We start from the raw sequence: 288358 nt of genomic DNA on the forward strand, positions 1-288358 counted from the left end.
GGTCCATCAGGCTGAATTCCTCAGAAACAGTCTCTACTGACTCCTGTCTGAGCCAAACGTCTTCTGATTGCAAGTCTCAAAAATTCATTAAACCAAAGAAGACATACAGATAGCTAACAAACACATGAAAAGATGCTCAACATCATTCATCATTAGAGAAATGCAAGTCAGTGCCACAATGAGGCATCACCTCATACCGGTCAGAATGGCCATCATCAAACAATCTAGAAACAATAAATGTTGGAGAGGGTGTGGAGAAAAGGGAACTCTCCTGCAGTGTTGGTGGGAATGTAAGTTGGTACGGCCACTATGGAAAACAGTTCGGAGATTCCTTAAAAAACTAAAAATGGAACTGCCATATGATCCAGTAATCCCACTACTGGGCATATACCCAGAGAAAACCATAATCCAGAAAGAAACATGTACCAAAATGTTCATTGCAGCACTAAATGTCCATCAACAGATGAATGGATAAAGAAGATGTGGCACATATATACAATGGCATATTACTCAGCCATAAAAAGGAATGAAATGGAGCTATATGTAATGAGGTGGATAGACCTAGTCTGTCATACAGAGTGAAGTAAACCAGAAAGAGAAAAACAAATACGATATGCTAACTCATATATACGGAATCTAAAAAAAAAAAATGGTACTGACGAACTCAGTGACAGGGCAAGAATAAGGATGCAGATGCAGAGAATGGACTGGAGGACACAGGGTTTGGGGGGAGGGGGTCGAAGGGGAAGCTGGGACGAAGTGAGAGAGTAGCATAGACATATTTCCACTACCAAGTGTAAAATAGATAGCTAGTGGGAAGTTGCCGTATAACTAAGGGAGATCAACTCAATAATGGGTGATGCCTTAGAGGGCCAGGACAGGGAGGGTGGGAGGAGTCGTGGGAGGGAGGGGATATGGGGATATATGTATAAATATAGCTGATTCACTTTGGTGTACCTCAAAAGCTGGTACAAGGGTGTAAAGCAATTATATTCCAATAAAGAGCTTTTAAAAAAAAATTCTTTAAAACCAGCCATTGCAGAAAGGGGGATTTTCTAGAATCTGAGTGGAGCTGGCCACAGGGCCTACTTTTGGGACCAAGGTGGTTGTCCTTTCTGTTATTCTCTTGTCTGTGCAGCTATTTAAGTCTTTCTGTGGATCAGCTTTATCTGTTTCTTGTTGCACATGGTAGGAAATGGTTGTCTAGCCCCAAATTCCAGGAGAGAGAATATCATTGGCCCCTTTTGGATTAGGTGTCTCCCAGTGGGCCAGTCCATTGTTTGGTGCCAGCCTGTGGGGGGATGCAGCGAAGGAGCTCAGGGTGGCGTCTTCTTGGGTCTTAAGGCTCCGAGCCTTTCGCTGTGTTCTCAGGTAGGATTATTCCTTCTAAACATGGTACTTTGAACCCTTGCCAGATTGTTTGCTCAGAGAGGGACCGTCCTCCTTGTCAGTGCTCTCTGGATGAGATGCTGTCAACAGAGGGACAGTCACTCTCCTTACCTCTTCCAGGCCATGTGGTTAGTCTTCACAACAATGGTTTGAGCTCACATAGCCCTGGGGGTAGGAAGACTCTATGGGGTATCCATGCAAGGATAGTTTTAAGGGAATCAATTTTTAGGTCCTCAACTTCTGTTATACTTCTAAAGTTGAGCTGTCTGAGAACATGCCTAGCATAAGGGGTCCCTTATAACATTTTCCATTCTGCAAAAGGAAAGCAAACCCTCACCCATTCTAGTGAGGACCATGGTGTGTTGCCCTGCTCTCTGGGGTGCCATGGGGATAATTCTAAATATAAATGTTGAGAATATGTGTATAGTAACGGGAACAAACCCTTTTACAAGTTACAAGTTTTCTGAGTCTACTTTTAACAAAATTGAAGGAGGAACCAATTGAGTTGTCAGTTGATCATTAAAAATAATTTTGATAATAGATCACTGTGTGACTTTGGTGTATAACTCAAGAGTTCAAGGAATTCAGAGATGTTTCTATTACAAAGCTTCCATTGCCATCTATTTATGAGAACATGGTTTCTCAGGGCTTAATATCTATAAAAAGGAAAAACAGGAATGAAATTGGTGCTGAAACTGTCTTAACAGTAAGCAAGATTCATTCATGGAAACATGAACCTTCTCTCTTCCTCTATCGGGATGCATTTCTAGTGAAATTTTGCTCATATTTAATAACGATAAGTATTTATATTCTGTTGTTTTGAAATATGTGTGAACAGCAGTCATCATCATGCAACCCAGAATAAAATATTTTTTAACACTTACAGCTTATGGTCACAGGAAAGCCTAAAAATATGTTACGTTAGGGTGAAATTTGGGGTGTAAAATTGTAGACGGAAGAGAGTAATGGAGCTATCAACTCGAGAAGAAATTTTTAACTGAAATAGACGTTTGTATTTTTAACGAGATGAAGGTCGGTGTCATTGTGATGGTACTTACACTCCACTGGGTACATTTATAAGAGTGACTTTATAGTTTAAACCATTATTTACAGCACACCAGAAACTATCTTCTTTGCAACTATTTAAACTTATAATGAAAAACTTTAGATGTCAAGCTTACATAATATGAAGGGGAATACGTAGGTTTTCAAAATTCTTTTTGGGTGAACAAGAGCAAGAAAGGTTGAAATGGTGGTTTTCTACTTTTCCTTTCAAAAAAGTGCTCGTTTATCCTTTCTATGTTTTCTCTCTTAGCCAGAGTCCCTTTCTGGGTCCAATGAGCTTTCCCTCTCCTTCCTGGCCCCTCATCTGCTGTGACTCCAGTGTGAAGCTGTCAGTGGCCTGTTGAGGGTGGGGTTGGCTATTGTAACACTGGCTGGCTTTCTTTGATTTATATTCTTTTCCTCTCCTTTATGTGTAGGGCTCTGGACTGGCTTCTCAGGCTGGTCTGATGTTGAGGTTCCTAATTTCGGACTTTTCTTACGGCTGGAAGCTGTGCAAACCTTTCACTTTCTGTCCTGTAGCTAGAGGTTATACCAGGGACAGTAATGATTGACTGCTTAGAGATTATGATACTGTCTAGTTCCAGTGATGTAATACATTTATTTGACATCTTGACTGCACATATCCTGGATTGGAGCACTTTTTAATCTAGCATCAGACTGCCCATGTCAGGGTTGAGGAATGGGGCCCTGTCCTTAGTGCTCCTCTTGTCAGATTCAGTGGCAGTCATCCTTGGTCATCCAGGGCTGCCTCTGACCCATGGTCAGTCATTAAGGAGTTCCACTAATCTTCTTCTTCCAGATACTTAATTAGTGTGCAAAAGCCTGGAACCCCAAGATGAATCACATACCTTTGCCTTTGTAAGCAAGCACTGTGATTATGTTTAAGGAAACTGCTTTAAGAATTATTTTTAGGTCCTTTTTAGGTTGTTTCTCAGTCTCCTAGGGTTGGTAAACCATATGGTCAAGAAACTCTGTTATGAAGGAATTCTTGTTATCCTTCACCTGTCCTGATCTGGGAGCTCCGTAAGACTGGTGGGGTTTTGTTGCTTGAGGACAGGTTGCCCCCGGCTGCGTGCAGGGGGGGGAAGCCTGGCTGTGGCTTCTGTCCTGGGACACATGTTGCACCTTGGCATAGTGGTTCGGCCCCGTAGCTGTGAGAGAGCATCAGCTGACACTGGCTGTCATATGAACAGAGCGACTGGGGTGGCCCAGCCACCTCCTGGCGAAGGCTTGCAGGGGATGGGTCACTTGCACTCACATAAGTTGGAATCAAGAGTCCTGACCTTTGTGTGGCTCCGGGGGACGCGGGGTGCCATGCTGCTGCAGGATGCTTTGGGGTGGCCAGATTGAGATCAGATGCTGTTTGCTCAGGGTCGAGTCTGTTAGAGCTGATTTCTAAGGAAGCTGCTGTAAAATACTGTTGGAAACAGGGCAAGCAGGGTAGCTGAAATATCTAAATTCTTTAGATACTTTTTTTTTCTTGAGTTCTGTCACAGCCCTCCTAGGAAATCCTCCTACCCTGACCTTGTCCATGACACTGAGTTTGTCATGGTCACATGGCTGTACCTCAGGGCCCAAGCACAGGTCCTTCACACCGTCCAGCATGTGCTAATCAGATTGGAATCCTTGTCTGCTCCAGATATCATTACGATGGAGGTTGGCTGAACTGCCCTAGGCTGTAAGAAATGGTGGGGTTGCCTCCCAGTTAGCAGGGGAAGAGTTTTAGAAAGAAGCAGAAGCTCACTGCAAAAGGCGCTTGATATGGCTACAAACTGCAGTTGACAAAATTAGGGACCTGGGTTTTGAAAGGCAGAAAAGGAGAGGCTGGTTACTTGGGGCCTTGGTGGAGTGCCAGAAGGGAAGTCAGCTCAGAAGTAGGGGTTTTTCCTGAGGGCATCTCGTCAGGCGGGAAGGCCACTCCGCAGCTCTTCACACATTTCCGCACTCTAAAGGAGAGGGAGCGACGGGGGCAGGGGACAGATAGGCAAGGGTAGAGTGGAGGTTCTTGGGCAGGGGGCTGCTAGCCCCAGGGTCCACTCCAGGGTGTGGCTGTACAGGCTTATGCTAACGTTGAGAGAGTGGAGCCTGAGCCCAGGACTGTGGGAGACGCCAAGGAAGGAGGCAGCTTGGTTGCTCAGCTCAGCCTGGGCCCCTCTCCTTAGGGAGGTCCTGGCAGGAGTTATGGAAGTGCCTTGCCACTGGAGAGGGTGGGGGAAAGATGTAAGATGCTCCAGAACTGGTTAATACCTGTCAGGCTCTAAGCCCATCTTCCACTCCCCCACGACTCCCCTGCTAAGGCCACAAAACCTTATGTTAGACAGCAGATTAATTTGAAAATTGAGTTGCAGCTGGATGAGTTGATGTCAATGTCAAAGTTCAGTTGTGTTTAATTAAAGCCATCCAGAGACTAAACCTGCTCAGGAAATTATTCTGACCAAATAATTAAAGAAAGTAAAGGTTAGGTTTGTGTTTTTGGCTTAAGTCTGTGTTGCATTCGGCATCTCCAAAACATGAATTCCATTAACCTTTCATGAACCAACATGAAATTGCTTTCAATTAGTTGTCATTCTAATTAAAGTAGAGTCACACAGAAGAGCTTTTGTTTATACTTGGTGTCTGTTCCCTTTTCTTCTCTGGAATTATGTTCTTGAAGAAACGGTCATTGGGAAAATCAGTTCATAACTTTATGCGCCTGCCCATCCCTCCCTTAGTCGGGCCCTGTTCCCTGAGCATCAGGGGCAATTGCACCAGGGGAAGCAGGCCCAAGCTGCGGCAGGAGGGCCAGGGTAAGTAATCACCGCTGGTGCTTGGGCTGAGGTGTGTAACTTGCAAAAACATGTCCTGTGGCCACAGGAGATAAAATGAAGGACTAGTTAAGGTCGCCTGCCCAGCTCAGGCCAACTTGGGCAGGGGCAGACCTCGGGGAAGGTCTCGGGGAGCTGAGGTGAGGTCTTCCCAAGAGGGCCTTGTGGGTTGGGAGAGGGTGTACTGCCGTTTGCCATACTGTGACCTAACTCTCCCTGAGCCTTTATGCTTTCGGTGTGGGTTGCCCTGCTCAGTGACGGGTCAGAGTCCTCATCCGGGCCTGTCCTGAAGGAGTTAGCACACCCCGCCTACGGTCTAGTGACTGCAGCAGCAGGGAGGGGGAAGGGTGAGTGCGGTGAAAGCTCTGTGTCTTTGCGCCAGGACTTACCCATACCTTGTCATCCAGCATATTTTTTCTATTTTCCTGCATGATTATGAATGCGAGGGGTTATGACCAAGAATCTCTAAGCCAACCCAGGATTCCTCAAGGTGGATCACTCCAGGCCCCCAGAACTCAGGAGGCAGGGAGGGGAGATCTGCTTTCTTCAGCTTCAGGTCTGGACAGAGGTCAGAAGTGCTGACTATACCTTATTTGGGTATCTTGGGAATGGGATGTTGGAGGGGATGCTTGCTGATCTTTGCTGAGCTCATGCTGTGCCCTGGGCCTAGAAGAAGCTCATAGTGGTCTGGGATCTGGACCAGATGCCCTTAAAAACAGAAGGGGCAGCCTGATTCCACTTGTGAAGATGGTTGTGCCTCAGGCTTTAGACCCAGGAGTGGCTTGGGCCTGGGATTTCCTGGTGGCGCCAGGCGACCTGGCCACTTGTGAGCTGGAGCTTGAGATCTCGTTGGCTTTTCTTTTTCCGGGTGCCCCAGGTCCCTGGGCTGTTGCTGGCTCCCCACGAGTTTTCTGGCCTCCCCTTATGTGCCATCAGGTGCCCGTTGCTTTTTTCCACAGTGCTTTTCTGTGAGCAGATCTGGGGTTACCTGAGAAGTGGCACCCCACCTCCCTAGCAGACTGGGACTTGCCACATTTTCACTATCAGGAAGCCTTACAGCACACACCACTCGTTCTGTAATTGCTGCTTGTCAGATTCTGTGTTGGGCAGTAGAGACCAGAGAGGGGTGACGCCATCCCTGGTCCCTGAGCTCAGAGAATGGTAGGCACAACCAAAGTGCCGCAGAACTGTCCAGAGGCAGGGCCGGGGTCCAGGAAGGTGGAGGAGTTGGCAGGGACGCCCTCAGAGGAGGCGCTATGTAAATTGCGTAGTGGGGGTTTCCTGCTGAATACAGTGCGGAAGGGCATTTGTCCTGAGGGAAGAGTACCTGGTGATCTTTGAGAGGAGGTGGAAGAGAGGGAGGCTTAGGCAAGGGGCTGGGCCAGAGAGGGCTTGGAGTCTAGTTCGTAAGCAAGAAGGGTGTGTGTCGGGGGATGGCCACAGAATCCAGTGTTCTTTTGGTTCTTTTGAATCTGTGGTGCCAATATGGAGGACAGATTGGAGGGGGAGAAGACTTGCAGCATTGGGCTAGTTAAGAGGTATACTGAGAGTTCATTTAAGAGATGAATAGGGCCTGGGGACCAGTGGCAGTGGGCATGGAGAGAGAGGTGTGAATCCCAGGGATGTAAGAAGGCAGAGTGAACACAATCTGATGATTAGGACATCAGAGGTCAGGGTGAGGCAGGCTCCTGGGTGCTCCTGGGATGACTCAGCGTGGCTCCTGAATGAGTGGAGGCGCAGGATTGGGGGTCAGCAGGGCAGGGCATGTGTCTTTGGGGAAAATGGATCGCCTGTGAGCCCTCTAGGCAAAGAATTCCAGTCGGCAGTTGTGTCTGGAAATAAGCCCAGGGGTCTGGACTGGAGGTACGAATTTGAGGGGTGGCAGGATGCAGGGGTGGTGGAAGCCTGGAGTCTGCTACATTGTTAGGCAGTGTGTGAAGGTGAGGAAATAGAATGGGGGAAATACCAGTATTTCAGGAACGGGTGGAGAGGACAAGAGCTTGGGGTGGCTCCTAGGGTCTAAAAACATAAGGAACACAGATATCATGTTGCCTGAAAGAAGCTGGACGCAAAAGAGAGCGTACCCTGTGATTGCATTTAGATAGAACTCAAAGCCGGGCAGAGCCAATCCGTGGTGAAGAGGTCAGAACAGAGCTTGCCCGGTCAGGGAGTACTGACGGGAGGAGCGCCACAGGGCGGGCTTCTGTGCCGGAGACGTGCCAGCTCTTCATCTGGGTGGGTATGTGTACGTGTAGGCAGATACGCAGATACCCTGAGATTTCTGCACTTTAGTGTAAGTTATACCTAAAAAAAAAAATCTTTAAAAACCTAAGAAAGGAAGGAAATGGAAGTATAGGGGAGGAAAAATAATTTTCCTTCCACCCTTCTGAATTCTTGGCTAAGACTATTGTAGTAAAAGATAAACGAGAAAAACAAACAGAAGTTTATGAACACATATGTATAAGTCATGTGGACATGGGAGATACCCAGGGAAAAATGAGCAGCTTTCCAAGGGGACTTAAATACCTCTTAGTAGGGAAAAGGGAAGGGGAGGCAGGCCTGCTAGGGGAGAGTACATAATTTTCAGGAAAGATGAAGGGCCCTTAGAAGAGTGGATGGGCGGTGTGACGGTTTGTGAGAAGTGTGTCTGGGTATGGTGTGGACTCCAGTCTCCTCTCCTGGGATGAGAGTCAATTTCCTTTGGTTGGTGAAGCTCCCAGGAGGGAATCTTTGACAATTGAGTTCCTTTTGGAGCATCTGTCTTTAGGCAGATGGGGAGTTCAGAGAAAGCCTCTCATTGGATTGGCTGTTTTTCAGGTGCCTACAGCTCAAAATAATCAACATACCAAAGTGGCATATTTGGGGCTGGCATATTCTCTTGCCCTTCAGAAGGAAGATGGAAGGAAGGAAAGAAAGGGAAATAAGCAAGGAGGAGGGATGGACAGAGGGAAGAAGAAAGAAACCTGGAGCCGGTGGCGCCTGGCAGAGGATAGGGTTTTCAAGAAAGAAGATGATGACCAGTGTCACTCACACACCCAGAGGTCAAGTCCTGGGCTGGCTCCATAGAGTGACCTGGAGGCTGCCCTCCCAGTCCTCCCATGGTCACTAGAGTGTGTCCCCAGCACTGTCGAATGAGTGGCATAGAACAGACTGTAACCCTGAATCAGAAAAGGGAGGAGCGAAGGTCCTCGGGTCGAGGGCATTCCTGAGAAATCTGGTCTTGGGGTCATAGCTCCCAGCAGTGCAGATGGCCACGCTCTGGTTTCCTGGGTGCCCTCGCAGGCAAATCTCAGTGCTGAAATTTGATAATGTTTCATAAAAAGTGTTATCTACTATGATTTAATTTAAAAGAACTTCCTTCTATTTCAGTGTGAGGGTTTCCCATAGGAACCACGTCAGCCTTGGTGGCTGTGAATGGCAGCTTTATTAATGGCGCCATCTGCAGGCTTTCCTAGCTTTCCTAACAATCTGTTGCTTCCAGTACAAACGTTGTTTATTGTGATGGAGGCCCCAGCCCGTCGCCCGTCACCCATCACCCGGAGGGGACAGCCTTCCCTGCACCCTGAGACAAGAACATCTCAACTCCTTCTCTTAAGCCCCTTGGACGCTGGGCCTTCACAGAGCAGGTAGGGGCAGAGCCCATGAGCTCACCAGGAGGTCTCTCCCCTGAGGATCAGATGCTCCTGATGGGCAAACCCTTACTCTCTCTTTCAGAGGGAGACCAGGGAGATGGGGCCTAAACTCACCTAAACCCATGATGAAAAACACTCTTTTCACTGCAGCCTTAAGTTTTTATTTATGTCAGATTCCTCAGTTGCCCCCATAGAAGGGCTGACCCATGGTCAAGTGGGACTGGTGTGATATCTCACTCATGCACCAGGGGCCTGTGAGGGCTTGAAGCGAACACATTTTTCCAGGAAAGAAGACTCTTGGGCTCAGCTCAGAATTAGTTCATCTTCTAGATGGAAATGTCAAAGCCTGGCAAACACTCCTGCTAATGATACTGGTGCTGAGATATTCATGGGCAGCAAACAGCAGGCCACATGAACATGGATTTTGCCAGAGAAACCGGGGGCTGTCACTCTCAAAAGAGAAAGCCTGATCACCTAATCTCAATCTTGCAGCCGTTTCACCAGGGCCTGCTATTTAGTGGAATTCTTCTTTTTCTTGTCATTTTATGAATTCTGAGTAAGGGAAGGTGATTCAGCCCAAGCACCTGAGGGAAGGCAGCCGTGGGTTGGCTTCAGGCGAGCATTTCCAAGAAAGGGAGTGAGCATCGTGAGACTCGTATCAGTCAGAAGGGGAAGCCAGTGAGGACCCAGGAGGAGGGAGAGGGGTGCAGAATGCCCAGTGAAGGGGAGGACTCTTCTGGCGGCAGGGGTAGTGCACTGGCTGCTTCTCAGGGGGTGGCAAGCAGGTAAAGCCTCTGTGCTCCCCGGACACCTCTGATCAGCGCCCCTCCCTTGCCTGGGGCTCCTCCAGGCCCACACTCAGCTAGGACTTCTCAGACCTTGGGGCAGATGCAGTGATGGGGAAAGCTGCAGAGAGCACCGTTTCATATCAGCAATTTTATGTGATCCTGGATGGAATGCCTCAAGTGCACAAGGACAGAAATTTTATTTAAAAAGTTTTGCTGTATTATGGCCCATTTTTGTTTTCATACTCCCTTCAAAAGCATAAAGAGAAGGGAGTATTTTTTCAAATCAGTTGTATTTTATTTTAATTAATTAATTTATTGGCGGCATTGGGTCTTCGTTGCTGTGTGCAGGCTTTCTCTAGCTGCGGTGAGCAGTGGCTACTCTTTGTGGTGGTGCACAGGCTTCTCATTGCAGTGGCTTCTCTTGTTGCAGAGCACGGGTTCTAGGTGTGCGTGCTTCAGTTGTTGTGGTACATGGGCTCAGTAGTTGTGGCTTGCAGGCTCTAGAGGGCAGGCTGGGTAGTTATGGCACATGGGCTTAGTTGCTCCGCAGCATGTGGGATCTTCCTGGACCAGGGATCGAACCCGTGTCCCATGCATTGGCAGGCAGATTCTTAACCACTGCGCCACCAGGGAAGTCCCTGTATATAGTATCAAGTCCAGGAAGTGTTCATTGGTACAGCGGTCATGCAGACTACAGACCTTAGTTTCCACCAGTTTTGCCCGCATTCCTGTGTGCGCTTGTGCAGTTCTGTGCGATTTAGTCCCACGTATGGATCCATGTAATCAGCACCACAACCAAGATGCAGCCTGTTCATCATCACAGAGGAAGCCCTGTGCTGCCCCTCGGTAGTGACATCCCCTTCCCGCCATCCCTGTCCCCTGGCAACCACCGGTCTGTTCTCTGTAGTGCTGTCATTTCAAGACCGTTGTACATGGAAGTGTACAGCTGGTGAACTGTTCCAGTTTGGCTTTCCAGGATCCCTGCTCTGCGAGGGCCGGGCCTGTGTCTTTCTCATCGCCGGATTCCATGCTGAGCCCGGTACAGTTCCTCGTACGAGGAGGGTTTATACCTGTACCGGTGAGACGATGACTCCTGTGGCTCCTAGCCCCACACACACCTGCCGGGTTCAGACTGGCTACCACTTTGAAGGTGTCGGCAGCGCAATGGACACCTGACTTACGCAGTTGCGTTAACCCAGAGAGGTCTATGGCTGACGCCGTAAGAGAATGCCAGCTTCTGGTTTCCAACCAGGTCTCCAAGTCAGCCCGACCCAGTGTTGGCTGAATGGGTGTTGCTGTGCAGAGGTGGGCTCCAGGGTACCCTTTGACGTTTCCCAGGATGCACTCTGGCTTGGTGGCTACGGGAACATCAAGAGTGAAACGGGATGACCAGGTATGAGGGCTTTGCTTTTTATTAAAAAGTTGTTTTTCCTCCCTGAGGTCCTTTTAGCACTCACTTTGTCGCCATCTCCTTTAGTGAGACCCAGCAAAGATGCACTCTTCCAGGAGATGAAATCTGCGTAATCCCACTGAGATGTTGAGCCGTCAACACCGGCAATTATGCATAATCGTGGCTGTCCCTGGGTGGCTCGCTCGGAAAATCTATTTTCAGGACTGCGTGTTTACATTGCTGAGGGAGAGGAGAGGCAGGATCAAAGCCCTCTGGCTGAGCCTAGGCTGGAGGATTAAGAGAAAGAAGCACTTGACCAGTGAAGAAAGAAGCTGCTACACTTCTCTTTTGGTGAAACAGAAATTGCCCAAAGGTTGGAAAATAAGGGAGCAGCTTCACCACAGAAATAAGTTTAAATGGAACATGAGGGATTGAGGACACAGGAGCCAAGAAAGGGCAGGGATTTGCTGGCAGCAGGGTGCTGCAGTGTGGCCTGGAAGCTCTGCCCCACGCTCCTGTTGTAGGGGTGGTAGGAGGGGACCTGTGCAAGGGCAGGGTCTTTGTGACACTGTTCAGATCCCAAAGCCTAATCGCTTTTTGTGGTTTTTCCTTATACCGGTCTGAAATCCTTCCTAACAGAAGCTTAACCCATTTCATTCTCGCTTGTTAATAATAATCACTAAGTTAATGTTCTGCGGTAAGCATCCCTGGCGGTGCCCCACAGCAGAGCGCAGGGCTAGCCCCAAGGACTCTGGAGGCAGGAGGAACTGCCTTCAGATCTTGCCTCAGCCACTTGCTACTAGGGTAACCTGGCTCCTCATCTGTAAGTTTACTCATCTGTAAAATGGAGATAATTGAATTTAGGATTGTTGAAAGAATCGAATGAGTTAGTACATAGAAAGTGCCTAAGTGTTACATTGTGTTAGCTACTATGGCTGAATAGCATTTAGTTCTGTGGATGTAGTAGTCATTGAGCAGTTTTTTGTTTTCCACATTTCTTGATGTTTTTGTCCTTTGAGATATAGAAGTGGCACCGTTAAGTTTTTCTGCTAGACTTCTGAGTTGGTAAAATTAAAATAAAAAACACAAATGTGTTCAGTTTGGTAAGCTATGATCGCCTGAGGATGTCACCCACGGATATAGAAATGAAACATGCCGACATTTCTAGAGGAGACAGTGAAACTTTTTTTCCTCCATTTGGGATTATTTCTCTTTTAGTTCCTTCGTTTTCTTTTTATCAGAGGTTATTGTAGGGATCTGTTAATGAGGGTGGAGTAGAAATTCAGGTTTTCTTTGGAAAAGTGAACTAATCAGCACAAAAGATCTAATATTACCTGAGTCCCTGAGGAAAGCAGGAGTTGCCCCTTTACAAAGGGTTGCATCAGGCAGAAGAAATACAGATGCAGAGAACAAACATATGGACACCAAGTGGGGGAAGGTGGGGAGGGTTGGGGGGGGCGAACGAATTGGGAGATTGGGATACCAAATTGTACACTCTAAATATATGCAGTTTATTGTAAAAAATAAAAAGTTAAAAAAAAAAAAGGGTTGCATCTACTTTTTTGGGAAAAACGCCTGGAGACGTTCTGTGGTCCTTGAAGATGCCAGTCCTAGGCATCCTGGACAAAGATGGCTTCTTCAGCAGGGCCTGAGTCTGTGATGGTGACAGACCTGCAGTGTCGCTGTGGGCAGCAGCCTCCCCCTGCCCTGAACCGAGGCATGAGATGACAGGCCCTCTGCTGCTTTCCTGTCTCCTTTCCAAAATCTCTGAGTCTTCACCCACATTCTTTCCTTCTTCCCTGCTTCTAAAGAATGTCTTTCTTCTAGGGTAAGTGGAAGAGGCTCCAGCTTTGAAGTCACAGCACACAAAGTCTGGGTGTCGCAGGTATCGGGGTAAGTGAACGCGGGCCTGTTCCTGAGCCTCCCCAGTCCGCCCCGTGCCCACGGGGTGACACGCCCCGCACCACCACGAGCTGGAGTGTTTGGGGTGCACTGCCCACACCAGCGGCAGCTCTGCTCCACCCAGGCCCTGCACACCTGCTCTTAACCTGTCTCCTTTGTCCTAAAAACATGTCCATGTCCTAAACTCTGTTCCACCTTTAAGCTGGAAACCTAGTTCCTTCTACAAGTTACACGAACACCTCAGTATGTCCAAGATCTAATTAATTATGTCCCCATAAAGAAGTTCCTTTTTTAGATCTCCTTTTTTATTAAGACGAAAAATCACATTGTTTAGTGGGTTTGTTCTGGTGCCTGTCAGCCATTTTGTCTCAGAATTGGTGAAAGAGGAATGCCTGCCCCAAGAGAGGCTCTCCCAGGTTAGTAAGTGTAAGTGGCTGCGAACATACAGTCAGTCCCCAAGGATGGGTGAGGTGATGATGAAAACCCCATCATCTCCTTGGCTGTAAAACTGGGGAAAGTTTGGAATACTCTTCGTCTGATTCTTCACGAAGAAAAATCTGCAGCAGCGAATTTATGGTTGTGGTGTGCAGACGATGTGTCAGTAAGCAACGTGGGAGAGATGGAGGAAGCGGGATGCTGAGTTCAAGGACTTCCTGCAGGCTAACACGGGGGAAGACGGGCAGTGGTGGTGGGTCAGGCAGGTAACCAGGATCACCCAGCGTTAAACATTAGAGAGTGTAGACATGAAATAAATGAAGCTACTCCCTATTAAATGGGAGCATAAATCAGAAGTATTTCCTCTAACATTGTGAGATGGAGTCTGTCACTACCAGAATGGCTGTGTCCGTAGCAGCAGCAGTGGTCAACCGATAAATGTGTCCTTCTGAACTGTCATGGCTTCTGAGAATTGGATAGTCGTGGAAACGAGCAGCATAAATGAAAAAAGACTCAAGACATTTTGAGAGACAAATGAAACATTTTGATTATTTTATTTTTTAATCTTCAAAATTTTCTGCCATAAGACAGGAATGCATGATAGAAATGGCTCAACATCTTCACATGAAACACTTGGATTTATTTTCATTCACAAGTTTTTCTAAAAACGTCTACAATTTCATAATCCCACCCACTTCCAACCGTTATCACAGATTTGACTGTTAAACAGTAGTTGCCAGCAATAGAGAGCTGGAACGCTTTCTGCGTATTAGTAGTGTCCTTTGAAACTACCACCCAAGATATCACGAATATAAATTTCATTGTACACAGCAACCCCAAAGGTGACTCATGTCCTCAAATAAACTCCCTGCTTTTCATGGAGAGCGGTATCCCCCAGGTACTTAACAGAATGCCTTTTCTTCTCCTGGAACTACTTGCTCATCTCATAGTATTTTTCTTGCAGGGTATATAGCACATACTGACCTGATGATTCAGTCACCACAGCTAATAGGCAAATATACGTGCCTGATGCTACTGCTGCTCTCTGACAATTATGTACAAACATACTGAAAAATGATGGGTTGCTTGGAGTCTATCTCCCTTCTCTTGAAGAGAACTACTTTGAGGTTTTTTTTTTTTTGAACAGTTGTAAACAAAAGGAAAGAGATATACACGTACATATATCTATACACAGAGATACACACTGAGTATTTTCAATGTGGTGCATATCTTCTTCTATAGAGATACACACACAGAGTGAGTGTCTACACTCACCCCTTCACACATACCCACACCCTTACATACAGCATGTGAATACAAATGTTGTGAGTGTCCTTGGGAGTTCACTGGAGTTTGTATATTACCAAATGATGATGAAATACCTGACTTGTATTACTCCTGAGAAGACAGTAGAAGGGAATGACAGTTCTGATGCACTTTGGAATGGCACAATCACGTAAACACTTGCATACTTAAGACTTCTGAACTCATCCAAAGTTTCTAAACATGATCCAACCAAAGAAAAAAAAATATCAAAACAATGCAGCAAGTTAAAAAATAAGTCTTTTTTATAATCAAAGTATAAACAAATATATAGGAAATGCATATGTCAGTATTTTGAAAATAGGAAACATACTGAAGAAAAACATAATTGTATGACAGAACTTAAAAAAAAAAACTATCCAATGCATAATAGTACATGCACTGCCTAAAATAGCAGAGGATAGCCACATCAGAATTGCAAGGCTTAAAGCAACTCAACCAGAGAAAAATCACCATATGTAGCAAGTCTGTTAAGTATGCAATTTATAAAAAATTACTGTGACTATTATTCACACTTTTATAAAAAAGAATTTGTAGTTTGTTGAGTATCTTATCCCTCAATAATCTGTATAAAAATTACAGCTAAACCAATGAATTTCAAGCACCAATTCATTTAAACTTATTGTATTAATATTTCTGTTATCGAGGGAGCAAATTATGATGAAGGCTAAGCTAAAATTAGCCAAGTTTAATTTTATAGGCATGCGGTTTTTTCTCCTCCATTCACTTGAATGCCAAACATTTGAAAACGTTTAGGCAAGTAAAGGAATCCTTGGAGGAATCCATTATTTCTGCGTATCAATGGTTTAATATACATTAAAAGCTCTTTAACAAACCACTGCTTTCTTAGTTCTAAGATACAATAGATTTGCACACAGGAAATTAAGGGACTGTTCCTGACTCTGACTTAGAAAAGGCAGCACCTACATGGTAGACTAACAAGCACATCTGGACATCCACTGGCAGCGTGAGAAAACGGTGTTATTCAAGAAGACAACACCACTGCTCATGGCAATACTGAAGTTTTTCTTAACTAAAAAATTTACACTAGACATTTGGGGTGGGAGGGATTCTCAGTAAGGGAGGGTTGTTTTGTTTTTTGTTGTGTTTTTCTGATTTTCAGCATCAGGGAAAAAAAAAAGTAGCACAGCTAGCCAGTAGATGAGTAACAGTGTTTGTGATGCCTCTGGTTGTTCCTGAAGAAAACCTGTTCTGATAACGAGGGGGTTATTTTAAATCTATACAACTACTGTTTTTGTTTCCAGTATTTACATCATACCACTCACATACACAGTAATTTCTGAGACATAATTAATGTTTCAGTCTTTTCCCACTATTAAGTTTGGCTAATTTTCAACACACATCAAACCAAACCTTTAGGTCGACTGCATTTAAGAGACGGAAGATAAGACTATTGAAAACAGATTATGTGGAAACCAAATATCCATCAATAGTGATTCTCCATCACTTCCCGGCCTGTTATCCGAACTCTATCACAAGACCACATGCAGCTGAAGGAAAAAAGTGAGTCGCACTGAAGTCCTGGTGTTAGGACAGGGGTGAAGGATCTTGCTGGTCCCCAAGGAGAGAGCCTTCACTCGGCTTCTCACTTATCTCATTGGCTGGCTCTTCATAAACAGGCTCACCAAGGTCTTCACTGCCCCCCTCACTCTGCTCCTCACTGCGGTCTTCACTGGGCTCCACAGTCTGTTCCAGGCTGTTCTCCAGAAGTGTGGGAGAACTGCTTATCCTACTTTCTCCTTCAGCTGTCTCGTTTAAGGGCTGGGAAGGAGGTGGTGTGGGAGTATCAGACTGCAGGACACTCTCAATGGCAGAGATGGGGGCTTTGGTGAGTGTAGCATCTGCTACAATCTCATTTTGAGGCAAAGATAACTTTTCCATAAGTTTCCACTGAATGATGCTCATGTCTTTTCCACCAGTTGAAATCAGGTGACTGTCATTATGAGTAAAACTGACATTGGTGACATGGCTGCTGTGGGCACTGTACTTGTGACTGGGAGCCTACATGAAATAAATCAGACAGGAAAATCAAACTCATTCTTTACATGCCTACTTACAGCAATGGAGGTGACTAGGTTAGGGAGGTCATTCAGCTTGTGAAACAGGTAATTCAGATCAAAACCACAAGTCACTGACTGAGGAATAAAGCTAACAGTAATTTCCTTTTAATACCTATTTATAAGGGAGAAACAAAGTAAATGGACAGCTGTACTTTCAGACTATGTTTAAAAAATGTCTCTTCTGGATGTCAGGTTGGTATACTTTAGTTAGAGTTTAGTGACTATTCTACTGAGATGGCTGGGGAGAGTTTACGAGGTTGGCGGATGATTTAGGAGTCTTATAATGTTGATCATGTATCAAAAGTATTTTAATATGTTTAGAAGAAATTTAAAACTGCCAAGACACCAAAATGAAAAAAATTGGGTAATAAACAAAAATGAATAAAACATTATCAAGTGCCTTTTTTGTCTTCTCCTTTACCTTAATGAGGAAGGAAAAGACAAGCACTGCCTCCTTGGGTGCTTACAGATGGCCCTGTTCTCCCCCTTGCCCTCTGCACTGTAGTATCACGGACAGTAATTAGTAACCCTACAAATATTTTCCTGCCACTGACACAAAATCATCTCAAAAGGCCCTACAACACTAGTTTTTACTAAGTTGATTTTACCTTTGCTTTGGAGCAGGGATACTGAAACAGATGGACTTTGCAAAAGTCATCAGCAACAGCTATCACCTTTCTGTTGTGGGATCGCACCAGTGCATTGATATCTGTCCCATCGGATCCTTCTGGCCAGACACCTTTGACACGAAAAAAAGGGGGGGGCGGGGAGGGGAGAGAAATTAGCCTGAAAAATACAACTGCCATGCTACGTATGTTTTTTTTAGAATCTTACTGATTTTCATCTGTGTGCAAACTCCTAACTGCTAAATTTCTCTTACAGATTTCTTAGTTGCTCAATACTTCATTCAAATGATGAAATTTTATCCAAAATCTAACTAATAATAAACTGAAATAACCTCAAGATGGAAAATTTAAGACTTTAAACTTATTCAAAATTTAAGACTCAAAATTACTCACTAGTAACCAGCAGGTGGTGCTAATAAATAATTTGTTTTAGCTTGTCTCACCTTGATAACAAGCTCCTCCTGTTTAGTTTCTAGCTGGAGGAGAAATTCTCAGTTGCTTCTGTAGCAAAGTGCAGAAACAATGCCATAGCACTAATTCTTCAAAGTGGACTCTGGGTAACTCTGTGTGAAATTTACACTCTTTCACTGCTCCCTTTCAAGGCAGGCACTTAAAAAAAAAAAAAACCTCAGAGATTCTTTCTTAATGGAAGTGCATAGGCCATCCACTAGTCTATCATGCTATCATAGAATTTTCCTGGAACTATTATTTATGTCCAAAGGTTGACATGGCAAATTTAATTACTCTGAATCATTATGAGGCACTGGTGATTGTGTTCAACATAATTAGCACAAACCTCTACTACACTAAAAATATACTACATGTAAGGACTGAGATGCTGGCCTCCTGTAGTTCAATACTGCTCTAGAGAACAAATTTTGGGGGAGTAAATTTGCTAAAAACAAGATGAAAGGCTTCTTAATAGACATCTCTTGATAAGTAACTTAAATGTTTCATTAAAATAACTAAGTTACTAGCTACTGGCCACTGCTTCAGCTTCACCCAGAATAATGAATTTGCTTATGGTCTAGTCAGGGTAATTTTGTTTTAATTTCTTCTAAGCCTAGTAGGCTGCTTCATCTCTGTAGCAGTTGCGTTTAGAACAAGTACCTATCATGGATTATTTTTTTAATGCACACAGCATAAAGAAATGTTCAGATCTACCATCAGGGTGGAGGAGACAGTCCAACTTTGAGAAAGCAGAGATACACTGTTAAAGGAAAAAACCCTAATGTTTTGGGTATTGCTTTAGGTACTGGTGCCACATCCATATCCAATATTCTAATTACTGAGCATAGTATCTCTTTTTAATCCTAACCTTCTCGAAGGATTCCTACCGATTGGCAAAGACTTAGAAAACTGACAGATTTCTAGAAATGTCTAAAACATCAGATTAGTAATGATCTCCATATTTTATCTTTAAATAATGTCTACTAAAAATGCCTTTATATGTCAACAAATGGTACTGGGATAAATGGACACCCACATCAAAAGAATAACTATTGACAATGATGTGGAGAAACAGAACCCTCATACACTGCTGGTAGGAATGTAAATGGTGCAGCCACTTCGGAAAACAAGTCTGGCAGTTCCTCCAAAGGTTAAACACAGAGTTACCATTTGACCCTGCAATTCCACTCCTACCCAAGAGAATGAAAATACATCTGCATGAATACCTGCACATTGCTGTTCACAGCAGCAGCATTTATAATAGGTGAAAAGTGGAAACCACTGAAGTGTCCATCAGTTGATGATAAACCGAATGTGGTATAGCCATACAAAGGGATATTACTCAGCCATACAATGAAGCACTTATACATGCTACAACATGATGAACCTTGAACACCTTGTGCTAAAGGAAAGAAGTCAGTTTCAATGGATCACATTGTATGAGTCCATTTATATGAACTGTCCTGAATATGCAAACCATTAGAAAAAGAAAGTAGATCAGTGGTTGCTGGGAGGTTGTGGAAGGGGAGGCAGGGAGTGACTGCCAATGGGCAGAGAGTTTCTTTGGGGGGGTAATGAAAATGTTCTAAAATTACACAGTGATGGCTCCATGATCCTGCGAATATGCTAAAACCACCAAGTTGTGCACTTTAAATAGGTGAATTATGTGAATGGTATCTCAATAAAGCTGTTATTTTGAAAATGCCTTTACAAATTGGAAAGCTTCAGTTTTCACTTGGAGGAAAAAAATGTGAAAAGCAATCTCTACTATTATGTAAATGCTTTTCCTTTTTAATTGTCTTTCATATTTATTGGGGACCAAAAGTCTGCTGGATTCTGCAGAAAATAAACCTTGTATTGGTTCAGTCCCTATACATTTGACTTCTCTGGGCATTAATAGTGATAACACTAAAGACACATCTAGTACTAAGTGAAGTCAGAAAAACAAAGATAAATATATCACTTACATGTGGAATTAAAATGTGACACAAATGAACTTATCTATGAAACAAACAGAATAGGGATGCAGAGAACAGACTGGTGGTTGCCAAGGGGGAGGGCATGGGAGAGGGATGGATGGGGAGTTCAGGATTAGCAGATGCAAACTGGTATATATAGAATGGATAAACAACAAGGTCCTGCTGTATAGCACAGGGAACCATATTCAATATCCTGTGATAAACCTTAATGCCAAAGAATGTATATATATGTATAACTGAGTCACTCTGCTATACAGCAGTAATTAACACAACATTGTAATTCAACTATACTTCAATAAAAAATAAATTTAAAAAAAGAACACATGTAGACTATTTTTCATTTAGAAATTTAAGTATTATACATATAAACATCACAAACCGCCTTTTCCCATCAAGTGCAATGTCCTTACCAAAGACTTGAAAGCCTAGCACACAGGTATATGTCGTCCAATCGATGTCCTTACAATCTGATCGATTCCTGATTAGTTTGCAGCCATTTGGAATGTCCCCTTTAAATTTAGAAACAGGAAGTATAATCATAGTGCTTGTGTACAGATGTATTTGAAAATGCATCTTGATTCAAACTAGCCACGTTTACTTGTATTTATAATCTATACACTGAAAAATATTAAGACACTTGAAAGGAAAAGAAAGTGTTTAACATGGTTTATAGAACTATAAACTGTTTCCCACTGAAGTTCTTTTTTCTTTAAAAAGCATAAATGCCCATCCATTTAGACTCCTTCCTGCCTCCAGGAAAAGTTGTTAAATACAGAACTGTTCAGAGCAGGATCAGTCTCCCTGAGTAATTTCTTAGGACATTTAAATGAACGCATTACTTTCTTTGAGATTCTCATTCCTTAGCCAGCTCCGAGTAGCACATGCTTCGTTAGTCAGAGGGGCCAGTGTGCAGTAGCTGCCCAGCGCTGATGCCACGCAGTCTGCTCTTTACCGCCCCTGACAGACGTGTCTCAGCTGTGTGTGATCACTCATACTTACAGTACAGTATCTCATAGTCTCCCGAGTTAGACATTATATACTTGTTGTCTGGGGACCAGTCGAGGTGTGTGATGTAGCTGGAATGTCCCTAGGAAGTAAAACATCAACTATTAGAAAGCGTTTACAGTTCTGAATGATAAACAGTCTCATAGTAGTCAATACTGTCTTCTGAGTAGCCATTCACTGGGAATTCCTGAAGTAGAGAGAGCAGTATCACAGCCTCTAGAACTGAACAGAGCTCAGAGCAGAACTGTGGTTCTTTTTCACACTATCTTGTTGGAAGCCAGAACTGTGGAACTAAAGAGATCTGACCACAGCAGAAACGGTAAACACTTGCAACCTGGGAGTATCCTGCTGGTGTCTCCACTTAGATACCAGCACTAAGTACTACCTGTGCAAGACACTGAAACAGATACCATCACCTCAGGCCTTATTTCAAGTCACTAGTGTCCCTAATTAGAGTGACTTCCTTTTTGAGAATGAAGTATTGGTTTCAGGTTGTGTACAAAAAGAGTACAGTTTTCCTGGGCTGTTTCTTGAGTACCCATGGCACGTGGAGATCTAAAAAAACTCCCATCTCCAAATAATATTCTTTGGGAGAAATCAGACTCCCTCTGAACAGCTGGATCCAATAATCATCTGACTCCTTAAACAGGAAGACAGTGATCTTTTTCTGCTTAGGTTTTACTAACACCAGGAACCCCAACAAAAAATTACTAAATGCTGTGTTTTGTTGGCTTCACATGTAAGCAATTGATTATTTCCAGTAAACTACTGCAGATAAATCACACAGGTCTTAGAGTTTACACCAAAGCTCTTGGAGACTCTAAATCACTTTTATCTCCTACACTCTGTATTAAAACATTTAATTTTGATGGTACTTTTTGAATTAACTAGCTTTCTGCTCACATGGTTTTTAAAGTTAATAAATTTAAGATACCTTAGGTGTAGTTTTCAATGATTTTCACAAAGTATTTTAATTATTCCAGTAGCTTTCTGAAGTCCAATGACATGTCCTAAAACCTCTCTGGAGCTATAATGTCCACCACAGTGCTGCATGGCAAATACCCACATTTATATATTTAAATGAATTTATGTGAATTTGAAGTTTCCTGAAGTCACTGGAGATTAGGTAATACGGCAGCAAACAGGTTGGGAGTCACCTGCTAGGCATGTGGGAGACCTCCCAACTTAAGAAATCAATCTCAATGCCAGAAAGACGCATGTGTTTCTTGGATATTTTCTGAATATGGCAGGAGGGCAGGGTTCACAGAGATCTTTTTCATAGTGTTCGTGAATGTGATGTCTGGCTCTGGCATCCAGAGAAGCCAGGCTTCTAGGATAAGAAAACTGGTGCTACATGAATGAAGGATTTTACCAGATTAATCATGGCAAGGTACTGTCCTCCAAGAAGCATTCATCCTAATGTAGGAGCACTTAAAAAATACCGTTTGAATCTTTGTGAAAAGACTTTAATAGCAGTACTTAGAAAAGCATCGAAAGCACTGTATGGATACATAACATGCATGTAACTCATGTCTGTGTTGGACACAGACGTATTTAGATGGTAAATCAATATAAAGTATTCTCAAAATGAACTCAAGTAGGAAAAGCCCCCAAAATTTAGAAAAGACCTTGGGGAAGTTATCAATTCATATCGGAAAACAAAGTAACTATTTTTTCACTGATATGGAGTCCAATAAATAAGCAAAGAAAAGATTAGATGCAACTGTCTGTTGGGAGTCTATGATGCTGCCTTCCCAGAACTACCTGAGAGTGTCCCTGTCTCACCCAACTCTTAGGCCATGAACGGTACACGCATAATTTGGGGGAAAACACCCTCAAATGTCATCCCATACGTATAGACATGGTTGGGAGCAAAAAGTATACCTCCTTGAACAGAAACAGGAGAGTACTCTTAAGCTGGCACTTTCATTACTGCCTTTAAGCAGCTGAATGGTGTAACCATGGTAACAATCACAAGTGATGGTGCCTGAGAATACACACTGGAAAAATAAGAAATACTTCAGCTGAATCTTTATTAACCACATGGAAAGTCATCATCTACATCAGTGGTTTGCAACCCTGGCTGTATATTAATATTACCTGAGGAGTTTTCAAAAAAGTACCAAGGGGACTTCCTAGGTGGCGCAGTGGTTAAGAATCTGCCTGCCAATGCAGGGGACACGGGTTTGAGCCCTGGTCCAGGAAGATCCCACATGCTGTGGAGCAACTAAGCCCATGCACCACAACTATTGTGCCTTCACTCTAGAGCCCATGAGCCACAAACTATTGAGCCTGTATGCTGCAACTACTGAAGCCTGTGAGCCTAGAGCCCATGCTCTGCAACAAGAGAAGCCACTGCAATGAGAAACCTGTGCACCACACCGAAGAGTAGCCCCCGCTCACCACAACTAGAGGAAGCCCATGTGCAGCAACAAAGACCCAGTGCAGCCAATAAATAAATAAATAAATAAATAAATAAATAAATAAATAAATAAATTTATATATACATGAAAAAAAAATACCAAGAACTTGAGTTGGGGCACTAACTTTTTTCCTAACTATCACCATCTAGGGCATCATCCAACGGACCTTTCTGCAATGATGAAAATGTTGTGTGTCTGCGCAGTCCTATTCGGAAGAAAGTAACCACCTGCGGCTTCTGAGTACTCAAATGCGGCTAGCGCTCCCAGGGAACTGAATTGTATTTAATTTCATAAACAAAGTTGTGGTTAGTATCTGTGATGCTGGACAACGCAGGCTGAGAAGAGTGCATTGTTTCTCTACTGGTTTGAAATACCTCTTTTGTTATCTAGTAAATTTCCACATAAACAGATCTGTTTTTGGACTCTCTTTTCTATTCCATTAGTCTATCTGCCTATTCCCAGCCAACTGTGATAGTTTTGTGGTATGTGGAAAATTTCAGATGACCTTTAGAACCATTTTGTCAAGCTTATAAATATCATGTTGAAAATTTAAGTAAGAGTACATCAAATTTAGAAAATAATTTGTAGAGAACAGATATTTTTTATCAAATCTTTTCTTTTAGAAATACGTTATGTCTATTTTTTCAGTTCTTAGTTTGCGTTTCAGCCATGTTTCACATAGCTGCCTGTGCTTTTCTTGCTAGGTCTGTTCTCAAAGCGTCTACAGTTTTCGTTGCTATCGCAATTAGGAATTTTTTCCCATCACATTTTTGATGTGCTTTGCTGGTTTGAGAGAAAGCTGATCTTCAGAGTGTAGACTGTAGAGTGTAGCCTATCCAAACTAATCTTTAGACTGTAGATCTGTAGAGCACAGTTTATCCATTCCACAGTCTCTCTTTTTAAGTGCTCAGCTAAAACACTGTATTTCCCAACCTCTTCTGCAGCTATGGGTGGCAGAAGTCACTGAGTGGGGCTGCCGGGAAAACTTTAAAACTGACTTAGGAAGAAGAGTGTCTTTTTATCCCTTGCTCTGATCCTTTCCTCCTAGAACTAGGATGTGATTACTGGAATTCCAGCAGCACCTTACTGAGTATGATGGAGTGGAAAGAAAGAAGGATCCTGACCCCATAATGACCTCTTTTAAATGAGAAAATATCCCTCATTTGTTTAAACCACCAAGTATTGCAATATAATCCCTAACTGTTATGGTAATATTGAAATATGTACTGCATTGGTTTCATGGGTAGTTTTCTTGGAGAATTCTAGGTAGACAGTTTAAAAGTCTTTTACTCTTTTTTTTTTTTAACATATATTTTCATTTACCAAAATTCTGACCAAAAACCACGCTTATTTTACCAGCACTTCTTGCCTATTCTAACAGACTTTGTGATGCTTTTTTAGTGTATCACTGCAACTTCAATACATTCTATCTCCTGGGCTAAGATCTTTGAGTAGCAGTGTTGAAACATTATAGGATATTTCTGAAGCTATAAGGTCACTTAAATGGTAACTAGTAACAGGAAATACTGGAAGCAAAATAGAAAACAACTTGTATTTGGAACTCTGAGAGCAGGTCCAGTTGCCACATTTTAATCTTTATAACAATCCTATAAAGTAGGAACTATTGTAATCTCCAATTTTAAGATAATAAAATTAAGACTCAGAGAAGTTAATTAACTTGCCTAAAGTTGCAAACTAGTAAGCAGCAGAGCCAGCATTAGCCCAGTTTTGTCTGTCCTATATCATAGCAGACAACAGATAAAAGCACTTAATATGAGACTATAAGACCAGCTTGGTGGAAGCAGACAGCGAGGAGAAGTGAGAGCTGGAAGCAAAGCACAGAACAGAAGATAATTAGAAAAGCAGAGTAGTTAAGCCTTTAATTATAGCCTCAAAGAGTACTATAAACTTTAATAGTTCCTAAAGATATCTCAAAATAATACTTTCATATTCTGTAAAGATAAAAGTAGCCTAACTGGAGAAGGCAAAGTGTCATGCAATTGATAAACCTGCCACTTCTCAACACTTCCAAGGTCGTCTCATCATCCAGTGTCACACACTGCTCTTTCCTTTCTGCATCACTTGCTGCACTCTAAGAGCACAGTACACTAATCTACACATTGAAAAATCTGAGGCGTTTTTGTACCTTGGGAAGTCTGCTCTACTAAGAGTTAGGAGAACAGGGTTCAGACCCCAGATCTGCCACTATGTCAAGATGTGACCAAAGACAAGCCATTTATCCTCTCTGAAACTCAGTCTTTTCATCCATAAAATGAAGGCTGAGCTAAGTAAATGCTACAGTGTGAGCTGTAAAATTTTATGATTCCACAAGATTAAATTATAGTTGATAATACTCTTTATTAAAACACAGAATTTTTTAAATGGCTAGGGTAAAAAATTAAAAAATTTGGTGCCTGGTAGGGTAAACAAGTAATCTGAAAATTCCTTCCAGTGGAACATTTCACTTGATCATGCTGTACAATGAGGCATTATTATAATACTATTCCATATCCTAAATATCAAGATAATAAATCGATTAAAAGATGTATTTAAATAAATTAATGGATACTGATTCATAATTTTTTTCAAAGTAAACAAAAATATTTCAGATAAATTATAAAACTATAAGGTAGCTTGTAGATCAGTTTAAAGGCTGCTTTTAGCACATGGTACAAAACATACAAAAAAAAAAAAGAAAGCAAATAAAAAAAAGCAGTAAGTCTCTTCTCTGAATTGTAAATGGCCTGGGTTTTACTTATGTATGTGCTTCTAAAAACTCATTCTTATTACTCAGCCATAAAAAGGAACGAAATTGAGTTATTTGTAGTGAGGTGAGTGGACCTAGAGTCTGTCATACAGAGTGAAGTAAGAAAGAGAAAAACAAATACCATATGCTAACGCATATACATGGAATCTAGAAAAATGGTACTGATGAACCTAATGGCAGGGCATTAGGGAATAGAGATGCAGATGTAGAGAACAGACCTGAGGACAACGGTGGGGGGTGGGAGAGTGGGACGAAGTGAGAGAGTAGCATCGACATACATACACTACCAAAGGTAAAATAGATGGCTAGTGGGAAGCTGCTGCAGAGCACAGGGAGATCAGCTCGATGCTTTATGAAGACCTAACGGCGTAGGACAGGGAGGGTGGGAGGGAGGCTCAAGAGGGAGGGGATATGGGAACATATGTATATATGCAGCTGATTCACTTTGTTATACAGCAGAAACTGCACAACAGTGTAAAGGAATTATACTCTAATTAAGATGTATTTTTAAAAAAAGCTAAAAAAATTAAAATGAACAAATAAAAACTCATTCTTTTATTCATCCCCCTAAAATTCTTTTGTGATAAAGCCTGTTAAAAGATCTGTGCCACTAATTCATCAAGTAATTTGCTAATCCTAAACTGACTGCTAACACAGATACCAAACTATCTCATTTTCTATAAAAATCATAGTTAACACATATTGAGTACTTCTTATTTGCCAGGTACTGTTATAAGTATTTTATATGCCTTAACTTGTTTTAATCCAGTGAAGTAGAAAGTACTACTGTCTTTATTTTATAGATGAGAAAACGGAAGTAGAAGATTTAAATAACTTGCCCAAAGTCACACTTGTGGGTGGTGAAACGAGTTAAAATCCAGGTAGTCTGATCCCAAGTTTATGCCCTTAACCACTACGCTATACCTCCTGCCTTTCTTGTTGGGCCCTCAGCTTGAATGTGTACTTTTTGAGGAAAACGAACAAATCTCATGTGTATTCCCAGTACCTAGAACATTTCCCTAGTTAGCAGATTGCCTGCTGTAAGGTAAGTACTCAGTATATCTAGAACTGAATCTAATCTTCATCTTACAATGATAAGCTAATCAATCAGAAATGCAGTAAATTAAAGGAAATATGCTTCTATTAATTCACTTAATGCAGACAAATCTCCATATAAATCATGTGATGTTTAGTGCTAGAGAGGTCACCTAAGAAACTGCAGAGTGTTGAGCATAGGCAGGCTCATAGGACATTGAGATTAAAATGTGAGAGATACCCTTCCATTTCTGACTCACTCCATTTTAAAAAAGATTATTTTCTAAGGATTTCCTAAGGAAATAGCTTTCATTTAAGAAATTGCATTAAAACTAGTACTCAGAGAGAGACAAGTAGTAAACTCTCATCAAAGGAGAAACCTTTTTAGAGCATAGAGGGAACTGTAAGATTCTGCTGTCAGGTAATCTCAGTTTTTCAAAGACAGAGATTAAAGTTTAAATCTGCTAAGTTTTAACAGTGATACATCAATGTAAACATTTAACTCTGTTTACAGAAGTAAAATTTTCCAACAATTTTACAGATTAATTTACTTCACTTCCCTACTTACAGTGCACTTTCCATGTCTGCTATATTTTCTTCCATTTTCTGAGACTACATAGAGGTAAATAAAGTTGTCATGAGATCCTACAGCCAGCAAGGTGCCATCTAGAATGAAACAGGAAAAGATGTTAATAGAGAAATACATTAATAGATTTATTTACTGTCACCTTACTGGACCTATACCAAATGATATTTTATAAATGTTGTTAAATCTCATCAACTTAACTATTATTTGGTGTTTAATGAATGACTCCTTCCATCATTAAATATACTTGAAAACCAAATGGTTATCTGGTCAAGTACACAATCCCTTCTGGGAAATGCTCATGGGCCTTGGACTCTTCCCTTAGCCTCATCTCCTTCTAGTTAGCTACAGACCAGCCCCAGGGAGGTTAACCTGCTTTTATAGGTCTAAGTATAAAGCATTCAATATGGCAAGCTGAGTGTACAACTGCTCACTTCAGTTGAGGCCATATGATTTCTTCAACTAAAGGATAGGTTCTCTTGGGAAGGGACCATGTTCTCTTTCACCATCTCCTCCACTGTACTTACCATGTGACAGATGGTCAATAAAGTCCATTTGATCTTTGGGTTTTAAATGCTACATCTGCAGTAGCTATTTTCTACTGCACTGAAAAAAGCCAAACCAAAACAGAAAAACCTTTTCTGCTTCAAGATAACTCTTGCCAAGCTTATAGCTTGAAGCAAATACTTTTCCTTCCTTGTTCAACACAGAGAATAGCATTCTGGATTTCCTCTGAAATGACTCAGAAGCAATCAAAAAGATCATTTGGACTCCACACTGATCCAACAACTACTGAAATATATTTTTGAATATAAGAAAATGTCTCCTGAACTAACTCCAGGGAAGAATTATGTGGATCAAAACCATATTAATAGCAAGAAAAGGGAACTGGACTATCACAGAAAGTTAACATTTTGAATAAAGTACAAAAAGAACTATTCAAAGTAGCTAAATGAATTGATCAAATTCTTATAATGAGTTGCTGAGTATTTTATGTAATTAACAAGCCAATCATTACTATGTAACCAGTAAAAATCAAACCAGATTTTAAAGAACTTGAAGGGCCTACAAAATTTGTATATTTTGAATATTATTATAATTTATATTCTCTTACATATAAAGAAAAGGTTGCTAAATAGATTAACATTCAGCCTAATACCTATTCAAAACTCTAAGTATGTGTAGTTCCAAAAAAATGGGATTTGACTGCACTGTATTCTGCTTTCAATTGCAAATGCAGTTGTAACAGTTTGTTCTAAATTTATGTTTGCTTGACGATTTAGAATGTTGTTTAACTTTAGCAGATCTTTTGCAGTTTCCTGCAGCAGAATTTAATCTAATGTTGGGGGAAACATATTCGGTACTTAACTCTAGAGAGTAGAGAAAAAAGTAGTCAGCTTTAGTGGAAGTGAAAATATGTAATTACAGAGAAATGCTATGAATGCCAAGAGTGAGAGTAAATCTGCCTACCTACTGAGTAGCGCATCACAGAGAGCTGTTCATTCCCGTCTGTGTGGATAGAGACTAGATCTCTGGTTTCTGCATCCAGAACAAACCACCTGTTAAGAAGTAAAAAATCAAAATTTTCCTCAGATATTAGCACTCATAAAAGAAAAAAAGGTTGCTGACTTTTCCTCCCTTTTTAAAAATAAATTTTAATAATGCCCTCAAGCTCGACATGTTTCCCTTTTCTAATGAAGGATGATTGCAAAACGTTGCTAGATACAATATAAATATACTTATATGGGCTTAGGCATGTTCTCACTTCTATTTAATGCCAATGGTGTCTCTTTGTGAGGCACTGTCCAAATAAAAAATGACAGGATGATCAGTGTTCTTGAAGATTACACTAGAGCCAGGAAAAAGGAAGTGAGCCAATTAAAACAAGGAAAAATTAAGTGCCAATCTCACTGATGGTGACTACGTACAGTAGAGGAACTCACAGGAAATAGCAGACATACAAAAAACCTTTAGGGAGGATATAGAACATGGGTTGAGCAGAATGCTGAAGGAAAGAAGTACAGGCGTTTGAGGCAGAGAAGTGACAGCTGCAGTGCCACGGAGGTGGGGAGGAGCATGGGCAGTATGATGGTGGAAGGGAAAGGCAGAGGGCCATTCATTTGGTGAGATTTCAAAGGGATCAGCAGGGGGCACTCTTCCTCTCCAATACCCCCAACACCCGCACATGCAAGCTCTAAGTTCTTTGAAAACCAGTTCTCACTCACATCTATAGGAAAAGTCAAAATGTAAAAAGCCTCTTGATAGGTAAAAAAATGACTTAAATCCAACTATATAATAAGTGACTCTTATCAGACCCTTTTCTAAGAGCACCTAAAGGAAGAGAGATGGTGCTTCAGAAGAGCATGGTGTGATAAGGGGTACAAAGCAAAGACTGGGAACTAAGGACGGACAACTAAAGGACAGATAAGGGAGAGAAGGGCACGTTATAGACAGCGCACAGTTATTTAGAGAAGTTTAGAGTTGAGCACTGCCTGGCTCAGATCAGGCAGTAAATATATAATAGAATGTACAAATGAACAAATATAAAAATAAGTCTCAAACATGACAAATGCAAAGTTTTAGCAAGAATTATGTAAAAGTTTAGCAAGAAATGGTTGGGGTAGAAAGAATGGGCCAAGATTAGAAAAATAAAGTCACTATCCTAATCTCATGGAACTGGATGGGACAGAAGAGCAGCAAGTTTTGTCTTTATTCAGATGGGAAAAATTCTACCACTAAACTCAAAAATAGGAATCCTAATGACAGTTCCTTCTAATTTTGAAGTGCTGTAACTAATAATCTGGAAAGAGACCACTATTCCTTCAGATAAAGAGAAACATTATTTAGGAGAGAGGAAAGGGCTTAAAAGAAGTTTTTAGAAAAAGAATATTTAGTGATGTTGCTTAACATTCCTCAGTGTATTCAAGGTAGAAGACAAAAGACTCAAGGATCCCAACTCTTTCCCTATCACTGAAATCCCTTTCTAATTAAACCTGTTCATAAGTGAATTAGTAACTTGTGAGCTATGGGTTGAAACTTCTAGGTAGCTAACCTAATTCATAAATTCTGTTTTACTCAGGTAAGAGAAATAAGAGAAATAGTTATTACCTGGAATGCCTGAGTTTATTAAAAGCCAATAGGGAAGCAGCTGCATAACATAGGGAGATCAATTCAATGCTTGGTGATGACCCAGAGGGGTGGGATAGGGAGGAGAGGAGGTAGGCTCAAGAGGGAGGGAATATGGGGATATATGTGTAAATAACAACGGATTCACTATGTTGTACTGCAGAAACTGCACAACACTGTAAAACAATTACACTCCAATAAAGATCTGAGGGGGGAAAAAGAGCAATCAGCTGGAAACCAGCACTTTGAAGCCCTGGGCTGAATGTTTGATCATTTACACTTCAAAAGGTGTGTAAGAAACACATTTTAATTCAACTGGACAGTATCCACAGATTATAGGTTTCTTCCAAGAATGTAATTCATTAATCAGTTTTTATGGCTGCCACCATGAAACTCCTCTGAGCCAAGAAATGCCAAAACTGATGTCAACTGAACCACCTTTTCAGAGTAAGGGAACAAAATATTCCAACTTGGAGTGAACAGACACACCTAAAGAACAATGAGGGGAACTTCTCTGCTGGCACAGTGGTTAAGAATTCGCCTGCCAATACAGGGAACACGGGTTCAATCCCTGGTCCAGGAAGCTCCCACATGCTGCGGAGCAATTAAGCCTATACGCCACAACCACTGAGCCCACGCGCCACAACTACTTAAGCCCACGTGCTCTAGGGCTTGTGTGCCACAACTACTGAGCCCACATACTGCATCTACTGAAGCCTGCGCGCCTAGAGCCTGTACTATGTAACAAGAGGCCACTGCAATGAGGAGCCCGTACACTGCAACAAATAGCCCCTGCTTGCTACAACTAGAGAAAGCCTGCATGCAGCAGTGAAGACCCAATGCAGCCAAAAATAAATAATAAAAATAAATTAATTAAAAAAAAAAAGCCAGTGAGACACAGCACTCCTCTGTAGGTATCAGATTTCAAATTTTTAATGAGTTTATGGAAACTTTACTATACTTTCTTAGGCATTTAAAATTATCAGTTTTTATTTTGAAGAAGCCTCAACTGATACTGTTTCCAGCTCAGTTTAATCTTCCTAGAAAAACTGCAAACAACTTTCTTTGCAAACTCCCTTTAAAAGTAATAAAAAAGGCAATTCCCTGGTTGTCCAGTGGTTAGAGCTCTGTGCTTCCACTGCAGGGGGTGCAGGTTCTATCCCTGGTTGAGGAACTAAGATCCTGCGTGCTGTGCAAACGGCCAAAAAAAAAAAAAAAAAAAAAAAAAAAAAGGTAATAAAAAAAAACCCAAAATGTCGGTTGGTATAATATGTAGAAACCTAAAACTCTGAGTCATTTACTGGTTAGAGATGGCAGCTCTCAAAAAAGAAAACAACAAAATTCTCCCTACCTTTTCTATTTCTTTAAATTACATATCAGAGATTAATTCTTCCACTTTTGGCAAGTCATTTTTAGTAATAATTAAATAACTTTGCTGTTAAAAGTATACAACTTCCATATGGATCCCCAGCAATAATTTTAAAGCTCCCACCCTTTTCACCGCATGAATTACGTTCTACCTTCAGAAAAGACTTTCTGGCTCAGGACCTCTATCCTTAACAAAAGTATGGACAGGATAACAAATCCTTTAGGAAAGGGAATTTTCTAGAAATAAATATTTAGGTTTTCACTGTGTTGAACTGCATTCTCATTCTAGTCTAGAGTATAAACACTGGAACCAAGCTTCTGCTTTAAGGTAATTTGGAATCATTATGGGGCTCCATAGGGCCTAAAGGACCTAAAGAATCTTTCTAAATGTAATTGCTCAGCATCTTCGGCCAAATATTTAAACTAATTTGACTTGTGAGTCAAGTACCCACACACAGTACCACCATTAACTTGATGACTTTTTTAAAAAAACATTTACTGATTTCTTTAGTGGTGAAAAGAGAATCATAAGATTTCAGAGCTGGAAAGGATCATACTTTAAAGTCCCTAAATGAATATATATCTGTTCATAATATGAGTTAAAAAATATTTATAATATAAAGTGTATCCTCTGGGTGGCAGGTCTGTAACTTTTTCCCAACTGTTTTTATGAAACTCCTACCTATAAGAATAGGAAGGTAGCTTTTATAATCAGAAAAACAAAAGTCAAAATCAGGGGAAAGAAAAGCCCAATTCAACCCTCTTACTTTACAAAGAACACTGAAATCCTATGATGTCAAAACACTTGGCCAGTCATCAACCAACTAGTTAGTGGCAGAGCCAGGACAGAGCTTCTAGCCCTCGTACATCACACCAGGAAGGGTGTGATCCCATGGATAGTTCTCTCTCTGTCTCTGAGATACACTAACATTCAGGATCCAGAGAAGAAAGAAGTCAGCAAAGGAGGCAGAATTTTGGCATTTATAACCCAGCTGGGGGAGACGGAGTGAGTTCACAAAGTGGTAAATAGTTTGAAGTAAAATGAATTACATGAGTAAGGATTATGAAGTTTCAGAGCAGGGAGTAATCACTGAGGATATGGGTGGTCTAGGATTTCATCACATCAAATGTGGCAAGGATAGGTGGGACATAAACAGGTGGAAAGGAACAGGTAAGAAAGTACAAAAAGGGCTGAGGTGTATCTGAAAGACAACAACTTAACCATTCTGGCTGGAATGGTGAGGGGAAAGATTTTCAATGGGCTTTAAAGGCCAGGCCAGGCTAAACAAGTTTGGATTCCACTGTTTAGCTATCAAGAGGCTTTTAGGAACATTCTAGTCCAGCTGGCTCACAGTTTCTTGCGTTTGCTCCATCCATTCCTTCTGCTTGATATGAGCTCCTAACTCTTCACTGCCTCTTCAAGATCTCAGAATTCCTTCAAGTCAGGACCAATCCCACCTTCTCTGTGAAATGTCCTCTGACGACTGGCTCACAGTAATTTCTCTGCTGATCTTCAAGCATTACTGCTTGTTTATTCAAGTAATACTAAACTACTAATATGACATGCTGTATATCTTTTTATGTAGTATCTAATTAGGTTATAAGCTACTTGGGTAAGGATCATGTCTCATGTAATATTTCTTTGTGCTACTCTGCTCTACAACTTGTAGGAGCACACAGTGACTCAGAACTGAAATTATAACAAGGCAGAACTCAGGGAGATTCATGTTGATGGAGTTCAAAGACACTGTACACCCTGGGAAAATGAGCTCAGGTGTACTGATGGGCCAAGCTCAGCAACACCAAGTTACAGAGGGAAAAAAGCTATTCTTTTCTAATTAGAAGTTTTCTCTTTTAATTGTCTACGAATAAAGTCTCAGCTAGTGCTAATGTGTCTTTGGCATCTCCTTTTGAGCTAAAGGAACTTTCTTACGCTCAGAAACTTTCTAGTAAACAGTATCTGGTTAGAATTTGTTAACAGTACTTCAGCTACATTGCTGGTTTGCCAAGGTTACAGTCATCATCAAAATTAAAGTAACCTTTCAAAACCGCATTAAAAAATATTAAAAAAAAAAAGATGTGTTGAGCTGGGTCACTTAAGTCTCTCCAGGTCTAAGGTTCTGTGATTCCACATCAAAAACTAAATCAAATTCTTTACCTTCTCACTCACCAGGTGCACTTTCCCAGCTTGCTTCCTTGTCAAAGCTGTCACTGTCACTATAGATCAGAAATTTCAGGGTCTCTTTTGAAGTCACCACTCTTAGTCTGCCCACTCCCCTTTCCATTCCTATATGGTTATATATAGTATGTTTTATATGCTGACTCAAGTCCACAGATTTCTTTCTTTGAAACAATTTCCAACTTTAACCTTTGCTTTTTATTCTTCCTCCCATCCCATCACTTCAAGTCTATTGATTTCTCTAACTCTGGGTGTCTCATCTCCATTTACCAGCCTATAAAATGACTATGGCAAAAACTCCTTCCTTAAATACTGTATGTTGGTTTGGAAATAGAACTGGGTCCAACCAGGAACAGAGTAAAGTTCTGTGCAAACTACTTGGGGAATTTGTCCAAGCTGACAACTGACATCCTGATGGGATGGCAAATATATTTGTGGTTTCTCTGAGGCCTGCAAGTGACATAAAGATTAAGTGCCTTTTGAGAAACTAGTTTCAAAACAAAAAAAGGAAGGGAAAGGATGATTAATGGGGACCTTGGAAAACTCAAGCAGAATGTATTTTACCTTCAGGTTATAAACTTTCAAATTCGTAACGGTTCAGGTTCAGATGTATTGTGAGCTTCATGAAGAATTTAAAATTCTATCAAGAAACACGAATTTTTAAAAAATGGGAGAATGCCATATTTGAAAATGTGTGGTATGCCTAAGTGCAATTTATTACTTAAATGGTTTATATAGTCAGTGGTTCAGTAAATCTAAAATTCTGATAACTAATGATTAACGATTACTAGTATATACTAATTTTTATCCATTTGTATGCTTTATAGCTTCATTTTGGTTTAGGAGGTATCAGCCTTATTTAAAGCCTTATTGAAGTACCAGTATCACCCGGGCAAAACCAGACAAAGACATCATAAGAAAATTACAGACCAATATCCCTTAACAATATAGATGTAAAAAATCTTCAACAAAATACTAACAAACTGATTCCAGTAATATATATTAAAAGAATTATATGCCATGACCAAGTAGGATTTATGTTAGGAACACAAGGTTAATTTGACATTTGAAAATCAATTAATGTATACTCCATATTAATGAAGGACAAAAACCATGTTATTTCAATAGACCAGAAAAGGCATCTGAAAAATTCAACACTCTTTCATGATTAAAAATTCTCAACAACAGAAAGAATATTCTTCAATAGGATAAAGGGCATCTATGAAAAACCCACAACTAACATTATACTTAATGGTGAAAGGCTGAAGGCTTTCCCTCTAAAAGAGAGAACAAGATCAGGATGACAACTCTTGCCACTTCTATTCACTATTATACTGGAGGTTCCAGTCAGGACAATTAGGCAATAAAAAGGAAAACAACTCAGAATGGAAAGGAAGAAAACTATATTTGCAGATTACATGGTCTTGTATGTAGAAAATCCTAAGGAACCCACTAAAAAAAAAAACTATTAAAACTAAGAAATGAGTTGAGCAAAGGTGCAAGATAAAAGAGCAATACACAAAAAGCAGTTGTATTTATATATACCAGCAATGAATATTCTGAAAATGAATTGAGAAAACAATTTCATTTAAAATGACACCAAGAAAATTAAACAGGCATAATTTAACAAATGTGCAAATTTGTACCCTAAAAACTAAAAACATCTTTGAAAAAAAACTGAAGACCTAAATAAATGGAAAACATCTCCTGTTCATAAACTGGAAGGCTTAATATTGTTAAGATAGTGACATTCCCAAATTGATCTATAAAGAAAAAAAAAATCCTTATCAAAATGCCACCATGGCTTCTTTGTAGAAGTTGACAAGCTGATCTTAAAATTCATGTCAAATTCAAGGGATCCTGAATAGCTAAAACCACCCTGAAAAAGAACAAAGTTGGAGGACTCACATTTCCCAATTTCAAAATATACTGCAAAGCTATAATAATCACGACTGTGGTATTGGCATAGAATGGACATAGAGATCAATGCAATATAACTGAGAGTCCAAATAGAAACCCATACACGTTTATGGTCAACTGATTTTTTTTTTAAAGCTCTTTATTGGAATATAATTGCTTTACACTCTTGTACCAGCTTTTGAGGTACACCAAAGTGAATCAGCTGTATTTATACATATATCCCCATATCCCCTCCCTCCCGTGACTCCTTCCCACCCTCCCTGTCCTGGCCCTCTAAGGCATCATTGAGTTGGTCTCCTTTTGTTATACAGCAACTTTCCACTGGCTATCTATTTTACAGTTGGTAGTGGAAATATGTCTATGCTACTCTCTCACTTCGTCCCAGCTTCCCCTTCGCCCCCTGCCCCCCAACCCTGTGTCCTCCAGTCCATTCTCTGCATCTGCATCCTTATTCTTGCCCTGTCACTGGGTTCATCAGCACCTTTTTTTTTTTTTAGATTCCATATATATGAGTTAGCATACAGTATTTGTTTTTCTCTTTCTGGCTTACTTCCCTCTGTATGACAGACTCTAGGTCTATCCACCTCATTACATATAGCTCCATTTCATTCCTTTTTATGGCTGAGTAATATGCCATTGTATATATATGTGCCACATCTAGTTTGTCCATTCATCTGTTGATGGGCATTTAGGTTGCTTCTATGTCCTGGCTATTGTAAATAGTGCTGCAATGAACATTATGGTACATGTTTCCTTTAGGATTATGGTTTTCTCTGGGGGTCAACTGATTTTTGACAAGGGTGTCAATAGGATTCACTGTGGAAAGAAAAGTCTTTTCAACAAATGGTGCTGTAATAACTGGATATCCACATGCAAAAGAATGAAGTTGGATATCTATACAAAGATTAACTCAAAATGAAGCACAGACCTAAAGGTAGAGCTAGAACATAAAATTCTTAGAAGAAAACATAGGAGTAAATCCTTAAGACCAAGAGACAAGAAAAAGAATAGATAAATGAGACTATATAAAAATATAAAACTTTTGTGCCACAAATGTTACCATCAAGAAAGTGAAAAGACAACCCTTGGAATAGGAGGAAATATTTGCAAATCATATATCTGATGAGGTACTGTATCCACAACACAAAAAGAGCTCTTACAACTCAACAATAAAAAGACAAATCAATTCAAAGCTGGGCACCAGGTATGAATAGACACTTCTCTCAATAGGCTACACAAGTAGCCAACAAATACATGAAAAAGATACTCAACATCATTAGCCATCAGAGAAATGCAAATCAAAACCACCATGAAAGAGTGCTTCACAGCCACTAGGATGGCTATAATCAAAACACAGGCAATGGCAAGTGTTGGCGAGGATGTGGAGAAACAGGAACCCTCATATTTTACTGGCAGAATTGTAAAATGGTGAAGCTGTTGTGGAAAACAATTTGGAAGCTCCTCAGCATGTTAAACATAGTTAACTCTACTCCTTGGTATGTACCCAAGAGAACTGAAAACATATGTCCACACAAAAACTTATGACTGCTTACAGAAGCATTATCCACAGTAGTAAAAAGTGGGAATAACTCAAGTGGTTATTTGCGGTATATCCATACAATGGGCTATTTGGTGACAAAAGGGAACGAAATGCTGACACATGCTGTACAACATGGATGAATCTTCAAAACACTAAGTGAAATAAGCTAGTCACAAATGACCACATATTATATGATTCTATTTAAATGAAATGTCGAGAATAGGCAAACCTATAGAAACAGAAAGTAGATCAGTTACTCAGGGCTGGGGTAATGAGCAGTGACTGTTAACAGGTACAGGGATTCTTTTGGGGTTAATGAAAATGTTCTGAAATTAGCTTGTGATGAAGACTGCACAACCCTGTGAACTTCTTAAAAACTACTGAACTGTACACTTTAAATGGGTGAATTTTATGGTACATGAATGATATCTCAAAACTGTTAAATAGACTCATTACATGAGGATTAGCAATGTTAAGGAAGTGCTAGGTCCACTTAGGGCCAGGAATTTCAATTCCTTCCCTTAGAAATTATATTCGCAACATATTCTTTTATATTGATAACATTTTAAATCACTGTGATCATTTATTCACACTTGTACTTACTTCTTGATCACAAGAAACAGATTTCTAGATATGGACACGAAGACATCTTTAAACATTTTGCTAGCCACCTTTTCTGGATCATGAACAATTTGGACATGTGTTGCATTGAACTAAAAAAAAATTCCTTGCCCTAAGTGTGGCTTTTTTCAGGCTTAGGGTCAGTGATAATAATCTGAATGGCTACCCTGAGGAATTTTCTGTTTTAGACAGTATAGCCAGGTATTCACAGATCCGTGTAGAAAATAATAAAGGAGAAAGTTGTCTAAGAATCAACAGACCAACCAGATGTGAAACCAAAGACAGGAGTTAAGTATAAAATGAACACTGATAACTATATCTCCCCTAGATTTTAAATAATCCCCAACTCCACACTAGAAAGGATTAACTGACAGCACTGTTTATTTAGTTATATCACTGTCATTCATAAGGTGGTTTCAACTCACAACTCCAAGAGGAAACAACTGACTTAACTTTAGCTTAAGTCGCTTAATTTAACTGACGTTTCCTTTCAAGCTTGTTAATGATTACTTCACAGTTACACTAAATATTAGAAAGTAATTTCAGTGAGTTTAATCAGATCAGTTTTTTTGGTTAAAAATTGGGGCTCTGTATGTACGTGTATCCAATGAAGTGGTGAGTCTTAATGATCCAAGTCCTTCTAGGCCTTACTACTCCACTTGGTTTTTAACTCCTTCTTATACACAGTAAATGCTTTTAAAATACTATGTCAGCCAGTGATTTAACCTTCAAAGATAAACTTTCCTTATAATATTTCTAAGTAATGATGCAAACACCATAAGCACATCACAAAGAGTACTGGTGGAATAGTGGAAAGAGACAAGCTTTGGAACCATAGAGAACCTGAGTTAAATCCCAGCTCAATCACAAGTGACTGAAACTCTATTAGTCTTGGTTTCCTGTTAGTGCAAAGGAGATATTAATGAACATTTTGTTGCATTCTTGTGAAGATTTAAAGTACTATATGAAAAGAATTTAATATAAGGTCTGTCATCAGATACTGAATAAATGGTAGCTCTTATTCTTACTATTTCATTGATTTCAGCATTTGTGATATCTGTTCAGCTGCTCCCCAAATAGATCTGAAGTAAAGTCCTTTGTGGTTTTCTGAAAACCAGTTCACTACTATAGCTCAGGCTGATTCTTATATGCTTAAGACATATATTTTTGCAAAAGAGAAAATAATTTCCTTCGAATTCTACAAAGTGATCTGCTATATGCCTATTTAGTTCAAGTCTAAGTAATACTCTTAGTGACAAGTAGTTTGGGGAAAGCTGAGATAGTAAAGCCATCTATATTTGCAAGTTATCACCAATTACTATCTCAGGCAGCCTAATTCTAAAATTCCACTATTTCAGAACCACTCAAATAGCATCTCTAGTTACATGTCCACATTTCAAAGTTTATCTTTACCTTAAAAACCCGTTTTTCCATGATTCTGAGCACTACATGTGAGGGAGGATTTTGAATATGATTTGACTTTCCAGAGGTATTAATCTGTAGCCAACAGCCAAAGGGGAAAACTTGCTACCAAAAGACTCTACATGGCTAAATTTAGTTAGAATTAAACTGGCTGATTTGAAATATTTGTTACATAAATAAAAATATTTATATAAGTGTGTTCACAATACTTTCACCTTATTAGAAATCAGCATTTCACATTTTCTATGGGTTTAACTTTTGAAAATTATATTTTTCCTCTGCCTCTTTAAAAAAGAATTTATTTGTGATGAGGGCTACTTACTAGCAGAGGCAATAGAAAGGACAAAATTAAAAAATACAGATAATTGTGGACCTCCCTGGTGGTTCAGTGATTAAGAATCTGCCTTCCAATGCAAGGGATGCAGGTTTGATCGCTGGTCAGGGAACTAGGATCCCACATGCTGTAGGGCAATCAAGCCTGGGTGCTGCAACTACTGAATCCTCACACTCTGGAGCCCGTGTGCCACAACTAGAGAAACCTGCGTGCCACAACAAAGAGCCCATGTGCCGCAATGAAAGATCCTGCATGCCACAACAAAGATCTGATGCAGCCAAATAAATTAATAAATCTAAAAAATACAGATAATAAATATATATTATCTAATAACCTTGCAAAAGGTACTATACAAGGTCTGCAAAGATAAGTAATAACAATTTCAGGGAACATACCTTTATTATCTACCTGTGTAGCATTCAAAAAAGATATAGCACAAACAAAAGCTCAACTGGGTTATTTCAGGTTCAACTTCCCTCCCTAAAAGATCGCGAGGAGAGGAATTTTCCACACCACAGAAAATTTCACAAAGGAGGGTCAAGTCTGCTGAACTGTCACCTTCCTTAATGAAGACTATTCTGACCTATTTATCATTTTGTAACTGTACCCCTTCCAAATCCCTCTTCCTATGCTCAACCCTTCCCCACCATACATACCTCTTCATTTTTTAACTTCGTTACAATGCTTAGTTTTCATTCTGCCTCCACCCCCGACACACACTAAAATTTAGGCTCCACAAGGGCAGGGATTTTTGCTTTGCCCTCTGATGTAGCCTGAACACCCACAATAGTGTCTAACAAATGGTAGGTGCTCAACAAATAATTACTGAATGATAAATGAGTATACATAACAGAAAAGAGCAAAAAGCGTAAAATTGTGCCACTTAAAAGATTAATTTTCCAGACCAGAGAGAGAACATTCCTGAATAATGGTTAAACATCCCACCACTCAGATTACTTAGCTCACGTTTCTCTTAAAGACCCTACCTGCCTGAGTGCGTTCCTATGGCCACCACTGTGCCACTTGGATGAAAATCTGCACAGTGTCCTGGTTCCTAGAAGAGAGACAGACAACTGTTGGGGAGTACATGAGAAAGTCTCCCTAGATCTATGGGTACAGTGGCAAAACATATTTGAAAATAACTCGTTTCACATAAACATGGAATCTCAATCAGCTTTACTATAGCCAATGGTAATACCACTGGACATAAGTGGAAAAAGAATTTCAGAGCAGGAAGGGGACATACATGCTGGCAGAGTGGTGGGGGGAAAGGACCACCCGCTTGTGGCTAGGCAGTGGAACAAAATAAGGATGACAAACATTTGTACAGTTCTTTAGAGTCTGCAAAGAACGTGTATACACCTTTTCGGATAGAAAAGGTGGATATTTGGGTGGGGTAGGGAGAAAATACAGTAAGACACCAACTCAAAAGAAGAGAGTAGAATCTGCTAGTGCGCAGTACTTACTAAACCCACCGCACCACCACCAGAGGCCCAGACATATCCATAGCAATTAATGCTCCATAAAGACATGAAATATTTTTTATTTTTACTACTGAACCTGACTACTGAGCTTCTGTCCTGTTTATTTGCTTCTTTGGAGTGGGTTCATGTTGTACTTTGTGACTACACACTCTCCCTCTACCCCTCCCCCTTTACTGAACTATATAAATACACTTGGTTTTAACCAATGCTGAGTCCTTTTTACTTTGCTGCTGCCAACTGCCAGTTTAGGGAGACTCTGTGGGGAGATTATAATCACATTCTGCTTTACTCACATCTACGAGCCTGGTCCACTCCAGCCTGTGTTCCACTGAGTTCCACATGCACACCTGTCTGTCCTGAGCACAAGTCAAGAGCAAATCTTTGAAGGGATGTGTGGCAAGACCCCAGAGCTCATCTGTATGACCCTGAAAATGAAATACACCCACTGTTATAAGAAACAAAAGGTAGCATCAAAAATATTCAGTTAATGGTTAAAATCGCACAGCTTACCTGTACTTCTATTTGGAAGCCATCATTAAACGTTCCCCGTAAAATAAAGTTTCGTGATGTGCCTACCAAAAATTGATCTGCCTTTCCTTCTGCTACAGCTCTGATCGTTCCATACTGATCAGGAACCTAAAAAAACATTTGTAAAGTCACCATACACATACTAACGAATTAATTACTACCTGAAGACTGTAGTTGTAGCTGTAAGCAATTATGTGGTAATAAATGACAGAATTCCAAATTTGAAAGTAATAAGGTAATCTTATACTAATAAACTATTCAATTACATTTTATTACACAGACATTATAATGCATTATCAACATTCTTTGCTTCAGTTTTAAATTCATATTTTATATGATTTCAAGAGTTAAGGATTAGGAGCAAGGGATAAAGGAATAAGTTCTGATAGATGACATAAAGACTGTGTGGTCAGGTTTTGATACTTACTGGTTATATTATTTTAGGTAAGTCATTTAGCCTGAGACAAATTTCTTTATCTATAATATGTGCATATATCTTCTTGGAAATAAAACCTGAGAGCAGTACTATCAGAATCCTCTTTTTTAGAGAAGATTCTGTCTGCAAAGCATGTTATGAGTAGAAAAGACAGCGTAAATTCAAAATTTAAGCCACTAACGTACAGAAGCAATATTAAACTGAGAGATTTGCCTTTGCTCTGACAATTGTTGATCTCAAATACTGTTCTTAACCATTTCACTTCCTGAGATCTCAATTCAATTAACAAACGTTCACTGAGCACATAATACCTATCAGGTTTTACGGATACACCTGGTTCATGCCATGAAGCAGACCCATACACAGATAATTAGCGATTATCATTAAACCCATTGTTTAAAATATTATTTTCAAGCTTTAAAATTAAACTGGTTATTTTGTATAACTTGGAGTAGGATACAGTATTTGATGAATGTCTGTTAAATTTTAAGTTTATATGATTACATTTTTTGGTCACTAAAAAAACAGCCTCAGAAATAAATAAGCAAGTTAATTATTCTGTCCATTTTTCTTATTCTAATTATTTTGTTTAGTGAATAGCCCTTTTTGTTTCTTGTTTAGTTCAAGGGAATGATATGACATGAATGTGCACCAAATTTCCCAGAAAAGTGTAAGTTAGCTTAATGTGGGACAAAAGACATGAGTTTAGAGGGTTTAATATTTAAAAATTTTTATGTGCCGTTTTTGTCCTTACCTCTATTTCTCTTTCAGGATTCAGATCATGATCCCACAGAATTATTTTTCTGTCTTTTCCGCCTCCAGTTAATAACATCCCATTTCTCAACTGACAAAGTGTGAACACACTGCCATCGTGAGCTTTGATTTGCTTGTGGATCTGATAAACACCTGATATCATGAGGGGTAAAATAAAAACACTAGTGATAACATTTTCCATCAGATTTTAGTGTCTTTTGCAAGAAAACTTTAGCAGTGATTAGAGTGATTACTGAATGACTCAACAATTAAAAAACCTATTTTCAGCAAGTCTTCTGCAAGGCAGGTAGTAAAGCTTAATACAATCTTCTACATTTATGTCAATATTCAGTTACTCTGAAAATATTTCAAAATACATTCTTACAAAAAGGTAGGCTAAAGTAGTGATAATTCCACCGACAACAGAGGATATATTACCTTCAAAACTTTACTATCTTTTATAATCACCTTATACAGTAGTTAGGGTAGGTATTACTCTTGATTTTAGAACTAAGGGCATAGGTATAGAATTGGCTTAACCAACACCACAGAGTTAGCTAGTGACAAAGCTGTGACTAGGACTCAAGTCTCTTTACTCACTGCTCCTTTAAGTTTGCAAAAAAAGCCTTCATTTCCTCTTGAGGCAACAGTCATAATATTTACCATTTAACCACTGTTGACCTGGAGGCCTTCTGCTCTGCCAAGGATAACCCCTTTTATTTGCTGAGACACTGGGGAAGGTACGGGGCAGAACAGGCACTGGCGGCTTGGAGCAGTGGCTTTTGACCAACCAGAAAACTATTTTAAAAACTGATCCAGCTACCCCAATGTGATAGGTGAATGACAGCCCAGTTTTCTTGCATGCTCTCAGCACTTCCCAAGTACCCAGGAAGGGACAAGGCAGATAGGAAAATACAATGAGAGCCTCTTTCTTAAAGGTGAAGATAAGATTTTGGCACTCAACCCTTTTTCTTTGGTATTCATGATGCCTTACTCAGAGACGCTCTTCATTCAGCTAGTGAAGCTGCTAGAGTAAGAGTAAAGCTTTTTAGAAGATGATATCTTGCAGAATTTGTTACCAGGTTCAAAACGACAAGGTAGAGCCTGGTTTAAATATGACCAAAGTCAGTCAATAAATACACCTTAGATCCCTTGGAAATGAAAAAAAATTACAAGTTTAAAAAGTGTTCAGTGGGGAAATGGGTGAAGGTAGTTAAAGGTACAAATTTCCAGATATAAGTTTTGGGAATTTAATGCACAGCATAGTGACTAACAATACTGTATTGTATATTTGAGTAATGTTGCTAAGGTAGTGCATCCTAAAAGTTCTCAGCACAAGAGAAAAACCTCTAACTATGTGGGTGATGGATGTTAACTAAACTTAGTGGCAATAGTTTTGCAACATGTACATATATGAAATCATTTTTGCTGTAACAAACTTACACAATGTTATATGTCAATTATACCTAAAAAACCTGGAAAAATTATTCATTTTCTAATAAAATTATTCATCAACTGATAAATGGATAAACAAAATGTGGTATTATTCAGCCACAAAAAGGAATGAGGTACTAATAAAGCTATAACATGGATGAAACTTGAAAACATTAAGGTTCAACTGAAAGAAGCTGAGTCACAAAAGACCACATATTCTGTGATTCCATTTATATGAACTGTCCCACACAAGCAAATCCAGAGACCAAAAGTAGACAAATGGTTGCTAGGAACTGAGGAGAGAGAGGAATGGGAAGTGATTGGTAATGGGCACAGTGTTTCTTTTTGGGGTAATAAAAATATTCTGAAGTTAGACAGTGGTGATGATTGCACAAACTGTGAACATATTAAAAATCACTGAACTGTACATTTTAGAAGGGTGAGTTTTATGGTATGTGAAGCATATCTCAGTAAAGCTGTTATTGAGATTGTTCATTTTTACTCATCTATTTGAGCTGCCATTATACTGTTAAAATTAACTAAAATCTGTAGGGTTTTAGTATCCTAAAAAATTATACTACAGCTGACTCTCACAACTACTCACTGTGAGGCTGCTAGTGGTACAAATACTTAATAGATGGGTATCTTTGGCAGGGAGAAAGGAAAGGGCTTGCCTGCTTTGGAGTAGAGCTTGACTGATTCAGCAGAGCTGGGAGCAGAACTCCAACAAACTTTCTATTCAGGTCAACTGCCTCAGCTCACATCAACATTCATCACCTAAAAATACTTTAAACATTGAACAACACAACTGTGTCCAGTAGGATAGCCAGCCAATTATCTATCATGGCTCTGATGTAACCAAGAGAGAAAGAACATCTGAGAGATGTGAATTTTCTGAGAGTACTGCTGGCTTTATTAGGGCATTTAAAAGTGGGGGGAAAAGGAGGGCAAAGGGCTTATTTTTCTCATGCATGGTCAAATTAACAAGAGTAGTCTGAAAGTACCATGATAGCATGTAAGAAGTTACAAAACGCAGAGGTGTGGTGTTTCATAGCTCTCCATCAGAATGTAGGATAATGAAATATAGTTTTTCTATTTTTAATTCAGTCTTCCCTACTTCTAAACATGACAAATACCTTGTTAAACATTTAAGACCTTCGTAGAAAAATGGAGTCTTAGAAAATCTGAAGAATAAATGTTTCATCAAGAATAAAAATACCCTATATAAGTAATCAACACTGTGAGATACCCACTTTCTACCTCCTACCACCCTAGGACAGTTATTTCCTGAGGAGGACCTATATTAACTTAGCTAAAAATATGTCTGTGCTTTAAATTTAAACAAATTATCAAAACTTGCTTCAGACAGTATTTACCTACGAAATAATTTATAGTGCAAGATTTCCTTCTCATGGGTCTATATTTCTGACCCTTTAAGCCAAATAATGTTTGAAATACCTGCCAAGAAAAATAATTATCCTGGTACTAAAAACCTATTGTACCTCCAGGCACAATCATGGCCAAGTCTATCCAAGCTTAATTGCAAATCCCCCCTTTCTTCTCAACTCTAACAGAAACAAAATTTCCATAAAAAGCAAGTTCACCTTGACTGCCAAATAAAGATCCTTTGGAGGGCTTTCTGTGCCTGTTTAACTATAGAATCAAATGTCAGGGAGACTTTGAAATTTGTTATATTCTTAGCAACATGCAAATAGGCCCATGTTGATTATTTAGAGAGCAGGTAAAATGATGGTGTTTCTTAGTTCCTTAAAGGACCTTGGCAAAGATTTGAGAATAATGAACATTTTAATGGTGGTGTAGACATTCTCAACTTCCCCTCTCCCACTTAAAGAATTATGGATTATTTCATATAAGAAAAATTCTGAACTATTTCATATATGCAGGAAATAACAAATACCTTGTACCCACATAAGAAATAGAAAATAGAAACTAAGTGTCCATAGATGGATGAATGGATAAAGGAAATGCGGTGTATATATACAATGGAATAAAAAAGAAGGAAATCCAGCCATATGAAACATGAATGGACTGAGAAGATATTATGCTAAGTGCAAAAAGTCAGAAAAAGGCAAATACTATCCATATATGATCTCGATTATATGTAGAATCTAAAAAAAGAACTCACAGAAACAGAATAGACTGGTGGTTGTCAGAGGCGGGGGTAAGGAGGGTAGGAAAAATGGGTAAAGGTAGTCAAAAGGTACAAACTAAGAAATTCAATGCAAAGCATGGTGACTATAGTTAACAATACTGTAATGTATATTTGAAAGTTGCTAAGGGAGCAGATCTTAAAATTTCTCATCACAAGAAAAAAACTGTAATTGTGAGGTGATGGATGTTAACTAAACTGATTTTGGTAACCATTTTGCAATATAAACAAATATCAAGTCATTATGCTGTACAGCTTAAACCAGACAAGGTTATAGATTTAAAAATGTTATAAAGCTGGAAAAAAGGAGAACAGGAAATACTAATTACTCTGAAGATTCCTGTTAAATTACATTTAGGGTAAGGAAAAAATGGTTTGGAAGCAAGAGAGCTCCTTATGAAGCAGAGAACACAGTTTTGGTTTGTCTCTGATTTACTAGAATAAAAGGATTAGCTGTGGAATTATACTTCTGCAACCCCCAAAAGTCCCTTTATCAGATGCAATATCACAGTATACTCAAATTTCGACTGATAAAGACTGCCATGGGTATAGAAATATCATATTAGGGAATATGCAAACTGGATCAATCTACTGAAATTTGGGGCAAGAATTAAAAAAATGGAAATATGAACATCTGTTCTGATCTGGGCTTACATATTCATTTCACTAAACTCACCAAATCCTTTCCAGCCATACTTACATAACTGAAAACCCCAAATATAAAGAAAGACAAAATTCTCAGCAAGTTTGCCCATAATAGGGTCAGTCATGTAGCAAATTTCATGTGCCCAGCAGTTCACAAGATTAGATTTTCTGCTTTCTGTTTGTGCACACGCAGATCTTCTCTGCACAAAGGCGAAGCCACAGTTTTTCAGATGAAAACTAAAATAAAAAGAACTTCTGAACCTCTCCCTCCCTCTCACCTCGTACATTAAGGCTAATGAAGGGTGCATTTATACTCAAACTCTGCTCAGAGTGGTAGGATAATACATCAACAATTTAAGTCACTGTTTTAATGATATAATACTGTTCCTGGCATTTCTGATATTGAAAAAATGTGCCCAGGAAAAAGAAAAGAGAGGTAAGTGGGGAGGATAATTGCTAATATCGTTCTTTCATTTTTCTTAAGGATCATCAGCCTGGAGCTTCTGGGTTGATGAACACATGGAGATCTGGGGAGAGTGGTGCACTTGGAAAAGACATGGAGGCTCTGGGTGGGCCCTTTCCCCAGGCCTTGCTCTATGCATCTTTTTCATATGGCTGTTCCTGAGTTATTTCCTTTTATCATAAACTGTTGATCTACTTTACACACTGGCTATAGCGCTCAGGCCAGGTGTCAGGTACTGGAGGGAATTCTGAGTCCATGCGCCATGATGCCTCAAACTGCATGTATGGCCACTTGCTCACACTAAGGATGACAATGAAATACCTGGAAGATCATAAAACTTAAATCAGAGAACCCATTTCAACTGTTAGTTCTGAAGACTGGGCTAGTTAATAAATGTTTCCAATTCTCAGTTTTTATGTATGAAAAAAGGGTGTGAAGTGGAATAAACTGATGTCACAAATATAAAAAATCCCCAGGGAAATGTCTCGGGAACCTCAGGTTGGTTCCCTGTCACCTCCTTTTTGTTTCTCCCCCTCCCTTTTTTTTTGTAGAACTCAGAGACTGACTGGCCTAGCTAGTTTTCTTTCTACTGATACCACCTGTGGCTGTTAATAATCTCTCTCTGCTCCCAGCCTACTGACTTTAGAACAAGGTCTCTTAATTTTTCTCTCGTAACCTTCTACTATTTTTTTGGTATTGCCCTTAAACAGTAAGGAAAAATGGGGTTGAAAAAAGACTATTTTTTTTTTTAAGTTAATTTTTATTGTATATAAGAGTGTAGTTGATTTACAATGTTGTGTTAGTTTCAGGTGTACAGCAAAGTGATTCAGTTATACATATATCCATTCTTTTTCAGATTCTTTTCCCATATCACAGAATATTGAGTTGAGTTCCCTGTGTCATACAGTTGATTATTTTATATACAGTAGTGAGTATATGAAAAAAGATTTTTTTCAATGTTTTTCCTCTAATATTTTCATCTACATAGAAAAGGGCAAAGTGGACCTGTATATCTGGGTGCAAATGGGACTTGAGACTAAAACATATCTGTGTTTTTGAGGAAAACCAATTTGAGATAAAGCTGAATGAATTCCAAGGCCCAGTACTAGGGCTGGGAAGAGGAGCTGTAGTGAGAAAAAGACAAAAAAGAAGGGGACTAACTACGAGTTTATTCTTTTTTTCTCTCCTCTCCCATACATCTCCAGACCCAGCCCAGGGGACAGTGAAACCTATAGTCTGTTGCTATGTTTGGAAAAGGAGAAGAGAAAGGGAGGAAATGTACCACCAAGGTAGTAACCGGTACTAAATCTTTCTATATTACAAACAACTATGTTAACCAACAGCTGTTAAGAAAAGGTCTGTGGAACCATCCTTTAGTGAGTTGATAAGGATAATTTTAATTACTAATTATTTAGAAAATGATACCTCTAAATTTGTAGGTCTTTGGTTTCAGTATTCATTTATTATTTAATAAATCCAATTTCCACAGGCAAGTCAAAGATTTCAGCTAGATCTCAATTCCAACAAATAGAATTCTGAGGTAATGGAGCCTGATTATTTGATATTTTACTATATTACTACTCATATTATCCATTAAAAACAAAAACTTTTAAGTTTTTAACAGAGAGCTGCTTTTACTGAGAGCCATGTCATCTTGTATGACCCCCACCATTTAGCCACATAAGGTATCAGTCTTCCAAAGCTCCAGTCTCAGAATAAAATGTAGGCTATTGCTCTTTTTCAAGAATAACCTTTCTTCTTATGCCCAATCCAGCTATTCTCGTCTAAGATTTTTAGTCTTTCTTTCCACCACAATACCCATTTTACTCTTAGGTTTTAGGCAACCTTAAAAAGACTACTGACTGATTCTAGTAACTTTACTTTCCATTCCATTTTCAACAGGGATTCTCAAAATTCTCCGTTTTAAAACTGGCTATTCTCTACTTAGTTGTTCTATGGCCTTAATGTTCTATTGAAATTGCAAACTCCTAATGGTCTTTTCTTGGTTCTTATTCTTCTTGACCTTCCTATAGCACTGAAACTCGGGAGTTATCTGCTTCCTTGTTCAGGCACTAAATAAAAAGTTCTATCTTGCTAACCTTTTTTTTTTTAATCTCACTTCTGTAATCCTTGTAGGTTCTTTTCTGTCATCTAACTGTGGGACAAAGGATCCTTGGCCTCATATCTCTTCTCTTTTCCATGGTGAACTCAACTAATTTTAAGGATTCTTATGGATAACTTGGAAAATCTACATCTTTAATCCCTATTTGAATTTTCAATGGCTTCATATATATTAGCTTAAATTGATAAGAGGAACTGTAGTTCACTACTATTTTTTAACATTGTGTTTCCTTCATGCTGGCTATCTCTCGTTTCTGTTAACACATGACAAAATTTACTCACACTACCCTGTATGCCTCATTTCACAACCATCTTCCTCCCTTAACTTACACTGATCCCTAACTGGGATCAACGTTGCATATCTTTTGTAGTGTTGTACATTCATTATGGCTTAACAGAAATATAATTTCTTCTGTGAAGGCTTCACAAAATACTGAAGATTGGGATGACTTCTCTCTTAATCTTTACAGTGTTTAAATTAACATGTATCTGTATCATCTCTAATTATTTTGTATTAATCTCCTGGAAGGAAAGGTGCAGTGCAGTCAAGTGTAGGTTTATATATGCTTAATAAATGAATAATTTGATTTTTTAAAAAAAGACTGTCATGAAGAACCTTAAAAACAAAATGTATGTTGGTGACTCTGATATTGTCTCCCTGCAGCTCTCTGTCTCCTGGTCTGAGTAAGAGATGGGACTGCAATAGCAATGTGTGCAAACGAGAAAGAATGACTTTAATATGTGAATACTGTACCTTTAGGCCCTTTCCCAGGTGTGGGTTCTACAGTAGTTTTGCTCCATATAAGTATGACTCCACCTGAGTCTCCAGTAAGAACATCTCCACTCCCCAAGAACGCTAAACACTGCACAAATTTTGGTTTTTCGTATTTCTACAATGAAACAATGAGAATTTTCAGTTTTCCCTTTGGCATGATGACTTTATGCTTACTCAACAATTAAAAAATTAAACTTTTATAATGAAGTTATAACATTCTGATCCTTACCCCAAAAATTCCCTGTTTTTTTGTTAGTGAATTGCCACTCCAGGTCCAGAAAAAAATATGAGATTTACCACAGGTTATTATGATATTTGCATCTGTTGGATGGAATTCCACAGCCAAAACAACTTCATTTGTTGTCTGTGGAAAGAGAAATAAAACTTTAGATGAATGTATATCCTTATTTCCATTAAGTACCAATTACAGGTACCGATGATCAAAGACAGGGAACATTTTTAAGGAAATGCCTTTTCTTCCAAGATCTACATTCCTGAAAAATTTTAATAACAGATTTTTAGAATACTGATTTAAATTTGATGTCCTTATCCTATTATATCATCATTTATGTTATCTATATATAATAACTCTGTACTAGGAAGACATTTACACAAATTAGTTTTAGGTTGTTTTAATTTCTTGCACATTCAGGGAAAAGTACACTAAAACTAGCAAATGAAAGAGCAATGTACAAGCTGTCTTAAAGACACTGACATTTTGGTCTCAAAAAAAACAAAAAAACCCAGTCTTATCTTTCTTTGTACTATTACTAATGACCATTCATTCATTCAAGAAAATGTAACTGATTTAGAGAGTCAACCTCAGGCTGAAGGCTTAAAAAGCAGGTACAGAATGGTCACCACTGACTCCTACAGAATGAAAAAACAAAAAAACAAAGAACTTTTATGTTCTTTCCTCAAAAAAGCCTCAGAAAAGGGACCTCATTAAACTTAAAAGCTTTTGCATAGCAAAGGAAACCATAAATAAAAGGAAAAAACCCACAAAATGGGAGAAAATATTTGCAAATGATGCAACCAACAAGGGATTAATCTCTAAAATATACAAACAGCTCATACAGTTCAATATCAAAAAAACAACCAAATCAAAAAATGGGCAAAAGAGCTAAACAGACATTTCTCCAAAGAAGACATAAAGATGGGCAAAAGTCACATGAAAAGATGTTCAACATTGCTAATTATTAGAGAAATGCAAATCAAAACTACAATGAGGTATCACCTCACACCAGTCAGAATGGCTATCATCAAAAAGTCTACAAATAATAAATACTGGAGAGGATGTGGAGAAAAGGGAATCCTCCTACACTGTTGGTGGGAATGTAAATTGGTACAACCACTATGGAGAACAGTATGGAGGTTCCTTAAAAAACTAAAAACAGAACTACCATATGATCCTGCAATCCTACTCCTGGGCATATGTCCAGAGAAAACCATAATTCGAAAAGATACATGCACCCCAATATTCACTGCAACACTATTTACAATAGCCAAGACATGGAAGCAACCAAATGTCCATCAACAGATTAGGATAAAGAAGATGGAATACTGCTCAGCTGTAAAAAAGAATGAAATAATGCCATTTGCAGCAACGTGGATAGACCTAGAGTTTATTATACTAAGTGAAGTCAGACAGAGAAAGACAAATATCTTAGGACATCATACGATATGGAATCTAAAAAAATGATACAAATGAACTTATTTACAAAACACAAACAGACTCAGACTTAGAAAACAAACTTACGGTTATCAAAGGGGAAAGGCTGAGGAGGGATAAACTATGAATTTGGGAGTAACATATACACACTACTACAAATAAAATAAACAAGGACCGACTGCATAGCACAGGGAACTATACTCAAATTTTGTAATAACTATGGGACTAGAATCTGAAAAAGAATATATATTGTATGTGTGTATGTGTGTGTATGTGTGTGTGTGTGTGTGTATGTATAACTGAATCACTTTGCTGTACACCTGAAACTAACACATCATTGTAAATCAACTATACTGCAATAAAAAAATAAGTATATACTAGGGATGTCACGTACAACATAATAATATTATTAACACTGCTGAATGTTATACATGAAACTTGTAGAGAATAAATTCCAAGAATTCTTACCACAAAGAAAAAGATTTTTTTTCTATTTCTTTAATTTTTGTATCTATATGAGATGGTTGTTCACAAAACTTACTGTGATAATCATTTCAAGACAAATGTAAGCCAAATCATGCTGTACACCTTAAACTTATACAGGGCTGTATGTCAATTATATTTCAATAAAACTGAAAGGAAAAAAGAAGAAAGAAAAAGGAAAAGATAACATGTTTATAACAGTCACCTCTTCCAGAATTGGAATCTTTTAAAAACTGATTGAACAGTCCTTAGTTTTCACTTGGAAGAAATCAAAACTACTTGACAGTTTTATCTTATGCCAAACTGATTAACCAAGGATTACAAAGCTAATTATAAATATTCCCATGGTTCTAGTGGTAAGATACTCAAGGTATAAGCTGAAGTAATCTATGAAAAAAAATCACTTTGGGTATTTTAGGATAGGATATTTTATTGTAGCTTTTTATACATATATACTATATAATCAGACAAGTTCATAAATCCTAAGTACACAGCTTGATAAATTTTAACAAATTAAACACACCTCTGTACAACATAGAGAGCAAGAAACAGAACATTACTAACACGCCAGAAACACCCCCACCCTCTTCTAGTCACTATCCCCTCCCACTGCTGAAGTAACCATGATCCTGGTTTGCAGCAGCAAAGATTAGCTTTGTCTGTTTAAATGGAATAATACAGAAGGTATTGCTTTGTGTCTAGCTTATTTTATCAACACTACATTTGTGGGATGCACAAATGTTGGTACATATATTGTCATTTGTTCATTCTAATTGCTGTATACTATTCCGTTGTATGGAAAGACCACATTATTGATATATCCATTATTTTATTGATGGGCATATGAGTAATTTTCTTTTCTTTTTTGCTTCCATTATTTTTGACTACTTTGTCTTTTGGTCAACACATGTATATACTTCTTTTGGGTTTATAGTTAGGAGTGGAACAGGATAGGTCAGAGAGTATGCATATGCATGTGTTCAACTTTACCAGGTAATACCAAACAGTATTCCAAGATGGCTGTACCAATTTACATGAACAGCAGCAGTATATGAGAGTTCCAGTCACTTTATACCCTCACCAACCTTGGTGATTCTGTCTATTCTTACCCATTCATATCTCCACATATATTCAGCTTGTCAACTTCTATAAAAATCATGCTGGGATTTTGACTATGTTGAATGTATAGACCAATATATAGAGAAGTAACCTCTTTACAATACTGGCTTCTATCCATTACCACTGTATAATCCTTCGATTATTTAGGTCTTCTTTAATTTCTGTCAATAAGGTTTTGAAGTTGCCTTACTGAATTTTAAATTTACATCAACGAACAAATAATGCATCAAATCCCCAAACCTCGTGACATAGCTAGGACAGAGCTTATATACAGAAGAATAGAATAAGGTCAACACGCAGGGAGAAGCTAAGGGGAAAGGCAGAGAATCAGTGATCTAGTCCCTGAATCAAATCATTCCTGAGGCAAAATCCCCTTCTAACCTTTATTAGAGGTTTTCTTTAACTCCCTAAATATGAGCCAATAAACTCTTGTTAAGTTTGCTTTAGTTGTTCTGAAGTTGTCTGCAATGAAAGAGTTCTAATATAGACATCTGGGATACAGAGTTGAGAGAACTTGCTGACTGACTGGGTGTGAAAGTGAGGGATATGGAATCATGAATGATGCCCAAGTTTCCAGCCTGAGCAGCTAAGTGGAATGTGATGTTAGGTCACTGAGAGGCAAAACTGGCTGGGGGCCTAATCAATGTGATTAGTACACATTTGGACACATTGCTTGTGACTTTCGGGATAGGGCATTCAAATAAAGGTGTCCAACAGGCAACAAGACTAGTTAGCTGATGTGGGACGTGGCAGGTAGCAACCAAGGTCACGGAAGCAATGGGAACAGCATATGATGTCAACAGAAGGCATGGGATATAACTCCCAGGAACACCAACACCAAAGCGTCTGGAAAGGAGTTCAAGAAGTGGCCAGCAGGAGGAAAACCATAAGACTTCATCTGGTAGCCTTTACCACAAAGGACCAAAATTCACATAGTTCACTTCCATGTAACTTCCCTATGTTTCAATGTTAAATTACTCTGAATGATAGCTGAAAGACAATCTATCTTCATTTATGTTTTTTTCCATCTATGTTTTTTAAAGTTTGAGGTTTCCTGACACTTTATATTCCTTTCAAGTACAATCAAATCTACTTCTTTCAAAAGATTAACTTATACTATTTAAAAGAAATAATCTCTTTTCATCCAGTAACCTGAAAGCTTGAAGCTTATACAAAACAAAACTAAGAGAGAGAGCAACTGAAGAGGAATGTGATGTTATTTAAGAGTGCAGCAAATATGTCATAGGCTTTTTAAAGCCATCCTATCACTTTGAATCCCTTTGAAAGCCTGTTAGAGGGAGGCCATTTCTGAGTCGTGTGAATGCAGTTGCAGTGCTAACCTCATTCCTCTCTTACAAGTTAGAGCCTGCTCTACACAAAAGGATTAACACTATTCTATAGCAACTATAAATGCTGTAGCATTTTATGTAATAATCTCACAAACATAATTAAAACCAAAAAACATATCATTACATATACTTTTCACTTATGTCAGCCATATTCCAGAGGTTGAATTTTTCCTTTAGATTTTTTAATCTTTGAAGATTGAATAAAATAACATATTTTGTTAAAGAAGAAGCAGCCAAGTATATACAGTCTTAACTATGATATTATACATCCAACTACTTTGGCATTTCAGAAGTACAATGTGTTTGAAACACCACTGAAAGTGGTTGAAGGTGCTTGACTATTTTATCTTAAGAGTACCATAAGAATAATGACAGCGCCTTCCCTGGTGGCACAGTGGTTAAGAATCCGCCTGCCAGTGCAGGGGGCACGTGTTTGATCCCTGGTCTGGGAAGATCCCACATGCCACAGAGCAACCTAAGCCCATGTGCCACAACTACTGAGCTGGTGTTCTAGAGCCCACAAGCCACAAATACTGAGCCCACGCATCTAGAGCCCATGCTCTGCAATAAGAGAAGCCACCACAATGAGAAGCCAGTGCATCGCAACAAAGAGTAGCCCCCTGCTCACCACAACTAGAGAAAGCCTGTGTGCAGCAACAAAGACCCAACACAGTCTAAAAATACACAGATACATACACACTGGGTTATATGACAAATCAATTAAAAAAAAAAGAAGAATGACAAATTAATAAATTTGGCCAGCTGGTGATTTCTTGCAATCTAAGGATATGCAATATACTTCCAAGGATTTGCAAAACAATCTATTCTAAAAGATAATATCCAATTAAATTTGTTTTTACCTTTATTTCTGCTCCTTTTGATTTCTTTTGCCAATCCCACACAGTAAGCATATGCTCATTGGAGTCATCAATAACACATAAATGAACACCTGAATCCTAAAGAAAAGTCAATTTAAATAAGGCATTTAAAAATGTGCAGATAAGGCTGACTTTCTAAAAAGAAATATATGTTATTAAAAGTGCCAAGTTTAAGATAATCCAAAATCCTTTAAACTCATGGTTCCTTGCATATAATGAATATACTATTTACTAAGACTGTATTTTCTTCAGAAGTATAATAAAAGTCTTAAAAATTTTTTTTCTATTTCTAATTTTTCCCCCAGGTTGATCTGCACTTGCTAGCTAGCCACTTCTATTATTCAGAGATAGCAAATAATTAATTTTGAGGATACTCTAGTCCTTTCTGCATCTTAAAGTTATTTTCTGCTTTAAAGTATTCTAACTGCATTTAAAGTATTTTCCTTCGAGGAAGGTGTGAAATGTATGTAATTTTATAACTCTGCTCCTAAATTTTGGTAGTTTGATGGAAGAACCTAAAATTAATGGCTATTTTAAAGCTCGCCAATTTCAGTTTTCCATGATATATTTGATTTATATTAACACGAATAGACAAGATAAATAAAAACATAATTGAATTCCTTTCTATTTTCCTGAAACTATTTTCATTCACATAATTTAGGCCCCTCAGTTTAAGAAAAAGAACTGTGGATGATATCAAAAGATTATTTTTTTTTCTAGTAGCATTTGTAGTATATGCCTTATGGTATCTATGGAACAAAGAAATGCTGTGGTGATAAGTGAGAGGTACCGAGGAAGGGCAGAGCTTACTCTCCTCTTTATCTTTCTTTTATCCTGTTTTGGAATGATTACCTAAACTAGGAAACTTCAGAGTGTGAGGCAATCCAAGATAGTCTTAACATTGTAACAATGGAATCAACAAGATAACAACAGTTCCTGCTACAGAAATTTTTGGGGGTAAAAAAAGGTAGTAAGAGTATTTCCCTTCTGTTCTCTCATCTCCTTTTCTAAATGCCTTTTTCCCAATTCCTGACTCATTATACCCCTTGACATTCAGTGCCTTCAAGCTAGTAAAGTTCTTATGTCCACCCAAATTTATCTTTCTGTTCTAAAAATGTCCAGTCCTCTTCTACGTCCCACAAAACACCCATAATCCAGAATATAGCTGCTGATAGTTAGGAACTGAAGAGATAATATGAATACATAAGTATATTCTAAAGCATGAATGAAGCTCAATAAAATCTGCAGGGATACTTGTATTTCAAATTAAAAATTACGGATCCTAAAAGATAAAAGTTCTCCTGTATACTTTATAATAATTACATATAATTCAAGAATAAATAGCAACATCTTGTTTTATTTTCCCCAGAATAAAGCCTCAAGGCTTAGGTAAGATTGCTAGACACCGAATTTCAGGCTTAAATTTAAAATCATGCTGTCATCAATTCAGAACCAAAACAGTTCATGATTTTAGCAAACACAAAGGTCTGACTGTTTCCTTTGCTCCAACATGACGTTAAAAAAAGACAATACTTGTGGCTGAATTGGCCAAGTTTCATTTCTGAACATTTTCTAAATAAAAGAGATCCCCATGATTCAAGCTGAAGCAAAAGCACATCTTATTGCTTGTTTCAATTTTACTATGCTATGTATGCATTCCTTTAACCATTTCCTGTTATTACATTGGAATCCTATTTCAGGACAGAAAAAAATAAGTATAATTAAGTGTAATATCCCGGATCCTACCTAAACCAAGGTACTTTAGCACTTAGGTTAAAATGCTGGCCATTGACAAGCAACTGATAACCTCTAATTTTTCAATTCAGTTACCACTTTCTATAAACACAGACACACACAAAACTGAGCTTAACTTCTTTTCTGTGTCTTTGTGCAGCTGGTTTACTCCCTTAAATACTTACTGCTTTTGAAAAACCCAGGCATCCTACTCCACGCTCAAAAGTTCCAAGCCCAATAATTTGCAGTGTAGATAGAGTAACTGAATCCCACACTCTGACATGGGGTTGCAGGGGCTGCAAAAACAAGGGGAACAACACAAGATAGAAGGGGTTAACTAGTATTTAGGTACGATGAAAATAAATACTACTCCCACGAGAACTGTTTACACATGCCCCCAAAGAATCTTGAGCAGGTATTCTCTTCTCATATCATGAAAATAAGGAAATAACAAAGGTGATAACAGCAGCAGCAAATGATTTGAGTATTTACTATGTGCTATATACTATTCTAAGTACATCACATGTATTAATTCATTTAATTCTCACAGACCTATGGGTTAGTTGCTATTACAACCGCCATTTAACAGATGAGGAAACTGAGACAGAGATTTAAATAACTTGTCCATAGTTATCCAGTTATTAAAAGGTGGAGTCAGGATTCTAACACAAGCAAATCTGCTCTAGAAATCCTGCTTTTGGCATTACTTTCATTCCTGAGAAAGTAACACTTAAAAAAAAAAAAACAGTGTCCAATAAATTGCTAAGCAAACAGTCCTTAAATAGAATTTAGAACTAGAAGGGTCTTAAAAGTCATCCAATATAACCCCCTCTAACTCCTTTACTTTAAAGAAACTGAAGTCAGAAAATGTCATGAGTAAAAGCATATACATGCTAATCAGTCATCATTAACATTCACTGTTGACCCTTACAAATAAGGGATTTGTCATGTAAGCCAATTTAATAGTATTGAATAACTGAAAAATTCTAAGTGTTATCATTTCTAGTCATATATAAAATCAAGGGGATCCATCAATTTAGTGAAATTATATAAAATCAAGGGGTCCATCAATTTAGGGAAACATTGATAAATTATTCTATGTTAAAAAAAAAACTTTAACAAGCTTATCAATTCTCCCATTTTTACAAGTAAATAGTTTCCTTAGGTAGAATAGTTATTTTGTTTTTTGAAAAAAATATTTTAGTATGAGACTTTTTTGGGGGGGAATGTTATTACATTCTAATATTTTTTTCCCTGCTTATACTAGAAATCCCTTAATAGTTAAACTTTAAGGGAATAAAATAAATAAGTTATGGTTAAATTACAATCAATTCCATTCTAATATCAATATCACCAGATACAGAATGCATAAAACTGTGCCACTCACCCTTCCATCCTTATCCACTCCAGCTATCTGTCCAGTTGCAATCCTGATTTTGTCAGGATGTACAGCAAGGCTAAAAAGCAGTATTAACAACAATTTTAAATACAGGAAAGACATGAAACAGCTGAAATATGCCTCAGTATCAACATTTTTCCAAGTTTTTTATCATTAAAAAAATCTCAATGTGACCCATTTGTTTTATTTTCTTTAGCAAATCAAATAAACATCAATTACCTAAAGGATTTCTTTTCTAAGTTTTCAGCTATATTTATTTCTTTGTTAAACTGAACAAATAATTAGAACAATAAATTTGAAGAAAATATTTACTCATAAATTGTGGCATGATAAATTAAACTGTTTTCATTTGTTCAAGTTCCTTTCTAGTCCTGCACCTAGGAATAAATATTCACGTGGTTTTATTACAGTGAAGGTGCAATATTGCACTGTGTAATTTTACTTTATTAAAACATAAGCACTTTCCCATTTGCTACATAATCCTTATACATATTACTGATTTAATAACCCTTCCATCATTTCTATTTTACTACAAAGGAACACATTGTGAACATCTTCACACGTAGGGCTTCCAACTTTTTAATTAATTCTTAACAGTAAACTCTTCTAAGTTAAACTTTCGGCAAGAAGCTTTTAAGTACAAATTGAAAATCTGTGCCCACATTTCTCATGATAAACATGAGTGATGAGCAAAATTTTTAAAAAGATGTCTTCACATCCATATCTAGAATTCTATGTCTTGCAACCAAAGGGTAAGCTCAACTGAGAATATAAATTTTTTGTTCTTGGTACGTATTTCTCATTACTTTCCAGAAGAGTAGTATCAATTCAAATTGTCATAAAGAAATAAAAATGTTTTAAGTTTCACAACTTCCCCATATTAAAGAATTATACCTTTTAAAATGCCTTGATAATTTGATTGGTATAAATGGTATCACTAATTTCTTTTATTACTAAGGAGGCTAGAGTTTATCAATGTTTCTTTAATTCTATCTCCTCTTACTTAAAATAGTTCATGTCCTTTATTGAGGTCAATTATATTAAAAGTAATTAAAAATCTAACATTAACATTTCGTCATATTTAAATCCAAAGAAGAGGGGATATATGTATACATATAGCTGATTAACTTTGCCGTACAGCAGAAACTAACACAACATTGTAAAGCAACTATATTCCAATTTTAAAAAGTCCATTCAACTTCATTCTTTTTTTTTTAATAAATTCATTCATTTATTTATTTATTTAATTGGCTGTGTTGGGTCTTTTTTTGCTGTGCATGGGCTTTCTTTAGTTGCAGTGAGTGGGGGCTACTCTTCGTTGTGGTGCGCGGGATTCTCATTGCCGTGGCTTCTCTTGTTGTGGAGCACGGGCTCTAGGCATGTGGGCTTCAGTAGTTGCAGCACATGGGCTCAATAGTTGTGGCTCACGGGCTCTAAAGCGCAGGGTTAATAGTTGTGGTGCACGGGCTTAGTTGCTCCGCAGCATGTGGGATCTTCCTGGAGCAGGGGTTGAACCCATGTCCCCTGCATTGGCAGGCGGATTCTCAACCACTGCGCCACCTAGGAAGCCCAACCTCATTCTTTCTTTATAGCTGCATGGTAACCTATGGGTAACCACAATGTTACCAGTCTCTAACTAACAGATATTTGGGTTGTTTCCAACCTTTACTATCACAAATGATGTTGTAATAAGTAATTCTGTACATATATTATTCTTCTAGTGAAAAAGGCAATATTTTAATAATCTCTAAAAGTTTAAAAATAACTATATACTTTAATAGTCTAATATATATTAATTTTTTTCTAGATATAGTTGCCAGAATAGTATAGACACAGAAGAGAAAATTTTAAATGTTGGAAAGTAATGAATTTTAAAAATAGATAATTAAATTTAACTAAGAAATAGTAAAATTAACTGAGTACTTTAAAAACACGCCAAACATACAAAAGGAATTCTCACATTTTTACAGTTTGACACCCTACAGGATACTGATCCTTACTCAGCCATGACTTCCCTCTCCCCACAAAAGCTTCAAGTTCAAAATTTACCTACATAAAATAAATCCTCAATAAATATTTAGTAACCAATAATCACTCTCAGAGGTATGTAAAAGTCTAGTCTGCCCCACATGCATTTGATGTTATAGGCCAGAGGAAAAAGACCATAAAAGATTTGGGAAAGCAGAAGAGGTTCCAATTGAGATTTATAGACGATATGTGTTATTGCTGTGGATATCACATCAATTTTTTCCTTTTTGAAATATATCTATAGAATGCCCATAATATACTTAAGTTCTGAATTTTCCATAAGAAATCATTTTCAATAAAAATTGAGATTTAAAAAAATACAAAACTAAGACCACAAAATTAAAAAATGAACAAATGTTAAACAATACCAACCATTTCACACAGTCTGTATGACCCAGGTAGTGTCGTTGAGTTCTCTCCTCATAATTAAACAGTACTACTACTGATGCTATGAAATAAACAATTTCCCCAGTAGGAAGAAGGTAAACATTAGCTCGACAGTCCTTTCCTCGATAACCATATCTTAAAAGAGTCAAGGTTTTCAATAAACGTAATTTTCAGTGTTAAAGAAACAATTTTTTCATGGATACTTAAGGGAATCAGGAAGGTATAAGAAAAGAGGACTGGACTGGAACTAGAAAACTCATGTCCTGCCATTAGCACTTGCGCAACCCCAAGAACTTTTAAAATGCTTAAATCTTAGTTTCCTCACTCAACAAACGAATACATATTGAGCTCCTAATGTGTGTCAGGCATAGAGTTGAACACACACTTCTGAACAAAACAAATGCAGGCCTATGTCTCTGGAGTTTATGCTTTTGCAAATTAACGCCAAACATATCATTAGAAATTGTGTAAAGAAAAATAACTGGATGCTAGAAGGAAGCATAAAAGGAAGATCTAATTTAAATGGAGAGAGAAAAAGAGAGAGATCAAAAGAAGGGCTATCTGGAAAAGTGACACTTCTGCTTGACCTAATGATAAATATGAGATAGCCAGCCGCAGTGTGGTATAGGCAGAGTGTCTGCTAAAAAGTTGTAAAGAATCACAGAACTTGGTGATTTTTCTCAAGCTAATTTCAGCCACAAGGAAGGATTGATTCAAGGGGTGGGGGAAGAGGATGTAGGAGAATGGAGGCAGAAAACAGAGTTCAAACTATTAGCTCCTTCTGCTTCACAGAGTTTCTTACAGGGTCTAAGAGAAATGAGACTTTCTAAGTGAAATAAGGAGCATTTTGTTTTATATACTAATTTTTTAAAAAAAGTCTGGTGGTGAAGAAGTTAATTATCAAATTAGAATCCACTTTTGCTAATTTGAGCTCAATAAAATAATTCAGATTATGTCATAGATTACAAAATGCTTAACTGATGTTTTCTTACTTCTTACAATGGACCTGTGAGGTAGGGATTATTAACCTCTTTTTATAAGTGAAGGAAGTAAGGTTCATTAGGGGTAAGCAGCAGAACCAAGACTCAAACACAAGCCTTCTAATTCTAGTCTGATGCCTCTTCTACCACACCACAAACACCTGCCTCCATGTTCATAGAATACTGCTTAACCTATCTGAAAATATTAATTTTGCTGGTTTTAAAATGCTAATAGCAAAATACATATAATATGTGAAAGGATTAGAGATGACACCTCTTTACTTTCTCAAGTGGTTGCTATGTTTATTACATTTACTTTTTTGGCATAAAGAATTTTGACAGAGGTCAAGTAAATTAGTTTTCCTTAAACTAAAGACAAAGCAAACAAATTTGCTGTCACAACAGAAAAGGATACACCCACTCCAGTTTGAGCTTCTCAGGAGGCAGTTCTGTTCTGATGTCATCATAGTTGTCAACATCAGAAGGAATGAACATTGTAATTGGTCGACCTCGCATAAACATTTTAACATATTCTCCTTCTGTTGAAACACAAGAAAAAAATTAAGACAGACGTATTTGCTGAATATTCATAGAAAAGCATATTATTAATGTGATACAATAAAAAGATAAAAAATAGCTACTTCAGAGTTCTAGTCTCATTATACATAATTGCTTTTGTATAAAGACCTAGTCCAACACATTGTAGGAAAAAAACCATTGGTCATTTCCTTAAGTAAGAATAACTATTTTCATAAGTAAAATATAAGTTGATACATTTCAACAAGACGGCCAAGAGAGGTGAGGTAGAAAAATGCAAAATAAAATAATTTTGTGAGGGGAGTTTCTCTGACAGTTGAAAAGAAAAAGATCATCAGAGTAGACAACAACCATGTCTACCACACTACTTGATCAACCTACTAAATTCTACATTTCATAGAATACAAAACACATAGCCTAAGAATATACCACGAGGAGCAGAATCAGACATCCTCGTAAGTCAGGACAGAGAGAGAGACTAAGCACTCTGCTACATAAGGCAGTGACCAGAGCTGGAGGGAAAGAGGACCAATGTCCCCTACTTCACAACTGTGCCTACAATCAGCCTTGAGTCTAAGCAATTAAATTCAATTATAATAAACTAACATTTTAAAAGAGAGTGCTAGGAAACAGTTTTCTAGTTAGCAGCACAAACATCTTTAATTTACATAAACCAATAGCTGTTTGTAAGATCTGCAACAGTCTAAAACTAAAGATGTTAAAAAGACAACCCCAGAATCAAATCAATATTTATTGCACTTTTTACAAATGAAAACAATACTTAAGTGAACAGATGAGACTGTTTATGTCTTAAAAACAAAACAAAACAAAAACACCCATCCCTGGCCCCAGCAACCCATCCTACATACAGACAGGTTTAATAAATGTTGATGGTGGTTATGAAATGTTTACAAAAGAACTGAAAAGGGAAGGAGAAAATAAAGGACTGAGTACAAAAGCACAGGCAATGTCTAGAACTTGCTAACTTGTCTGTTATGCTATGAAAATCACGTTAGACTGAAAATGTGATCATCAACCAGAGGCTGATACAGCCTGAGGACCTCTAATAATGACCTAAGCTTCTAAGGAGAAGAGCAGATAATTCAATAGCTTATGTAATGCAAACTATGGAAGACGAAGGAAAGAAATTATTTGCTGAACATCTGTAAATATTTCCTCAGAGTCAGATTTTAAAATTGTGCTTGTTATGGGTGAGAAGTTCGAGTTATTTTTATTATTATTACTCACAGTGTGTTCGGTCTCAGGGTCTGATCTAAGAACAGGCTAAGACCTCCCACGCCATGGTTTTAACACCATGTGATGTATGTCTCTATTACTTCTGAATCTAAGAGTGGGCTCTGCTTCTTGATGAGTTTTAGCTTAGCTGGACTTTGAGGATAACTAAATGATTTAGTTATCCTTCACCAATCATCTTTATCTGTATCACCTTGTCATTTTTTGTATAGTTCACTTTCTTATAGGTGTCAGTTTATTACATAATTTTCCCTCTAGTTGTTGTTGTTTGTTTGTTTGTTTCTTTTTAAAAGAATATATTCTTAAAGGGAAAGATCCTGTCCTTTGGAATTTCTTCCAAGATCATTGATCAGAGGTGCATAGCATAAATGGTTTCTGAATCAAAAAAATAAAATATTTGATAGATGCTTCTACTGCCAGTTAAAAGAGATTATACGTCCAGCAAAGGGAATGGGTTAGGGACAGCATAAAAAAAAAAAAAGTGCTCTCCTTTGCTAATAGAGACAGCTCAGAATACTGCATTGATTCCTTCAGCAGCACAATCAACCAAGTACAAGCAAAGGAACTATGTATCTAGTGCCTGTGAACTTTTCTAATATAAAAATGGCAATGCATGTTAGGATAAAAATGTTTTTTCCTGCCTGTAAACTGGCAGTATACATGTTGGAGGCTGAGTATATAATCTAGACACTGGGAACAATTCCTGAGACTGAGAGGGAGGCAATACATTATAGCAGAAAGAGCATGAGCTTTGAAGAAAGACTGGGATCTGAATCCCAGCTTTACCCCTTCCTAACTATGCGACTTTGGCCTCATTTTCCTAATAAATAAAATTATAATACTATATGACATTTGGAATTATAACTGAGTAAATAAAATATCACACTGTAAAGTGTAAGGGTTTTGAAAAATATTTATTCCCTTCCCTTTATGAAGGATTTATGACCATTCTAAACACTGTCTACAAATTGCTTATAAAACATGACTTAACACACTGTAATCTCTCCTCATAAGCTTTACAGTGACTGTCCACAGAAGAGCGAGTGCAGGCAAATAAGCTAGAATTCTGAGGGTTCCATCAGGTACACAATAATACAGGGGTCACAAGTTCAAGTATCTACAGGCCCAGGCAGGAAATGCAAAAATGATAGCAGTGGGAGAATACAGGATAACCAGTTGGGGTGGGGACACTGGCATACACCAGGCCCCATCTCAGGGAGGCAGCAGTTAACCAACCTCAGGAAAGATGTGGGCCTAGTGCTGATAGATCTCATTTTTCAAGAGAAACAGAAAATCTATAATTTATTGTGAAATCTCCAAATTTTTAAACGTTTACTCCTTTGCCAAAAAAGGGAGAATACCATGTGAAAACACACCTTTGGCCTGTATACAGCTCACTAGTTTGCAATCTAAGAGTCTTTACCTTGGAAATTAGGTAAAATACATAGATGAAGAAGAACCTCTTTCCTCCTCAATTACTGTTGAGTCAAATTCTCACTGCAAACCTTTTCTTGAAGCTGTCAGGTTTCTTGATCTTATAGTTGAATGACTTTTAACAATTTGTTTTACCCAAATGCTACTTTCTGGCTGTCCTCACTGTACACCAGAATGAAAGTCAACGGGAAGAGATGGGCCATGGGACTGGTCAAAGAAGCGAATGAGATCAGTAACATTAATAAAGCCTGGCGGTCCGTAACAGGAATGTGAGGAAAAGAAATGATTAAATTATCTATCTCATGATAATTAGTAAACACAGTATAGGGCTACCTGTATTCAATAGTGAAGCTGTTGCTTCCTGAGATGTAAGTAATCTCAACATTTTATCTCCTATTTTGATATTGTGAAAATTCCTGAGACTGAGAGGAAGGCTATACAGTATAATGGAGAGAACAGAAGCTTTGTGATAAAGGCAGACCTTATTTGAATCTCACCTTTACCATTTACTAGCTTACATTCAAATAAAATAAATATTCTTAATTGAATCTGACCAATGATAGGTAGCTTAATTATAAAAGAAGAAATTCAGGGAATTCCCTGGTGGTCCAGTAGTTAGGACTTGGTGCTTTCACTGCTGGGGCACGGGTTCAATCCCTAGTTGGGAAACTAAGATTTCGCAAACCGAGCATTGTGGCAATCAAATCAATCAAAGAAGAAACTGGATATTGTTGATACCATAAATACCATAAATTTTATTAGCTCATTTCTCTAGACACATATAATGTTGGAACTAGGAGAAATCTTAGAGCTCACCTAGTCCAAACACCTTTTACAGAAGAGGAAACAGACTCAGAGAGGTCAAATGAGTTTCTATACAGTGTTCCAAAACATTGTCTATTATTTAAGACTTGGGAAATAACTTCACTCTAAACTATGTTCTAGATCTACACTATCCAAAACGATAGCCACTGGTATAACATTTAGAAGGCAGCTAGTGTGAACTGAGACATGCTGTAAGTGTAAAATACACACCAGATTTTGAAGATTTAGTATGAAAAAAAAAAAAGGTAAAACATCTCATTAATGGTTTTTTATACTGATCACACATTGAAATGATATTCTGGATATACTGGATTAAATATATTAAACAATCTTACCTGTGTCTTTATTTTTTAAAATATTGCTACTAGAACATTTAAAATTTTATGTGTGTTATACATTATATTTCTATTGGGCAGTATTGTTCAGACAGTGGTGAGGTCCCTAGGCTAGTCCATATAAGTCCAATTACCTGACAATACAGCTTACTTATAATCCAAACAGTATTAACTTGAGCTCTGGATCCCAACAGCAGGAAATCAGAGAGTACAACAGAAGAGGAAGATGTTTCTGCTCTATTATCTTATGGAAGAGTGAATGTTAGGCAAAAATCTGAAATACTATATTTCCAATGTCCTTCTCGCACACCTCTTAGCCCTTCCCCTTCAGTCTCCTCATGTGTTGTTAACTCTTCTTTAGCATCTCCCCTGGGCTGTTGTATCCTCCAAAGTGCTCCAAATTCCAAAATCATCTTTACATTCCCTAATCCAAACTTTTTGGGATATTCTCAGGTGTTCTGAGCAGTATTGCTGAAATGATTCATGCTGATATAAATAACTGGTTATTAACATAACATTATATGTTTAAAAGATGCTTATCAAAATTTACTAATCTTTCACAGATTATAACAAAGCAAAAGGAAAAATTCAGGGAGACGAAGAAAATTAGTACTGGGCATACTCTGCTCCAAGACTGGTTCCTCCTGTGCATCCTCGCCACCTCCCCCGCCCCCGCCGCCCCAATAGCTTGCTCTATTTCTGCACCTAGAGATTAAAAAAAAAAAAAAAAAAAAAAAGCCTTTCAAAGGCAACAGCAGAGCTTCAAGGGTTTGGACTACAACTTGTTGTACTTATTCACGTAATGGGTACTGTCTGTAGAATGCCTTCCGAACTTCTAGAATGCTTACAGTTTAAAGCATCTTTCTCCCAAAGTTTTCACTTTAGGAATTCATTTTTTTTTTTAATTTTATATATTTTATTGGCTGCATTGGGTCTTTTTTGCTGTACGCGGGCTTTTAGTTGCTGTGAGTGGGGGCTACTCTTCGTTGTTGTGCGCGGGCTCCTCTTTGCCGTGGCTTCTCTTGTTACGGAGCATGGGCTCTAGGCGTGTGGGCCTCAGTAGTTGCAGCTCATGGGCTCAATAGTTGTGGCTCACGAGCTCTAAAGCGCAGGCTCAATAGTTGTGGCGCACAGGCTTCGTTGCTCCGCGGCATGTGGGATCTTCCTGGAGCAGGGCTCAAACCCACGTCCCCTGCATTGGCAGGTGGATTCTTAACCACTGTGCCACCTAGGAAGCCCTAGGAATTCATTTTTATTCGTATTTTATAATCTTTAGAACTAAAGAGCACTCCCCCCAAATGAATTTGAATTTTATATTTAACTAAAATGTAGCAGTGTGATGCTACCTAATTCCAGCAAAAAAACAGAAAATTTAAGAATCTTTACTTAATTTGAGCTTTTTCTCTGATACTACCAGTTCTACTCCCCAAAACCAGAGCTACAGAACAGGCTGATAAATAAGCTGCTAGAAATATCGTCCACAATTTTATGGTAGAAAGTGACAAAAATAATTTAAGGAAGACTAAAATCTTTTCTTAAAACGCATTTATTTTTAAACAAAATATTTCAAGCCCCAGTTAATGATCCAGTTACACTGGAATAATAAGTTTTAAAAATTCCAATGAAACAACATAATCTGTAAGGATCTCTGGATTTTGAATAAGGAAGTTGATTTGTGCTATAATAAAGTCCCATTTTCATCCCTTTTCAAAAGTCTAGCTTAAAAACAAATTATAAAATGTAGACTCCAGAATAAAAAGGGGAGTCATGAGTTTAGAAGGATATAAAATCTAATCTTATTTTGTACATTAAAAAAATTCCTAATTGTGGTGCTTGCCAAATATTATGTAGTTAGTTTTATTGGCTAGGACAAGAACACTGCTCTGAAAAATCTGACCAAATACTAAAATACTACCTTAATTTTCATTGTTCTATAAGTAGAGTTCCACTAGATAGTAAATTTTACTGAGTTCTTAATTACATGGGGGTGGGGTGAGGGTACACAATGAAGATATAAAGATGTGAACCTAGCCTCTTAGGAGCTTATAAGAGAGACATAACCAAGTCTTACGTATCTACTGGTCAACACATCTAATTTTAGTAATACGCCAATTTGCAGTTAATTACTTTCTTGAATCTAAACCTCCTTTAATCAGATTTCTCTTTGCTGTTCTGTTTTCTGTTTTTTGTTTTACAACTGTGATTGTCATAAAATTACTTGATAATATCAGATATGGGAGTTTGCTTAAGAATTTTAGATTATTTTTACTGAGTGAAAAAGGCTTTCTTTGGTAAAAGATGGGAAATAAGTCTATTCCAACAATATAAGGCACATAAAACTTCTAAAAGATTTGCTATACTGCTGAAAACATTTCTGAACTAAGCAAAACATGGTTATATTTTAAAAAGTCCCTCAAATCACTCATTAATATCCCCAGGAAAAGTTATCTTAAACACTAAATAAATGAAAAAAAATCTTCTTTTTATCAGAATACATCAAGTTGGATTTAATTTTTTAATAAGAAATTAAAAAAGAAACTTCAGATATCAAAATATCTATCCCTCTAGTTCTTTCTCAATTAACTAAAGTAGAAAGAGACTCAAAAGGCCCAATAAAAACCTATATATGAAATTCTAGTGAAATGGGATTGAGAGATTTCAACTTTATCTTTAATGTTTTATTTCTCTCTCTCTCTCTTTTTTTTTAAAAAAGGACCTCCTGGCAGTCCAGTGGTTGAGACTCCAAGCTCCCAATGCAGGGAGCAAGGGTTCAATCCCTAGTCAGGGAACCAAGAGCCTACATGCTGCATAGTGCGGCCCCCCCCAAAAAAAATTAAAAAAAAAAAAAGCAAACACAAAAACTTGAGCCAAATAAAGCAAAATGTAAAGCTCTAATAAATCTGGGTAGTGAGTATATCAACAGAATATTTTTCGTGAAACTGTTCCTTGGAGAATCAACTATGAGTATAGCTCAGGAATGTGGCATGTGGATTCACTATGCCTCTTCTTACAGTCTTGTATATGTCACTGACCATTTGTACCTCTTTTCTGCTGCTAATCACAAGTTTCAGAACTCTTTTCAGAGTGCTTCAGGAGAACAGTAACAATTGATAGAGTGAGCAACACATCATGGAGTCTACCTGCTCTTTCTGGACAGAATGGATTTCTAACTATACCAGCTCAGGAACTGGCATGCTTAAGGAATGGAGATCTTCTAGTTAATTGCATTTTCTAGTTTAGATTTAAAAAAAAATTATGCCTACAGTTCTGAAAATTCAGTATGGGTGAAAAATCTTCAACCAGAATAAAATATGCACAAGACTAGGATATTCTCACGAAAAGTTATATTCTCCAATGCTCAAAGGGGGCACTCAGGGCTTTTTTCTCAGCTGAAAATAAGGAAAGAGGATATCAAGGATACATTTTCTTAGAAGTTGGGATAGTTTATATTAAAAAAAAAAATTGGACAGTCTTTAAATACATTTTAATCTCGAAGACGGTCACCAACAACAAGAAATCAGATCTCTGCTTTAAAAATATCTCCAACAGATGGGACTTCCCTGGTGGCACAAGTAGCTGAAAATCCACCTGCCAAGGCAGGGGACACGGGTTCCATCCCTGGGCCGGGAGGATCCCACATGCCACAAAGCAACTAAGCCCATGCGCCACAACTGCTGAGCCTGCATTCTAGAGCCTGCAAGCCACAACTATTGAGCCCATGTGCCACAACTACTGAAGCTCGCATGCTGAGAGCCTGTGCTGCACAACAAGAGAAGCCACCGCAATGAGAAGCCTGGGCACCGCACCAAAGAGTAGCCCCTGCTTGCCACAGTTAGAGAAAGCCTGTGCACAGCAACGAAGACCCAACACAGCCAATAAATAAATAAATAAATTCAAAAATAAATAAATGTAAACAAAATAACTGAGAAGAGGTCCCCCCTTTTTGGTCTCCTTTTAAATACAGAGAATACATGGACAAAGCCCAGAACTAGGGATCCTAGTGATTATATATCCTATTTAACAAATGCCAATAGTTACCTATTTTAGAAGTGAGCATATTTTTTGCAAGTGCAATATTTGGTTTCCTGCCCTTTCTGCTTTTTCACACTTAAAACAGACTTAAAGCTAGCACCCTTCTTTCTAAATTCTGGAATTGCAAAGTTTTAGATATCATCTCAGAAACAACAAGGAAAGATTCCATCTGCAGCTCAATTAAGGGCTTTTGACTTCTTTGGTTTGTTTCAAACTGCACACGCTCTCAGCAGGTGACAATATACTTCCTCTCAGTAAGTAATACAATATACAGACAGTGTCAGTAGGACACTCCTGTCCTATACTCTTACAGGTAAATTTTAGCTATTCTTTCAGATACAATGCTCAGTTTACACAGATGTGATCAGATTTTAGGACAAAACATGCCTGCAGCCAACAGGTCAGAAAACAACACCAGGCACTGAACAAAAGCACCTGAATTCAAATCTTTAAAGGTAGATTAAACATGAGTTAGTGAAGGTATGGGGGGCTTCCCTCCATTTCCTATTTGCTGCAAGCAAGAGCTTTCAAAAAGTTATTAAAGAGACTCTTAGACATGTCTAGTCTAAGCCTAAGTATATGTCAGGAAACTGAGGTCTAAGGTCTCAAGAGTCATAGGGAAAATTTATTATCAGATGAAGGATGTTTTATTTTTTTTCATAATTTCCTTTGGCAAGTGAAATTTTTACTTTCTCCCCAACCAACACTCCTAATTTTAGTCACTGTAGGATTCTGATGCTTTAAACTTCTGTGATTCATCCCTAACTAGGTCTCATGCTTATTATTCTTATGCTCTTTCCACTAAACGGCTTTGCTTCCCTTTGCTAAGTGAGGTGTCTAATGATGCTTCTGTTGCTTAGAATCAACCTATATTTTATAAATGTAATGTGCATACAAATACAAAATTGAATGCACACTATGATCAAGGACCTCCTTGCTGATCCTAACACAGCGAGAAAGCTCTTGCCTCAGGGCTTATGTACTTCCAGTTTTCTCTGCTCATGAAATTCTTTTCTCCAGATACAAACTGTTCACTCACTTCCTTCAGGTGGCTCAAATGTCACTTTATCAGAGAGGTCTCATTCTACATAGAACAGCAATTCTCTACTCTCCTTATTCTTTCCCAATATGTATTACCTCCTGACATAGTAAGTATTTAATATCTGTTTCTTACAGGTAGAATATAAGTTCCATAGAGTTCAGACAATGTAACTACTATATCCCCGTTTCTGGGACAGGTCCCAACAAAATACATTCAATAAATATTTGTTAAATTAATGAATCTTTAAAATTTAAAAAATGTGTATCTGATAAAGAAACAATAAAGAATCACTTCAGAACTGTAATAGCTGTTAAAATGACAAGATTATTTTTTCTTTCTCCAATTTTGTAAATGAGTTTATATTATATATTTTTAGATTATTTCAACAACTGGCTAAAACAAGTTACTGGAGGATTTTAGACAGTATGTATTTCAAAATGACTTTTAAAGTATTTTTCATCTGAAGCCATTTTAGACAGATAGCTAGGCAGCTAGTAAGAATTAGCCAACTCTCAATTTTCTAAGGTATTATAGTAATAGTTCTTCCATCTAAATATACCTGTAGTTAAGCTATTCCTGTACTGGTTTGGTAGTTAAGCAAGAATGAATTTAATCATACAGCAGTGAGGCAGCTCTATAAGAGGAAGTAAGAGTGTGATTTGGTGACTGAGGAGTTCCCTTTTTCTCAAGCAGATTTCTCTCCAGTAGGGATCTGAATCATTCAGGTTCTCAGTATGACCAGACAATTAAGAGTTTAAGATGTAACAAGAGAAAAGTGATTTAGGATTACTCAAGCCTTGGAAAGGACAGTTAACATGCAATAATTTGAGGACATTCAGGTTCTGCTCTAGAAATGAGGACATGTGACACTTATTTTCCATATTTGAAAAATGTAATACACTAGATAACTATTACAAGGATGAGCTTATGAGCTGTACTCATTTTATTACAAAATTTACCTAGTATCTATTTCCCCAAAAGATAATTTTATAAAAGGTGATTATAGTTCCCCAACTTAGCTCAAAAATCTTTATCAAATACTTATCAAATGAATAGTATTATACAAGAATCTAAATGCTATATCTAACAATAAACAGTCTTACAGGAAAAATTATTCACTGCTTAACTCTGAGGTGCTAAGTCTATGTCTCTTGCGAGGGGAGAAGACCCAACAGAACTAGTTAGAAGAGTAATGAAAAGGGGCTTAAGTTTCAGGGATTTGAGTGTAGATAAGGACCTAATTCAGTAAGAGCCTCTTTTTATAGGGCATGGTATAACATGTCCTTCCCCCACATCAAGCCTCAGAGATTGCCCTGTGTACATCCCATTTCACCTCCTACTGCTTTCAATTATGGTTTCCTTCCTTCTGTCTCAGTGCTGATCAGAATATGCAGATTTATGCTCTTCTACTCTGCTGTGCCTGAAGGATGAAGTTCTTTCAGGTAAAGTTTTCTCTGCTACCACTCACTTACATATACCAAATGTAAATCAGCCTGTTTCCAAAACAAAGCAGATGACTGAGAGCAAGTCACAATTGTCATTGTCAAAAAAGATCTAAAGAATTAATAAATCACATTTTAAAAAGATTGTCCAAAAATGACAGATATTTTAGATCAATATCTAAAGTATAAGAAAATGGGCTGTAAAATATATTATGCAAAATGAATACCAAACTTAAATTTATCTACAACCTACAGCAAGTGAAGATCATCTATTTAATGGTTATCTTTTCATCTTAACTCCACATATTTGAGAACAAGGTTTTACTGTCACATTCATATATATTAATAACTAAAATTTATTTGGTACTATGTGCCAGGTACTATGTTTAAACACTCTATTATCTTTAATTTTTATAATAACCCTTTGAGGGTTTATTACTGTCTCCATTATAGATGAGAAAACAAAGACAAGAAGATGAATTAACCTACTTACGGTAACAGTCTAAGTAAATGGTGAAACCAGTCTCAACTCCAATTACACCTGTTTAAACATCTACATTATGTTGTTTTTTACAAATCACTATGAGTAAATTACAAGTAAATTAAGATTTACAGACCGCTCAAGTGTAACTGTCCAAAACCAAACTCTATTCTTTTCTATACATCTACTCCTCCTCAAATGTTCCTTATTTTAGTAGATGCCTCTTACCTACTTTCAAGCTGGCCTTCATAGATTGCCTCTGTTCCTTACGTCTCATACCCTACCTGTAATCTCCTAAACCATCTAGAATCCATCTACTTCTTTCCACAGGCTCTGCCTCAGTTTCAGTCAGGCCTGAATTATCTAACAGGCTGAGGTACAAGAGCTCTCCTTCAAGATACACTCTAATAATAAATACAACTGATTAAAGTGGCAAAGGAACAGACTTAAATTCCAAAAATAAGGCTTAATGCAAGCAACATTTGATATTATCAAATTCCAACACGAACAATCTTTTTCAGTCAACAATTACTGTAACAGAATTTAACTGATTTTTCTATATCCTTTTCCAGTTTTTCATCCCATCCTTCTTCCCCACCTTGGTGATGCTTCTCCAGCAAAACCCTTCCCTTTTAAATACATCTACTTACCTGCCTATTAGAATGGTTTCGAAAACTGCCACCAATACAAATCACTCACTTATTATACACTAATCATAAGTGAGTTCCCTCTTCCTTCCAAAGGACATACCACAGCATGACAAAGAGAAAGACAGCCCTTTCTCATTTACCCTATAAGGATTTTTATAAAATGTAAGCTCTTCAACAAAACATGTAATAATAGTAGCATCTTCTTATAGGTACGGTATTTTCTGTCTTTAAAGTACTTTCATACATATTATTTCATCCTTGTGAAGTAAGCTTTATAGTTACTATACTCAGATTAGAAAACTACCCAGAGATGTTGCCATTCTGCTTGGGTCACAGGTTGTTACACACTAGAGCCAAACACTACACAGAGACTCTCCATTCACTGCTCTCTCCACTATATATCACTATCTCTATTTTTAAAAAATGTTTTGACACATAATAAGAACTGTCTTTGTAAATAAATTTCATTTTTCCTTAAGGTATTTCAACTATTACATAATCTATACTTAATTATAAAAGAGGGAGAAAGTAAGATCTAACTGAAGGAGAACAGCAGCAAAAATCAACTTTATTTAGAATTTCTATGTAAAAACAATTGATCCAAAGAAGATTGCAAATACTTATCTTATTAGAATCAAAGAACATAAAATCTATAGAAATCAAGTTAAATCTCTAACAAAAATTTTAACCACATTGTATATGGTTAATATAATAAATAGCCCAGAAAATAAAGATAACTATGACACATAGAAATGATCTGTAAAAAGCATGCACAGAAAGGACATGCTTTTATTTAGAACAGCATGCTTCAATTAAATTTGCAGGCAATTGAAGGAGAATGTAAAACTGATGTATAAATCTTACCTTATAATTAAATTAAATACACATTTACAGAAAGTCTGTAAAAGTCTCCTTTTTTTTGGGTCAGAACAAGCCAACAACAGCAAGTAGCCAGAAATTACAATTAATATAAAAGAAAAATTTCAGAGGAAATGGATTTGCTAGACTCATTATATTTTAAGTCTTAGCTTCAAGAAATGAGTGATTATTTGCAATGAAGTTGGCAAGACAGGAAATTGAGTTAAAATTTATCAATCTTTTAAATGGCTTTTCTAAGTACAACTTTTATTTTTTTAGAAAAGGGGGAAGTTCCCCTTGGTATTTATACCTCTTTGTAATGATATATTTATTTCTACTGTTGACCCTGAATCTTCAGAGCTCAGAGAAATAGAAAAGTGGCTGGATTCACTAGTTCAAATTACCATATTTCCTTCAGTAAGAGGAAGGTCAGATGATACAAATAATGAAAAGCCAAATAAGAGATCCAGGAAGAAATTAACTAAGAAGGCGACCAACTGCGTAGCTTATTCTTACCTTGGCTGTTTTTTTCACGGGTTGACATTTTTGCTGGTTGAGACAAAAATGACACATCTTACAACAAAAACTGGATATTTTCTAAATGACTATAACTACACACTTTTTTTAAATTACTGTGAGCCAATAAATAAAGTACTGAATGAAAGTAAGTCAATATTCTTATCAATAGAAAAAATTCAACTGATGTAGAAAAGATATTTTTTAAAAATAACTTACCTTGGTTGATGATGACATCTTTATGCCTACAAAAGGAATTCAAAGACATTTATTTTATCATTTTATTTGGCTGACCATTACAGTTATCTAAAGAAACTGCAAAAGCTTCAATGTTGAGGCCACACCCCAGATAAATTCTCTAGACATGAAATTCAGGCAACAGTATTTTTTGAAGTTTCTCGCTGGTCTCAGCTACCAATAGATACCGTTTCATAAAACAAGGAATAGTCCATTAGGATCACTTAAACAGTAAAAGCATAGGAAGAATTTATGAAAAATACTCAAATTTTAGGAGATTATTAAGATTATGAGTTCAAAAGCATTAACAGGAAGATATAGCCTTTTTTAAAGAACACAAAAGGAAAAATGCACTTAGAAGAAAAAAGATATAAATATGGATTTTTAAAAATGATTCAAACCAGTCATATACTGTACATGCAAACCTGAGAGTCAAAGAACTAATAATTTTCAGATGTAACTTAGAAGTATAATACTTACTTGTCTGTATTTTTTATAACTTTTGATATTAATTTTGATGTTGAAACTGCCCTCAATAATTTGTTACGGCTATCGTCTGAATTTTCCCATGAATTATGTGACTTCTCAGCTGTTGGTCGTTTTATGCTGAAAGAAACATATTAATTTCTTAGAGAAAAAGTCTATGAGTAGCAATGACATGTAATTGACAGTTTGAATAGAACATAAAAGCAGCAATTAATATTTTCTTAAAGCTAATCCAGAAAAGAGAAGAAAGGATTAGTTGAAAGGTTCTGTGCCTGGATGAGTCAAGGAGTTAAACAAGGCTATTACCAAGTCTGTTTTTTAATCTTCACTATTATTCAGAAGATACACTAGAACAAATATTACTTGATTTAAAAAAAATTTGCTTAAATCTGAATAATTATCTCTCATAATTTGTGAAATTGTGAATTTCCGAACAAACCTATACTTATTCAAAATCATTACAAGGCTACTATTTTCATTTTTTAATGTCCTCATGTAATTAAATTATATATGGTACAAATGACAATTTCTAAATATTTGTGGGATTAAAAGTAAAACTCTTGTTTATATCTTTTAGAGTCAATTTTACTCATGATCAGAAATAAAAACAATTTAATATAAGAATGTTACATCATCAAAACTGATTCCATATATTTATAACTGAAATTTTTTGATTTATAAATGATTTTTGGGCTGCACTGCTAACTGTCCTACAACTCATCCAGTCTTCAATACTTCTTGTAATAGTATATCCAAAGAGCAATTCAGAATGGCAAGCACATTTCCAGGAGACCTTAAGAAGCTGAAAAAAAGATCTGGGACAAAGAAGATGCCAAGTCAAATCAGAACCTTAAAGAAATTGATTATAAAAAAAGCCACCTTTAACCGCACATAATCCAAAGCTGCAAAAGGTTAATAAGCTATATCCAAGAAAAACTCCACATAAGACCAGGCAGAAGAATTACAAACCATTTAGATAGCATAAGAATCTGCGTGAGACACACAAAGCATTTTAAAAATGTTAAACATGCATCAATCAAGTGAAGGGTGTTGTGTTTTCCCAAATTTCCATTAGAGAATTGAAGCAAAATATTAAGCTAATCAAATAAAAATATATTATAAATCTTTTAGGAATGGATATCATTTATTTTTATTAAAATCCTAGCCAGTTCTGGGAATGGTTTAGTATTTTCTTGAGATTTCCAAGAGGAAGTATGATGATAAAATATATCTATACCTAATCATCAAGCCTGAATCAACATCCCTAAAGCAGGCAAATTTCATTAAGTTGGTCTAAATATTTGATTACAAGGCAGCTGTAGTGTTGAACTCCCAGCATGCAGGTTTAGATCCCCAATTTAGGCTCACACACATTGTTAGAATGTTTCTCCCTTCTCCCCTTCTCATAACTTTAAAATATTAATGATTACAGACACAGAGAAGCCCTCAAGCAAGCCTTTAGCATAGAAAAGATTAGGTGAAATGAATTCAATTCGCTACTCAAGCAAGAACTTTTCCTCCCAAAACCCAAAACTGAAACTGAGATGCAGTCACAGTGAAGAGCCATTTGTTGAGAAGGGCCCTTCCAAGTTGAAGGTTGTAATGATGCCAAAATATGGTGAGGATAATAACATACAGCAATTTTCTATCCATGGCTATAAATTTATGCATAGTTATATATAAATTTAAAAATATTCTATAATTTTATTATAAAAATATTATTTTAGTTTTAGAGTAGGTTACTTTTGCCTTCCTTTCATCAAATTGTTTATAACTTAGTTTTTTCCCTCCAGTTTTAAATGATAAATTTTGACCTTAAATTTTCATTCCTCAATGTGTTAAAATGCAGATTATAGTGACAAAGAAGTTGGGGGGGGGGGGGGGGCGCGAGGAAGCCACCACCAGGCTTTTCTCTTGGAATCCATGGATAGCCAAGTTTTTTCTCAAGTCACAGAATTTAGGTATCGTTACAACCGTTGCCTAGCTCTGTACTTGGGGTCAGTTAAAACCTTTTGGTGGGAGTAGAATTCTTGCTTTCTTGAGTTTGTCTGTGTATCTGTAGAGGCTGTGAAGAGGGCTGGGGAGAAGGTGATGCTCGAATTTGTGGACTTTGATCATTAGAGTGAGATTCCTCTTTTTTTTCTCTCTGTCCTTGTGGTTTTTCTTTCTTTTTTTCTGTACCACTGTAAAATAAAGTATAACATGGAACAACACATATTTAAACAAATAAAAAAGATATATCAAACAATGGGAAAAGTTACCATTATATAATTCAAAATCCTAAATCATACCACTAATACAATTTATACTGCTTTCATTCAATAATGAAAGTATTTTTTTAAAAATTCTGGAGGCTATTAAAATCTTCAGTGAAAAATTTATTATAATTCTAAGGCAACATATCCTATGAAGATTTGCCCTTTTGGACCAAATTGGCTTCTAATGCATTTTGCCATCTTGGCAAATTTGGGAGACAGTAGAAGCTCTCTTAACCGACTTCAATTTACCCAAATCAGAGCATTAGTGACACTTTTCATTACCTCTGTAAAGCATACTAACGTCCAAGGAACACTAAATGTTCATGTTTCATAGGCTATTCTCTAATTCCTGTTTCTTCCATATATTTCTTTTTTTTTTTTAATAAATGTATTTATTTATTTATTGGCTGCATTAGGTCTTTGTTGCTGCACACGAGCCTTCTCTAGCTGTGGCAAGCAGGGGCTACCCTTCATTGTGGTGCGCCAGCTCCTCATTGCAGTGGCTTCTCTTGTGGAGCACAGGCTCTAGGCACTCGGGCTTCAGTAGTTGCAGCACACAGACTCAAAAGTTGTGGCTCATGGGCTCTAGAGCACAGGCTCAATAGTTGTGACACATGGACTTAGTTGCTCCATGGCATGTGGGATCTTCCTGGAGCAGGGATCGAATCCATGTCCCCTGCATTGGCAGGTGGATTCTTAACCACTGCACCACCTAGGAAGTCCCTCTTCCATATACTTCTGCTCCCACCAGTTGAATTTTACACTTACCGAGAGTCAACTGTGTTTTCTCCCCCGAATCTGTTTATGCCAGTTGTACTTGTTATTTTAACAATTAAGTTAATAAAATACAAAGAAAATTGATAAAATGTATAGAGGAAAGAGAATAATAATTCCTACATAAACTAAGTTGAATGCTTTGGAAAGCTTCCATAGAAATGAGTTACTTAAAAAACTGCTATTGGGAATTCCCCAGCAGTCCAGTGGTTAAGATTTCACCTTCCAATGCAGGGAGTGCAGGTTGGATCCCTGGTAGGGGAGCTAGGATCCCATACACCTTGCGGCCATGGAACCAAAACATAAAACAGAAGCAGTGTTGTAGCAAATTCAATAAAGACCTTAAAATGGTCCACATCAAAAAAGAAAAAAAAGAAAAAAAAAAGGAAAGAAGGAAAAAAGAAACAAAAAAACAAAACAAAACTGCTGTTACATTTTGTGAACATTATAAAAGATTATGAAAAAAATCATAGAAAAAGAGATGGGTTCTAATCCATATTGTTTTGCAAGAGTTTTAAATTTCTTATCCTGTCTTAAAAAAATGAAACTAAAAATTATAAAAAATGACTTATGGGTATATTTTATGCAAGACAGTCAGCAAGAAATCTAGTCAGAGATGCATACTTAGAAAGAAGGGGGAGACTCAGCCTTTCATTGAAAAATTGACAAATGAACATATGTGAACACATTTTAAGTTAAAATAAAATATTTAAGATATTTATGTATAAATTCTTATGATTCCACACTTTGACTCTTGACTAATGAAGCATCTGCTATTCCTGATTACAGTGGACAAGAGTCTATACTTATACTGCACACTTACGACAATATTACAAAGCAGATGGAATCAAGGATTCCAGGGTTGAAAAGGTATAAAACTATAAACTATTTACACTTCTTAATCAAAGGACATTTTTTAATTGGACTATAAGGTGCATAATCTACAAAGAAGTATGTGCTGGGAAAACTGGACAGCTACATGTAAAAGAATGAAATTAGAACACTCCCTAATACCATACACAAAAATAAACTCCAAATGGATTAAAGACCTAAATGTAAGGCCAGACACTATAAAACTCCTAGAGGAAAACACAGGAAGAACACTCTTCGACGTAAATAACAGCAAGATCTTTTTTGATCCACCTCCTAGAGTAATGGAAATAAAAACAAAAATAAATAAGTGGAACCTAATGAAACTTCAAAGTTTCTGCACAGCAAAGGAAACTGTAAGCAAGACGAAAAGACAACCCTCAGAATGGGAGAAAATATTTGCAAACGAATCAACAGACAAAGGATTAATCTCTGAAATATATAAACAGTTCATTCAGCTCAATATCAAAAAAACAAGCAACCCAATCAAAAAATGGGCAGAAGACCTAAATAGGCATTTCTCCAAAGACATATGGATGGCCAAGAGGCATAGGAAAAGCTGCTCAACATCACTAATTATTAGAGAAATGCAATTTAAAGTGACAATGAGGTATCAGCTCACACCGGTTAGAATGGGCATCATCAGAAAATCTACAAACAGTAAATGCTGGAGAGGCTGTGGAGAAAAGGGAACGCTCTTGCACTGTTGGTGGGAATGTAAACTGATACAGCCACTATGGAGAACAGTATGGAGGTTCCTTGCAAATCTAAAAATAGAGTTACCATATGACCCAGCAATCCCACTGCTGGGCATAAACCCAGAGAACACCAAAATTCAAAAAGACACATGTACTCCAATGTTCACTGCAGCACTATTTACAATAGCCAAGACATGGAAGCAACCTAAATGTCCATCAAGAGATTAATGGATAAAAAAGATGTGGTATGTATATACAATGGAATATTACTCAGCTGTAAAAAGCAATGAAACTGGGACATTTCTAGAGACATGGATGGACCTAGAGACTGTCATACAGAGTGAAGTGAGTCAGAAAGAGAAAAACAAATATCATATATTAACACATATATGCAGACTATAGAAAAATGGTACAGATCAACTGGTTTGCAAGGTGGAAATAGAGACACAGGTGTAGAAAACAAACATATGGACACCAAGTGGGGAAAGCGGGGAGGGTTGGGGGGAAATGAATTGGGAGACTGGGATACCAAATAGTACCTTCTAAATACATGCAGTTTATTGTGTGTTAACTGTATCTCAATAAAAGTTCTTAAAAAAATAATTCTATAAATTCTACAAATGTAAGTTGTGCATGCAATTTAATCACATGATAACAGTGAATAATGTTAAAGCATAATTTTGAGAGGAACATTTCTTAACCTAATTCATTCTGATACCTCCAACTTCAGACTGACTTTTCACTGTCTTGTTCATATTCAATTTTTTAAGTATGTACTGAGAAATACAATTACACCTCAAAAATATGATATTAACTTTGAAATTTAAAACTGAGTTAGAAATTACTTCTTTCTTAATGATCTTCAAACTATCCTGAACGCAGAGCATTAGGCCGGTAGTCTTATGTGAGCCCAGTACAATTTCATTTTGGCTTATTTAAAAGCAAAACACAAAGCTCGTGCATTTATAAATTAACAAACTCATCTGGTTTTAGACTGTTGAGTCACACCACTGTATGTAATACTGACCACTGCATATAACTATAGCTATGTTAGAAAAATGAGCTGCATCCAGACTAACACTGGACACGACAAAGAAGTTTAAGAAAAATTGTATTAAAAATTTCCACTACGTGTTAGTTTTTTCATAATCTGTCCTTTTCTCCTGAATCTGGAGCACAGGTAATAAACTTTGGCGTGCTTCGGAGGAGATAGTCTAGATTCTGTAACGACAGTGCCTTTAATGACTGAATTCTAGAAGGGGATTTTCAAAAGGCCTAAAGATCCTGTCATTTCTTCACCATTCCTGTAGTCAAATATCTGGTTAACACCTGTAAATACACGCTGATAAATAATTCAGTCACTGGCATTAGTTGATTGAGGCAACCATTTTCCATCAGCACATTTTAAATATTACTCTGTTACTGAAAGCTTTTCTTCAATCATTCTCTGAAGAAATCAGTCATAAGATTATGTGGTTGATCTCTTATGGTCGCTCCAAACTCTATATGGAATAAATTGCTAGGAATTACACAAAAGCAGAAAAATCCTGTAAGCAATTTTATTGGAATAGACTCAATTAATTAATTGATGAAAAGAACACAGAGAATGTAAGCCTGTAGTCCACTGAAACAGTTATATTACAATATTTTCACTGCCCTCCTGTCCGCCATCCCCCAACATACACACACAAAACACAGTACTATAATATTTTGAATTAAGCCTCAATTTTATAGGCATGATTAAAGAATAAAAGTCCCCCCAGCAACATGTTCATATGTACAGGTAAACCTCTCAGAAAAAAGATCACAGTCATTCCACATATTAACAAAAATATAAGTCTCTTGGAACAGGGGCTGGAAACTTGCAAATATCCAATCAATAAGCCTAAATTACTTGAGAGAAAAAAAAAAGAATAAAAGTTATAGTGTTTAATCTCCCACTACTGTACAAATATGTTGAAGATTCTACGTCTCCTTTAAAAATGCTATATCAAATGTATCACTTGTTATGGAAAATTCACATATAATTACATTAAATACGGTGATGTTTATCTCATCAACAAGTGCCTATTAAAAAGAAACAAAACCAAACTAGGAAATGAAACTGCTTATTTTCTTTAGTAGGAACCAAAAGCTTCCTCACACAACTCCACAGGTATGATGAATGTAAATTCAGCGAGTACAGGCTGGATATCTCAACATTCAGAGACAAAGAATTCAAAGGATGTGCTCACTTGAATTCCATACAGCTCTATTCCATATTCTTTTCAAAAGCAGACTGAGTTATCACATTCAATTTTGCAATGTCAGCTTTTTTACAAATGCATACCTTTTAGCAGCAGATGAAAGAGTTTCTTTTCTTGCGATTGAGACAGAGCTGGTGTGACTTGGTTTTCTGTTTGCACCACTCCCATTGGTTATACAGGACATGGAAATAGCTTCTCGAAGGCCTGGCTGGCCTAGATATGGTTGAGAAAAAACTTTTAAAATCACACTTCAAAATATTCCTCAAAGATTGAAGCTTAAAAAATTAAGCCCATTAGGGTTTGGAACTAGTAAGCAGATTGTCCCCTGTATGCTGCATACAATATTATTATTATTTTTCAATAAGTATTTATTGAGTATATAGATAAGAAAGGAATGAGTGCATGAAGACACAATTGTCTCAGTTCACAAATGTTTATGTGGTATATATAAAGTTATAACTTATCTGGAAAAATTAAATAAAAAGACAATGAAATACTTATTTCCTCTATAGAACAAAGAACTTTGCTGACTTGTACACTCAACTTTAATTAGCTACACCTCCAGTATGGTCTGTAGTTTAAAAGGAAATGAATAAGATCTGGAGGTCTCAGAGAAATCCATCATGCAAGCAGGGCAAGTTTATTTAAAAATTTGGGAATAGAGAATAATTTTGAATTTTTGGACTCAGTTTTCTCACATGCACAGAAGAAAATCTAACTTTTATATTTGGCTAATCTCCTGTTTCTTTATGTGCTTCTCTTCATAAAAGCACAGAGAGCATATTGTCTGAAGATTTAATCTCATCAAAATAGATCTATAGAAAAGCCACGCTAAATTAAATTGCTACATTGCAGGGAGAGTCATTCTCTAGCTAAATGGTTTGCTTTTCACACATAGCAGCACATGATCAAAGCTGTGCCTCAAGTAAACCACAAATCCCCATATATCAATGATTTTCAGAAATAGCTTGGGTTCTGTTGAAATCTAATTAATTAGAAATCCTATAAATCATAAATGTTGAATCTTAGAATATTGTTCCATATAAATAAAGCATAAGTATATAAAATAACCTCTGTTATATTAATTTATACAGTAGAAGGATTGGAATAAATGTGTGACAGATATGCTGGTATGTTCAGGAGGACTCACAGTCACAATAACCCCCAAATTATGCTAATATCACTGATCATCACATTGAGTGCTAGTCTGCTAGATAGGTGACTTCTTGTTATATTGACTCTTTCTTTTTACTGTGTTAAAGTACTCATAAAATTTACCATTTTAACCATTTAAAAACGTGCAACTCAGTGGCATTTAGTATATTCACAATGTTATGCAACCACCACCACTACTCAAGTCTTTATTATTTCCTTCCCTCTGCAAGCTTTGGCTTTTTTTTCACCTCCCGATTTCCTTAAGATTAAAGTTAGATTATTGATTTGAGATCTTTTTTTTTCTTCATAATGTTTTGGGGGTCTTTTGGCTGCACTGGGTCTTCGCTGCTGCGCCCGGGCTTTCTCTAGTTGTGGTGAGAGGGGGCTACTCTTCATTGTGGTGAGCAGGCTTCTCTTGTGGAGCACAGGCTCTAGGAATGTGGGCTTCAGTAGCTGTGGAGCGTAGGCTCAGCAGTTGTGGCACGCAGGCTCTAGGGCACACGGGCTTCAGTAGTTGTGGCTCACGGGCTTAGCTGCTCTGTGGCATGTAGGATGTTCCTGGCCTATGTCCTCTGCTTTGGTAGGCAGATTCTTAACCACTGCGCCACCGGGGAAATCCTCTTTCTTTTTTAATGCAGGCATTTATAGCTATAAATTCTCCTCTGAGCACTGTTTTTGCTATATCAACAGCTGATTTCTTTTGTTCAAATCTTTTGTTACGCAAAAAACCCATCAGCTACTACATTAAAAACATATATAATCTAAAATCCACTTCCCACACTCTCTTCCAATGTTCCAAACTTCATCTCAAAAAAAGAGACCAATCACATCAATTAGAATGGCTATTATAAAAACAAACATATAGTACAGGGAGTTCAGCTTGGTGCCCTGTGATGGGTGGGATGAGGGGTGGGGTGGGAGGGAGGTCTAAGAGGGAGGGGATATATGTATACATATAGCTGATTCACTTCCTTGTACAGCAGAAACTAACACAACATTGTAAAACAAAGATACCTGGATAAAAAAACAAAAATAACAAGTGTTAGCAAGGATGTGTAGAAATTGGAATCCCTGTGTATTCCTGGTAGGAATGTAAAATGGTACACCTGATGCAGAAAACAGTACTTGCTGTTTCTCAAAAAATTAAACATTGAAGTACCATTTGATCTGGCAATTCCAATTCTAGGTATATACACCCCAAAAAATTGAAAGCAGGGAGTCAAGCAGGTATCTGTACACTCATGTTCACAGCAGCATTATTCACAATAGTCAAAAGGTGGTAACCACCCAAATGTCCATTGACAAATGAATGGTACATGCATACAACAGAATATTATACAGCCCCAAAAAAGGGAATGAAATTGTGAAACATGCTATAACATGGATGAACCTTAAAGACGTTATTCTAAGTGAAATAAGTCAGACAAGAAGAAAAGGGCAAATATTGTATGATTTCAATTATACAAGGTATCTAGAGTAGTCAAATTCATACAAATAGAAAACAGAACGGCAGTTGCTAGGGGCAGGGGTCAGGGAACAGGGCACAGGGAGTGGAGTGGATACAGAGTTTCAATGTGGAAAGATGAAAGAGTTCTAGCCATAGATGGTGGCAATGGTTGCACAACAATGTGAATGCATTTAATGCCACTGAACTGTGCACCTAAAAAATGGTTAAAAGGATAAATTTTATGTTATGTATATTTTACCACAATAAAAAAATGTTTAAAAAAATCAACACATCACCAATGTTTCTAAGTCCTACAGTTTACTGCTGAAGTCTTTAAATGCTTTCAAGGTATCCTGTGAAATTACCATTCATCTTCACATGATTAGAGGGCAGTGTTATGCCTCACAGTTTTGATCCGTCTCAGGAGGCTCTCTATTCTAGGCTCATCCTAGATACTCACTCCAAAAAGACAAGGTATCTTTTGATGTCTTGGCCATTTCAAGGCCTATATATAAAGGTTTCCTTTTTATTATTCAACATAAAGTTTTCCAACTACTGAGCCAGTTATAAAGTTTACTCTATAGTAACAATTTAAAAAATTGAAATGTCTGTGCAATTATCTAGTTATTTTATTATCTTTATTATGTAAAATATGTGGAAAAATAGAGAAATGAAGATGCTGATTTGAATAAAAAGGTAGGTCTCAAAAACATACTCAAAAACATGATTGAAAATTATCAAGTATTACATGTTTAAAAGTATAAATCTTTAGCCTAAACTGAACTCTTATTGAATATGGTTGAGTGTATAGGCACTTGTAAAAGAAAACAAGATTAAAAACAACACTGGAGAAATTTTGGAGCCACAACACAGACAGAAGTACAAATAATTTTATTATACTTTATTTTCTTTATCAGAATCCCCCCCCCCCCCCAACATACACACATGATGTAAGCCTTTTGGGAATAAATTATGCATTAATGTCCTCTTTCTAAAGAATTGGAGTATAGCAGTGGACCCATAGTTAGTTTTGAATTTTCTGTTTTAAATTATTTTATATCCTCTCTTATAAACAAATATGTTAACAGAGAAAAGTATTTCATGTTCTTTTACTTCAAGGAGAAAGAAGAGCTTGTATTTTATACACTGCAAGCTAGCAATTGTCTCCAACAGAAAAACAAACACATTCTCCCAGTTAGTATAAATGGGACACTCTCTTTAGCTTCTAAATATTTTGATTATGGTCACAATTTGCATGAGGAGTAATAAGTCCCCTGTAACTCATTTAGAATTTAATAACCTGTAGGTATTTTATTTGCTGGACACCAACAAGTTACTGGCATTGTTCAAAATATATATACATAATTCTGTATATATGTGTAATTCATCAATACATACAGTTGTCCCTTGGCATCCACCGGAGATTGGTTCCAGGACACCTCCCTTCCCAGTGGATACCAAAAAATCCACAGATGCTCACGTTGTGGGCCAACTGTACTATGCCATTTTATATTAGGGACTTGAGCATCCTCAGATTTTGAGCATCCCCCCTCAGGGGTCCTGGAACCAATCCCCTGTGGATGCTAATGGATGTCTGTACATTCAAAGCAACTCCTTGATTCTGTATTCCCCATAATCCCCCACACTCCTGACATATGCACCCACCCACCCCCATCCCAAGCCTAATACAGTATTTGGAAAAGAGCCAGTAGTCTACACTTTCCTATCTGTACCTCAACCCTCTGCAATCTGGTTATCATCTAACCACTTCACAGAAACTTTGCCAAGATCACCAACGATTTCTCTTTCACTAAATTCAATGGATATTTTTCAATCCTTATCTTGCTCAACTTTTCATCAGCATCTAATATTGCTGATCATTCAGGCAAGGACAGTATTTAGGCAAAGACAGTGTCCTTAGTTTCTAGGACATTGCCCTTGCCTGATTTTCTCCTTAGCTCTGACCATTTCTTCTCACTCTCATTTACTGGATATTCTTTTCTTGCTCAGATTTTGTATCTTGACTCTTCAGTTATCTCGTTACCATCATACCCTTCTTATAATTTTTTATCTCTAACTGCTATTGAACATCTCCCCATGAATGTATGTGCCCCTCCTCCCACCAAAAAAAACACAACCAATTAAAAACTAGTGCTCTGTGATATACCTTATTCATCATGAAAGACGTTATCACCCATTCACTGTGCAAACCAGAAAACAAGAAATCAGCTTTAATTCCTCCACTTCCTTACTGCCAATATTAATTAAATGGGTGACTAAGTCCTCTGTTATATCTACAACTCTTTAGAAAAAATCTCCCCCCAGTTTTGCTGAGATAAAACTGACATACAATAAGCTGCACATACATAAAGTGTAGGATTTACTAAGTTCTGACATACATATATGCCTGTGAAACAATCCCCACTATCAGGACAGTGAACACAGCCATCACCCTCTAAAGTTTCCTTGTGTCCTGCTATAATCCATCTCTCCCTCATTCTTGTCCCCAGGCAACCACTGATCTACTTCCTATCACTACAGATTAGTTTGCATTTTCTAAAATTTTATATAAATGGAATAATACAGTATATATATATATATTTTTTGCCTGCCTTTTGAAATTCAGCATAATTATTTTGAGATTCATCTGAGTTGACAAGTGTATCAACAGATTAGTCCTTTTTATAGCCCAATACTATCCCATCATATGGATATATTGCAATGTTTTAATTCATTTATTCATCTGTTGATATTTGGGTTGTTTCCAGCTTTACACTATTGCAAACAAAGCTACAATGAACAAAAGTGTACAAGTCTTTGAGTGGACATATGCTTCCATTTCTCAACGGTAAATACCTGGAATGGGTGGGAAGTGAATGTTTAACTTTTTGAGAAACTGCTAAGTTATTTTCCAAAGTGGCTATACCATTTTACCCTCCCACCAACACTGTATAAGAGTTCCAGTTGCTTCCCATCCTTGCAAATATTTGGAATGACCAAACTTTAAAGTTTTAGCCATACTGGTGAGAATGTCATGGCAGTTCACTGTGACTTCAATTTACATTTTCTTAATTCTAAAGGTGTTAACTATCTTTTCATGTACTTATTTGACTTCCACAAATACATTTTTTGGCGAAGTGTCTATTCAAATCTTTTGCCTTTTAAAAAATGGGTTGTCGTCTTCTTTTTTTTCTTTTTTTGGCCACATTGTGCAGCTTGTGGCCAAAAAAAGTTCCCTGACCAGGGATCGAACCCAGGCCCCTGCAGTGAAAGCAGAGAGTCCTAACCACTGGACTACCAGGGAATTCCCAAATGGGAATGTCTTCTTAACAACTGAGTTTTAAGACTTTTTAAATATATTCTGGTTAAAGTCCTTTGACAAATATATGCTTGGCAAATACTGTCTACTGTTATGTAGCTTGCTCTTTTATTTTCAAGATAATCTCTGGAAAAATAGATTTTTAAATTTTCATGAAGTTCAATTGATTTTTCTCTTATTATATGTACTTATTTGTGTCCTATTTAAGACATTTGCCAAACCCAAGGACACTAAGATTTTCTCCTGTATGTACCTTCTCATAGAATTTTTAATGGTTTTAATCCTCACATTGAGGTCTACGATCCATTCTGACTTAAACAATTTATAATTATCTGTAACTCTACCTGAAAACTTTACTTGTTCTGTGATTCTTGTATATACCCCCATGCTTAGCACTGTGCCTGAATCCTAGAAAGTACCTAATCAATATCTAAATGACTAAATGAATGCATCTTCGCCAAATTTCTCTTCTGGATTATGTTCAGTTTCTCTCTATTCTCCCTTCTAGCAGTATTAGTACCTTGTTCTTATGCATTCTGTACACTGTGCCAGAATATCTTTCTAAAACAAGCTGTGTATCTTTGAATTTAATACGCCATCAATTGTAATATGTACCATTATTGTGAACAGCACTAGGAAGAAGTGTTGCTTATGAAAACTGTGACACAATCAATAGTAAGATTCACTGCAATTCCAGAGATGTTAAAATGCAAGAAATATAGGCATCTTAGAATTAGCGGATTAGTGTAAATCTACCTGTCATTCTTCAGTTTAAAATCCTTTAATGGCTCTCCAGTGCCCTCAGGATAAAAATTAAATTCCTTAGCAAGGCATAAGAAAACCTTTCATTTATGGGCCCTCTCCACCAGTTGAGGCTCATTTTTTGACACTCCCAACCTCACACTTCATGCTTAAGTTTATTCTGAACTCCTAAACTGAGTACTTTTATTCCCTTGCGCTCTGCAGCTGGATGGTCCTTCTCTCTGGCATATGCTAGTCACCCTGATTGCCTAAATTAATATACACTCATCATTCATCTACCCATCAAATATTTACTCAGAGCCTGTTATTATCCTAGCCTTGTGTTTACAAGAGAATATAAGGGAGCCAAGGGCATCAAGGAATTAAAATCTTGCAAGAGGATCATACTAGCAATGAAAACATGTGGTAATAAGTACAGTAACAAAGTGATCATAAAAGTACAAAGAAAAGACACATAATTCTGTAAGGATGATTAGAGACACAAAGCTCAAGAAAGGCTTCCTAGAAAAAAATGCATAACAAAGTCTTAAGGAATAAGTAAGACATAGCCAGGTAAAAGGGAGGTGATAAGATACTGGGATCTTATTCCAGTAAAAGAATAGAAAGAAGGTAACAGCAAAGTGGGGTATGTTAAGTGTGTATGGCATGGGGGTGGGATAGACAAAAAGCTCCTTATGTGGTGAGAATGTAGAACAAGAAAGGGCAGAGTCCAGATGGTAGAGGAAAGTCCAGATGGAGAGGTAATCAGGAGTTAGATCATGGAGATTTTATTTGTAGGAAATAGAGACCACCAAAGGGTTTTAAGCTGAAAAAAAAGATTTCGATTTACATTTAGAGAAATCCTAGTGGCTATGTGGAGAGCAGATTTCCAGGCAGTGGTCTAAGCATAGCATGATGGGGACATGAAACAAGAGCTAGGTAGCATGAATAGAAAGGAAAAGGCAGTTTAAAGAAATATTTAGGTCTTAAAAGATGACAATTTCAGTTTGGAGACATTTTATTTTTTTTTTTTTTATTTTTTTTTTTTTTAAGCATTTTTATTTTTTTTTATTTTATTTTGGCACACGGGCTTAGTTGCTCCGCGGCATGTGGGATCTTCCTGGAGCTGGGATCGAACCCGTGACCTCTGCATTGGCAGGCGGATTCTTAACCACTGCGCCACCTAGGAAGCCCTGGAGACATTTTACATATATGAATTCTGAGGGACATACAAGCAGAACAATCTAACAAGCAGACAGATAATTCTTAAGTGCTCAAGTCTAGAAAATAGATTAACAATTTGGGAATTGGCACCAATAAATGCATGTTAAGACCATGAAGGAAGATGGATGCTGATGTCACCTCCTGCAAGGAACTGTCAACTTCGATTTCAGTTAGGTGCTCCCACAACACCCTAAATTTACCTTTTTAATACCAATTATTACACAGTTTTATAATTATTGACTTACCTCTCTTCTCACTTTACCTAAGGCCCTATGGAGGCAAAAATCAGTGTCTTTTATTTCTTTAATCTCCAGAACCTGAAACCGTGCCTAGTGCATTGAAAAGATGAAGGAGACAACTGTCAATACAGTAAGAGGTGTGAAGTAATATTAATTATCAAGCACTTGCTGAGTGCTAAGCATTATTATCCTAAGTACTTTATAATTATTATGTCCTTTAATCTTCACTATAATCCTAAAAGGGATTTACTATTATCATTCCAGTTTTGCTGATGAAAAAACTGAAGACTAGAAAGATTATTAACATGCTCAAGGTTATACTGTAATAGGCAGTGAAATCAAGATTTGAGTCCAGGAAGAAGGAATAGTAAGTAAGTGGAAAGAAATAATTCTGCCTTGTGGAGAGTGACCTTTTGAGCTACACTGGGATAACAGATAGGAATTCAAGAGATGGAGTAGGGGGAAAGGAAATTCTAAGCAGAGAAAAGCACTAAATCATCAAGGTCCCTAGATAGTTACAAAAATAGCAACAAAAGACCAAAAGAAGATTTTCATGGTCAATTTCCATCCTACAGTTTAATTTCAGATAACTCTCAGTACAGGGAATCCTTAGTATTCAGGTAAGAGTGAAAGATCTCCTAAGGTAGAGGCAATGGGTTAAGTAAAGCAGATACACAAAGCAAACAGGAACTGTGAATGCTTGTTTTTCAGCTGAGAAGTCTAAAACTGTATTCTTTGAAATTCAGAATATTAGGAACCTAACTGAAAGAAAGTAGCATAAAAATGATTATTGCAGTTACTATACACGTACATACATACATACATATATACATACATATACACATGCATGTATGTTTGTATATATACATCCCTCTTCCCTAATGCTTGGGCATTATAAAGTCTGAGCCTCAACCCTCTCAAAGATTAGCCTGCAAGACTGGAAGACTGGATGCAAAAGTGACTTCCAGTAACCAAAGGTACAAAAGTGGTTCTATTTCTGAGCAGCAACTCAGCTGAAATAAGAGAAATTTAGGCTAAAAGTCTATAAACCAGGAAGGTACTAATTTAGTTTTAATCACAGTTTCAGTTTTAACTATTAAAACATCAGGGTTGAAGGCATTTTGATAAATGATATCAAATGATAAATTTTATACTTTATCTTACTTTATCATGACATAAGAATACTAATCATTATTGTTTATATTCCTTGATGATAGACCCAAGCAGATGAACTTTCTGATACCTTAGCCTGACAGTTCCTAAATGCTGATGAATTTCACTGAACTCGAGATTCACACAGCAAAGTTACCACCAAGGACTGTTGCATATATTGCAAATCTGAAATTCATTTTGCTACCCTCATCTGTAATATCCTCTTATCCTTGCATCCATCCCAATCCCTCCAACCAAAGGGCAATTTTTAAAATAACTTCCTACTTCTATAACTTTCTTCTTACCACATTTAATTTAACAAGCATTTACTGAGTCATCCCAAGGCTAGTTATGTAAGAAACTGTCCCCGCCTCCAAAGAGTTTATAATCCAGCAGAAGCAGCAAATATATATATCAAGAGAAACATGTAACGAATTTTAAAACAATTCCAAGAAGAGAGAAAAAATAAATCATTCTCAGGAATTAATTTGAAGCCCTGGAGGATGGGAAAATTTTTGATCAGAAGGGTAGAGATGGTCTATGAAGGAAGAACCTTGTTTAACACTCAAAATCTTTTATTTTTCTCAGATTCCCTATCACATGCCCCAGGGCTCCAACTGCATACCTCCTTCCACTCTCTTCACATTTTCAAGCTCCCTGCCACCTTTTTCAATCTGTCAATTACTTTGTTTCATTCTTTGAAAAGATGGAGGACTACATGTATTTCATCAAATTTTATCTTTTCCATTTGGAATTTTACCTGAACTTTTCTCTTTTCCTCTTGTCTCACAGGAAGGTGTACTTTAGTCCTCTTAACTCTTGGCCACTAATTTTTTTAAAAGTATATTTTGAGTAGAAATGACCAAAGGGCATTTGACTCTTATAGAGAAATGGAACTCTGTAAACGGTAATTGCTGCCTGGTCTGAGGCAATATCCACCCATTTACTTTCATATACAAAGAGCATATTCAAAGTCTTTGATCTGTTGGCAAAATAATAAGATACTCTCCCAACCCCTACCACAATTATGAATCATTTTAGCCTAAGGGCCCCACCAAGGAAATTCACACCTTCTAACCTGATTAATGTAATTTACTTATTAGCAACATTTACAGCAAACTCATGACAATCCCTGTCTTCGCCTAACTGTTATTTGGAGTAAGAGCCAAGTGATACAGATCTCTGCCTGTACACTACCCCAGATTGTACATAATTATGAATGTTTCTTTTGGAGAACTGACATCCTCTAAATTTCAACTTTGCCTCTGGGTTCTCTCATTTCTCAAGTAGCAGTTATAATGGTTGATATTTCTGGTTTACCAGCAGTTTCCTGGTTTAAAATGACAGTTTCCCACCTTCAGATAATTTGACTCCTGTGCTTTTATATCATTGTGTACTAACAGCTTGTCTTCACATATTGCCACTGGGTTGTATTCTCAAATTACATTCATTTAGTCACCCCAAGAGGTCTTAATGAGTTTCCCAGGCACCAGCTGTGACATAATTTGTCTTCCTGGCAGTTAAAACTGCCAGAGTGTTCCCTGGGCCTTCCCTTTTGCTCCAAAGTACAGGTAATTTTTTTTTTCTTTTGGCAGGGATTCAGTTACAACTGGTACATATGTTATGAGCATATGCTGTCAAAAGGAAAGAATTCTCCAACAGAAGAGAAGGTATATGAGAAATTTAAATGACTGGCCATCTTAAAAACTATTGGGAAAACTTTCTACCTCAGTGTCTGACATAATATATTCAAGAAAAAATGGAGTTTAGCTTTTAATACTGCTGGCACACTGGAGAGGACAAACTAAAAGAACAGAACTAAAAATACTGAAATGACTAGTTAGGTGTGTTTCTGATTTTGGCATTTACTGAATGGCAATACTACTATGAAGTGACAGAGAATGTCATTAAACCATTAAACATACTCCTTTAGTTTTAGCCCTACCTGAAGCCAAGCCATGTTTCCATATCACCACCATCTAGTGAAACTATGTAACAGTCATCTTCATCAATAAGGAAGCTGACCTATACTTGTAACCACAGCTTCATAAAAGGTTTCCACCTATTTATCCATGGTAGTTTACTCTTACCTCTAAAGAAAAATCCTTTAGAAAGTCTAAATATCTTAAGAAGACGGTAGTGAGTACTGTCCTGTCAGTAATTTGTGTGAAAGTGAATACTACAAATTCTAATTTCACAAGGGACTAAAATATTTCACATATAAAATTTTTCTGCAGTATCAGAAATTATTTTACCTTTTTAAAAAAAATTGAGGTATAAAAAAATTGAGGTATAATTAACATATAACACTATATTAATTTCAGATTTACTTATTAATTGAAGGAAAAAACACAAAATCCCTGCAAAATAATTTTACTGTTTTTAAAATTTTTTTTTAAAAATTTTTCATTTGTTAGAAAATACTTTGTCATATATACATTACTAATAAGAACAAAATACCAAATTGTATGCTTTAAATATATGCAGTTTATTGTATGTCAATTGTATCTCAATAAAAGATCTTAAAAAAGAAAATACTTTGCTTAAAGTGTTTATTCCAAATATTTCTACCATTAATATATTAATCCTGTTTTATGTCAAAACTGAGAGTTGATCTTTTTAAGGTTATATACAAATGACAACAGTGAAGAATCACTTAATATGTCTTTTCCAATTCACTTTCTGCAGTGTACTATACATAAATTTCAAAATACTGTTGTTTAGAATTGCAAATGATAAAATTAACAAAACTTTATGGATTTCTCTTGATGTGTTAATATCAATATTAGAGAACATAACTGGTCCGGCAAATTTTTTCACTAATGGGAAATAGAGTAATTCTTAATGAATTATGCTCATTTCTTAAATAATATTTTCGCAAATTATTAATCAGTCCTCCCCCCATCAATCCATTTTATAGCCAGCAATTCAAAGCCTGTGTCTAAGGTAACAAAGTAACTTAAAGAATAATCACTAGTGGACTCCATTTGAAAATGTGAACCACATCAGCATACTGTAAGAATGGCAGTCAAAGTAAACTTATGATGTAGAATTAATGGAAAGGAACTTAGTAACTCTCTAATTAATAAGTTATTAATAAGAATTAAGAGTCAGCACTATGTGGAAAGAAAAAGTTCCAACGTAGCAGCTATAGGTGGCTCCAGAACTAGATAATCTCCACTAAAGAGTCTGTAAACAAAACTGATTCTGAATTCACTTTAGAGATAAAGGAATTATGAATGACAACTAGAAAAGACAACTTACAAAACTATGTTCCTAGGGGATAGGAACTACAGCTACTTAAATTGTATTTGTATTTCATGAAACTGAAACAGGTAGGTGCTAAGTAACTGATGTGTCATACAAAATATCATCTGTATGCCAAATTTAAAAAAGAGCAGTCTTTAAATTTCTCTATATTTCTTTACTGAACTACTTTAGTAAATAAACGAGAGAAAACATTAATTTTTTCTCAACACAAGATTACAATGTACTATTGTTTTAGTATCATAAAACTTTAAAAAATTGTAGGCTAATACAAATTACATAAAATCAGGTTTTAAAAATGTTGTGGATAACAACCAAATATCTTGTCATTTTCTCTTATAGGATTTAAAAATACTTTAATATAGAGCCAGAAGCTAAGGGTACACATATCAATTATAAAAAACTGTTCTCTCTTTAAGCACAGTTTACCTTCCCTGTAAAGCCCATATACATTAATACTCTAACAACTCTAGAATCCTCTTATAAAAATTAATTTATAACCAAATAAGTCCCCCCCCCCCACCATGGCATAATCTTGGCAGTCCTCAAAGTTGGTTCTCAAAGAATTAAACACCCACTTACAACATTATTAACCAAAGTGGTTTCAATCAAGTCTTTTGCCAAAGTCTCAGGTCCCTTATCCTATGCCACTGACACATTTATTTTACTAACCAGTAACGGAAAAGATCTATCCTGCTATCTAACTCTCCACTATTAACACAAAGGCCCAGAGTGTTGGAGGGTGGAGGTATAAGAATGGGAATCAGAAAACCAAGCAAAATGAAGGCCCTTCCCTCAAAGCTTCACACTTCGTAACTTCAGGGTCCCTGAGCATTTCTTTCAGGTCTGTGGCCTTCCATTCTCTACTCTCTAACGGTTCCAAATGTTTACTCCCTTTTTTTTTCACCACCCACGAACTGCCTCACTTTCCTGAAGGGCATCATTATCTCCTGAGGAGAAAGTGATAAGCAATGAAACCTCCAGCCCTGACAGCTGTGAATGTATACGACCTCCACTTAGTTTCACCTCTTTCCATCCTGTTGGAATGGATGTCTCAATACCCAGAAGCAGTCTCTTTTTCCATCTAAGATTAATAGTTTTTATGTGCTCTAACATCCCTTCTCAAACTCTCTGGAAACGTGCCTCAATTACCACCGCCCCTCCCCCACCAACATCATCTTCCTCTGCTTTTTGTCCTCAACATGTTTTTCTGCTCAAGTCTATAACATCTTAAAAAATAAAAATAATTAAAACTGCCCTTCGATTTAGCATCCTCTTCTAGCTACTACCCTCCTCCCCTCTCAGGCAAATTTTTTGAAGAGTGGCTATAGTTGCTGCTCTTGATTCCACAATTCTCCTCAATTCCTGCTTCTCAAAATACTGCAATTAGATTTGTAATCCTATTACTCCACTAAAATTCCTTTTGGAGAGGTTTCTAATGTTCTCATAAGTGTCAAATCCAATGGTCACCTCTGTGCTTTACTTGACCTCTTTGTAGCAGCTGGCAACATGAATCACTCTTTCTTTGCTACGCTAAAATACTGAAGATCCCAAAAGAACTATCCTGAGCCACTTCCTTGTTTCTATGGCTCTTTCTATGGCTTCAACTATCACCCATAAGCTGAACATTCCCAAATTTTTATTGCTAACCAAGACTAGCATGAGCACTAGACCTACAATTTAGCTATCAATATGTGTCTATCTATACACCATATATACCTCAAACTCAACATTCAGAAACTGAATTCATAACCTTTCTTTCACATCTGATCCTCACATTCTGATTAACTATCTAACTTCTAGCTAAAATCTAGGAATTATGTAAGACTCCTCCCTAGGTTAATCATTTGCACTGACATACTGCAATAGAGAGGTCAGCTGATGAATCTTCCTCTTCCCGTTGCCAAATGGGAATAATCATACCTATGTCTGTCTACTCTACCAAGAAATCAGTGAGATACATGAAATGGTATGTTTAATTGTTTGATTAATGTGAAAGAACTTAAAATTCCTTCTGGGTAGTTGGAAGAAGGGAAAGGCTACACAACATCTACCTGCTCCAAACTCAGAGTAGAAAGGTCCTGATAACTGTTTATTTCAATCTGTGAAAATTCCCCATGTCTGGAAGTTAAAATTTCCATTGAATTGAGGTTGGCAATAAGTTTCAGAGTTTAAATTAAATTATTCATGATTCTGCTGAGCAATGACCACAGAAGGCTTAGAATGAAGCTATATGAACTATAATGGTTTAAATCATTTCTGTAATGATAAGAGGGTTCATTTTAAAAGTAGGGATGCCTACCTGCTATGTTCAACATACAATGCGAAGTCTTTGGGAGACATAAAAAGATGATTCAGTTCTTGCCCTCAATACATGTGTTATGAGTTGGAAGGTATTAAATTCACACAAACACTATGACATGAAAGCCAGTAAGTACAATCTGTGGCATTACACGAAAATTCCCAATTTAAAATAATAAACTTTACGAATTTCTTGGGAATAATGAAAAAGGAAATGGAAAATAAACTAGTCATAAGTAATCCAAAAGAGAAACTATAGTTTCATAGTCCCAATCTTAATGTCACTGATAAAATACATGTTTAATATATTATTTCAAAGAAAATGTTGCAAAAAGCAAAACTCTTCCTACTTACAACACAATTACCTTTATTTGGGACTGATTTTTTCACTGAGGCTACATGATCTTCAGAGATTGCAAGACGCCTCAAAACATCAGCCAAAGCTGCCTTTAGTACAGTGATTTCATCTTCTTGTTGTTGAACTCGTAACTCAAGGGCTGAGAGGCGATCTTGAACGTCAGAGGTACTGGCAGCAGAAATACTGTCATCTATAAAGAAAAGAAAACATGGAATATTTTTAAAGTAAACTGCTTAAGAATATAATGACATATAAGAAAAACTATGCCAGATAAGTCTTTTAAAAGATGAGAAAAACTGAAAACAAAACATTTTTACACAGATTAATTTCTGTAAAGATTTTCATAGCTACTTCAATTTAAAATAGTAAAAGTTAATATAACTGACATACAATTAAAACTATGAAAATTTTCCCATGGTCAAATTTTCCGTATATTATAACCATCACCTTAATAGTTTTTTCACCAAATTGTTCCCTAAATATATCACTTTGTAGACATCTAAAAACTTGCAAGACTGCAAACTATTCAAAGCATTCTTCTTATTATATCATCATCATAATTATTTGTGAAAATAAGGAGTACAAATCACTTCAGTTATGGTTTATGTATCAGATTGGGAACCCTTCACCTTCAACATCAATGATCAGAAAGCATTCTTTATTTCTATCTTTATTATTATACTCTCAATCTCCCCCCACAAACACTGCTACATATTTAGTAAAAGACTTTTTGCTGCTCCTTCTCTCCCCTCAACGCCTCAAAACTCTCTCTAAAAAAAAAAAAGGTATGGTTTCTATAAAGCACATAGCTAATATCTGCCTTAGGTATGAAACAAGAACAACGGCAACAAAAAATAAAGTTTGGCTGTAACATAGCAATTACAAACTACTTCCAAAGCTATATAACTTTAGAGTACACTACTTTGGTCAATCTGAATCTGAATGTATAAAAAGATCAATTGCTACTGGCTAATTCACTATAAGCAGGAAAATCAGGGGGGAAATTAGGTTCTCAGAGAAGAATGGTTTGACCTGAGTGACATATACGAGGTCAGTCATTCACACACAAAGCAGCAGTGTGCCATTTTTCTCATACTGAGATAAGGTGCCAGACATCTTAAGCAGACAATTTAACTCAAAGTTTGAGTTAAAAATAACAACAACAAAACTCTCAGCATTTAAAAACCAAAGTTATCACCCTTTATTATGGAGCAGTAAACTTATTCATATTTAAGACCTTATACGCCTACAGACATCTCAGGCATACATATGTACTCCCTTCTGTCTTTAGAGATAATTCAATGGCAATGTTTGAGAAGTACTGGAGTGGAAGGAAAAGTTGGGTTTTATCTTTAATTTAGACTTCACATTCTAGTTCCATAGTTAATAAGTTGTATAATCTCAGGCAAGTTATTTTACCTAAGTTACTTTTAAGTTATTTTGAACTTCAGTTTCCTCCCCTTTAAATATGATTGTTATGAGGATGGTACCCAGGACATGTCTGACATTCAATAAATGTTTAACATACAACAGCAAAGCACAAAAAGTATAATTTGAGAGCTTTGGGCCCATGTATTACATACAAGGCAGCTATGTCAAACTTTGAGATGCTTAAGTTCTGGTAAGAACAATTCAGCTTCTCACTTCAGAAATTTTTATATTTGAGGTCTTATTCATTTCCAGAGCAGTCTAGCTGAATTCTAGCTGATTCATACTCTGTAGGTGTGCTATACTATGATTACTATTATATTTGTCTGCCCAGAATACTTTCCTATTTTCCTTCTTCTGATAGGAGAACAGCAGCTCTTTTGTGGAACTCCACCAGTCTTTGAGGTTCCATTAGGGCTGTCAATCTATGATGCCTCATTCTCCTCTCTACCACCCTGCACTATTAACAGGTTGAAGCATATTAAGTGGCCTTTTCAGTTGGTAAAAATATGACTATCGGTAATTTCACATGGTTCAATCTAATACTACCATAGAAATGGTTGTAAGATATGGATGAGGCCAAATGGAGTCCTCCAAAATTTCCCAGAGAAAAAGAGAGAGAGAGACAGAGACAGAGAGGGAGGGAGGGAGGAAGGGAAGAGAGGGAGAAAGGGAGGGAGGGAGGTGTAGCCCATCCTTCTTGGTTTGTCAACTATATGGACACAGAGACCTAGGGCTGTCAGTGATAGAGTCTTGTCTGCTCTGAGTTCCAGTTCTAGTATCTGAAGCCCTGGACCTTCAATTCTGAGAGCTACTCTAAAATTTCTTTTAGCTAATTATGTAGCCTAATAAACTCTCTTTTTACAAGCCAACACTTACTTGTAAGCCAAAGGTCCTGATTAAGTCAGTAAATTATACAGATATGCCTTTCTAAACTGTTCTCAATTTACAAAAGATGGGTTATATATCTAAATTATAATTATAGGTAAAGTATTTACATGATTTTTATAAACACATAATCTCCTTAATTCTTTTGGGAAGGCAGCAAAGCCTAATGGAAAGATTATCAGACTATATCGCCAAGGGTATATATAGTCCTAGGTTTTAGTACCGACATGGTAACTAGCTTTTACTTTTGGTAAGTCACTGAACTTTTATAGACTCTGATTTTTTAAAAAATGACTAAGGTCTTTATTTTGTGAAACTTGGACAGTCACATGAAAGGTGGTTCGGCTTGTAAAAATCCTACCACAACCTGCTAGATACTGTGATAAGACACAAGGACAACTTTTCAAAGGACATAACAAGCAAAAAGTTAACTATTAACAATGTCCTGTGTTTATATAGTACTTTTCCTATTTATTACCTCATCTCCCTCCTCCATCTACCTATATTTTATATTTGAGGAAACAGCTTGAGAAGTTAAATAGCTTGCCCAAGGTCACCAAACTAGTCTTGATATCTGAGACTCAAACAGAGGACTCTTGATTCAGAGTTTAAGTGCCCTTTACTCTATTTCATGCTGCATCTTAACAATAATCACAGGAGGACTGAATAAATATATTTTTTCACAAAGCCAGGCAGGGTTTAAACTATGAAGTGATATAATCAGATTTCTGTTTTAAAAAGGTTATTTTGACTGCTGTAAGAAAATGGACTGGAACAAAAGAAGAGTAAATGTAAGGAGGGGCTTCCCAGGTGGCGCAGTGGTTAAGAATTCACCTGCCAATGCAGGGGACATGGGTTCAATCCCTGCTCCAGGAGGATCCCACATGCCGCGGAGCAACAAAGCCCGTGTGCCACCACTATTGAGCCTGTGCTTCACAGCCCGTGAGCCACAACTATTGAGCCTGTGTGCCGCAGCTACTGAAGCCCATGCGCCTAGGCCCTGTGCTCTGCAACAAGAGAAGCCACAGCAATGAGGAGCCCGCATACCACAATGAAGAGTAGCCCTCACTGCTGCAACTAGAGAAAGCCCACTCACAGCAACAAAGACCCAATGCATCCAATAAGTAAATAATTCTTTTTTTTTTTTTTAAAGAGTAAATGTAAGGAGACCAGGCAGGAGGCTAATGCAGTAACCCATGTGAAAGGTGAAGGTGGCCTATGCTAGGGGTAAGGTGTTCATCTGTCTCGATTTGTCCAGGACAAACATGCCTGCTATCTCAGTAAAAATATCATAACGCTCCTTCTTTCTGTCTAAAGTTTCCCAGTTAGAATAATCAATTACAGGGTCACCCAAGCTAAGGCAGCAGCAACAACAGAGATGCAAAGTTGCACAGTAATTGATTATAGCCCTAAAACCCTATAACATCTTCCTAATATCTTGGCCCTTCACCTTTTCAGGAGCAATAAAAGCTGTGGTAGAACTGTGCATAAATTCTGGTGTTACACTGCCTGAATAAATGTTTGCTACGTACCAGCTCTGTGACTGGTTTCCTCATGTGATTTTTTTCATGCTAATTAGTACTTATCTCAGGTTTAAGATTATTAGATGAAATAATGCACAGCACTGCCATACAGTGAGGTTTCGATAAGTTACTATTTTGTATAGTGGTGTTCTTTACTACACTGTTTATATGATTGCTACAAAATCAGAAATGACCTAAAGTCCCTGGATGGGGTTAATAAGCTGTATGTTCACACCACGGAAAGGCATGCAATTAATAACAATAAGATAAGTATATAAACTAGAAATCTGAAAGATCTACAAGACAACTCAAGTGGGGTAAGCAAAAACTAGGGAACAAAATGTACTGAATAATTTATTGAAACACACACATGCACTGAAACATACTTCTAAAAAATAAACAAAAAACTTTATATTTATATATGTATATAATGTACACATAGAAAAAGTCTAGAAGTATACACATCAAACTAGTAATCGGGTTATTTCTGCCTAGGAGAATGAGATTAGAAGGATAAGGATAAAGGGAAATTTTTGCTTTTTAGTGTAAATATTTCTGTATTATTTGAATTTCACAATAAAAAGGTACCATAGTTATTTTTTATATGTTTAGACTTATATTGAAACTAAAATACAGTGCTTCTGAAGCTTGATTTCTTAAAGCAAGTTTCCTCCAGGCACAATATTCTAATTTTATAAAGGAAACATATTAGAGCATAAGGCAATTAAATTTTCACTCACTGATTACAAAAGCTAGAACAGCAACTATCTTAAAGATCAACAGCCCCTCCTGCCATTTTATACATGAGTAAACTAAGACTGCAAAATTGAGTTACTAGTGAGCACACAGCAAACTGGGGTTAGAGCGGCTTCCTCAGATGACTCCACAGAACCCATCGCTTTTGCTCTTTCCATTTTCAACATTTTGTTCTTATTTTTTTCTCTCCCAATCTCTAATGTACCACACGCACATTCACATTACACTTTTTAAGAATATACCTGTTCAGTAAATATATCTATTTTCTGGGGGCTTATTCCACTCCCCTTTCTTAATGCAAGTACACTGATTCCTTTTCCTTATACTGTGGTCATCTCTTATTTCTTTGCTCCTTCTCAAAATAGTTTCTAGCTTTGAGGGTAAAGTATGAACTACAAATAAATTCCCAAAGGTTCTTAAACTTATTAAGGGGGAAAAAAGAAGGAAGGAAGGAAGAAAGGGAAGGAGAGAGGGAGACAGAGAGAGAAAGAAAGAGAAAAGAAGGTTCATAAACCTCTTTTCCACCAGTCTAATCTATTCACTGGCATAAATAAGTCTCTTTTATCAGAGGTGCAAGCAAATTTATATGTAACTAGTAAACTTTAATATCCAATATTACAGTTCTAAAACTACAATGGTAGCTGCTCATTATGCTTTTACTACAGTGAATCAGAGTTAATTTGTCCTCTGAGTTGTCAAGAAATACATGTTACCTTTGCGGTGGTATTCTATTCTAAATATTTAGAAGTTGGCAATCCAGCATCATATCAGAATGAGGCATGCCTATACATTCTAGCACCTTTTGAATGTCAATGATTTTATGTAAATCTTTCTAAAATAGAACATTCCTGTCTTCCTAACAAGGGCATAATAACGTAGCCACTTCTAGATGACTCAGTCTTCATTGAAAATATTAATTACTTTGTCCTGTAAGCACTGTGATAAAATGATGCCCTGGAGGCTATTATATTTCTAATTAAATCAAGTACTAAATTTTCAAACTTGTAATATTTTTTCATACCTTTTCTGTTTTTTTCTTTGCAGTTAAGTATTAACTATGCCAGTCTACAGCAATACTTCTTTCCAATCAAATTTCCTACATTATGGGATATTGGATAACCAAGCGTTTTGAACTGTTTACAAGAAGAGAAAATAACCTCTGAAATTAGGACCTCATCTATTTAAAAAAATTATATTATGTACGTATATCATATACACATACATTATGTATACAATTTAAACATAGAGGGAAAAAATGGACACAGCCCCAGGCCTATCATTTGTCACTGGAGTCCCAGAGGAAGAGGAGAAAAAGATTCTAGGTGAAAAAAATATGTGGCAGAACTTCCCAAGTTAAATTAAAATTCACAAATCCATTAAAATTCAGTATATTGAAGTCTCTGTCTCCACCACACATGAAAATCAAATCCAAGCAGATTAAAGAATTAAAGGCAAATTTATAAAACCTTTAGAAAAATAATACAGAATATCTCCATATCCTGCAAGTAGAGAAGAGGTTCTAAACAAAATACAGAAAGCACTATCCATAAATACTGAAACTACATTAGAATTCAGAACACATTTTCACTAAAAGACACAATAAAGAGAAAAAGCAATTCACAAACAAAGAAAAGATAGTTCTAACACTTATAAGTGATAAAGGATTAGGATCCTGAATACAGAATTCCTACAAATCGATAAGAAAGACAAACAATCCTATAGAAAAACTGGCAAAAGCCTTGACTAAACACCTCATGGAAAAGGAAACATAAATGGACAATGAACATATGAAACAAGGCTCAAACACAATAATAATCTTGAAACGGAAAATTAAAACCATATGAAATACTATTTTATACTCACCAAACTGGCAAAAAAATTTAAAGTGTCACAATATCAAGTATCCCCTAGGATACAGAGTAATGTGAATTCTTATACATTACTGGTAGGCGGTAAACTGTTTCAAGACTTCGAGATTAAAAGCAAAACAAAGGGACTTCCTGGTGGCGCAGTGGTTAAGAATCTGCCTGCCAATGTAGGGGACACGGGTTCGAGCCCTGGTCTGGGAAGATTCCACATGCCATAGAGCAACTAAGGCCATGTGCCACAATCATTGAGGCTGCATCCCAGAGCCCACGAGCCACAATTACTGAGCCCACATGCCTAGAGCCTGTGCTCCGCAACAAAGAGAACCCACTGCAATGAGAAGCCCATGCACCACAACAAAGAGTAGCCACAACTAGAGAAAACCCGTGCACAGCAACAAAGACCCAACGCAGACAAAAATAAAATAAATAATAAATAAATCTTTAAAACAAAACAAAACAAAAAATCCCACCAACTTTGGCGTCATCTGGTACAACTGAAGACGCACACATCCTATGACCCAGCAATTCTACTCCTGAGTGTACAGACCCTGACAGGGTTGTCAATCTTTTTCTATGAGGGCCAGACAGTATTTTAGGCTTTGCAGACCATACAATCTTTGTAGCAACTATTCAAATCTGCCTCCCTAACACAAAATCAACTATAAATACATAAATGAATGATTGGGTGTGGCTATGTTCCAATAAAACTTTTTTTTATAAAACAGGTGGCCTACCAGGCAGTTTCCCAGCCTCTGCTCTTGCATACATACACCAAGAAAAATGTTCAATAATGTTCACAACAGAAACAAACTGGAAACAACCTAAATGTCCACAACTGTAAATAAACTGTGATATAAGCATTCAACAGAATACTACAGAGTGGTAAAAATAAACTATGGCTACATGAAACATCACGTATAAATCTCAGTAATATAAATAATGAGTGTAAAAAGCAAGTTGGACTTGATATAAAGTTCAAAAAATACAAAAGAAATATATTGTTTAGAATAAAACCATAAAGTGAGGGAGTGATATATATAAAATTTATGACAAGTTACTTCTGTTGGTGGAGGGTAGGGGATACTACAGGTATAGGGAGGCGTCCACAGGTAACAGAACATCTATGTCATAAAGACAATTAAAACATATATTCTATTATACTTTTTTGAGGTGGCGGTTACTGATTTTTCTCTTCTGAGAGAGGATGCAGAATGTGGATGACTAGACTATATAATTAATTTACTCCCCCCCGCCTTTTTTTTTAGAACAGTGAAACCATTTTTGCCAATTAAACCCCAAACAGATAAAAATGGAGTTGTACTTTTAAAGAACCCTGACGTTTTGTCATAAAAACAACTAAACCAGGTGGTTTTTATGATTGTTTTAAGGGCTGATGGTATGACCCTAAGATTAGTTGTGACCTATGAACCTCTGGGGGGGAAAAAAAGTCCATCTCAAAAAGCTATATGATATGAGATACAATACCATCCAAAGAACAAATATTTAAAAAATATAAAAATGAAAACAGTCTCTGATCTCCCCTTCCGAAAGCACTTACGTTAAGACACTGGGCAGGCCTTAATGAGTAGAATGGTAGTGGTGAGGACAGAGAACCATGAGAAACCAGTAACAAGACCATGCATTGTTTATACTTAAAAAAAAGTGAAGGCACTAGCCTAAAGGACATGAATGGGGAACTGATTAAATAAATAGCTGTACTACCGTACACAATGGAGCTCTTAAAAAGGATGGTATATATTTAAAACCATACACAAGAAAGTTTAGTAGGAGTAACAACATACTATAAAGAAAAAAATCGCAGGCAACATTTATAGGGTAGTTCTATCTTTGTAGAACTCTACATCCACAGGCATACACACACATACAGAGAGACTGGAGGTATGTCTCTGGCAAGTGGGATTTCAGGGGCTTTAGCTTATTTATACGCTTATATTTTAGATGAATTTTCTACAAAAAAAAATTCTTTGAAAACAAAAAAACTATTTTCTCAGTAAAGAAAAGCACAGCTAATTCAGGCTGTGATGTAAACCTAATAACGCACCCAAATTTTCAATACAAGTTTGGTTAACGTGTAGATTTTTATGCATAGTGAATGAAAACATTTCTGTAAAAGTATATGTCTCATAATGTTTGAAAGAAATATTCTCAGGCTAATAAGAGACATAAAAATCAACACAATACATCCAAAGGAAAATCGAGTCTTCAAACATCATTTCTTCAAAAAACAAAACAAAATCACAACTGATTTGTAACATTAGTAAATTCCCATCAGAAAGCATTTAGCAACTTAAATGGTTTTTTCTTTTGTTCTAAAATGGAATTGGCTGTCTTCAAATATTGTTGCATAAAGACAAATACTTAAGTATATATAAAAAAGTTATGCACTATGTATTCTACGACAGCTAAAATTTACTTATGGAAATAAACCATAATAAAATATATTCATAGAAACAGAGCTCATATGAAGATATATTTATGCAGGAATTAATGTTTCCTATTTATCTTAATATTCCATTTCTAAACATCAAATTTTTCTCTCAAAGAAGTTTTAATTAAATAAAGCATTTTAACTGTTAAAGCTTGGATATTTCCTTAGTAAATGAGAATATTAATTACCTCCACCCAGCAATACTACATGAAAATAAGAGTATCTAAATTTGTCTTCAATTGAATAACACAAACACTGTTGACTTATATTTTCTCGTTTTAAAAACTTAGGTTTGTTTTTCCTTGTAAGATATTCTAACTAAAAATTCCCCTACTAGGATAAATTGTAAAAGAAACTGTGTTAAACAAAAGAAAATATAAAACCATATTTGCTACAACACTCGGAGCATGAACGCTAGCCCCAGGGAAGGACTTTACTTCCTTCTATCACTAGGATTCATCCACAATTAAGACTTTTTTATTTCAAAGTCTCACTTAATTTAACACAGAATTAAAAACAGATAATCAGATAATTCTGCTTTTCATGTTTTTTGGTTAGACTTCATAGAAGCAAAAGTCAGGCTTAATTACACAATTCTGATTTAAGAAAGGTGCTTTTTTTTTTGTTTTTACTATTTTCCACTAAAAGCTGCCGTTTTTATTTTTTTCCTCACGAATAATATAACGACCATTGTGGGGGGCGGGGGGGTGGACACAAGTTGAACAAAGCCCATTCTGCCTTTACAGCAAGAATATATTTGCTTATAAAGGGGGTACAATCTTAAGCACTTTATAAAAGTACATAGGAAAATATTTATGCCATTATGGACACATATATTTAAAGAAAGGAGGTGGGGAGGGAAGGTAGGGGCCTAGATTCATTCCCACATCCTCAGATTTCTTTTGTCACAAGTAGTAAAGTTTGAGACACAAGCCTGAATTCCCAGGAAAGATACGTTACCAGTGCAGAAGTTCATAAGTGTAGAGGAAGCACACACTGAAGCGAGACCAGGCAAGCCGTCTTCCATTCTTGCCACCTACGTTACAAGCAATATAAACCAGTTCTGTCTACGTTTCCTGCTGCCTCCCTAGATAGTTCCAGAGCAAATCCTAGCTCTCTAAATCTCACGACATACTTTACATTCTGAGGAAATCCTCCCGGTCCAGATGGCCTACCACAAAGCACTTCTATGTTGGCACAAATAAAAACTTCTTAAGATAGTTCTTCTCCTGCCCCTTTGCTCTCTAATCTAAAGAAAAGTTTTCTACTTATTTATAAAGAGGGACAAAGAAACTGAAGGAGAGAGAGCAAACAGAGCACGCAGGCAAAAGGAGGGTAAAGATACAGACAAAAAACTTGGGCTGCTTTGGGGAGTGGCTAAATTCCAGGCGCGGGCAGAAACAGATGAATTAATGCACCACATGAATATTCACTACAATTATTTGGTTGTCCTCAGGCACTTCTTTTCTGATCTTCTTTAAATTGGTTAGGAGTAAGGTACGACTACTTCAAATACAAAACCCAGTTTTTGCCTTCTGAAACTGAAACATAAAACATATTAAATAGTTTCTATAAATGGCAGAGTTTAAAGCCCCCCAAATGAGTATTTTTCTCTACTAGGAAATTAAATAAACAATGTGTGTGCAAAGTGGCAAGTCACATTTCCTTTTTCCTTTTGCTTTTGTTTAAAGTAAAATGAAATCCACGTGAACTGTAAAGAAACTAAAAGATCACTTTTCATTAATTTTTAAAACCTAAGTGTAACATGGCTGGTTCATTACAACCATTTCACCAGAGTAAGATAATGAATACAATTAACAATGAGAATAGTTATTTTTCTTAATTCACTAATTTTCCAAATTATTTTAATATAATACAACTGCATTACTAAGTAACCTATAATAATTTACATCTACATCTGGTCAGATATTCTGATTTTAAACCACATATGCTTACAATAATGTAAAAGTATAAGGGAATTCAAATTACAAATACTTTTAGTGTAAAAGCAGGTGACAGTTAAGGAACGCAACATCTATTTATTCTTTTGACAACTACTGCTAAAGCTAATTTAAGAACAAATTCATGGAGATAAGTGTCAAAACAAAGCTAGTGACAGATTATCTCTTCAATTCACTGCTTTTAAGCTTTATATTTATAATTGAGAAAAGCAAATTTAAACCAACCCAAAGTAAAACAAACAACAGGACTACCATAAACACACACACACACTACTGTGAAACGGATAAAATCTAAACCAAACCGGACATTAAGAGCTGTGCTACAAAGATTGAGATAAGAATAAACTAAAAGCAAAGTTGATAAAAGACAGAGGAATGAAGCACAATGATCTAGATTAATATTTACAAAAGCCTTTACAGAAGAAAGTGAGAACCACCAAGAGTGTTTCCTAAAGTGAGACTTGGGAAAGTTCTTCTCTATAGATTAACACCTGGTTACAGATTCATCAAAATACAGGAGCTACTTGGAAGATTAACAAGAATTAAGTGGGCTGCGGGTGTGCAATGTGTTTGAAACAAAGGACGCTTAGGGAAGACCATACAGGATGAATGGGAAATATAATGATTCAAAGGAAATGTAGCGCCAGGCACAGACTAGGACGGAGTTCAAATTCTTGCTATTGATTGGGGAGAAGATTTGAAGCAGACTGTACTTTATTATGTCTCTCTTCAATCAACAGACAAATGTAAGACTGTAGGTTTATAATTTAGGTCTTAACTACTTTTCTTTACAACAAATGTAGCCCAATTAAATGACTGCTCACAGACTCCTAAGGTCATAAGAAGGGCTCTCAAAAAGTTCTGCAATCTAGTGCTTTCTAACTAGTACGTAACAAAAAGGCTCCCCTTATACACTACAGTACATGGGCTTCTTTTCACCATTTCCCATTTGTAGACTGATACTAATTTGTAGATTATATACCTTGGGCATTCCTTTTTTCTCAAATCAAAATCTGATTTCAGGCCAGAAACTATGCGGTTCCTAATCTCAGCTCAGTTTCTTTGCTCAAGAATCATCTTCTCTCTTAACTATTACAATCTTTCCAAAAGGCCTAGTCATACAGTCAAGTATCTGAATACTATAACGTACAGAAATTCTTCAAGATGCTGAGGTGAATTAAAAGCAATTTTACTAATAGAATTTTACCTACTAGAAATTAGAAATTAAAGTACAGACTTAAGAAATGCTACTCAAGACACAGGATTGATGGAATATGGCCACTGACTGGATGAGGGAATGAAAAGTAGGGGAGGGTCCCCATGTTCTATTTGGAATACTGAGTAAATGGTTAGGTAACATTCATTGAGCTAGGAATAAAGAGAAAAAAAAACAAGGTGGGGAGTGGGGGAGTAGAATAATGAGCACTTTTGGACCTACTGAATGTGAGGTCACTGCAACAAAAGCATAACAGGGTCTTGGGCTTCAGATAAAGGCCTAAACTAGAGATGTACATATAATTAGAATTATATGTACTATATTAGAATATAATTGATAGCTGGAGTTATTAGAATTGATGACTGGGATTAAGAGAAGAGAAGAGAGCCAAGATTATTTTTTAGGGCAGCCAGAAGGAAAGGAATGTGCAAATAACAGAATAAAAACTGTCAGAAAGGTAGTCATACAGTCAGGAAAAAAATAATATTTCAAAGACTGAAAAGACATCAAAACACAAGGACTGAAAATGGTCCACGGGATTTCGTAATTATTAGGGGACCTTTATCAGAGAAGTTTCAGTGGAGTGATGGGGACAACAGCATGACTGCAATGTACTAAAATGTGTCTGGGAGGTAAAGAAGTCTTTTTAAAGAATGTGGTTGAAGATTGAAAGGGGGAAAATGGAATGAGGTGGGGAATGAGCTGTGCAAGATTGCTGATGGGGTTTTTGTTCAACATTTACAAGGTTTGGGCAAGGAACCAATGACAAAGTGAGCTGTACTAACACGAGAGGGCATGCAGCAAAGCTCTAGTGTTAGAGAAGACGTGAAGAGCTAAAGTGGAAAACACAGGCCAAAGGACGAGCCTTAAAAAGGGACACTTTTATCTAAGAATGAAGGGAAGAAGATGAGAGCAGGCCCAATATTTGGTTTTATACCTAAATTTTTTATCTTGTGAAGCAGGAGACAAGGTCACCTGCTAAGAGGAGCTGGTTAAAGCTTAAGCCAAGTGGTTAAGTGTGGAATTGTCTACACTATCTGACTCATCATACTGTAGGATATTATAACCATCTTTTAATAAAGTTACATTTTATATCCCTAATTAGATTGTAAAGTCCTCTGAGGAAGAAGCTATTTCTTTTTTGTTTTCCTCTACACCTGGAAAGCACCACATGTAGCAGTAATTCTCCAAATAGTGATTGATTTATTGTGGCTGTACTTCAGAATCAGCAGCAAAGACAGGATAAAATGAAGGACGAGATAGAAACTCCTATTACCTTAGTGACATGCCAGAGGACTGGGGTTCCTTTAGAAGAATAAAACCCCCCACATGAGAAGTTTCATGGAACTGGGAGGAGGATCTGGAAGAAACACTTTCAGCCAATGACTACACGACAGAAAAGATAGGTCTCTCTCTCCTATTTTCCTCACTACCTTAAGTATTTCTTCATTTTTCAGCTTCTTTTTCTGAATATCTTTCTTTCCTCTTTTGTACCTGGACTTTGAGACTGACTGACTATCTATCTATCTATCTATCTATCTATCTATCTATCTATCTCCCTGACTTTCCTCTCCCTCCTCCTCCTCTCTCTCTGCCACAACATGCCTAAAATGAAGTACATTTTTGTTATTGCTGCCACGGTTTTAGAGATTTAATCTAACCAAAATGTTAGATATTTCTGCACTACTGGGCCTCAATCCAGACGTATTTATTTCACCACTAGATGTTTTTCTTATTTTCATAAGTAAATGAATACTTATATTTCTCTTTTAAAAACCCACTTTACTCCCCTCCCTAATCCCGCTGACAAACTCATAGCTTTCTATAGGTACTGAGTTCTAAACTTATACTTTCTCTCTCTCAAGCGCGCACACACACACTCCTGGTGAATCACTGGCCCTTGGTGGAAAATACAGCATGTCTTGCTTTTAAGAAAAATATACCACCATATTAATTCCTGTAAAAAAAAAAAGTTTCTGGAACACAAAGTTCATGTGTAACTGAAAACTTATTTAACATGCATTCACTGGTTAAGAATACAATGCTGTGTTTAGACTATCTGGATTCAAAAACTGGCTTCACCACTTACTAAACGTATAACCCCAGGCAAATTTTTAAGCTTCTCCATGCCTCAGTTTCTTCATCTTTAAAATAAGGCTAAGAGTACCTAACATATAAAATTATAGAAAATTTAATAGATATATCATTAAAGGGCATTTAAAAAGCGACAGTAAGAACTAAAATAATTATTAAGATTCTAAGATAAAGGCCTGGTAAACACACACTTAGATTGCCTTAATTCTTAATGATTAGTAAGATTTGTAGGGCCAGGTACACAAATAGGCCAAAGATTTACTGAAACAGTCTTTGAAACATCAGCGGAAAGAGCTGCTACATTATTTTACTAATTATTTACTCACTAAATTCCATTTCATCATCAGTAAGTTAAAGACTAAATTAGAATGAGCAGAAAAAATTTAATACAACATAAAAATGTGTTATTTATTTGATAATCACTTTTAACATTCAGTGAACTGCCATTCATTGTCAGAGTTTGAATAAGACTAGCTCCAACCCTAAGAAGCATGGATGAGCGGGGAAGAGAGAAACTGTGAACAAATAAAGAAAGTATAATACAACAGTTGTCCTGATAAATACATACAGAAAATAGCAGGACCAAAAAAGGGGAAGCTTGCCAATTTTTAATGGCAGAGAAGGTCTGGTCTCTGGAACAAGTAATTTTTCTATTAAAAGAAAAATACCGATGAGAATTTTTTAAAAAGCAATGCAACTGGAGAGCTTACTATGTAAGCCTATGAAACATAAGGCAGGGACTTCCTAGATGGCTCAGTGGTTAAGAATCTGCCTGCCAATACAGCAGACACGGGTTCGATCCCTACTCCAGGAAGATCCCACATGCTGCAAAGCAACTAAGCCCATGTGCCACAACTACAGAGCCTGCGCTCTAGAGCCCGCGAGCCACAACTACTGAAGCCTGCAAGCCTAGAGCCCGTGCTCCACAACAAGAGAAGCCACCGCACTGTGATGAAGAGTAGCCCCCACTCTCTGCAACTAGAGAAAGCCTGCCTGCAGCGACGAAGACCCAAAGCAGCCAAAAAATAAATTAATTAACTTAAAAAAAAAAAAGAAGAGAAGGGACACTATTTTATATGTACATAAAACTAAAAGTGGAAAAAGACAGGATTAAACAAGTACAGTACAAGGCCCAAGAAAATCCTTCTTTCTGAGGGGATTCCCTTTGTTGAACCTCAGAGAAACTGTGTGGGATCCTGCTACTACAATCAAAATTGTATTTTTTTTTTCATTTTCATTACTTTTTTTTTTTAATTTTGTTTATTTATTATTATTTTGGGGGTACACCAAGTTCAATCACCTGTTTTTTTTTTTTTTTTGGCTTTTATTTTATTTATTTTTAAAATTTATTTATTATTTGGGGGGGGGTACACCAAGTTCAATCATCTCTTTTTATACCCATATCGCCGTATTCCCTCCCTCCCTCGACTCCCCCCCCCCCACCCTCCCCATCCCAGTCCTCTAAGGCATCATCCATCCTTGAGTTGAACTCCCTTTGTTATACAGCAACTTCTCACTGGCTATCTGTTTTACAGTTGGTAGTATATATATGTCTATGCTACTCTCTCCCTTTGTCTCAGCTTTCCCTTCACCTCCCGTCCCCCCAAACCTCGAACAAAACTGTATTTTTATACAATTGCCACCCATCACAGGCCAAGTGTTCTGCCTGAGAATTATGTGCAGTATGTGCATCTTTATTCACAATTTAAGTGTATCTAGAAGATCTAACAGATTAAGATTAACTCTTCTTTAAATGACTTGCAGACCAAGTACACACAGACAAGAACTCTCTTTTTAATCCACCTGCAAATGTACCGAGGGCATTCAAACAATGGGAGATTCAATACACGATTAGATAACCATAAAGGTACAATTTACACATAGCTGTGCAAATTATTAGCACTCACTTGTCACTTAATTTAGGTAGTATTATTTCTTTAAAAATAAAACAAATTTTTAGATTTCCACAAAATATTTATTCATTCTCCATTTTACTGAGTGACTGATTTGTCAGGCACCATATTAAATCCCAAGGACACAAATTCAAATTCAGTTCTTCCCACTTTGAAAAGTAAAATATTTTAAAGGCGAAAATTTAAAATAGATATTATAATATATATAAGAAATACGTAAATATTGCCTATAGATCAATAAGAAAAGACATCAACCTAAGAGAAAAAAATGTGAAAAAGATATGAACAGGCAAACTTTTGTTTGTAGGGAAGATGGATCAACCTCTCTGCTAATTAGGGACATACAAATTAAAATCACAAGCTACTATTTCCTATCCATTAAATAAACAAAAACTGTAAATTCTGGCAACACCAAATGTTGGCATCAGAACTTTAATAAATTTTGAAGGAAAATGTACATTCATAAACTACTTCGGAGAATAACCCAGCAAGATTTACTGAATTTGAAGGTACACTCACTCTACAAGCCAGTAACCCCACTCTCAAAAACAGGTCAAGGCCTTGAATAGACATTTCTCCAAAGAAGATATATAAATTGCCAAAAAGTACATGAAAGAATGTGAAGAAATTAAAACCCTGTGCACTGCTGGTAGAAATGTAAAATCATGTAACTGCCGTGAAAAACACCCTGGAGGTTCCTTAAAAAGTTAAACATAGGTCCAGCAATTCCATTTCTAGGGATATATACCCAAAAGAATTGAAAGCAGGGACTCAAACAAATATGTGTGCACCAATGTTCATACCAGATTATTCACAGCAGCCAAAAAGTGAAACGACCCAAATGACTACCCACAGATAAATGGACAAATGAAACGTGATACATACATACAACGGAATATTATTCAACCTTAAAAAGGAATAAAATTGTAACACAAGCTACAACATGTATTGTAATTATTATGCTAAGTAAAATAAGTCAGACACAAAAGGACAAATATTGTATGATTACATTTAAAGGAGATATCTAGAATAGGCAAATTCATAGAGACAGAAAGTAGAACAGAGGTCATCAGGGCTGGGAAATAGGACCGTGGAGTTATTATTTAATGAATACAAGGTTTCTGTTTAGAATGACAAAAATGTTCTGAAAATGGACAGAGGTGATGGTTTACACAACACTGTGAATTATATACCTAAAAATGGTTATGATAGTAAATTTTATGCTATGTATATTTTATTACAATAAAAAAATCACACCACAGAAAAAAATAACAATGTGTATCACTTCACACCCATCAGGATGGCTATAGTCAAAATGACAATTAGTGTTGGTGAAGCTGTGGAGAAACTGAACCCTCATACAGTGCTGTTGGGAATGTAAATGGTGCAGCTGCTTTGGAAAACAGTCTGGCGGTTCCTCCAAAAGCTAAACATAGAGTTACCATGTGATCCAGCAATTCCCTCCTAGGTATATACCCAACAGAAATGAAAAGATATGTCCACACGAAAACTTGCACATGAATGTTCACAGTAGCATTATGCATAAGAACCAAAAAGTAAAAATAACCCAAATGTCCATCGAATGATGAATGGATATTCACTCATGTGGTATAACCATGCAATGGAATATTATTCCTCCATAAAAAGGAACGAAGTACTGATATATGCTGTAACACTGATGAATCCTGAAAACATGCTAAGTTAAAGAAGCCAGTCACATGTTGTATGATTCTATTTACATAAAATATGTCCAGAACAGGCAAAGGTGTAACAGAAAGTAGACTAGTGGTGCCAAGAGACTACAGGAGATGGGGGAAATGGGGAGTGACTGCTGAAAAACAAAGACTTTCTTCTTAGGGTGATGAAAATGGTCTAAAATTGATTGTAATGAAGGTTGTACAATCCTGGGACTATACTAAAAAACACTGTGTTGTATACTTTAAATGTATGGTATATGAATTATAGCGCAAAAAAAGCTATTACCAAACCAACAACAAACCCTTCATTTATAAGCCACAAAGACTTTCATTTCATAATTTAAATTGTAAATTCCCTGAGAAGGTATAAATAGAGTTTACATTTTCCCAAAAGTATAAATGACTGGCAGAAGAGCCCACTGGGGCATTACGGAGTATGTGAAAAGGGTACAGGAACCATCTAAATAAGGGTACAAATGGGGTGGGGGGGCGCAGAGAAGCTGGAGTTGTAAGAACAACTTCAACTTTTTCATACTGTATTGCTTAAAAGACTATTATCTCTATTTATTAAATTGTCCAAAGATTAACAAAAATGTAATGGCCTTTGTAAACAAAGACGTTACTCACTGTATCTAGATGTGTTTTACTGAGGATGTTTTTCATATACTGAGAGAGATCTGGGCTAAGTAGGTCAAAATCTCTCACATGGTACTCTTGTAATAGGGATAGATGACTGGCTAGAGTAAAATTTGCAATTTGTGGCTGCTGACATTTAAGATCTCTTCAAAAACAGAAAGAAAAAGGAAATGTCGAGAGGACGAAACCTCAGCTCCTTTAAAGCACATCTTTACAAATGCAAATGGATTAGTTTCTTTAGTCAGCAGGAGACTGACAACTAAAACAATTATTACTGATCTTAGGGGCAAATTTTTTAAAAAATGACAACAAATAGTGGCCAGAATGTTAGGACAAAGGCAGTTGTACTGGTGCACTTTCGAAGTCTACAAATTTTCTGAAAAGTAATCTAGTAAATAGCTATTTAAATTAAATAATTAAAATTACACATACATACCCTGATGCAACAATGTACGTAGTAGGTATAAACAGACCTAATGGTCTATCAAAATGAGATCAGGTGAATGAAATATGGTATCTAAATATGGAATGCTGCGCACCATATATCAGTGTGATATGGAAGGATATTGAGCAGAAAAAGATATCAATAAGTATAAGATAATGCTTATCCATTGTACACACAGTGTATTTTATGTCCTGTTTTTGAAAAAAACAAATAACAAAACCTGTTTATGTAGAATAGGGGTAGCCTAACTTTTTATGTAAAGGACCAGAAAGTAAATACTTTAGGCTTTGCAGGTCACAAGATCTCTATTCCAATCATCGCACTCTGCTGTTACAGAACAAAAGCAGCCATAGACAGTATCTCTACAAATGAAATATGTTCCAATAAAACTGTATTTATGAACATTGAAATCAGAACTTCATATAACTTTCAGGTGTCATGAAATATTATTCCTTTGATTTTTTTCAACCATTTAAAAATACAAAAAATATTCCTGGCTGACAAGCATGTACATATGAAAATAGCAGATTTGGTGCAAGAGCCATAGTTTGTCAATCCCTGATGTAGAAGAATACAAACTGTTAACAAGAGTTATCTTGTGCAAAGTTTGTTAAAAATGAGCAAGTATATATTTATAAGTTAAAAATATATAAAATAATTTTAAAAGTACCTCTTCTCAAAGGATGGTAATCAGTTTTATTAACAAAGTAATTTTTATTAATAAGATTAAGAAATGTCTTCCCATAATCAAAGTAGATGGCATATTAATTTTGTCTCTATTTCTCCATGGCTACAGAGAGAGAAGAATAAGGAGAAAATAAAGAAGGTAACTTTAAATTTTTTTTAGCCCCAAGTTAGAGAATTTGGCATTTCATGGTACTTCTTGCTTCAGAGAATAAAATCTTTGCTTATTTAGAGTGAGGATTCTTAAGCTGGTAGAAATGATAAAGTTCTACAATAAAGAACAGAAACGTAGTATCTGAGGAAAAACACAACACTACTCAATCAGAGTTCTATGAGAGGATAAACGTGTTCACATTTTCAGAAAAACTTTCCTAGGCTTCCCACAATAGAGAATATTTTTTAAAAATCACCAACACGTAGTATGCAAAGGATTTCATATTCTGAATAAGAATCTGCCGGCCAATGCAGGGGACATGGGTTTGATCCCTGCTCCAGGAAGATCCCACAGGCCATGGAGCAACTAAGCCTGTGTGCCACAACTATTGAGCCTGTGCTCTAGAGCCTGTAAGCCACAACTACTGAACCAATGTGCCACAACTACTGAAGCCCACGCACCTAGAGCCCGCATTCCACAACAAGGGAAGCCACCACAATGAGGAGCCCATGCACCACAATGAAGAGTTGCCCCCGTTCACCGCAACTAGAGAAAGCCCATGTGCAGCAACAAAGACCCAATGCAGCCAATAAATAAATAAATAAATAAATAAATAAATAAATAATTTTTTAAAAAAGAAAAGAAACGAAACTATCATTCACAGAGCATATAATTAGCTATACAAAAATCCTAAAAAATTCTAATAACATTAGAATTAACAGCAGGTTTAGCAACACTGATGATACAGATCAATACACAAAACCAACTGTATTACTATATCCTAGCAACAAATAGAAAAAGAAAAAAATTTTAAGACATCATTTACAGTAGTACTAAAAAAAATAAATATCTAGGAATAAAAATAATAAATGATGTTCAAGACCTCTGTATAAAAAAACTAGTAAACACTGTTGAGAGAAATTAAAGACCTAAATAATTAGATACATACACCATGTTCATGGATTGAAGACTCAATGAAAATATGCGACTTTTACCCAAACTGACCTGGAGATTTAATGCAATATGGAAAAAACTCCAGTCATCTGTGTGTGCACATCCGTGTGTGTCCTGTGTGCATGAAATTTGATAAACTTATTCTAAAGTTTATACAGAAAAGCAAAGGGTCAAGAATAACTAAAATGCTCTTGAAGAAAAGCAAAAAAGTAGGAGCACTTGTTCTATTAGATATCAAGACTTATTATGAAACTATAATAATTAAGACATAGACAAATGGACCCATGGAACTGAAAAGAGAATCCAAAAATAAACACACTCATATACAGACCAAAGGCAGCACTTTAGAGATCTGGGAAAAAAAGAATCATGTCAATAAATAATACTGGGTCACATGCATCTCCATATGCGGAAAAAAAATTAAACCTGACCCTTACCTCACAACATATCCAAAATATCAATTTCAGGTAGACAGTAGATCTAAATGTGAAAGACAAAACAATAAAGCTTTTAGAAAACACTTAAATAAGACATGAAAATCACTATTGATAAATGAAAAGATTGATAGTTCGATCAGTCTTAAAATTGAGAATGTCTATTCATAAAAAAATACCATTAAGAGTAAAAAGGCAGGACTTTTCTGGTGGTCTGGTGGTTAAAACTCTGCGCTTCCAGTGCAGGGGGCATGGCTTTGATCCCTGGTCGGGAAACTAAGAACCCACATGCCGCTGGACAAAGTCAAAAAAAAAAAAAAAAAAAGAGTAAAAGGCAAGCCAGAAGAGGAGAAAGTAATTGGAATATATAACTAAAAAAGGGCTCATATCCTGAATATACAAAGAACACCCACAAATCAATTAAAAAAAGACAGTCTGATAGAAAACTGTGCAAGAGACTTAAATAGGAACTTTACAAAAGAGGACAGTCAAATGACCAATAATAAATATACAAAAAGGTGCTCAACCTTAACAGTAATCAAGAAAATACAATTTGAAACCACATTAACATGCCACTGCACACTCACCAAATGGCTTAAACTAAAAGAGTAACAATATCTAGTGCTGGTGAGGATGTAGGACAACAGGAACTCTTGGAACTGCTGGTAGGACTATGTACTGCTACAACCACTATGGAAAACTATTTTTCATGATCAATTAAAGTGGAATAAAAACATTTCCCAGGATCCAACAATTCCAGTTCTATGATTATACCCAAAAGAAATGTGTACACGTGTACCAAGAAATATGTATGGGAATGAGAGCAGCATTATTCATAATAGTCAGACGCTGGAAACAAACTAAATATCCATTAATATTAGAATGGACAAACTGTGGCATATCCATATAACCATGGTACCGATTGAACTACAGCTACATACAACAACACAAATGAATCTCACAAACATAACACTGAGCAAAGGAAACCAGACATAAAAGCATATATGTTTTATGATTCTACATATATTAAAGTGCAAAACTATACCATATTGTCAGAAATCAAGACAGATGTTATTATTAGAGATGTGAGAGGGCTGATAATTGGTAGAAGCATGAGAAGGGGGAGGTGTCTTTGGGGGTTTTGGGTATATTCTCTTTATTGACCTGGATTTTCATTACATATGTTATACAGCAATAAAAAGGCTTTTAAATATTAAGCTCACACCCCCAATACATGTATATTTTATACATGTACCACTACATGTGCTAATATGTTATAAACACTACAAAACATATATAGAAAATAACAATGTGACGATTATGAAATAAAGATAAAATAAATGATATCTTAAATGTCTTGCTAGTAGTAATAGCTTCAAAATTTCATTAGTTGTTTGTGTGTTTGCTGGAAAACAGCATACTTATTTCTTCCAAGTGAAGCAAATATTTTAATCTTGTGGTTGCAATTTTTTTTATTACTTTCACACACTCCAATACATCCCCTTATTTTCCCAATAGGACTTAATCCCCAAGATGCTTATAATATTTAAATTTTATGCAGACCTGGAGTGGTGAATATTAAGACATGGCAAATAAACTACTTCTTGGTTTTTCAATCATTAGTTAATATAAGGCACAATACATATACTTAGGGTAAGGTTCAAACAAGTCTTTTCAATAATATTGACTCTCCCAAGATGATTTAAGAGACTTGATTAGATCACTGATATTAAAACTGTAATGTGGCTGACAAAGAGCTTGAATTAAGAATAGAAGGATCAGCTGTGCCATTTTCTTATTGTTCTCCTGTGCCTTACTTACTGACATTATCTTAAACCTGTGGTTTCTTTGAAGAAATCTTTTAAAATTACCTATTTTGTGAGAATTAGGTAATATGACAAGTAAATGCACTTAACAGAGTACAGATAAATGGCAATACACTGCAGCACATGGAGAGTACATGAAAGAGAGCTCCACTGTCAATCTCTGTGCAGTGCAGAACTCTCACTCCTCCTTAAATGACAGGACTATCTGACACACTGAATGAGGGAGCTTGTTAATTCTTCTATTCAATATTGGTAAGTCATAATTTATTTTATTTTAGGTTAAAAAATAAATTTAAAAATTCTAGTATTTTTTCCTGCACTACCAAGAAATCATCTCACACCTCACTCCTAAAACCACTGTCTTGGAGGACAGCAGGAGACTGGCCAGATCAAAATCACAATTTAAATAGCTCATCCTCCCTCCCAGCAGCTAAATGGAGGTTGAATTTAAGGCAAAGAATAGGTCTGAGAGAGATGAAACTAGAATCCAGGCAACAGATAAGAGGCTGCTAGAACCATGCAGTGGTTAGAGGTAATGGCAGTCTAAATAAGGCAGTGGCAGCCTAAATAAAGGGGTAAAATACATTACTGCCAGCGGTGGAGTTAATGGGTGAATTTACCCTCTTCCTTCCCTTTACCTCTACTACGAGCCTCTCTGTCAAAGATATCCAAAGAGTAGCTTTCTTCAACTGACAAAGTATATATCTGATATGGACAATTGGTATTTTTTAAATCATTTGTGCTGTGTATGCATTATATGTAAATAAGATCATTTTTAGAGAACTTTGCTGCTTTGAATAATGTATTACAGTATGAGCGAAAATAATGCACTTATTAAAAAGCAGCTTAAAAACAAATCACACACATACACACAAACTTGACACTCCTAACCCTTTCTTATATAGAAATTTCACAGAAGCTACTCTCGGCTGCAAAAGGGTTTCAAATGCTCTTGCACCAAAACAAACCCCCAAACACATAAACATAATTTTTTAAAGCTTATGTGAAACACAATCTGTCATTTTTTAATTTGTGAAAAGCAAAAGAAAAATCAATGTAAAAACTAAAGCAATCTAAAGATTTGTAGAACTTGGAAATTTATAAGGTAGTCCTTTTCAAAGACATCTAATATTTCTTGTTCACTTAATGCTGTTTCTGCAATACCTAATTCAGGTCTACAACTAAACTTATTCCTGGCTTCAGAATTCACTTGTTTCTATGTTCACTGTGAGTTCCTGATTGCCAAGAGTCATAATTGTTTAAATGATGTTGCTGATAAACAAGGCAAATGTGTCTCAATTAAATTTTTAGGAAAATGCGCAACAAATTACTCAACTGCATTATACCTATACTAAAAGTTTTCACTGACTTCGAAAAAAACAAAGGAGAAGCCACTTCCATACTACTGGCTGAAACTCCCAAAGCCCAAATATTCTTATTGTCAAAGTAAAGCATCCTCAAAATTAAAAGGAGTACCCATATAACTCCTAGTATAGAATTTATTGTATGGTCCAGATAGGAACCAAGTGTGAAAGGCTGACACCAAAATAAATATGACGGGACAAATTTAATTCTTCTTTCCTCCACCCTCTATTCTCTTCAGACAGGCTCTGAAAGATAGATACAAACAAGAGATCCAAGTAGAATTCTCAAGTGTAGAATACATGGGATGTCCTAGAGCTCACTTTGTAGAGGACAATGCAATCTTATGGGATCACCTCAGATCTGAGTCAGACCCCAAAATTAATTCCAGGATCAATCCTACCACCCTAGGGCTTCCTAGGTGGCGCAGTGGTAAAGAATCCACCTGCCAACACAGGGGACACGGGTTCGAGCCCTGCTCCAGGAAGATCCCACATGCCGCAGAGCAACTAAGCCCGTGCGCCACAACTATTGAGCCTGCACTTTAGAGCCCGTGAGCCACAACTATTGAGCCCATGTGCTGCAACTACTGAAGCCTACATGCCTAGAGCCCGTGCTCCGCAACAAAAGAAGCCACAGCAATGAGGAGCCCGCGCACCACAACGAAGTGTGGCCCCCACTCACCGCAACTAAAAGTAAGCCCGTGCACAGCAAAAAAGACCCAACACAGCCAATAAAATGAATGAATGAATGAATGAATGAATGAATAAATAAATAAATAAATAATCCTGCCATCCTAGGAATTTTCCAAAAGTGAGATGATCAGAACCCAGATCAAATTCCCCATGTCTTCCCCAAAGTAAATCTATATATTCAAAATTCAAATCAAATCCAGACCATTTTTTTCCAGTGAGCCAATTTGCTATAATATTTGTTGATAAATGATACTTGGGTATATGTTCTAAAAGCCACAGCAATCAAGCAATGTAGTTCAAATTACCTAACTACTCATTAAGACAATGAATATATGCACATACAAACATGACTAAATATAGTCCAGAAGCATATTTTAAGAATCCCTACAGATTTCCTTTTCATGGGCAGAAAGCTCTATTTAGGTTTGTATTATGTAAGAAACTTAATTCAAGCACGGCGAAGCCTAAAAAACAAATGTTAGGTTTCAAGCATCTAAAGTTACTACACGAAAAACAGTAATCATCTGTTTCCATAGAGGGTCAAACAAGATGAAATATACTCAACATATAACATGAAGAACACAGGTCTTAGAAATTTTTTTGTTGTTGTTACTGGTAAAGGTTAATTCTAGGAAGAACAACTCGACAAATAAGAACCGCTTTCTCTGAAAAATCTTTTAATAAAACAAGATTTAACTGCTTTGGTGGGGTAAGTATAATCCTATAGCACTGTAGGAGAACTCTTAAATTATCTTCTGCAAGACTCTGTTATCCCTAAGATTACAGAATTCAATTTGTTTGAATCTCTCTCTCTCTAATTAGCTATTTATGCTCAAGTTGGGAGAATATTTTGAAGCTACCACTTATGAAAGCGTACATTAGCAAGTGGCAGCAAACTGGTTACTGCTTCTCAGAGTTCACACAGGAGTTCCACAACAGGAATAAAATTCATTGAAAATATAATATACATATCTAGTCTTTATATTTTGACACCAAAGATTTCTAATATGCCTAAACTTGTAGATAGACTTTAAATAGGAAACTTACTCAGCCCAACTCTGAGAATACTGGTAAAAATACAAATTTACTTAATTGACAAAACTATTTCATCAAAGTTGAACATATAATTTTTTTCTAACTTCCTTATTTGTTCCTGATGCAGTTGCAAAGTCAATTGGAACTGAAGTTTATCTTTGTTCTTTCTAACTTCTTTGTTTCTCTGCCATTTCATCAGTTTCAACCCTTAAGGTTGTGTGAGTCAGAGGGGTGGGATACACTTCACATATAACCAATTTCAAACAATAAATAGTAATATTTCATTGGGTTCAATAGCTTTTCTCAATTGGAAAGTAACTTAATTGTTCAAAAGTGGTAGGGTTAAAAATGGTGATCTAGCCACTTAATGAAATATCAAACACCCATTAATTACCAGGCTATACTACAATAATGTAAAAACTTCCCATATTTTAAAAAAAGATTTAAACACCATATATAGTTGGCACTTGAACAGCATGGGTCCACTTATATGCGAATTTTTTTCAACAGATCCCTACTACAGTAATACACAGTCCAATGTTCATGTAATCCCTGTATGCGGAACCCTATACAGAGGAAGCAAGGATACAGAGGGCTAACTGTAAAGTTATACACAGATTTTCAACTCCGTGGAGGGTCAGGGCCTCTAATCCCCACGTTGTTCAAGGGTCTACTGTGCAACACACCAGAAATAAGTAAAAAATACTAGAAATGGAAATAGAACAGGAAGACATGAATGAGAGTAGTTGTGCTTATACTGGGATTGTGGGTAGCTGTTTTTATAATTTAAAAAATGATTTCTTCTTTTCCTCCAAAGATCTTAGTGAGACTCTCAGGCTTAAGAGCTGTGAAAAACTAACCCAAAGTTTGGCTGGATATGTAATGAATAAGGCAGGCTGAAAAGTTCCTAACAGATAAGTTCTCAAAGAGAGAAGATACAGCACTAGAGATTCTTTATATATTCTGACTATCCTCCAAGGTAAAAGGATCAGAAGGGAAAAGTAACTTGTATCTACTAAGAGATGAGTACCTGCATCTCTTAAAGTCATCAGAAAATAAATGATGACAGACACGTGATAACCCAAGTATAGCAAAATTTTAATTACAGAATCTAAACAGTGGTTATACAGGTGTTCACTGTAAATTACTTCATCTTTTTTGTACACTAAAGTTTTCATAATAAAACAGAAAAAAACTATACCTGAGGTACATACATTTCTAGCAGAAAATACAAATAAATTGCAGAGTACTCTGGAAGATTTTATAGGGAAATAAAAATATTAAGGTAGTTGGGTTACAGGATTTGAATATCGTCCTGTTTAAAAAAAATAAATTTTCCATATTTACTATGAAGAGTTATAGATCCTTAGATTCTGTAGTATAGCTAGTCTCCAAAAGTGATGCCCCAATAAACCACGCCTCCCAGTATTCATGCCCTGGCAGTCCTCTTCTTTGAATCTGGGATGCCCTATGACTTGCTTTTTGACTAACAGATGCTATATAACTTTCATTATTATATATTAATAAGCCTTGCATATTCTAAGACTCTGGTTTCTTTCTTTAGGAGTACTGAGTTGCCATTTAAGAAGTCTAACTAGTCTGAGATAACCATGCCAGAGAGGCCACATATATACGTGCTCAGTTTGACAGTTCATCTAAGCCCAGCCTGCCAGCCATTCAGACCTGTACCAGACATGTAAACGAAACTGTCTGACCTTCCAGTCGAATATCATCAAGTGACCTTAATATAAAATTGCCTAGTTAAGCTCTGCCCAAAACAGTAAATATTTAGTCCAGATCCTTCATTTTTATAAAATGATACATTTTCAATGTACTGAAAAATAAAAAAGAACCCTTTAATCTCTAGGCTAAGCAGGTGAGAACAAAAAACTAAAGGAAAAGGGCTCAAGAGTTAGAAATATCGCTGCCTAGCCTACTCAAATATACAAACCCCACTTACTGCATAACAAAAACTCAGCTAAGCAACAAACAGCAGGCCATTTCTTAAACCATTAAATTTTTACATATTGGGTGATATGTACAGAAGAACAAATGTGTTACATGTAATTTCTGCTATTTAAGTTCATATTGAATCCACCATTTGACACCATCAGTGATCTGTGACCCCATCCAAGACGCTACCTTAATAAAGAGTTAATAGAGAATTAACTGCATCTAAAATAATAAAATGTCTTAAGCCTCTACAATTTGGTTTTCACTGACTTGTCAGAAAAAATTTTAGGGATCACAAACTTGCATATGTTACCCACCAATTAACACAATACTTTACATAGACAATAAAACAAAGTTTATGACTATATATGTAATAGGTACTTGACAAATGTTGATGGAATGAATTTAAAAATTCTACACATTCACTTACAAATTATAATTGTGAGAGAACCAAAAGTTGATGTATCTATATGACGTCATTAATACCCTTAATTTTATACTTGTTTTAAGAAAACACAAAAGTACCTCCTAAGTAGTTACAAAATATGAATTAAAACTATAATTCTTATATCTGTCCTAGAACTGAAAATTTAGAAGATAGCAAATTACTGCCCTTATTAATCTTTTTTTCTTTAATATGTATGCTTCTAGAGTTTTTTCATGCTATTAAAATAATAATCAAGCTATTCCTTTCTTCCAATAAAGGCAGCAGAGCAAGATTCAAATGGCTGCTGGGTAAAAGCAAAAAAGGGAAACATTAGGCTACTTTAAGTTGAAGAACCCATTTGTAACTTGAAGTCTCATTTAAACAGTATATAAAAGTATAAATTAGAAAGATTCAATCCCTGAAGATTAAAAAATTATGAGAGGTTCTTAACTTTAAGGTAGTTCAATTTATCTTTTTTCTTTATGATTAGTCCAACAGAGGACTGGATAAATCGATGTATATTTATACTAAGAACTCTAAACAACAATGAAAATGAACAAGGTACTATGTTACACACCTGAAACATACAGAATTATAAATCAACTATACCTTAATTTTAAATATAAACTTAAAAAAAGAAAGTGAACAAACTACAACTGTATTTATCTTGCAAATATAATGCTGAGGGAAAGAAGCCAGACACAAGAAGCCAAACTGAATGATTTCAAAAACAGCCAAAATTAATCTATGTTAGAAGTCGAGTTCCTTCCTTAGAGGAGGAAAAGGAGTAACTAGGAATTACCAAGGGGCTTCTGGAATTCTGGTAATTTTGTGATCCATGTTCTGTGTTGTTATGATCTGTATATTTTTCTGTATGTATGCTACACTTTAGTTAAAAGCTTACTTGCGTGGAGGGTGGGCAAAGCTATGGATTTTAATTTGTTTACATCTGAAGCAGAGGTATTTCAACACTTTATTCTTGATACTTTACACTAGTATGCTCATTTGTCCATAGAACCATGGTGTAAAATGATGTAATTATAGAAGGTGGCTTGGAGATCACGTAAGCCAAATGAGAATGCAGAAACAGACTTCCAAGGTTACATAACACAGGGCAGAACCAGGACTAGAATACAGGCCTCCACACTCCTATTCCAGTGCTTTACTGCTACACAATACTGTCAAATCCTCTTTCTCTAGTAGCTACTTTTACAATATTTGCAGATATGCTTTCCTATTCCCAAGCCCTGATCAATGTACAATGCTGCCCTAGAACAAACACTGGAAAATATTATGAAGATACAAAAGTCCAAGAAAGGGATAATAATCTGCCTTACTATGGTACCACGTAATACAGTAAATGTATCTATCAACGTCATGTCAATATATCTGTTAATTAGATAGGGAAAAGTTTTAATAAGAAGAAAAGAGAATTTTAGCAGTTACTTCTGTTGGGGAAGGGAAGCTTCTAAAAATGACCCCCCAAAATAGTCTCAAATATTTATAAAACATTCTGATTTCTTGTGATAAAACTTATGTAGCTAAAAACATTTACTGCAGAGTCATTTCTAAAATATATTTCCCTTCTCTTTAAAATGCTGAAGGAGTTAAAAATTTTAAGTAGATATTGAAAGGTAAACTTGGAAGTCTAATATTTAATTTATTAAAGGTGACTTTAAATAAAACTAGTTCAAATTTCAAACACCATATACTACTTTGTAAGTAACAAAAAATGCAATAAATTAGAAAATTTTCATTAAGAAATTAAAACCAACAAAAACATTATAATCTTAACAGAGGATCAAAAGGCCCAAAGTAGTCAAGTGCCATGATGACTAAAGAATGCTATTATACATGTTTACATACCACTTTAAGTGGGCTACTGCATGTCTGGGAAGAAAATATTACTGTTTGCTGCCAGCCTAAGTTTATATTACCCACCAAAGAGTAAATCTTACCCTAGTCAGAACACTGACAACACACTATGAAATAACAGGAGCAAAGTTATACAACTTAAATTCCATTATTTCAATGAGAAAGTATATAACCTTCCTGGAAGGACAGATTTCAATGTGTCTATTAACATTTTATTTGCAGATTTTAAATATCCAAGTCCTTTAATAATTAGAACAGACCACTTTAGGCATGTCATATTTTAAAGCAGTGACTTCAAACTTCATTACAAAAGATAGACAGAATCCATTGGTTCAGATACTTCTAAACTACTCCAGTATATATGCACCCAAGCCAATCTCCTCACTGTTCTACAGATAATATTGCTCACTCAATTCACTTTCTGACCTAAAACAACTCTGCCTATCTCCCATGTCCTACCTTCAGGACCCACTCCCTTCTCACCTCCAAGAAGTTCTTGCTTTTATTCTATTCAACATTGAACTAACCCTTTCTTTCCTGAAATCTCCTAAGCCTCACCTCTATCATTTAGTACTTGCTACCCAGCAGTATATAATCGATTTTTCTCAACTGTGCTTATAGACTGTCAATCAGATCCAACTGCAAGCCCCTTCAAGATAGGAGACCATATTCCATACTTTTAAATCTCCCACAGTACCCACAACATTATACGCATTTCAATAAATGCTGAAGCAAGTAAAAAAAAGAGTTACAATTGCGTAGGAAGTGCCTTGCTCCAGTGAAGTGTATGAGAGAGTATGAGAGAGAGAAGTTTATGTAGGTGTCTTTCTGATTACTTCAAGAAGAAAGTCTCAATTTTTAGTAACTCTCTAAACACTTCACTAATATTTAAACATAACTGATTTTTAAGAATTTTAGGATTTTTAAGAATAAGAATTGCCCATAATTTTTACAGATATAATTCTGAGTGATATAAAATTTTATTTTATTCTTTTTGGCCAGCTTCGCGGCTTGTGGGATCTTAGTTCCCCAACCAGGCCCTCGGTAGTGGAAGTGTGGTGTCCTAACCACTGGACCACCAGGGAGTTCCCTAAAATTTTATTTTTAAATAAACTTGTCTAAAAACTAAGTCAATTTATAGTGTTAGAAAGTAATGAAGTTCTCAAAAAAAAAAAACAAAAGTTGAACAATAAGCACCAAATGAAGTAGTATTAGATTTTTTTTACTTAATTTATTTATTGGCTGTGTTGGATCTTCCTTGCTGCACAGAGGCTTTCTCTAGTTGCGGCGAGTGGGGGCTACTCTTCGTTGTGGTGTGGGGCCTTCTCATTGCAGTGGTTTCTCTTGCTGCAGAGCGCAGGCTCTAGGCATACGGGCTTCAGTAGTCATGGCATGCAGGCTCAACAGTTGTGGTTTGTGGGCTACAGAGTGCAGGTGCACAGGCTTTGCTATGTGGCATGTGGGATCTTCCTGGACCAGGGATGGAACCCGTGTCCCCTGCATTGGCAGGCGGATTCTTAGCTACTGTGCCACCAGGGAATTTCCATAGTATTAGATTATAACCCAAAGTGTAAAATAAATATCCATGAGTCCATACTGATAGGAATAACTGAATACATTAACTAATGGAGAAGAGATAAATCTCCTATGTAGAAGAATTTCAAATAAGTTATGAAGGTACTCTCCCTTCGAGGAGGTAGAGCGTAACTCTCTATTCCTTAAGTGTGGGCTGTACCTTCGAAAGAGTACAGTTATGGAGGAAGAGGGGGGTTAACTTTACAGTGGAGAAATCTGATAAACACCTCAGCCAAATAACAGAGGTCAATATCAAGAGTCATTAATAACGTTGCTACTATGTACCCTGCTATGATGTGATGAGAACGGTACTTTATCTCTGTGATCTTCCTCCCTCAAAACCCGTAACTCCAGTCTAATCAGACAAATTCTAGTAGAGGGATATCCTACAATATATTCAACCAATACTCCTCAAAATTGTCAAGGTCATCAGAAACAAGAAAAATTTAAGAAACTGTCACAACCAAGAAGAGCAACATAGAAATGATAACTGGTGGGAACTTGCAACAGAAAAAGGACACAAAGTAAAAACTAAAGAAATCTGAATAAACTTTGGACTATGAATAATGTATCAATATTGGTTTGTTAGTTGTAACAAATGTATCATACTAATGTAAGACGTTAATAACAGAGGAAGCTGTGTGTGTGCACTCCCGGCAATGTAGGAACTCTGTACTATCTACTCAATTTTTCTGTAAATTTAAAACTGTTCTAAATAGTCTGTTAACAAAAAAAGGCCATCCCAAGTAATAATAAGTAAAATAGTACCAGTTGTAAGAGACTGGGAAAAATTATGAAGGTAGTACTTGGATGATTAAAGTTTGGAAAACAGGAGGAAAGAAAGCCTTTTTAATCACAAGGTCCAATCAAGGCTCTACCACATACCAGTTATACCACTTCCTTACCCATGAAATGAAAAGAAGAATATTCAGACATCACAATAAGACTGTTGTGAGGATTAAATCAGATAATGAATATCTGCTTTATAAGCTGTAAAGCCCTGTACAGATGTTATTCAATGTAAGAAGGAATATGACTTATTCTCCTGGAAAAAAAGATGGATGCTGAAGTAAAGTTAAAATACTATTCTGCTTTGTGGTACTTGTGTAAAAGAAAAAAAAAAACAGAAAAAAAAAAAAACATGGAAAAGGTAAAATATAAGTGTCTAAAAATTACTTCATGTTTTTGAAATCACATTTTTGGTTACATGGAGCCTTGAGTTTCCAAATAACTGCTTTTAGTACTATGATAATATTAGTGATTGTATTTTTTATTATTGCAATTTCTCATTCTTTTTACAATCCAATCACAATAAAGATGCATTTGTAGGTACTTTAAAAAAAAAAAAAAGTGAGACTAAACTCCAGTGCCCAGTAATGGATACTTAGGAGAGAACACTTAGGAGGAAATAAAGACTTTCAATAAAGAAAAAAGGAAGTGATTACTACAAAAGTCAGGACTGGTAGATAATTCTGGACAGAAGACACTGTGATTGGAATGGGCATAGGTAGGAGCTTCTAGGGTGGCTGACGAAGTTCTATTTCTTCTTCTGAATTGTGGTTACAAGGGTGTTCACATGATAGTATAATAGTTTACTAAGCTATACATTTCTGTAGTTTCTGTATCTGTTTTAGTTTTACCATAAAAGGTAAAAAAAAGAGAAAGGAAATAGGTTTCCAAAAATATATGTTGTAAAAAAAAAATTAACCATTGCAAACACAAAATCTTAAATATAAGTCTATCTTAGTTATTTGATTATAAACACGTATACAAAATCAGTACCTTAAAAAATTTTGGTTCAAAATGATCCGAGGCAAAACTACTTAAGCTTTGAAGCAGGTATGAGAATGAAAGTTCACCTCAAAATCTGAATACTTACTCTATCATTTACTAAGCTTAACAAATATTTTTAAACAAATCACTAACTTCTCTACTCAGAAGATAAAAATAAGACCTCCCTTCCAGGGTAAGTGGGAAGAATAAATGAAATACACAAACAGGTTGAAAACCAACATGGCAGACAAATAGAATTTGTACCTGTCCACTGAAAAAGAGATGAGACAGAAAATCTGAGTTGCCATCACAAAGCAGGATCTCGAACACCAGTGTCTGACTCCAGGAGGTGTCAATACTATTAGCATGCTCATCTCCAATACTATCATTTTCAGAGGATTCTCCATTACAAACCTGTATTGCAACATTTAAGTTAGCGGAAAACTTCCTACAAATATAACTGCAGATCAAATATGATTGTCTAAAACATAGAACAATTAGGAAATTAATGACTCACTGGGAAAGCAAAGGTGAATTAACATTTTATTTTATGCCAAATTCAGAGAGAAATCATTTATTTTTCAACTCCAACCAACCAGAAATAAGCCAAGAACAAGCAAGTAACCAAAAAGGGAGGCCAGAACAGTTAAAACTGAAATCATAAAGTTAAAATACTAAGTTTGAAAACCACTTAACTTATTTTCAGGAAGGTTCCTCTGGCCCTCATAATTTAACTCTTAATTAAGTTTATTAGATAACTGTGTACAAACCAAAGTAATCAGGTTTTCCAGCTTACAGCAAATGAAAAGCAATAAATTAAAAAGTGGTTCAGGTGAAGCTGCTAAGGTAAGCAAGAACAACTCACCAATGATAAAACAACTATTTTTAAAAAGATGCAAGAAATCAAAGGGCACAGGGTCCAAGATCACTCAGTGAAGAGGCAAACCACCCTAAGACATTTCAATCACTCTTGAGGTATTAGTTGTATTTTTAAAATTATTTATGTGAAAATTAGTTATACCTGGTATTATTATATTACTATATATTTGGAGGTTGTACACATACACACATATATATTTAATTATATATATTTATTAAAGTTATGGTTATGTTTGAAAATCACTTATGTAAATGATAATACCAGATAGAAGTATTATATATCCAACCCAAAAATGACCTCATTTTAGAATGTAACCAATAATCATGTTGACATATTTTAATAGTATTTTTATAGAAATATATTGAAAATCTGTTATACTGCTCGTGTGCATTGAACATTTATTCAGTGTTGCATGCACTGTTTCATTTAATCTTCACAAATCCAGAAATATTAGATAGAGCCATATGAAATTCTCAATATGCAACCATTTTTGACCTACAAAAAGTATGCAAATTATTTGCATATTACAGATGTAGAAATTAATCAAAGAGAGGGTTTTTTTTTTCACTCCTCTTAATGATTCTTAATAAGGCCATTTGGTACCTCTTAATAAATTTCTTTCTGCTTAAACTAGCTAGAGGAGACTGGGTTTCTGCAATTGAATGTGACAGATACATAATGGTTCTATTTTTTCCCAAATATAATTCCTTAATGAATCTATCCTCTTTCCCACCAATCTGAAATGTAACCTTCATCATATGCCAAATACCTTCTGTATTTCAATCTGTTTTTAAAATATTTTTCCTGTTTATTCAACTACCAACACCACACTTTTTTTTTATTACTATAGCTTTACAATAATCTTTAGTATGCATCTGGATAAATGTCCAAGACTGTCTTGATCACTGTGCTACTCAAATTCACTAGTGACTATTATAATTCACTGTGATGATTCAAATTTTATCATTTACCAAATTAAACAGACGCTGATATCCCTCAAGTTAATGCAGGTAATGCCCTTAACTATTTCTTATATTAACTAGCTCCACTAAGGAGAGCACTTAGGTCCTGTTAAGAAGAAAAAGAACCACTTTAACCAAGTGATCAAAGAAAATATCACAAATAACAGAACAAACATCTATCACGTGCTCTACACAATGGACACATCATCACTTACAGAGTATACATGTGCCAGAAATGCATATCCTAAATCTAACCATGATGAAACATAAGACAAACCCAAACTGAGAGACATCCTACAAAATAAATGGCTGGTAATCTTCAAAAATGTTAATATCATTAAAAAAAAAAAGAAAAAAAGACGTAGGAATGGTTCAGTCCCAGATTAGAGAAAGCAAGAAGACTAAAGAAACAGAAAAACTAAATGCAATGAATGATCCTGGAGTAGAACAGAGGGAAAAAATGCTACATGGAACTAACCACTGAAATATAAATTATGCCTACAGATTTAAAACTAGTATTGTACAAATGTTTTTTTCTGATTTTCATCACTGTACTATGGTTGTATAATGCCTTTACTCTTAGGAAATGTACAGTGTGATATTTAGGGATAAAGGGGCATAATATTTGCAACTTATTCTCAAATGGCTCAGAAGGAAAAAATGTATGTAGAGAAAGAACAATAAAACATACATAGCAAAATGTTAGTAATTGTGAATCATAGTGAAGAACATTCAGTTCTTTGAACTATTCTTATAACTTTTCCATATATTTGAAGTTATTTCAAAATAAAAGTTAAAGAAGAAAAACAAAGGAGAAATAATGCACTTTAGAAAGAAAAATTTCATACACACAAACATGGAATTCATGAAGTTTTTACTTTCCTTCCAAGTTCTAAAATACAGCAAAACATGTACAAGTTATGGTCTCTATTCTCAAGGAGTTTTCCATCTGGCTGGGATGACAAAGCAAATACATAACATTTTTATAAGAAATGTCACAAAGCAGTAACTGTCAAATGTGTGAGAGAAGCAGTAAGTGCTGGAAATTTAGAGAGAAAAAATATCACAATGGATAAAGTGGTCTTACTGAAAGAAAAGAGATTGGATTCAGGTCTTAAAAGTCTAAGCAAAACCTGGCTAGACAGGAAAAAAAGAAGAAAATTCCAAAGTGAGAGAATATTCATGGACAAATGAGTAACAGAGATTGACTACACAGTCTGTTAACACCAGAGAATGAAAATCAAGGCTGGAAAGAAAGGCTAGGGCCAAACTGTGGAGCACTTTGAATCCTACCCCAAAGAAAACTGGATATCATACTATAGATAATAGCCAACCACTAAATGATTCTGACACAGTATTATTAATACAAGTAATTTCCCCATTTCTGTCTAGAATCTGACTGATTCACTCAACTTGACAATTCCTAAAAGAACCTTTCCTTTTGTACTAACAGATCTTTTGATTCCTCCACCTGAGTGCCTGCTGACACACAATTTAATGCCACACATATACTGAATGCTTATTGTGGGTTAGGCAAGCCAAGGAAGCTGACTCAGCACCAAACATATAGTCCCTATAAACAGCCATTTAACACCATCAATGCCTGTTAATTGTTACCAGTCAAGCTGAAATTAATTTAGCTTTAGTGCATCTCTTTTCCTTACCAAATAGAAAAAAGTAACTTTCGCTGATAAATTTCACTACACGTAGGGACAGATTTTTATTTGATCAGTGTCAAAGTGTCAACACTAAAAGTTTTCATTAAGCATTTTAATTCAGAATCATATATCAGTGATCACATCTGGAAGTATTTTTTGTTGCACATAAGCCAAACTTACACTAAATTCATCCTACAAGGTCAAGTTTATAAATGACAAACTGTAATCTCAGACGCCAATTTTGTGAACTCTGCACAAATCATCTTTTTGGGGAACCCTTCATTATATTTCCAACACCCTTTCCCCTTAACAGAAGAATCAAATTACCTTAGCACCTAATCTACAAAAAGAAAAGGCCCAGAATCAAAAAAATTTGATGGTTCTAGAACTGGCAATTTAATAGGACTGACTAAGAGTTCAATAGTTCTGATTTCTAAAAGCATATGGTATGGTAATAAGAATTATAATATTAAAGAGTCTCATAATCTTAGCATTTCATGAATATCTGCTCAAAAGAACATTTACATAGGGGCTTCCTAGGTGGCGCAGTGGTTGAGAATCCGCCTGCCAATGCAGGGGACACGGGTTCGATCCCTACTCCAGGAAGATACCACATGTCACAAAGCAACTAAGCCCGTGCGCCACAACTACTGAGCCTGGGTTTTAGAGCCTGTGAGCCATAACTATTGAGCCCATGTGCTGCAACTACTGAAGCCCACGTGCCTAGAGCCCATGCTCCACAACAAGAGAAGCCACGGCAATGAGAAGCCTGCACACAATGAAGAGTAGCAACTAAAGAAAGCCTGCACACAGCGAAAAAGACCCAACAGCCAATTAAATAAATAAATAAATATTAAAAAAAGAAAAAGAACATTTACATAAAGTCATTTCTAACTTGCAACTCTACCTAACAAAAATAGTTTATTCTAAAGAACTGTTGAGAAGAATTCTCTGTTTCTGTTATCCTTGGTGGGAGAAAGAACAATTACATCAAGCCATTCTGCAGGGGGTGACAAACTACCGCGCACAAGCCAAATCTAATCTTACCACCTGCTTTCGTAGGGCCAGCTAACTAAGAATGATTTTTCACATTTTTCAACACCTGAAAAACGAATTCAAAGAAGAACAGTATTAAAGGAACCATGAAAATTATGTGAAATTCAGTGACTATAAGTTTTATCACAGTCTCAACCATTCTTTTAAGTATTGTCTATGGCTGTTTTACAAAAACAGCAGAGTTTAGAAATTCTGTAAGACCATGTGTCCCACAAAGCCTAAAATATTTACTGTATGGCCACTTACGGAAAAAGTCTGCTAACCCCTGCCATACAGCAGAATAGACAAGATTAAGCTTTAGGCACTGAAATCAGACCAACCTGGGTTTGAAATCTGTCTATGCCACTAGTTATGTAGCTTGTCCCATCATTTAATACTCTAAAACTCATAATTCTAAATTTTGTTTAGGAACAGCCAATAGTATCTATAAGACTGTCGTGAAGGTTAAAAAGGGTAAACACACATAAAGTGCTTAGCACTATACCTAATTCACAGTAAGCACTAAATAAACATTAGATAATGTTACTATATTTTTATTATTATTACCACCATCATATAGTTATAGGGGAATCACCGTTGGAGTCCAGGCCTTCTTCTTACTATATAACATGGCACAAAATTATAGTACCTATCTCTGTTCTGATTTTTTCCCTCTTTACTCCCAGGCAACTAAAACCCACACCAAAACATGTAGAAAAGGCCTTTGTAAAATACAGGGTGACTATAAAGTTTGGAAACACAGATAAATATACATAAAAAGCGTTTATAATATTAATCAGTGAAACCAGACTTTACAGTCATCCTGCATAATTGCTTCCATAGGCAATGGTACCATCCATCGTACTACAAATAAAATCTATGTAACATTCAAGTGAACTTTGTTACATTGACTTTAATTACAGCTATGTCAAGATATTTGGAATGCTTAATAATGACAAACCAAATTTATTCAAGTTCAGAAAAACTATACTATATATAATATAGATTCAAAATATTTTTATTTCAGATTCTATGATAAACAAAAAAGGGCTACCATAGGTGGGAAGATAAACTATGTCCATTGAACAATGAAGAAAAAACCTTACACCTTTACATGGTATTTATGGAAAGTGTTATAGTTACAACTTGTATTTTTTTTTTTTTTTTTGGCCTAAACAATATTTATTTCTCACAGTTCTGGAAGCTGAGATGTTCAAGATCAAGATGCTGGCCAATTTGGTTCCTGGTGAGAGCTCTCTTTCTGGTTTACAAATGGGTGCCTTCTTGCTTTGTTTTCACACGGTGGAGAGAGAGACAACTTGTATTTTTAAGTTTTTAAAGGTTTAATAGTCTTAAGTTCAACTTCATAAACCAAGTTAAAAATTGACATACACTGAGTCTAGCTGTGTGACCTTGGGCGAGTTACTTAACCCAAGCCTTAGCTTCCTTATCTATAAAATGAAGGTAATAATACTAACTCCTTCTTAAGCTTATTGTGAGGATTAAAAGAGCCAATACACATAAAGAACTTGGAACAGAACCTGCTACAGAGTGGTCCTCAATAAAAGTAATTACAACTACATATTAATTTAATTAAATAGCTAGATTTTGATGGGAATGCTTTCAGTTTGTTTCTAGTTGGCATGCAGCCAAGAAAAACATTCTGAAAATCAGCACAGGTCATAAAATCTTTAGAAATTCAATACTATTGATGGGAATTAGAATACATGTATCCTTCACTTAAACATTTTATTTATGTGGACTTCAAACTTTAAATTGAGTCATAAAGCTAAAGACTGTCACCTTCCTAACTTGGGAACTTTGGGGTACTGTACCACTGCTAAGTTGCCGTTGTAGTCAATAATTAAAAGGATAAAATTCACTTCATTTACCTGGGTTATCCCTAGGAGAATAAAGTAGACAATCCATGGAGAATAGGGGAAGTGGCAAAGACCGGGAACAAACCACGCTTCGGTCGTTAGTGGGTGGGCCCTCACTTCTTGCTGCTTCCTTTTCTCGCCCCTGGCAAAACACTGTAAATTTCAGTGCTTTGCTTTACCTACTATTTTCTCCCACCAAAGATTCAATAAAAAGCATGCCAATATTATCATACAAGTATCTGCAAAAACTCTAAAAATGTCAAAAGAGATTTAAAACATTCCTTTAGGTATGAATTCAGAATTGTTAGGATGTTTAGAGCCAAACTGCTGAACTTGAGGATTACTGTCTCTACAAAGAAAGGTTTTGAGTCTGAATTAGTGCTGTAATTTCTGAAACTATCTTTTCAACTAGAGTGTTCAAGCAAAAAGACACCTTTTGATCCCAATGACCAGCAAACAAGAACTCAATATATATTTGTTAAATGAACTAATTAATTTGCTTGACAACCACAAATTAACATTTATCCATATAAGCATTTACACTGAACTCACAAAAGATTGCTGTCTGTAGCCATATGTATAGCAAAGGCCATAAGTAATTACCACTGAAATTCTTACCTTCTTACTCACGTGCACATAGTACTGGTATTTCTAATCTAAACCTTGGCAACCTTATTTACCCAACCATTGTTCATCTCATTAAGGAATGATACCATACAAAATTGTTTTTTGATACTGGCATAAATGATGTACCATGTATCACAACCTCATAGCAAATGGTCTCCTTCCATGCTTCCACAATAACACATAAATCACTTTTGTTTCCCTAACACATTCACCATCTGACTAGTAAATGACAGAACTCAAGATTTCTGTAAGGCTTGGTGCCTTCTCTTTCCTATCAATCCTCTCCCCTGATAGGTTGCCCTCCTTTCCAAAACTTTTCACTGTCATTTGCAATGCTGCTTCTTTTTTAAACAAACTTCCCTAGACCCTTTACAGAACCTCATTCCACCTATCTTTCTTTGTACCTTTCATACAATAGACCAGGAGATATCAACATTTTCTTATCTTCTTCCTATTGTAGCACACATATGATTACTCCAAAAGTTTACTGTTACAACCTTTCTCTCTTATTTGTAATTAGGCTCAACTTAACCTTCATCATTATCCTCAACCAACTTCCCAGTCACTCCCCAAAGTAACAGAGAAGTTTTAATGCCTGTTTCACTACCTCACTTGCCTCTTTGGGCATCATCAACCCGGTGACTTCCAAATCCATGTGAACATGCTAGCTGCTCTCCTCCTTAAGGAGTGAGGAGATATCCAACTACAACAGTTTTTACCTCCAATACTCAACTGAACAATCTACCTCTATAACCACTCTAGACCGTATCACCCAGAACAATTATTCATCTGAAATCTTAAAATTCATGGCTTTGACCTATAATCACCAGTTCTTATCCTTCAGCTCTTTCACACTTTTTCTCCCATCACACTTTACTCATGGAAACTTCTGGTGTTATAATCCTCCATTTTCTCCCTATCACCTTGTTTTGGCTTCACTTCTTTCCCTATCCAGCCTAGACATCCAAGATATACCCTTTCAACCACTCTCACTACAATATCTTTAATTTTTGCTCCCTGGTTCTTCTTACAACATTCTCCTCCTTTCTCAAATTTTATCCCCCACAGTTACCAGAGTACTTTGGGCGCGGGAGGATGATACACACTACAGAGGCCACCACAAAATTTATGGCCAAACTTATCTGAGTCTCCCTACATTTCTCAAGTAAACTCCACTCCCATTAGCCTCAGTAATTACTTCAGATTCTTACAACTCTCTTTCAGCTTTCAACTCCACCATTTCTACCTCATACTTACTCTCTGAATGTATCCTCACCTCTTCTTTTAATGAAAAAAAAAAAAATAGACTTCAGGTAGAAATATCCCTCCCCAAATTAGTATCTTTCCCTCCTTTTCTCTCAATTCAGTGAAACAGTTGTCTCTTTGGGTAAAAACTAATCCTTCCCCCAGGGCCCTGTAGTACATCCCCTACTACTATCTGCAGAAAACTTATGTCCATCATATATGGCCCTCTTCCCTTACATCTGACCTATCTACTGGTCATTTGCCCTCAGCGTATAACTATATTCACATCTTCATCAACTCAAATCTCTATGATTCCAAAACTCTCAATTACAATACTCAACTTAATGAAAATAAAATATTTTATCTAAATGTAGTCAAAAGTATGATATGAAGTATGATCAATATTTAAACAATCATCAAACATACACCTGTCTGCCATGAAAAAGGAATAACTGATCCTATAACATTTGGTTAATGAAATACTAGGCTTTACAGAGAATTCAGTTATTGAAAAATAATTAACTTTAATAACACTTGGTACAATAAAGATTAGAGGAAAAAAATCTCCAATGACCTGATGCTCCATTTCCGTCCAGGCTTCCTGTAGTAAACATGTAATGTTACAATAAAGCTCCTTGAAAAATGAGTCATCTTGAACCAAACACAATCAATAAGATAATGATTAACCAAAGGCTGGCACAAATCCTACCAGAGTAATATAATTAAAATTCAGCCTCTTACAAGATAACTTATGTTTAATGCTGATATCTCAGAAATGTAAGCCAATGACTTGGTCTACGTTATGTGTCCATATATTGACACAAGTACATGTAGAACTACATTTAAAATTTTCCTGTCTTAAATTTTTTATAATTATCATCATTTACCCACAAAACCTAACAACAAATGTACTTTATAGTGTCATGTCTCCATTTTCCACTCTATACAAAACGCTGGAAAATTATTTCCTAATGTTTACTAGCATTAATGTGTTTCTGCTTATTTTAGTAAGGCACAAAAACTGAGCATGCCACATTAGGCACTATATTACCATGCATACTGTATTCTTAAAAAAATGTAATAATGTACTGTCTTTCATACAAAATTAGTGAATTATCACGTAGGGGATATGCTCTAATGTTTTATCTGGTAGCACAATGGAGTTAGGCTATACCCTCTTACTTCTGAACAATACAAATCTACCAAATGGCTAAAGCAGATGAGAAACATATCTATGGCCACAAAACAAAGCCTAGTTAACTGGATTCTGAAGGAATAAAACTGTAATACTGAATTTAGAAGCAAAGTTTCTATAACCAATGAGCTAGCTAACTATGTAACTACTTGAAGAATTATTTTTTAATGTAATATTCAAGCCTAATAGGAAAGTAAAGCAAGGTCTTTAACAAACAGTGCTGCTTATTATTGAGCTTAAGGGAAAAAATGATCTTTATCCCTTAGCTCATACCACATACAGAAATTAATCTGAAGTATAATTAATTAATCATTGACCTAAAAGTAAGAGCACTAGTTATAGGGAACAAATGACAAATTAGACTTCACCAAAAGTTTAAAAACTCCTACTCATCAAAAGACACCATTAAGAAAATAACTACATAAGCCACAATGTGAGGAGAAATATTAACAGCACATATAGCTGACAGAGGATCTGTATTCAGAGTACATAAACACAACAAATCTACAACAAAAAAATAAACAGAAGGCATGTGAAGTGAAAAATAAAATAACTGAAATACATACAAATATATTTTGCCTAATCTTATTTTAAAAGACTTGATTTTCTTCACCAAATACTGCAGGATATTCTAATTTTAAAATAAACCCTTAACATTAGAAGTGAAAAGTTTATGATAACCATCTTTTTATATGTATTTTTATGCACAGGCTATAAAAAATAATATATTACAAATATGATTTAAAATAAGCAAAACATGAGTTGCCCTAAAAATAGTAAAAGGGAAATCTGACAACTATCTAACAATAAAGTAAGACCAACACATTTAAAAATGAAAATGCATATAACTCTTAACAAAGAAATGAAAAACTAAAAGTATACAAAAATGTCCCTTTAAGAAATCTGAGGTGAAAAATGGCCAAAACTTAAAAGAATTTAAATCATTGTAGTCCTCATTATAGCATTAGATTGGGTTTGGCCTTAAGATATAAAATCTCAAACAAATTTTTCCACTGTCAGTCTAAACAATTACACAACAGACATAACTCTAAATGCTTTTCCTCTTTTAATTCTTCATCCCCAAAGCACCTTTTATTAATTTTTCCTTCAGTAAAATAAACTGTCTGCACACTATGTAGTATTTACTATGAAGCATGCTGTGATGTAGCTAAAGACCAATGTTTAGCTAATGGATCCAACCAGCCAAAATATGTCAATTTCCATAGCCTCCCAGCCATACTCTCCACCATCTCAGAGCCTGCAAAACAATTTTTACTACTCTTGGGCTTCACCCATCACTCCTCTAGATTAGCAAAACCCTGAATGCTTTGTACAGATGTACCGAGAATCTCAGGTTCTCTAGATACGGACTGGAGAAAATTGAAAATGACAGTGGAATTAATTATTCTGAAAACTCTGAGACTGCAGCAATTGCTTTTGGGGATTTTGAATTCTAGTGGAAGCCAATTATTCTAGCAAAACATACTCATATTTTAGTGTCTGAAGTTTCCAAATGATCCTCACTTATTTCTCACCCAACCCTTCAGTGTTATTAGAGAAGTAACAAGAGATTGGACCAAGATCTTTGCCATAAAAGCATAGTAGTATTTGAGGAATTGGAGTGGTCAGGAAAAACAGAAAGAGTACAGATTTTTTAAAAGAAAAGAGTAACTTTCACTGAGGTATAAGACCTAGACTCCTCAGAAAGAGACATTCAAAACTAGGGATTTTTAAAATTCAGTTTGAGATGCTGTTAAAACATAAACAATTATGTGGCAATGAAAACTAGAGTGAAGGAAAGAGAACTAAGTGTGATACAAACAAGTAAATGAAAAGAACACAAAATTAAATCAGAAAATTAAACAATGATTGTAAATAGACACGATTTGGCATGCCTGCCCAACTCATAATTCCCCCTGGTCGCCATGTGTGTGCTACCCTTTAGACCTTCATTTGAAAAACTACTAAATCCTCCTCCTATTATTCTAAACATTGGCTCCAAAAGAGAACTGCTACCTTCCTACATGATGACCTTGCCCTTCCTAAACATAATGATTAGCAGTAAGATAAAAACTATTTATTTATTTATTTATTGGCTGTGTTGGGTCTTCGTTGCTGCACACAGGCTTCTCTAGTTGCGGTGAGCAATTCTCATTGCTGTGGCCTCTCTTGTTGTGGAGCACGGGCTCTAGGCACAGGGGCTTCAGTAGTTGCAGCTCATGGGCTCTAAAGCACAGGCTCAACAGTTGAGGCACATGGGCTTAGTTGCTTCACGGCATGTGGTATTTTCCTGAGGCAGGGCTCAAACCCGTGTCCCCTGCATTGGCAGGCAGATTCTTAACCACTGCGCCACCTAGGAAGCCCCGAGATAAAAATCTGATGTAAGCAGGACCAGATAAAAATTTGATGTAAGCAGGACCAAAGTCCTGTCCTTGGATTTTTCAAATTAGTGCTAAGGGAAGGAAACTTTGAGGATGCAGTTGGAGAGCTGCTGGGATGACCCCTGCTACTGCTGAATAAAGCTTATTTCAAAGAACAAAACCAGGGACTTACCTGGTGGTGCACTGGTTAAGAATCCACCTGCCAATGCAAGGGACACTGGTTCGAGCCCTGATCCAGGAAGATCCCACATACCGCAAAGCAACTAAGCCCATGCGCCACAACTACTGAGCTGGCGCTCTAGAGCCCACAAGCCAAAACTACTGAGCCCATGCACCTACAGCCTGTACTCCACAACAAGAGAAGCTACTGCAATGAGAAGCCCGCAAACTGCAATGAAGAGTAGCCCCTGATCTCTGCAACTAGAGGAAGCCTGCACGCAGTAACGGAAGACCCAACACAGCCAATTTAAAAAAAACAAAAACAAAGAACAAAACCAATCAATATGTAAGTGGAAATAAGAGACAAAGAATTCCAATGATAATATAGTTCCCTATCTTCAATTATGTACATAATGTGTATTTGATGTTAAGCACTGTAAATATTTCCCACAGTTACTGCAAGAATTAAAAGAAACAATATAAAGGTACTTCTTAAACTCAAGTTTATCAAGGCTTATTCAGATTATTCAGCAAATGTGAACATTCTGCTTTTCAATAAAACAAATTACAAATTTTTACATATATCAGATAGAAAAAGTAGGTAGTGAAATTCAATGTAACATATCACTGCAATCACAAAACAAATGCATAAGATAAATCTGGTCTGCCAGTGGTTTTCGTACAGCCTGTGAGCTAAGAATAATTTTTATATTTTTAAATGTCTGGAAAAAAAATCAATACCAGAATATTTTGCAGTATGTGAAAGTTAACTGAAATTCATGTTGCAGTGTCCGTAAACAAAGTTTTATTGGAACACAAGCACACCCAATTATTATACATTGTCTATGGCTGCTTTCATGATACAACAGAGTTGAGTAGTTGGCTTTACAGGAAGTTTGCCAGCTTCTATACAAGACTGTAAACACACACACCAAAACACTTTAAATGATTATTAGGAAGATAAGATCATAAGTAACTTCATCTTGTCTCTACCTTCTCAGTGTGAGATGTGATATTACTTTCTATAAAAATAAACTTTAAAAACAGACTACCAGGGACTTCCCTGGTGGCACAGTGGTTAAGAATCCACCTGCTAACATAGGGGACGTGGGTTCAATCCCTGGTCTGGGAAGATCCCACATGCCGCAGAGCAACTAAGCCCGTGTGCCACAACTACTGAGCCTGAGCTCTAGAGCCCGCGAGCCACAACTACTGAGCCTGTGTGCCTAGAGCCCATGCTCTGCAAGAAGGGACGCCACAACAATAAGCCACCACAATAAGCCCACACACCACAAAGAAGAGTATCCCCCACTCACCGCAACAAGAGAGAGCCCGTGCACAGCAACAAAGCCCCAACGCAGCCAATAAGTACATAAATAAATAAATTATAAAAAAAAGAAAAGAAATAAAAAAACAAACTACCATATGACCCAGCAATCACACTCCTGGGCATATACCCAGAGAAAACCATAATTCAAAAAGATACACGTACACGCACATCCAATGTTCACTGCAGCACTATTTACAACAGCCAGGTCATGGAAGCGACCTAAATATTCATCAACAGAGGAATGGATAAAGAAGATGTGGTACATATATACACTGGAATATTACTCAGCCATAAAAAGGAACAAACGAGAGCTGTTCGCAGAGACATGGATAGACCTAGAGACTGTCATACAGAGTGAAGCAAGGCAGAAAGAGGAAAACAAATACTGTATAATATCGCTTGCATGTGGAATCTAGAAAAATGGTACAGATGAACTTATTTGCAAAGCAGAAATAGACACACAGATGTAGAGAACAAACTTATAGATACCAAGGTGGGGGAAGAGGGGTGGGATGAATTAGGAGATTGGGATTGACATATATACACTACTATATATAAAATAGATAACTAATGAGAACCTACTATATGCACAGGGAACTCTATTCAATGCTCTGCGGTGACCTAAATGGAAAGGAAATCTAAAAAAGAGTGGATACATGTATACGTATAACTGATTCACTTTGCTGTACAGCAGAAACTAATGCAACATTGAAAGTAACTATACTCCAATAAAAATTAATTAAAAAATTTTTTAAGTTAAAAAAAATTTTAAGAGGGCTTTAATAGCTTTTATCTGATTTCCATTCCTCTACCATGTAGCTCTTCCGATTCATCTAAGTCTTCCCCACACCTAATAAATAACAGCACCAAGTTCATCAGGCTAAAAAAACTAGGAGAGGATGATCATGGGATCATGATTCATTCCTTTTCTTCCTCCCTTACATTCATCCATCAGCACATTCATAGGCTCTCCAAAATACATTCCAAATGCTACCACTTCTTTCACCTCTACCACACAAACCCCAGTTGTTATCATCTTTTACCAGTACTCCTGCAAGAACCTCTTACTATGATCTGAGGTTGTGGGGGTTTGGAGGGAAAGGACTTAAGGTAGTGGCAATATAAAAGAATACTACAGATAACTCACACACACTTTATAGTCTAAAATTTAAGTTTCATTGTTCTTGCTCTCACTTTAGCAAAAATATCCTCATTTCTTAAAACTTCTTTTAGAAGGAATCTTTCAACTTTCATTTAACAAATCCTGCTGCTTCTTTCCTGCATTTCTAAATTTAAAATGAAACTATAAATACCTATTCTGGTTGTAAAACACACCAATGGAAAAAAAAAATGAAGCCCAGTTTTGACTTTTTAATGTGTCTTGTGATGTTGGTGACCAAGAAAACGAATTAACTGTTCTTCTATAGCTCTATACTTTAATTAAACAAAATTCAGTGACTGAATTTTTCATAAAACACCCATTCGCTGATATTCAACATAAGAGAAGAGTAGCAAATGAAAGTAGTGTGGTATAGTGGAAAGTACACTGGATTTCTGAAGGCATAGCATTTGGGCTTTAGTTCTTCCCTCATCACACTAATTGTATAATCTCAAACCAGCCCTCTTAAATATTATAGCTTCCTCATTTATAAAATATGGGTATTAATGCCTGCTCTAACTCCTAAAATTGTTAGTGAATCAAGAGATCATGTTCTTGAAAGTAATTTTAAAAAGTAAACTCTAAAATATGAATATAAAATGTTAATGACAATCATTGAATTAATGTAATTTTCTGTCAGTCTACAAAGTTTTAAAGTTAAATTTACTTCCTCTAAATTATTCTTTGAAATATAAAAAAATTTAATTGAAGTCTTTACAGCTATAGTAATCAAGACAGTGTGGTATTTACTTAATGATAAATATAGCAATCTATGGGACAGAATACAGAGTCCAAAAATAGACAGACACATATGTAGTCTATTGATTTTCAGCAAAGGTGCCAAGGCAAGTCAAAGGAAAAGCGCTAATCTTTTCAACAAATGCTGCTGGAACAAAGGGGTATCAATGTGCAAATAAACGAACCTTGATTTTTACCTCATATCATATGTAAAAATTAACTCTAAAAAGATCACAGACCTAAAAATAAAAGCAAAAACTATAAACCTCTAGAATAAAATAACAGGAGAGAAATTGTGACATAATAAGAAATATATATGTTTGATTTCTGCCCCCAGTTCCTGGCATAAAACTTCTAAACCCCCTGGAATTTTCTGAGTTACAGGGGTGAGAAGAGCCCCTTTCAACCATATCTGAGTTTATGCTAAAGAGGTGACTTTTGGAGGATGGGGGCCGGTTGCCAGAGTAACCAACCAGTCCCACCCCTCAACCTCTGGGAAGGGGAGAGGGACTGGAGACTGAGCTCAACCACATTGGCTAATGATATAGTCAATCATGTCTACGTATTGGAGCCTCCATGAGAACCCTAAATGATAGGGTTTAGAGAATTTCCGGGTTGATGAACACATCGAGGTGCTGGGAGGGTAACACACCCAGAGAGGGTACAGAAGCACCACACCTCCTCCTAAGTACTTTGTCTAATGCATTTCTTCCATTTGGGTATTTCTGCATTGTATCCTTTATAATAAACCAGTAATAGTAAATAAAGTGTTTTCCTGAGTTCTGTGAGCTGTTCTAGCATATTATCAAACCCAAGGAGGTGGCATGGGAATCTCCCCATTTTAAGTGGTCAGTCAGAAGTACCTGAGGTCTGAACTTCTAATTGGCAGCTGGAGCAGGGAGGTATTCTTGAGGGACTGAACCCTTAACCTGTAGGATCTGCACTAATTCCAGGTAGTTAGTGTCAGAATTGCCTGGTGTGGAAAATCCACACATTTGGTGTCAGAAGTGTTGTGAGCAGAGATTTTCTTTAGAATCTTTGTGACCCTGGGTTACGTAAAGATGTCTTAAATGGAACACAAAATGTACTATAAAAGAAAAAAATAATAAATTGAACTTCATCCTAATAAATTGATAAATCGGATTTCATCAAAATAAAAAACTTTCAGGGACTTCCCTGGCGATCCAGTGGTTGAGACTCCACGCTGCCAATGCAGGGGGCATCGGTTCAATCCCTGGTCAGGGAACTAAGATCACACACGCCGCACAGCAAATGAATGAATGAATGAATGAATAACTTAAATGAACTTAAAAAAAAACTTTCACTCTTCAAAAGACATTATTAAGTAAATGAAAAGTTAAACCGCAAATTGGAAGAAAATATTTGCAAAACAACTGATAAAGGACTTGCATCCAAAGTATACAGAGAACTCTCAAAACCTAATTGTAAGACAATCCACTTTTTAAAAAATGAGCACCAGATAGCCAAATCTATAGGCCTGCCTAATCGAAAGATCCATCAGAAAGTAGATTAATGGCTGCAGGGCTATGGGGAGACATGTATTCCAATGTTCACAGCAGCTGTATTCATAACAGCCAAAAACTGCTAACAACTGAAATGTCCATCATTTGGTGAATGGACAGACTAATTGTGGTATATTTACACAATAAAATGTTATTCAGCAATAAAAAGGAACAAATTATTGAAACACACAACATAGATGAATCTCAAAAGTATACTAAGTTAAAAGCACAAAAGACCACAGATTATAAAATTCCAGTCATATGATATTCTAGAAAACGCAAAATATAGGGATAGAAAGCAGATCAGGGGTTGCCAATAACTGGGGGCAGAAGGAAGGTATTGATTGCAAAGAGGTACAAGGGAACTGCCTGGGGTAACAGAAATGGTCTATACCAATTTTCAAAACCTGTTATACACTTATAGCTCAATAAAGCTGATTTTTAAAAATTTCAATTCTCAAAACTACTCTGTAGTTCTACTTTTTGCCGCTAAAATTAAGATAATGAGGTGTTCAGTGATGTTTTAAAACAAATGACTGAGAATTTGCTATCAAGAATGCATTGGCAACTTCCTAGGTGGCGCAGTGGTTAAGAATCCGCCTGCCAATGCAGGGGACACGAGTTCGATCCCTGCTCCAGGAAGATCCCATATGCCACAGAGCAACTAAGCCCCTGTGCCACAAGTACTGAGCCTGCGCTCTAGAGCCCGTGAGCCACAATTATTGAGCCCACGTGCTGCAACTACTGAAGCCCAAGCACCTAGATCCGGTGCTCCACAACCAGAGAAGCCACCTCAATGAGGAGCCGGCGCACTATAATGAAGAGGAGCTCCTGCTCACCGCAACTAGAGAAAGCTCGTGTGCCGCAACGAAGACCCAACACAGCCAATAAATAAATAAAATAAACAATAATAGATAAATTTAGTTTTAAAAAATGTACTGTATTTGATAATAAAACTACCAGACAAATTTCCAAAGGAACAGAATACACTAAGTTTTAAAGAAGTCCAATGAGGTTTGGCAAAAAAAGCAAACTGGCTTATCAAGGGTTATACAAAATACCAGTGATGAGAGGCAGGAACAGGTTAATAAGCAGGAAAAGAAAACAATTCACAAAACCTTACTCTAAAGACACTTTCTCATACAACTCTTAGGAACATGTCATCTTATCTGTTGGTTTTCAAATTCCCTAACTTCCCCTAGGGTATATGGAAACTCTGTCAATATATTATATATGTAATATATAATATAATAAATAATGGCATAAGAAGAAACAAGGTAGCAAGGAATGAGGCAAGAAAAGGAATTCCCCAAAAAGGGATGAGACTGGAAAGATAAGTTGGAGCCAGGTGGCCCAAGCTAAGAATTTATCTCACAGAAACTAAAAATGATACAAAGCTTTAAAGCTGGAGAGTGACAATAAAAATGCTGTATTGAAAGAATAATCTGGTGGCCATATGCACGTTAAATGAGAGCAGGAAAGATCAAATGCTAAGACATTAATTTCTAGACATTAAAACAATTGCCTGAAGTGGGTCAGAACATTTAAAACTACATCAATGGTTTTCAAACTACTGGAACAAATTCTTTGTTGTTTCTGTAATATAGTCACACCCCCGTGAGTCCCATGCAAAAGACATCTAACATCATCTTATAGGTGCTACTACTAAACAACTGTTCAGAGCACAGCAAAGAGCCCAAAATGCTTTAAGTACCAAAGTAGGTGTTAAAGTCCGGAAAGAAAGAGGGCCAGAAGGTAAAAGAGGTGACCTCATCCTGGTCACACAACCCACTGTTTGCCTCTACCCTCACTACCACCCACAGACAGCTGTCTGAGAGCTCCACAGCATCCTGGGAATTCTCCTTAGTAACTGAATAGGGGTCCCGAATCCAGGTTGATAAACAGTGGTCTATAATAATTAACCTGGAGGAAAAAAAGATTTTATACAAATACAATCAAATTTTTCCACATGAAAAAAATATTAAAACCTAAGAGAATACATATCCAAACATATAAAAGTATTATAGTAAACAATAAAACCTTAACTATGAGACAAAAAGACAAATTAAGAATCTGAGAATGGGCCTCTAAGAAGTATATATACTATTCCATACCCTGTCATATGATCAGACACTAACATGTATGATGATAACGTAGCCTTCACACAGTTGTCAATGTTTTACCTACCTGTTTCTGCATCCCCAAGATTGCTTTTCTCTAAGCTTATCTGGCACAACCAAAGTCTACACAGGCTATATCACCATCTAGTCTATGAAAAAAGGATAATATGTTTATAATCAACAATGCAGACATCAATGTTTATACAGGAGTCACTGACGTCCTAAGAGTAAATAATTTAATGAAAATTGTTTACGATCTACCTCCCTTCATTGTAATATATGCTTTAGTAGAAATTGTTTTTCTTCACTGATACAGTCCCATTATGAAAACAATTCTTGGCATATAGCACTTGCTGAATAAATATTTGCTGAATTATTAGATTTTCATACTGGCAGCAACAGTTCACTTCAGTCACAAAAAGTGTGTCACTATAATCATCAGCCTCATATGAAGGGTTGTAATAACAAGTTTGGTTTTATTCAATCTATTTAAAAATTACCTTTGAGGGTATTTTTTTTTTTTTAAACTGAAATTAACAAATTTTTTGCCATTTAGTTATTACAGTTAATTTATGAAAAGTGTCTGACATAGTTCCTTAAATCACAGCTGAATAAATGTTAATGCCTTTGCTTCTCTACTCCCTTTCAAGAAGCTACCCATGTGGAAAAAAAAAAGTTACCCATGTGAACCAAATTTCTTGAAACGTAGTCCATGAACTGCCGCATCAATGATTATTTTCTAAAGCAAGTATACTAAAGACCACAGACTTAATCACAGGACTCACACTCCAACAAAGACATAGAGAAAACAAATATCTCAGAAAAGTACCACTTACACAGCTAACAGAGAGAGGACAGAAGTTATTGAATTCATTGACTTAAATTAGGATGACACCAGGAGAGCACAGCTGACAGTGGTCTCTGCATAGGTTGAAAACTGCAACCAAAGTGCGCTCTACTGGTAGTTTTTATCATTTTCTCAGGTGTATGGGAGTAGGGGAGGAAAAAAGAAAAGGAAATGTCCTTCCTTTAAGCCATATTCAAGAGCTGGGAGGGCTACTGTGACCTGACCTTTATTTTTCTGCTTACACTCTAAACAAAGACATACATTTGAAAAAAAAAAAAAAAAAGGCTGGAATGGTGGAGGTTTAAGATAATCCTCCTTCGTTTCCAAAGCTTCCTATATTTCACCATCACAATTCTTGTTACTCTGTATTTTAAAAGCCGACATCATAAGCTCCATAAGGACTATGTTTATAGCTGGAAGAGTGCTGAGCACATACCAAGCATTCAATAAATATTTCCCGAATAAATACTGCCTGAATCCCCCACAGAATTATAAGCTTCATGAGAGCAGGGATTTCGAGTGTCTCATTCACCAATTTTCCACTGCACTTAGAACAGAGTGTGATCCAAAGAAGATAATCAAAAGCTATTTACTCAATGAATATGTTTATGACCAGGAAATACACACAAAAAAGTGACCTATATGAGACTCAAACCCATAACCTTAGCCCCATTATAGTAGGAACTACTGAACCAAGATAAGCAATTTCAGTGTGCATATAATCATTAAATCTCACTGACAAGCACTCACAAAAATTTCAAGAAAAATCAAATATTGATTACTTTCCCAGCCATTCTCTTCATTCTAAACTCTGTTCCCCACTACCTTATCTCAAATGAGCCGCAATAATAGATTCTAAAAATTAAAATGTTGTTTGTGCCAAAAAACATATCCTCACTAATTAAAACTGGAGAGGATTAAAGATGAATGCCAAGAGGTACTCAAAGCAGTCAAAGAAAATCAAAGGCTATGCCCCAACTAAACTAAAAACAGGATATCCTTCAAAGTTTAAAAAAAACAAAAAAAAACAACCAAAAAAAAACCCCACCTCCCACACACTGATCAACAGAAGTCAGTTATGACACTTTTCTAGAACAAATGGCTCAAAGAAAACACAAATTTTATCACTTGCTCTGACTTGTCACTTAAAGATCAGTATAAGCAGTTGCTCAAGACGAACATACAAGAGTAAAAAATGATTTAAGGAAAAATGTCAGATATCAAAACTAAATAGTTTTGTTTTAAAACAGCAAGTCATCTCAACTTTAGGAAGTTATCAATTTTGGAAAGTCAGAAAAGGTACATTCTCTGGGAAAAAAAATTTTTTCATGAAAAAGTGCATTCTTTTTATGCAATATGATAAATACAATATAGCAGAATTTGACTCAGATAATAACACCTCAGTGACCCAGAGATTTATCCTAAAAAAAAATCAAAAGAAACAAAAGGAAGATTATCTTAAAAGAAAACACAGGGAGCATAAATGGTCTATAAATTAAAACATATCATCAAGTTTGTGAACTAAAAGCTCAGGTATTTTATTGAAGGCCTCATTCAGAAGTCTATTATTTTACTCTGAGGAACATCTGGTATTATGTTATTCACATATTACCAACATCAGCAATATTTATTAGGTATGATTCTGTCCCTGTAAGTGCTACACCATACAATTTAAAAAGGCATAGGCCTTGATCTCTGGGTTCTTTTTTGAGGTCCAAAACAATCCTTATATAAGTCAAATCAGCTCTGTTATCTGGTTTCCTAGCCTACAGCAGATTTAAAACTGGAAATCAAAAGAAAGGCTAGATTAGAAACAATAACCAATCTAGTAACAATGGGCCTAGAGCACCATTTGCCACCAACGAGAACCACAACTTCTTAGAGAAATAGCTGACTGCAGAATTGGAGCAGGAAGTGTAAAAGTTTGAACATCTTGTCACATCAGAAAGCAAGGAAGCTAACAAAGAGCACTAGGACCAGGACTCAGGAAGCAGTATGAAGATGCTCTCACAGATCAAAGATGGGAAAATTCAAGCATCAAATTTTAGAAGAGCAATGGCTGCAGATGGAAATACATCAAATATATTAAAATCTGTAAGTTTCAATTTAAAGGATAAACAGAAGACAAAGAAACATGTTTTTTAGAAAAAGATACAATCAGTACTTATGTTAAATTTCACAGGAGGAAAGGTCTCCTTTCTTTAACAAACTGCAAAGGGAAAAATAAAAGGGAAGGGAAATATACCAATTAAAATACTTAAGAGACATAGCAACCAAATGCAATGTATTATCTTGTTTAAACCTTGATTTAAACAAACCACTGTAAAATGACATTTATGAGACAACCAGGGATATTTGGCTGGATATTTGACATTAAGAAATTACTGTCAAATTTTAGGTCTAATAACAAGAGAAGAGTCATCTTTCAAGACACATAAACTCAAATATTATGGGTGAGATTTTTTAAATAATAAAGTAAATAAAAAGAGAGGAAAGGGTAAACTACACTGACGCTAGGTAACAAACAACAGTAAGGAAGACAGTTATAAATGTCTAGGGTCACTTAGTGAATGGAGGAAACAGTTCAACACAAATAGCTCTCGGAGGTGTCACTGTATAACAGCACAGAACCATGTCTAATGCTCATAATAACCACTATCAATCATCAGGAACAAGTTAAATTATGTTCTACATACACAGTTTAAGCAGATCAGATGTCCAAATAATGGAATACAATGCATTAAAGTTTATATTTCTACTCATTGAGAAGGAAAGATGATCACAACATTTTAAGGGGGAAAAAAAGGTTGATTTTGCTGCTTAAATATATTTTCTTTTACCCAACACACACACACATACACACACACACACACACACACCCCTAACAGTATCTTGCTCTAAGATACCTGCTGATTGTTTAAATTTAGAAACATAACAATAATTAACATCCTGAAGGACTTCCCACTTACAGCAAATACCCTCAAACTAATTTACATTAATAGTCTAGTCCATGTGTTTAACACAATTTTTAAGTGTAAGATAAACCATTATGCAGTTACAAAATTACAAGAACCATAAAGAATGTTTGCTACCTTAAAATGACAATTCAAAAATCTCACCTAAACCCTACTTAAAATACATATGCAAGTTACTGTGGACTGAATTGTGCACCTGAATCACCTTACTGTGTCAAAAAGCAAGACAGTCCTCAAAGAATGATGGGAACATGTCAAAAGAATACAGGAGCCAGCATGAATGGGTACTTGCTAGCCAAAATAGGGCCAATCTGAGCATCAAAATAAACATGAACGGATTATAACCCACTGAAATAAATTGGATACCTGATTCCATACAGACATAAATAAGCCAATAATTTGAAGGTCTGATGAGGAACAGAACATTTACAAAGTTTCAAAGTACCTCCTACAAAATACTTACTAATCACAAAGATTTTTTGAAAAGTAATTTTACAGTGGAAAGGCCTGGCCAGACCACCACCTTAATCAAATAGTCAAAATGGACATTACCAGAATGGGACAAATCAAAATTGTGTGCCACCTGATAGGATGCAACAAGACAAAACAGCTTCGCCTCTGTGGCTTCTGTGCCAAAGATACAAAACTTGAATCTAATCAGGAGGAAACATCAAATTTAGGGACATTCTACAAAAAAACTAGCCTGTAATCTTGCAAAGCATCGAGATCATGAAACCCAAGGAAAGACTAAGGAACTGTTCCAGATTGAAAGAGACTAAAGAGACATAACAACTAAATACAACATTTGATTCTGAATTGGATCCTTTTGCTATCAAAGACGTTATTAAAACAATTAGCCGAACTTGAATGGGTTTGAGGGTGAAAAAGTACTAATGTATCAATATTAATTTCCTGATTCTCTTCGTTGTAGTACGGTTATGTAGAAGAAAGTCCTTGTTTATCAGAAATATACCCATAAATATTAGCAGGTGTTAGGGCATCGTTTCAACAACTTAATTCTCGAATTGCCATGAGCACAAAGAAGACACCCCCAACACCTCTTGGGCAAGATGAAGGCTGCAAACACATGCCTATTGAGGCCAGACAATAAGGTAAATACTTGAAACAAGATAGGTGTAAGGCAGGGACTGAGACTGTTTACCTGACACACCACTCAGTGAGTATACAGATCATCTGGAATGCAAGTCCACAGTGGTAAGATCATTCCATTTTTCAAGAGAAACCAAAGATGCAGATTTTTATATGAAATTTCCCAATTTTTTAACACACTCAAAAGGGCCAAACAAAACATGTCTGTCGACTAAATCTGAACCACAGCTGCCTCTGGCCCAGAGGCATTTTCTCAAACTGAGGCCTAGGGATAAAAAGAAACCACATGATATACATGGAACATATTCTTGGAGCCACAGTTTTATCCCAAGAGTTTGCCTGGAATTTTCTAGGAGAGGAGATACTTCTTTATTTTTAAAATGCAATATTATGGAGTTTAATGCAAAGCTCGTATGATTTTTAAAAACTTCTCACTTAAAACCAATTTCAAGCTTACAGAAAAGCTGTAGGAACAAGAACAGTACAAAAAAAAACCTGTACAGTTTTAACCAAACTCATCTATTGTTAACATTTTATTCATTTGTATTACTTGCATAAGAAGCTCCTTCCACCCTCTCTCCTCTCTATACAAACATACATACAAATACATACACACATAAACACATAGCTAGATATATACATACACGTGTGTATATATATATATAACATATATATACATTACATAATTTCTTCTGTATCATTTGAGGGTAGGTTATATATCATGACACTTTATTCCTAAAAACTTCATTGTGTATTTCCTAAGAATAAAAACATTATTTTATAGAACCTTAGGATAGTTACCAACTTTAGTAAATTTAACATTGATGCCATACCTTTATCTAATCTACCATCCATATTCCAATTGTGCCAAATGATCCAATAATACCCTTCACAGCATTCTCCCCTCTAATACAAGATCCATTCTAGGATCAAGTACAACAAGTAGTTGTCATGTCTCTTTAGTCTCCTTTAATCTAGAACTTTTCCACAGCCTTTCTTTCTTTGTCTTTATAACAGTAACATTTTAAAAAGTACAGTCTCCCCTCTACCCTTTTAAAAAAATAGGATATTCCCCATTTGAAGTTCAATGTTTCCTCAAGATTACATTCAGGTTAAGCATTCCTGGCTGAAGAACTACAAGAGTGATGTGTTCTTTGCAGGGCATCACATTCAGAGGCACACAATGTCCACTGGTGCTGTTTATTTTGATCATGCACTCAAGGTGCTGTCTGATTTCATCACTGTATAGAGTTACTATTTTTTTTCCCCTTGCAACTAATAAGCAATATATGGGGAGATATTTAAGACCATGCAAACATTCTGCTCCTAATCAAAAATATTCCCATAGATTTAACATCTGTCAATGATTCCTGTCTGGACTAATCTTTATTATAACGGCTGCAAAATAATCATATGAATTTTTAAGTTAATTAGACTCAACTTCTGGCTACACTCCCAGATCCCTTAGGTATAAGCACTTGGTCTCCTCTCCTTTGGGAGCACTATAGTGCAATGGTTTGAGTGCAAGACTAGAAAAATTAGGTGCGGCTTCCAGAAAAAACAAGGGTACCTGAGCCATGCCTTAGAGACTGGATAGGTTTTAAAAAGCTAATGAGGTGGAGACACAACTCCATCAGGAAAGCTGAAAAAAAACAACATGGTGAATCCTTTTGCAAAGTAAGTAACATACCCTAGCCTACCAGTTTTATAAAACCACATTTCTATGTACAGAGTTTGCCTGAATTACACTGATTCTAGAACTACAGGTATGTTTTTGCTGCTATTGATATTAACTGTATTCTACTCATTATATTCAGATTCTAAAAACTTTTCAAAAATAGCACAATTCATTACAACTACTTCTGATTGTTCATCCACATTTTCATACATATGTGCTCCTTCCCACCTAGGCTCTCAAAGATGGGGAATATCCACTGAAAGTGTATCTTTCATCTGATTGTGACCCCTAGTAAGAAATAAATTTTATACTGCCATCTAAGGCAAACATATAAAAATGAAATGAAAAAATTTTTGAAGCAATATCCTGATTAGTGCCAATATTTTATAATTTTCTTTCTTCCTTTCCTCCCCTTCCTCCTTATTCTTTTTAATATTTGTCTTGACCCCAAATAAATTGATTTCTAAATCCTTAATAGGTGATGCATAAGACCTGCACTTGAAAAATACTACCCTAGAACCTGACACAGAGTTCTTTATCAGATTTCCAACAAAGTCTAGAAGAAAGTTTTCATTTATTTCAGGTGAAATAAGAACAGAAGAAAACAAGAACCTAAAGAGTTATTTAATTTTTTAAAGGATTCTATTCTGAGATTGTGTATGATAATTTTTTGGTCTACAAGTTATTACTTTCTTATGCAATGATGGTAAGAACGAAGGTTGTAAGTTGCCAATTATATACTGGTTCCCTAATAATTTTTCCTCCAATTTTACAGGATCATGAAATCTCCACTGCTCTGCTATGAAATTCAAAAACACATGAGACTGTCAGCCTTTAATGGGTTTATAATTTGGCTGGGGAAATAAGACTTACAATAATTTCAGGACTTGTAATAATTACTTCTACCTTTTGAGAAGAAATATTCTGTGATAAGTGCCCTAAGAATGTTCCTATGTTAAAAGTTCAAGGGTGAATACTTTGAGCTGGGAATGAAAGAGAACAAATAAGGAAAGGTGTTCAGAAAGAAATAATATTTGAGTTGGGCCTTGAAGGGTACTTCAAGAAAGAAAAGTCACAGGGATGAAAAAATGCCAATCACATACAAGGAAGAAGAAATAGGTCATTTAGGCCAGAACATGTTAAGACAGTAGAAAGAGATAATGGAGGACCCCTGACACCAAGGCTAAGGTGGTTGAATTTAGTCATTAAGTCAATGAAGCAATCTGAAAGAGTGAATGGCATAATCAAGGCACTGTTTCAGGAAGATTAACCTGAAGCCTCTCCACCCCCCCGACTCCCCACCGGGGCGGGGGGGGGGCGACAAATTATAGACAAGTGGAGATTCTTGAGGCTCTGCAATAATTCAAACATAGAAAAATAAGGACTTCAACTGTGGTGGTAGAAAAGGAAAGTAAGGAATGGAAAAAGGTGACAAGAACTGATAAGTCTTATAAGAGATTTTAATGTGGTAGGTAAAAATGGCCAGACATGGTTCTAAGATTTCAAGGCTGGGTGATACTTATGGGCAGTGGAAAATAAGAAAAAAGCTGATTTAGAGGAAGAGGAGCTCAGATTCAGGTACATTAGAGTCAATGTACAAGTGGGTTATAAACAGTCAGTAACAGGGTAAGGAAAAGAATACTGGACCTCATCAGAAAAACCTTGAGTTCAAGTGTAAAAAATGGTTAGGATCTAATGGAAAAACCAGAACGCAAAATTCTATCTATAGTATAATTTTAACTGTGTAAAAAAGGAGGCAAAAGAAAAGACTAAAAACAAGTACATCAACATGTTAACATCAGCTGAATACAGAAAAGCTAGAAAAAAAGATAATTTTTTTTTCGTTCTTCTTCTGCATTGTGTTCTCATTGGACACAAACCTTACAAATTAGGCTCCCTACCAAAAAAAAGGCAGGGAGTGGGGGAAGAAAAATCTGGATTTGAAGAGTCTTTTTAAAAAACTGCAAACTCCTTGAAACTTAGTTTCCTTATCTATGAAAGGAGAAACAATTTCTTCTCTCCCAAGGTTAGTGTGCAGATTATATGAGATAAAGTTTTGTAAAATATAAAGCAATATGCAAAGTTAAGGCATTATAACAGTCTGTGACAGCTAAAACTATAAGACAAGAAATCACACACAGACTAGAAATATACTACAGTTTGGGAAGTAGATTATTTCCTTACTCTTTTAAAGTTTCAGAATCCAACTATTTTAAAATTATAATGTCATATTTCTTATGAACAAATATTGAAGTTCTACATTAATAGAAATGGACTCATATACATAAAATTAATACAGTACTCGTCCTACATGCTATTCAAACTTAAATACAAAGCAGAAAAAGGTGGAGTAATATCATTCCCTAATATTTAGACTTCTGAATAAATTATTTCATGGTTTTAAAAAGCCAGGCTCTATAGAGAGAAATTCAGCAATCTCCAAATGTTGTCTCTTAGAAGTTACATGCTTTGACACATAGCACTGCATTCTAAATGGTGCTTTCCCCTTCAACTCCCATTTCTGGTACTTACGATTAAACATCTCTAGATATCTATTTAAAACCAGACAGTAAGCTCCTAAAGGGCAAGAAGCACGTCACAAAAATAGGTACATGTTAAGAAATACCCTAGCTAACTCATATTGTAGATGTAAGGTTTACTACTCATGACATAACATAAGCCTATCTTGAGCCCTTCAAGAGACAAACAATAAGAAATTAAAAGTTAAGAAAAAATTCCCCAAGTAATGTTATTACATGAGAAACATTTTATATGAATAAATATACACAGAATGCTTTAGACTAGACTAATATCTAAAAATCATATACTACACTTTCTTTAAGAAAGCAAGAGTATATATGAGATAAGAAATGTTGAGTTCTAATACTGTGATGTTAAAAAGATTGTTTTCTTAAAATATCTCATAAACTGAAGCATACTACTACTACACAGAGAATGTTATGTTTCTCATACTAACCCTACAATTTCATTCGTTACAATCTTTCTTTAAAAAGAAGTTTTGGAGTTTTGTTTTCAACCTTCTGAGCAGAAAAAGTTAAAACTGATGTGGTTAACAATATGCTTTCTTTAAAGCATAACCACTGACTAAACCTGTAGGCTAATTTCAAGGCAAGTCTTAAAATTAAAACCTTTCTTATGAAAAAAGAGATGCTAAGAAAACTAAGCATGAAATGCACCCTGCCATATGAAAATCAGCAAGAAAAGCTGTGTCAATAGTTTCCCACTTTTGCACATAGACCTGAGATGTAAAATATATAATATATATATTTACGTTTTGTACATGTATGTGTGTGTATTCATATAAACTGATTTGGAGGCAGGGCATCAAGATGGATTGTATTTTCCCCTAAGTTTAAAAAAAAAATTGTTTCTAAAGTGATGCTTTTTTATATTACCATAGTTCATGAACTAAAAGATACTATCCCTAAAGAGTACAAGCACCTGCCAGCCAAACTGCCTGAAATTCATCAGCTGCAGAGATGAAAAGCACCCTTTAGTTATTTTTATGTAAAACAAAAGTAATACAACAGGTATATAATTTTAATGTGGCACATATAACACAGAGAATCACCTAACATTCCTCTCAATGATTTCAAAAACACTACACACAGTTTTAATTGCCATTAGACATCTTATAAAATGCACATAAGAGTGTTTTCCTTATTTAAACATTCAACAATCAAGGATTCAGTTTGAATTTTAAAAGTTTTTCACTTTACAAAATGATACACCATAACATTCCCTTAAATAATCAGCTTCTCCAGGATCACTGTTTACAAAGCACTCAGCTTTTCTGCTTATAAAAATGCAGTTTTCTTACATTTTTTTCAAGAACTCATCTAGTATATAAAAGGAGACAAACACGTACACTTCCTTGAGAATAAATGCTTTCAATACTTGTGACCCCAGAAGAATTTCACATGTTTTGAATTCTTGTTTGGTTAAAAAAAAAAGTTTTTAAACATCTACTAGAATACAAGCGCTTGCCTTTACATTCATGGCTCTCTTGATGATAAAATAAAGATCAGTGTAACTCTAAGTTCTAGACTAATGAACTGCAGGGAACAGAAACAAGCAATTTGGCAAGAGCTGAGTAAAGCTATGTTTAAAGACTACCAGTAAAATATACCAGCACTACCCTTCCCCCACTCCCAACCCTTTAAGGTTTCAATTAAGAGATGGGGCCTAGTTTTACTCTTTCAAGGGGGACAGAAAGAGAAAGCACAGAGCTCCTACTAAGAAGTATCTTCATCAGGAACAGTTCAAAAAAAAATGCCAGGAACAATTTCTTTCCCATCAGCTGACATAGGTTCGTTCCTCTCTTTAAATACAGGCATCTCCCCTGCTCCTGATGAACACCACACTTAAAGAAAGGAAAAGTCTTATCAAGATACTACCCAAGGCTGGCATCGAATGAATAAAAGAAAATATCAAATGAATAAAAAAACTCAACATCAGGGTCAGCTATAACGTTCTTTATGAAAAGTGGGAGCCTCAACTAAAATTCACCTTCATCTTTCTGTCTCTCCTATCAGTTGCCTCACGAATTAGATAAGAAAGGTCAGTTGCTTAACAAGGATATCCACTGTTTCAAAATAAACTTAAATGCCCCCAATTTGTGAGAAAGACTCCCACAAAACACTCAAAAGAGATGAAGCTTCGGCAAGCCTTCGAAGTCCTCAAAACCAATAGGAGAGAAGTAAAAGTTGATTCTAATTTGAGCAGTGATCCCACCGTTCTTACAGGCTGAGGAGCCAACCGTGCAGAGATATCTCAGTCCCACGACATCCCCCAATTTTTTTCCCAAGGATGCCATCAGCACTTTGTGAACATAAAGGACAAGTCTTTCAGTCCAGTATGATTAGGGAATAAATCCAGGCATAAGGCTTTAAAAAAAAGGGAGGGGGGGTGAAAAGTTGATGCCTCTTTAAAAGGAACCTAAGAATGAAACAACTTCACTATGTAAGGAATTATAAGACATCAAAGGTTAGATAATGGACAACAGGTGCCTTTGGGGAGGAAAGAGTAACACTCAGTTGCCTCCTATTTTAGGATTTCCACTCTCAAAGTACGTGTGTGTGTGTGTGTGTGTGTGTGTGTGTGTGTGCGCGCGCGCGCGCGCGCGCCCGAGCGTTTTCCAAAGAAAGTCAATGCCAAAATTATGGTTTTTATGTTTAATACCTATAATGGATCCAATGCTCTTCAACTTACTTTTTTACTTTAGATTTAAAAAACCCACTTAATCTCAACGTGTCTGAATAAAGTATGGCCTATGGCCAGATCATGCACTGATCCATGAACATTAACCAACTAGGTATTTATTATCAAGAAATGCAAAGAAAGGCGTCTGAATACAAGCTACCTCCACACAAAATACTCAACATACAAATCCAGCCGCAGGTATCACATAACTGCAGTATCAGCCAAAGCAGAAACTGTTTCTCTCACCATCATAACAGTTGAGCTCAATCCTTACAGTAACCAGATTCCAATGGCCTCAAAGAATAGTAATTCCAGACACAGATTACAGGGCACTGAGCACCAGCCTCAAGTTCTGATTCCCTTAGCCAATTACAAAATTTACTACGTTTATTTGGGTGAAAGGGAACACTGAAAGGATACTTCAGCTACTTCCCTTTCTCCATTCCACAAAGACAACATATTCCAAAAATGGAGAATCCTTTCTTTCCCTGACAGAGGCCCCCTTTCCTATGGATTCATTGGGCAGGATTACTTCTCCCCAGCACGCTTGCAGACCCAGCAAGCATACTTCTGCTTTCACTCCTCTCTTAAAGAGGGTCCCCCAACACAGATGCACCTCTTCCTTCCCTGTATTAGGCAAATGATGCTTCAGCGCTTGCTGGTTCTCTCCACCACGGCAAAATGTTCAGAGAAGTGGAGGGAGTGAAGGGAAGTTGTCAGTTACTCTGAGAGATACTCAGAAGAAGACTTCAAATTTAAACGTAGACTTTGGGGGGGAGGGGATGCCCTTCTCCTGAAGAGGGAATGGGGGTCCCTTCCCTAAAAGGGAGCCTCTGCGTGGGTAAGGGGTGCCCCCACCCTGAAAGGGAGCGCGGTCTGTGGGAAAGGGGGGGGAATGTCGTACCCAGAAAAGGGGTCAGGGTTTGAGAAAGAGGTGTCCTAACCCTGAAGGTGGGGGCAGCCGTGAGTGTATGGTGAGGGGTGTACCAGCTTTGGGGGGGGGGGTCTCTTTGAAAGAATGGGTTCCCACTTTGGGCAAGAAGGGCCCCGCACTGAAGGGGACGCTGGGAGGAAAGGAGGGTCTTACTGAGGAGGGCTGGCATGGGGGAGGGGTTCTGAGTCCACCGGAGCCCGGAGTGGGGCGGCAGGCTCGAGGAGAACATGTGCCGTGGAACTGCTGCCATCCCGAGGGGCAGGGTGGAGAGCAGGCCCGGGATGCATGTGGAGGGAACCAGGTTCCCACCCTGCGCGGGACAGGGAGGACTCCCAGCCGTACTCACCGAGGCTGCCGGCGAAACCGTCCATCTTGCGGGGAAAGCGCCGGGCTCCGGGCTCAGCGGGGCGGGCACTTCATTCAGCGGACCGACCAGAGTGGCCGACGCTGAGCCTGACCCGCTCGCTCCCTCGGGCGCCCGGCTCGGCTCCCACCTCCCGCCTCCGTCGTCCGTCCGTCCGTCCACCCCGGGGCAGTCAGTCGCGGCCGCTCGGACCACTTCCCCCTGAGGTTGAGAGCCGCGCCGTTCCGCCGCCTGCCCGGCCTCCCTCCCGGACGGCAGCCGCGAGCGCCACGCCCCGCCCCCGCGCCCGCGCGCAGCGGTAGCCCCGCCCCCGCGCACGCCGTCACGCTTCCGACTCCGCCTCCCACGTGATGAGCCGTAGGCGGGGTCTTGCCGACCCTTCCCTCTCACCTTGCCTCTGCCTGGGATTCCGCCCCCCCTGCGCAGGACGGGTGGCTGCGCTTGCGCAGTAAGCCTGCTGAGGGCCTGGGACTTGGGACTTGAAAGTGGTTCCAGATGGGTGGGGGTAAGGGGAGACCTCTGGGCAGGGATCCTCAGGAGCTTCTAGGGATTCCTTTTCCTCGCAGTCCCTGGGGAGTCCGCAGAGACCCATCGGAGCTTATGTCTGGAGCCCCTCTGACAGGAGATGGTCACCCTGTGTGTCCTAGAACACTAAAGAGAGAACCAAGTGCGGGGAGGGATCCAATCTTACCGGGTTCTCCGTTTGGCCCAGTAGAGTGAGGGACAAATGAGGGCGAGTCTTCTTGACTAACTCAGGGCCACTACTGGGCGCAAAACATACCAGAAGCAAGGAATGTTAGTACTGGACCGGACCCAAGAGTTCATCTTGTCCCCATTCAGGGAGGACACTGAGCCGTAGAAAAGACATGAACTGCGCAACGTCATGGAGCCTGGTAGAAGCAGAGCTAGAACCCAGGCTTCCCGATCCCCCTGGTGTTTTTCCCACCAGGCATGCAAAGCCACCCTTATAGGGGAGATCATAAGATTGCCTACTAGGTAACTATAACAAAGCATTGAAATGAAGTAAGCCTGAGTTCCAGGCCCAACTCCATGTGACTCAGTAGGTGAGTGTCAGGTCACTAAACTTATTTGGACCTCACTTTATTCATTTGCAAAAGGGAGGACTGGACTTGTAACCCAAACCTCTAAGTATACACAGCCTTCTTCTTCCTCCTCCCTCCCCCACCTACCTCTATTCTCTCTTCTTCTAAAGACCTTCCAGTGGTTGCCCAGGCCCCTCTTGGGACTAGGTTTTGTGGATCAGAGTACTGGTTACAGAGGAGAAATGTAAGGTGCCCAGGAACTAAATTGATCTATACAATAATAGAGAGCTGAGTTAGAAGAGAATGAGTCATTTTAGACAGAGTGGCAGGAGAGAGGAAGAGACTAAAGAAGGTAGATGAGAAACATGAAGTAGCAACTGTCATGAAAGGGACTTGGAGGAATTAGATGGTTGCAAGGATTGTTAAACATTTTGTTGTTGTCTTGCAGTATACTTCTTCCCTTTGGTGCCTCTTTAAAAACCTTCCCTAAAAAAAATCTAAATTACTTTAAATTTCTTTTTTGGATATCAGACCTTTGTGTCTTCTGAATACCATACTATGTGGAGAATGATCGTAAGGCAGCCAAGATAAATTCAGTTTACAGACAAAATGGTGTCTAAAGTTTCCTCTTTCTTAGAAATTAAATTATTTACCCAGTGTTTCTTATGCTATGGGCATTTTCACATCTGCATGATTCTATCAAGTCTGATCACTTAATATTTGAGACATCCTCAGTTCTGACAGCTGTTCTGTGTCTGCACACAAAACTTTCTGCCTTAGGTTAGTTAAAAGAATAAGAACTTGCATTGTTATATTGGTATACATACATATATACACATTTGTTTAAACTTTTTATTTTTAAATAACTGTAAATTCACATGTATTTGTTAGAATACTCTTTACCCAGTTTCCTTCCAATGGTAATAGCTTACAAAACTATAGTACAATATCACAACCAGAATATTGATACAGATACAGTCAAGATACAAAACATTTCCATCATTTCCATGAACACAAGGGTCCCTCAAGTTTTCTTTTATAAACACACCCTTTTTCCTCCTTATACCATGTCCTCCTTCACTCCTAGCAACCATTAATCTGTAACCCACTTCTATAAATATGTCATTTCAATGGAATCATATAATATGTACCAATTTGGGATTGGCTTTTTTAACTCAGCATAATTCTCTGGAGATTCAACCAGGTCACTGTGAGTGCTAAGAGTTTGTTCTTTTTATTGCTGAGAATTGCAAGGTATGGATTGTCACTGATTGACCATTCACATCTTGAAGGACATTTGGGATGTTTCCAATTCGGGGCTATTATGTATAGGGTTACTATAAATGTTCATGTACAAGTGTATTTTTGTGAATATACTTTTCATTTCTCTGGGATAAATACCCAGGAATTGGATTATTTGGTTGTGTGATAGCTGTACATTCAGTTTTTTTTTAAGAAACTGCCAAGTATTTTTTAAAGAAGAGTATGATCTAGTTTTATGTTTTCTTCCAGTTTTATTGAGATATAATTGACATACAGCACATATATGTCTATTTTTAACTCAGAGAAGGATCCATGTTTTGTGGCACCTGAAGCATTTACTATTTGTGGGGCCCTTTTAAGAAAAACTAATACAAAATGTACAGATACAAAATTAGGTTAAATGGAGTATTTATTTAGACTAAGAAAAGAAATCACAATAGATTACATGTTTTAAGAAGACTGCAAATACTATAAACATTATAAAATTGAGAAATGTGATATTTAATTAAATGCCCAACATACGTCCAGTACTTGTTTACTGAATTTCTTTGGTTGCATATTCTTTGATTACCTCTTCATGTGACAATTTTTTTTTCTTAATAGATGTTATTTACTGGGATCCTGCTATATAACAGGTTTTGTACCCAGATACTTTGTATGCCTAACCCCATTTCAGTGTCACAGCAAGCCTATGAGATCAGTGTTATGATATGACACTGATTTTTTAAGTAACTTTTAATAGAGAGGACAAAAGAAACTTAGTTTTTCCTCTGGCATGGTTGATCAATTGTCTTTATTTTTGACAGTTGGGATGCCTAAAAAACCACTTCACACATATGGTATAGGCTGTTTGTAACATTGCTGCAGGACTTCTGATTAATCCCATTTCATGTGATTCCTATTTAAAAAAAAGAAAAGAAATAAAATGTATGGTGAATTAAAAAATATAGACACTGCATTACTAAGTATATTCCTGACAGAAGAGAACTTCCATTTCGGTTTGACATCAATGAGAATCAAATTCTCCACTTACAGTTATGCATGTCTGATGAACAGAAGGATTTGCTTCTGGCTCTTTATGTTTCAAACCTTGTTTCTCTCACACTACCCGCATACTTCCAGTGCCAGGCATGTGTTCCTATCACATTTTGACCTCTAGCCCTGTAACCTCCATGACAGGATGCCAGGTGAATCTGTGCAGAGGGCCATAGGAATATTCCTGGAATCTGTTGCTAAACAAGGACAGTCAGCAATAACTTAAAAGTGACTATAACCCATGTAATTATGTTTCATTAAGCTTGACATTAAATGTATCCCCAACTCAACTTTCCCTTAGCCAGATACCCAAAATATCCAGGGTCACTCCAACGCCACCTGACATCAAGGGAAATGTGATAAACTGGAGGTTGTAGTGGAAAGACAATTTCCTGGAGCCTTGGAAGAGACCCCTTAGAGCTTAAGTTTCATTAATTTCATGATAAATCTGCTTGTTTTAGTTACTTTTACTTTTACAAAAGTAATCCGTGCTCATCCTAACTAGCAAAGTCAACCAAAAGTTTATTAAAAACAAACAAACAAACAAGAAGGACAGGTAAGATGAAATAAGTGCTCATTCAGAAAAAGGACAAATAAGAGGAGAAATACAGCAGCCACTTAGTACACAGCAATTCCAGAATTCGGCTGGGATAGATCTTAAGAAGGGTAAGGAAGGTTCTTTGCCTAAATCTTACGCTTCTTTCCAAGGAATTCCCTCATCCACTGTACTGGATGCCCCCTGGCTTTGCTATTCTACAAAAAGAGGGTGCTGGGAAACATACCTTCTTTATAGGCTGCTTCCTATGAAATCCAAAGGTTACTTTCAACTCAAATAATCAAAGGATTTCTTTGAGAACGTGATCCCCTCAAAAACTTGGTAGATTTTTTATCTGTGTGCTTCCCGTCAGCAACGTGTGCCACACCCAAAATTCTTTCCTATACATAATTCTTAAGCATGATTTATGTCTTTGCTTTCCTCCTCCAGTTCCTCTCTCTCTCTCTCTCAATTTAATGAGGGCTATCTTCAGGCCATTAGACTTGGATGAGAAGACCACACTCATCAGATCTTTGTGGTGAGTCTGGGCCTAATTGGACCTTTGTTACTCAAAGGTTTTTAATATTTTGTTTCCTATCTCAGTGTCTAGAAGTAGTTCAGCATTCTACTCTTTTATCCCCCAAATTTCTGGACTTCTTCTAACTCTTTTACTCCTGCTTGCAAACCTGCCAGTTCTTGCTTGAGCTTTTCTCTTTGTGGTAATGCCTAAGTTAGCAAATAGTAGCTAACACACACTGTCACTCTCTTTCCAAAAACTTCCTCTAGAGCTATAGGCTTACTAGGCAAGCAGTGTGCCACCTTCTAAGTTGTCACAAGCAACAATTGTAGCAAATCTTTTACCATAACATAACAGACTCTCAAGTATTCCAACCTCTAATATCCATTTCCACACCATCCCTGACCCAACTGCGAATTCAGTCATATGTTTTAGGTTTTTTCCTTACAGCAGCATTCAACTTCAAGTTTTCATCTTCTGCATTAGTCAAGGCAGGCTGACTGCTAAAAAATCCGAAATTTTCAGTTGGTTTAATATAATAATTTTCTTTGTACTCTTATCACTATCCAATGCAGATCATCAGGGACTCTGCTTCGTGAAGTCATTCAAGGCTTCTATGTTAGTCCATGCTTTGCAGCCAGCAAAGAGGGGTGGTGGTAGAAGAACAGGGAGGGTCAATCAGAAAGTTTATGGTTCAGACATGGAAGTATGAACCTCACTTTCATCCACATTCCATGGTCTGGAATTAGTTGCATGACCACACTTAACTGCAAGGGAGGCTAGGAAATATAGTTTGTGTAGGGAAGGAAAAAAGAAACATTTTGGTAACAATGAACCAAATCATTTCTCCCATATTCCTTTTCATAACACTTATCAGAGTTACAATTTTTCATTTACTGAAATGACTATTCAGTTAGTATCGTACCCTTCAGGTTGTACACTACAAGAAGACTTCGTAGAAAATGGAAGAGGTAGTACATCCCAGTGCTTAAGAGTGCTGACTCTGGGGTCACACTGCCTAGATTGAAATCCCAGTCTACCGCTTACTAACCATGTAACATTGGATGAATCACCTAATCTCTCTGTGCCTCAGTTTTTTCATCTGTAAAACGAGGATATTACTATTTCTACTTCTAGAGTGTTGAGGGGATGCAGTGAGATAATACATGAAAAGCTCTTAGAACAGGGCCCTGTATGTTGTAAGTGCTCAGTAAGTATTAGCTGCTGTTATTATTAAAAGTGGGCTTGCATTGTGTCTGTTTTTACTCACCATTATATACTGAGTGCCTATTACAGAGTAGCTGTTCAATATTTACTGAATATTGAACAAACATAGAACTCTAAAAACTAGTCAGCCTGAAAACATTATTTCAGCAACCAATGCCCAATTGTTTTCAAGCAACCAGTTTTAATTTTTCTGTTTTACATTTATCAAATCAGATCTTGCAAACTGTCTAATACTACCATAATAAAATGAAAGATTTAACATAAATCCCTCAAAATGAAAATATAGCTACACATTATCATCACACATAAAAATCCAAGTATACTAAACAGTTACCAACTACTGGGTGTTATTTGGATCTTTCATTCTAACAAAAGATTTATCTTTAGATTATTTGCAATATAGAACTCTCTTTACTCCTCACCTTGAGCCCTTTAAGTGCAATTTAATTCAAGTGCAAATGTGAAAATATGCAGCATTTTTCAGGAGCTTAATTATTGCAAAAGGCTAAATATAGCTATCAAGTAATAAAAATTAAAAACATTTTCTTCATATACAGAATCTTGACTCTGTTTAGTTACCTTCCCCTCTGTGTCAAAATAGGGTTATTGTGGGAGGGGTTTCAGAATACTTGTGAAGACACACAACACCATTGTCAAAGCCTTGGCCTAAGATTTGAAGGAAAATAAAAGATTCCTATACTAGCTTCTTTGTTTTGCTCTCATTAGCTAGATGACCTTGAAAGGTAACTAGAAACTCTTTTTGGTTTCTTGACATTCTCTCCCTCAGACATTTTTAAAGTGATGTCAAGAGCAATTAAGTTTCATTTGTTTTCTGTTTTGTTTTGTTTAAGTATGCTGGGCTTTCTGCTCCTTTTATTTCATTGTCTAATGTTATTTTTAAAACTAAACCCTATGGAAGAATCAACATTGTGAAAATGACTATACTACCCAAAGCAATTTACAGATTCAATGCAATCCCCATCAAATTACCAATGGCATTTTTCACAGAACTAGAGCAAGAAATTTTACGATTTGTATGGAAATGCAAAAGACCCTGAATAGCCAAAACAATCTTGAGAAGGAAAGATGGAGTTGGTGGAATCAGGCTTCCCGACTTCAGGCTATATTACAAGGCTACAGTGATCAAGACAGTATGGTACTGGCACAAAAACAGAAATATAGATCAATGGAACAGAATAGAAAGCCCAGAGATAAACTATGGTCAACTAATCTATGACAAAGGAGGCGAGGATATACAATGGAGAAAAGGCAGCCTCTTCAATAAGTGGTGCTGGGAAAACTGGACAGCTACATGTAAAAGAATGAGATTAGAACACTCCCTAACACCATACACAAAAATAAACTCCAAATGGATTAAAGACCTAAATGTAAGGTCAGACACGATAAAACTGCTAGAGGAAAACATAGGAAGAACACTCTTTGACGTAAATAACAGCAAGATCTTTTTTGATCCACCTCCTAGAGTAATGGAAATAAAAACAAAAATAAATAAGTGGGACCTAATGAAACTTCAAAGTTTCTGCACAGCAAAGGAAACTATAAGCAAGACGAAAAGACAACCCTCAGAATGGGAGAAAATATTTGCAAATGAATCAACAGACAAAGGACTAATCTCTGAAATACGTAAACAGTTCATCCAGCTCAATATCAAAAAAACAAGCAACCCAATCAAAAAATGGGCAGAAGACCTAAATAGGCACTTCTCCAAGATGACATACGGATGGCCAAGAGGCACATGAAAAGCTGCTCAGCATCACTAATTATTAGAAAAATGCAAATCAAAACGACAATGAGGTATCACCTCACACGGGTCAGAATGGGCATCATCAGAAAATCTACAAACAGTAAATGTTGGAGACGGTGTGGAGAAAAGGGAATCCTTTTGCACTGTTGGTGGGAATGTAAATGGATACAGCCACTATGGAGAACAGTATGGAAGTTCCTTGCAAAACTAAAAACAGAGTTACCATATGACCCAGCAATCCCACTGCTGGGCATATACCCAGAGACACCATAATTCAAAAAGACACATGCACTCCAATGTTCATGGCAGCACTATTTACAATAGCCAAGACATGGAAGCAACCTAAATGTCCATCAACAGATGAATGGATAAAAAAGATGTGGTACATACATACAATGGAATATTACTCAGCTGTAAAAAGCAAGGAAACTGGGACATTTCTAGAGACATGGATGGACTTGGAGACTGTCATACAGAGTGAAGTGAGTCAGAAAGAGAAAAACAAATATCGTATATTAACACATACATGCGGACTATAGAAAAATGGTACAGATCAACCGGTTTGCAAGGCGGAAATAGAGACACAGGTGTAGAGAACAAACATATGGACACCAAGTGGGGAAAGCGGGGAGGGTTGGGGGGGAATGAATTTGGAGACTGGGATACCACATTGTATGCTCTAAATATATGCAGTTTATTGTATGTTAACTGTATCTCAATAAAAGTTCTAAAAAAAAAAAAAACTAAACCCTATGGTCACGGAATTGTGTAGATTATATAAATCTATAGTCCACCTAAGCATAAGTATGCTAGAGGAAAAACCTTAAATGTTTTTCTTTGGCCTTCAGAATCAGAAACTAACAATATCTGAATGGGGGGAGAAAGGGTTCTTTTAGTTCTTTATTTTTAGAATATGTTTAACATAAGCAGTGTATGGAAGAGTTCCAAGATCTGTCAGAGGCTAAATGGCAATATTGTTCTAGCTTCTAACAGTAAAGAATGCATAGGGATAACTTTAAAATTATTTCAAAAGAAAAAAAAAAGTGTGGGAGACATATCCCAAAGTGTTAAAAAGTAGTTGCCTCTGGGAAGTGAAATGGAGTGGCAGAAGGAAAATGTAGGGAGAGATACATTTCACTTTGAAGTATATCATATCATACTATTAATCATAAAAGAATACTTAATAATCATAAGTATTATTTTCATCATATCATTAATGTGTTAACTTTAAAAACCATTAGAGAGGCAAAAAAATGCATTGCAATGCATATTAATTCACATACCCACAAACTATCTGCAGAGACTGGTTTAAAATATCATGCTTATTAAATAACTTCTACAAATCTTGGCATGATTGTTATTTTTAACCTAAAGTCTTTCTGACTTCAGGGAAAAAAAAAATCAAGCAATTAGCAGTGCTGTAAATTCTTGGCAAGAGCTTATGAGACTGAAATCTATACTGTGGAGTTCACCAAACACGCCTAACTGAGGGAGATTTGCTGCGTGGGTACAGGAGCGAGTGAAAGAATACCAACTGAGGTTAATTTGGTCGCTCTGATGGTGCAGTTCATGACTAGCAGAGAGAAGACCCAGCCTGGGCTGTGGAGCTGGGTTTTCTCTGTGCTGACCCAGAATTTATGCCATGAAGCGAGGCTTGTTGAGATTGTGGAACAAACTTTAAAGTTTCTATGTGCTAGAGCTTCACCACATTTACAGAATGCTAGGTGAGCCTCAGAAATAATTGCTAATAATTTTCATCTGTCCGCCATAACTATATACTTTTTCCCCATAAGGAATTCAAAGCAGCCTCTCACAAAATTGAAATTCTTCAGGGAAATACTTTAAAATAGCAATGTTATAGTGGAAAGCAGCCAATCAGGGAAATTCAACTCCCAAAATTAATAACACAGGAAGTTCTTTACTTGCAAATAAAATATTTCTAAAAGGTCATCTGCAAGTCAGCTGTTTGAAATTAGGAACAATGCTATAAATGGTGATTAGATTTCCACTTAACTCCCAAGACATGTAGCATACCGATCCTAACCTGCCTTCCTTAAAACCACATTGATGACAACTTACTTCAAAATACTTCAAGTTTTGAAACAGACAGGTCTGTAATTGAATATTGTTCACTATAAGCATCTGTGAGTTGATGTTGTAACCTAAATACAACTCATAACACCATTCCAGCCTTCAAAGAGCTGACTTATAAATGCCTTGGAGATAGGTTTTATTATCCCCATTTTTCAGACCAGGAAAATGAGCCTCAAAAATATACAACTAGAAAGTGGGAAAATCAGGGTTTGAACCCATATCAATCCGCATCTGAAGGTCAAGCGCTTTTCACTGCACCAGTCTGCCTCTTAGTCTCATTAGAATTCTAATGTGGAGACACATGAATGCTAGGCAGAGACATCTACAATGTTTTAGCAGCAAGTGATAGATCAAAGTGTTGCTACAGAAAAAATTAATCTGTGGGTGGATAAATTGGAGGAGGCACTGGAAGTGGAGAATGCAATCTGAAGGCTGTAACAATGGACGAGGAGCTGCAGAAAGGCCCAAGAAGAAAATAGTGTGAAGGAAAACAACAAATGAATGAACAACAAACAAATCCTTGCAAACCTGGATGACTGATAGCCTCAGGAGCTGAGGGAGAGAAAGGAGTAAAAAGTCACCTAGACTCAGCTTCCAGTAATGGAGAAAATGATGGTGGCATCAAATGCAAATAGGGACTTAAGGAAATGAGGTGATTAGGGAAAAGAAAATATAGTGCTTAATTGCCATTTCTTGGTTGGACTGTCAGATCCCCTTTCCTTTTGTAGGAAGCTGAAGGGAATCAGGAGTCATCTTTGGCAGCTGGGGCCCAGGCACATGGCCTAGACCAATTGGAAGCCCCAGCCCAGGTCTTTGAATCTGGGGGGAATAACACAAAAACTAGCAGTTCGGGACCAAGCTGTAAGGCAGCTAAGAAATTGAAGACCAGCTTTGATCGTGTGCGGGGAAAGCCAGCTCCAGGGCAGCGTCCTCAACAGACTCCTCCTATGGACTGAACTTGGCCGTGCTCTCTCTGCCCTAGACTGCCTGGGTTCCTGCCCATTTTCCATGCTTGGTCCTCTGGCTTCCCTGTCGACCCAATGAGCTACCTGATATCCTCCCAGTGAATTTGTTTTCTGCTTGAGTTAGCCACAGTGGGTTTCTGTTGTTTGCAGTTGAAAATCTTGTGTTAAAAAACACTGCCTTCAGTTTTAAACAGACTGCACTGGCATCATGAGCAGATGCCCAGATGGAAGTCTCCAGCACACAGTTTGAAATGTGAGATTTAAGTTTAGGAGAGGGCTGGGTCTGGGAATATAGATTTAGAATACTTCTAAACAGAGCCAATGATTCAAGCCATGAGAAATTATCAAGGGAAAAGATTTGAGAGCGAGAAAATGGAAATGAACAATGTGTAGAAACGGAAGGACCACCAAAATTTTAGGAGGCCAGAGAACAAGTCAGGGAAAAAGCAGTAACAGTCATAGAAGGCAAACCATGCTAGTGTCATACCACCGAACGCAGAAGAGACAGGAGTGTGGGAATTAGATGCTATTAAATGCTACAAAGTCCAAGGAAGATGGGAAGTGAGAAAGGGGCACTCAATATAGTGATTAGGAGGTCACTGGTCTTTAAAGAGCTGTTTTATCGTGATGGTGAGAAAGAAATCAGCTTGGGGGGTGGGGTGGTGGAGACTGAGAGGCTAGTGTGAAAGCCAAAGAAGAAAATATAGGCTAGCGTGTAAAGAAATTTGGCAGGACTTTGTTTTGTTCACTAGACAAGCACCTGGCATATGGCAAGTGCTCAAGAAATATTTGCTTAATGAATGAATAAAAAGCAGAAGCAGAAAACTGATTTGAGCTGAAGTATGATAAAGGCACAAATTTTTAGAACTGGGGGTACCTGAGTATGCTTGCAAGCCGGGGTTACCAATTCTTCCTCCCGCTTCCTCCTTAAGCTGGAAAACCTGATTTTCTAGACTCTCACTAGTTACCTAGCAGATGCTTTTTCTCCACCCCATACTACTGTCCTCCTTATTCCACTATTCAGTTTCCTTGTACTATAAGCTAATGTAACAGCCATTCCCTAGATCACAATTTCTTGTCCTTATTAGTTTCTTATTTTCCTTAGAAAATTCTTTACTAATTTATATCCCATACAGAGTTAAGTCAAATATTCCTCATCCATATTTATTTTGTCCGATACCTCAGTAGAACCTCAGCAAGCTATTGTGGATGACCTAATAAAACTAAGTCTGATTAACTAGAAACAATTTCAGGTATACCACTAGGTGATATCTCGATTGCACATTTCTAGAAATTCACTGCTCTGTGGTCCTTTGAAGCAGCAAATTTTACATCCAATAACTAAATGACCAAATACAGGATCAAAACCTTGTAAAGAAATCTTATAAAAGCGTAAAGTTAAAATGGCCTCTGATCTAAATAATGACATAAAATGTAAGATTTATTTTATTATCAATCTTTCTCCAAATGTCAGAAGTGTATGAGTAAAGAACAGGCATTTAAAAGATAAATTGTAGCTAGAGATGTAAGAAGTTATAAGTGGTTCTTAAGTACAGTGACACACTTACACTATAATAATAAGATTAAAGACCTGGAGATTTCCCACCCTGGTTTATGGTTCTTCATGGATATAATTAAAGCACATCAAGGTTTTCCAGTGAATTGAAGAAGCAGTTTCCTTTTTTGTTTGCAAACTTTAGGGAGGTAGTCTGAGTGCCTATCATAGGTTCATCAGAGCAGTAAGCTATATGGGGTGTTACTGTGTTAATTTGCCTTTAGAAATTATTTTTGGAAAAAGAAAGAAAGAAATATAAAATGAATAATTTGCTTTTGATCATGTCATTCCCTTTAGTTTCTTAGTAATTTATTTTTTTTTCCAGGCTTCGTCGGGTCTTAGTTGCAGCCTGGGGGACCTTTGTTGAGGCACGAGGGATCTGCTCTTGCAGCACGTGGGGTTCTTTCTAATTGTGGCATGCAGGTTTTCTCTCTCTAGTTGTGGTGTGCAGGCTCCAGGGTGCATGGGCTCTGTAGTTGCAGCACACAGGCTCAGTTGTGCCAAGGCATGTGGGATCTTAGTTCCCTGACCAGGGATAGAACCTGTGTCCCCTGCATTGCAAGGCGGATTCTTTACTGCTGGACCACCAGGGAAGTCCCCTTTACTTAGTAATTTTATGTACACATACATGCAAACAGAATGTATTTGCAGGCACGTGAGTACGTGCGTCTTCAGATAGGTGGTCAAGAAATTTTTGTATCATTCCTCAGCCTCCTCTTAATCTAAAACTTGGTTTTGTGGACAATGAGTGCTTGATAGAAGTGAGAATGGTCTGTAACGCAGAACATTTCCAGTTGCATAGGCCAGTAGCGCTGATCGTCAACGTCCTTCCAGTCACAATAGGGGTTTTTCATTCCTGGGTCTTGGGGACTTACACTTAACTGAATGGTCCTTTCCAGATGAGGCCTCCCTGGCCACTTTCCTTCCATTGAAACTGTGACAGTGGAAGTTTGGGGAAGATCTATGAATCTGTTAGTCTATGAACTAAAATGAGTATGAGATTACCTCAGACCTGAACTTCTTTCCAAAATGATGTCATTTTGGCACCAGCCTGTGCAGTGAGATACGACCCAGGTACAGACAGGCCATGCTGTGAGATGGACCATTTTCACCCAAGAGTGACAAGCCATTCCTGTGAAAGAGCCTAAGGGGCCTCCCAGGGACAAGGTGTGAGAAAGGCATCTTCTCATCCATGCCAGTCTTGGTCATCCAGAATTCTGCACAAAACCAGACTTACCAAGCTGGCCCGACAGCAGGTCCAGAAATGTCAGCGTGGCAAAGGACACCAGCAGGTATTTCACTAAGAAAGAAATACAGAGCACCAATAATTCTGTATACGGAGAAGAATATTGAGAAGGTAATACAAATTAAGATGAGACATCATCTGCCAGAAATCAGTCAGGAAAATTTCTTTTTCAAAAAAGTTCTATTTAGTGTAGATGAGAAGGCAGGTAAACAGGTAGTCTCACGGACTGCAAATAGGTGTGGAAAATGGTCCATGTTTCTGGAGGGCATATTAGTACTATTTATCAAAAGCCCTAAAATGTGACTACCATTCATTTAGCAACTTCACGTTGAGGATTTAGCCCGAAGGAAATTATCGGAGCTATATACCAAGATTTATCTACCAAGAAGTCTCCTTACAATGTTACTTTTAATGGAATACTGTATGATCTTTGGATTATAACAGAGATGATTGTATGTCTATAGATTTATGGATAAAAGAGTGGAAAAAAATCTACCAAAATGTGAATAGTGGAAATCTCTGGGTTCTGGAATTATGGGAGATTTTTATTGTATTCTTTGTACTTTTTGTCTATCTCTCCTATGTACAAGCATTATTTTGGTAGTCAGCAACAGTATTGTTAAAAACAAATAAACAAAAAAAACCAAATAAAACAAATAAAAGGAAGTGTACAGCAGTAGTCCATGTTCTTTCATGATTTAGTTATGATTTAGGAGATGCAACTAAATCTCTTGCTTAGTTTTCACATCTGCTCAGTGGAGGCTTTGTGATGTATGTATTGAAAGTGCAGAACAGAGCTCTAGTAAATTCCAGAGAACTACTTCCCATGAAATAATGAAGTCAGAGAAATTGAATGGCTTACAGAGAACAGTTTGCTCCTATTTGGAAGCAGGGTCAACAACATGGTAGATATTTCCAAGTGGACTGTACCCTACATGTTCCTGCCCACTTGAGGTGCTGAGGGCTCAGAGCTGCCCATGGTTATCATTGGACTGAGGGATGCACTTAAGGGAGAGCCAGGACAGCTGGTGTGAGCACATAACTTGTAATGTTCCTCTCATGGCTATGCCACCAACCCCGCCCTGAAACTCGTCATGTTCTAGTGAACAACATTGCATACATCAGTCTGGTCTTGTAAGTGGTTTTCACGTCCTCATCATATTTTACCAACAATATTCCTTCTTAATGATATGTAAAGTCACGCTCACTCTAAGTATGTTATGTAAGACCTAGTAGGCATTTACCTAGAGTCAAGATACTTACTTGTGGGGATAACCTTGAGAGGGCTGGACAAGGTTTTCCCCCAGTCATGCCACCAGAAGATGGATTATTTTACCTTGCTCTCAAAGTAGAGAAAGGAGAATTAAGAAAAAGTTCCCTTTAAGGGAACCTAGAGAATTCTCTCTGTAAGGAATATTGATGTTTCCTTACAGCCAAATCTGCTAAAGAAAGACTATTGTGGAGGTGAAGAAAGGCAATTCTTTTGACAAGGAAATTGAGACATATTTTCTTGGTGAAATCTCTTGGTAACAAGGAAACGCCTTCCTGTATCTGTCACATTTGACCTCTTTAAATGAGCACAGCTCTGGGGCTTCCTAGGTGGCACAGTGGTTAAGAATCTGCCTGCCAGTGCAGAGGACACGGGTTCGATCCCTGCTCCAGGAAGACCCCACATGCTGCGGAGCAACTAAGCTCGTGAGCCCAAAAAAAAAAAAAGAGCGCAGCTCATCCCCCTAAATGTGCAAGTTACCCCATAAAGATGGGGGTGTGGTGGTTATGAAGTCCTTCTGAGTATGATCTTTCCAACAGGCAATTTGTCAATCTATATCAAAAGCCTAAAACCATTAGTACATCTGGCACAGAAAATAGGTTTCAGGCTTATTTACAAAAATGACAAATTGAAAAAAAGTTCAGTAATTGGAATTAGTTAAATAAATCATAGCATAATCATACCATAGGGTACTAAGAAATCATTATTCATTATACAAGGGTGAGTCAAAAATTATTTGCAGTCTGGCTGTAGAATTTATTTTAATTAACTTTTAGAAAAGACAAATACATCATTTTTTGATATCATCTCCTTGCTTTACAATACACTTTGACCATATATCAACAAAAAATTTGTATTCCTTCATTAAAAAATGTTTTAGGCTGAGCTGCAAGCCACGAATGCACCACCGCCTTCACTTCTTCATCAGAAGTGAATCTTCATCCTCATAGGGCTGCTTTCAGGGGACCAAACAGGTGAAAGTCCAATAGAGCAAGATCAGGACTACAGGGAGGTTGCTTTAACACCTCCAAAGGAAGTTTTTGCAGAATGTCGACAGTGTGGGCAGAAGTGTGCAGACGTGCATTGTCATGCAAGATCACAAAGTCCTTGAATAGCCGTCCTCTGTGTTTAATCCAAAGTTTAGGTTTCAGCTCTTCAATAAGCATCTCACTGTAACAAGCACTGTTGATTGTTGAACCGTTGAGCCATGGCTGATTTGCAAATGATTTGCCACATAATCCACTGTCACTTGTCTATTTGACAGAATCATTTCACCTGTATGCTCAATGTTGTCATCAGCTGTGGACATGGACAGGCGTCCATCTCCTTCTTGATGGCTAACACTTGTGTGACCTTCCTTGAACTTCTCTATCCATTCATATACCCTTCTTTGCAACAAAACACTTTCTCCATACTGCGCATGAAGTCTTCGGTAAATAACGGCACCAGGTACACCCTTAGACCACAAAAAACAAATCACTGTACGCTGCTCTTCTTTTGTGCAAATCACAAGTGGGGCATCCATTTTTGCTCACACCACAGTTACAAATGACCTGATGTAACATGTTCACACCTGTGCAGCAGTGACTGGGGAGACAGTAGCCTTCAATGGAAAGTGCTGATAAGACAGTGCGGCCAACAGAAATTTTAATATAACTAGAGTGCGGGTAATTTTTGACTCACCCTGGTATACTTGTTATGTACTTGAATAATATTTGAAGTTACTAAGAAAGCTCATGATAAAATGGGGAAAAGTATATGTCATAAATCCAATGTTGATATAAAGTCTATACACGTATGCACACATGCACACAACACACATTTATATACAAACGGAGAGAGAGAGAGAGATTATCCCCATTTGCCAACTTTATTTGATTACTTTCTTTTCCTCTCTCCACGTATTTATTCAATGCATATTCCTCAACCCATGCTGGTTTCCCCTGGTCACTTTACACTCAGCACCTCTGCTCTAGAATTCTTCCCCAGTCACCTCTGGCCATCTCATAACAGCTTTTCCAGCTGGCTGTCACTCTTTAATATCTACCTTACCATGAATTGTGAAAACCTTCTTTCTGTTTCCCATGACGCTGCTAACACAAGGCTGCAATTTTAACAAACTTCATGAAGTCTTAAGGATTACAGAAGGGAATTACAGTGCAGAAAAAGAAAATTTAAAAATGGATATTGGATATCACTGCTCCTAAAGTTCCCCTGTCAGGCTCTTTCCAGGGACTCCTGCCTTGCGGTCGCCCTCCTAAGCTCTCAGCCACCACTGTGGTAAGGGGCCTTGCCCCACCTCCTGGATGGGAGTCTCCTCTAGTCCTCTTGACCTAAGTTCTGAGGCCCCAGCTTCTTAATTCAGACCATCAACAGAGGAAATGAGACATTACAATAATCTGGACGGGGTACACTTGCCCCCAGTAAAAATGGCTCTTTGTGTTATTAAACAAAAACCTCAGTATCTCCATCTAAAACATCTGCATTTGGATTACTCCACCAGTTCAAGGCATCCCCAAGAACAACTGATTGCCACTTCTTTGGGCTCCTCAAGAACATAAAAAGAGTCATCACTAAAGACACAGTTCACCTTCCATCTATAGAACATTCAAGAAAAAAATTTAAAACTTGCAATGCAGTTTCAAATACATGACAACAACAAACAGTACATAAATGCTCACTACGTACCAGGCACAGTCCTACACAGTGAACATATATTAACTCACTGATCTTCGTGAGACTCCTCTATGGTAAATGCTATCATTAATATCCCCATATGGATGGGGAAATTAGGACACAGAGCAGTTAAATACTTTGCCCAAAATCCCAGAGCCAGAAAGCAGTGAAGCAAGGCTATCGCCAGGTAGTCTCATTCTAGAGATTTAACTACTCTTAGCTACTACATTGTACTGCCTCAGGGGAGGGGAGGAGGGGAAGAAATGGAAAGTAAAGGAGGGAAGGAGGTGACTTGATTTTTTTTTTTTTTCAAATTGCCTAAAAGGAACTTTACCTTTAGAATTAGAGAACTGGAATATATTCTATCTATATCTATAATACATCTATATCATCTATATCCATAGCCATATCTAAATCTATGAATGTGTTGGGGGAGAAACAAAGAGCTGCTCTGGGCATCACACCTTCATCTCCCTGATTCACATTGACCCCTCCTACTTAACCACTAGAATGGACATATTTTGTCTAAGAAATGCTGCTTGCTTATGTAAGTAGCCCCCAGGGAACTATGTTTGTGCCCTGTGACCTCATGCCTTGGCTTCAGCTGACTGATTTAGGAGACTACCTGACTCACTTAGGACCAATACAATTTTCTAACCTGAAGATTTCAAATTGGAATTGAGAACCAGCCAGTCAATCTGGGTTAGTTGCTTGTACAGAGGGCATATATGGTCGGAGTAGGTTAACTGTTATAACAACCAGTCCCTAAATATCAGTAGCTTAAGTGTATTTCTCAATCAAATCACAGTTCAGTGTAGGTCAGTGGAGATGGGGAAATGCTGTGCTCCATAAATTTTAAGTACCCAGGCTCGTTTTTCATCTAGTGGCTCAACTATTTCCTAAGGCCTTAGTCAAAGGAAGAAGAGGAGGGTGGAGGGGTGCAAAGCAGGTTTTTTTTCAATTGGTCAGGCCTGGAAATAGTATGCATCATTTCTGCCCACATTTCACTGGCCATAACTCATCACATGACCCCACCTAACTGCAAAGGATGCCGCAAAATGTCATTTCATTATATGTCCAGGAAGAAGAGAAAATGGATAGGCGACCATCTGGTTCATCTCTGTCACAACACATATGTTTCAAACTGTGGGGTTTATAGTCTGCTATGTGCATGAAAAAGCTAAGAAAGCTGGTTTGGAGAGAGAAGAATGAAGCAGATGTCCACAAGGAAGCAGGGATGAGAGCTTGGTGGTGATGGGTGGGGGGGATGGGACAGAACTGTATGGTTTTCTCTTCCTGGCTTTCCACTTTGGGAAACAATTTTTTTTTTTTTTGCTTTGTTTTGTTCTGCTTTGGTATATATATAATTTTTGTAATAAGCTTGAGATATAACTTACATGCGATAAAACTCAACCTTTTAAAGTACACAACTGAGTTGTTTTCAGTATAATCAAAATAGTGTAACAACCATCACTATCTAATTCCAGACTATTTTTTATCTCCCTCAGAAGAAACTCCAGACCCAGTAGCAGTCACTCTCCATTCCCCACTCTGCCCAGCCCCTAGCAACCAACTGGGATCATACAACATGTGACCTTGTGTGTCTAGTTTCTTTCACTTATTCAAGATTCATTCATGTTGTAGTATCAGCACTTCATTTCTTTTATGACAAAATAATATTCCATTGCAGGGGTATGCTAATTTTTTTATCCATTCATCAGTCGATGGACATTGGAGTTGTTTCCACCTTTGTCTATTATGAATAATGTTGCTATAAATATTAGTGCACAATTTTTGTGTGCACATATGTTTTCATAGGAGTAGAATCACTGGGTCATATGGCAACAACACTTTGATTAACATTTTGGGGAACTGACACTAATTTTTGAGTCCTGGCTGCCCTTACACTACTTTAGCATCCTTCACATAAATACGTGAATTCCTTTTACTTTTCTTCTTTAATCAATTTGAGTTAGTTTCAACAACATTATTTGCAATTTCAAGAGCCTTAACAAAGTCACCTACTCCTGCTGCTTTTGGCTTAGACTTTCCTGATTTCTCAGTCCCCTTTATTTTGGCTCTATTTTTGCCTGCCTGTTTGATAATGCTTTAGTTTGGCTTTTTTTGGCTACAAGTATCAGTCACTCATTCCAGCTAGCTCAAGTCTAAGAGCTTTAAGAAAAATACATGATAAGATAATGGACGCTTTCAGAAACCCAAGAACAGAAAACCTCATGGGCTGGCCTCAGAGAAACTAGTGCTATAAAAGCTAGTTCTCAATTTGAGGTGGCTGGACAGACCTCACTAATAGAAATTCACATGTGTTTGTGGAATTTCATCATTATAAATATAGCTCAGCCTTCCTCCTATCTGCCCTGCTAATAACAGGTACATTCTTTGTTTGCTTGCCACCTCTCTGAGACAGAGAGACTCTGACTGGCCCAGCATCTCTTTTCATACCTGGCTACAGGTCATGGGAATCTAATTTATCCATTGACCTTGAATCAGGTGCCCACCTCTTGTCCAATCAGCCATGAGAACAGACAGCTGGATTACACGATACAAAACATGGCTGTTGGACTTACTTCTTTAGCAGGGACGAGGTTTTAGAGCAGTTTCCATTAGATCAAATTGGGGCAGGAGGGTATGATGATTAATTTTGTGTGTGTGGTTGATATTTTTAATGAAAAATGGATCACTTCCTTTGCAATAAAATTCTGTCTTTGGTCTTAGCAATTCTGCCAGGATCTAGTTTCCTGTGTGCAATCTCTGGCACTATGCATTGTAATTAAGGGTAAGACAAGCCCACGGTCCCATCCCAATGCAATTCCTTCTTGCTCAACTACCTCCCTGTGAGAAGAGTTGGATTAGACACACAGGCATAACTCAGAGATATTGTGGGTTTTGTTCCAGACCACAGCAATAAAGTGAAGATTGCAGTAAAGCAAGTCACATGAATTTTTTGGTTTCCCAGTGCATATAAAAGTTATGTTTATACTATACTGTAGCCCATTAAGTGTGCAATAGCCTTATGTCTAAAAAAACAAAGTACATACCTTAATTTAAATATATTTTATTGCTAAAAAATGCTAACTCATCTGAGCCTTCAGCGAGTAGTAGCAGTAACATGAAATATCACTGTCACCATAACAAGTAAAGTAATAATGGAAAAGCATGAAATATTGCTAGAACTACCAAAATGTGACACAGAGATATGAAATGAGCAAATGCTATTGGAAAAATGACGCTGATAGATTTCCTTGATGCAGGGTTGCCATAAACCTTCAGTTTGTAAAAAAGCACAATATCTTCAAAGCACAAAAAAGTGAAGCACAGTAAAGTGAGGTTTGCCTGTATGAGTAGAGGCAATTCATCCCCTTGGATGCTGTAAAGACTAAAGGAATAGAAAGAAGGCCCTGGGGAGGCCGGAAGACCCTATTTCCTGTTTTCATCGGAGATCCCCCCACTCTCTCTCCCTATCTCCCACCCTATTTCCTAAGACATAAAGGGCTAGAGCCACAGCAAAGGCTCAAAAAGTATAGCAAGTTGTCTCCAATTGCCAGGTTTATATTCAACATGTCACAGCTGGAACAGGACAGGAAGTTCCTTGAGCCAAAATTTAAGCTTCAGGATGGGTAGAAAATTGGCCTTAAGTACTTTCTTTCTAAAAGACAGACTCCAGAGATAGAAGTTTATTTATAAAAGGGAAAAATATAGGTTTTAGTATGTTAGAATAAGCAATAACTTTTGAAATGAAAAAAACTCTAATCATTAAGAACTTTCCAGAACATTAAATTATGTATGTATACATATTTTTTCCATTAACAAAGCAAAAAAAAAAATTAAATGCTTCAGTTTGATAAAGTCTTCCATTTGGAGGATATTCTGATTTCAAAAGAGGGTTAAATCCATGATCTGTCCTTATTTTATTTTTTGTTCCTTGTTTGTTTTTCTTTAATAAATATTCTCCCCTGCGGCTAACTTCAAGCGTGGATTGCCAGATTGTCTGGACATACTCCAAAAGAAATATCTCACCCATATCTTTAAAGAAAAAAGCATTCAGTGGACACGTCTAAAAGCTAAAGTAGCTTGAGGGTAGGGATGGGGGCAGTGATGAAGGACAGAGGAGGCAGGGTTTTGTATTTAATTAGCAAACTTTGACCAGACTTTCTGAACCTTAGTATTTTAGGAATTTGAGTTGGCCAAGTCAGTCAAAGACTCATACACAGCAGGAGTCGGGAAAAGGAAAGATTTTTTGCATGAGTTTTGCACTACCTAATTGGATACACGCTGTTGCATAACTGGGCACAACACAAACATGTTCGTTTATTTTAAGGCTGTCCGCTGACCTGCATTGTGAGTCTGCTTAGTGGGCCAGCGTGGCACAGAGAGGCAGAGTTGAGAGCCCAGACCTGGGGCCTCTGAAGGCAAGTGCTGGTATCATCACTTGAAGGGCTTTCTCAACACTGGCTGGCTTTTGTTAGAACAATCCTTAGAAAAGCTAGCTCTTGGTAGTTTAAGGGGTCAGGTTGATTCATCAATCACGTTCTCTTTTAAATTACCTGTATATTACTAAGTATATTCCAAAAAAAGCTGAATTCCCATCCACAATAGGGGTGTGAAATGTGACAAGATGAGGCTCAGGGTCTTATTGAAATGATGTCACAGATTTTAGAACAAAGAGAGGTGCACAGTGTGGACAGGGAGGTCAAGAGTATGGACTTGGGAGCCAGACTGCCTGGGTTGGAATTCCAGCACTCCTTTTCCCAGGCATGCGATCTCAGGTAAGTTACTTAACCTCTCCGTGCCTCAGTTTCTCGATCTGTAATATGGGGATTAAATAGCTCCTACTTCAAAAGACTCACTATGAGCATTAATGAGTTAACATCTTTAAAGGTGATTAGGACATTGTGGGACAGATAGTAAACGATATACATTTGTTAAATAGATAATGTGAAATAGGGACTTCCCTGGTGATCCAGTGGTTAGGAATCAGCCTTCCAATGCAGGGGACATAGGTTCAACCCCTGGTCGGCGAACTAAGATCCCACATGCTGTGGGGCAGCTAAGCCTGAGAGTTGCAACTAGAGAGAAGACTGTGTGCTGCAATGAAGAGCCCGCGTGCCACAACTAAGACCCAACACAGCCAAAAATAAATAAATAAATAAATATTAAAAAGTAAAAAAAAAAAGCATTTGCTAAAACAAGTAAATAAAGTGAAATATACTTATGGCAGGTGAAGCTTACACTAATTGACTCCAGAACTCTGTATCCTCAGAGCAGAAAGGGTTGAATGCCAGACACAACCCAAATAGGGGCACATCTAAATAATCTGCAGTGTGGTTATACTATGAAACACCATACTTTTAAAACGAGGTATGTCTATATATACTGCTGTGGAATAATCCCTAAGATATATTGTTAAGGGAGAGAGCAAGTCCCAGTATGACACATGTAGGAATAATTATGGAACTAGCACTTACTATTTCTATGCGTTAGAGCTTTACATATATTAACTCATCTAACCTCTATACAAGGAAGGTACTAGTTTTTCTCCCCATGGTGAAAATCATGAGAAAACTGAATCTCAGAAAGGGAAGAGTTGAACTTAGCATGCCTAGGTTATTCCTCCAAACTTGTTAGTCAGATAAGTCACTTTAGACTCAGGAAACAGAGGAAGTAAAGGGACAGAAAAGGGCCTGGAATTATTTTAATTGAATGCCTTTTATTTGGAAGGCACATTCTCTTCTAACAAAGACTATGCAGACGTTAAAAGTAAGCAGTATATCTGCAGTGTACACGTGGAAAGATCTCTAAGATAGCAATTTAGGTGAAAAAAGCAAAATGTAGAATGACAGGTATAGTAAGATCATTTTTATGTAAGATTTTGTTAAAGGATATGCATAATGAGGGTACACCAAAATAATAATGGTAGTTATATTTGGGGAAGGCACTCAGGGGCAGAAAAGGGAGCTTTTATTTTTTATACCCTTTTTATTGCTTTAATTTTCTTCCCATGCACATATTACTTTTATTTTTTAAAATGCTGTTAGTAGTAATCTGGACTGTGGGATTAATGACCATTATTGTTTTCATCTTTATAGTTCCTTGCAAAAATAAGTTATAATACATGTTATTTAAAAAAACAGGGACTTCCCTGGTGGCCCAGTGCTTAAGAATCCATCTGCCAACATAGGGGACACAGGTTCAATCCCTGGTCTAGGAAGATCCCACATGCCGCAGAGCAACTAAGCCCACGTGCCACAACTATTGAAGCCCAAGCGCCTAGAGCCCATGCTCTGTAACAAGAGAAGGCATCACAATGAGAAGCCTGTCCACTGCAACGAAGAGTAGCCCCCACTCGCTGCAACTAGAGAAAGCCCGCTTACAGCGATGAAGACCCAACGTAGCCAATAAATAAATAAAAATAAAAAAATAAAAATAAAAGCAAGGCAGCATTTAAAAAAAAGTGCCTCCTAGCCTCAGGAGTCCTAATGAGCTATAATCATACAGATGCCAGACTAGTCAAAATTGGAAGAAAGAGCTATAATCACAGGAAAAGAACTCTCTCCACAACTTGAAATGTCCCAGAAAAAGCAGCAGTAATGACAGCAGGGCTGACTTCAAGAAAAGCAGAGACAAGAGTTGCCGTGGCAGGCCCTGCCATGGCTGGTGTGGGCGATAACTAGAAATGACATCAGAAAACAAAAACTGCCACTCAGGACCCAAGAAGCCCAAGAAAGAGAGAAACCAAAGGGCCTGAGGTGTAAAATCAACAAGAGGGAACTTCAGAGCAAATGCTAAAGTGATTATGACTCATGGTCTGATGGTCCTCAAGACGTGAGTGGCTTTGGAGAAACCAGATCAGAGTTGTGTAACCAAGGCGCTGTGCTGGCGAAACATGAAGGATGGACGACTGAGTCTCTTCCTGCAGCCCCAGGTGATCAAAATGAGGTCAGTGTGCCAGGCCCGGAGGCGCGGCAAGATAGGGGCCTCAACCAAGCATTCCACCTCGCCTCCTCGTGCCTGCCAAAACCCTGGCAGAGAGGAGTGTCCTTACAGGAAAGCACACATGTGGCCTAGTTATTTGTCATACTCTGTCACTAGACCAGACCCTGTAAGAGAATTCCAAAAAAATTCATTTCACGGGAACAAAATACAGTAATTTATGTTGCAATCCTGCCCAAATCACCAAACGGATACTTTAAGACCCAAATTCCTTAAAACCAGTGTTGATTTACCACAGGCTACACGTTCCAGCTAGAGTTTGAAGTGAGTGGAGCTGCCCACGTGAAGCCATTTCTCACTCATCTCTGGCAGTTAAGTGCTCAAGAAGAAAAAGTTTTCTTAAACTTCCTTTGGGTCTCACAAAACGAAAGCAGCCGTTACATAATAAAGCCTGTAAAAAGCTCCACGCGTTAAGAAGTCCCCGATGTTTTTCCTGCCTTCAATCATTTTCTTTGTTTAAAGTATTCAGAAACAGTGAAAGTTCACGAAGGAAAAACATCTTCGGCAGGAAAAGAAGTGTGAGAGTTAGTCAGCAGCTCGACTCACTCATAGGTCCATGAGGCTGTAACTTAATCTTGACAACATAGTCTTTCCTGGAAGAGCTTTGAGCAGGGATTTATCATTTTATAATTTGTGGTTTCAATGTGAGCCATAAACCAAGCCGCTGTATTGGTTTGAGGCACTTTTGAATCTTTTTAAAACCCCAGGAGGCAAGAATACAGATTCAAACTCGAGGCCCCAAACTCTTGGGGTTTCAGGGAGACAGCACAAAGGACGCGAGGTTTCTGCGTGCACTCTCCCCTCTTCGGAAATGTATGGAATGCGTTCCTTTGTTTGTTTTAGACGTGGGGGAAAAAGCATACTTTGATAGCTGGAGCCTTGAGCTGGCCCCCTCGTATCTCAGGACAGCGGCTTTCCTTCTATTGCAGGGTCCCCTGGGAAATGAGAAGCTGGACGCTGAGAGGGGGGAAATGGGTGGAGAAAGGGGAAGCAAGGGGGAAGGGAGGAGTGCCGGCGATAACTCTGCTGACTTCACAGTTTTCCACAGGGGCCTGCCCTGCCTACCTCTGTTGACATCAAAGCTCGCGGAGTGCCTCGGGCGCGCGTGCTCAGTCAGCCCTGCGGCGGCCGGTGGGAGAAGGAATGAGCTCTAAGCCCGAGAACAACATCGAGGACGACATTTCTGAAATGAACTTTGCCTTGAACAAAAGGCAGCTCTGGGTCATCCCGTGCTGGGATTCCAGCATCCAGCAGGGCCAAAGGCAGCTTGTACAGGGATGTGACCAGAAACTCAGGCAGCTTCCCAAGGTGTCTCACTGGTTCTGCAGCAGTGCTGGCTGTCTGTGGGCCGATGGGTGTGGCTTTTGCAATCATGTTGGGGCGCCTGGATTTGGGAAGACTTGTCTCCTCTCCTCCGAGCGATGCAGGGCATCAGATGTTTGCTGGCAGCTCCTGCTGTCTGTCACCATTCTCTCTCCTCTCTGCTGGGTTGACTTGTTTTCCTTCCCATCTCTTTTTTTCTCTGGAGTCCTCCCGCCTCTCCCCAGAGAGGAAGCACAGGAAATAAGGGGACCATCCTGTCTGCTGTCACTCATGACCTTCAAATCTGCTTATCATTCTAAGCTCAGGACTGAAAGAGGTGCAGCACCTTCACGGAGCAAAAACAGTCACCACAGATTCCACGTGTTAAAACCAAGTCGCACAGCACAGGTTTAAAATGCATGTGCATGGTGTTTCACAATTCTCTCCTGCGCTAGCCCAGATAGTATTGGAAGTGTGAGCTTTAATAATTTTCTACCGTTCGATGTGAATTTAAAGATAATTGTACTAAAAACTCTACACCCCAGCCCTGTGGGACCACTGTGTCCCTTGGCCTGGCCCACTTCTCTCTTGAGGTGTTCTCTCTGTTTTCTTTTTATCTTCAATAAACTCTTTTGCAATGGGTGAAAAAAAAAAAAAGATAATTTTAGGCCACAAGTAGATGCCTTGGAAATCCAGTTTCAGTAGCAAACCTAAGAGCACTACAAGCAGTTTAGAAGGTTCTGTAACTGGTTACAGATCCTAGTTACAGCGTTCTCCCCCTTCTAACTTTCCCACTGCTAGCCCTAGGTTCTGGCTCAGGAAGGTTCTTAGAGGACTCTGGCCTAGGTTTTTCTGGAACACGGCCACACCGTGGGCTGCCTGTGCCTGCTGTGTCCAGCTTTGTACTTGGGTGGAAGGACATTTGAAAAAGAACACATGATTCTTGTCCTTAAAAAAATTAACAGAAACATAAAAATTTAGCTAGGAAATTAGTGAGCAAGATAGACCAAACCCTCTATAACCAGAGATTTTAAAATTGGGAAATGAAAATTTAAACAAGTTAGTTGAGAAACCTGCCCAAGGTAAATGTTTCCTTGGTTAATCCCACAAACAAGAATTAGAACCAGAGTCAGTTTGTAGCAAATGCACCTTTGTGGACTCAAATCCAAATATGAGTGTTACTCAAAACCGAGCTACAATAGATGCACTGAGGTTCTTTTATGGTTAAGGTAGCTGATGGGGAAACCTGCCCTTGGTTTTCTAGATTCAAACTAGCTCCACTCACCCTCCACCTCATTCTGGGGTTTCAACCAAGTATTGTCAACTCATTTGAAATTGATTCAAAATGCTTTTTGGAAAGCCATTTCAGTTGAACTTAAAGGCATTCTTGGGGTCCCCTTCCAAGAAGAAATGGACCGGCACTCTGCCTGGGCTAGACCCAAGTTAGGCTCCGCCTGCCTTCTAGTGTGTCGTCTCGATCTTTGACAGTCTGATGGTTAAAGCTCCAGGTTCCTGCTCTCCAATCAACACCACCAAATGTGTTGGCTCCACTCACCAGCCTTAATCTTCAGCTTCCACACACTTGAGACAGTTCTTTTTTTAAAGAGACATTAAGGATATGTGAAGCTTCTTTTCCCTGAATTCCCTTTCTCAAACTTCCATTGTCACATTTTATTACTATTTACTGAGTATCCTGTATGACCTGGGTACTGGGGAAAACAAGGTGACTTGGTCCATGCCCTCATGGGATCTGCAAGGGCCATAGGGAATCACTGTATAATGAAGTTAGAGATGAAAAAAAAAAAAACAAAACAAAATAAGATGAACAGCCCACAGCCTTCTATCTCATTAATCCCACATCCACCCCACCTAACAAAGTAAAGGATCTACTATTCAAGTACTTCAGAGTTCTCTTGGCTCAATTCCCAGCTGTGGTTAAATTCTCTGCATGCTCGTTCCTCCTTTTCTGGATTACTTGTGGAATTGCCAGGAGGACCGAGGCTTGAAGAATGCAGGCAGTGAAGGAAACAAACAAACAAACAAACAAAAAACAAACAAAAAAAGAGCATCTGCAAATGATTGACTGAAACCAGTTGTAGCTGGACAGAGTCAGGCTTCTCAGTTGCAAGCAACAGAAACTAACTCTGACCGATATAAGCAGAAAAGGAATTTGTTGAAAAGCTATGGAGTAACTCATAATCACTGAGAAGGCTGGAAAACAGGCTCAGAAAACACAAGAAGTGGAACTCAGGATCACATCCAAGGCCACAGGTACAACCACAGCCTATAACTGGTGAGATGGAGGTACCCCTGCAGCCACTGCCTAGAGCTGCACCATGGCTTGCACCACCACCATCTTCACCCCTGGACACTAGATACCACCATGGGCAGTGGGAGCCTGGATATTTTTGTTGCTCTGCAACCTCCCCCAGAAAGGATTCTCCAGTGTCCCTGTTTGTTGGTGCCAGTAACTTCTGATTCCATCTAAAGCAAGTGCACCTGATCGGCCAAGTCTTGGCTGTGTGTCCATGTCCTAGCTGCAAAGGAGACTAGTCTCTTGTAGAGACTTCTAGAAGACTAGAAGACTCTTTCTTAAGGCACTGAGATTCATGAAGTGATAAATGTCCCAAACATGGGAAGGGAGTTCAGATGCTGAGTAGCCAAAAAGGACCCTAAGCCCCCTTTCCTCTAATCCCATGTGAGGGGGAAAGCCTGAGTCAACACTGGCCTGCCAGAGGGTTAGAAATGAGTCCAGTATACACATTCCAGTGCTAAGGCCAGTATCCACTGACTTAGAAGCAAGCCCCCTAAGGCAAACAAGGTCAGCACAACCAGGTTGAACTTCCCTAGGAGAAGAAGGGAAAGACTTCTCCCTGGTGGTCCCCTCCCTCCAGCCTCAGTGAGAAGAAGAGAGGGAGTGGTGGGGAGGTTCCCTGGGAATGAAAAGAGCAGTCCCTCCTGCTCTAGCAGCCTCTCCACGCGCACCTGAATCAGCTCCGTGTACTCCAGTCATCCTTTTCTCAGCAACAGGAAGGAAATCCAAGCTGCCACCCTCTGAAAACAAAAGCCTGTGTCAAAGATATTTACCTTTGGCCTTGATCTCTCATCCCAGACCTGCTGCTTAGACTTTTGAGAATCTATGGATTCTGACATATGGTGATTCATCTTGGTTTTGTCACTGCTAGCTACCAAGCACAAGGGCTGGCATCTGAGATGGGGCGGAGGGTTAGGGAGAGGGGACGTGTTTGCTCACTAGCAACCCCTCAAAGCCCCAGGCCACAGTTTCCTCTTATTGATGCTGCCCAGCCCGGGGTGGGGAGTTAATTTGTGGCTTATTTTCCGTTTGTTTGTTTTAGTCCCCCACCCATTTAGAGAGCTGGTTTAGAAACAAAACAAAACAAAAAAAGCCCCAAATAAAACCAAAAAAGGAAACTCTTTTTTGAGTCATCTAATTATTTGTTCCCTGTCTTTAGAAGAGCGGCAGACTAACCCCAAAGTGTAGCACTTACTAAAGGATGATACATGGGGTCAGGCAGTCCCTCAAGCCATTCTCAGGATCCTACCCTGGGGTGGGCGCTTGGTGACACACTGTTTTCCTTTATCCCTTTCCTGGGGATGTGTCTGGGAAGTGCCTTCTGGGTAGGGTGGGTAATTCTGTCTGCTCCTAGCTTGGAGGGGAGGAGGGTTGGGTGGGAAGCAGAAGGTGGCTGTTCTAAGCCATCCTTCTCTACCTCTTACCACAAACCTAGATTCTTACAGCATCCCCACCTTTTCCTAAAGGCTGTCAGAGCTCCTGGGGGAGCCACACATGAAGCCTCCATAAAAGCTCTGGGCAGCTGAAAACTTCTGCGTGTCCTCTTATAAATTAGATCACTAGAAACAAACAAACAGACAGACAAAAGAATATATTAGCTTAACTCCTTATAAAAATGCCTTCACTGAGCCAGAGTTCAATACTATAGTCCCAAATTTCTTACAAAGTAAGCGTAAGAAGTAGAAAAAACAAAACAAACAAACAAACAAAAAACACACATTTTTGGTATCTTCTGAAAACTCGGTTGAAGACAGTTTCCATTATGTTTCTTTTAGTGTCCTGCCTTTTAGGATCTATGTGTTTCTGTCTTTTAGAATCTATGTGATAAATTTCACTTAGAATTTACATGAGGAAAAAGATTATGTTTCCTCATGAGCTAATATTGCTTCCTTTTTTTCAGACAATAAGACTGACATAACCAATTGTGTTTCCCTTTTTGCTTTGACTGTCAGGGAGCCTGGACTTAAATTTAATACCCATTTACAAAATTATGTCCAGCTCCTGGTCTTCCCCTCCCTCTATGAGGTTTTTCATCTCCCCTTTCATCTTTACTTTAACTGCCTCACCTATTTGTACATTTAATTTCAGCTACATCACAGTTTTTAAAGAACAGGCAAAGTGTAACAAACAGCAGAACTAACCATCAAATCAGTAACATGACCAAGGTCACCTAGAACTTGATTTCATTCCCTGACGTCCCCAGGTTAGTTGGAGAGACTCACAGTCTAGACCCACACAATGATTAGAAGAATATGTTCAAAAATTAAATGAGAAGAATAGGGTTTTAGGGATTGAGGAGACAGATCAGTGAAGACTGGAGCAGTCAAGGAAGGCTTCCCAAAGGAGGCAGTACTCGTTGTAAGCTTTAAAGGCTTGGAGTTAGTTTCAGGGGTTCATTTCACTGGACCAGCTGTATGGTTTGCTTGAATTATAGGAAGCATTGGGGCAATTTGTCTGATTGGCTCTTTCCTGGGGACAGTTTCTGATCTTCTCTGAGTGGCCAGTGCATTGCTTTTTAGGGAGCAAGTATGTGAAGGCAATCGGGTGAGTCCTCAGTAAAATGGTGAGGTGTGTGGGACTGGTCTGGGCACTATATTGGCATTTTAGATGGGATAATCCTTCACTGGAACAGTTCTACATACTGCGGTATCTTTGGCATCCTGGTTCACACCCACTAGAAGCTCATAGCAACCCCCACTCATTGGGACAGACCCAAATTCCTACACATTTCCCCCAATGCCTGCTGGAGGACAGTAACCACCCAGGTGAGACATATCACTCTTTCAAATACCCAAGATTCTCCTCTCTGTTCTGCCATCCACAACTAGGATTTCCAGATTTAGCAAACAAAATATAGAACACCCAATTAAATTTTAATTTCAAATAAACAATGGATAACTTTTTAGTATACATATGTCCCAAATATTGCACTACTTGTTTGTTGAAAAATTCAAATTTAACTAATGGTCCTTATTTTATCTGGAAGCCCTACCCACAGCCCATCACCATCACTTACAAACGTGACTCCCAGAAATTCCCTTCGGGTTGGTCACTGTGTGCTGAACCATCCCCTACTTCTTCCCTGCAAGATCCATCTATTCTGTATTTCAGTTCCTGATGTTCAATCTCTGTGCTAAGTCTCAGTGGGATGGTGAATACTTTTAATCAGATGGACAAATTCTTCTTAATAGGTAGGCTAATTACCCTATCTAGGTAACATCTTACCTAAACCTGGTTAAAGTATATACCAATCTCCAAAAGGTTCTCAGATTGAATGGTGGTGGGAAGACAGACAGGGAAACAGGAAGCATTCCTAGGGCTAACAGCTTATGCTATGTGACCCTAAATTTCAATGAGTCCCAATTTTGCCTGCATAATGAGGAGCTTTGAAAACTATTGATGTCTAGTCCTACACTCAGAGACTCTTGAGTGAATTATTCTGGGATGCAGCCTGGGATTGGGGATTTTTTTAAAGCCCCCCCTCCCAAGGGTCTCCCTAACTTGCAATCGAATTCAGAATCACTCTTCCATTTCCTGAGAAAAGTGAGAGAAAGGAGAGAGCAAGATAAAGGATGAGAGGGAAAGAGAGAGAAGGAGACCTGGTTTCAGGGGCTCTGCCTGGTATTGGTCATTGAGGGGATTTGGAAGAATCAAGAGGCAAACACATTCCACTCAAGCAGGAGGAAAAAAATTTCAAGAAAGCAATATACTTCGAATGTGTTCCATTTCAAGCAAAACAGATGTGAACAAGCACTTCTGAAGAGCCCAGAGAGTGTTTCATTTCATGCCAAACACTGTCCTTAGAGATGCCCCAGCTTACCAAAAAAAAAAAAAAACAAAAAACAGCCCCTAGAGAGAGTCCCATTTTTCTTTACTCCCCAGTGAGTCTAACCAAGGCCAGGATCAGGTTCAGAACCCAGGCTGCTCACACGCGTCGCCTTCCTGGTGCTGGCTGAGGAGCAAACTTCTGATGTCACCGTGGGCACCTCAGCAAAAGAGCCTCCCCTCTTGGCTCCGTGTGGGCTGTGAGCCCAGAGTGTCAGTCCCCGTGCCATCAGCACACGCTAGCCTGGACTCTGACAAGTAGGTCATCATCGACATGGTTCCAGCCTCCACCAAGAAGTACTTGCCCCTGGCAGGAAGCTGCTTCTGCAGAATTAAAAACCATCAGAGTTGATCAAAGGAAGTGCAGGGTAGGCTGGCGGGCGGGCCAGATTCTAATCTCCACTTGCTGGCCTCACACATCACTGCACATGAGTCACCCCGCTGAGCTCAGCGGACATGCTGTTTGGATTAGGCTTTTACAGGCGAGGTTTGCCAAGCTTGCCTCTGCCGGCTCGCTGCACAGAGCAGCCGAGAGGCGAGAAGCGAGGGAGGAAGGTGGGATGTGGGTTAGATGTGGTTGCACAGGTGCCAGGGAGGAGGCGGTTGGCTCTGCAGGTACACAGGACAGTGGCAGCAGGGGGTGGTTTTGAGTCCTACTGTTCCTGGCCTGTCTTACCAGTTCAGCTCCACGAACCCCATTAGGAACAACGGAGCCCACACCAGGCCTACACATCCTTCCTCTCTTGCCAACTCTCCAATTAAGATGAACTATTATAGGACTCACGTCTTGCCTTCACTCAACCATTTGCCTCTCAACGAGCAGGAATTCCTTTTCTCAAAAGCAGGCAACACTTCACCACTCAGGCATCTTGCTCAAACGCAGTGGAGTCCAACAAAAAAGGGAGGGAAGTCAGAAAATAAAAATTCCTAAATTAAGAGCCAACCCATAAAAGCAGGGCTTCCCCTAGTGCCTGGCTGGTGTGACATCACCACGAGTTACTCAATGAAAATGGTGTCAGAGTAGCAGCTTGATTACATGTGGAAAATTTCCTCAAGAAACAGAATTCTGCAGAAAATGAACAGGGGTAGAAAATATCCTGCACTTAGGTCTTCGGGGGACTGACTCCAGAGGGGCCGATTTTCCTGGGCAGAGAGCAAAATGGGATTCTTCTCCAAACAGTGCTTAGCAGGGTCTTAGTACTAAGGAGCGGCAGTAAAGGTAACCCAATCATTTGTTTTGCAATGGTAGGAACAAGATCAAAATCCTTTGTCTCTGATTCTGCCAAGTTTTGCTTCCGTGCCTGGTAACTTGGGAAGAAGCAGCCCCCGTTATTTTGTAAGCCAAGGATTCTTGGCTTGTAGTCTCTGCTGGGATTCTCTTTAGAGTATTTTAGACTCTCGTTTATTAAAAGCATCTAAATGGAGGTGGCAGTTCTTGACACTTTCAAAATAAATGTTGCCACCAGTCTCTACACCACTCTTGACTCTAAATCACAAATTTCCAAACTTACCATTGCTCAATTAGCTGTAATTTTAAAAGTAGTTCTCGTTCCTGGCTTCAGGTTTCTTCTCACCTATCTGTAATTCTCAGGGTGCTCAAATTTGCTCGTGAAACCTGTCTTTTCCTTCCTTTCCTCCTTTATTATTTTCACTCAAAAGTGGAAATGGAGATAGAAGGTACTGCCCTGGGTAGGATTCCAGTCACTAAAGCACAGCACAGCAGTGACTGTTAGGTGAACCTGTTTGAACCTCAGCTTGGCCACCAACTCCCAATGTGACCTTGGAGCATTTTTCTTAACCCCTCCCAGTCTCAGATTCCTCACCTGTAAAATGTGGATAAGAATCACCCTAAACTCATTGATGAGGACTAAATGAGCCAGGGCAAGAAAAACATTTACTAAAGTCCCTGGTACTCAGTACACACATAATCAGTGCATTATTATTTCCATTACAGTAATTGTAAGCAACCGGCATTATACAGCTAATGGTGGTAAGCTTAACTGGATTTTACCGACAACATTTCTTCCTTCTCAAATTCCTCAGTGCCCAGAGAGCTAACATTTGCTTTATCAAAAGTATTTGCTTGGAGGTGCCTGTGCATCCTTTGTTAAGAAAAGACCATAGGAGAGGAGGAGAAGGCGGAGAGGATCGTTTATAAGTGATGAACGGAAGGTATTTCCCCTTAGGGATTCCTTTCTATTACTAGAAGAAGAGTCCCATAACTGTTTTTTTGTTTGCTTGTTCTTTTTTTTTTAAGCTTTTTATTGCAATATAATTGCTTTACACTCTTGTACCAGTTTTTTTTTTAAAATTTATTTATTTATTTATTTTTTGGCACACGGGCTTAGTTGCTCCGCGGCATGTGGGATCTTCCTGGAGCTGGGATCGAACCCGTGACCTCTGCATTGGCAGGCGGATTACTTAACCACTGCGCCACCTAGGAAGCCCCTTGTACCAGTTTTTGAGGTACACCAAAGTGAATTGGCTGTATTTATACATATATCCCCATATCCCCTCCCTCCCATGTGTCCCTCCTACCTTCCCTGTCCTGGCCATCTAAGGCATCACCCATCATCGAGTTGATCTCCCTTTGTTATACAGCAACTTCCCACTAGCTATCTATTTTACAGTTGGTAGTGTATATATGTCTATGCTACTCTCTCACTTCGTCCCAGCTTCCCCTTCGCCCCCCCTCACCCCCACCCAAACCCGTGTCCTCCAGTCCATTCTCTGCATCTGCATCTTTATTCTTGCCCTGTCACTGGGTTCATCAGTACCATTCTTTTAGATTCCATGTATGTGAGTTAGCATACAGTATTTGTTTTTCTCTTTCTGGCTTACTTCGCTCTATATGACAGTCTCTAGGTCTATCCACCTCATTACATATAGCTCCATTTCATTCCTTTTTATGGCTGAGTAATATTCCATTGTATTTATGTGCCACATCTTGTTTATCCATTCATCTGTTGATGGGCATTTAGGGTGCTTCCATGTCCTGGCTATTGTAAATAGTGCTGCAATGAACATTATAGTACATGTGTCTTTTTGGATTACAGTTTTCTCTGGGTATATGCCCAGTTCTGGGATTACTGGATCATATGGTAGTTCTATTTTTAGTTTTTTAAGGAACCTCCAAACTGTTTTCCATAGTGGCTGTACCAACTTACAGTCCCACCAACAGTGCAGGGGAGTTCCCTTTTCTCCACACTCTCTCCAACATTTATTGTTTCTAGATTGTTTGATGATGGCCATTCTGACCGGTGTGAGGTGATACCTCATTGTGGCTTTGACTTGCATTTCTCTGATGATTAGTGATGTTGAGCATCTTATGTTTGTTAGCCATCTGCATGTCTTCTTTTGAGAAATGTCTATTTACTCTTGAGCGTTTGCTATGGATGGGAGACAGAGATTGCAGATTCACATCCTAGCGGGATCTGTTAGTGGAGGAAGCCCTGGTTAGGAATGTGATGTGGTTCAATGTATCAAAAAGGCACATCTGCCAAGCTTCTGGGTAGCAGAGGGTGATGTAATGAGTAGAGGTCTTTCTGTTTAGAAAGGTATCGTGATGGACAGCATTTCTAGTGCATCGGTAGGCCCTGGGCATAGTCTACAAGTGGGAGCTCAGAAAAGGGGAATTGGAGCTGCTTTGCATAAAAAAAGCAAGGCATATCTCCATTTAGTTGGGCAGAATATGTTGGAAGATTGGAATATGTGTAGGAAGATTCTCCCCTCTCTTCCTTAATATGGATTTGGATTGAGACTGATGGTGTGTGGGTGTGTGTGGGTGTGGGTGTGTGTGTGTGTGTGTGTGTGAGATATCTGAGAGTTACTTGCAGGCAATCAGAAGACCACAGGAAGAATGAGGAGGGGTATCCTGACTACACGCTGGCAGAGGGACCCAGAAGAGAACAAGAACTGGAGAAATGAAGCCTCCCATGGATTATTCTGGAAATCACCTAACTGCGTGATTTCTAACCGAGTAACTCAGACTTTGAGAAATGTATGGCTGTGGATTTTCCTTATCTTATGGATAATCTGATTTGCGGTAGAGGATGAGGGTCGGGTGGATCTTGTTGAGTGGGGATATCATGGAAGAGGTGGGGTGCATTAAAATGTAAACACAGTCATAGCTTGTATTCTTTGTCTTTTGTGTGCTTTAATCCCAGCACCTAGAACAGTGACTGGGACAACATAGGTACTTAGTAAACATTTGTCGAATGAATGAATTTTGCCTTGGAGAAAAGTAGACTCACAGAGGAAAAGAAGAAACAGAGGTTGGGCCTTAGGGCTGGTCAGCAAGGTTAGGGCCATGCCTACAAAGACACCCTGCTGAGGGTTTTTCCTTCTTCCTCTGGGCTCTGGGAAGAGTCATATTTAATTTCCAGCTTTTTTTCCCCTTCTACGTATTCCTAAATTTTCAACGAAGCGGCTTACACATCCATGTTAGAGGTATAGAATTAAGAGACAAGACAACAAAGGCAAATGTGGCTTCCCTGCATTGTCCCTTGGGTTAATTTCCGATGGCTAGTATATCAAACTACCATAGACGCCACAAATTGACTATCTTACTGGTCTGCAGGTCAGAAGACTGAAAATCAAGGTGTCTGCAGGGCTGCATTCCTTCTGAAGGCAGAGAATCTGTTTTCTTGCCCTTTTCAGCTTCTGAAGAGAGCCTGCATTCCTTGGCCTTTTCCTCACATCCCTCTGACCTCTGCTTCTATTGTCACATCTCCCTCCCTGACTCTTACTCTCTTTCCCTTACAAGGGCCCTTGTGATTACATCGTGTTCACCCGGATATTCTAGGACAAACCCCCAGCTCAAGGTCCTTAACTTAATTGCATCAGCAAAGTCCTCTTGCCATGTAAGGTAACATATTCACAGATTCCAGAATGTGGACATTCTTTGAGGGCCATTATTCTGCCTACTGCATCCCCGAGGCCACCATCAGTGTCATGCCCAGGAAAGATGGCAGCCCCAGAACATAGGCCAAGACCCACACTCTGGCGAGCAAAGACCCTGGCTGAGTGTGGAGTTTAGGGGCAGGTGAAAGCAGAGGAACAGGCTGCAGCCTGGACTGGCTTTGGAGATGAGAGACCCATCTCCTTCTGCAAATATACTGGAGGAAAGTGATTCTTAGTGACAGAGGCAGAAAGATACAGTCTGCTCTTATGGCTAGAGGGGCTGTCTAGGCAGCCAACACTCAGGTTACAGCTCTTTTCCCAGTTTGGGGGTTAAGAATTTGAAACAATTTATAAAGTGCAGTGTCTGCTTTATGGCAGGTGCGCAATTCAATAAGAACCATCTATTATTAATACCAGAAGGAAAGGGGGCAGGGGGACTCCAGAGCCCCAGCTGCCGGCGGAAGCAGGTCATACACAGCTCCACATCCCTGACCCTGGGAAAACAGGAAGAAGACCTGTCATGAGGGAATAAGGTATGAGGCAGGTATGCAGAGATAGAGTTTCAAATGCCCTTTATCTTGACTTCTTCCCACATAAGCCAGGAGGAAGCATCTGGCCGGTTCTTTAATGAAACTTGGAACTCACTGCTGCAGTCAAGAAGAAAATATTTTTGTGGTTTTTCTGTGGGGGAAGAAAGTAATAAATCTTTCTGTTGTTGAAGGAACACCTTTCAGTGGTGTAGCTTGAGAGGGATGTATTATTATTAAAGCGTACGTGCCTGAAAGTTTGTTCGTCAGGCCACTGGGAAGCTTCATGTAGACCCTGAACAGTAAGAACAAAGGATGAGCCGGTGGTCCCAAGCTCAAAGGTAGTCATGGAAGATACAGATTTAAGAAATTGACATTCCTACTAGAATAGCTAAGTGTTTAGGGTGAGTGTTGGCTCTGGAAAGCTCATCTGTATCTCCTCATGGATTTCCTGCCGAGCAGCTGCTTGGCAAGAAGCATCTGTATTCAGTGCCTACTCTGATCAGTCAGGTGTAGCACACCTGACTACTGAAGAAGAGGACAAGGCCTTGTTCTTAAGGAGATCATCCACTCTGTACAAATGTGGTGAACCCTTGCTGGATGTTCTAAGCACTGATTTAGGTTCACAGGATACTGTAGCGACCGAGACAAACAAATAATAACTCTGTGTCAGGTAGTGATAAGGGGCATAGAGACTGACAAGGCAGAAGAAAGGGCTGGAGAGTGGCATTTGATGTGGGGGATGGGGGGAAGGCCTCCCTGATAATGGGGTGCTTGTGCAGAGACTTGAAAGGAGTGTAGGTGGCAAAGAGGCAAGTCACAGAAACATTGGGTGGGTGGGCCAGGTGGAGGGAGCATCTGTCCAAGCCCATGAAAGCAGTCCGGTTTTCAGTGGGCACTCTGTACACTGCTGACCCAGGTTACAAGATCTGTCTCCCTCCTCATGCAGAGTCCTCACCTACAAGGGTGGGCGGCAGCTCCTTTGTGTCACACATCCCAATCTCCAGCCATGGTGGACTGAACCTGGGGAGGGCATTCATCCAAACTGGGCAATCTTGCATAAAGTAAGGGCAATCACAAGGGAAAATCAGCAGTACGCTGTGACTGTCTCTCAGGGCTGACCTGGGGTTTTGAGTCTAGGAGGCTGGAATTAGAAGGTCCAAAGCCTGTGTAACTGAGAGTGGGTTTATCAGCCTGTCCTTGAGGCAGAGACTCATCCCAAGGCTAGGCTTGTGCAGTTGGAACCTTTCCTAGGGCAAGTCAGCCCAGTGCTTCTCCTCTGCCTACATCTCCTGAGTGCAGGTACATAGATTAGATGCAGAAATTACACAGGAAGAGCACAGAGCAATCAGAAATGCTTACACTGAGATTGCTTAGGCTTGAAGCAACGTTCCTCCAGTGCTCCCTTTGCACACACACCTGGTAAGTAGAAATATAAATTGGATTTTTCAAAACTCTTTTTATGAATGATTTTTTTTTTAAGGCACCACCTTTTAAGAAGCCTGCGTGTTTCTCTCTTGATAATGTAATTTATAGGTGTGAGAAAGGTTTTTTGATTTGTTTTGTTTTGTTTAAAAGGAAGTTTTCAGATGAGGAAGCTTTGCCCTTTAATACCCTGATTATCCAGGGGGGGTAGAGCAAGTCAGGCTCTGACATGCCTCTTGTTCCAAGCTTTGCCATCTCTTGGACTGAAGCCTCTCCACAGCTTACCCTGAGTTGGCTGAGAAGTTTTCTTCATGAGTAAAATGCAAATAACAATGTTCTGAAGGCCAGAGCATTTCTTCCTCCTGGAGAGGTTGTGAATCGCCAAGGTGTTTCTCTGCTGAGCTGAGATTTCATTAACTAAATTGTGTAAAGGGTCTTATTGTTATACCTTGCACTAAATATCAATGCCAAGCAAATACCAGTAGCTGCTAAATAAACACTAGTGCCTACAGAGGTTATGTCAAAAAAGAAAGTCTTTTTTTAGACAGAGACGCATACTGAAGTATTGAGTGAAACGACATTGTGTCTGGGACTTGCTTTTAAAAATTCCAGTCTAAAAAATGTGCATATTTGTGTGGAGAGGGGATGGAAGTAGGGTAGGGGGTGCTAGTTGCAGGAAGATTGGCTCCTGTAGAGGTTGTTCAAACTGGGTGGTAGGGACATGGGGGTTCCCTATGCCATTCTGTCTCATTTTGTGTGTGTTTGAAACAGTTCATGATAAAAAGTTAAAAGACAGAGAGAGAAAGGAAAAAAAAAAAGATAGTCTGACCCACTGTTTTTGCTCTGGACTCTGTTGTTGCATAACATCAGCAGGGACCTGAATGTGGGGAATTCGATTATGGGAGTTTTCACAGTGTGACTTCAACAAGGGAAATGTTTGATGGATTATTTCTGGAGAGTGGAGCAGTTAGAGTTTCCAGGAAGAGTGATGTTGAAATGAATAATGAAGATTCCTTGCTCAGTGATGCAGCCCGCGGGCTCTTGTCAACTGTTCTGGGAAATCGCGGAAGAGGCTGATGTCGATTCGATGGCTTAGCGCTTGTTTGTGCAATGCAGGAAAGATGCACATGCTCCCTGCAGTCTCCCTCAGTCCCTCGAGGATGGTAGTGGGATTTACGTGTACTTTATACCCAGGGCTATGGTCAGGACAGTGCAGTCGTCCAGGTCAGTCGTGCATCCTGGTTCCCAGGATGAGGCATTCTCAGAAGCCTCGGCGTCTTCCAGAGGAACACATTTGAGGGAGTGTGTGCAGAGCAATCAGGCCTGACAGCCAGTCTCCCGCATTCTCGCAGATTCCCACTAAGCCCAGAAAGGAGCACTGGAATGCAACACGGGAAGTTCCCTCTTCTCAACCCCTGTCACTGGGCTTGCAGGGTGGAGTGGCAATTGGCCTATGGGTGGCCACACCCAGCTCCCTATCCACTCAGGCCAGAGACTTTACATCCTCAACAGCTGCTGTCTGTGTTTGGCTTTCAGCTCAGGCTGCCCTGACCCAGCTCCCAGAAACTGATTTGCAGGGGACAACTGTGACACCAACGTTCCAATCATAACTGACCTGCACCCTCTCCTTACTGTCCCCCTGCCGTGCACATTTTGTGCCCTCATTTCATTTCTAAGATGGGATTTATCTTAGGAAGTACATCATTGATTTTTCCCATGATTTTGTTCTGGAGTTTTTTAAAAGTATTCCAAAAGCTTGTCACTTAAAATGTGTGAGGATTTTTTTTTTTAAGTGAGTCTCAGTGGAATAAAGAATAAGGTGATGGAGATGCCTTTATCTTGTATGGCTCAAACTACTCTGTGGGATAAGATTGGACAGTGAGTGATGCTTTAGGAAGTATCTTGGCTCTTCCATGTCATAATTAATTCAACAAATCAAGATATGACATGGGCTATGAACTCTGTAGCACTGCCTTTTTAAGAGCTCATAATCCCTTAAAATCATTCAAATCCTTCAATATGGTAATAGAATTCCTGGAAATTTATACAAAGGAAATAATTCAAAAGAAGAAGGGGGAGGAAATCTCTATATGTATGTAGATATTTATGAGAGAATCACTTATACTAGTGAAAACTGGAAACAATGTATGGTTGCAGAGGAATGGTTAAACAAATTATGATATATCTGTGGAAAACTATGTAGCCACAGAAAAAGATAATTAGGAAGACTATACAAGGAAAGTGATATGTTTATTAAGTGATGTTAAAAAAGTGGAATGCAAAAATCATGTGAACATTAAATTTATGTAACTATATTATAATAATGTAATTTCTATATCTGACTGAAGACTGAAAGAAAATGTGGGAGAAGAGAAAGTGGTTGTGTTAAATGGTGGAAAAAATGAGTGATGTTTTTCTTTTTTAAAAACCCTTAGTGTTGTTGTAGACTTATTTCAGTAGTAAATAATTCTTTAAAAAAATACTCAAGTCCCTTAACTTGTGATTGTTTTAACTTTGGGCAGTAAGTCAGAAAATATTCATAACCTAAAGGAAGCCACATCAGCAACTATCCGACCTTGAGCTCAGAATGTGACTTATTGACAGTAGCAGGAGTCAGGTGAGAGGATCTCAAGATAACAGATACGGGAAATAAGTCCAAGAGACAGTGGGGGAAAGCATTTGCGTAGGTTGACTATTTTATGAAAAGGAACAAACTCCCATCCATTCATATGTCTATATTGAGTCTTATGATACCTGTGAACAGAGAGAGAGGGAGAGCATGCGTGTGCATGCACCTATGTGAGTGAGCAAGCCAAAGAGGCATCCTTTGTCTCTTTGAATGCACATTGTCTCTAAAACATTAATGGTCCATTTTGGGGGCTGATCCTTTCCCTGGAGGCAGCTGAGCAACCTACCTGGAGAAATGATTCAAATCACTCCTGATTTTTAAATATTAACCCTCGGCCAAAGTAATTAATCATAGCGTGCCAGCTCTTGGAAGCACTCAAACAAAACGCCCTTTACCCGCAGGAGATGCAGCCATCCCAAGCTACTCTTCCCTTATAATCTTGCCCCAAACTTGCATGGGTATCTCAGGACAAATTCTGGTCGCAGGCTGCCAATGTCATGTATTGGAGTGAAGCAGGCTGACAGTTTGCAGCCTGAGAAGGTTTGTGGAGAAAAGCCTCTGTGCCAGGGTTAATTACAGCTTGATTTAAACCTTAGATTGTGGATGGACCATGAAAAAGGCAGATTGATGACTACTATGCGGTCAGATGAATACAAATACTTAGATCTTTCATGAGGAAAACGAAAACCCTTAGAATTGTCTCCAGGGTACAGACACTGTGGTAGGTCCAGTGAAAATGATAAGTTTTGGTTTAGACAGGACTCCTGTCCACAACCCAAAAGAGTGTGTTAGGGTAACAGGATGGAAGTACAGATAGATTTCAAGTCAATAAACACACGTCACAGAATGAAATATAAGTACCTCAAAGTAATAAATTTTGAGTTAGGTAACCTGGGTTTAAATCTCAGCTAGGCATTCTGATCAACTGTGTGAACTTGGATAAGCGTCTATGATTCGATTTCATTTTCTGTATCATAGGAATGAATAATGCCTACCTCAAAGGCAGGTATGAAGATTAAATAAGATAACACATTTGAGAATCTGTTGAATCCACAATGTGGACTGCATAAGGCAGTGGTTTTCATATTTGGCTACACATTGGAATCACTGGGGGAGTTAAAAAAATATTGATGCCTGGGTCACATCCCCAGAGATTCTGAATTAATTGGTATCATGTGTGGCCTTGGCAGTGGGATATTTAGAATTGTAGAAGAGAAAGAAACAAACCTATAATTATAGTTGGATATTTCAAAACCCTTCTCTCAATAATTGACGGAACAAGTAAGAGAAAAATCAGTAAGGACCTAGAAGACTTGAGCAATGCTATCAACTAATTTGACATAATTGACATCTTAAGAATATTCCACTTAACAATGTCAGAGTACATACTCTTTTCACACAGAAAAATTTCTAAGATAGACCATATTCTAGCTATAAAATAAGGCTTAAGAAATTAAAAAATATCCAAGTCAGAAGAGTGTGTTCTTTGATCACAGTGGAATTAAGCTAGATATTAGTATGAGAAGGATATCTGGGAAATAGCCAATTATTTGGGAACAAATTTACACACTTCTAAATAACCTACAGGTCCAAGGAGAAATCAAAGGGGAAATTAGGAAATATTTGGAACTAAATGAAAACACAACATATCAACCGATGTCTTTAAATACCAACTTAAGCAACTAGAAAAAGAGCAAATTAAGCCTAAAGTAAGCAGAAAAATGTAAATTATAAAGATCAGAGAAGAAATTAGTGAAATAGAAAACAGGAAAACAATGGAGGAAAATCAGTGAAATTAAATCTGGTTCTCTGAGATCAATAAAATTGATAAACCTCTAGCCAGACTAATCAGGAAAAGAAGAGAGAAAAGACACAAATTATGAATATCAGGATTGAGAGAGGTGATATCACTACAGATTCTACAGATATTAAAAGTATTATAAGGGAATATCAAGAACAACTTTGTGCCAATAAATATGACCAAATTAGAGGAAGTGGAAAAATTCTTTAATAGATGCAATTTACTATTTAAGAAAAAAATAGATAACCTGTATAGCTCTACATCTATTAAATAAATTGAATTAGTGGTTAAAAATCTTCCCACAAAAAAAATTTCAGTCCAAGATGGTGAATTCTACCAAATATTTAAGGAAGAAATAGTACCAATTCTATATACGAATACTTCAAGTAAATTGAAGAGGATGGAATATATCCCAGCTCATTCTATGAGACCAGCATTACTCTGATACCAAAACAAAAACATTACAAGAAAATAAAACTAGAGATCAACGTCTCTCATGAGTACAGATGCAAACATTCTTAAGCAAATTCTAGCAAATAGAATCTAACAATATATATAGAAGATAATAAATAATAAGCAAGTGGGCTTACCTCAAGAATGCAAGGTTAGTTTGGTATTTGAAAATCAATCAACGTAATTCATCATGTCAACAGACAAAAGAAAAGCCATATGAATATTTCAATAGATGTAGAGAAATAATTTGACAGAATTCAAGATTTATTTCTGATTTTTAAAAAAGCAACTCTCCACAAAGTAGCAAACTTTTCAACTTGAGAAAAGGCAGCTATGAAAAACCTAAAGCTAACATTATATTTAATGGGAAAGACTGGCTGTCTTTCCTCTAAGACCAGGAACAAAGCAAGGTTGTACACTGTCATTATTTCTATTCAGCAATTTACTGCTTCTAGCTAGTGGAATAAGGCAAGAAAAAAATATAAAAGGAAGTCAGACTGGACAAGAAGAAGTAAAGCTGTCTTCCCTCTCAGATAACATAATTATCCATACAGAAAATTCTATGGAATCCACCAAAAAGCTACAAAACTAATAAATGAGTTTAGCAAGGCTGCAGGATACAAGATCAATATTAAAAATCAACTGTATTTCTAAATACTTTCAACAAACAGTTGGAACTTGAACTTATATAAATATTAGCAATTACAAGTGCATAAAAATATCAACTACTTAAAATTAAACCTCACAAAAGGAGTCTAACACCTGTACATTCTAAAAACATTGCTGAGGGAGATAAAAGATGACCTACATGGACCTATATTGTATTCATGCGTCAGGAGATTCAAAATTGTTAAGATGTCATTTCTCTACAAATAGATCTACAAAATCAATGCAATCCCAATCAAAATCCCACTAGCGTTTTTAAACCCAGAAATTGCCAAACACATAAAATTTAAGCTCATTCTTAAGTTCTTATTTTTCTCAGAAAAAGAATAAAGTTGGAGTTCAAGACTAATAATAAAGCTATAGTAATCAAGACAATGTGATATTAGTATAAAGATAGATCACTGGAACAGAATGGAGAATTTAGAACACACCCACAAATATATACTCAATTGGCTTTTGCACAAAGGTGCAAGGGCAATTCAGTAGAGAAAGGCCAGTCATTTCAATAAATGGTACTGGAACTATTGGATATCCATATGCAAAAAAGTAAACATCATTCCAAACCTTGCATCATACATAAAAATTAACTCAAAATGGATTACAGACCTAAATATAAAACCTAAAATTATAAAACTACTGGAAGAAAACATAGAAGAAAATCCTTGTGACCTTGGGTCAGTTATACCAACAAAGGTATGATACATAAAAAAATTAATAAATGAGATTTTATCAAAATTAAGAACTTCTACCCTTTGAAAGACATTGTTACGAGAATAAAAAGATTGGGAAAAATTATTTGCCAATCATATACCTGACAAAGGACTTGTATACAGAATATATAATGAACTCTTAAAACTCAGCAATTATGAAAACAAAACAAAATCCAATTTAAAAAATATGCAAAAGATTTGAAAGACTCTCATCAAAGAAGATACAAGGATGGCAAATATACACATGAAAAGATTCTCAACATCAGCTGTCATTAGGGAAATGCAAATTAATACCATAATGGAGATACTACTATACATCTATTAGAACAGCTAAAATTAACAATACTGATCATACCAATTTCTGGAGAAGATGTAGAGCAACTAGAACTCTTGTATGTTTCTAGCGAGCAACCAAAATGGTACAAGCACTTTGGGAAACAGTTTGGCAGTTTCTTTTAAAGTTAAATATATACTTACCATACCCACTTCTAGGTATTTACCCAGAGAAGTGAAAACTTATAGGCTTATACTTGTTCATGAAGCTTTATAGCAGTGTTATTCAGAATTGCTTAAAACTGGAAACAACTCAAATGTCCTTCACTGGTGAATAGTTAGATAAACTGTGGTATATCCATATAACGGAATATTACTCAGTAACAAAAAGGACAAACTATTAATACAGGCAACAACGTGGATGAATCAGATAATTATGCTGAGTGAAAGATGTCAGACCAAAAAAAAAAAAAAAAGTATGCTTCCATTTATGTAAAATTCTAGAAAATGAAAACTAATCTATAGTGTCAGAAAGCAGTTAAGCTGTTACAGAATTGGGGGAAGGATTACCAAGGAGCACAAGGAAACTTTAGGGGTGATTAACTTGATCATGATGATAGTTTCATAGACATATAACATATATCAAAATTCATCCTACTATACACTTTTTAAAATTATTATTATTATTTTGGCTCTGCCATGTGGCATGCGGGATCCTAGTTCCCTGAGCAGGGATTCAACCCACCCCCCCACCCCCCCGCAGTGAAAGCTCAAAATCTTAACCACTGGACAGCCAGGGAAGTCCCTTTCCTACTATACACTGTAAACATGTGCAGCTTATTAATGTCAATTATATCTCAAGAAAGCTGTGTAAAAAACAAACAAACAATCAATGTTATCTAGGTGACTCTAATGTGTAGCTAAATTTGAGGACCCTGAACTACCTACCAAACTATCCTATATCCTTTGGTTTTGGCTTAGAAGTTGGCTGCCATTAACTCACAGAGAGTTTTCTATTGTTCAGATTCCAGACTTGTTAGAAATCTAAAACCTACAGGATAGCTACAGAATGAGCGTACAATCCACCAGATAAATTCATTTTCATAGCTCTAGGGCCTTCATTTTAAGCTGCAGGGAAGCACGAGATAAAAATCACTAATCTGAAATGACATACAGCAAGAGGCTCAAGCCTTTACGCTTCCAGGACTATAAATCACCCGCAGTGCAGAGACAATTTTGGAACTGGTAATTTGGTGAAATCACTCTTCCCATCCCTCATAGACTCAGCTTCTGTACTACCCTTACTTTATTAGAGTTTGGTATTTGAACCCACTCCATTTTCTGCTTCTCTTTCCTTTGACCTAATCTGCAGTGCTTCGAAGAAAAGGCACTTGAACGTATTGAAGAAGTTGCTAACTTTGTTAGGCTATGCAAGACTTCCTTAAATGACTACATTTCCCCTTTCCTCTCAATGACTCAGAGAGGACAAACCATAAAAGACCTAAAATTGGCTGAATGAGACCATTCTATCTGCTGTGCAGTTTTGCTCAGAGGCAGGGGGATGACTTAGAGTGGTGTATTTTCACCTGCAATGTGCACATGAATCACCTGTGGAATCCTGTCAAAATACAGAATCCGAGTCAGTAAGAGTGGGGTGGACCCCAAGATTCTGCAGCCATTCCTTGGTAGTGACAATGCTGCGAAGTTGGGTTGCAAGGCGAATGACCTTTCAAAGTCCTTTCACGCATGGGACACTGTGAGGCAATAATTGCCCTAATAGGGTAGAAGAGGGCATTCGAGTCAGAGGGAGGAATATTGTGTTAGCACTGCCTTTGATGACACTCTCCAAGTTATGAAACCCCTGCATTACACAAATGCTTATACATCTGGTAAGGGTAAGGATTCATTTGTTGTGAATAGCTCAGAATGTTTTTTAAAATGTTGATAGACTTTTTCTTACCTTTTACTAAAAAGGATTTGTAACAGATAGAATGGTTTTGTAGGCTATAGTGGGTCAACAAAATTTAAGTCACTTTATCACTGTTGCACCCAACCCCGTCCTGTATGTGCCCCTCCTTTTTTTTTTTTTTTACAGAACATACATAATATTGAAGTATGAAACTCTAATGTTTAATGTACTACATAGCTGATATTTTCAGTTCTTATGACAAATGGCCTGGTTTCTCTTTTAGATAGTGAGAGGATTATATTGCATGTCCTGAATTTTCCTCTTTTTGAGGCAAAGATAGCTTTGGTAACAGCAGCAGTTGCTTCTGATGATTTAGAGTTATAGTAAAATCCCTTGGAAAGAATTGCAGGATAGTACTGAAGCATGGTCATGAATCTTCCTGGGGAAGCTGGCTGCAGTCCTTGGGTGGGTCTTTCTCACCCACTTACTTTCCTCCCCCTCTGCTTTGTACATCACACTGCATGATTTTTTTCCAGAGCAGATTCTTGATTTTTGGAAAGGAACAGAGTAGTTTAGTTTTTCCTAAAAATGACACATTCAAACAAACACATTTCAAATCTCTCCAAATTTGCAATTTAAACCAAGAGTCCTTGATGTGCTTAAAACCAGAGCAGTCTATATTTTCATCGAAATTCTTATTATGAGTAATTTTCCATCTCAGTTTACCTTGCTATTTAAATTAGTTTGTCATGATTTTCAATGAAAATAACTGAGAAAAATGCATCCATAAAAGCTAAGAGTAAGCCTATATTCATAGCCCTGTATTCCTTGTCTAGGATTCCTTATTAAGTGATTACAAGAGCAATTTTCTGTCTTTCAAGTCCATTTTTGCAGAAGAATTGGAATCACCACTGGAATGAATGTGGTAACGAGAGTAGTTCTGTCAACAATCTGTGACACGAGGGAGGGAAGCATAGGAGCTGGGCTGTCTGGATGATGGTTTTGGATGGGGTTTGGGGTTTTTGTTGTTGCCAGAAAACTCATAAGTTCAAAGAGAGTAGAAAAGCATATTGATTAGGTTTGGACTGGTCAAAGACTAGATTTATATCTGAATTTAACTAATGTTTTACACATGGTCTCCTTTGTGTTTGAAAGATGTTGTACCCCGAGTTATTTAAAGACCAGGGCCAGCTGAAAGTAATTCCTCTTCTTGTCTTCTCTCCTCCAAATCATGACCATTTAATAGGCTGGTAGATATTAAATCTCTGGGAACAAAAGGGAGTGTGACTGGCCCATATGACCTGTGATCTCTAAAGTCCCTGTTGGCGCCACAAGTTCTTTGTGGCTTATTTTTCTCCCCAAACCCCCTATTCCAGAGGCCACGTTTGTGGGGATATCTGGAGAACCAAGCTGACCACTTGGCCATCTGCCAATTCATCTTTCTTTTGCTCAGTTTATCAAAGATATTTGGATCTGCTGATGTCAACTTCAGCTCCATCAGTTAATTTTCATTTAAAAATTATGTTGCTAACATTATTAGGTGCATTGTGCCAAGCACTTTACATATATTATCATAGTTAATCCTTATGATACCCATTTTATAGGTGAGAAACCTGAGGCTCAGGCAGTTTCCATAACTTGCTCAAGTCCTCAAGGCCAGGATCCAAAATACAGACAATTTAATCCCAGACATGTGTTCTTAACCACAGTGTATCCTACTTCCTTCATCTGTAGATTTTTATAGAACCTGAGAACTAAAGGAGTTTGAGAAAGGAACAAGAAAACGGACTCTAATGAAGTTGCCTGAAAGCTTCACAGTCATTCATTCATTCAACAATAGTGTGCTCCTGCTCAACTCTTCCAGAAGCATGCTTTCGATTAAAGGTCATAGCATCACTCTATAGCAGACACCTTTTCCTGGTAATGGTCCCCACAGTAATTCACAGGGTAAGTCTTCTGCAGCCATGTTTCTATTTTAAAGCCTGTCCTCCTAGTCAGAGCAGAATGAGTCCCAAGCTGGGTCAATAAGACTCTTTCTACTGGAAATGTGAAATGTGGAAGAAGAGATGGAGAGTTAGCTTCTGATATAACCGGAACTGTGTCTTGCAGACTTAGTGTAACATGAAAACTCAGGAACTGTAGGGAAGCCCTTTTCTTCCACAAATGAGAGTGGGGAGAGGGGAGGAGGGAGAGGGGAGAGGGGAAAGGGGAGGGAAGAGGTAGGAAGGGAAGGGGATGTTAGAGGACAGGAGAGGAGAGAGAGGTGATATGAAGAAGAAGAGGCAGAAACAGAGAGTAGCTGAGACCTGACAGACACGGGACTTTCTGCCAACTTTCCAGTACATGGCTTCAGTTCTTCATGAAGTATCCCTATTTCCTTAAAAACACTCTTTTTGCTTAAGCTGTTTCACACTGGTTTCTGTTCCTTGCAATCAAAATCCTAATTAATGCTCATTTGAACTCCTGCAAGACCCAGGAACTCTGACACTTTTGTATCTTTCCCAGAGCCCAACAGCAGACTCTGCTTTCAATCAATGTTTTGTTCTCCATTCCCTGCTCCAGTGTGCTTCAAACCTCCCCACTTATCTTGAGTCTTTATTCAATCATCTAATTGTATTGCCTGAATCCAGGCTCTTTTCTCTCTTGTTCACCTTACATTCTACCATGAGACTAATCTTATAAAACTTTGTTTTCCCTCACGTGTTACTTTCCAGCGCAAAAATCTTTTAATTGGGTCTCATGGAGCACAGGAGAAGATGGTCCATGTTAAAAAGAGTTCTGTGGTTGGGGCTTCCTAGGTGGCGCAGTGGTTAAGAATCCGCCAGACAATGTAGAGGTCACAGGCTTGATCCCAGCTCCAGCAAGATCCCACATGCCACGGAGCAACTAAGTCCGTGTGCCAAAAAAAAAAAAAAAGAGTTCTGTGGTTAAAGACTCTTAGGGAGTCCAACTTCCCCCTGTATTGACCTTGACACATACACAAACAATATTAAAGGCTTTGAGAAATTCTGTTTATAAAACATTCCACCCCCATCTCCTCCCCCCACCCCACACACACCGAAAAACAAAAACAACTCAGCTTGAATTTGACTTGACATTTCCTTTCCTGGTGTGACACCTCCAACATAAGGGAAAAGGGAAAATATCTACAGAATTAGGGTCAAATGACTTTTTGGCCCTCCACCCACGTGCCCCATATATGACTTATCTGGTTTGACAGACCACTTCTCTCTCAGCTGCAGTCACATGAACCTCATTCTTGCTTCCCGTGCTTTCTGGCCTCTGTGTCCCCTGCACATGGAATGTTCCTTGCCCCCTGCCTCCAAGCTCCAACTCTGCCACGGAGTCTTCTCAAAGCACTCAATTCCACCGTGTGCTTACACTTTTCTCACCTCCTAAAGCCCTTGTGATTTGAACCACAAAGTTTGCATTTGGTCACTCACACATAATCTGTTCCTACCTAATTCTTTCACACCTATATATTTGTCAACCCACGAAGGCTAAAAGTTTATGAAACATAGAAACCATATCTTTTCTCCTGTAATATCTAGCTCACGTCTAGCACAAAAAAGATTTTTGAGAATGATGCATTGCATAAATTGGGCCAACTCCATGACATAGGATGACGAATATCTTCTCTCCATCTGTTCAAGAATGGCCTGGCCATTAGAGGTAAGGATGCTCAAGGCCTAATGCCAGGCTTTCTTGGAAGAACACAAGGACAGCTGAATGCTTGTGAGGAGTTACTTCTGTCAAGGCAGGGTTCTCTTGGGTATAGAACTTTGAAGGGATCCTTATCTGCTTGTAAGGGATGGAAGTCAGCTTGTCTGAAAACAGGGGTGGTGCAGACAACCTTGGCCAGTTAAAATTCAATGCTTGGAAACAGCCTAAATACTCTTCCATATAAAATTGGTTAAATCTATGAGAGCATATCCATAGCACAAAATCATAAATAGCTTTAACGAATCATATTGTAGAAGAATATTTAATGACTTGGGAAAAATTATGATATATTAAGTGAGAAAAAAATTCTAAAAGAGCATATACACTATGTTTATAATTTGGTTAAAAAAAGAATATGCATTGAAACAACATTGGAAAGGTAAAAAAACATGTTAACATTGATTACATCTGGGTGGTAGGATCATAAGTGTTGTTTCTTTCTTTCTTTTTTTAATCCCTTCTTGTACTTTTCCGTATTTTCCTGGTTTTCCACATTGAACATATATTACTTTTGTAATCAGAAAAAAAATAATCAAAAACACAATTCCCTGTTTTTCTCTCTTCTTCCAGCTCTTGCCTTCACACTGAATGCTTCAAGTCAAGTTCAGAGGCCTAGAGAATCCTCTCTCTTTTTACTTTGTGCCTTAACCTCTGTTGGCTGTATTCAGCTTTCTTTTTTGATTAGGCTAACATAGGAATGTCCCAGAATCCACAGATAACCTGGGCACTATCCAGTGTAGGCATCTGAGCTGAGTATAAGGAGCAGATCAAAAGAACCTCTGCGTCTTTCCTTCCCCAGACACGTTCTGACTCCTCTCACTCTGTTTTCCCTCTCTCGCTTGCTTTTCTCCTAGTAAGAAAATGCTGATGAATGTGGATATTAAAACCACATCCTTAAAAGAGACATGGAGGAAAGGCATAGGATTACACAATATCTCCCCATGAGTATGTACAGCTTTACCTGACTACTGCCTAAGAAAGATTCCTGCTCAGCTGGTCTGCTTCTGTGCTGATCAGAGTAAGAACTAGGAAGAACTAAGACTTGGAAGGAGCCTGAGCAGCCAGGAATCGTTATGTTGGAAACAGAAGAGAAAAGGTCCAGGGAGGCAGGGAGAGAGGAAGGGCATCAAGAGCTGGTGTGTGTGTGTGTGTGTGTGCGTGTGTGTGTGTGTGTGTCCGCGTGAGTGAGAGAGAGAGAGAGGGAGGGAGATGGAGATACAGAGAGTGGTAGAGAATCATGAGCTGAGTTTGGGGAGAGTGAAGAGGACCAAAATGGGGCAACTGTGAGTGGAAGAAAGAAATGTTAGATTCAGGGTCGAAAACATACCCAAGCCCTTTGACTTTTTTCTCATGGGACTGGGTAAATAAGTATTTTAACTGACTTAAATGATATATATATACACATATTGATATTATATATTTTATAATATATAAGCATTATTTATAATATTATATATTATATATAAATATATATTTTACACACACACACACACACATACACACACACACATTTGGCCACGTTGCAGGGCTTGTGGGATCTTAGTTCCCTGACCAGGGATCGAACCCCGGCCAACGGGGTCTTAACCACTGGACAGCCAGGGAATTCCCTAAATTATATTTTTATACAGGAGTGCTGTTTCTTCTGCTGTGTTTTGTGTTTACTATGAACTACACAGGGCATCCCTATTCATGTCAAAGGTGAATGCCTTCCTTATGAATGGATATTTTCTATGGAGAAAATGACACAGCCTTACCTTATTTCAATGCTTTTTGCCACTCTCTTGGCACTTGGCGAGCTGCATCAATGCACATACGTTTGTTAAGATGAACGGTGGAGCTGAGCATGCCCCTGCTTTGGAAAAAGGCAATTTGGTTTGTCTCTCCCGTGAACTGGGGTCTCGTATTCAGTCTGGAGCTTCCACCCAGAGCCCTTTGGAAGCTTTGCCTACAGCTGTTTAGGCATGTTGTGAGCTGAAGCCTCAACTCTGTAAAGTCTCTGAGATTCTGTTTCTTCTCAGGACAGGTAAAGCCTCCTGCCTCAGACCCTACTTTGGCCTCGAGCTCCTCTGGTGCAGCCACACAGCTGATACTCCAGGGTCTCTAACTAAAATGTCTGGAAGGCCTAAGGAGCCTCATTTAACTGGTTTATCCTTAGTGCAGAGGTTCCTTGCATAACACTGGCATCTTTTGAGAAGGAATATGTTGGCAGTCAGCCTGGAGGCTGCAATCCCTATGGGAAAGGAAGGCATGTCCTCCAGAAGGCCTGTTAACAGTGGACACACGGGGGCCAGGCAAGCAGAACTATTAACCATCTGCATCCAACGATTGCAGAATTCTGGTGAAATGGCCTGGGGACTGTCCCAAACATCTGGTCCTGCAATATCCTCTACTGACAAGGCGCTTAGGGGAACAGGTGAAGAGAGAAGAGTTTCTTTTTCAAAGTCCTCACTTGTAGGATCCTGTACTTTTGCCTTTACCCTCTCTGGTGCCTCTGTCAAACTGTACAGTCGTCCCTCGGTATCCATGGGGCATTGGTTCCAGGAGCCTCTGCAAATACCAAAATCTGTGGATGCTCAAGTCCTTCATATAAAATGGTGTAGTCCACTGAATACAGTCAACCCTCCATACCTGTGGATTCAACAAACCCCAGATCAAAATGTAATCTGCTGTCCATTGTTGGTTGAATGCCCTGACGTGAAACCCATGAATAGGGAGCGCTGACATTTATTGAAAACAATTCGCGTATAATCGGACCCAGGCAGTTCAAATTCCACATTGTTTGAGAGTCAACTCTAATTGGCTCACTTAGGGCTGGGAGCACAGCTAAAAAGCAGCTGACAATGATGGGAATTGGGCAAGTCAGTGTCATTAGCCCAGGCTTTTATTTACTCTATATGTGGTAAACAAATAAAGTCACTTTATTACCTAACATGTGGGAGAGCCTATCTATCGATCAATCAATCTATCAATCTACCTAGTGATTATGAGCACACAGTTTGTTCATTCCAACTTGACCTGACTTTGCCCTTGAATCATGTGTTTACAGTCAGCTCCAACTTCTCTTTCTGATTCCATTTTCTCCTTTGCTTTTGACCCCAGGCACAGTAAATCCCTCTCTGTCTGGATTATTTTCATTCATTGCCAAAAAAAAATATGTATTGTTTCCCTACCATGTGTCAGGCACTGTTCTGGACATTTAGGATACATTTGTGAACAACACAGAGAAAGATCCCTCTGGGGGTGGGGGTGGGGGAAGATAGATAAACAATAAACATAAATATATAAGTCACATAGTATGTTAGCAGATAATAAATGCTATGGGGACAAAATAGAAGAAGGTTGTGCAGGTTAAAGGTGATCAAAAGGGTCAGGGTGTAGGGAGAGGGCAAGTTTCAGTACTAAATAGGGTGGTCAAATGGGTCTCATTGAAAAGGTGAGAATCTAAAGACTGAAGGAGTGAGAAGGTTGACTAGTAGATTTCTGGGGCAAGAATGTTTGGGTAGAGGGTAGAGCTAGAGCAAAGACCTCACTGTGGGAACACGCCTAGCATGTTTGAATAACATCAAGGAGGCTGGACTCCCAGAATGAGTGAGGAAGGGAGTATCCAAAGAGGAAGACAGGGACTTCCCTGGAGGTCTGGTGATTAGGACACTACGCTTCCACTGCTGGGGGCCTGAGTTTGATCCCTGGTGGAGGAACTAAGGTTCTGCAAGTCGTGCATCATGGCCAAAAAAAGAAATTAATTAATTAAATAAAATAATCCAAAGAGGGAGACAGGGAGGTAAATGATGGGAGGAGTGCGCAGATAACGCAGGATCTCTTCGGACATTGTAAAAACTTTGGTTTTTACACTGAGAGAAATGGGGAGTTATTAAAAAGCAACCTTCATAAGCTGGTACAAGAGTATAAAGCAATTATATTCCAATAAAGAGCTAAAAAAATGCAACCTTAAAAGAAATGGGGAAGGACTTTCCTGGTAGCACAGTGGTTAAGAATCAGTGCAGGGGACATGGGTTCAAGCCCTGGTCCGGGAAGATCCCACACGCCATGGAGCAACTAAGCCTGTGTGCCACAACTACTGAGCTCGTGTGCCACAACTACTGAAGCCCAAGTGCCTAGAGCCCGTGCTCTGCAACAAGAGAAGCCACCACAATGAGAAGCCCGAGCACCACAATGAAGAGTAGCCCCTGCTCACTGCAACTAGAGAAAGCCCGCTTACAGCAATGAAGACCCAATGCAGCCATAAATTAATAAAATTTAAATAAATAAATAAATAAATAAAAATGGGGGAGAGTGGGTTTTTGAAGTTTTGATTAGAGAGTGATATGGTCTAAAGCATATTTGAAAAAGGATCACTCTTGGGACTTCCCTGGTGGTCTCACGGTTAGGACTCCACACTTCCATTTCAGGGGGCATGGGTTCGATCCCTGGTTGGTCCCGCAAGCCCCTGCAGTATGGCCAAAAAAAAAAAAAAATCACTGGTTTCTGTGTTGAAGGCCAGAGTAGAACCAGGGAGACTTGATGGGAGAGCACAGCAGAAATCCAGGTGAGAGATGATCGTGGCTTTGACTAGGACGGCAGCCAAGAAGGTGAGAAGTGGTTGGATTCCAGATGCATTCTGTTGGCAGAGTTAATTCCTGCCAGATCTGATGTGCATGTGAGAGGAAACAAGAATCAAGATAACTCAGTTTTTTGGCCTGAGCCACTGAAAGAAAGAGTTGCCATCAATTGTGATGGGAAAGACTGCAGGTAGATCAAGTTTGGGAAGCATCTCAAGAGTTCAGTTTTGGACGTGTTGAATTTGGAGGTATGGGGCAGACAGTGGGATATTTGAGTCTAGAGTTCAGGGAAGTTCAGGTCTGGACTAGAGATATAAATGTGGATCATGGGTGTATAGATTGTATTTAAAACCATCAAAAGAGGTGGGTAAGGAAGAGCAGAGGGCTGAGGGCTGAGCCCTGGGCATGTCAACATTTAGAATTCAGGGAAAAGAGGGGAAGCCAGGAAAAGAGACCAAGAAGGTAGGAGCAGTGAGAGAGGAGGGAAACCAAGAGAGTGAAGTGTTCTGGAAGCCTAGGGAAGAATGTGTTTCAAGGAGGAGGATGTGGTCAATTATATTAGATGCTATTAATTAATAAGATGAGAACTGAGAATTTGACCACTGGCTTTAGTAAGTCATGGTAACTTGGACCAAAATAATTTCTGTGGAACACTGAGGAATAGAGGCCTGATTTGGGGTTGGTTTAAGAGAGAACTGGAGGAGAGGCTTCCCTGGTGGTCCAGTAGGTAAGACTCAGAGCTCCCAATGCAGGGTGCCTGGATTTGATTCCTGATCAGGGAGCTAGATCCCGCATGCATGCTGCAACTAAGAGCCCTCATGCTGCAATGAAGATCCCCTTTGCGGCAACTAGGACCTGGCACAGCCTAAACAAATAAACAAATAATTTAAAAAACAAAACAAAACAAAAGAGAACTGGGGGAGAGGAAATGGATGTAGCAAGTATGGATGATTCTTCTGAGAAACTTGCTCTAAAGGGAAGCAAACGAATGGGACAGAGGCTGCCAAGGGAAGTACAGTCATTAAAAGGCTTTTTTTTTTTTTTTTTAATGTGGGAAATAATAGCATGTTTGTGTGCTGATGGAAAGAATCCAGCAGAGAGTAATAATTTGCTGTAGGAGAGAAAAGGAAGAATTGCTGAATAATGTCCATGAGTAGGTGAGAGGGATTGGATTGCCTGCACGAGCGGAGGAATTTGCCTTTGATGGTTGGGTCACCTCTGATAGTAGGTGGAAAGGCACAGCATGAAGATGCAATTGCTGGACAGCGGATAAATGTGATGTTGGGCATCTGCAGATTTCTCCTCTGGTTGCTTCTGTTTTCCCAGTGAAAAAAGAATCCAATTAGATCCTTTTAGAATTCAGCTGAGAGTACGAATGGGCAGGAAATATTAAGGGTTTGAGAAGAGAAAAGAAGGTATGAAACTGTCGGCCAGGAGCATAGGTAAGTGAATGGATCAGGCAAACATAAGCATGACTGTTGGGCAGCATTAAGGGTCCATTTACATTTCTCTAGCTAGGAATGGCCATGAAATTTACACTGAGTCGGGAGGGGAGTAAGAACATCGAAGGGGTGGGCAACAGTGAAGGGTGGTGGGATCAGTAGATTGGAGGTTCTGGTGGGGTCAGAGGATGGCTGAGAGCAAGCAAGGAGGTGAGCTGGAAAGATAGGAGGACACATGAAATTGAGATTATGGAGGGATTACAGTTGTGTGTAATTACAACTATGGGTTGAGGGGAGGGAAAATCACTGGAGGAGAGAAATTCAACAGACTGAGAGGCTGGGGTATTGGAAGTGTCAGCTACATGTATACTGAATTACCAAGAGTTAAGACAGTGCTGGAGAGACTGACGGTGAACCAAGACCTAGAATAACTGCAAAATATCGCCTGGGGGTCAGGAGAAGACAGCAGTGATTGACTGGTATAATCTGATAACATAAAATTCAATGTGGTATGCAAGGCAGTGCTTCTAAAGGTGGCAATGAGGAGCAAGGAGGACACCTATCTCACCTCCAGGCCTAGGGATGAGGGCTGCGAGAGAAAAATCAGGCCCCACTGGAAAAAGCTGTGGGGGCAGCAGCAAACTCAGGGGAGAGCTGGGTGTCCCGTAGGAAAAGAAGTAAAGAGGATGCTCAGAGAATGGGTGGAGGATAAAAGAAAGTTTGCTAATCATGGATTATGAACCCAGAGGTCATGGAGGAAGAATTTCAGGAGTTGGGGAGGGTGGGAGAGGCCACGGAATAGGGGAAAGACAGAGCCCCTGGGAGCCAAGGAGATTTTAGGATGGACATAACAGAAAGGAGGACACGATGAGATTAGTCCCGTTGGATACAAAGCAGGTGATGGCAGCAAGGCTGAGTGCTGGGATTTCAGGGGCTCCTGATGATGCGGGAGGTGAGAGGAGGCTCTCCGAACAGAGTGTGCCCCTGCCCCAGCCTGGCAACTCCCCGAAGGGGCCTCTCCTACCCCTTTGCTGTTCTCTAATTTGTCGCCTTCTCCAAAGGCTGCACCTAGCAGTTGTGACAATTCTGACCGCCATGTTATCCAGTGGTTTTGAAAGAAGTTGGATAGATTTTCCTGTCTCTGATAACTGAATTTCCTGTTTCTCTAAAAGCCCTAAAAGTACTTCATCACATTCATGCCCTCCACACCCCAGAGTACACATCCGGGGCTCTTGTTGACACACTTGTCCCATGGACGACTGCCAAAAAGGTCCGAGTTCAAATATTCAGAGCTGAAACTCTCCCAGATGGGCATCTGGGGAAGGCTGAGGCAGCCCCGAGGGCTATCAGACAGTCCGTCTAAGGCCATCTCATCCCTTCTCATGTCTCCATACAAAACCTTTTCCCCTCTCTGCCTGCACAATAAACTGCTTCGGCAGGAAAGATTCCAAGTTCAGGGAAGATGGTTTTCCCTCCTGAGGTCCACATTTCAGAGAACACAGCTGCTCACCATCTTGGTGAATGAGATCGTGCTTCAGTTCCTGGCTGCTCAAACCCCAGTTAATCACTTGGTCCTCGTCTTCATTCAGTTCCTCTTCTGGGCTCAGCTCTGTCCTGGTTGAAAGCCAGACCCATTCCTTCGGGCTCGCTCATAGCCTGAGTCGGCAGCCTTCTAATCACCTCCAGGGTTTGCTTCTGGACATTCTCCAAGGCACTTCCAGAAGGAGGTTTGGGGAAGGCAGCCCAGGATGCTAATAGAAGCATAGAGTTTGCTAAGTTAAATGAAAGGATGAGCTCCTGGCAAACAGGTGATGTTCTGACATCCATGTCATCTGTTCGAACACCAATTTCACATCTGTGGTCTTCTAGGACCTCAGAAATCTGCTCTGCTCTGGTACGGCCTGACACCTTGTCTGGGGGAGTCCCACTTTCTCTCCTGCCCTCACTTTAACTTTCTTCAATTATTCTACCTTAACCAGCTCTCCAGAAAAGATATTCAAACTGGAACATGACTAGTTAGATTCAACAGTTACCTCCTTAGTGAATAACTGTGTTTTAGTGAGGGAGGTGGGGCTCAGCAAATTCAAATGCCAATGGACCAAGCAGGAGGGTGGGAGTAAAAGACAGGATGGGATGGCTGGGACTGGGGCAGACCACAGAGTACATGTCAGTGTGGTCTGATCTTAAGATTTGGGAGGAGAAGCTAAAAAATCCAGATATTTCTGTACAATCTTCCAATTTTAAATGTTTGGTAATTAGCTTTCAAAAAATGCTAGGAAAGCCAGACATATATCTTTGGGTTGCCTTGGCCTGTAGCCCAAGGTGAGATAGCAGTGACCTGTGTAAATTTAAACACACATCTGGTTCTGTGTTACGCACAATGGTTCTTTTATGGTTGATTTTTAGTAAGAAGGCCACTTGGGGATCCCTGTGGTCCTGAAATCACATAGGAAGGGCTGACTTGGGTGACTGCATCCAGTCCATTCAGAGTCCTCCTCGTATAGACAGTATACTCCTCTATACACTAGGGTCTTGGGGTAGGTTGCCTGGCCCCCTCAGGAAAGCCATTGAGTTCAATGAGACTGCAATCACTCTGGCCTGCTAGAGGAGGGTGGGTGTTACTGTAATGTCTTCCTCACCGAAAGGCAACTGAAGTCTGAAGTGGAGTCCTTCCAATCTCTGGTCGGAGAGACCATCCGAGTTGATTACCCTACAGCAGAGGTTCCACATGTAACCACTGTGAGTCAGATCCCTGGGTTCGAAACTCTTCTCTGCTAATTAATCTGATCTTATTTTTCTCAACTGTAAAATGGAATTAATGGTACATTCTAAGTAGGATTCAGTGGGATGAGCTGGCCAAGTGCTTCCTTGGCACAGGGCCTGAAGAGTAAGCACCACCATTGGAAGAGGGGCGGAACTTCATTTTTATTTTTTATTTTTTGGAACTTCAATTTTAAACCGGGGCTTTATTTACTATTTAGTTCAAGCTTCTTTTTACAGTCACATTTGAAAACCGGTGGTTCAGATCTGTCTGCCTCATCATCTCCAAACCTGCTTTGCTCTTTGCCACTCTCTCCCGGAGCCATCAGATCTCCGAGTTTCCTGGGGACAATTTTTGTGTCTGAATCCCTTAGCCTCAGGCGGTGGAACTTCATTAACCTTCCCCCCAGTGAAGTCTTTTTGTGTCCAACAGACTCATTCTCAGCGAGCTGCACCCTATCCAGTGCCAGGCTCAGAAGACTGTCTCAGAAAGTCCCACTAAGCTCCTGGGAACCAGCCTGCTGGGAAAGCAACTCTTTTCTGGTGGGGCTGCATCCCCTCTCCGCATATATGTAATCCCAGCCCTTCTTTCCCCTCTTTTAGATTTACTCTGCCTCCAGCCTGTTCCCCACCAGCGTCCCCCCGCCCCCTCGAAACAAAGAGTGCTATCAAAAATTAAGAATCAAAATTTACATTTAAAAATGTGATTTAGTTTGTTGCCTTCCAACCTAAGGTAGCATCCCGCATCCATCTTGAAAGAAGAGTTGCCATTTCAGGAAGACTGGCCACAGCCTGGGGTCCCTGGGAGAGGCCTTTAAAAAATGCCAGGGGAGGGAGGAAATGGTCTGCGACTGGGAATTCGGGAGGTGTATCCAGAGTAGCGAGAAAACCCGTAGGTTAGGCAGTCAGGGGGGTCTCGGGAGAGGAAAGGGAAGCCAGGCCTCTGATAGAGATGGAGACTGCCCCTCCCAGCTCGGAGAGCAGCTTGCAGCGAAGCGACGGCCGGAAGTGCTGGGCTCAGAGGAGGGTGGGTGGGGAGGGGCTGCCTGAGAGCTGTGTCTCGCCGCTCGCTGGGCAGGGGTATTTATAGCACCTGTGTGCCTGGACCTGTCTCCACCTGGATTTATGCGGTCTGTGGCCAGAGCGTGTGTGGGGAACGAGGGGAGCACATCCTGCGACAAGGGCTGATTTTCGGCCTTGGGACTCTGGCTGGAATGGAAGTTACAAAATCAAAACAAGGGGCCATCTGGGGGAACACCGAGGCAGAGCGGCTCTTCCGTGCTGCAGAGCAGCCGGCGGTTAGGCCCGGTGAAACCCGGGGCTTTCCAACCCCACCTACTGTTACATTTCCCGCAGCCGTGGGCGTGGGTGAGGCGGGTGTGGGCGGCAGGGGAAGTGGATCCCACCCTCCCAGTCGCCTGGGGGCTCTGGCTTTCCCTTTCTCGCTGCTCCTCCAAAGGGTTAAAGCTGAAAGAATGTTCGCTCTCCCGTGGGGTGGGGGTGGGGGTGAGGGATCTGCACTTTGAAAGAGGAGCCCAGAGAGCACGTGGTGGGCCACGCTCTGTTCAGACCAGCATGTGGAGTCCACGTCTGCGGGCCCACCATCCGGGTCCGCACCCTCAGCTTCCCCTAATCGCTACGTGCTTGGTTGCTCTTTTGCGATGACATCATTTAAAAAAGGAAATAACTGTCCTTTAGGTTTTTCAAGCACCTAGAGGGCAGATAATCCCGAGGAAGAGTCTACCTCTGGTCCTTGAGGCAGCCGTCTACAGTGCCTACCTGTAAAGCCGCCCTGACTGCTCCTTGGCAAATTAGTCTGGAGAAGAGGCCCTGGGCAGGGTGGGCGGAAGATCCAGCAAAGTTAAGGACAGCAGCGATACCTAGAGACACGAAAACATCCTTGACATTTCTCCAGCACGTTCCTTTTCTCATTTAACCTCAAGGTGGCACAAATGAGGTAGCATAGTGTTAGCGTGACCATTTCACAGGTGGAGAAACTGAGGCTTAGAAAGGCAGAGGGGCGTGCCCCAAGGTGACGTAGCAAGGGCCACCTCCCGTTTCAAACTCAGATTCTGGGGACCCGCGGGGGTGGGCGGCGGCCGGGGAGGGGGCGCGGTGGGGGCCGAGGAGGCGGGCGGGCGCGGGGCGGGAGCGGTTGGGCGGCCGCGCGGGGAGGAGCCGGGGCCCGGCGGGGGAGAGGGGGGCGCCGCGCAGGCCCGGGGCCGCTCGAGGGCCGGTGTGGTCGCCCGGGACGAGGGGCGGCCGGCGGCGAATCCGGAGCGGGACGGAGAGGCCGGGGCAGCTGCCAGACGCGGCTGGTGACTGGCCCGCGCCGCCGGCCCCCACCTCCCGGCCGCGCTGCGGTCGGGCAGCGAGCAGGCCACATACCGCGCGGCGCAGAGGAAATGGCTGGAATTCCTCCCGCGGCGCCTCGCGCCGGCCTCGGGGAGGGCGGGGCGCTGGCGAGGGCTGCCCCGGCTCCCGGCCCCGCGCACCGAAGTGGCCGCCGCCGCCGCCACTCACGGCCAGCATCTGCGCTCCCAGGGCACGGGAAGGGGCACAGGCTTGGCCCCCGCAGAGACTCCCCGGCGCTGCCCAGCCTCCTGCCTCCTTAACCTGTCTCTGGCTCAGGTTGTCTGGACCGGACACCTGGGGAGCGGACCTGCACCCCTGCTCAACCCCGTGCTGAGTCCCCCTGCTGCCTCCCTGCTGATCAGGCATCAGGCCCCAGCGTCGGGGATGGCGCACAAAGCGCTCAGCTTGCGAGGGGCCTAGCAGAGCGCAATGCTGAAGCTCCGGGCGGTGAGGCCTCTGCAAGTCCCAGCCTACGCTTTTGGAAAGCCATGGCCACTGGTATCTGCAAATGATCGAGGCTATTTAAATGTTTGTTAAGTGAATGAATGAGAATTGGGCAGGCACAGTACAAGCAGAAGCAGAGACCGAAGGAAAAGCCGGCCAAATGCAGATCCTGCTAGAAAGCATTCATCTTTGCTTCCTGCATACACAAAGAAACTGCTGCTTAGGCCTGTCCTGCCCTCTCTCACCTGCCACCCCAAGGCAAGCCCAGCCCAGAAGACCACTTTGACCTTAACACCTTGAGCCTAATCTTAATCCCAATGCCCATATGCTCTCTCTTCTCTCGGCTTTAGGCTCTGAGCCTGGTTTAGTGGTAAGTGCCTTTTTCCATATCCCATCCTTCCCCACCTCCATCTCCAGTACTTCCCACGCTGGCCCTCCTCCTTTCTCCAGAGGGCTCAAGAGGGTCTGATTCCACGTGAAGTGGGGCTGTCCTCCCATTCCAAATGGCACTGGAGCACAGAAGGTGGGGTCCTGGGCCAAGCCTGGGGGCAGGGATGGTGGTAGTTGTGTCTGCATCTCCCCCGCCCCCAATGGGTTGGTTTCAGGCCTGGACCCAGGGCAGGCACGTAGTTTCCCAAATTAATCCACCTCTAAGCCTGGGTTATCAGCTTAAGTTTCTACCCTCTCTTGGGGCTTCTGCGTAGCCAGACCTAAACCTGAGGAGGGACTCCCCTGCAAGGCCATTAGGAGGCCAAAAAAGCAGGCCTGTCCTGATGCACTTGTCTCTCTTCAGCCAGGCCGGGTGCGGGGTGGTGGAAGTGGGGAGGGGCAGGGAGTGAGGTGTCATTTCCAAGGCTGCCCCTGGACACTTGCCCACAAAGAGCAGGCCCAGGAGGCCTTGGCAGACCTTTCCTGCAGATGCAGGCAGACAGAAACACAGACAGCTCACAGTGACAGTCTTGGTTCTGGGAATTTTGGAAATCAAAACTCCTACATTTTTCACAAGAAAAAGGAACAAATTTTGGCATCTTTGCTCCAGAAACAGGAACTGACCAAGACAGTGACCTCTGATAATCACTTCCTCATCTCAGTGCTCAGAAGCTGGTGGGTTCCCTCAGCTCTTCTATTTTCTCCCCAGTATTCTGTGGGCAGGAGCCCAGGGGTTTTAGAGGAGAGAAAGGAAGGGAAAGGAGAAAGGCATAGCAGAAAGGAGGGAGGCAAGGAGGGGAGATATTTTTAAAGTGTGTCCCTGAGGACTGAGGAGGCTGAAAGGCAGATGGGGTTGGGGTTGGGGCCGGAGGGCACCTAATGGGAGCTCAGTGTAGCTATTATTTCCACTTCCTCCTGGAAGGCGTGCCCACATTCTGTGTCCCTCAGAGTGTGGACCTGTGTCTCATAGCATTGAAGTTCAGCAAACACGCTTAGCTATAGTACACCCTGTGCATTTATTGAGCACCTGCTGCATGTCCAACAAGTTGTTAGGTACGGAGTGAATAGGAGACAGATTTCTCCCTTGCAGAACTTAGAGCTGAATAGAAGGAATTGGCATTCCTGAAATAAAGCATTAAAGTAACGAAGCTAAAATTATTGCCAAGAGAGGAGAAAGAGGCCAAATCAGCTTGGGGTGGAGTATGAAAGGCCTTAGGAAGAGGTCATGTTTGAAGTGGGCCTTGAAAGGCAGATGGGCATTTGCCAGGTGGAGAGGGGGAAGGAGGCCCTTCCAGGGCAGAGGAAGTGCATCAGCAAACGTGCAGGGGAGGGAAAGTGCGAGTGCATCCAGAGCGCTGAGAATGTAGGGCAAAAATGGGTACAAAGGAGTAATAGGAGAAACAGCTGGAGCAGGAAGTGGGTCTGCTTTGCAGACGGCCGTGAGTGCCAGACTGAGGTATGTAGGCTTCCTCATACAGCGGCCTTGACCGGCAATGGCCTGACAAATGCAGCACCACGTGCTGCTGGCAGCTCAGAGAAAGGAGTGAGGCAATGGGGAGGACGGCAGAGAGGTGGAAAAGCAGCCAGACCCATCCATGATAACTCAGCCAGACCGTTAAAGTGTTTTATGGTCCAGGCCCCTGCTCTGTGCAGCTGACCTGAAATTGGTCCCACTGAATAGATCTTTGTTGGTTCAAGGTTTTTGCTGCAAAACTCTGAGCCTCAGTTCCCCTATGGGAGCAAAGTGAGAAATGCAGGTGGGACCTGTGTTCTTGTGTGGAATGACCAGAGTGGTAGTTCCTGTGGGCAATCAGAGACCTTCCTCTCCTGAACAGGTTGTTGGGGGGTGGGGGGGTGGGGAGTGGGAGATATCACAGGTGTGGGCTCTGAAAAGGGTGAGCCCTTGGGGTACCCTAGATAGGGGAGAGAGTCAGACTCCTGAGGCAGCTGGGGTAGGAAGGGATTGGGGAGGAAGTTCCGGGAGCCAGAGGGTCCCTGAATAGACCCAGCCGGTCCCTCTTCCAGATCTGTGCCTCTGTCCCTAACAGAGCACTTTTCACGTGGGGCAGGAAGGAACTTTCTCAGCAATAGGCAGAGGGGGGTTATTGGTTGTAATTAATATATATTTTTTTAAATTTAAAAATAAAATTTAGTTTGAAATCATTTCAAATGTAAAGAAACGTTGCGAGAAGAGTACAAACAACTCTCTTAGCTCCTTCAATCAGATTCTACGTCATTAACATTCACCGTTTCCTTCCTTCCTGGCCATCATCATTATTCCTTTTCTGATCAGTCTGAGAGCAAGTTGCAGACACGATGCCATTTCACCCCTAAATATTTCACAGAGTATATTTCCTCCAAAATAAGTACACTGTTCTATAACCTTTGTGCAACCCATTCAAATTTCCAGATCCCATTCAAATTTCACCCACTGGCCAATGTCTCCTCTTCCTTTCTAGGCCAGGATCCAAATCCAGATCATGCATATAATAAATTAAAAAAAAATAAACTTTATTTCTAGCGAGCAGAGGTGGTGTTTCCCACAGGTCCTAGTACTTACTAAGCACTAAATAAAAGCCGAAGGAAAGGATCAGGATCAGATGCCACATTATAAGGCGGGGAAGCCTCACAGGTGACAGCAATGGCTGAGTTTGCTGTTTTATCACACATTCCCCTCCTGATCTTCTATGCCTTCTGTGAGTGTGACTGAAATCCCACTTCCTGTGGGATCTTTACTGGTGGGCCACCCTCTCTATACTTCTCCCCCACCCCCACCCCCATCTCCCACTTCTCCCACGGGGCATGTTCGCATTTCATCAATACATGTTTATGGAGGATTTCAATTTGCCAGGTTTTGTGCCAAGCATGCGAATACAGTGATGAAAAATGCTAATGATGGAAATAGATACACGAATCCCCAGTCCCTGCAAGGGCCTCAGGATCTCTCCATGGCCTCATAGGGTCTGAGATGGCTACTTGACTGGAACAAGCAGAATTGTCCTTGCTAGTTATGATTTTGTGGCGCCACCTGCTGGCCATATGTAAACACATGGACACAGTTACATGTAAATGTACACAGAGAAATTAAAACAGAGGAGACACACAAAAGTATGTACACACTGTGAAACCTACACATGTTCTCAAACAGGCACACATACATGGAAAAACAGACATACAATCACGTATGGAAATTCAAGATCTAGCACAGTACCATATCCTCGGTAGGAGTACAATAAATATTTGCTAGTCTACAAAAAAAGAAAAATCCAAATTCTTTACATCAGTTTTTTTTCAGGCTTATTTTTCACTACCTTTAATAGCTGATTAGCTACGAATGCTCCATTGTCACTTCTCCCTGCCTACATTCCTTCCCTCCATCCTATTAATTCTTTATTTTATAAACATTTTTTTATTGAAGTATAGTTGATTTATAATGTTTCAGGTGTACAGCAAAACAATTCAGTTATACATATATGTATCTATTCCTTTTCATATTCTTTTCCATTGTAGATTATTATAAGATATTGACTATAGTTTCCTGTGCCACACAGTAGGTCCTTGTTGTTTATTTTATGTGTAGTAGTCTGCATCTGTTAACCCCGAATTGCAAATTTATCCTTCTCCCCCATTCCACTTTGGTAACCATAAGTTTTTTTTCTATGTCTGTGAGTCTGTTTCTGTTTTGTAAATTAGTTCATTTGTATGATTTTTTCAGATTCCACATGTAAGTGATATCATATGGTATTTGCCTTTCTCTTTCTGACTTACTTCACTTTGTGTGATAATCTCTCGGTCCATCCATGTTGCTGGAAATGGCATTCTTTCATTCTTTTTTATGGCTGAGTAATATTCCATGGTATATCCAAGGGTGAGTCAAAAATTATCCACACTCTGGCTGTAGAGTTTATAGAAGTTTTAATATAACTGGAGTGCGGATAATTTTTGACTCACTCTTGTATATACCACGTCTTCTTTATCCATTTATCCACTGATGGACATTTAGGTTGCTTCCATGTCTTGGCTGTTGTAAATAGTACTGCTATGAACATTAGGGTGCGTGTATCTTTTCAAGTTAGAGTTTTCTCCGGATACATGCCCAGGAATAGGATTGCTGGATCATATGGTAACTCTTTCATCCTATTAATTCCTTAAAACCAAATTCAAATGCCATCTTCTCCCTCATCTCTGCAGCTAAGATAATGACTTCCTCTTCTGAACTTTTATAACTTTGCTATTTATCATTTTATTAATTTTCATTCTAGCTATCTGAGAATATGTGTTTTCTCCCTTTCTAGTCTGTAAGCTCCTCGAGGGTAGGATTTGTGTCCAGTTCATGTTTGTGTTCCCCTTTAGTACCTGGCACATTGCCTTGCACAAAGTGTTTGCTGAATGCATGAATACATGATACAGCCAGAGACACAGAGGAAAACAAAGATAATACACAGAAATGCACATCTATATACATAAATTTCTCTTTCCTTGCAAAAATGATACACATTTACATGAAAGCATAGAAATGCACATATCTATGACTAAAGCTGTGAGTAGCCACATCTCTTAAGTTAAGCACTTTATTATTTCTGTCTTTATTCTAATCTAGAACTTCTTCCCTCTGACTGTTAGCAATAGCCTCTTAATTCATCTCTGTTCCCAGTTCTTCCCTTTCTACTTTTCCACTGCCCTCAGCCTGTACCTTCCTAAAGCACCTCTTTGATGATATCCTTAGCTCAAGAATTCTAGAAGTTCTTGCATGATAAAGTCTGGAAAAGGCTAAATACTTTCTTTTCTGGAGGGAAAGGAGTCACAGTTATAACCAGTGAAAAATAAGTAGAAGCGGTTTCTTTCTGGGAAACTTTGTCATGGCCTGTAAAAAAAAGAGTCTTGGCTGGTGCCACCTGTTCTTCTTCCTTACTGCCTTACATGTGGTTACAAAGGAGCTGCAGCAGCCATTTTGCAACCATGAGGGAAAGACCAAGGTGTTGTTCTTGACCTTACCGAGCAGTTGAGCAAATGCTACGCCTTCTAGATTCCTTGTGTGTATGAGAGAAATAAACTTCTATTTTGTTTAAGCCACTGCAAGTCATGTTTTTTTGTTATGTGCACCTGGACATAATTCTAACTCAAGATTCTCAAATATCCCCCTTCCTCCAACACTCACAGGATAAAGTCTAATTTCCTTGACCTTGACCGGTATTTTATCTATTTATTTATTTATTGGCTGTGTTGGGTCTTTGTTGCTGCACATGGGCTTTCTCTAATTATGGTGAGCGGGGCTACTCTTGAGTGGAGGCTACTCTTTGTTGTGATGCGTGGGCTTCTCATTGTGATGGCTTTTCCTGTTGTGCAGCACAGGCTCTAGGCACGTGAGCTTCAGTAGTTGTGGCACCTCAGGCTCCACAGTTGTGGCTTGCAAGCTCTAGAGTGCAGGCTCAATAGATGTGGTGCACAGGCTTAGTTGCTTCACGGCATGTGGGATCTTCCCCGACCAGGGATCGAACCCATATCCCCCGCCTTGGCAGGTGGATTCTTAACCACTGCACCACCAGGGAAGTCCCAGACCTGGTATTTGAAAAACTGAGCCTGAAGGATGAGAAAAAACAGACGTAAGACGAGCCAGGGAAAGCGTTTCCCAGGCAGGAGGAGCAGCATTTACAAAGGTCCTGTGGCCCCACTTTGCACATCCAGCCTTGATTCCCAGGATTCCCAATATTCTTTTCATGGCCACACCCTAGCCCAAGCCTCCATCATTTCTTGCCTAGACACCTTTAATAACTTCCCAGTTTATCTCCCTGCTCCCACTTACTGACCTCCTCTAATCCAGTCTATTGTCCTTCTTGGCATTCTTTTGTCGTTTCCTTATTTCTTTCTTAATAATTGCTGCCATTTAAAAATTATATATTTGTTTGTCTTTTAAAATCTTTGTCTCCCCCACTGGACTTAGACTGCAGAGGGGCAGTTTATATCCTTTTTGGTGTGGTTCACTTCCTATATTCAGAGCCTAGCATAGTGTCTAGTACATAACAGGTGTGTCAAGAACCGTGCAGGAGAATCTACCCTCCTTACTAGTTAACTAATTAGCTTCATACTCTTTCATGGATGCTGGCAGAAGACACAGGACTCCCAGGTCAGAGACAAAGGATGTTACTACTTAAAACCATACCAGTGGCTAGAGTATCAGCATTTGCACTGGTTCCTCAAGTCCCAATCCCCGTGGGGTGATGTGACGAGGTCCAGGTGACACATGTACGTGTAGTGGGTTGCATTACAGAAGAGGGAACCTGAGCTTAGGGAACCAGAATCATTTTCAGTGGAGAGTAAGCCTACTTTACCTTTGCCTTGCAGGGAGACATCACCTTTGTAACACTGGACGGTACACAAACCTGCTCTTTGCTCCAAAAGGAAACACTATCTCTATCTTTCAAGGCTCTTCACTATGCCAACATCCTTGAAGAGAGAGTCAGAAGCAAAGGGAATTATTGTCTTGTCTTGCAGGACCTGCAGAAATGGGAGAGACACGTGGAGAACACTCTGATCACCCAGGCTTTCTGCCTGGAGGCTCTTTACAGACCAGACACAGAGAAGGAGCAACCCCAACAGAGCCTGGAGGTCTCATTTAGTTTAAATGTCAGAGGTTAGAGGTCAGGAAGGCTCAGGCAACTGGTATTTGTGGTACAGAGTACTGGAGAGGAGGAAGCTATGCAGAGAAGAGCTCCAGCTATTTGCATAGGTTCCCTTGAGTTTTGGCTAAATACTAAGTTATGATGTGTAGGGAAAGACTCCCTATAATTAATTACCAGGAAGGTGAAAGCGGAACAATTTCCAGAACTCACATCAGGTCGGGAGATGTTAGAGTTCCAACTAGCCACACTGGAGAGCAGAGGAACATTCTTTTTTTATTTTTTTATTTTTTTTTATTTTTTATTTTATTTTATTTTATTTTATTTTTTTTGGGGGGGTACATCAGGAATATCTGGGCATCGAATAGATATCCTAATAGTAGGGTAACACTGGCCCCAGGGTATAAGTACTCTAGAATGGGTTTTTCAATCTTGGTACTGTTGATATTTGGGGGGATGGATAATTCTTTGTTTTGGGGGGCTTTCCTGTGCATTGCAGGATACTGAAGAACATTCCTGGCCTCTAATCACTAGATGACAGTGGCATCCTGCTGGTTGTAGCAACAAAAGTGTTTTCAGACATTGCCAATATCGCTGGAGGGTCGGGATTAGGGGAAAATTGTATCTGATTTAGAACCACAGCTTTAGATCCACCCTAACAAAGAAAAGCAAGGCTTGAAAGCATTTAGTGTATCTATAAGTAACTCAGCTATCTGACCTCCCTGGCCCCCACCTCAACATTCTTCAAAGAAAGGCAACGAAATTCAGACGCCCAAAAATGTAATGTTTACAGTGTCTAGCTGCATCCAATCCAAAATTATTTGGCATACTAAGAAACAGAAAAAAATAATCCATAACCAGGAGAAAATTAATTATAAAAACCAGGACCATAAAGAACAGAGATTATTTAATTAGCATACAACAACTTTATAAGAGCTATTATAAAGCTGTTCAGGTATTTAAAGGAAACATGAACATCATGAGAAGAGAAATATAAAGTAAAAAAAAAAACCCAAAATATTGTATTTTTTTAGAACTGAAAAATATAGTATCAAGAGTGAAAAATGCACTGAATGGGTTCAACAGCACATTGATTACACACTGTAGAAGAAAATATCTGTGAATGAGCAAACATAGCAATTATCCAAACTGCAGCTCCTGGAGACTCAGTGATTTGTGTGATCATATCAGCTGTCCAATAAACATGTAATCAGAGTTCCAGAAAGAGAGAAAAGACTGACTATGGCAGAATTGGAAAAAAATAATGTCTAAAAAATTTCCAAATTTGATAGATATAAATTCAGATATTCAAGAATCTCAACAAACCCCAAACTGGATAAACACAAAGAAAACCACACCAAGACACATCATAACAAATTTATTTATTTTTTAAAATTTATTTATTTATTGGCTGTGTTGGGTTTTTGCTGCTGCGAGCTGGCTTTCTCTAGTTGCGGCAAGTGGGGGCTACTCTTCATTGAGGTGTGGGGGCTTCTCTTGTTGCAGAGCACAGGCTTCAGTAGTTGTGGCACGTGGGCTCAATAGTTGAGGCTTGGGGGCTCTAGAGCACAGGTTCAGCAGTTGTGGTGCCAGGGCTTAGGTGCTCCAAGGCATGTGGGATCTTCCCAGACCAGGGATCAAACCCCTGTCCCCTGCACTGGCAGGCATATTCTTAACCCTTGTGCCACCAGGGAAGCCCTCATATCAAAATTAGACTCTAATAATGAAGAAAAAAATCATAAAAGCAGCCAGAAGAAAAGGACACATTACAAACAGAAAGCAAAGGTAAGAATGAACACTGAATTCTCCTCAGAAACAACAAAACCCAGAAGACAGGAGAATTGTATTTTAAAAATTCTATAAGAAAAAAATGTCAACCTAGGATTCTATATCCAGCAAAAGACATCCTTCAAAATGAAAATGAAATAAAGGCATTTTCAAAAAAACAGAAGATGATGGAACTTAACTTTGGCAAAATGTACTACATGATATGTTAAAGGAAATCCTTCAGATTGAAGGAAAATGATACCAGAAGGAAACACTAATTGACACAAAGGGGTGAATTACCAAAGCTGACAAAAGAAGAAATAAAAATAAATCTGAATAGCTCTATATCTATTAAAGAAATTGCATATATAATTAGAAACCTTTCCCCAAAGAAAAGTCCAAAACACCAGGCTTCTCTGGTAAACATTTAAAGAAAAGAAAAAACAAAAACCAACCAAACCAAAAAAACCCCCAAAAAACAACCCACAATATGTCACAAACTTTTTCAGAAAATAGAGGATGAAACACTTCCCAACTCATTTTACTAAAGGAGGGGTTTGCAAGTGTTTCAGGCTGTTTTAGGCGGCTACAACTCTTCCTTCTTTCCCTCCTCCTCCTTCTTCATCTTCACAATCTTCACAATTTATAAAAGCCATTCTTAGCTTACAGGCCAGACAAAAACTGGCCAAAGGCCAGATTTGTCCTGTGGGGCCTAGCTTGCCACCCCCTGGGATAAAGCATTAGTAAGCCATGCAGGTTTTACTAAAGAATTTTGTGAGGCAGTTGAGAAGAGGATATATCTCATACCAAACAGCAACAACCTCGTAATACTCCCATCAGACATTCAATTTTCAAATATTTGGGGATTTTCCAGGTAACTTTTTGTTATTAATTTCCAATTTAACTACATGTTGGTCAGAGAGCATCCTCTGTATAATTTCAAATCTCTAAAAATTGTTGAGATTTGCTTTATTTCCTCCCAAATGGTCTGACTTGGTGAATGTTTCACAAGCACGTGAAAAAAATGTGAATCCTGCCATTGTTGGGTGGAGTTTTCTATACATTACAATAGGTCAAGTTCGTTGATGGTGATGAGTAGGTCTTTTATATTCTTAATGATTTTCTGCCTGTTTACTTTATAACTTAATGATAGCCTCCAGCTGTAATTGTGGATATACCTATTTCTCCTATCAGGTTTTTTTTTGTCATGTATTTGGAAGCTCTTATGTATTTGTTAGGGGCTTAAAAATTTAGGATTATTATGTCTTCTTGGTGAATTGATCCCTTTATCATTAAGTAACATTCTTCTTTATACCTGGTAATATTTATCATATTGAAATTTACTTTCCCCGGTGGTACAGTGGTTAAGAATCCACCTGCCAATGCAGGGGTCATGGGTTCGATCCCTGGTCTGGGAAGATCCCACATGCCTTGGAGCAACTAAACCCACGAGCCACAACTACTGAGCCCAGGCGCCACAATTACTGAAGCCTGCAGGCCTAGAGCCCATGCTTCGCAACAAGAGAAGCCACAGCAATGAGAAGCCCGTGCTCCGCAATGAAGAGTAGACCCAGCTCTCCACAACTAGGGAAAGACCTGTGCACAGCAACGAAGACCCAACGCAGACAAAAAATAAATTAAAAAAAAAGAAAAGAAATTTACTTTGCCTGGTATTAATGTAGCCACTATAATTTTTTTGATTAGTGTTTGCATGGTGTACCTTGTACTACCCTTTTTCTTTTAATCTATGCATATCTTTTTATTTAAAATGGATTTCTTGTAGACGACATATAATTAGATCTTGTTATTTTATCCAATATGATAATCTGTTTTTTAATCTGATTGTTTAGATCATTCACATGAATAAAAATCTAACATCTTGCTAGTTATTTTCTATTTGTTTTATCTGTTATTTGTTCAGTTTTTCCTCTTTTTCTGCCTGGTTTTGGATTGAGAATTTGTTATAATTTGTTTTTTTGTCTCCAGTATGGCATCATTATTTATACCTTAAAAATGTTCATGTTGCCCTTGGGTTTAAATTGTGCATATTAATTAACCATAATTTTAGATTGCCCTAGGATTTAAAATATACATATGCAATTAATCACAGCCTATCTCTAAGTAATATTATACCTCTTCATCTAGAGTATAAAAATCTTACAATAGTACAATCCCAATTCTTTCCTTCCAACTTTTAGGCTATTATCATTTGTTTCTCTTTATGCTATAAACCTATAATACTATACTACTATTTTTGACTTAGTCAATTATCTTTTTTTTAGCATAATTATTAAGGGACCTATTTTGGTAGTGCATTGTCAAGCTGTAAATTCCATTTTTACAGATTAGAATAAGTTAAGGGTGGGGATATTTCCAAAAGAGAACAGTGCATCTCTCCTCAAAAGAAGAGGAAAAAAAAGAAATAATCACTCAATTTTTATTCACACAGAAGAAAAAAATTAGCTTAGCCAAAAAATATCTAATTTTTGAAACAAATCTGTATTATTGGTAGAATCTTAATTTTTTTTAAAGAAGAGCTTTCTTCCTTTCTTCTTTCCTTCCTTTCTCTTTCTTCCTTCCTTTCTCGTTTTCTCTTTCTCTTTCCTTCCTTCCTTCCTTCCTTCCTGTCTTTCTTTTTCTTTCTTTCTTTCTCTCTTTCTTTCTTTCCTCTTTCTTTCTTTCTTATCTGCACAGGCAATGTTACATCTTCCTCCACAGGATCATTGTTTAATTCTATACGTACATAAAAACACCTCTTTAGAGCCCTGGATGTGATTAAAACATGCTGCCTCTAGTATTCCTCAGAGCATTGCCTAACAGTCAGTGTTCAGAAGTTAGTTGGGCAATTTGGAAGTCACCTGTGGAAATCCTATCATCCTGCAGTTTTTAAGTAGAGAAGGAACACGACAACAGCTCCCAATCACACATGGAACCATTTCCCAAGAGGCAGGTTTCATGGGAGCTTACCAATCTGATCTGTGAGAGTCACACAAAATACAGTTACAGATCATGCAAGATATTATCCCACTAATTAGATTTAGCTAATATCAATTGCTGTAATCAGCAGTGGCATGTAATCAATGAGAATTTTATTTTTAGATACTCTAATTATATGAAAGATAAATGGTAGGGAGTAAACGACTGTTTTATTAGTGAGCGCCGGCTCACAGAGATGAAACCGTTCTATCACATGGCTCCACTTGTAATGTTCAGCAGCCATCTTTTTCAATGATTAAAAAAAAAAAAAAACTCTTGTATCTACTTCAATTTTAACTTGCTCTGGAGATTTTAATTTTTTCTGTAGATCCCAATTTCTGGTTAGTGTCATATTCTTTCTCCTTGGAGAACTTGCGTTAACATTTCTTTTAAGAGAGATCCACTGATATTTTATTCTCTCAGCTTTTGTTTGTCTGAAAATGTTTTATTTCTCCTTCATTTTTGAAAAATATTTCACTGTGTATAGATTTATAGGATGACAGCTTTTTTTTTTTTTTCCTTTTCCCTTTCAGCATTTAAAACATGTCATTCCTTACTCTTCTGGCCGGCGTGGTCTCTGACGAGACGTCTGCTATAATTCTAATATTTGTTCCTCTGTTTGTAAAGCTGCCTCCCTTCAGTGGCTCCTCCAAGCAGTCTCAGCCTCCCCTCCACTGTCCCGAGCAATTGTGCACATCTCACCAGCTAAACAAAAGCCTGTCTCCTTAGAGCAGAATTGGGCCCCCTCCTTTGTCACTTGAGCATTTGTTACTGTCCTTCGTGGTCTGACTCTGCCACCCCCTGCCCATACCTCCAGGCAGCTTCTAGCGTGCTCTGTTCTGTCACACACGCACCTGATAATGTGCCCTCAGCCTGAGGTGGACCTGGTGATGGGATCTGAAGGTTCCCTGTTCACTGCCCTCTAGCCAGGATTGTTCGATGGACCTACCTTCGATTTTAGTCCTTCACCTGCTTTCCCCATCAAGGGTCCGAGCTTCGTTGGTCACCTTCAGACAAACACAGGACATTAACGTTTATGTCTTTAGCTGTTTTTATGGGAGAAAGGGTTGTATGTGTGTGTGTTTCAACCTGGCAGAGTTGTTTTATTAATCCACCCATTTTTCTATTACCCTGATTTATCTTATTTATTTGTATTAATAACTCAGTTTATGATGGTTTCCATGTATCTAGCCTATCTGTTTACAGTACGTGTTCCCTGGGGAGGCTGACTCCATATATCTGTGGTAAGAATTGTAGGTCACGAGGATGGAGCATCACGGGCCTTCTGGGAGGAACAGTGAAGAAAAATCGAAGACCAATGATCAGGACCAAAGTGGATAAAGGAGGTGGAGGACAAGGCTGTGGGCAGTCTCTCTTGGTGTTGACTGCTTTCGGGGTGGAGTGGGGACCTACCCTGAGGTTGGGAAGGATTGAGGTGCACGATACTAATTCAAGGTTTCTCCCCAAGGATGCTGTAAGGTGGCATTAGCAGATAGTATTCTATGTTCTTCAACTTTGCCCTGGGCGACCATTTAAAAAGTTATCAAAGAGAAGGGGCTGTAATGGAATGGAAAGAATCAAGTCATCCTTTGGAAAATTAAGGCAAAAAGCCATCCATGCTGGGGAGACTTTTTCCTATCTCGGCAAGAACTGCAGCATTGGAAGCAGTGCTGATGTGGGTACCTGGTCACCAGCAGAGAGAGGTACTGTGGGAGCAGGGGGAAATCTTTCATTACTTGTGAGCTGCCTAGGATGCTGCCCCTTTGCTGGGAAGCAGTGTTCTGATGGAGGACACTCAGAGATGCTCCTGTGTCCTTAGGGGAACACTGCTGGCCCTGACAGCTTCAGAATTCCCATACGTTGGGAATTCCTAATAGAATGGATTAGAGGCCTGAGTGGAGAGTGGCAGAGGGACACATATCTGGGTGTGCTTTGTGAATGCACTGTGTTCAGGTGGTGTGTGTGCTTATATGGGATGGTTTTGGGGGCACTGCCACTGTCCCTCATCCAGTTGCAATAATGAAAATAAAACATGTTACATGGGAATGTAAGATGAGTACAAAACACATACAAGTATTTTTGGCAATTCAGTTTACAGGGCAGCTGTGTTCCTGTGAACCAATCCTTTCAGCATTCAGTTCTCTCGTTCCTATTTCATAGGCCTAGTGCTCTGTGAGGCAGTGAAGGGGATATTGTTATCCCACATTATAGCTGACGATGAGGGGTTCTACAGCGAAAGCTGTGTAATTAAAGATGTTCCACTAGAATGTAAGCTCCCTAGGACAGGGGTTTTTGCCTAGTGTTTTGTTTGGGACTTTGACAATAACATGTACAGAAATAGGATGGAGGGGGTCAGTTTTAATCAGAACTCACTCACCATTATGCAGAGCAAAGACATTGCATGCATGCGTCTGGTGGGGGGGGTGAGGGGCGTGTGTGTGTGTGAAATTGGATTGGCCCACTCTGGACAATGAAATCATACATGATGAGAAATTTTCATATGGAAGTCACTGAATCAAAGCTTTGTTTGCACTATGCCCCCTGCCCTAGACTAGTTGTTTCCCAGGATGAAGGGCTGAGTTCAAAGTTAGGGAGAAGGGGGCTGAGATCAGTGTGAGGCAGGAAGAGCTGGGTGGCAGTTCAACACAGGGTCCACATAATCTCCACTTTCTTATCTCTTCTAGCTCCACTCCTGAGGTAGTGGGGAAAGCTGGGGCTGATATTTGTGCAGCTGAGGGCAGGGCTGAAAGCTGTGGGTAGCCGCTGGCCCCTGAGGCAGTGGAAGCTCGAACAGGGGCAGAATGAAAGCTTCTTCTCAGTGTATTTCTTCACTTTGGCCACCAGATGGCAACATCTCCCTTTAAACAGAACCAGAACCACAGGACTCCCCGCAAAATTGTTACTTATTCTGAGGATGTCCAGCTGCCCTGCGTTATTTGAGGAGGATCTTGGCACGCTATCAGGGAGCTATTTGTTCAATCAAATTTTACTGAGAGCTTGCTATGTTCCCAGCCCTGCTGGGGTGGGGTGGAGAGTGGGGGTGCAGCAGTGAACAGGATCCCACAAGATCCACCAAGACTGCAGCCTAACAAGGGAGACAGGAGTTAGGCAAATAATTACAAAACAATGAACTCATTCCAACTGTGGCAAGTGTTATCAATGATAGATATAAAGTGCTATTGAGACCCTACTGAGAGGAAGAATTTAATTTCCTCTGGGCTGCTCGACTGACGAACCATCATGTGTCCTAGCAACTTCTGCTCCTTCGCATACCCTGTTACACCTACCATCACACACCCCATTATATTCCCATTTTATAGCTAATGAACTCCTCACCCCCCCCAAACCCCCCCATCCCATCCTGTAATCCCATCACAGACTCCACTGGAGACCTTGATAATAGATCCGCCTACACCTCCCTCACATAACCACTGACAAATCCTTCTACAATTCTTTCCCAATCTCCTCCACATCCTTCTTGTTAATCCCATCACTCACCCTTTTGGAATATCCCATCACTAACTCTTAAAGAACCCTGGTCTTATGCATTTCGCATTCCCAAAGCCTCCCACAGTACACACAGGTAATATGTTCTTGAAAATATTTGGCAAACCAACGACCAGATGGCTCAATACCCCGTATCATGTACTCTATCACAGGCCTGTCAAGGCTCCTATCACAGAGCTGGGGGTACAGACCCCAGACTGGAAAGACCTGGGCCTGTGCTGCCTTCTTCCTTTAGGAAAGGGCTGAGAAGGGAGTCGCTCATCTCTGGCTGCTCTCCTCCCCCTGCCAAGCTCCATCAGTCTAGATAAGCTCCCTTCCTCCCTCCCTCCACAAGCTTTGTACTGCTTGGGCCCAGGTCCCGGTCCTACCGTCTGACTTTGTCTATGTCACCCACACCCATCAGTGGTCACCCCTTTACCTCCTTCTTGGAGAGCTTCTGGCTCCCGATTGCGGGTCTGACAACTGTGCCCTTAGTCCACGGCTTCCTCTTCGCTCCTTCTCTGAAGGGCCACAGAGCACAAGAGGGAGCACCCCAGGGCTGGAAGGGACTCAGGGAATCATCAACACCCTTCTCTCCCCTGCTCCCTCTCCTTTCCCTGCCCCCTCCTGTTTGTCTAGTCTTTCTTTGCGGAAGGTAAACATACAGCAGCATGGCAGCATTGCTTAGAAGGCAAGAGCTGGAAGAAAACATAAAGACCAAGTCTAATTCCCTCCTGTAACAAGTGAGGAAACTGAGGCCCAGAGGGTGGAAATCACTTGCCCACACGGTGCACGCTCCACGCCGTCTCCTTCCAGAGACCACCCTCTTTGTGCACATTAGCCAAGAAATGTTACTTCCATTAGGAAGGCACGTCCAATGCAAACCACTCTAGAGATTGCATTTCAAAGATTGATAGACATGGCTTTTGCATTATCTGCTGTTTCAGATTAGCTATGCTGTGGCTTCATTCTTTAGTGCTGATATTGGGGGTGGGAGGGATGGGGAGTGGGGGTGGGGAGCCAATTTTGAGACCCTCTCACAGGCCCCAGGCTCCAGCCTGCACAACTAGGCCCGAGAAGGACAGAGTGATCCATCCTATATTTTCAGTCCGTCAGGAGATTTCATTGTTTAAACAAACATTTCAGTGAAGCCATCCAGCTGGGCAGTGATTTATGGCTCTGGCTGCAGTTTTTCCCCAACAAAGATAAACAATCCTACAACTCTTGGGACTGGGGCTGGGACTCCTGGTTCTAATAACTTGGAGCCGGCTGGACCAAGCCAGCCATCGCCTGGTCTGGGGTTTGGTTAGGATCTGTTCACACTGGTCCTGCGGCTCAGCCACAAACCTTGGGGGACCGTGTTGTGTTTGGAAGCTAGAATCATTGCCTCCAGGGCATGGGAGAGTGGCAGGCAGGAGAGAAATAGCACAGGCTTGGGGCTTCAGACCCATCACCTCTTCTAGGAGGGTAGCAGTGTTCTGCGTTCTGTGCAGTGATTATTGGGTGGCTTGGTCAACATTATCTACTCTTCCTTCTTTTGATCAAGTATGTCAATTTCCTTCTGTATTTTAGGTTGTCTGCTGTGTCCCAGTGCTCACAGAATCCACCCAGTCTTTGACTCTGAGAGTGGATACGTGCTCAGGTCCTACCAAAGCAATGCTTTCCTGTGGTCACAGTGATTGACTCATGGGTGGACAGCTAAACCATTAAGAGACAGAGAAAGGCAATGAGACATTTGCTGGGGCGGCTGATGCCCTTTCTCTCTGGACTTGAACTCGAGATGATATGGCAGTACATTTGACCACTAAGCTGTTGCTGCCAGCTTGCCTCCACGGGGGTCATGTGGTCCCTGTCTGACAGTGGAGCCAATAGACAGGACGTGAGGCTGCGGGCTAGAGAGAGGGAACAGACAGCTCTACCTCTACCCAACAAGTCCTTTTTTTGTTTAAGGGTTGGTATACTTCCACTTCCAACTGCAAGAAGGTTACCCAGTACCTACCATCTGACACAGCAGGGGAGATTGACTGGGGAAGGCAGCTCCTGCAGCCTCCAGCCCAGCTTTGTGGATGTGGTGGTTTAGCCAGAGAACAGTAACTCCCTCATAATCTCCCCTTCTTGCCCCCATCAATCTGATTACTTGTATCTACAATTTATTTCAACAAGAGGTTAAGGAACTGTGGCAGATGCAGAGATGAATGTAGACACAGCTCACATTTTTCCTTGAGTTCTTGATTTATTTAAGGCAGCTTGAGATGCACGTCTCAGGAAAAGAACAAACAAGGTGCTTTGAGTGTGAAAGGGAAGAAGAGCTCACATCTGATTGTTGGGGACCAGTTGAGACTATGGGGAAGGGGCTTTTGGGATGGGTCTTGAAACATGAGAATTTGGGTAGGTGGAGATGGGCAGAAGGCTTTACAGGTAGATGAAGTACTGTGATGGAAATCAGGGAGAAGGGAAAGACTAGGGGAACACTGAAGAGTCCGGTTGGACAGGCAGATAGGAGATAGGGGAATCACCAGCTGGCAAAGTAAGTTGGGGTCATCTAGCAGATGCCTCGAATGAGAAGCTTGTTCTTGGTTCAGTCGGCAATGGGGAGTTATTGAACACTCTTGAGCAGGGAGGTGCCCTGATTAGAGTTATTCTTCAGGGATTTCGGATGGGAGCAGGGAGGAATTGAATGTGGAAAAGCCACTAAAGATATATTAGGATATATTATAATATATAAGGATATATATATATGATCCTTGTATAATATATAAGGATATATTAGGAAATATATATATTAGGATATAATATATAAGGAAATATTAGGATATATTAAAGATATATTAGGATATATTGACTCATTCGTAGGATAGGGAGACAGTGAGGGGAGGAAGGGCAGGGAGGCAAAAGCAGGGAGTAATTCTAGTTTCTATTCATTCATACTTCAAGAAGTGTGAGGTTTCTGCAGCGTAGCTTAAAGCCCAAAAACCATAAAAGGAAAGGTTGGTATTTTTAACTACATAAAAATTAAAAATTGCCACATGGCAAAAATGCCATAAGTAAAGTCAAAAGACAAGGACAAACTGGGGAAAATGTTTGCTACACAAATGACAGAGGATTTATTTCTTAAGTATATACAAAGAGTTTTCTATTTTAGAAAGAAAAAATAATAAATGATGAAAAAATGGGCAAGGACATGAATAGATGATTCACAGGAGAAAAATTACAATGGTCATTAAATATATGAAAATGTAATAATGACAACTAAAACTTTTATTGAACTTTGTTTTTATTTATGCATCTAATTTTTGCCATAATGGTACGAAGAATGTATTATGATGGTACTCATTTTACTGATGAACCAAAAACATAGTGAGGTTAAGTAAATTACCCAAAGTCACCCAAGCAACCAAGGACCAGAGTTTGTTCTGTCAAGCATTCTGCTACACTACTTGCTTAATGTCACCTATTCTAAAAGAAACCTATATTAAGACTACACCAAAGCATCATTCTTTACCTGGGAAGATCGGCAAAGATAAAAAATTTTGGTTGATGTTGGCAAAACTGGGAGGAGACCAATACTCTCGCATACTGTTGGTGAAAATGTGAACTGAAACAACCATTTTGGAGGCAGTTTGACAATATCTATCAAAATTTTAAATACACTTTTGCTTTGACCTAGAAATTCCATTTCTAGCATTTTTTCTAACAGATGTACAAAGGGAAACATAGATATTTATTGCATGTTCACAGCAGCAAAAGATTGGAAACAAGCTAAATATCCATCAACAGGGGACGTGGTGGATGGTTTATGGTACATCCATAAGCTGGTAAGAGGAATATGGCCTATATGTATGTTATGAACAGTCCAAGATATGTTATCGAAAAAGGCAAGGAGGAGAACAGGGCATAGACTGTGTACCACCTATGCATTTCCACATACGCTGGCCCAGGGAACAGTGTCTGCCTCTGGGGAAAAGAGATGGGTGCCTGGGTTAGGGGTGAGAAGGGGTAAGTTTTTTCACTGTGTATATATATATATATATATATATAATCGGTATTGTTGGAAAACATTTTTAACACGTTCTGGGATCACCTTTTCAAAAATAAAAGTTTATAATAAAATATAGTACTACTTGGAATAACAACCACAGAAAAAGGTGTGATTTCCATTATTCATCCAAGGTCAAGCTTTTTGACACACTCATCACAATGGCAGAGAGAAATAGGCTGTGTGGCAGGGGGTCATACACAGAACTGAAGGACAGGGAGCCGGGCCTTAGGAGTTCAGACAGCTAGGGAAGAGATATCTTGCCAGGTGATCATTATTTTAAGATAGGAAACACACAAACTCACATTTTAAATGTTTCATATATCAGAATTTATCTCCCTCTCCCTTAAAAAATAAAGCCCCTTTTGAAAAATTCTAATCTGTTTCAGATGAACTCAGGAGAAAGAATTTTCCCCAAGTCTAAGCAGAGTTGTGGAGCCAGGGTGGGAGTCAGAGAGACCAAGGGGCCAGAAGTCAGCAAGCCTGCCATAAGCTGCTCTTTCCTCCACGTTGGAGGGTCTTTCACAAGCCCTGCTTTGCATACCCTTCACAAGGATGATCTTTCTTCAAGGTGGCCAGTCTGATAGTCTCTAGGTTGTTCATGGAAGGTCTTTGCTAGGTTAAAGACATTGGTTGGGGTGAGACCTGGAGGAGATTTTAGGGTGGGATGTGGGGACCTTTGGGAGAAGAAAGAGAAATTGAAAGAAGAGCAGCTGAAGCCCAGAGAGCAAGATGGTACAAAAACAAGGATAGGAGGGTACATTTTATAAACAACACTGCAAAGAACATCTCTGTGGATTTCTTGGTGCACTTGTCCCATTCTTTCTTTAGAATAAAACTTTAGAAGTTGAACGATTAGGTCAAAGTTTATGCACATTTAACATTGTGACATACCTCACCAAACTGCACTCCCATACAATTTTATCAGTCTCACCCAGGCAATATATGGGCTCCCTCTGCCCCCTCATCTTTTGCCAGTCATTTCAGAGAGGTGATGAAGAATTTGAAGGAGTTCATATCAGACATTCTTATTCTTCTCAGGAAGCTAAGAGGCAAGAGCCTGGCCTGAGTTCAGAATGAGGGGCTCAGGGGTAGGACCGGGACTCAGGAAGAGGGGTGAAGGTGAGAAGAATCAAGGTGAAAAAGCTCAGAGCAGAGCAACTGCTCTAGCAAAAATTAAGCAGCAATTAGGAGCAGGTGAAACCTGATAATGATTTACCAAATCGTGTTTTCCTTTATTGTTTGCCCTTTAGGGTTATCTCCTTTACTCTGGAGCTGCTTTAATGGGGAATCCTGTTTTTAATTTTAAAAAGAGAATTGGGTGGACAATTCAATTTAACTATACAAACATTCGTTTGGTACCTATGATGTGTCAATTACAGGGCACGCAAAAATGAGTTAGACTTGGGCCCTGGTCCCATGGCATTCCAGTCCAATAATGGATATAGACCTGGTTGTAAATAGTTACATAGAAGTGTAACAGTGGAAAGATGGAAAGAAGAAAAGGTTATAGACATGAGACTAACTGCTCCATGTGGCTGAGTAGTGCTGTAAAGCAGGCTTGGAGGGAGGCTAGGTCTGAGCCTGGTTTTAAGCATGAGTGAAGGAAGTTCTATCACTAAGATTAGGCATGAAAAGCCTTACTTAGATGCCTGCCACCTAGCATGCTCTCAATCTGCTCAATCTGTGATGCAACCAGGGTGGGTTTAATCCTCATGGGTGGTGAGGGAGGTTTTGAGCTGCTTCCCTGTAGGTGTGTGTGGGGGTGCTGATGGTAGCGGAGTTGAGGGCCCAACTTCCTTTTCTTGAGGATTCAGGTGTCCTGGGACATTGTGGGCCTGGGGTGGGGCAGTAACTTGGATGGGGAGAGAACCAAGACTGGCTCCTGTGCTGGCTGCGGTGGAAAGATGAACCACTGGGGGGGGGGGGGGGGGGGGTTGGGCATCAGGAAAGACAGCCCAGGGTCCCTGGGTGCTGATGCTGGTCCCTGGTGCAGAGTTCTGGATGCAGCAGGATCCCTCACAGAGGCCCTTTGCTGGCATGTTCTTCATCCTATCTGCTAGTGTCCTGCAGGTCAGGGGCCCACCAGCCTCTCTGTTCTCATCACCTTCCCTCCTCTCCGTCTCCCTTCACCATTTCAGAGGAATCTTTACTGTTTATCTTTGGGGAGTGTAGAGGAAGCGTGGAGAGAAACCCTGCTCTCACTCAAGATGTTTCCCCTAAATATCTTAATCTTGCCCAGACATCAAAGCTTGTATTTCCCCTTTTCTCCCTATCACATCCTTCCCTTAAGGCAGAGAGCACAGAACAGCCTGGCTGCTTGAATACAAGCTGGAGGTGGAGTGGCGGTGGGGTGTGGAGGACAGCAGGGAGCTCCTGGGGGCACAAAAATGGGTCATTATGTCCAAAATGGCTCCTGCTGCATTAGAGTTGTTGGCCTTGAGACCGCCACCCACCTGGTAGCCGGGTGTGCTACTTGCAAGTGATGCAGTAAATGAAAACTTCTTGGGGACCTAGCTTGCAACCAAGATCTCTAAAGTGGTGATTTACGTTCACAAAACAAAAATGAGGATCAGGCTGTGCAGGTGAAGCAGAGCCTGGGTTCCACTGCTGTTGTCTTCCCGAGGCATAGGAGGGCTCGTTGGGAGTAGGTGGGAGACGCGGGCTTGGGAGCTCCCCCTGAGTTTGGTCGCGCACCCCAACCTCAGGGCCTTGGGTCTCTGATTTTGCCTGCACTGTCTGCCCGTTTCAGGGAGGGGTAAAATTTGGGAGAGCTGGTGTTATAAAAAGTGGGGACATGTGTGATCATGAACATCTTAGGGAGGAAGTGTCATGTTAGCCTGGACCTCAGATCCCTCTGTATCTACTGGACATAGAATCCCACCCCTGGCCAAACCGCACCTTTTGTCAACCTTGGGCTGCACGCTGACTCGATGTCCTCCTTTAGCTGCTGCCCACGTTGGGGGCTTCAGGGGAGAGGAGAGTGTGACCAGCAACTGGGAGAGGAATTCACAGGGCACAGGAGGACTTCTGGGAGGCCTGGGGTGAGGAGGGAGAAAATAAGGGTTGCAAAACCGCCACTGAGCAGAGAGGACGGCTGATGAAAGTTACAAAGTCTGATAATCTTTCATCTTCAGAACTTTCCATTTGAAGCATGAAATGTAATCAGACGTTTAAAGATCCTGGAGAAACAAATGAACAAACGTAAGAGCGGAAAACGGAATGTGGGGGCAGGTGCAGCGTCTGTATTATTATGACCGTGAAGACAGATATTGGAACTGGCTGTGAGACTGGTTTTGGAAACCCTGTTATGTTGCTAGGGGTAAACAATCCCTGGGGAAAAATCGCTTTTCATTTCCTGAGATAGGAAGTGTAGGAACGGGCTGGGAGGAAGTGGTCATGAATCTCTGGAGACAGCCGTATCTGCATCTCCACCAGCCAGGGAGATGTCAGGTTGAAACCAGATGGCAAATATTTCATCACAAAGGACATCCGCCGGGGGAGGGCATGTCCTGGGTCAGGGGGTCCGCATGTCTGGTGCCAACACACAGCTGGTAAGTGAATGATGGTCCATCTTTCTTGAGTTCCTACTGTGTACTCAGCTAGTACGGATGTTACACACAACCCAGGCCACTCACATTGTATTCCAAAGTGAGTGCCACTCCTTGGAGTACGTCCCAGTTATCTATTGTATCACTACAAAACGTAGCAGTTTTAATTAATTAATTTACTATGTTGGGTCTTTATTGCTGCTTGAGGGCTTTCTCTATTGGCGAGCGAGGCTACTCTTTATTTCGGTGCACGGGCTTCCCATTGAGGTGGCTTCTCTTGTTGAGGAGCATGGGCTCCAGGCGTGCGGGCTTCAGTTGTTGTGGCTCACCAGTTTAGTTGCTCCGGGCATATGGGATCTTCCCGGACCAGGGCTCAAACCCGTGTCCCCTGCATTGGCAGGTGGATTCTTAACCAATGCACCACCAGAGAAGTCCCAGCAGTTTTTGTTTTTGTTTTTGTTTTGGCTGTTCTGTGCAGCTTTTGGGATCCTAGTTCCCTGACCAGAGATTGAATCTGGGCCCTGGCAGTGAAAGCACCAAGTCCTTACTACTGGACTGCCAGGGAATTCCCAAAATTTAGCAGTTTAAAGCAATAATTTATGACTATTTTCATGGTTCTGTGGGTTGACCAGGCTCAGCCGGGTGGTTCTCCCTGATGGTTTCCCACATGCTTTCAGTCCAATATCTCAGTGACTTATGAAGGCTGGTTCACTCATGTGACTAGGGGTTGACCCTGGCTGTGTGCTTGGGGCTTAACTGGGTCCTGTCGACTTACACGTGGTTTCTGCACATGGCTTGGATTTCTCACAGCATGATGGCTGGGTTCTGAGAGGGAGTATCCTAAGAGCAAGTGTTTAGGAGGGTCAGGAAGCGCTCGCAAGGCTTCTTATGACCCAGTCATGGAAGTATAAGAATGTCATTTCCATTGCATTCCGTTGGTCAGATCCTTTCAAGGGAAGGACCTGGACTCCACCTCATGCCGTGGGAGTGGGATGTGGCAGAGGGAGGGGAGGAGCTGATGGCAGCATCTTTGGAGGCAAGTTACCACTCACACCGCACAGGCCCAGGGCAGGCTCCATGGGCATGTGACCATAGCAGTGGCAGAAGGCCCCACGCTTAGAAGGGTTCTGTGCTTGGTTCAATGCTCTGCTGTTAGATCTTAAATTTTTAATAACTTTTAACAAGGAGCGCTATATTTTCATTTTGCTCTGGGCCTTTGGAAATCAGAGAGCTGGTGCCCCGCAGGACCCATTGTGAAGGATTTGTGCAGCGCGGGAAGGGGTCGGAACTGGGCTGGGCTCTGTGCTCTGCAGCTGGAACTCCTGCCTGTGGAGAACTTGCAGACCATCTGAGGACACAGGAAACACAGATGCACTAAAACTAGCCAATGACAGGGTCTGAGCAGAAGTTAGGCTGTGCTTGCCAAAGGAGGGCCCAGGTGGGGTCGGGGAGGATCCTCCCGTTTTGCGTGGTGTCTTGGGTTAATATTCAGACTTGAAATCCATGCTGGGCAAAACCTTCCTTCTCTGGGGCCAGAAGAGCATCCAGGAGTCTTAGAAATGTTCTTTTCCTCTCCCCACTCTACCTCCTCTCTCACTCTTATTCCTACCCTTGAGCTGAAGGCTTCTACAGAGGGGCTTCCATATCAGGCTCTGGAGTGGGGGTAGGAGGGAAAGGGGGGTGTAGAGGTGTATGCACTTGATGCCCAGCTCAGGCTGAAGATCTTGAGTGAGTCACTGGAAGAAGCCTGAAGGAAGCTGGGCCAAAGGTGGTCTGGGTTTAGGGGAGGGGATGAGGAACAGGAAGAGGGGGCTCTCTGGTCTCCTCTAAGGAGTGCTGAGTGCCCTGGTACCCTGGACAGTGCCTTCCTCCTAGTCTCCAGCCAGATCCCTTGGGGAATGGTGATGCCCTGTCACAGGCCATGCCCTTTTCCACATAGGAAGTGGCTCAAAGGGCCCTGGACCCAGCCCAGCCCCTAACTAGGGCACAAAGCCAGATGGCCTCTGAGGGAGGCCACCCTTTCTTTACACACAGTATTCAGTTTCCTTCAGGAGTCTCTCCTGCTGTGACGAATGTGCAGAATGACCTTCTGATTGTGCACATTGACAGGGCATCAAGGCAGCTGACCTGTTTCCATCTTTGCGAGGCAGGAGGACTAAGGAGGATGCTGCTTCCCGGGGAGCTGGTTCTTGCATTTCTCTAAAACTGCTGCCACTGGCCCATCCAAGGCCTAGTGGATCATCATTCTTGGCCTGTGCTGGTCCATTGCCTGTTTGCTTTCAGACTGGTCCCTTGACCTTTGTGGGCTGCTCTGCAGGGACTATGGTTCCCAGGTTTTTTTCCCTTTGGTTTCCAGGTGAGTTCCCCCAGTGGGGGGCCGGGCAACAGGTTAGAGGTGGTAGGAGGGAGAAAGTTGTGATATTTCTTTCTCTCTGATTCCTAAGGTGTCTTTGGCAGAAGCTGGATCTCTTTAGGGCTCTAGCTCACATCAGACGACCCCTTTCTCTGTGGTTTCAATTCTCATTGGACAGCCCTGGCTTTGGACTCTGGTGACCTCATTTTCTCTCCTTCCTGTCTTTCTCCAGTCCTGGGGCAGAAACGGCTCCCTGCAGTCTCCTGTGTCTGGACTGGCTTGGCATCCCTGTGTGGCTTCTTAGCTCTTTCATCACCGGTGTAACCTCTTCTCTATCAAATTTCCTCTGACTGACATCACTGGTCATCTGCCTTTTATATATCCAGGAAGTCGTGGAGGTGGGAAAGGTCCTGTGACCCTGGCTCCAGATGGAGTCTGCAGAGCTCAGCTCCAGATGGATCTGAATGTTATACACACTAGTAACCATACTCCACAGCTGGGAGCAAAGTGAGAAGGCAGCTGGGCCTGCGCCCCGAAAGTCCAGATCACTAGCTCCTCAGACAACCTTGCTGAGCAGGAAGAAGAGGTCCAGCCAGGGCAGGTAAAGCGATAGTGTGACTGACGTGCCCAGAGGCTGGGGTGTGATGCTCTGGTGACTGTCCTTATGAGGGTCCCTGATGTGGGGCACACTCCCATTGCTTGTGCCCTTACACTCTGGAGGCCAGTGGTTAAGAATATGTGTGTGGGTTGAGAAATAGTATAAATATGTGTGTGTACATAAGGCTTAGGGGCTAATGTAGATGCTCAAGTGTGAGGCTTAATGACCTACAAAAAGGAGTGTGGGTGAGGTTTCCATGTCTGTAAGGATGTGGGTCTGGAACAGATGAACTTTGAACCTGGCTCCGAAGGTCACTTAGTCTCCAAGACAAAGTCTTCAGGGTCATTGTCAAGACATGGGTCTGGAGCAGAGTTTATGGAGCTGTTAACTGAAACTAAAAAAGAGACGAGCCAGAATGAACCCAAGTCAGGGGCTTTGGGGACCCTCACCGTCCTTCCTTAATTGGGTCCAGCTCCCTGTTCACTGCTGCAGTGTGCTCCTTCCACTGGGGCACAGAGCAGGGGCCGAGTGACACGTCACTGCCAGGTGTCTGTCAGGGGAGCTGTTAGGCCCTGATGGACTGGACTTTTCATTAAAAAAATGTTGATTCAACCTATTTTGGTTCTTTATCAGCAAGTAGGATCTGGCGGAGAAAAAAACAGTCGAGAGGGTAAGAACCAGGAAAACTGGAGTAGTACCTAGAGTGTGTGTGTGTGTGTGTGTGTGTGTGTGTGTGTGTGATGGGGAGAGAGATCGGAGTTACCCCGCGATGACCTCCTCTTCCCTCTCCTGCATGCACACGGTGGGGACATCAGTCTCAGGCCTGTCCCTGTTGTCCTGGTGATTAGCCCGGCTCTGGCCAGGGATCGGGGGTCAGCCTGGCCCACATCAGGACCTGCCCCACTCTCACCCCGTGCAGGCCTTCTCCTGCCCTGCAGGTTGAGTTTGAGGCTGAGTTCTAGCAACGCCACTTCTCCCTGTGCCCCTGGCCTGCAGCTTCGTCTTGGTTACCTGCCTGTCCTTCTAGGCCTGGGGCTCCGCTTTGTTCCCTCTGGCCTCTCCCCATCAGCTCTAGCCTTTGGTGTATGCTGGGATCTGCTGACAGACTTTCCCGAGGCGGCCTGCCTGCTTGGATCTCAGAATCCCCCTCTGGGACTGCCCCTGCTGTGGCCCGCCTGCCGGTAGGGACACCCTGTTACCAAATGCTAGGAGATCCGCCACTCGCCTCCCCAGCTGCCGACTGTTGCCCAGCTGCCACCTGTTGTCTGTTTCCACACCCTTGCACACTGCGTTCTGCCTGTCGCCCTGGACGGCTGCCCAGCAGCTGCATCTGAGGCCATCCTGCCAGCACCTTCCCCAGCCCAATGGGTGGTCCTGTCCGGTCCCAGCCCTCCCAGCCTGCCTCATCTGCCGTGTGTACAGAGCCGCATCTGACTGAATACAGAGCTGGGGAAGGCCGGGTGGGCTCTGACGCACTGACCCCCAGAGAGATGGTCATTTTCCCTCAGGACCTCTTGGAGAGAGTCAGGTCTGGAACCCAGAGTAAAAGACAATAATAATAAAAATATATAATGTGACAGGCTCATTGATTTACCAAAGTTACTGTAGGTATACCTCACAACTACCCTAGAAGGTAAGTACTATGATAGCCCCTTTCCACAGATGAAGAAACCAACACTAAGTGATAGAAATGAATCTGTGTAGGGTCCCACAGGGCATCACTTATGGAGCTAGGATTCAGAATCAGGATACTTAACTTCAGAGCTCAAGTTCATAACCACCAGACCACAGTGCCTCCTTGGTGGCCCATGAATTCTGTCCAGAGTTCCCAGCAACAGACTCTGTTGTCTCCAATGATCTCTCCCTGGTCTGGGATCAACAGACCCAGAGGGATTGGGTGGAGGTTAAGGCCATAGTCTCAGTTAAGCCTTTGGATACCTCCTGCCCCTTTTTGAGAAGAACGCTGGAATAACTTCACTGCTGGTCCCTTTCAGGAGTGAGCCACCAGAGCCACACATCCCTCACTCCTCCCTGTGTGTCCCCAGGCCCTTTGTCCCTGTGTCCTCTCCCTTGGGGGCCCTTGAAGTTTTCAGGGGGAGTCACCTGGTGGTAACATTGCTAAATAGTGCTGGAAAATGGAATATATGTATATACAAATGAATCGTTCATCGATGAATCTACCTTCTCAGAAGAATCGGAGACACTGTGAGAACAAGCAGCAAAGGAAAACAAGCTCTGGGGGGTGGCAAGAATATTTGAGGAAAAAGATAGAGAGGCTTCCTGGAGGAGGTGATGGGGATCGTCTTGGCTGCAGCCCTGCCCACAGTGGCTATGGGAGAGGGAAAGGGAGCGTGGGCACTGCACTGTGAGTACTTCAGTTTCCAACTGCGTATTTACATACTGTGGGGTTTTTGCAGGGGATGGAGATGGCGAAGGATAGGGGTGGCGTGGGCTGGATACAGGCATGAGCTGTCTCACACTGAGACAACACTTTGTGATTTAGTCTTGGAAAAGCAGGACTCCGTTCTTGGATTCCATTTAGTCTTGGAAAAATGGTTTCTTGAGAACGTTATCAGGGCAGTCTCCCCTTTTCCTGCCAGCTCTCAGTCAGTGCTGGGTTTGGGATGCATGGCTCAGACATGGGAGGGGTATCGTTGCTACAAATTCTAAGAAAATCCAGCACGTGGGCCTACTCAGTCACATTCTGACTAGTCTGATTTCACATCATAAGTCCTCAGATAAATCTGTGTGGCTCTATCCACGGGCCTCTTCTCCGCAAGGCTCCTCCACCCTGTCCGGGACTGGCTGAGAGCGGCTGCTCACCCCTCTCTCCTCCCACAGCCGTTTCGGTTTGGGGGTACGGGCTGGTTACGCGTCTCTGCTCTTCCACTCTGCTTTCTGGGTGCCAAGAAGAAGAGAGAAAAGGAGAAGAGATTCTTAGCCGTTGGGTTGTGAGAGCCCAAGAAGGCAGAAGGGAGAAGGAGGATGGATTGGACCAATGAGAAGGCTTTCCCTCCTTGTCAAGCAGTGGAGATAATGGTGGCAAATTGGTGGGAGATCCGAAACTTTCCTTCAAGGGGTATGGATTGTAGGTAATTGCCTGTTGTGTCTCTGGAAGACTTTGGACCCTGGGGGGAAGATACCGGTTCTTCCGTGCTGGCCTCTGCCATCAGCTTCAGCTTCCCTTGGGAGCATACGATCCCACACATCCTACTGGGCTCTGCCAGTTGTGATGGGATCAGGCAACAGGGTTGTAGCTGCAAAATGGATGAGGTTTTGTGGGTTCCCAAGGGTAGTCTCAGTAGTCTCCCTTGGCCATAACTGCCCAGAGAGTCATTTACACATGGTCCAAATCATTCAGCAGGGAAGTCTGCCTTTTGGTCTTGTCAAGCAAGGAGCTGTTTCAAAGCAGAGCCAAGGTGAGAAGGGGACTCTGTGGCGAGGAGCCCTACTCCGGGAGGGCTGTGAGGGCTGGTGGAGCCCAGGCGTGACCTCAGAGTTACACACATGTACCCCACATGGTGGACTGTGTGTGCCGCCGCCTGGGCTCTGGAGCCTGCAGGGTCCTCCATGCTCGGAAGAGTCTGGATCTGCTGACTTGGCCAAATGGGCTGGGGGCTGGGCCACATCTGGAGGGGAGAGGGAAGGAGCCCCCAGTGACTGGGCTGTTGAGGGGTTTGCCAGCCCCACCCGCAGCCCGGGGCTCCCCCTTCCTCTCCCCCAACCACAAGGGCAGTATAATTCTCCTCACGTTAAAAGTAAACATCTGGCAGCATCTGCAGTGCCCAAACAACCAATAACTACTAGGAGGCGTTTGTAACCACAATAGGTCCTGGATGGGGGAGGAGGGAGCGTGTCTCTATGTAGAAGCCAAGCTGGCTACTTGGGGAGCCTCAATTCATTTGTTTATTGATGGGTGGTTCATTGACTGGTCATTGCACCAGCTCCTAGCAGATCTTGCTGGTGCAGTTTGCTGTGGTCCCAAGGCAGCAGGGATATCACATTGATCTTGTGGGGCCAGACGGTCCATAGTATAGGCGGGACTGGGAATTATGGTCAGTCCTGGAGTGTCAGCTGCCCTTTGCTTCAAGTCCAGGGTCAAATATTCCAGAGAACAGTTGGAAGATCTATGTGGCAAAGCCAGTGGGGTCAGTGCAGGAGAAAGGGTCATTTTCTAGAGGCGAAGGTTACCCCTTCCTGAGAGAGCAGAAGCAGATGCCAGCATAAAAGCAGGTAGGATCCTTCTGTGGTCAGTCATGGTGCCAAAGGAGCATCCAGGGATGAGAGGGAGAGGGAGATGGAGAGAGTGAAGATAAAGCAGAAGAGGGGGCTACATCCTGAGGTCAGCCCTCTGAAGCTGGTAACTGGTACCAGGGCAGTGGTATTGGAAGAAACAGTGATAAACACACTGGCTGCTCAAATCAGATTGACAATAAGCTGGAAACAGAGCCTGGGCCTGGCTGGTACACCTGACAACTGTGAAGGGCTCAAGGATGAAACTGGGTGTATTTGAACAGCATCAAATCCGTTCCTCACAGCTACACTAAATGTAAATGACAGATGGAGGTACAAATTAACATTAAAAATGTTGCCGGCTTTTACATTCTGGCAAGAGAAATGCTTCCAACTAGGGACAGAGTCGCAAGCCTTCATGCTTTGAGGACTAATATCCTTCATCACCTTCATCAAACATCCAGAAGTGGCGCAGGGCTCACGAGGAAGAGTCAACAGGAGAACAGAAGCGGTTTGGTGGCTGAGTGCTCAGAAATCAGGCAGTTGGCTGTAGCTTCAGAAATGGGTTTCATGCTAGAGGTCACAAACTGGCCGCCAGCTGGCTGAATCCAGCTTGTAGACATGTTCTGTTTGGCCCACAAATGTCTCTACTCTTTCTGAAGTTGAATTAGTAGCCAAAATGCACAAATCAGGAGAATCACAGAAGACGCCAATTCCCTTGAAATACCTATGCACTCAGTCCTAAGTTCTCCAGGTGGTGTCAGGCACTGCGGCTCCCTTCCCTGCTGGATCTTACAGTCATTTGTGATTTAAACTCCTGCATTAAGCCATCAAATACCTTTTAGGAATCAGAGAGTTAGTGGAGTTGACTTTCCAAAAGTCCAATTTAAATGGAAGTTATGTAACAAAATGGGAGAGAAATTTCGGTCCCACTTTAGGTAAAAATGTTGAGTTTCTCCTTTAATCCATTGAAACTGATCTAATTGAAATAATTTTTATTAATCAAGCAACATAACAACATACAAGAAGAGTTTAGAAAATTAAAAAGAAAATTAGTTTGTCATCCTTGCAAAATTGTGTGTTTTCACAACTATTCACAATAGTTGTGTGTATTCCTTCCAGTCTTTTTTCACTGCATTTTATATGCCTGGGTTTACATTACATTTTTCATTTAACACTATAATTTACATGTTTTATCATATTGCTATATAATCCTCACTTTTTCTTATTCTAAATAATGTTGCAAGGAACATCTGTGTGCATTTGAACCTTTCTCTCTATATATGTATATATATTTATAAATATATATATACTTATAAATATATATGTGTGTGTGTGTGTTTGTGTGGGTGTGTGTGTGTGTGTGTGTTTTTGGCCATACCACATGGCATGTGGGATCTTAGTTCCCCGACCAGGGATCAAACCTGCGACCCTTGCATTGGAAGCGCAGAGTCTTAACCACTGGACTGCCAGGGAAGTCCCAACATTTCCATATGTTGAATTGTTTGCTGGGAATATATTTTCAGAAGTAGTATGAATGAGTTATATGACTTGCACGTGAAAGAGTTAACCTGTAAATTCCTAACTCATAAGGACCCTGTATAAATCTCTTCATCTCAGCAAATTGTTGGAGAGGCTATAGGAAAAAAAAGGTCACTTCAGCATATGTGATAGGAGTGTGGGTAATTAAAAAAGAAAAATTCAGCATGTGAAGCCCATTCCAGGAATAGCACTATCTTGAGACCCAAGTCAAATAGTACTAAATGTGCTAAGCAGAGGCCTATGTTTAAAGAAGAAACTCGTTTGCTCTTAAGAACTGCAAAATGCTGCATAGTTCAATGATGGAGTCAGAAAACTCCACATAGCATCAAAGCCTGGTTCAAAAAGATACGGGAGGCCAAGATATAAGACAAGCTGTCTTTCCCTATTAAAGCATCTTGGTGCCCCGAGTACAATAGTCATTTCTTAGAATAATAGCTGCCTTTAAAATTTTTTATTGACAGGGAAAAAAAATGACTAAATAAAACCAGAGCATTTAAAGGTAATCTATATCCTATAAACAACCTAAAGAGCGGTGTAAACAAGGTGATATGTCGTAAAATGAAATGTGACACAGATAACCTCACAACTATCTCCTGTTCAAGTTCAGATGAATAACAGTGCCTTAAACCTCCAAGAAATGGGAAGCAAAGCGTACTGTGTGTTTTATTTTATTTTGCCTCTGTGTCTTTCCCCAAATAAATAAGAAGATTGATTTTTCTGGAAGGGCAGGATGAAATTAGAACCCTTTCTTGAGACTGACCTCTGTGCTGAAGACCTGAAGGGCACCAGAAGGGCTTCTGGGAAATGGCCCACAAGTTTTGTTTCCATGCCAGGCAGTCAGCAGAAACCTCTAAGGGCTGGATTATAGGGCACTTGAGAAACTCCACCTCTTGTGGAAAGGCAGCCTGTCTTTGGTAAGGAGAAATCATGCCTCTCTAATCTACTAGAGCTCTTTGAAGGGCCAAAGAAGTGTATGGATAAGGAGGGAAACAGTAGACACACTCTATTTACACTTTCAAGAAGCCTCTGACAGGCTCCACACCAAAGCCTGTTGAGTCTCCATGGGAATGGGGGCGGGAGGGGGTATGTCTGGTGACAAAAGGGAACTGACTTACGGATCAGAAATACGTAGTAAGGATAAGCCGTCTTCTGGATGGAAAAGGGTTCAGGGTGGGGCTCCTGGTGGGGGAATTGATGCTCCCGGGGGACTAGGTTAACTGGCCCTTAGTGGTCTGAGATGTGAGCATCAAGCTCTTTGCTTTCCCAAGCCACACTGCTCTAGAGGCACAGCTCATATATTGCCTTGTTGCATTTGTACATCTTTGTGACATCTCTAGTGACATTGTGAGCTCCTAAAGGCAGGGGGTATGTCTGATATTTTAGTATTCATTACAGTGACTAGCACTCAAGAAATATTTTGTGGCTTGATCACTAGAGAGAAGAGTGAGTGGGCATTGAAATTCCCTGGCTTGCCCGTGACCCAAGCTCTTCTGTGTAGGAAAATACCAACCAAAGCCTGTAAGCTGCGGGGAAATGCAAGAGGCTCTGCTTGGCCCAAGATGTTCATCATGGACAAGGATACATTGAATAAAATGTTAAGTGAAAAATAACTCAAATTTCACTTTGTTTTTATTATGCATGGCTCAGAGAGTACACCTAAACGTATATATCAGTTTAGAGAAAAGAATATAAACTGTACTTTTGACGGTGACAGATTCAAAGCTTTCAGTGACAGCCCAAGAAAGGGTTTGGGGTCAACTCTAATCCAGAGCTTCTTAAGCTAAGTTTCATTACTGTACCCCCACCCCACCCCCCACCCAATACTCTTGTGGATACTATTTTCCTAAATGCTACCACCCCCATGGAATTTTAAAAGTCTTTTTTTTTTAATAAATAAATAAATAAATTTATTTATTTATTTAATTGGCTGTGTTGGGTCTTTTTTGCTGTGCGCAGGCTTCCTTTTTAGTTGCGGTGAGTGGGGGCTACTCTTCGTTGTGGTACACAGGCTCCTCATTGCCATGGCTTCTCTTGTTGTGGAGCACAGGCTCTAGGTGCGTGGGCTTCAGTAGTTGCAGCACATGGGCTCAATAGTTGTGGCTCACGGTCTCTAAAGCGCAGGCTCAATAGTTGTGGCGCACAGGCTCCGCGGCATGCGGGATCTTCCTGGAGCAGGGATCGAACCCGTGTCCCCTGCATTGGCAGGCGGATTCTCAACCGCTGCACCACCTAGGAAGCCCCCCCATGGAATTTTAAAAGCACAGTTATATCTCACGTCTGTTTATGTACTGTGGTCCTTTGGAGAGCCACAAACCATTGTGAGAGCTAAGATTTTTTCATCTCCCAAGAACCAAGTTTTGTCTCCTTGGGGATGATGGCGCCTTTGATGAGAATGTAGGCTGTAGAGGCCTCCCTGAAGGTTCGGGCCCGATGTGTTCCTTTATCCAAACAGAACAACAAAGAACTGGGTATCTAAGAATGGGACTGGGAGCAAAAAAGAAGTCTTCTCCTGCCCTCCCCTCAAGCCAAACAAAAGCTCAAACAGGAAGTGGGATGGAGAGCTGGGTATATTCCTCTTGTCCCTCCTGCTCTGCTCTCTCCTTTCCTCACCTTGCTGTCTTAGAGGCCTGGCAATTACAGACCTCACATCAAGCTCCCTCTGCCTTCAAGGTGGGTTTGGTGATGGAGAGCTCGGCAGGAGATGGAGGGGTGGGGGAAGGGAGGATGGAGAGTGAGGGGAGACTGGCTCCTTCCTTGTGAGGTCATCCTGTCTGGCTGTGTCCTTTGGTCACTTGACTCCTCCTGGGTTCTCCTCCTGGGTTCTGGTAGCAGATCCTATTTCCTTCCCTTGGGTAGAGATGGTAAGAGCTCTATTGCTACTAGTTCCAGGTTATAGCACTATCCCACGGGGTTCCCTGTACCCACACATTTGTAAATATATTCAACGTTCCTTGTGCTCTCCATTTCCTGTCGGGACCCTGCATGATTGACGTGGGGAGGGGGAAGTCTAGTCACCGAACCTCAGGAGAGACATCCTGGAGCTGGAATGAGGCCAGCAGAGGGCAGGGGAGAGGATGTGGGGGTTTGGGTAGGATGGGGCAGGAGGACAAGGGATCACCGTCCGAAAAAAGGAGGCTGAAAGGGGCCTTGATCTGGTTTCTGGAATGAGGTGGAAAATGAGCTTCTCCCTACACAGTCATAAAGGATCCTCTAGAGCTTGAGAGGCAACTTTCAGAAATGTTGTGGTCTATCTCCTTCACATAGTTGGGACTGCTGGAGCTCTTTCCTCACCCGAGGGGGTAGCACTGGCTTGGATTCAGAGAGAGGTGAACAAGGGAAATAAAAATCCTGCATGATAGACCTCAAAAGGGTGCTTAAAAAAGGCCAGGCTCTTTGGGGACATCCTCACCTTTATGGGATGAGTCCAGAGATGCAGACCTGGTCTCCTTAAATTGCCCTTTGGGTTTCCCATCAAAGGCAGAGTGTGAGTCTGGGAATCCTTCCCAAGGGAAGAGGCAAGTCTGAGCGGATCATTGATCTTTTGGGTTCAGGGGGGCGCTGTGCTCTTGGGAGAGAGAGTGGGTAGAGGGGAAGGATCGCAGGCTTCCAGGGGCGATCACCTAGGCTTGAATCCCAGCTCCTCACCTCTCTGGGCCATCACGCATCTCACAGAGCTGCCATGAAGCTTAGATGAGAAAATGCACATAAAGGCAGCCGGGCCCCTCTTCTTAGCCAACTAAATAGTCCAGTGTTCTGAGTCCACCAAACCTCTTCCCCGCTCTTCTCCAAGAGCAGGGGGCAACCAAGCCTCACAGGCTCTGGGCTCCAGAAGCCACAGAGTGAAAGTAAGTAGCCGTTGTCATGGACGGGGGTGGGTGGGCACATTCTCCTGAAGCCTCCTAATCCCATTTTCTGCTTTCATGTTAATCCTCTTCCTCCTGTCTGCCACACACTCAACTCCCAGGGCACTGACCCGGGAGAGTCGGGCTCCACCTCCTCCAGGCGACCTGAGTGCTCCTTGTTGGGGGCGCTGGAGGTGGAGTGTGGGGGGACAGTCTGGCTGTACCTGGGTCCTCCTCGGCCGACCTGGATACTCTTGTAGGCCAGGCCTTGGACGAACGTGGAGGGCTCAGCTCACTCATAACAATGACAGTATCAGTCAGTATTTCCTAAGCATCGTTTGCAGACACTGGCTAAGACTTTTATGTAGGTAATTCCATTCAATTCCCTGTGAAGTGAATTTGTTCACACTCCTGCGAAGCAGGTGTCATAAATCTGAAATGTGCAGATTAGGAGATGGAGGTTCAGGGAGTTGTCACGGCCTGGATCACACAGTGAGCAAAGAGAAAGACTGGCCAGAAATCCTCCAGAGTCTCGTGGGGGACTAGTGGTAACATGGGCCCTCTCGTGTTGCTTCCTACTTCTCCACTCTGAAAAGGACCCACCTCCCTCCTCTGGTCCCATCACCTGAGGCTTCAGGTGGGTGAATGCACTAGATCTGGGTGTCCCTGGCTGTGCAGTGGAGGGGAAAGAACAGAGGCTTTGGGGCGGGCAGGTACGGGTCCGGCTTCCGCAGGAAGGGGACAAGATGTTCCCAGGAACTGAACGTTTTCCAGGGACACAGCTGGCTACATGTAAAGGGCCATCTGGGGGGAGGGATGATTTCGCCACCAGCTTTCACTCACTACCCGCTTCCTTTCAGGGCACTCCATCACCTCTCTACAGCTGCAAATGCCCCTTTCTATTTTGCAGGACTGAGCCTGGCCAATTTTGCCCCCCACAAACACAGGTTTGGAGGCAAGGCTCACTTGCTGAAGAAGAAGCTGTTCATCATCCCTTCAGCCCCCCAAGGGTGAGTCTTTCTGAAAAGGTTTTATGCACTTGGGACCTCCGTTTGAGTTTGGCACACACTCTGACTCTCCCTTAGATTCCTCTTACCGCACTTCTCCCTCCGGAACAGGCTTGGAAGCTACGGCTGGCTTTGAACGCTCACTAAATCCCTTTGCAGCTGGGCCTCAGGTTTCAGGTCTGTAAAATTGGAATGATAATCATACCTTGCCAAGGCCAGAGCCTGCCCCTCTCCACGGGCCAGTGAACCCGTCATCTTGAAACTCCTGGAAGCTCAGAAGGCAGTGGTTGGTTCGTCTTCAACCTTCTCTTTCCTCACCGAGTCACACAGTTCCTGAGCCTCTCTGCTCGCGTTGTTTCCCTCTGGACGGCACAGACCCTGCAGACTTTCCTGCCTCAGCCCCGCGGGACCCCCTCAGGCCCAGCATGGTGACGTGGTTCTTCTGCCCTCAGAGACCCACAGCCTGGTGGGCAGTTGGACAACAGGGGGCAGTGTAAACTCTAACACTGGCAGGCACGGGGCAGGCTGCCCGTGTGGTGATGCGTGAATTCAGCTGAGGAAAGAGGCCTGGAGGCGGATGGAAGCAGAGCTCCTCCTTGGAGGGCGGGACTGAGGGTGGTGAGCACGGGCAGGGCCTGGCTTGGCTGAGTCCCGGTGTGAGGGGCTGTGAAGGCTCTGATACTCCCCGGCCTCCACAATCACCAAGCCCAGGCAACTGGAGGCACGCTGTAGGGTGTGTGGGCTGGGCACGGTGGTGGTGAGGTGCAACCTCGAGGGCCTGAGTGGCGTCCACGACGGAGACGCCAGAGCTAACATCAGCTCCTCAGTCACCAGGAACTACGGGGACATCCTGTGTGTGAGAGATCACACCGACCACATCTGCTGAGAAGAAACCGGGTTCTGAGTTAAGCTTTGGTTATTCTTTTTAAAGCCCTCAAAGGCGTGTACCCTTTGAGAATATTCTAGAAGCAGAATGGAGACGATGTGGGATCTCAAGGTAGAAGACTTGCATCCCTGCTGGGGCTCTCTCTCGCCTCTGTGATCTTGAACCCTTTCACTCTGGACTTCCATATACTCAGGCCTTTCCCTGTTAGACCCTCCCTCCCAAAACCCAGGAAGAGGGGGCTGGGCTTTCCATTGAGTTTTCTGTCTCCCCACTTTCCATAAATTTACTTCTTGCTCAAAGAAAGGCTCTGAAAAAGAAAAGTGTGCATTACCATGTGGCAGGCAGCGGTGATGATGGCCAGGCCCAACCCTGAACAGAGGCAAAGCCCACCTGACTAGAGGTTGCTCAGGGTACCCTGGCGTGGCTGACATCCCACCATTAGGACATGAGTCCTTTGGGTAAAGTCTTTGTATATAAGAAGCCAGCGTGTGTTAAAACTGTAACCTCGTTCGTCCCGCCTGTCTCTTGTGAGGACATGGATGTGGAGGGCCAAGGAGGGAGACGGGAACTATGGGAGCAGGGCCTGAAAACACACTGTGCCAACTTCAGTGTCTGTGTGGAGATTTCACCCCTTCATCACACACCGCCTCCGCCCCCAAACACACACCAAAGACATAACTGAAGATGAGAAAGTCAGCCCAAGAAACTGGCTTGGGAAGAGTCCTTGCCATGAAATGTCATTTTATTAATTGATTTTTTTTTTTTTTTTTTACAAAAATAAACATTTTAAGGAACAAGAAGTACAAAAGCTTCTGGATATACAAACTCCAGGAGGGGGGAGAGGCTGGTTTTGGCTGCTTTGCGGCTTTCACTGAAAGCAAATGAGGCAGAAAGGCCCCGGCCCCACCCCCGCCCCAGGTCCTGGCTCAAACCGCTACCTGCTCCTCAACCCCATGACGTGGCTCATACCTTGTGTGCTCCTCTGCCCCCGCGCCTGGGCTGGCCGGTGAGCGCCCCCTGTCGGGTGCCCAGAGGCCGCCGCCCCAGGTACAGAATCACCCACATCCCGGAGCACCCCTTCAAGTCTCCCGTCAGGAGCGTGGCGAAGGGAACACTCCGTGCCCGATTGTCCCCACGCAGCCCCCGCTGGGCCATGGAACATGCAGCAGCACCGGCAGCAGGGGCTCTGGCTACATTCTCACACTACGAACACAGTGATGGGGCTGCCCACGGAACTGTCCCAGTGAGGGGCAGAGCCCCCAGTGGAGAGACCACCCTGAGCCTTGCTGGCAGCCCAGAGGGTGAGAGGGGCAGCCAGCCCTCCATGATTCCTGCCCTGGAGCCAGCAGTCCCAGACCTAGACTGGTAAACTCACATTTTAACATTTGGCATTATTGCACGTTGTCCTGGTCACCTGGTCCCCTGGGTCTGTCGGGGATGTCAGCCTCGTCTGCAGGGGTGCCCAGCTGACAGGTGGTGCTGCTAGTGCAAGTCACAGGCAAGCCCAGCTGGTGGGGAGGGTCAGCTAAGCCCACAGACAGGTCAGCCAGAGACCCTCACATATGTGGTCTTGCTGGGATCAGGGACCATGAGGCTCCATCCTGTCTTGAAAAAGACCAGTTGCCGACCTGGGGGCAGAGGTGAGAGGTAACAGGACTGGATGCTTCTCTCCCTGGAGGCAGGGCCACTCTCCCTACCGCAACTGCCTCTTCATTTCTGGCTTCTGATGGGGGACCATGACCTGTCAATCTCTTCCGGGGAGTCCAGTTACCTCCCTCAGGATGTCCTTTCCCATTGTCTCACCTGTCCAGGTGGTCTGGTTGGTGACCACAAAGGCCTGGCACTGGGCATGGCTCTCACAGATGTCCACAGCCTCGGCCAGGTTGAACACTGAAAGGAGACAGCTTCCGTGGTGGTAGGATGGCCAGCAGCGGTAGTCTTCCTGGGGGATGGTACTGTCTGTGAGGCGCTGGTACTCTGTGGGTTGGGGAATGGAACTCAGATGAGAACTCTGTGTGCCCAGGGGTGAGGGCAGGGGCTGCTTTCTTTAAAGGGCTGTGAGACATTTCCTAGGTGAAGGCTGAAATCCAGCCCAGTCCTAGCATGGAGATGAAGGCAGCTGCCACTGTGAAACTGGGATGACCACTCAGGAAAGGCAAAGCTCAGGTTTACTCTTTGGAGACACACATCTCCCAAATCTAAGGGCACACAACTGGTTCAGGCTGCACATGACAGTAGGTGGACGGACACCTGCATGGGATGAGGGCACACACAGAGCCATTGGCTGACCAGGCTGGTTGCTGAGCTCAGAACATTTCAGACACGTAAAGCGGGGCTTCTCAAACGTCAATGCGCGTGTGAATCTCCAGGGAATCTTGTTAAAATGCAGATTCTGATTCAGAAGGTCTGGGGTGGGGCCTGGGAACTGGCATTTCCAACCAGCTTCTGGTGCTGCTGGTCTGCAGACCACACTTTGAATAGCAAGAGTTTAGAGCTGCCCCTTGGGCCCATTTCCTCCTGGCTCTGGGGAGAGAGGCTAGGCCAGCTCCTCGATAGGGGGTCAGAGTTTTCGAAGTTCAGAGGCATGCAAATGAATGTAAAACACAAAAAATTACCATTTGGGAATCCACAACTTGAGTGTTTGGGGCAGAGGCTGGAGGAAGAATGCGAAATCTCCCCATTTCACAGAAAGAGCCCCCACAGGCTCTGAAATCTCCCCAATCCGGAAGATGCTTAGTTGCAGGCCTCCTGTTCGCCCAAGTCTTTCCCACTGTCTGGGGAGCCCCAGCTCTGGACTCACAATGCAGAAGCGCTGGGCCTCTGGCCACCCCGCCCTCCGGCCTCCTTCTTCTACCAGGGACTAGACCAAAGTCCAGGGCTGGCTGTGATTTACAGCCCCATAAACGGCGTCCGCAGGGACAGAGTCAGCCATTGTTCACCTCGTTAAACTTTATTTACAGGGCTAACGAGGGCTCCCCCACCCCTAAGACTGGCCAGAGCTCCTTGAATACGGAGGCTGCCCATCCCTCGCCCCCCTGCCAACCATGCTAAACCCCAGGGCCTCCGTGCAGAGACCACGGCCTGTAAGCCATGGCTAGAATTCTCTCTCTGCACTGGGGCTTCTTAACTGGTTTCAGTGTGGAGTCCTTCTCCACCTCCAACCGCCCTCCTAGCCCCAGGAGGGTGTGGAAGGAAAGAGAAGCAGACCTATATTGTGTTCCAGCTGTATAATAGGAAACGAGTTAACTGCTTTCACACATTTCACCTGCCATTTAATCTCTGTAAGAATTTTGTGAGGCAGGTAATGCTGAACCCAATTCACAGGTGAGGAAAATGAGGCTCAAGGTGTAAGTAACTTGCTCGAAGGCACACAGTCAGCAAACGGTGGGGTTGGCAGCCACCCAGGGAAGGGGTGTCAGTGCCCCCACCGCCCCCCCCAGTTCAAGGCCAAATTACAGTTGTTCTAGCTCAGTCTTCGTGAAGGCTCAACAATGGTCTCTGCATCACTCCAAGTGAGTCTCAAAGGGAGGATGAGCCACTTACCCAAAGAGGGGGATCCCTCACCCTCGCACCTGCTGCCCACCTCCCCAGCCCCTGGATCCCTGCCGGGGCCACTCACCGGCTCTGCTGCCGGCCGTGGAGTTCTGCAGGTACTGCCCGCTCCGGTACAGGTGCAGCACCTTCTCCAGCTGGGCCAGGGTCTCGTCCACCCCCCACGTGAGCTCTCCTGCAGAGTGCAGTGTGACTATAAGAGGGTACCCGGGCTCCTATTTCTCCCTGAGGTAGGCAGCCAGCTGCCTTTCCCCCCTCTCTCTGGAGCCTGGGCCCTGATGACCGCGGGACTCCAGAGGGGGTGTGCCACAGAATGCCACTTTGGGAAATGATGTTTCTGGACCACGTGCTGTCCTGAGTCACTCTTATTCCCATGCTTGCTGGGGGAGGCACAGGGTGATGGGAGGCAGGTGGGCCCTGGAGAGCTCACCTGTGGCATTGACAATGCTGTCCAGCAGAGGCCGTAGTGAGGGTGGGGCACTATGGGGCAGGAGGTATGTGAAGAAAAACCTAGGGCAGAGACAAATCCGGGGCTCAGTGGTCCAGCCTTTGGGGACACAGCCTTCCTCTACTCCAACTTGGGACAGAACCCCCATCTGGCCAGGGAGCCTGATGCCTCTGGCTAACCAATTAGGCATACACTCCCAGAGTGTGCCAAGGAGTCTATTCAGACTCAGGGTCAGGGTCTGGGCACATGCTAAGGCCACAGGTAACGTCCCACCAAACTGAAATCTCAGGTGTGTTTACTCCACCCATGCCCAGGACTTTCCCACCCCTCAACCCCACATTATCCCCCCAACTGACCTGTGTCAGAGCAGCCCCGTGCTGTGGCCCTAAGAAGAGCTTCCAGAGGTGAGGGCCAGGGGAGGACGGGGCAGGGCCCGGCCCACCAGCCCTAGGCTCTGAGTCTGACACTATTTTAAGAAACCTCCAGCTGCCACCCCCCAACCCAGATTCTCCTTGGAGCTGACTATTTTTAGCCTCCTAGTCAGGAGCCTGAATGTTCCCTTCTTGACCGGGTGGAAGCCTTTCCCCGCCCCTGCTACTCCATTGGCTACGCTGAGTCTTCCGCCCTGGCTGGCCTCCTGGACCCCGTGTTGGCTCCCTCCCCACCGCCGTGCCCTCCCCCGCCCCGGGCTCAGGCTCCTTCGCCGGCCTTCCTGAGTGGGGGTGGAGGTCACCTGTAGGCGTTGTAGAGGTTGCGTTTCTCGTTCATGGCCTCGCACCAGCCCTGGGCTGAGCAGGAGAGGGTGAAGTTCCTGGCTGGGAACTCAAGCACGCAGTCGGCGCTGCCCGAGCACGGCGTCTCCTCCACGCGCGCGTCATCCAGATCCGTCACCTTCAGCTCCCCATCCACGAGCACAAACTGTCGGGGGCGGAAGTCCAGCAGAGTGACCGAGCCCAGTGGGGAGTGGGCCAGGTGGTGGAGGAGGCGGCCCAGGCTCAGGCAGATCTGAGGGGCAGACACGGGGCTGCTTACTGCTTCTCTCCCGGGAGGGGGTCTGCGGGCTCCCGGGGCTCCTTCCTCTGGGGCTCTGGACTAAGCTGAAGGGTTTGCCCTTTTCTTAGAGGCTCTAGTGCTCACTAAGGGCTGAGGCCGGGGGCCTTACCGAGCAAGCCAGTGATTTTCTCTTACCCCTTGGCTGGCCTGACCCTGAGGGTAACGCAGAAAGTGGGCAATGGGCAGAGGGAAGTCTGGGGATAACGCATCTCCTCCCTGAAGTCGCATCTTCAGGGTGGTTTCTGTCCAGTGTGTGCAGATAGAGGGAGGGCCAAGATGACCTTCAGATCTTCTCTAGTCCTAGGACACTGGCCCTCCCACAGCCACGTGGAGGGGGTGTGTGTGAGGGGAGCAGGGGCACAAAAACCTCAGGATCCTCTCTGCCTTGTTTCTTTTGTTAACCCTTTGTCTGATGGCCGAGTCAGCTTTGCTCCATCCTTCCCTCTCTCTCCCTCAACTGAGGAGGAGTCAAAGCTGCTGTGGAGGGCCGGCCTTCTAAGGGAGAAGCATCCCAGCAAGGAGCCCAGGGCCCCGGCCCTCCTCCCCGCTCACTCGGAAGCGATCCTCCCAGGAAGTCTGCAGCAGCTGGATCATTTCCACAGGGGCGCCCAGCTCCGTGATGGTGGTCAGGGTGTCCGGGATGTCCTCACTGTCTTGGTAGCAGTAGCCATAGAGCTGGAAGAGTCCCAGGCGGGTCATGAGGTCACAGGGTGGGGGTGGGGACAGGGAAGGGCTGGGCTATCAGATGCCCCCAACCTCCCACCTCTAGGTCTTTGCTTCAGCTCAGACCAGAAGAGAATAGCAAGGTTGCCTGGGAAGTCTGCTCTCTGACCCAGCAGCCAGAGTACCTACTGACTCCATCAGCCCCTTACCTCTGGCCACTCGGGTAAATGGGCAGGACTGGTCATCATGTGTTAACCATGTGCCAGGCACTGTGCTAAATATTTTACAAGCATGACTCAATTCTTGGAATAACTTTAAAAGGGAATAGCAGGTATCTCTAGTAGGTAGGTACTGTTAGTATCTCCCATTCACATGTGAGGAAACCAACTCAGAGAGATTAATTTACCTCCACAAGGTCAAACAGCTGAGAAATGCAGGAGCTAGGATTCACATTTATGTCACTGATTCCACAGCCTTGTTCTTTTCAAGAGTACCATTTGCTAATCGCCAAGCCAACAAATGGTTATTAACCCCCCTCCCCTGCTCTAATCCTTGTCTCTGCTTCATCATTTCCACCTTCTGGCACCTTCACTCTTCCTCTGCTGTGGTCTTTCTGGAGAAAAAGCAACCTCCCTTGGGATTCGTAACAAGTGTTGATCAGGACAGAAAGTACCCAAGGGGCGTTTCCTTGGGTGTTCTTTGCATAGTTGGTGGGCGGGGCGGGGGTGGTCGCCAGTATCGACTGGGGTAATAGTGAGGGATGGTTCCTGGGGAAGGTCAGCTCTTTGAGGGCATGGTCACAAGGGCCTGCCCACCCCATACGATCTGGGGGAGGGGCTTCGCACAGCTCAGCTCTGTCACGAACACCTACACCCGCATCCACAGAGAGCCCTGCGTCTCCCAGCCTCTCCCACCACGCTGCACATCCGCTGGGGATCAGACGCGGCTCACAACAAGCAGCACCCTGTGCGGCAGGAACACAAAGGCTGAGCTGTCCGGGCCAGAGGAGGAAGAGGGCAGCGCTGCACGAGGCGGGGCGGAGTGGGGCAGCAGGGCAGCCAAGCCCCTGGGCTAGACGTCCCTGCATTCCGTCACCCTCCACACCCTTCCCAGCTCCACTCCGGGCTCTCACATGCTCCCTTCCATCCCAGGGGTGCCCTTCTCAGCTCCCCGTCCCTGGAGCCCGCTGCCTCAGTGCTGCTGGCACAAGAGAAGGCACGTCTCAGTGTCGCCAGCAGGCCACTAGGGTGGCGACTTGGGGGATCGGGGGAAATCCCAGGTGCCCTCTTCTCCCCCCTCTCTCTCCCCTCCCCACCCCACATCAGCCCAGGGAGGCCCCAGACACCCGTGGGGCAGGGGTGGGGGTGAGGTAGAAGGAGCAGCCCTGGAGCCTGGTTCTCATTTTCTTGCCCAGAGTCTGAGCCTTTGTGGGAAACTTCTGAAGGTTATTAAACACCCGGAGGTCGTTAAATGCGCTGTTAACGAGGTATTAATCAACACCCCTCAGGAAAAAATGGACACCATTAACCCCCCCAGGAAGCGGGAGGCTGAGCATTTCAGTTGCATCTTTTGTTCGGTTGGGAGAAGAAATATACTCCAGCAGGGCCAGAATCAGGGCCCGGGCAGGCCTGGGGCCCCATCTGAGGCCTGAGGCCCCGGGAACGACAGAGGTGCAGGGGAGGGAAGACCCTTGTGCCCTTTGACCCTGCGCTATTGAGGCATCTATCACGTGAGGGAGGGAGTGAGTGTGTGTGTGTGTGTGTGGGAGAGGGAGAGGGAGGTTGGGGCGGGGTCACAGAGATGGATAGAGAGATCTCACCCAGGTAGTCCCTGGAGACCAGAGAGAGCTCTGGGAAGTACCCAGTGGGGCATGCTGTCCTGGGCCTTTTCTATTAGAACCTGCAGTGCCAGCTCTGGGGCTTCCAGAGAAGGGGAGGTGGCCTCAGGGAGCGGGAAACATTCTCTGACTCCTCCCCGGTTCAGCAAACAGTCAAACAATTTTGAAATTTTGAATGATTACGAGGTATTAAAACAACATTATTTCTAGTTACCTGAACACCTGAACTGAAGCCTCCTGAGCAGGAACACCCCCAGGCAGGCTTACCTGGCAGCAGAGGTGGCAGGGCTGAAGAAGCCAGAGGGATACTGGCCTGGGGGTCGGGGGATGAATGTAGGAGACCCACCACCAAAGCAGTCCCTAAATTCACACTAAGGTACTTCCACCTCCCGGTAATGGTAGGTAATGTAATTCACCTTTCCCTTGACAGAAATGACTGGGACCCTCCCCATCTTGTAACACTTGTGTCCTGGGGTAACTAACCTGTTTCCGACCCTGTAACGGTCACACAGCCAACCCAGTCTTGGTCTAGAGAGGGAATGGGTGAAAACTACTCTGCTGTAATTTTTTACCCCCCTTAGGCACCTTCAGCATTGGGCTGGGGGCCGGACATTAAAGTGGAGGACCACTTTGTGACATGTGTGGGGGTGATATCTGTGGGTGGGGTAAGAGAGGGCAGGAGAAGTTCCTTAAGAGATAAGCAAGCACATTAAACCTCGAATCTGTCACAAGGGAGGGGGTCTTGAGTTCATTTACTAACACATAATATCCTGCTAAGACACTCAAGACCTTCTCCGCTGCCTCGGAACCTGGCTGACACCCCAGGTTTCCGAAAAGTTCCCAGGAGCCACTGGGAAGTGAAGAGAACAAGATCCTCCCAGTTAGGATGGCCACGTAACCAGCTGCTCACTCCCTGTAGCTCCAGTGTCAGCCGTGCAACCAGGCATAACCACTCACAACTGCTGGCTCTGCCTGACCTTCTGCAACCAGTTCAGGGCCCAGGACCTGCCTGACTAGGGCTGGGGTAGCCTGGGAAGACTGGGAGGCAGCAGTAGCACCAAAGCTCTCTGGCTTCTCTCTCTTATTCTGCAATGCCCACCCAGACCTGGTGCCCATCTCACTTCTGAGCCAAGGAGGGAGGGACTCCTGGGTTTCTGGTCAGTTCTGCCGGGTGCAGAACGGTTACTTTGAGTGGGCTAGGAGGTGAAAGGTGTGGGCAAGATCCTCAGCTGGGGAGTCTGCACACACCCTATGTTCACCCGGCCAAGAACCATCAGGGATTCCCCTCTCAGTCTGCTCAGGCATGTGCAAAGGGAACTGTTTGTCTAATCCTACAGCCGACTCAAGGACGGAGAGCTGGGGGAGAGGAGGAAGTGGGTGTGTTAGGGCAGTGCTGGGACTGTGAGAGGTCCACTCTCTTAGTCTAGCTTGGAGGAGACAAGGTGGGGTCTCATCTCTCCCCTCTGCCCCCCAGTGAATGGGGAGACAGAGTCCCATTTAGTAGGAACCTGGGCATCTGGCCTTCTCAGTCTTCCAGCCTCTTGGCCACATTTGCTCTGATAATGTGACATTCAGACCCTCAGGCCCTCAGCCTGTCCCCTGAGCATTGAGCTAGGACCCCGAGGCTTCCTCAATTCTTCCAAAGCTGACTTTGAGGCCCAGGGTCTCTTCTGGGAAGGGCTATGTATCTTCTGGCCTACTATCCAATCTCCTCCAGCCCTTCCATCCAGCGACTTCTGGGTGGGGTACAGGATATTCTCTGGGAATCAAGCCTGGTGTTTTTCTAGCTCTTCCCAATCCCATTGCTGTCCCACCCCAATTTCAAAGCCAGACAAGTCACTGTTTGGGAGCTGAGAGAAGTGGGGTTCAGATTCCATCACGAAATGGGACCCTATCACTGCAGCTGGGACCCTGACTCAGGGATGACCTCTGTTCATTGTTCTGGCTTGGGGTCGTTTCCCTGGTGCGCAACACCCCAGCTCCAGCCAGAAGCAGGGCCCTAAGTCCTAACGGGCCCACACCTCTACCCCGAGTTTGAGGACCCTCTGTCCTGTCTTCAAGAGATACGGTTTGGAAGCTGAGGAACCAAGGAGTCTCTCAGTAAAGGGACGCCCACCCAGGCAGGGTGGTGTAGTGGGAAGCTGCCATGAGCTTAACCCCAGCAGTCGCAGGGGCTCCGCTTCTTTATCTGTAAGACCAAGGGTTGTCTTCCAGCCAGAGTGATTGGGCCTGGGCACGTCCAGCCAGCACCCTCATCCCCGCACCCGCACCTTCGTACCTGCAGCACGTTGGGGTGCCGCAGCCGTTCCAGCAGCACCATCTCCTTGAGCAGCTTGTGGGCCGCTAGCCGATAGCAGCCCCTCCGCGCCCCGAACTCGCGCACACAACTGCCCAGATCGTGGCCGCTGAAGTCCACCGCCTTGAGCGCCACCGCGGCGCCGCCGGGCAGGCGGACCCGGTACACGGCCTTAGTGTAGCCGGAGCCCACGTACTGTGCGCCGGTCACGTTGCGGAGCGCGGCGCAGCCCAGGCGCGGGCCCGGGCCGGGGGAGCCCGGGCCGGGAGCCGGGGGCCAGCCGGGAGCGCCGTCGGGCAGGGGCCGGGCCCGCGGGGGCCGGGGACGCTGCAGGCCCGGGCCGCCCGGAGCCAGGTCCATCAGGCGCCGCCGCTCCGGCCGGCCGGCCCCGGCCCCGGGGCCCCCGCGGGAATAGCGCTGCACCTCCTCGTAGCGCGCTCGGATCTGCCGGGCCAGCTCCCCGCGGCCCCCGCGACGGCCCGGGGCCGGGGCTGGCGAGGGCCCGGGGGACTGGCCTGGCCGCGGAGGCTCCGAGCCCGGTGCGAAGAGCACGTTGAGGACCGAGCCCAGCAGGAAGGAGGCGCAGAAACCCGCGGCCACCGCCGCCCGCCGGCGCCGCATCGCTCCCCTCCCCCCGGCCGGCCGGCCCCGCGCGGCTCCCCGGCCGCGGCCCCGGGAGGCTCAGGCTCCGAGGCGGCTCCGCTCTGCGCCCCGCCGGCCCCCTGTCCAGCCTGCGCGCATGGCCCCGGCGGCCCCGAACCCGGCCCCGGCCCCGGCCCCTCGCGGGCGGCACATCGGCCTGACACTTGCCTCCCTCCCGCCCTGCCCCCGCCACTTATAAGGCCCGGAGCCGCCCCCGCCCCCGCCCCCTCCGCCTCCGCCTCCGCCTCCCCGCTCCCGGCCCGAGCCCGTCCTCGGCGCCGCCCCCTCCGGCCGCCCGGCCCGGCCTTCCCCGCTGACTGACAGCGGGACCTCCTCCCGCGGCCGTCCGGGCCTGGGAAGCGGCGCGGAGGCGGCTCCGGCCCTGCCCAGCCCGCGGCCCCCGAGCTCCGGCGAGAAAGGGAGGGGGCGGCGGCGGCGACCCCGGGACGCGCGGGGGGCTCGGGCCCAGCGCGAGGGCGGATAACGGGGCCGGGGCGGCCGGATAACGGGACCGGGAGGCGGCTCACGGAGCCGGCCGGGCAGAGTGGGGGAGAAGACGAAGGGGCGAGGCCGGCGGGTAACGGGTTCGGGAGGGGACGTGCAGCTGGGTCCAGGGTGCTGAGGATCCGCGTGATCCCAGAGCGCCCTCCCTGGTACCCCGGGCCTTGGGGCGGGCTGGGCGCAGGAAAGGCGCGTGGGTCCCGCCTCCCGCGGGTGGGGCTGCGAGTGGCCGCTCCGGGCTCAGTCCCGGGCTCTGGGGCGGGGGATGGGGAGGCGGGCGCTGAGGGACTGGCACCTGCGAGTGCGTGGGACGGGAACTCTGGGATCAGAAAAAAAAAAAAAGAAAAATCATGAGGTTTTCGGAGATGCCCTCTTCAGCCTCCTCTACCAAGCTTTTCTGCTTCCCCTTGTCCCTGAAGCCCTAAATCGAACCCCTGCCAGGGATCCCCGCAGTCAGACGCGGTTGGCAGGGGATCACAAACCATATTCGTGCTAGTCATTTGTGCAAAGAGTGCATTTGTACCCACGGACGTGCGTGGTCCAGATCGTCTCTGGTGTGTGTGTGTAAGTGTGCCAGAAAGGGCCACTGTATCCGAGGAAGGGAGTGTGTACCGCGTGTGGAAGTAGGTGCTGACTCCACCAGAACTTCTGGCCCCTCCTTCTCCCTCCCTGATTGCATCATTAGTGCTAATTGAGGAGCTTTCACACGCCAGTGCATTAGTTGTTTGGAGTGAGCTCCCCCCTCCTGGGAGAGATAAGCCGCTGCCCCTCCCCCTCCCAGCCCTCCGCTTCCCCACCGCCCTGGAACTGTCCACCTAGGTCCTCCCACCTTCCTGGGCACTCTACTGATTAATCTCTTTCCTCCCCGCAGTCAGAGATTGGCTAGAGGGGAGTCAGGGAGAAGGTGGAGGGCTTAGAAAATCTTCCGTCCAGGAGGCTTAAGAGGTCTGGCCTTCCTGCAGAATGTGGAGCTTCTGTGATGAGAGACCAGATAGGAATCTCTGGCCGGTTCTTTTGGACCTGGAAGGGCAGAGGACAGCGCTGAGTCCTTGATCTCCAGCCTGTGATCACACTGATGTAGGGGCATCCAGCCCTGACTCCTGGGTTCCCCTAAGACTCGGAGAGTTGGGGCCCAGTCTAACTTAGTAGGCATGGGAAGGGCAGAGTGAGAGAAGCCATGATTCGCCTGAGGACCTTGGGTTTGGTGGAGTTTGGTCTGGTCCTGTTTAGCTGCTCTGCCCTGGCCCTTGGCTGCTGGGTGTTGGGGGAAGGCTCTGAGCAGATGCCCTCCCCAGCCCTCACACCAGATGTCTTTGGTCTAATTAACTGTGCTGGGAAAACCAACCTGGGTTTGTAAACAGAGCTACTGGCTAAAGTCAACAGGGAGCAGCAGCAAACAGCAAACATTCCCCTCACACTCAGCCACAGTCCAATCCAGCCCCCTGGGGAAGAGGGGAGCCTTGCTGATCATGAGGCCCCCTGGCTGACAGCTGAGTCAGGGAAAGCCTCTCTGCTTCTGTGACCCCAATATGGCCATTTCCTTACCAGTTCCAGGGGGCTCCTCTGCTGGGGAGGAATGGGGATTCTGGGAGGACAGAATTGCCATTTCAAGATAGGCTCTGCCCCCCTTCCGGAGATTTCTTGGTATCTATTAGCCAAACCTCCTGATTCACGAGGAAGCCATTGTGGGGGGAGTATTCCTTAACAAGCTTTCTTTGGGGCCTGCTCTGCTCTAGGGTCTTGCAGAAGCCTCCTAGGTAGGACTTGGCATTGTGAATCTGTAACTCAGAGTTGGTGAATATAACATGAACATTGTTCAGTTTGTTACACATCGTGTAGGTATTATAATAACATGTTCTGAAATTAGATAATTATTCCTGTGATATCTCTGCCAGGCTTCAGTGTTTCTGTTATGGTTTGAAAGTTCAGTGCACACAGGGCCTGAGAAACAGGCCTGAATGTATGTACACACAGTGCACACACACACGAGCCCATGGAGTAGTGGCCTCACACACAGGAACAAAGGCATTTCAACTCGTTCTCACACTCACCCTGTCGCCCTCGCCAGCTCTCAAACATACAGAAGTATACAATCTTTGATGAAAGTAGGTTTTTGGCCTCTGAAAAAAAGGGATTGAACTTTTTGAACAGATTAGAGTTTCTGAATTGGCAGTTTCTTGAGTTCTTAACCAAACTGTGCTTGTTTGCGTTTTTTTTTTTTTTTTTTTTTGCCACCCAAGGAGTGGAATCATCATTTCAAAGAATTGAAAAAGACACAAAACTCTGTTTCAGGATCCAGATCTACCATCTGCCCATCAGCCCTGCCTCAAAGACCTGGCAAGGCCAGTAGCCTGGGCCTCCCAGATCAGAGCCCTCAGGCCCGTGTGCAGCTCAGAGCACTGAGTGCCGTCCTCACAGGAGCGCCCTCCTCCAGCTCTCACTCAGGGCCACCGTGGCGCTCAGGCCAGTGTCTGCCGGTGAGAGGGCTCAGCACTGCGGACACACCATGTTTTCCAGCTCCTCCCTCTGCCTATCACACCCCCCACCCCATCTAAACACAAACTTGGATAGCAATTCTTAGGAAGGAGGCGGATGGCCCAAACTCCAAAATGCTAATTTTCCTTGCAAATGTCTTTTAAATACATGTCTTTCTGCATGTTTTGTCAGATCATCCTAGGCTGCCAGGATTGGAATTCCAACCTGTCCTCAGCCCCCTTATTGTCTGCCTTTTCCCTCCAGCCCAGGTCTCAAATCCGTCTTTTGGAGTATCCCTCTCCTGCTCAGAAACCTGGAGGATAAACTGAACTGAGCCTTCAGGCCTCTGTGAGCTGGCCCCAGCCCTCCACCTGGCCCAGATCCCCCTCTGCATTTCCCTGCGCAGAACCAGACTCCCCCGGCCTGCTGTCTGCACTGGCTCCTGACTTGCACCCATCGTTAGGTTTTCCCCTGTGGCCCTCCCAGTTCCTTTTCCTGAAACGCCGCTTGTAGCCTTCCTATGTCATCTTTGCTAGCTGGTTCTTCAGGGTCTCCCAGAAAATTGTGAGTTACAGACACTGCTTCTCCAACTGGGATACGTGGGTCCCTGGGATCTGGAAGGTGTATTCTTAGAGTTTTTGTGGATTTATTTTCTTTAAAAGGAAGTATGCAGAATACATTTCTCAGGTCTTGGAAACCTTGATATAGATTGGAGAGCTTGGGATTTGGAGTCCAAGAAACCTGGGTTCAAATTTCATTAGCTGAGTTACTTTGGGTGAGTTAGTTAAGCTCTCTGTGTATTAGTTTTCTCATGAAGAAAATGGGAGATAACAATAGTACCTATCATGTAAAGTTGAGTGGGTGAAATGCAAAGACATGTAAAGGGCCTGGCACAGGCTAAGCCGTCAACATGGGCAATCTATAGCTCGTATTAATGATAATATTAAACAAATAAGCATCTGTGACAACTAACCATAACTCTGCCTAGAGGCAGAAATGACTTTACTTTCGGTCCTGGTTTCCACTGGTGAAATCTCTCAGCCTCCTGGGCTCTCTCTGTATCTGGAATTTTCACTTTTTCCCAAATCAGCAAATCAGTGGTTGATGAGAAGAGGGCTCGTTGCCTCTTTGACCCTGCGGTGAGCTGCAGAGGGGAGACCATGAATCAGGGCCTGATTCTTGGTGCCACAGTGACCAAGCCCAGGGAAGGCCTTGGTCTCTCCTGCCTGGGGCAAGGAACTGGGGGAGGGGATGGGCTCAGAAAAGGAGGGTGGAGGGAAAGGGGTGGAGCCAGGCAGCCTGCTCCCCAACCCCCACTTCCCTCAGGTAGGAAGTGAAGCTGACGTTTCCAAAATATAAAAAACAGATGATGAGGGTCAGGTTTCCTACTCACTGGAGAGCGGGAGCCCCAAGGCAGAGTCCCCAAGAAATGATCAGAGACAGAGATGGGGGACAGAGAGAGAGAAAGGAGAGGAGAGACGATAGACAAAGATGCAGAAACAGAGACAAAACCCCCTGAATGCTGAGGGCAGTCAGACAAAGACAGAGACAGAAAGCCAGCTCCGGAGAGATCTTTCCACCCATATCTGGAAAAGAGCTTAGTTCCTCTCCGTGGGTCTTAGGATGGGAACGTGAGCCATTTTGGCTCCATGACCCTGTTCAAGGGTGAGGCCCTTCAGGACTCCAGAAACTAAAAGGCCCTCTGAGCACAGAGCTGTCCCTGCCCAGGCTGGTCTCTGCCTGGGCCTCTAGATCTGTGATTCAGTCTCCCTCCCTGAGGCCAGCTGCACTCTTCCTCCCTCCTCCTTCCTGCTTAGCCTCACCTATCAGCCCAGAGAGATGCTCTATGACAGCTTCTCTTTCTCTCTCTTTCCTGGATGTCTGGGATGTGTGTTCTCTTCCTTCACTGGTTCCTTTGATTGGAGGAGCTGGGGGCGGGTGAGGCTGAGGATGGAGAAGGCTGAGAGGTACCCATCTAGAGCCATTACCTGGGGGAAGGGAGGAGGGGGTTGCCTTGGCGTTGGACCAAGACCAGGGCAGATGGAGAGGCAGGTAGAGGGATGAAGAGTTGGCCACTGGATTGGTGGGTGATGGGTGGACTCTGGTGGCAGGGGGTGGTAGGGGGAGGCCTTTGCCTTTGTCCAGAGGCCTTAGCAGGAGAGAGGGATGGGGATGGGAGCACAGGGGCCAGGTGATCTGATCTAACAAATCACACCTTCTCTGACCAAGCCAAATGCACCCTGAGTCAATGGGGCAAATCTCCTCCTAGGCCATGGTCAAATAGAAAGAACCAGTTCTTTTTGAGCAGCCTCAGGGCTGTGGGTTGGAAAGTAGAGAAAAAGAAGAAGAAAAAGGGCCTGTTGAGTTTGTGCATCTGGTCCTGCACCTCCAGAAGGCTGACAATTCTCTCCCTCTTCCCCAGCTGCCCCGGGAGGCTGGCTTGGACCCAGGCCCAGGAAGAAGACTGTTCCTTACAGTTCCAGAGGCCTTGGCCCTGCCTCTGCCCTGAGGCGTTTACCGTGTAATTGGGAAGATTCACATCAGGCCGTGGGGACAAAGGGGACTGTGGTGGGTCTGGGGCAGGGAAAAGCTGGCCCCTACCTGGAGCCCTGATGGAGAGCCACACTGCACTGAACGCCTACTCTACGCCAGGAACCATCTAACCTCTTGAGATGTACTGTGAGGTCAGTATTACTACCTCCGTTTTATAGATGGGGGAAGTGAGGCTCTTCAGATTAAGGAATCTGTCGACTGTCACAAAAATTTTAAGTGGCGGAGCAAACCACCATGAAATCAGGAAGCAGCAACTCGGGCCCTGCTTCGGGTCTTCTCTCAGCTCTTTGTTGGTTGGGGAAGAAGAGAAAAATTCCAGTCAAAGGGAGCAGCAGAGAGGGAAATAAATGCCACCAGCGGAAACCAAGATGGAAGTGCATTAAGGTGATTTTTGCCTCCAAGCAACAAAGTTCGGTTATAAAGATTTATTATTTTATTGTTCTTATTAATTCTAATAATAGAGTACACTCATTAAGTGCCTTTCATCATCATTTAATCCACTTAATACCTCTCGGGAGATAAATACTGTTATTATCTCCAATTTTCAAGATGAGAAAATTGACGTATACAGCAGTTAGGTAACTTGTGGCAGAGCTGGGGTTTGGACACAGACGCCTCCGATGGCAGAGCTGTACTTTTCCATCTTCCGTCCTGTGTCCGTTGTTTAGTTCATGGTCTGGGCTGGTTGGGTTAATTTCAGCTATAAAAATCCCAAGGACCATCTTTCCAAGCTCAGCACTGTGAGCTTGCTTCAAAGATGGGTGTCTGATGATGTTTGAGCCTTTAAGGGACAGAGGCAGGCCCTGCTGGGGCAGAGGGCAGTGGAGAGAGAAGGAGGGAGACACCGAAAGAGGGACATTAAGGAGACCCCCCCCACCTCCACCCATAGGAAAGCCACAAACTCAGGAGCTGAGACTAAACCCCTATGAAGTGTTTTTCAGAGACCCCAGCAGCCTCTGTAAATCATTCTCTCCTTCCCCTTCCCTGTGGGGGAGATGGTTTACAAGGGGTTAATGAGACTCTGGGAGTCTGCATGGAATTAAAATAATTAGTTGAAAAATTCCAAAAAGCACAAAAAGGAAGTAAAAATTACACAAAATCCCTCCATTAAAAGAGATTATATATCATAAGATGTGAACGCCACCTTGCCTGCCCCTCCAACCCCACCTGCAGAGGTAACCACTATGAAGGGTGCTTTGTGCAAATTCGCCCTAAGATACCCCATGCATTCATCATCTCCTTCCCCCAACAGGCTTCCCTGGGTGACTGTCTCATTTTTGCACCAGCAGGCTCTAAGACATCTCATTCTCTTTGCTGCTTCCAAACTCAAATTTAAATCCTGTGCTTAAAAAAAATAACATCTCTTGGATTTGCCCCTTTATTTCCTCACAGCTTTCCTCCCCAGTCCAGGCTCTTCCTCGCACATCTGGTCTGTGGACTGGGTCCCCTCGATGTTCTCCTCCCACCCCAAAGCATGTACAGGCACCAGACACATCTGCCAAGAACACCGCTTCCAGCACATCATTTTCCTGTTCTAAAATTGTTGATGATGCCCCATCATTTGGAGGACAATTTTGCTTGGCATTTAGAGTTGGTCGCAACCTACCTCTTCTATTCTTGTTTCCACAAGTACTTCCTGACTCTGTGTTGCTGCCTGGCTGGTTGCTTCACCCGTCTTAGAGCATTCTCCGCTCCTCCTGCCTGATGGCATCCTTTTCCACCTGTCCGAAGCATGCCCACCCTTCAAGGCCCATCTTAAGACTTTCTTTTTCCAGAAAGCTTTCCCTGACTGCTTCAGTTCATGTCTGCTGCTCATTCCCCAAATGCCTGACCACAAGGAGGCTGTGCATCATGCTTCAGAGTCCCCTGGTTGGAAGAGACCTTGGGTATGACCATCAAATAGTAGTTCTTAGTCTGGACCCCAAAGATCTTCAGGAGTCTGTAAATGTATTGGGGAGGGGGGAGTTATTGTCCATATTCCAGAAAACCTATAGGAAATATTTCATGGTAAGTTTGCGCAGTCAAGGGAAATGTTGACTTTCTTTGCTTGTGGCCAGAATTATATCATATCTTGGGTCTCTTGTGCTGATGAGTGACACTGGTATTTATTAAGAAAAATGGGGGGTGGGACTTCCCTGGTGGTCCAGTGGTAAAGAATCCACCTTCCAATGCAGGGGATGCAGGTTGGATCCCTGGTCAGGGAACAAAGATCCCACATTGCCGCGGGGCAATTAACCCGTGTGCCACAACTACAGAGCTTGTGCACCTCAACTGGAGAGCCTGTGTGCAGCAAACTACAGAGCCTATGTGCTCTGGCACCTGTGCGCCACAGTGTACCCTGGAGCCTGGGCTAGAGAAAAGAAAACAACTAAAGAAGAGAAAACTCATGTGCCACAACTAGAGAGAAGCCCATGTGCCACAATGAAGAGCCCAAGCACTGCAACTAAGATCCTGCGTGCCGCAACTAAGACCCAACACAGTCAAAATAAATAAATAAATAAATAATAAAATAGTTGTTAAAAAAATGGTGGGAAAATTTTGTTTTGGAAATATACCCTAGTAGGCAGACTCTAAAAAATCTGGGGTTTGTGAGGCAGGAGGATGAATACAAGGAATCCTTGATGGTGAAAAAGTTGGAGGCACTGATCCTGTCCATCTCCTGACCTGAGCAGGACTCTTCCCTGACATTGGAATAGCCCAGTCACCCCTAACCCCCACCTCCATGACGGACAAGCTCACTTTCTTATAGGTGGCCATGACATTATTTAATCATAGTAAATCTAAACCATCTCCCTCAGGACAGCTCTTCGAATATTTGAAAATAGCTAAAAACTTTCATTGGCTTCTAGTTTCCTACAGGCCAAACACAAACCGTCTTTCGTGTTTTCTGAGGCCCCACATACTATAGCCTTGCCCACCTCTCCCACTTTCCCCTTCACTATACCCGGCCTCCCTGTGTCTGCTGAGACCATTTACCCTCCCCTGCTCCTCGTTTGCACCTGGCTCTCTCCCCGCCACGGACCGTGCCCTTATCTCCCCTCTTTGCCTAGTTACTCCACTCATCCTTAGAGCTCAGCTCTTAAGATACCTCTTCAAAGAAGCTTTCTCTGACCATCCCCAGTATGGATTCCTGTTTCCCTGTGTACCTACCTATCGCAACACTCATCGCAGTTGTAATTTTTCTCATTTGTGTTGTTTGACTGAAATCGGTCTACTCTGGACTGTATACTCTGTGAAAGCAGGACCTTGTTGGATTTCTTCCGGTATATCCCCATCACCTAGCACGGTGCCATGGTCTATAGGTAATTAGTTAAATATGGATTAATATCGTTATTTTTTATTTCACAAGGCTGTGAGAAACAGTAAATGTATGCAACAGCATTTTGTATGCTCCAAAGCAGGACCTATAATAATTTTAGGAGTGATTACTGTTTCTTCAATTACACTTTAGTCTCCTAGATGGACCTAGATGTATAATCTCCATGCCTTCCTCCCCTGAGCCTCCTTAGCTTGATAACGAATGACCTAGTATAAAAACTGAACTTTTTGCCCCCTTCTTTCTCTTTTAATTGGCTGTTGAATTAAAAAGCAATCTGACTAAATGAAGTTCCCTCTAAATGTTCAGTCTCCCCATTCCTCTCATTCCTTTCCCCTCTTTCAATCCTACATTTATTTATTTTTTTTAAAAGAGGAACTGCAGTGATACTAGCCATCATATACTCTGTCTGCTTATTTACAGACATTTTTCTTTATAAAGCGGTTTATATTTTTCTTGGTGTCAACCTTTTTTTTTTTTTTTGGCTGTGTTGGGTCTTTGTTGCTGCACACGGGTTTTCTCTAGTTGTGACGAGCGGAGTCTACCCTTTGTTGTGGTACATGGGCTTCTCACTGCAGTGGCTTCTCTTGTTGTGGAGCATAGGCTCTAGGAGCACGGACTTCAGTATTTGCAGCATGTGGGCTCAGTAGTGGTGGCATGCAGGCTCAGCAGTTGTGGTGCATGGGCTTAGTTGCTCTGCGGCATGTGGGATCTTCCCGGACCAGAGCTCGAACCCACGTCCCCTGCATTGGCAGGTGGATTCTTAACCACAGCGCCACCAGGGAAGTCCCCCTTTCCCCACTTTGTCCTACATTTACTTTTTGTTTTTTCAAAGTGTACAATTTGATATTTTTTCTTATTAGTAATGTATATATGGCAATCCCAATCTCCCAATTCATCAATCCTACATTTATTGATCACCTGCTCTGTGTTAGACATCAAGCAAATAACCAGGGACACAAACATGAATGATGAGCTCTGTCCTGAGGTATTTACTGAAATCTTCTTGGTGTAAGAGCATCCCCTGGGCCTCTCCCAGATCATGCTCCTCTGATTACTTAGTCGTTTGATAATGCCTCTCTCAAAATGGGGCCCCAGGACCTTTGCACTTGCTGTTCCTTCTGCCTGGAAAGCTCTTCTCTCAGACCCTCCTGTGGCTCCTTCTCTATATTTTCAAGTCTTGGCTTGAATGTCATCTCATCAGACAGTCCTCCTCTGACCACTCTCTACCACATTATACTGTTCTGTTCACAGAGCATTTGTTGTTGTCTAAAATTATCTTGATATGTCTGTTATATTTTTACTTTTTTGTTGTTAGTCTCTCCACTCATTAGACTGTAAGCACCGTGAGATCAGGGTCTTTGTTTTGTGCACTGCTGTTTGCTCACATCGCCAAGCAGTGGTAGCATCTGGCAGGTACTCAATACTAAATAATGGTGGATGGATTGAACATGACATTCCAGTGAGCTTCTGCCAACTCACGCTGAGCCCTTCCCCTCCTATGGTTTGGACACCATATCTCTTGTAATGTGCTCGTCCTCTGATTTTTTTTCAGGGATGTCACCCACGTGCCAGAGGCTGAATAACAAATGTCTCCTCAACAGCAGAAAGAAATCCTCTCCTGTCTTAACCAAAGCCAGTCTCTTTATCACAAGCCTGGCTTCCTGTTTCCTGCAACTGTGACCTGAGCTGCTTCCCAGGAATTTACCTACCTTGTGTCTCTCCCTCAGGGCTCTATATTGTGACTTTTAAGGTGACAATCAGCTAATCCAAGAACAGAATACTGCTAATGTGCTAACGGGGAGAGGGTGAATAAAAGCTCCCAGCTCCCTCCCTTCCAACTCAGGTAACATCTGTGCATTTAACAGGGCCCTTCTGGAGACAATTAAATAAATACTTTATTGAAACAATAAAATTAATAGGGGTCTCATGGAACTCAATGAAAGGTTTTTAAAAATTAACTTCATTGTTTTTTAAGCTTCAAATTAAGCTTTGCTAGGCAAGGGGGTGGGGCAGGGCCAAATTTTCATTACAGCAGGTCCCTGCCCACAGGGCCACCAGTTGGCGGGGGAGGGTGGGGGGTGGGGGGAGGGTGTTGAGATCCGAAGCCTAAGCTTTCCCTAGGGAAGGGGCACGGCTACCATTCTGAGGGCCTGGCTCCAAAGGGCCCCCTCAGGAAGAAGCAAAGTCATTCTCAACTGTAGGTCTGGTTCTGGTCCTGGGGCTCTGTGACCTCATCGATTGACTCACTCTATGCTTCATGAGATTTGGGTGCCCTAGATCAGGTGCCCCATCAAAGGAAATGTCATGGTGACATCTGCCATGTGGAACGCATGAAACAATGACATTGGGGATACTCAGTCTGCCTGGGAGTGGGTGGGACATGTGTCCGGTTCTGCACTGTCTGGATCCAGGCCCATCCGCCCCACCATGTTGCCTCACAACACCTGCCCCAGTCACGTAACTCGTGGTCCCCCATTTCTCCCTAGGAACCATTTTCAGCCTCAAGAAAGGCCTAGGAAGTCAGAGTTTGTCAAATCAGAACCTGAGGCCAGAGATTTTGGAAAATCTGTGGGAGGTTCTGCTGGTGGGGGCTGGGGAACAGGTGTGATGTGGGACCAGGGGACTTTCCCACGAGGGATTTGCCCAGCTTGGAGGATGCTGGGACCCTGGATGGCATGATTCTTGTGGAGGATGAGGTGCTCTGTCCAGACGGATGGAGCTGGCATAAGACTGTCTTCAGGACTCCTCATTATTCCTATCAAGGTAGCACGTTGATTCAAACCATCTGTGGGCTTGTGAGGTCTGATTAGACTTGGCGTTTCCAACCCTGAGCTCCCGACTTACGCCCTATGTGAGTGTGAGGAGCAGGCTGGAGGTGCAGTTGAAGTCCGGGGTGGACCCTCTCTCTGAGCCTCAGCCTCCTTGCCCCCAGCGATGGGGGGCAAATGCAGCTCCAGGCCCCTCCCCTGCCCTGGGCTACCAACAGGCTTTGGGAGGGGTTCTGAACTGAAAGGCAAAAGCCTTCTGCGCCCAGCTCTGCCCTTAACTAGTTGTGTAACTTACAGCAAGTTATTCAGTCTTTCCGGGACTCAGTTTTTTCACCTGCAAGATGGGGATAATGATACCTGCTGTGGTTGTTTTGAGGATCAAATGAGGCATGGGTGTGAATCACTTTGAAGTGCATGAAAAAAAGATTGTATAAACATTTTCATTAATGACAGTCCCTGTCTCAGGGAGCAAAGCTTTCCTGCCATGGAGTTGCTATCCTCTGAGTACTAAGTTCAGGGCACCTTTGGCATCCGGAAGGGAGAATAAAGCTTTTGGGGGCCTTGCTTATTAACTCATTTGGTCCCTCACTTCCCCTAGAGGGCTTCTACCCTCTTCCCCCCTCCAGTACTCCCTAGTCTCCCAGACTGGAGGTCTTGGAGGTATCTTTGACTCTTCCTACCCTTTATCCCCTGATATCTATTCTGTCAACACATCTTATTTCTTCCTTTGAAATCCATTCCCTACTCACCTTTTCTTTCCTGGTCCCACTGCCATCACCTCAGTCTAAGCAATCATTACCCGGGCTTCCCCAGGAGCTCCTCAATGGGTCTCCCCGCCCTTCCTCTGTCTCCCCTTCACGCCTTGCTGCACAGGGCTACCAGCTTCATCTCCCCAAGGGCCACCGTTTATCAGGTCACTCCCCTGAGCAAGAAAACCCAGCAGCTCCCCAATTATCTCGCCAAGGCCATTGTCCTCTACATGCTCTCAGTCTTCCACTCCTCTGCTATGTCTGCTCTATGCAACTTGGTTTCCCGTAGTTCTTCTGCATTGCGCCCTCCTCTACAACCGGACCCGTTTGCTTACAGTCCTTCAAAGATGAGATGCCCATTCCCACTTCTGTGCTTTTCCACGGATCGTTTACCCTGCCTGGAATGGGAATACCCTCTCCTAGACTCTCTGTCAAGTTTCTCCAGTCTGCAGCATCAAAAGCCCAAGTCCCTAGTTCCCACCCACCCCCCCGACCCTGAATTTTCTAATGAGGTTATCTTATGGGACTATCTGCCTGCTGTGTGTATCCTAAATTCTTTCTGCTTATATTGGCAATACTGAATTAGTATCACTATCTTTCATTTCTTGTCCTCCTGCCCTGCCTCCCTTACCCAGATTATAAACTCTTTGAGGGCTGGGACCCTGTCCTCTATCTTTCCTATAACATCTAACCAAAGACTGGATGCCCTGTAAAATCTTGGTTGCTTGGATGGACAAAGAGATCTGGTTTGATGCATGGAGACAGCATGGAGATTCTCTATTTTAAATAGAGATTTTGTGTCCCCTCCACTCCTCCCCAACTCCACTCCTGCTCTTCAGAATCCACCCCCCCCCCCCAATCTTCATCCATCAGTAATAAAGCAGGAACAATAGGGGGTTTCTTTCTAATTAAAGGGAGCAGTTAGTGTTTCCACTTCAAAGCCCTGCGAGAGAAGACTTTTGTTCATGGGGCCTGGGAGCTCTGGGAGCTTGGGCTGGGTGGGGAAGTGCAGCTCCAGGCCCAGCCATGCATTAAGCTCATGAACCTGAGATCCCCCGTTTGCAGGCAGAGAAGCTCAAATTTAAAACAACAACGTAATTTGGTAACTTGG

General features: G+C 40.5%; 2 protein-coding genes and 1 long non-coding RNA gene across 11 annotated transcripts; all 3 read right to left on the bottom strand.

Annotated features, from left to right (window-relative positions):
- Nucleotides 1-13930: 13930 nt before the first annotated feature.
- EML4 (EMAP like 4) lies at nt 13931-165120 on the bottom strand. Of its 5 annotated transcripts, XM_057741040.1 has the most exons (26): nt 164833-165120; nt 120310-120352; nt 99214-99396; nt 84087-84216; nt 79167-79340; nt 77152-77277; nt 76654-76679; nt 76435-76467; nt 63444-63567; nt 62034-62183; nt 59622-59691; nt 58420-58530; nt 56483-56578; nt 51229-51363; nt 50979-51114; nt 43393-43544; nt 42185-42310; nt 41968-42099; nt 41177-41244; nt 29151-29239; nt 27663-27760; nt 20864-20951; nt 20275-20373; nt 17418-17548; nt 16375-16750; nt 13931-14905 (listed from the first exon to the last, which is right to left on the bottom strand). In XM_057741040.1, the coding sequence occupies exons 4-26, from the start codon at nt 84185-84187 to the stop codon at nt 14766-14768; spliced, it is 2781 nt and encodes a 926-aa protein (XP_057597023.1). In that variant the 5' UTR covers nt 84188-84216; nt 99214-99396; nt 120310-120352; nt 164833-165120; the 3' UTR covers nt 13931-14765. The 5 variants fall into 5 exon arrangements, with proteins under 5 accessions (XP_057597023.1, XP_057597022.1, XP_057597019.1 ...); XM_057741039.1 differs by lacking the exon at nt 120310-120352; XM_057741036.1 differs by lacking the exons at nt 120310-120352; nt 164833-165120 and adding an exon at nt 109079-109397.
- Nucleotides 165121-167460: 2340 nt separating this feature from the next.
- Nucleotides 167461-226703, bottom strand: LOC130857780 (uncharacterized). Of its 4 annotated transcripts, XR_009054860.1 has the most exons (5): nt 226658-226703; nt 226049-226149; nt 194120-194224; nt 193337-193405; nt 178138-178149 (listed from the first exon to the last, which is right to left on the bottom strand). It is a non-coding gene; the product is annotated as an uncharacterized LOC130857780 (long non-coding RNA). The 4 variants fall into 4 exon arrangements; XR_009054858.1 differs by lacking the exons at nt 178138-178149; nt 226049-226149; nt 226658-226703 and adding exons at nt 167461-168054; nt 196558-196817; XR_009054857.1 differs by lacking the exons at nt 226049-226149; nt 226658-226703 and adding an exon at nt 196595-196817.
- A 38399-nt stretch (nt 226704-265102) lies between these two features.
- On the bottom strand, nt 265103-275027 carry PKDCC (protein kinase domain containing, cytoplasmic). 2 transcript variants are annotated; one of them, XM_057743166.1, is made up of 7 exons: nt 274223-275027; nt 269997-270119; nt 269125-269396; nt 268374-268453; nt 268011-268118; nt 266195-266368; nt 265103-266019 (listed from the first exon to the last, which is right to left on the bottom strand). In XM_057743166.1, exons 1-7 carry the CDS (start codon nt 274859-274861, stop codon nt 265934-265936), a joined length of 1482 nt encoding a protein of 493 aa, XP_057599149.1. In that variant the 5' UTR covers nt 274862-275027; the 3' UTR covers nt 265103-265933. The 2 variants fall into 2 exon arrangements, with proteins under 2 accessions (XP_057599149.1, XP_057599150.1); XM_057743167.1 differs by having other exon boundaries at nt 269125-269309; nt 274223-274976.
- Nucleotides 275028-288358: the final 13331 nt, after the last annotated feature.

The sequence above is a fragment of the Hippopotamus amphibius genome, chromosome 7, assembly GCF_030028045.1.
Source record: "Hippopotamus amphibius kiboko isolate mHipAmp2 chromosome 7, mHipAmp2.hap2, whole genome shotgun sequence".
Lineage (NCBI taxonomy): Eukaryota > Metazoa > Chordata > Mammalia > Artiodactyla > Hippopotamidae > Hippopotamus > Hippopotamus amphibius.

What these genes read in the sequence shown, in the direction of transcription:
- EML4 (XM_057741036.1), bottom strand. Translation starts at nt 109,145, where the DNA reads ATGGAAGACGGCTTGCCTGGTCTCGCTTCAGTGTGTGCTTCCTCTACA. An exon ending in AGATGTCATCATCAACCAAG is followed by an intron (nt 76,468 to 76,653) that starts GTAAGTTATTTT and finishes TGTCTCAACCAG; the next exon opens with CAAAAATGTCAACCCGTGAA. An exon ending in ATCCTGAAAGAGAAATAGAG is followed by an intron (nt 42,311 to 43,392) that starts GTAAGGACAAAA and finishes ATGTTTTTTTAG; the next exon opens with GTTCCTGATCAGTATGGAAC.
- PKDCC (XM_057743166.1), bottom strand. Translation starts at nt 274,861, where the DNA reads ATGCGGCGCCGGCGGGCGGCGGTGGCCGCGGGTTTCTGCGCCTCCTTC. An exon ending in CACGGCCGGCAGCAGAGCCG is followed by an intron (nt 266,369 to 268,010) that starts GTGAGTGGCCCC and finishes CCCAACCCACAG; the next exon opens with AGTACCAGCGCCTCACAGAC. An exon ending in CAACCAGACCACCTGGACAG is followed by an intron (nt 266,020 to 266,194) that starts GTGAGACAATGG and finishes CTCTGCCCCCAG; the next exon opens with GTCGGCAACTGGTCTTTTTC.